The 229,626-nt window shown below is 33.4% G+C and overlaps 18 protein-coding genes and 1 long non-coding RNA gene across 43 annotated transcripts; 7 read left to right on the forward strand and 12 right to left on the reverse strand.

Annotated features, from left to right (window-relative positions):
* Positions 1-3,013: 3,013 nt before the first annotated feature.
* LOC116777565 (TBC1 domain family member 22B) lies at positions 3,014-8,179 on the reverse strand. The gene is made up of 4 exons (XM_032671185.2): positions 7,523-8,179; positions 5,893-6,105; positions 4,996-5,262; positions 3,014-4,291 (listed from the first exon to the last, which is right to left on the reverse strand). The coding sequence occupies exons 1-4, from the start codon at positions 8,078-8,080 to the stop codon at positions 3,884-3,886; spliced, it is 1,446 nt and encodes a 481-aa protein (XP_032527076.1). The 5' UTR covers positions 8,081-8,179; the 3' UTR covers positions 3,014-3,883.
* Positions 8,180-8,351: 172 nt separating this feature from the next.
* Positions 8,352-15,358, forward strand: LOC116778122 (SANT and BTB domain regulator of class switch recombination). Of its 4 annotated transcripts, XM_032672008.2 has the most exons (18): positions 8,354-8,536; positions 8,714-9,030; positions 9,127-9,218; positions 9,290-9,437; positions 9,558-9,648; positions 9,839-9,998; positions 10,066-10,179; positions 10,337-10,443; positions 10,763-10,927; positions 11,539-11,640; positions 11,934-12,075; positions 12,253-12,381; positions 12,867-13,014; positions 13,185-13,313; positions 13,793-13,932; positions 14,288-14,427; positions 14,665-14,828; positions 15,187-15,358. In XM_032672008.2, the coding sequence occupies exons 2-18, from the start codon at positions 8,781-8,783 to the stop codon at positions 15,300-15,302; spliced, it is 2,337 nt and encodes a 778-aa protein (XP_032527899.1). In that variant the 5' UTR covers positions 8,354-8,536; positions 8,714-8,780; the 3' UTR covers positions 15,303-15,358. The 4 variants fall into 4 exon arrangements, 3 of the variants coding, with proteins under 3 accessions (XP_032527897.1, XP_032527898.1, XP_032527899.1); XM_032672006.2 differs by having other exon boundaries at positions 8,353-9,030; XM_032672007.2 differs by having other exon boundaries at positions 8,353-9,030; positions 13,188-13,313.
* A 5,845-nt stretch (positions 15,359-21,203) lies between these two features.
* Positions 21,204-23,473, reverse strand: LOC116777730 (large ribosomal subunit protein eL6). Its single transcript, XM_032671429.2, has 6 exons — positions 23,337-23,473; positions 22,858-23,005; positions 22,428-22,579; positions 21,913-22,084; positions 21,594-21,779; positions 21,204-21,391 (listed from the first exon to the last, which is right to left on the reverse strand). Exons 2-6 carry the CDS (start codon positions 23,002-23,004, stop codon positions 21,230-21,232), a joined length of 819 nt encoding a protein of 272 aa, XP_032527320.1. The 5' UTR covers position 23,005; positions 23,337-23,473; the 3' UTR covers positions 21,204-21,229.
* Positions 23,474-23,914: 441 nt separating this feature from the next.
* On the forward strand, positions 23,915-36,997 carry LOC116777542 (two pore channel protein 1-like). 2 transcript variants are annotated; one of them, XM_032671151.2, is made up of 17 exons: positions 23,915-24,057; positions 28,938-29,071; positions 29,239-29,403; positions 29,590-29,715; positions 30,124-30,304; positions 30,744-30,876; positions 30,947-31,046; positions 31,179-31,359; positions 31,594-31,806; positions 32,068-32,187; positions 32,594-32,762; positions 33,498-33,668; positions 34,256-34,451; positions 34,525-34,630; positions 34,865-34,971; positions 35,068-35,176; positions 35,288-36,997. In XM_032671151.2, exons 1-17 carry the CDS (start codon positions 23,955-23,957, stop codon positions 35,398-35,400), a joined length of 2,427 nt encoding a protein of 808 aa, XP_032527042.1. In that variant the 5' UTR covers positions 23,915-23,954; the 3' UTR covers positions 35,401-36,997. The 2 variants fall into 2 exon arrangements, with proteins under 2 accessions (XP_032527042.1, XP_032527045.1); XM_032671154.2 differs by lacking the exon at positions 23,915-24,057 and adding an exon at positions 25,183-25,316.
* Positions 36,998-37,072: 75 nt separating this feature from the next.
* LOC116777547 (bolA-like protein 2) lies at positions 37,073-44,889 on the reverse strand. 2 transcript variants are annotated; one of them, XM_061526584.1, is made up of 8 exons: positions 41,930-42,047; positions 40,404-40,498; positions 39,339-39,633; positions 38,766-39,264; positions 38,461-38,690; positions 38,242-38,304; positions 37,631-37,758; positions 37,073-37,377 (listed from the first exon to the last, which is right to left on the reverse strand). In XM_061526584.1, the coding sequence occupies exons 3-8, from the start codon at positions 39,462-39,464 to the stop codon at positions 37,245-37,247; spliced, it is 1,179 nt and encodes a 392-aa protein (XP_061382568.1). In that variant the 5' UTR covers positions 39,465-39,633; positions 40,404-40,498; positions 41,930-42,047; the 3' UTR covers positions 37,073-37,244. The 2 variants fall into 2 exon arrangements, with proteins under 2 accessions (XP_061382568.1, XP_061382569.1); XM_061526585.1 differs by lacking the exons at positions 37,073-37,377; positions 37,631-37,758; positions 38,242-38,304; ... (1 more) ...; positions 38,766-39,264; positions 41,930-42,047 and adding an exon at positions 44,711-44,889 and having other exon boundaries at positions 39,338-39,633.
* LOC116777546 (dolichyl pyrophosphate Man9GlcNAc2 alpha-1,3-glucosyltransferase) lies at positions 42,951-44,700 on the reverse strand. The gene has a single exon (XM_032671160.2). The coding sequence runs from the start codon at positions 44,601-44,603 to the stop codon at positions 43,005-43,007; it is 1,599 nt and encodes a 532-aa protein (XP_032527051.2). The 5' UTR covers positions 44,604-44,700; the 3' UTR covers positions 42,951-43,004.
* A 362-nt stretch (positions 44,890-45,251) lies between the features above and the next one.
* On the forward strand, positions 45,252-49,928 carry LOC116777544 (protein adenylyltransferase SelO-like). Its single transcript, XM_032671159.2, has 12 exons — positions 45,252-45,560; positions 45,747-45,910; positions 46,041-46,121; positions 46,281-46,444; positions 47,683-47,855; positions 47,951-48,050; positions 48,192-48,352; positions 48,418-48,539; positions 48,763-48,892; positions 49,042-49,168; positions 49,412-49,545; positions 49,763-49,928. Exons 1-12 carry the CDS (start codon positions 45,417-45,419, stop codon positions 49,883-49,885), a joined length of 1,623 nt encoding a protein of 540 aa, XP_032527050.1. The 5' UTR covers positions 45,252-45,416; the 3' UTR covers positions 49,886-49,928.
* A 550-nt stretch (positions 49,929-50,478) lies between these two features.
* LOC116777543 (prestin) lies at positions 50,479-82,081 on the reverse strand. 5 transcript variants are annotated; one of them, XM_061526176.1, is made up of 18 exons: positions 82,026-82,081; positions 72,702-72,848; positions 59,636-59,736; positions 58,382-58,543; positions 57,887-58,032; positions 57,552-57,615; positions 57,356-57,429; positions 56,815-56,979; positions 56,444-56,548; positions 56,042-56,175; positions 55,177-55,339; positions 54,909-54,989; positions 54,353-54,516; positions 54,118-54,198; positions 53,784-53,907; positions 51,776-51,958; positions 51,431-51,557; positions 50,479-51,272 (listed from the first exon to the last, which is right to left on the reverse strand). In XM_061526176.1, the coding sequence occupies exons 1-18, from the start codon at positions 82,064-82,066 to the stop codon at positions 51,127-51,129; spliced, it is 2,208 nt and encodes a 735-aa protein (XP_061382160.1). In that variant the 5' UTR covers positions 82,067-82,081; the 3' UTR covers positions 50,479-51,126. The 5 variants fall into 5 exon arrangements, with proteins under 5 accessions (XP_061382160.1, XP_032527047.1, XP_032527046.2 ...); XM_032671156.2 differs by lacking the exon at positions 82,026-82,081 and adding an exon at positions 79,842-79,938; XM_032671155.2 differs by lacking the exons at positions 72,702-72,848; positions 82,026-82,081 and adding exons at positions 63,747-63,904; positions 71,055-71,243.
* On the forward strand, positions 72,759-74,815 carry LOC116777548 (mitochondrial fission process protein 1). The gene is made up of 3 exons (XM_032671162.2): positions 72,759-72,877; positions 73,090-73,187; positions 73,324-74,815. Exons 1-3 carry the CDS (start codon positions 72,869-72,871, stop codon positions 73,493-73,495), a joined length of 279 nt encoding a protein of 92 aa, XP_032527053.2. The 5' UTR covers positions 72,759-72,868; the 3' UTR covers positions 73,496-74,815.
* A 2,471-nt stretch (positions 82,082-84,552) lies between the features above and the next one.
* Positions 84,553-114,412, reverse strand: LOC116777770 (cholesterol transporter ABCA5-like). 5 transcript variants are annotated; one of them, XM_061526081.1, is made up of 36 exons: positions 114,189-114,412; positions 103,472-103,625; positions 102,879-103,058; positions 102,265-102,437; positions 101,921-102,164; positions 101,427-101,653; positions 100,455-100,533; positions 100,273-100,380; positions 99,529-99,672; positions 98,712-98,862; positions 98,475-98,604; positions 96,144-96,374; positions 95,709-95,823; positions 95,240-95,389; positions 94,653-94,820; positions 94,493-94,568; positions 94,222-94,398; positions 93,218-93,390; positions 92,888-92,986; positions 91,829-91,985; positions 91,217-91,568; positions 90,592-90,778; positions 90,366-90,482; positions 89,849-90,068; positions 89,681-89,768; positions 89,390-89,558; positions 89,039-89,194; positions 88,748-88,951; positions 88,220-88,380; positions 87,785-87,992; positions 87,611-87,702; positions 87,447-87,537; positions 87,228-87,309; positions 86,969-87,116; positions 86,481-86,644; positions 84,553-86,350 (listed from the first exon to the last, which is right to left on the reverse strand). In XM_061526081.1, exons 1-36 carry the CDS (start codon positions 114,257-114,259, stop codon positions 86,238-86,240), a joined length of 5,559 nt encoding a protein of 1,852 aa, XP_061382065.1. In that variant the 5' UTR covers positions 114,260-114,412; the 3' UTR covers positions 84,553-86,237. The 5 variants fall into 5 exon arrangements, with proteins under 5 accessions (XP_061382065.1, XP_061382062.1, XP_061382063.1 ...); XM_061526078.1 differs by having other exon boundaries at positions 91,829-92,000; XM_061526079.1 differs by having other exon boundaries at positions 92,879-92,986.
* Positions 114,413-115,485: 1,073 nt separating this feature from the next.
* On the reverse strand, positions 115,486-120,833 carry LOC116778038 (collagenase-like). Its single transcript, XM_032671883.2, has 8 exons — positions 120,724-120,833; positions 119,537-119,588; positions 118,730-118,889; positions 118,403-118,572; positions 118,124-118,225; positions 117,379-117,518; positions 116,897-117,005; positions 115,486-116,196 (listed from the first exon to the last, which is right to left on the reverse strand). The coding sequence occupies exons 1-8, from the start codon at positions 120,766-120,768 to the stop codon at positions 115,679-115,681; spliced, it is 1,296 nt and encodes a 431-aa protein (XP_032527774.2). The 5' UTR covers positions 120,769-120,833; the 3' UTR covers positions 115,486-115,678.
* Positions 120,834-127,692: 6,859 nt separating this feature from the next.
* Positions 127,693-131,527, forward strand: LOC116777666 (leucine-rich repeat-containing protein 47-like). The gene is made up of 6 exons (XM_032671341.2): positions 127,693-128,440; positions 128,950-129,378; positions 129,582-129,741; positions 130,006-130,108; positions 130,323-130,475; positions 130,628-131,527. Exons 1-6 carry the CDS (start codon positions 127,819-127,821, stop codon positions 130,730-130,732), a joined length of 1,572 nt encoding a protein of 523 aa, XP_032527232.1. The 5' UTR covers positions 127,693-127,818; the 3' UTR covers positions 130,733-131,527.
* An 851-nt stretch (positions 131,528-132,378) lies between these two features.
* Positions 132,379-135,520, forward strand: LOC116777851 (DNA repair and recombination protein RAD54-like). The gene has a single exon (XM_032671603.2). It carries the CDS (start codon positions 132,528-132,530, stop codon positions 134,820-134,822), a length of 2,295 nt encoding a protein of 764 aa, XP_032527494.1. The 5' UTR covers positions 132,379-132,527; the 3' UTR covers positions 134,823-135,520.
* Positions 135,001-140,289, reverse strand: LOC116777725 (protein adenylyltransferase SelO-like). The gene is made up of 12 exons (XM_032671422.2): positions 139,900-140,289; positions 139,604-139,767; positions 139,389-139,469; positions 139,152-139,315; positions 138,809-138,984; positions 137,874-137,973; positions 137,608-137,768; positions 137,385-137,506; positions 137,129-137,258; positions 135,991-136,117; positions 135,716-135,828; positions 135,001-135,553 (listed from the first exon to the last, which is right to left on the reverse strand). The coding sequence occupies exons 1-12, from the start codon at positions 140,089-140,091 to the stop codon at positions 135,431-135,433; spliced, it is 1,653 nt and encodes a 550-aa protein (XP_032527313.2). The 5' UTR covers positions 140,092-140,289; the 3' UTR covers positions 135,001-135,430.
* Positions 140,290-140,648: 359 nt separating this feature from the next.
* On the reverse strand, positions 140,649-144,080 carry LOC116777670 (hsp70-binding protein 1). Its single transcript, XM_032671344.2, has 6 exons — positions 143,857-144,080; positions 143,554-143,634; positions 143,282-143,474; positions 141,648-141,866; positions 141,225-141,380; positions 140,649-141,074 (listed from the first exon to the last, which is right to left on the reverse strand). The coding sequence occupies exons 1-6, from the start codon at positions 143,953-143,955 to the stop codon at positions 140,776-140,778; spliced, it is 1,047 nt and encodes a 348-aa protein (XP_032527235.1). The 5' UTR covers positions 143,956-144,080; the 3' UTR covers positions 140,649-140,775.
* Positions 144,081-158,782: 14,702 nt separating this feature from the next.
* LOC116777108 (uncharacterized) lies at positions 158,783-223,484 on the forward strand. 11 transcript variants are annotated; one of them, XM_061526105.1, is made up of 29 exons: positions 161,233-161,364; positions 176,016-176,266; positions 198,634-198,703; positions 200,941-201,099; positions 203,011-203,200; positions 203,287-203,412; positions 203,691-203,858; positions 204,665-204,832; positions 205,191-205,316; positions 205,664-205,877; positions 206,669-206,831; positions 207,074-207,213; positions 207,457-207,550; positions 211,988-212,375; positions 212,533-212,689; positions 216,927-217,253; positions 217,329-217,786; positions 217,888-218,148; positions 218,441-218,641; positions 218,833-219,189; positions 219,402-219,642; positions 219,722-219,878; positions 220,070-220,144; positions 220,238-220,406; positions 220,482-220,576; positions 220,661-220,898; positions 220,974-221,200; positions 221,302-221,466; positions 221,546-223,484. In XM_061526105.1, exons 3-29 carry the CDS (start codon positions 198,690-198,692, stop codon positions 221,892-221,894), a joined length of 5,427 nt encoding a protein of 1,808 aa, XP_061382089.1. In that variant the 5' UTR covers positions 161,233-161,364; positions 176,016-176,266; positions 198,634-198,689; the 3' UTR covers positions 221,895-223,484. The 11 variants fall into 11 exon arrangements, with proteins under 11 accessions (XP_061382086.1, XP_061382089.1, XP_061382091.1 ...); XM_061526102.1 differs by lacking the exons at positions 176,016-176,266; positions 198,634-198,703 and adding an exon at positions 158,783-159,101 and having other exon boundaries at positions 161,235-161,364; XM_061526107.1 differs by lacking the exon at positions 198,634-198,703.
* LOC133319909 (uncharacterized) lies at positions 168,768-170,683 on the reverse strand. 2 transcript variants are annotated; one of them, XR_009753367.1, is made up of 2 exons: positions 170,593-170,683; positions 168,768-168,936 (listed from the first exon to the last, which is right to left on the reverse strand). It is a non-coding gene; the product is annotated as an uncharacterized LOC133319909 (long non-coding RNA). The 2 variants fall into 2 exon arrangements; XR_009753368.1 differs by having other exon boundaries at positions 170,589-170,678.
* LOC116777109 (uncharacterized) lies at positions 173,710-175,806 on the reverse strand. Its single transcript, XM_032670470.2, has 4 exons — positions 175,653-175,806; positions 175,141-175,345; positions 174,714-174,867; positions 173,710-174,209 (listed from the first exon to the last, which is right to left on the reverse strand). The coding sequence occupies exons 2-4, from the start codon at positions 175,325-175,327 to the stop codon at positions 173,846-173,848; spliced, it is 705 nt and encodes a 234-aa protein (XP_032526361.1). The 5' UTR covers positions 175,328-175,345; positions 175,653-175,806; the 3' UTR covers positions 173,710-173,845.
* Positions 223,485-224,559: 1,075 nt separating the features above from the next.
* LOC116777540 (malate dehydrogenase, mitochondrial) lies at positions 224,560-227,942 on the reverse strand. The gene is made up of 6 exons (XM_032671148.2): positions 227,762-227,942; positions 227,468-227,678; positions 226,286-226,482; positions 225,637-225,876; positions 225,112-225,204; positions 224,560-224,954 (listed from the first exon to the last, which is right to left on the reverse strand). Exons 1-6 carry the CDS (start codon positions 227,837-227,839, stop codon positions 224,745-224,747), a joined length of 1,029 nt encoding a protein of 342 aa, XP_032527039.1. The 5' UTR covers positions 227,840-227,942; the 3' UTR covers positions 224,560-224,744.
* Between the last annotated feature and the right edge of the window lie 1,684 nt (positions 227,943-229,626).

Here is a 229,626-nt window from a genome sequence, read left to right on the forward strand (position 1 = left end):
TATTATTATTATATGTTTTTTTTTCCTTATTACATTGGTTAGTTTTTGGTGTTTTGTTCGATTTTAGAATATTATCGTTTTTAAATTTGAAAACGTTCTCAGCCAAATATTCATTATAAATTTAACATATTCTAGCTAATAAATGTATATTACTTTATATTTTTTAAAATAAGAATTTTTTACTTTGACGTGCTCACGGCATTTAGGTTTAGGTTTCTCTCCTAACTTCAGCCATGTAAGTTCCACTGCTGGACATAGGCCTCCCTCATCGATTTCCAAGCGGTTCGGTCGGAAGCGGCCTGCATCCACCGTGAACCAAACGGTTCAAATTCTAATAATCACAATCTTATACTTCAGCGATAAAACAAAAGTAGAAAAAAGTAATATAGTTTCCCTTTTTTTCAAAACACCATAATTAAAAGAACCAAGTAAAGATGTATATAATTAAATCCAGTTATTTTTTTTTAACATTGAGGACGATTACTACTAAGAATATATTACACGTTAGGATATCAGATATAAGGATTTTTACGTAATTTGATCTGTAAGGAATATAACATCAAGGCAAGACGAACCAGTACGGATGTTGTGGTTACATGAATATATCATAGTATTGTGAACAAGAAAACGGCCAGCGCAATAGCACTTTATTATTAAACGTTATATTTAAATTTATATAACAGTTGTGGTGTATTAATTGTGGTTAATATTAAAACTCCTTAATGCAACATCACATGAACTCGGTGGATTAGTCGCAACAAAGGGTACTTGTTTCTAACAATCTAAATTTGGTAAAAATCTTTGTCCCGTCTCCAAATTAGCACAAAAATTTTACATTAATGTCGAGGGTAGCTCGTGCACTTTAATTCCATACTTTTTTGGCGTTGTTGCAATATGGCGATAAAATATATACATATAGAACTATATATATATATATATATATATATATATATATATATATATATATATACAAGTATGAGTTCAGAGATTTAAAATACTTTAACAACTGCAGCGTAATATTTTATAAAAAAAACCGTATTAGAATTAACGAATGAATATAGATATATATTTCTTTATATAAATATATATCTAAAAAATCAGTAAATAATAGGTAAAAAAATACAAATAAAACTAAATTCGATCGCTACTGCTTGTATGTAAAGATAAAAAACACATTTGTTTTGACTTCGGGGAATTTTAAAAATTATATAAAAAATCGTCATTACATAGTTGACAAAATAAAATATATAAATCATAGTTTCTAGATGCATCGTATAAATTATAGAAACCAACAGTTGAATATCTATATCAAAACCGTCTATGAATAGAGAATGCAAGAGATAATCAATATCATGCGATATGGATGAATGATGTAAGCTCGTTTCATTAATGTCATTTTTTTTTTCATTATAGTCTTGTGCTTTAGCGCCATACAAAGGTTACTTAAAATATAACTAAATTTGAAATTAAATAAAGTCTGTCTATTTATTTAATAAAAAAAAAAAATTATATTCATGAAGTAAACAATTAATTATCTAAGTATCAAAAAAATTTTTTTAGACCAATGATCAATATGTGACTAATCGTTGGTGTATATACAGTTTATATATGAAACATATAAATTATAGAAAAACTAAGATGCATAAAAATTAACAAAATCTTATCAAAATGTAAATTCATTTAACTTACCAATTGCAGGTAATCTCGGTCACTGTATGGAAGTAGATTCTAATAAAATTTTGAGCTACTATTTCATTATAGATGTAGGTTTAGAGCTTACAAAATTGTCTGTTTTTTTCTTACATCAGGGACTAGATATTGTTTACGAAGATCAGTTTGCTGTCAATGTCTGGGCCAAGGTTACAGACACGGCGCATGTGCATTTTTGAGGTCAATGTTAAATTCGTTTGCCCGGGAAACAAGTACAAAACATAGGAATAGGTTTTAACATTGCCGCCACCGACTGATGTCAACTTTATTATTTTATGTAGATATTTAAATTTTGTTTACATTTTTTTTACGAAACGTTAAAAAAAGTCACAAACCTGTTCCTAGAATATAAAATTAATCTATACTTAAAATCTTATCTATTGGTGTAATACATACTAATTATGGTGCTACCTGGCCGCGGTAACGCCGAATCGTAGGGAATTTATTTTTATTTAAACCGATTATTATTATCTACGTCACTAAGCTCTATTGGAAATGGAATACCTTGGTAAAGTCATAAAGTTTTTGATTTACATAGTCATCGAATGGACTAGTAAAATTTAATAACAAAAAAAGATAACTTGCAATGTTTTACATTGATTAAATGTTAATTACATTACTGACCAAAATATTTAACAATTTAACACCTTTCAAAAATATTTTAATCATCTGTGGGATTTGGACTAGCTCTAGCAGACATTTGTACATAAGACGATTAGGTAAAAAATTTAATTAAATTTATTAAATAAACTATCATTATTAAAATGCTGGAAACTCATTTTTGCCCCTTTCGCTGGTAATGTCAGAATATTGTGTGCAACAAAAAGTTATCATGCATTCTGTTTAAAATGCTAATGAAAATTGGGTAGCACTAATACATTTATTAGTATCATTATACTACAGTCAGAAATGATAATGAATTCCCAATAATTTAAACGTTATCTTTTCGATTGATATCGACATGAAATATCAATAATAGACTTACTTCTTTAAAAAAATATATAATATGTAAGCTGCATCTAAAAACTCCGCTCATTTGAGTTCGCTTTAATTACAAATGTTCACGTAACCAATACTTATAACAGTCGAATACTTTATACAACTTTAAACTTTTTTTATCATAGCATAATACAGTCTGATACTTGCCCAAAATTCTATTATGACTTAAAATATAACTGGTATTGGGACTTCTTTGTCCTTGGTGCATGCTTAAACTTTTAAATATCGAACACATTAACAACCGGAACATTTAGAAATGAAAACAAGATAGAAAAAAATAGGTAATAAAATGACAGACATTAGGTACACATTATATTCGTATATTTAACGCGAAACTTTACAAATAGTGCCACAATAAAGCAACGTACACTTAAAAAGGAATATGCCGGATTTTGACCCGGACTTATTATTGTAGGCCTTCAGTACAGTTCAATATCAGACTTAATACCAATGTTCCCAACACACTGCCCCTTCCACGCGACTGATGTGTCACGTTCATAGAGCCCACAAGTGAGATCGCAATAACGCGACGGCCAAATTATTTTATAGCAATTTGGTTATAAAATTTTTCGGTACCCTATAAATCCTACTATATATCTAGTATATATCATGTCCATTTCCTTTCCGTCGCTCGCCATTTTAAAGTTATTAAATAAAATGTAGCTTTTTAGGTTAATCTTATAAATAATATAGATTATATATCCCCGAAATCTTTTAAAGTCAAAAATATAACCTGTACCATAACAAAAATTATTGTATTTACAATCAGAACTATACTATGTTAGTGATGAATACATTATTTATTGTTAGTTCAAAATAAACCTTATGCTATACTAATTAAACTTAGAACAAATACGCATTGGTGCAAATGTCAAGTTTGACAAAAGTTATTTTAAAATGGCGGCATTTCTTGTTTATACCACTGAACTTTCCGTTTATATGAACTTTTTTATATACCGAAAGTCTAGGAACAGGCACAATTCGGACAAATATAAATTTTATATATATATATATTTTTTATGGAGCAGAAATGACACACAAAACATTTAATATTTTTTTGGCATTTGATAAACACATAGGTACATGGAATTGGTGATATTTTAAAAAAAATTAGTCGTTGTGCATGACATGTCCTGAGCCTTGCACTTCATAAGTAAAAATTTTTCAATCCACGTCATCTATCGGATTTCCCGGCATTGTGCAAATGATTGGGTGCGTCAGCGAACGCGAACTTGAGCCTGTAGGCTTCAGCTACCAATAGACTTATATTGGAATCCGACCAGTTCTGGGTCGGGACGTTTTGTAATAGGATCATGAGACCTTGGAAGTCTTTTTCCAACATGAGTCGTTCCCTCCAGTGTAGCAGAAAGGCGGCGCAGACATAAAGCTGAAATGTCGCGAATCCATCTGATTCAGCCAAATATGTGTCCCATAGTCGAATGGTGCAAGGAAGAGGTATTTCACGTGTTAGTAGATTGTTCATCCAGCGGAAGGAAAATTGTAGGTAATCGACGCCATGTCTTTGTAGATGTTCGTGGAGTTGTAGGTCGATGCGGCGGATCAGCTCCTTGAGCTGATTCACCTGGAAACAGATAAATAATACGTTCTTTAGAATAACACTTGTTTTGATTGATTGAGTTGGTTAATTACATTAATCTGGCAGGAAGGTATGTAACAGCTATATGTGTTTAGACATGTCATAATGTCATTTATAACGGTTTTGTTTTCATTAAAATTATAGAAAATTATTATTTTGTCATATAAACTCAGATGTTATACAAATACTTAGCTGTTATTATCAAAAAGATATTATTAGAAGCATTGTAACTCTTGATAATAGCTTATCAGCTACAATCAGTACCACAATGTTAAACAATTAAGATATTGTGCAATATTATATTAAACTGAATGTAAAGACAACAATGAATGAATTTTCTTCTTAAACTCTTAAGTATATAATCATTATACTATTTATAAATGCAAAATCATTTAAATATAAATTATTGTACTCTTTCACAACAACATTAATCAAAGATTTGTGTTTAAATTATATAGTACTATAGCTCAGCTATAATTTAAACATTGATTGTTATATTATAAATAACAAATATTATTTCATTATCCAGTAAGAACGGAAGATTAAATAGGTTTATATTATATTGTCTAGTCTAAAATTTTACATTTATGTTGATATGCTAACCGAAAAAAAAATATTGCAGTAAAAAAAATTCGATCAGGTTTAAAAGAATCATAATATTTAGACTTCTTTGCAAACCAACTACCTACCTTGTATTGGATCCCGAGTTGAGCAAAGATGTAATTATCCTGTATACTGTCGAGAAACTTGGACAGGCACCAGAAGGAGTCAGCTTCGATGATGTTGCGTTGTTCCTCAGTCAAGGAGTCCAGGGGGAAGTTATCTAACTCCTTCCCAGGAGCAGCTTCTTGCAAGAATACCATGAAGAATGGAGTCACCAGGTCATTGATACCTTGCACATACCCTGATGCTGGATGTCTGATTGCCCAGATGTACAGGATGCGCTCGAACATCACCTAAAAAGATTTTAATATTTGTTTCATTACACTGACTACAACTTCTTTATTTTATGAATTCCATTTTTAAATCATTGGTACTTTTATATCTTCAAAATGACTGGAATCTATAATTTCTTCTAAAAACCGATTATAAAAAGTAGAAGGATGATAAAGGTGATTTTGTATAGTCCAAGTACATTTAAAGGTATGCTTAAGTACAAGCCGTTATTTTTTATCGAGACAAGACAATTGGATGTATTTGATTTTACTTCGAAAGGCCATACTGCTTGTTCTGGTGTCAGATGAGATTATCTACGTTATTCTACATATTAATAATTTTCAAAATGAGTAATACTATAATCGAATAATAATTCGTGTTTGTTACTCAATAAGTTTGTATTCATTTGCAGATCGGGAAGATGTCCATATGTAGTCTGTAAAGATTTTATATGAAATGACTAGACTAAACCGTGGCATTAATATGTCAAAATGGCGCTTTGTTTAAGTCTGTACAATCTAAGGTCAATGATACATGTCATAGGTACTCCCACATAACTTTCATCAAGGAATGAATTGGATAGCAGATTATTAAAAATACAATAGTCATTGTGCGGATAAGACACAAATACTTTCAAGAAATTAACTCACTTGTACTGTTATCTGTTGGAACAGAGCCACTAGGGGGCTCATCCTTGGTATGTCTATATGAATCTGTCTGTAGGTGTCTTCCTCCCTGTCAGCGTCATAGTACTGCCGCACGAGGTGCTTGTAGTCCGCCCTCTTACGTTCCAAAGTCTCTGCGCGGCGCTCAGCGTTGGCTGGTAGATAACCAGCCAGCAGGCGCCATGTTACCGCTCTGGCCTTTAATAGAATAGAAAACAGAGTTATAGTACCAGGCTTTGTTAAGATGAATTGATTTTTGTTTCTCGACTGTTACAAGTGTTTTAGAAATTACGAAACTTGATAGAGAGCTTGTGAGTTTTAAAAATATTTAAAAAAAAAAGGGAAACTTTTTAATTAAGCGTTAAAACTACTAGTAAGGAACCACCTGCCTACAGCTTTTATATATAAAGACAAATGGGTTACAAATGGGTAGCAACAAAAAAAGCTGACATTTAATTAAAATTTATCAGCTTTTTACATATAATTTTTAATAATCTATAATAAATGGATAGATCAGATTGAAATAAACTATTATAGCTACCTGCAGATGAATATCTGCAGTACTAATTATATGCACATTATATGCAGGGCTTAAGACAATAATTTTAAATTATTTATTTTATGAATTTTAGATAAAAACAAAACAAAAATGAGACAATATACAATAAGAAATGTTGAAGCTGTTTCATTGTTTTATCTCGAAATTATATTTATATATTCTTTATAAATTTACAATCAAATGCATATAATACTGTGACAAACTTTTTGTCTAAATTATATGTTATAATAATCCCGATACATACATGTATTTTGTATGACAGAGTAATCCTATGATATTCATCTAAAGATGAATGTTTTAGACTAAGATCAATAAAATATAAAATACATACTGTTGTTATTTATGTACACTGATTTTATTATTGCCACCCAATAACCTGGTATGGGCACAAAATTATATCACATGATAAAAAAGTTAATTATTGTATAGTTTGAAGAGGCAGATAAAACAATTTTTTTTTTCTTAAATATGCCCTAGCAAGCACAACTTTGATACAAAACAGCTTTTATTTTTGTTTATCTTATTATTATTTTTAATTTTATATAATTATTGGCCTCTCAATCCTAGAACTATAAAAGACAAATTTAAAAGTTTCAAGCCAGCAACTATATATACTATTTTTTCTAAATGAAAACCTGATTCTGACCTGTTTGAATTATAAGAATCAAGATGGATTTTTAAACTCTAGGAACTTTCATCCAGTTATTTATAAGAATTCCAAAATATTATTTAAAAAAAGTTATCCTTAATGGTTAACCTTTTTTAGAAAAACTTGTATGAAACAAAATGTCTGTAATAAATTAAGTTAAAATTGTAAAATGATTTATTGTAATTGTACCTAAAATCATTACTTTTGAATTAATTTCATGGTTCTATTTAGAATGAATAATACAATACCCATATATAATAATTAGGATATCTGAAAATTATTTGTAACATTGTTATAAATTCCTTAATAAGTTATGACCACAGATTGTCAGCATAGTACTTTTTCTTTAATAATCACAATTTCATTCATACTAAGTTAATTTTGCAATTATATAGTGTATTTCTTACCTTCGTTGGAATTCCAGACCAACTGAGCTGTTTAAGCTCATTCAAATCCAACACAGCACTCTCTAGAACTTGCTGAAATCTTTCCAGTTTAGATTCACTGCTTTCTTCTCTTGAAGTCAGCGCCGACAACTTCACTGGTCTTGGACGTCCAGGATAATGACGTAACCCTGAACTACCACCTGGGACGCCACCGATTTTACGAATTTCATTTTTCCTAACAGCTACAACTTCCTCCATTGGCTTTACCCCCTCATTAACTTTGACGTCATTGTTTACGTTCTTAGTACTTTTCCGATGGGAATTTATAACATTTATAGCGGCTGTTTGGGATATGGCTTTAGATATCTTAGTCTCTGCTATGCCAGAGATGATGTCGTCATCGCCGAGGTCCCAGGCATCGTTCACCGATGCCTGGAACTGCTGATATGATGAACCAGACATAACCTTGTTTTGTTGAATCCTCTGACAAGGTCTGCCTGGGACAGCTCTCTGTGGAGTCCTCCAGAACGTTTCAGCCACCAATCCGTTCTTGTCATGTTCGGCTTGGTGACTTTCCATAATAATTATTAGCTAGAGACATTCTAAATAACTTTAAAGAACAACAAAGTGAAATAGGAATTTTGATATGACATATCACTAGTCATAGACAAGAGAATTTTTGAACACGGCTACAACAAGAGTACAGATAACAAAATAAAATTCTAGCTACGTAAATGTATTACGAGTATTTAAATATCTACTATGTTATGTAAATAATACTCAATTAGGTACCTACTTATTTCTTTACAAACTTTTTCAATAGCGTATAAATTAAAAATATTTGACGTTCTCTAACACGTCACTTATAAACCCGTAGTTTTATAAATATTGATAAATATTTATCTTTTGCTATTTTTCCTAAATTTAAATTTGTGTTCTCATCGTTTATACTTATTCCACAAAAATTTAGAAAATATTGCTGGAAATCGAAACAGGATTAAAATATCAATAACGTTTTTTGATAATTGTTTCTAGGTGGTTTGTTTAATCAATACCAATATAATATGATTTTTGATTCAGACTGATAAAGTAGTCAATTTGGTTTAATAAAATGTCTAGCCCAAACCCAGAAACAGACTCATCGTCAATGTTTATGCAAAAAGGCGATGGTAGAAATACTAGAAGTCCCACTAAATGTGAATCATCTTCCAGAAAAAATTCCCTTGTAAAGGCAAGTATACCGGCTGAGGTGATTACTGTGAAAGATTTTTTTGACTTCATGAAAACAGCTTATCAAGTTTATGAGCATCTAGAAGGTGATGAGGACGAAGGGTCAAAAATTAACTGGGAAGAATTGACTAAGCTGACGGTAATAAATCATGTAATAGGACAACAGGAAAGAGATCTTTTGCAACAAACTGCGTTCACTGGTCAGAAAACTATAACAAGCCAAAGTGATACAGTGATTGAAAGGAAGAATAGCGATACAGAACGAACCGATAAGAGATATAGTTGTAGTGAAATTGAAGGTAGGAAATAATAAACAATGCAATACATTTTCTCAAAATATTTTAACTATTGAATGACTTTACATTTTATTAGTTATTCTTTTTTTTTTATTTCAGGGCTAGGGCGTAGGCGGTCCTTGCCTCCAGAAGCTCGTGTAGAGATGCTTGGCGTTTGGACAGAAGCTAATTTAAACTGCAAATTGAATGACGTAAGTTGTTCACTCTTCCGTTTTAAACTTTTGAAATTAAGAATTTCTAACAATGTTGAGTAATTTTACAGGTTATAAATGAAGGAATTTTGGACTCTATACTTCCCTACCTTGTCGGATATAAAAAACCTTCAAAAACAACGAGTGTTTACGCACCGATTATAAAAAAGTCACCATCAAGTTCTTCTACTGAAATCAAAAAGCCGGCTAGTTTTGGTGGTAAAATATTATATATTTGTATTAAATATATAATACAAATAATTATTTCATATTTATAACTACCATCCGTATTTAGATTAAATATATATATATATATATTAAGTACCAATATTTTTAAAGGTTTCGTCAATGAAAAAGAATCCTGGGACCGTTTGGGTAGACGTAAATCTTCTGTAACAGCAGCACAAGATCGCGTAAATCAGAAACAAGAGTAAGTATAATATATATATTAAATTATAAAATGTTGTTTGTTTTGTATTTAAATTACTTTTTAGAATTCGTATTAAATACTAGTCATATAATTATATCCAATACCTTTTATTGGATATGATACCTGTCTCTAACTGAGGTGATCGAACTGTTGGAATACATTTGTGATATTTTTTATGTTTGTGTTTAAGAGGTGACGTTGAAATTCATGTTTGCGATGAAGTAAAGGGTTTGAAGAAGGATTTTAGATGTCCCCAAAAACTACTTATATCTAAAATGGGCTACTTTGCTGACGTGACGGCGGGTCAGCGTTTGGAAGACATGGATATATCTGTACACTGCGACATCCAGGTATTTTATAATTATTGTGTAATTAATTAGATTTTGTAAGTTTAATTAAATATTTCAATTTGTCTAGATATTTGATTGGTTGATGAGATGGGTGAAACGAGACACGATTCTCGTAGCAGACTGGCCGCTACTGGATCCACAGAATGTTGTGCCCATCCTTGTATCAGCTTCATTTTTGCAGGTGAACCAAGAAAATATTTGATAAAACATAAGAGATAATATGTTTTGACCATTTAAACATTAATTAATTACTTAAAATTAATTAATTATACTTTTAACAGTATATTTTAAATAAAATCTTAAAGTAGACTGAAAAACATGAGTGTTTATCTTCCTAGATGGAGCCCCTACTCCACGATTGTTTGATTTACTGTCATGCACACATGAATGATATAGTCAAGACTTCAACCAACCTGGCCTGCTTGAGCGATGCTCTTTTAACTAGGTATTCACTTAGCACTGTGGAAAAATAATATTTATTTTTATTCACACTTCAGATTAATTATCTTTATTTGGCCATGGCTTCTGTTATATTTTAAGAAATAGACTATCGTCGTTACAACCCAGATAATTTTTGTTTAATTTCACAACTAATTAAATTTGAAACCCTGAAAAACATTGTTATATGTTATGTTCATTAGCAAATAATATTTTAACTTATGTATTTGCTTACTCGCCTCTTCAAAAGTTGGGCGTAATTTTTTGGAATATGTTCTAGTAAAATTTGCTGAATGTAACTTTCAGTATTCAAAAAATCTCAACAGGTTAGCAGCTATGTACACAAATGCAGAGCTCGAAGCCATCAGAGATCGTAAAGATAAGATACAATCTCGTCTGTACTGCAAGATGATCATGTCACTGGCAGAACCGGTACCGGAAACATTGAGGGGACATTACGCAACACTTGCCACGCTATTTAAGTGCAGCAAGTAATATTTTGTTATAACCCATAATTCTTTTTAATACTTGATTTAAAAAAAATATTTAACGCCTTATAAACAAGTTTATAAAGTTATTGCGTAAAAAATAACATAACATAGGTGAGAATTATGTCTTTTTAAAAAGATAAAACAAATATATAATTGGAATGAATTATTTTCAATTTCAAATTATATTTAATTTTCTTTTACCTTTAAGCATTAAGCTTAATGTATTTCCTAATAGTTCACTAAGTCCTTTATTTTATCTGCACCTTTGATTCTTGTAGATTTTACCGTAAACTTCGTTATCCGATTAATTATATTTAAAAACACCCGTATGATTTTTTCCACCGGCATAATTTCAAAGAACTTAATTTCCTTGAAACCGATTATGCCATTTTCCAATTGGTATTTAATATTCTATATTAAAATTTAACACCCATAAACACACAGTTAAAAACATAACACGTCTTCAACTCTTCGCAGGTATCAGGTAACAAATACATATATGTAAAACATTATGAATTTTTGTAAATTTATTTGTGTTCTTTTTTGTGTTAAGAGTATCTGTCCTAAGGGTTAAAAAAATAAAGTGCATATCAGATGCTTTACTGACACAGATGCAACAAGCTGCTCGGTCGACACATCGCTGGACAGGTCCCCTGCCAGCCTTCTTCCATGCGCATCGACAGACGAGGGAACGTCATCTCGGAACACACCAAGTTTGTTATTATAGATAACAGTTGTTTGTCCATTTAGATTAAGATTGCAGCAACTAAGATGCCATGGGATTGATAAAATATAGTGTGGTAAAAAAATTTTGTTGCTATGCTTACTCGAAATAAATAAAACTTCTACATGCTTATACTCGTGTATATTAAATATTATAGGTAGAAATAGGACAAACATCGTGTGTAGTAGGTCGAATTCAAAGATACTAAAGCTTAATTCTCATTTAATACGTCTATAAGTTACTAGAGTCAAATAAAAAACCTACTTGTTTCTATTTCATCAGGGATCCGTCTTGGAGTCTCAATGAATATATTCGCTGGTTGTATGGTGAGCTACGATCATGGCGTCGCGTCTACTGGCGGCTGTGGGCCGACTGTCACTTCCTACATTGTCAGCTCTGCGACTCCTATTTCCCTGCTTATCAGGTATGACTAATAAGTTTTGATACATTCTATTCATTTTATATGGATGAACAACAATTCATTTCTTAATTTTTTATTTAGTTTAATTAAATTTTTATCTTTATTAGGTCAATGTTAATAAGTAAGTTAGCAAGGCAGCTGTGGAATAAAGAAATAAGCGAACACTTACTTTTCCATCAGATGGAGTGGTGTTCTCACCATGAGCAGAGCCCCCAAATGTTTGCTGTACAGGGTGCTCCGCTGGCGGCTGGGCGCTACGCTTGCTGTGGGGAGAGAGCCTACCGATTCGAGACACTTACGAGGAACACCGTGAGTCGCTTTTATGTATCAGTTCTCGCAAAATGAGTGTATACTCTTATACATTGAAATTATTTCTCGTTTGTCCTTATGCCCAAGGTACACACACATTTCCGAACCAGATAATAATGTCCTACCATCATAAGATACTTTCAGAGGAACTCAAAGTTCTACTTATACATCTTTGTTTGGTGTGTACAAAAATGATATTTTTTTTCTATTTCGATATTCACCTACCCGCGACCAGAATGCAAACTAAAACAACCTAGTTTACTTCAGTAGTCGAAAGCAACTCCGAGACTCTGACATCTAGAGTACTTTTCTGAAGGGCATCAGATGCGCTCTGTCGTACAGTGACAATAACAGACAGACAGACTCACATTGTTTCAAAAGCTTCGTGAAGTCCGATCTTTGAAGGAAAAACTCAGAAACTTTCTTAATCTTGGATTTGTAACAACATTCCCGTTGTTTTTCTTATGGGTTGAAATTTTTTTCAGGGTTGTCAGTTTAGAGAACATGTCCCAGAAGAGCGGCTGCCCGCAGATGCAGCAGTTATGGAGATCTACACTCAGTTCCGGGACATCATCGCCATGAGGCCTCCACAGCTCATGTTCCCTGAACGGCTTACAAGACTGGTACCTAGAGGTAGAATAGCGTTCTTAATAAAAAGAAATTACCACATAGAAACAAAAATCCAAACGAAGTGCTTATTATGAAAACAAAATTCAGATTCATACAAAATTAAAATCTAATAGTAGGAATGGATGAAATCGCAATGAATATAATTCCTTGCTGACATGCGACCATATTTCTAGAAGGCTCGGTGTCAGGGGCTCGACTGCAGTGCTCGGAGGTGTACTGGTGGCAGGGCGTGCAGTTGGTTCCACCTCGAGCTCCGCTGGGGCTGCTCGGACGACTATACACCAGCGAACAGCAGTTCAACCGTGAGATCTGGGGCGGTGACTTGCTATTTGGGAATTGGCTGTGTGTAATGGTTACTTTTAAGACGCTGTCACGAAATAGTCCGATGCAATATATCGAGACTCCTGCGGCTTGCTTACTGCATACGTGAGAATTTATCTCTAATCTTGATTACGTTAAAGACATTTAATATGGTGAAATTTGAATAGCAAGTCATCTCTCCATTCATGAATTGATTTTTATGAACAAAGCTGCTGTAAATACGCTCTCCACATTGGCAATCATCTAGATTTCGTAAATTATTACTTCATTTCAATATTTAACATAAAGAAATAGAACAATTAGCGTTTAGTCCACAAATAGACTCAATATACACAAAATTGTGCAGTCGATAAATTGGCAAAATTACATTGAAGGAAATTGGAGATCGTAAGTATAGTATGAAAGCGGTCAATCATAGCTTCCTAGCGTCACACATGATAGATTTAGACACCACAAACAGCTCTGGTCCGCCCCGGCTCGCCCCCCGTCGGTGCGGTTCGTAGTTCCGCGCAGTCACTCGCTGGGAACGCAACAGGTGCTTGCCCTTCACCTGACCAGCGAGAAGTTAAAAAACCCAAGGAAGATAGTCCGAGAAGTAAGGTAAGAATACGATGTATATAGTATAGGACATACTTATTATAGTTTAGAAGCTTAGTTTTTATACAAAATGAGAAGGCAAGCTGGTAAATGCTGTCACTATAGACTATATCAGTTTTTATAAACATTGAAAAAGCCGTATTTTTATTCTTTGTGTACATGTAATTAAATAGGTAGATAATTTATTTGAAACGTATCACTCATTATTCTGTACCGTGTTTTAATTGCTTAATAACTCTTGTTTTTCTTAACTTAAATTTATAGTCTTGGCCCAAAATCTTGCATATATTTTTCATAACTTCATAACATGTAATTTGAGTCATTAATTATAAAATAAAATGTAACTATGAATGCAAAGCAAGGCGTTGGCAGCGGTTCACTAGAGGCGTGCGAGTCTAGCGACTCAAGCGAACAGAGCGATGACAGCGATCGTAGCGACGAAGACGCGCCGCGACGGTCCAGGACAAGGAACAGGACCGCGCCTCCCGCCAGAAACACGTCTGTCGTTATATACCCATTATTGCTTGATTCACGTTATCGTGACCCTGCCTTTTACAATCATAAAAGCTAGGAAGCAGAGGTTTTATGTCGCAAATCAGAAGTGCATGGGTAGATTTTATATTTAATTTGAAAGATGCAATCAACAATTGTTTTCCCAAACGCATCAAAATTCTATGTATATTTACCATCCAAAAATATTTGTCTCAGGAGCAATGTTATAAAATGTATATACAGTGTTCCTCGCCGTGGACGTGCACCGGGTCGCGTGTGGGTATCCACCCAGAGCGCTCGTAGTAACCAAGATGGACAGAGGAGGTTCGAGGAGCGCGCCGCTTCACATATGAGGGCCGCTTTAGTAAGGAGACACCATCACACGTCTCGAACAAGACCCCACCCAGGTGAGTAATATATTGGAGTGAACGTTCGTGGGACCCAACAATCCTGCCATCTCTCCTTATGTATTTACAGATTCAATGATCTCATAACATTCCGCCTGCTGGATGGCTACAAAACAACTTTACTTATATGAAATAATTTTTATGGGATGGGAAATTAAAGATCCTGCTATTGTTCTATTATTATTTTTACATACTAACAAAATTTTTAAGCCATCACAAAGGAAAGTAAAAATATAAAACGTTGCAATGCCTATTGGTGAATAAATCAGAACATTTTATTTATTTCACCTGTTCAGAATGCAAGTCCGTAAACTTGTCTGAATATTTGTATATGGAACATTTTAATTGTTTTCAATAGGCGGTGTATACGCACGCTTGGAGGCGGAATGGCGTGAACGTCAAGGCTGCGTCACTACAACACGGACGCGACAGGCTGCCGCCTCACGCGCACGACCCGCTAATAAATACAAATAGAGTTGCCTGTTTCTGTATTCTATTTGCTTCTGTATCTAATATAAACCATTAATAAATGTGTTATTTATTCTATCCTAAGCTGATAATAAAATGGAAGCAACTGCGTAAGTGAATCGTAAGAAGAAAAAGGTTGAAAAAGACATCCTATATTTCCAACATCGTCAACTTTTGTGTTTAGTAGAGCCTAGTGGAATTTGTTTCAGACAGCCTTAGTACCACAAAATGAAGTTAATTAATTATTTCTGTTATAGTTAAATAAAGAATATTTATTTTATTTAGGATGGTGAATAGGTAATAACCTTTCACTGACTTCTCATCTTTCTGAATAAAGTTTTAAGTGTTTCCAACCATCAAAAAAATTAGAGATGTTATTAAAATGTTTGAGAATTCGTGTCGGAACAGGAGATCTGTAAATTTATACAGAAATGGTATAACATTAGGTATATTACAATTAACACTCCTCATCACCGACCACCGATATCATTCACTGATTAAATAAAACAAAAAGAGGATAATAAAAGACATATTAAAACTACTTAGGCAGTAACTTTCGAGCAAAGTTACTATCTGTCAGGCATTAAAAAATATCTACATAGTACGTACATGAACGTATGTACTGAGAATGTACTTGCATTTCTATTGTCCTGCTTTCGCTCCCTTCTCGATCATTAACAAATTAAAGTAAATCCTGTCAGTACTTAAGAGGTTTGTAATGAATATCGTTTGAAACATAATTGCGAATTTGTGATACCATAAAATATACGAATAGATTCAACTAATGCGAGTATATCAGGATAATGAATCAAGAAACATCATGTATTAACTAATACTTTATATTTTGTTAGAGAATCTCAGCAACAAGAATAGAAGTACAGCAACAGTATGAAAGCATTTAATGACCTTTACAAAAGAATCCTGAATGACTACCCATATAATTAGCAAATAAAAAAAATATATAATCACGTAAACTAAACAAACTGTAAATAAAATAGCTTTATATAAATTATCTAATAATATGTAATAAACATATAAATATTACAAAATAGATACAGATTTCCGAACGAAATTATTTTAAGATTAACAACAAGCTCACTCTCGATTGACATTGAAATTTGAAGTTTTGACAATAGAAATAAATAAATGGTATAGCATGCTTTTAACCCCTTTATAAATTATAACTGAATATTAAAGAAGAAATAACGTATTTTAACAAACTATTTATTCATTAATTAAGTATGAAGTACAAAGAGGAAATATACAGCACTATCTTTGAAAACATAATTTTCTCACTATTTTTACCCTATTACCCTGTTGTTAGCAAGGTATTGACCGGAATAACCGGGTTTTTAAGCAGACTAATTTATTTATTTGCGAAGTCTTCTATTACTGTGCTAATGATTACTTCTGTCCGTATACTGTTTGAATAAGTTTCAAATTGAAATATACTCTAAACTTCAGTTTTCAAAAATATTGTATTTTATGCACGAAAATTGCGAATTCATGTGTACTTTCATAGACTGCGGTACTTTTTGTATAATGTTAGCATTTCCAATCATTGATTTTTACTCCCCAATTACACTTATGATACCTACTTTGGATGGCCCTCTTATACATCACAAATATAAAATGTATACTAAAAGGATTACCATGAAAGAAAATAACATATGATTTAGTGGTGTCAAAAAACTAGTATATAACATTATTACTGTTTTCTAATGGCTTTCTAATGTTGTATTTGTATTATACCGCTGCGATTTTTAGTTTTTCAAAAGCAAATGCGAAAGTACTTAGCCCTTATTAAATTGTTTATTGAATGGCTCTGATAGTTTGTATGAGGTCACACAGAGAATGATCTCACTAAACAACTACAATTACTTCATATAAAGTTGTAGCTTTTTGTTTAGGTAACTGGTACACTAAATAGATACTATCCACATAATCAAAAGTAATGTTTAGGCCTTTCATTTTAAATATGAGTTGCATAATGACATCAGAACAGAACAAGATTAACAATTACATTGCAAAGTTAAGAGAGGTCATGACGGAAGATGAAAAGGTCCAATTTCAAAATTAAGAACTACAAAGCCGTTTTCACGAACACAGCTTAATTCCATTGATATCTATTTTTGGAAATCTTATGTTTTATGATACTCCTTTTGTTTAAATTTTGGTTATGTGTTTATATGACTTTTGTTAAATGTTTAAAGCAATGCTGGTTTCAAATATATTATGAAGTACTGTGATGATTATACCAGCTGCTGAGCGACTTTTTTATATTTAAAATCACAGTATAACTGATGAAGAATTTACTTACTTAAAAAAAAAAGCAAATGATTTAGTATCAATCATTATTTTTAAGGTACCCAGTACATGTAGTGGTCTAAGGTAACTCCGGAAGCCACATAAAACAAAACAAACAAAGCCTCATAACACATAAAATAATCATTAAATATTGAAATACAACTTGAATAAAAGTTTTAATAGCCTAAATAACTGCTAGGTATTTTGTTTAGATATCATTGTGGTGAATAGACTCATAACATTTCCATTGCAGCCAGAGCTTAATAGAAAAATGTTACAATATCTATTAATATTATAGCAAAAAATACTTTAAATTTTCGAATGTATCACACATTTATTTAATACAAAGGTCTATTTGAAAACGATTTCTAGAAATTTCTATGTTGTCTCTCTGAAGCTAAAAGAATTTTCTAAATCTATATATTAATATTTTATTTCTGATATTCTGTACAATCTTTTTAAAGATAAATTATTGTCAAAATTGTTGTTTTAGCAAAGCAAAATTGCAGTTCTCTTTATATTATAGATAATTATTATTTACAATATGTTCCCTGAAACTGAGGAGGTTATAATTTGATAGATTTTAGTCAGTGACCCGATAGTATTGAATTGTTTATTAATTCAATTTGCATGACTTGTATGTAACCAATTACTAAAAGAAAAAGTTAAAACAACAGCTATTAACAGTTTCTTTGAAATTAGCTGACATTATAAAATTAAAGGTTACTTTTCTAGTATTAGAGTAATTATTATGCAGGTTTAAATGAATTGTATATTGACAAAAATGTGCTCTGAATTTATTAACAATTGGATAAAATCCTTTCCTAAGACAGAAATTTTCACACTGCAAATTTATTGCTGATACCAAAAACATTGTTTTATTTATAATCAAAGTTTAAGCCAATGATTGTGGTTTTAAACATACCTAGTGATTTGTAAAACTAGGATAATGTTAATCAAGTTTAATTCAATATTTTCTCAAAAAGAAAGAACAATTGTCTCTAGGGCCATTATAATAATGGACTTCTCTGGATCTACAAAGCTTTACTTTGTTTTCTATTCCGTAAATAAGCTTCAATTACGATTTCTATTTGGAAAATTAATAATTAAATTTAAAATTCATTATATGAATTAAGAGCCCCGGTGAAAAATGTACTTACCTAGTGACTTCCGAAATTAAATATTGTAAACAGTGTTTTGGTTATATTGATATCATATATATTAGAAAATAATAGAAATTTACAATACATTACCATCAAGAATGTTAATATTATGGAGAACAGAGTTTATATAGTGCAGTAATTTCCCTTACAATTATTTTTATGATCTTATAGATTTTGCTTAAATCTAAAGATTTTCCTATGTTCCTTAAATCTGAATAACTACCGCAGTAGCATGATGGCTATCTAATTTTCATAAGAAGTACCTACTTATTTAATAGAATAAGAAGAAAATCAATCATCCCCTACATTAATTAAAGTTGATTTATTCCTTCTAAGCGCTAGCAAACTTGATTTAATTATTAATTACAAGTAATTCCAATGTTCTTATAATTACATACCTATATTTAATAATAAAATATTTCAATTGCATCTCAAACAGTTATCTACATGTGAAATTTATATGAACAACCGTTCATGACCATGTTGTTTGCTTTAAATTACTAGCGTTACAAAATCATGATTTAGATCTTGCTTTGGAATAGGCTCTTGTTTTTTTTTTAATTAATTATTTTTTCTGTTCATCATATTTATTTGTACACTAAATTGAGACCATGGCGTTTATATTTACAATAATGTTACAGGTTATTCAATGATGTTTTCCTTTAAATAAGAATTCTTAAAGGTCTTTATACATTTAATTTGTCACTATACATGTGTTGTTGGATTTTATTAAACATTATTTGATGATTAAAACCAAAGCACACACATAGAATTAATTATTGACCACACTTTATTCTAGTGCTTGTGACTACTCACTACTACTACACTAGTCATCAGACTATTTTGGAGAAATTTATGAGCATTAATTTTCTTGAGAAAGTAGGTATGTACCTTATCTTATTTGATCTTTTAAAGCCTAGGTTAAAACTCATATTATTGTTCTTTACTACAAGGTTCCCACTTATGTTTTTATTAAACTAATTTAGTTAATACATTTTTGGTTAAATAATTGTTTTATATAAAATAACTTTTCTAAATATTTTATAAGTTTATTAATGATGCCTTTTAAATCTTCTTGGGATTTGGAATTATAGTTTCAAGTTTTGTTATGTCATTCACAACACCAGTGTCTATCAAACGTGATAAAAATTTGAGTTTTTGAAGTCACAGCGACCAATGATTGAGCTCCTCGAGAGGATTTTAAATGTACTGAGTAGTTATTTAGGTTTCTTATTATTTCTAAGACCAGCCATTTGTCAGTAGTTATGAGGCTTAGGCTTACAAGTTCTATTTCCAGACAAATTTGAGTCACAGTAATTATCTCTCTATCTCCTTAGTAAGGTTTCCAATACATCATTGTGAATTGATAATTCTATTTCTAATAATACTAGCTTGGATATATACTTTATTACTAATTTCTCTTGCTAATGAATAGATCTATATTTAGGATGTAGTCTTAGATATTACAATTTTTCTTATATGTGGTACCATTACTGATGTGATATAATTTGTTTAAAAGTATTATTGTTATAGATATATATTAGATATTAAAAGCAAATAAAAAAGCAATAAATTATTCTGGAACTGGTTAATTGAATTTGAAATATATAACACTAATTGTTAAACATGAATCATACATCTTTTATATATACATATAAATTTATATGTTTAACTAAGAAGAATATTAAAAGTAATTTTAGTTTAAGAAGTTTATTTAATTCCTTAATTTTATAAATTACCACTACTGTCAGTTATTTTAACTTAAAATAATAATATTGAAACAATCAATCAATAACATACCACTATTGTCTTCTAGTTAAAGCACATTACTACTTTACTATATTTACTTTGCAATAAATATACGTATTTTCAAAATAGGTTTACCAAAAAAATATCTGGAGTTTTTTAATTAATTTTAATATTCGGATAAATCAGACATTTATCATGGGGCCAGGTATTGAGCCTATGAATCCAACAAACGAAAACTTTTTTACGAAGTATAATATATACTAACTTAAAGTATTTTAAATACACTAAGTATATATTAAAAACTTTTCAAAAGTATTGTTTCTTTTATACTCAAAGTATATGTAAAAATAAAAATGATTCATATCACTATATATTTAAATTTCAAATACTAATAACAGGTTTAGGTGACTATAGGTTTGTGTTGCCTTATTTCTTAGGGAAATGTTTTCATTTCCTTCAGTAAGAACAAAAAAGGCCTTGAAAATTAGCAGAATACTGCCATTGTTCATATTAATTATGATTGTAGTAAAATATAGCACTGATGAGGGCCATTGTGTTGGCATGTACCAGCAATTACACAACTTTTAAATGTGTTTTAACAATGTTCTATTTGCTGGTACAGAATTTTATAACAAAAATAGGCAGTGGCCAGCACAATGAATACTTTGTGGTTCATAAAAATAAAACATTTTCTTAGTCAAGATCGTTTATTATCTAGAACCGTAGCCGGTGAGGATACTGGCTGGAACGCAGTCCAAATGAGGACTTGAGGTATCCTCGAAGCAACTTCTTGTCTGCACGTGCACCAATAGCCTTGATTACAGCCTCGTCAACCGCCTTCTGGTCAACCTTGCGCTGTTCTGATGGAGCATATTTCTGAAAAAGATTTATTCCATTATTGTAATATCCAAGTTAATATTGTAGAGGAATTAGCTTGGACTCTTAATATAATAGTTCAAAAAGAATGTTCATTCTTTGTAGAATTTCTATCAGATACAACTAATAATGTTTAAAAAGCACTCCAATCTTTGTTTCATAAACAGTATATAACTTATAGTTAGCAGAGTTAGCAACAAACCTCTTTCTTGGTGGCGAAGATATCCTCGCCCTGCTTGCGCTTAACACTGCGCTTGACGCTCTTCTTGTTCTTCTTGAAGTAAGCGTCGTCGAGGTGTTCAGGGAGCTTGAAATCACCTAAGTCCACCTTGGTGCTAGTTCCGATGACATAGCGCTGCGGAATGCGGCGAAGCGGGCAGGAGTTGAACTAAAAATATTAAAAACATTCAGTAAATGTTGCATATACATTCTATAACACAGGAGAAATACAAAATTAAGCAAAATGTTCTTAATTGGTCTAGTCGGACCAGGAACTTAAAATAAATCCTTGATATACTCACAGCAAAAGGTCCAGTGACAAGCAAGAGTCCACTGGGCATCACCGACAGCAGTACAACGCGTTTGCCGGCGTGTCTACCAGCCAACAGAATGCACACTGTGCCAGGCGTAAGATTTGGCCGTGTGCGACGCACGTGCTTGCTAAATGTCTTGTGGTGGGAACGGGTGGTGATTCTATTTAGGAAGTGACAAAAAATGTACATTTAATGTTGATTCCGAATACCTTAACTAACAAACAACTATTAAAAATACAAAAACTGAATCAAACCCATTATAACTTTAATTTATAATTTCCTAACAATAATTGGCTAGAAAGCCCTAATAATTAGTAGCGAGTCGTTTCATATGTCAATACATTTCATCAGAATTGGTCGAATCAAATATTTATCACATCTCAAAGGAGAGAAATTACATACTTTGTATCAAAGCATATAAAATTAATCTGTTTATAATAATGAAATATAGTTAAGAGCATCTTTAAAATATTGTGGATCATGTGTAGCATGTCTTAACTTACTTATCCTGGGTAGGGTAGAATGACCTCCTCTTCTTGATCAGAACCCTACGGGTGCCTCCATTCTTGTCTCCGCCAATAGGCTTAACAACCACTGCTAGTTTCTTGGGCTTCTCAGCTTTAGGGTGCTTCTTGCCGATGAACTTGTACTTGGCCTGGAATAACAATAAGAATGATATTGTCCTTCTGGTGACTTATGATTATAAATAAATTTTATTAGAGTGAAATGAGAACATGTCGTCTTGTATTAGTAAACTACTATAAGACAAAAGATGTTTTAAAATACATAATATTTAATGTAAAACTGTATTGTAACTTATACTTGCTATATACTAAAAGCTAATATTTAATGTGTTAGGGAATTATCAGGAAATATAAAAAATACGAACTAAATCTAATCATAAAATTACGACCACTGGGAAACACTTATTACCTTCTTGTGAAACATTTTGGTCTTGGAGAATCTCATGATTCCATTTCCCAAATCATAGTTCCTTGGTTTGCCAACCTTGGCCTTCTGAACACCGCCTGCTGGGGCAGCGGGAGCCTTAGCCACCGCCTTGGGCTGAGCTGGAGCCATTCTAAGAACAAAACAACCTCAAAATATTACCATCTAATTTAGGGGTTACAGCAAATAAGAACTATATTAAAAATAACAAAGGCGACGCTGCAAAGCAAGTTTTATAGAATCACTACAATGCTTTAATGTTTCTTAAGTGCACTTGAAAACGATCACAACTCTATTTGAACGTAGAACTTTTCATGTGTTAAAAATATAGTAAGCATAAAATATGCTCAAAATCTACTTCTCGGTTAATTATTACTGAAGATTCATACTTTTAAAAGAGAAATTCTGGTAATATCAAGCCTATTCTTATGGATTTATTTTTAACAAACACAATATCGACTCACATTAGAACCGGGGAACACAGAAAAAGAAGTTGACACAAGTAATCACAGATTACATTGATTGTTTTGGTATTGCTATACTACAAAATTCATATTTAATATTAACTATATTTACATTAATAACAATTTTTATTATAACTAACTTATTGTGGTATATTTATTAATATAAGTTATAAAGGTGTTTTCAATAATAAAATAATTACAATACTTTGAAACAAATGATACAAATTGAAAATAAAAAGTCCTATTGTTCCTATAGTTACAAAATTGGAAGTTTGTAACAATAAATCACTGAATTTATATTTGTTACTGTTTTTTATAAAAATAACTAAAAGGTTTTTGTATTACTTAGACTTTGTTCATCAGGTTTTAATAAAAAAACTAAACAACTTTTATTTATTCATCTACCATATACATATTTATTCATAATAAAAATTCATTAAACTATTTAATAAATGCAACATATAATTTTCAAATTCATTAATTCAACTAAGCATTTAAATAAAAATTGGTTGTTTGTTTAGAATTTCTTACTTTAGAACGCATGCAAAATATCTGTCAACTATAATAAATAATGACAATGTCATAGCAGTCAGCTAACTTTAAAAATCAGTATTAGAAATGGCTTCTTTGAGGAGCCCGTCTTCGCCGACCGACGGTTATAAAAGATTCAGTGATGATTTTGCAAACACCAGTATCAACAATTACGGCTCCAACGTTACAAGTAAAACAGAAGCTCAGATTTTTCCATGCACAGTAGCCGCCGCAGTTAGTGTACGCTTTTTGTCGTTAACAATACATATGTAATGCATTTAACATTTTGTTTAATTTTATACCTTTATATTAGGTTCTAATGAGATCGATACTGATTAAGTGTTATACGGGACTCAGATGTATGACTCACTGGTCCACTAACCCACAAGTAACCATTACGTTTTAAACGGTCGACCTACATACGCATTCGCTTTTATAAACAAATTTTTGCACATATAGCTTTACCCGCATGACGCTATAGATGTACACTGCCTTGCACATAATATATGACTTTGTATGCTTTCTATGTGGTTGAATATCCCCCTTGAAAGGAAGTATTATATTATTCTTACCTGCCCTGACTAAAACCAATCAGAACTGACATGCACTTCAAGAAGATCTTTAGTGTTAACTTACATAAATGCATATACATTTTGAGGTCGAATATAAGTTCTTTAATTTTTACTGGTCTATTAATTATTTTATAAAGGTGCTATTATGTAAACCTTCAAGATCATTGAAGAAATAAATATGATGTCATATATATATAATCTGTTATGACAATATAATGTGTATTAATTTGTTAGCTTTCTAAGTAAATGCAGACCAAATAATTAATATGAATTAAATTGTCCCACATTTGTATCTTTAATTGTTTAAGCATTGGTGTTATTTATCAAGAGACAAATTGTTGAATCAACTCTTACAAACTATTTCAATTGTTGTCTTATTTTTTATTTAAATCAATGCTTATTAGTTTTAAAAAAGTTGAATAGTAATTTGAACTAGGCTTAGCTTGTATTTTTATTTGAAATAAAAAAGCTTGAAGCTCTAGGTCTCTAGCACAGCTTTTTTAATTTTATATTGGAGATTATGTCATGGAGAAAATAAAGGTAAGCATTAATTAATGTTGTTAAAAAAGTTATTTTGTTTTATTGTATAAATGTGTCATAAGCATGCATTTGTAAAAGAAAGGAAATATGTAGTGAAATGATCTGAGATGAGTGTAATCTCTATCTTAATATCTTATCATTTAAAATTGATAAGGCCAGAACAGTTTCACTATTTATAAGAAATTGTAGTATTCAGTTTGGATCACATGATTTACGAAAATGTTGTAAAATCTAGTAAACTGTGCAATATCAATTAAAAATTAAATGGCGAAGTCGGTATTTATCCCCCACAGAGTATATGATTTGTTAATGAGTTCATGGTACAAGTTAAAATCATGTAAGTGTTATAATATTTTTAATAATATTAAAGTTAAACTATTTACGGTAAAATAAAGACTTAGCTTGACATACTTGCGAGTAGCTAGCTCAATGTTATTGGTTAGCATGACGCATCGCTATTCACAGAAATGAACTCTCGCCATAAATTCATTCAGTGAAGTACATTCTTAATTCTATCGTATTGTGCATGCATTTGAATTGAATTCTCTTAACGTGACAAGATAAAAGTTTCAGATGTGAAGATAATTTAAAGAAGATAGAACCTAGTCACCATGTTTTACATTGTTTTCGTCATCGTATTGTGCAATCTTCTATTATTTCGCATTGCACGAACCTAATTTTGTATGAACTAATAAAATCCCACTGAAAACAAGGTCGTATTTAACAACAGGGCGACGGTTGCTTAACGACTTTAAATTCGCTTTTTGTGTCTTTCTAAAATTTACTTGTGAGTTTTAATATACTTTTAAATAATAATTGTTGGTGATACAGCAGGTAATTTTGAAAATGGTTCAAGTTATTATTTATGGTAATGGATTCTTATTTATGCTGGTTTAATTCTGTTATTATTATTTTTTGAGAGTTATGTATTGTTTTAAACCATTTTACATATTACTTTCCAATGAAGATGAGTATCTATTTCACTAAAATCAAAAAATGCATTGACGAATTAAGATATTTTTTTAAAATGTTTATAAAACGTCTTACCTATTTTATAATACTCGACTAGGTTTGCGCTAATGTTCTTTTTGTTTTGTTTTGAACAAGTATTCGCTGCGACGTTGTTCATGAAGAAATTGATAGTATTTGATAAAATGTTTCAAGAGCTTGTTGTAGTTAGCTAGCTTATTAGAACTTCTTAAAGTTAGAAGTATGTACTCAGTTTATAATTTAATATTGTAGATAACTTCGTAGAAAGCTTTCAAAAAAAAAAAAAAAATATATTGCAACTTTATCAGTTATTATTTCTCTTCTATTTGTCCTATAGTATATAGTCTACACCATTAGGCACACTATGATTGACTTATCTAACACAAAGCGGATTTCCCCAAACGAAGCAGCAGTTCTCGAAACTAGCGAATTCAACAAAACAAACTTCAACTGTACATATAATATAGACCTGTAATATGTATCCTTTTTTATCATGAAGTACGGAAATCTCGCGTTTTCTATTCGACTCCCACTTGTACGGTTTATTATTAGATATTATTTACGGACACCAAATGCAAATTAAATAGAAGATATCATATAGTGACGTAAGTTAATATTTAATATGTAGCAAGTTGTCTTTGAATTGTTTGGAATTCCTGATACCTGAATAAGTAAGTCACGTCAGCAGGTTGGAAATGTTGAACATCAGTGAATGGACATTGATTAGAAATCTATAACTTCAACTTAGAAATTACATATCGAATTTTAAGTAAACGATTTATATAGGTTTCTATGGAATACTTATTTTTGAGTATATTTAAAAGACAATTTCAACGCAAATCGTTTTGATTAATATAATCAACCAAATGAGTAGCTATAAAATCGAATTGCCCCGGAAGTTTAAGATCAAATCCAAAAAATTTGTTTATGAAGGTCACTAAGTCCTATTGTTTAAAATCTAAAACCTTTATTACATTTAAATGTACAAAGTTAATGATAGAACCGAAAAAGAGGTAGGTAGGTATGTCTCGTTTGTAATTAAGCGACGTGTTTGTTTACGGAGTACATATGTACATAGCTCCTTGACTTAATTAAGTTGTGACTAAAATAACGGTGTAATATATTAAAGTTTACTTAATGATAATTAAATGTAGCGTTAACATATTGTAATTAATATTTTTGAGCACTTTGTCATTTTGTTTGGTTTGTCAAAATTAATTATATACCAATGATTTGATGGTTATTTTTATTTAAAATTAAATTAAAAATTTAAATCAATTAAGTTTGAATTTAAAATCTAATTGAAATGTTTCGTTGCAAAGTGGTAACAAATTGTTGAAATATATTTTGTGGCCATCATATAGGTACGCTATATATTTAAAATATAAAATAATAATTATATTTTTGTCAACCATACCTCTAGTGTCTTAATATTTTGTCAGTGAAATGACAACGGCTAAACTGTACTGTGTGGTGTCCTATTTAGATTAAAATGCATACTTCTAGAAAATATAAAATAGGGTTGGAGGATTTCATGGCCGTAGTCAAAGATGTTTTACATAATAGAGTCTATACTGCTTTTTTCGATGGCTTAGGTACGTAATATAATTTATGCAAAAGTGGCCGGAAAATTTATATAAGTATTAGATTTTCTAAAGGTTATATAAAATTTGTTTTTCTATGTGTTATGAGTGTATTTGATGCTTTTCATCGTTACCGACAGAGTATTTACGTACTTCGGCTTGACTTTGAAATGTCTAGTGGTAAGTTTAATACCTGCTTTTGAATCTGAATCTTACGTTATTAGGTTTGAGACCCGACATTTTGTTTGACGTAATTTAAATGCAGGCGCCCCCACAAAGATGAATATAACGAGCGACGTTTTATTCAAAATTAGTAACCCGTTTTTTCATACACATATATATATATATATATATATATATATATATACTTTAATATTACATAAACCTCCCCTCCTGAGTTCCAAGAAGTCGGCTGGAAACTTATGTAACGTATTTGTAAAATAATAATTTATCCAAAGGGACAAAAAAACTATAAAGTAGGAAACTATTAGAACGATATTGTTACTTCAATAACATTTCTATAAAATTTAATACATCTGAATTTTTTTTGTCAAATAATCTATACTTCAATAGAATTTGACTTAGAATCTCTTTGAATATTTATACCTAGAGGCTTTGAAATTGATTGGAACAAAGCCAAAAATTGAGGACGAAGAACATGTTTTATTGAAGCCTATTTTGGCACTAAAGCTTCATATCTGCCTGTAAATTTATGAAAAGATTCTTTTAGATGTTGTGATGAAAAGGTATAACATTTTAATTTACCGCTGTACCTAAATATGTAAATACGAATTTATTTTACGTGGCCGAGAAACCAATACCCACATATTCACATACCAACTATGGTATTAATTATACTAGTGTTAATTAACATAATTTGTGGGACTGTCTTTTACATTGTCATTTATCTGACACGTTAAACAGATTTCTAAATAATTTAGGCGAAATTAAAATGGATAGTTCTAGTTAAAAACTCAACATTTGTGTATCGAAAGAATTAATATGTTTCAATGTAATTTTATTTGTTTAATTGTTATTTTCAATCTTTTTTTTTGCGTTTCGTTGTGCGGGTGATTATAAGGACGTTTTTGTTGCTGTCTTGTCACATCCAGTCCTGTTGTGGCTTGTGACTCACAAACATTTGTAGAGTAATTAAAGGCGTAGTATTATTAACGATATTTTTTGATTGATTAACGTTATTGTATTACATTAATCCGTCAATCATTCGACTTAACCTTCGGCTCGAAATACAAAGTTCTTTGCTAATTGGTAGCATGTCTTTTTTTATGTCTTTATACTTGTTCTCTAATAAAAATTACAAAATCAGGGTGTATAATATGATGAAATGCATAGTATTCCGTTACTTGTTACACGTAACGTTACAGACAATCGTACTGGAGATGGCGCTGGAGACGGGACCCTGGACATGGGAAGCCGTTCATCACTCCACACCGGAATACAGATGTCGGAGGATGAGCATTGGGAAATGAACTATCATGAAGCCGCCATATATTTAGAGGTCACTGGAAAGAAATCTTTACAATAATAAAGCTAATTGAAATTCTTCAAATCTGAACGCCCCTCAATTAATATTTGTAATGAATGAATATTATTTTAGTTAGGTTCAGAGCTAATCTTATTAAAGTAAGTGTAGTTTCTATAAACAACACGAATATTCAATTTTAGGAAGGCCAAAACAATGAGAAGTTCGATTCGCACCCATCTAGTCCGGAGGAGTTACCCGCATACCTCCGGGTACACAACCCCTGGTATCATGGTCTGGACCTCTTGGCTTCACTGGTACTTATACTGCTGGCCTTCACCGAAGATCCAGCTGTACCGGCTTTTGAAGTAAGTTCTTATTAGAGTTAAGCACGTCGGTTAATTCTACTTTATTTATTTAAAAAAATATATTTATTAAATTTAAGGAAGAAAAACTCTGAAACAAGTTATTTCAGAATATTACAAAATTACTATAGCTTCCAATGTGGAATAAATTTTGTTTTTGTAATTGCAATGTATGTGTATATATTTTAGCTACCAGTATGGGCTCACGGGACTATAGAGCTATTAGCGCTAACTATCATCGGTATAGAGTTACATCTCAAGTTAAAATGGATTGGATGGGGTACAATCTTTAAACATAAGAGGACTATGATCAAGGTGGGTTATCTAGGAATTATAAATTTTATTCCCATATTAAGTCTGATACTTTTAAAATCAATGAATTGGAAGCAGCACATTTAATACATAACGACATTTTTAACATACAGAAATCTTTTCCTACACTTAGTTTGTTAAATACAAATCAAATTGTAATCAAAAATTTTCAAATTTCTTACGTACTGTAGCTATGTATTTTGAAACTGTCCAAAATTTACATATCATTAGAATTAGATATTCGAGTGGTGAACTTTTTAAAATTATAGTGCAAAGTAAATAATATATGTCGTTTTTCTATTATTATTAAGTTATGAGCGAGTCAAATTAAAAACAAACATTTTTAATTCTCGCAGAACATTAATTTAGTCAAAATGAATATATCTAAGATGTATTGTGTTGTTTATCCAGGGTGTTACACTCCTCATCATGGTGTTGGAGGCGGTTGTTGTGCTGTGTCGACAGTCTTCTCATTTCCGTGTTACTAGAGCCCTGCGTCCCATCTTTCTGGTTGACACCCGCCATTGCGGCGGCGTCCGACGTTTTATAAGACAAATACTTCAGTCTTTACCACCCATCATTGATATGTTAGGTTAGTCATTTTAGATTATTTATTTATATGATAATAGAGTCACAAATAATATTAAGTCTTGGTTTCGCTGATTCCTTATAAAATTTCTGATATTCGAAATAATTATATTAAGAAAATAAAGCTTTCAGATATGTCGTTTTATATAGTCTATTAAAGAAATAAATTTTTCTAACTTGTCATTATTAGGAGATCAAAACAGCAAAAACTGTTATGCTACTAATAATTTATTAGGACCTTATTACTTTGTAATTGGCTTTTAAGAAAATATTAATTGCGTATAAGTTATTGGTACTTAATTGATGGTACATTAAATTTGATAACATGTTTAAAATAAGGCTGTTATCTTTAATATGATTTTATTGCAGTGTTGAAAAATTTTGATAGCGTTTTCGAACGATTCTTCTGTATCTTAACATATTTGTTATAACTTAATTTCCAGGTCTTCTAATGTTTTTCGTAGCTACATATTCGTTGCTCGGTTTTTACTTGTTCTCGGAGCACGTGGACAACGGTCACTTTCAGACGATCAGCGATTCTTTCGTCAGTATGTTCGTACTGCTTACCACAGCGAAGTAAGTAGCAAATGAAATTTAATATACCTACCTGTGTGAACATATCCCCAAAATAATATTATATTTTTAGTTTCCCTGATGTCATGATGCCGTCGTATGCAAAGTCCAAGTGGTACGCGTTGTTCTTCATTCTGTATATAATCACTGTACTCTACGTACTAATGAATTTGGTGAGTTAAAATTTTATCGATATGAAATCATTTTTGTTATATAGAATTGTAATGAAACAACAAAATTTAATAATGTACTTGGTTATTTTAAATGTTTCATGGATCAAATCGATTTTGATTTGCTTCCACCAGATGCTGGCGGTGGTGTACGAGGCTTTCACCCGCATCGAGCGAGAAAAGTGTCGTGCGTTGTTGCTACACCGGCGAGGTGCTGCTCACAGAGCTTTCCGTCTGCTGGTGTCGAGGAGAGCGCCGCGTGCTGTCCGCCTACGGCACTTTGCCGGTCTAATAAGACACTACGCACCGCATTACAGTTCGTACTGATGCAACTTTTGTTGATCATGTAGTATTTAATATATGAATATTTTAACCGTTTTTAAATCTACGTGCGAATCGTGTGAGTAACACGTAATCTCTCGATAGTTTCTAATATTTGATCGCCTTCATTGGCGCTATTTAGTAATTTTCATATGCTAGTATTATTGCCTTGTATACTATGCATGATATTCAAAGGACGTTTCTTGAGAAAATCTTTTACTTTTCGCAGGTGGTCTGGACGTGTATCTAATGTTCAAACAGCTGAACAAATCCGGTTCAGGAGGTCTGTCCCGGTCTGAGTTTAGTCATGTGTACGACGTGTTCGCGCTTCGCTGGGCACCGCAGACGACGCGAGCTCCTTGGTACAGTGAATCGCCCCTGGAGCCACTCGCACGAGCAGCCGCCGCCGCCGTTAGATGGGACTACTTTGAATATCTGATATGTACGTGATAGATTTTTTATTTCGATTTTTTGGCTATAGAAGATGAATTTTTAATGCCAGGAAAAATATAAATTCTATTTCAAACTCAATTTTATGTGAAAGGGAAATGTAATTTAGAGATTTCTTATAAAATTAAAAATGGATGGATGATAGTTATCTTTGTTTTCAATTGTAGTTAGTTAATAAATCTATAACTAAAAGGTGCAAGATATAAATAAAAATTAGTAACGTTTTATAGAGTATAAAATTATGTTATTCCAGATGCTATAATAATCGGTAACGGCGTCTCTATGATTCTCCGCGTGTTTGAGGCTGCCGGTGACTTACAGGACAGCGCACGTCTTTTGTGTGCCTCCTGGGATACATGGCTGTTCCTTGTCTGTAAGTATTCTAATAGAAAAGAAATATTTATAACAGGTGATTTATAACAGGGGTTTGGGATACTTTGAAGTGTTGTTGCATGAATATGAAAATATACACAACTTGACGAAAGATTCTGCAGTAAAAAACGATTCAGTTCGACTACAGAGTCTTCAGGAGCTAGATTTATTAAGACACGTATGAATAATATGAAGGAAAAATATTTAAAATTGTATCATAAATTAAAAAAAATGAGTTCTCCTTGAAGCTAATATATAGATGAATATAATATTGCAAATCATCTATTGGGGTAGCCAGTAACGTAAACTGATAACCCTATCTTGTTATCCGTGGCTAAACTCTCCACATATATCAATAATCAATGACTCACATGATATACTTTGTCAATGAAAAATTTATGTCGTAGTGTTCCTTGTGGAAGCATCTCTCCGTATGCTGGCTTCGGGCCTGTCCTCATACCTGGAATCCGGGTGGAACGTATTTGACTTGAGCGTAACGCTACTGGCTCTGCTTGGAGCTGTGATGCTGTCTATAGCACCCAAGCTATTCATCGTGGTGATGTTTAGACCATTGAGGTTGGTGAAGTTTTATTATTATTTATTAAAATAATCTAGCCTTCCAAAACATTTTGTGGATGAGGTAAATGAAGGGATGAATCACATGGCACATATAGGCTATCTTTTTTGATATCTTTGGAAATTTAGTCAATTCTATAGATAATATAATAATAAATACTCATAATTACTTTCAACATCTAGACCCTCAAGGCCCAAGGTATAACAGTTCTCTTTTTTTATAAATAAAATATTATTACAGCATAATAAAACAAACAACCAACAGTGGCATGTGTAAGCAATATAAATATTCCGTGCCACAACATATTATAAAGACTAGAATATTGAGGAATCGCTGAAACCACATCCTATACCATCAAAACAAGTCGTGGTGGCCTAGACGTTGAAGGCCCGCCTCTCGTGCATGAGGGTGCGGGTTCGAAACCTCGCAAGTACAAATTTTGTTTTTCCGAGCCATATGTACTCTTTAATTAGACACCACTGATAGAACCTATCCTTTACAAAGCTGGACATATATAAGTTTGAAATAATCCGTCCGCCTTCAGCAAGCGTGGTGATTAATGCTTTAAACTCCTCCACGTGAGAAAAGGCTCAGCACTTTGCTCAGCAGTGGGCTCCGATAGGCTGTTATGATGATGCCATCAATTGACAATTACTATACACTTTCTCCAGAAAAATCCACTCTATTTAGTGTGTGAATAAAACAACATCCTATACTAATTTACACTTCTTCAGACTGATGCGGCTGTATAAGTTGAAGAAGCGTTACCGCGACGTGTTTGGTACTCTGGTGCTGCTCTCGCCACTGATGTCGTCGGCCGGCTGCGTCATGCTCGTCATGTACTACTTCTTCGCCATAGTCGGTATGGAGCTGTTTGCGGGATATGACCTCAGGAACTGCTGCGTGTTAGTATACTTTATATGCTGGACCATCTCAATACTATCCAACAAGTTTAAAGACAGCTATTAATCATAATTACCCTGTCTTGAAAACCATTTAGCTAATATATAATTTTTTCTGGACGTTTTGGATTGTCTAAGGTCTTATACAAATTTCTCTAATACATGGGTGTGACTTTTAATAACTTCATTGTATAATTATTAATATTTTCACGAAGAAAAATATATTCTTTGCAATTCTTCATTGTGTGTACGTAGATGTATATATATATATGTATATATATATATATATATATATATATATATATATGTATATAATTTACCCTGACCCTGAGTAATTTTGTAATATACATATATATTACAAAATTAATCAGGGTCCCTTCGCCATATTGTCTTTAAAATGTCGAATTGCCATCCAAAATAAAAATATCTGGCAGTAAATTTAATTTGAATACTTAGGAAAAATTGCTGAATAATTCTGTATAGATATGCTGTAAGGATATGATCAGTTAGTAAAAGGTTGTAAGCATATTTACATTTTAAGTATTCTTATTTGAATCAAAAAACTAAAAAGTCTTTATCTCTTACCTCAGTAACACAACCGTGGAAGACTTTTATAAATACTCCGAGAACAGCTCCACTCCTCTTGGCTACTACTACCTAAACAACTTCGAGAACATTCTTACAAGTGGCGTTTCACTGTTCGAGCTGACCGTCGTCAACAACTGGTTCATACTCATGAACGCTTACGCGATAGTTGTGGGGCAGTTCAGTAGAGTGTACTTTATGGTAAGATCATAAATTATTCAGGGAAAAAAATATATATCACACATCTGTTTTATATATTTTAAACTTGTTGTAGGTATTCTATCTATTCACTATGGTGGTGTTAACGATCGTGGTGGCCAGTGTGTTGGAGGCCTTCCGATTCAGGATACAGTACAAGAGAAGCACCACGAAAAGAGATGGTAATTTTACAACCGACTATTACACTTTTATACCTGTAATACGGTTATCGCGTTGAGGATATAAAGATTTTTAGATTTGATTTAGAATACCCATAAGGATCGTCAAAATCTTGTGCAACAGCTCAGTAAAAAATATCAACTATTTTGAGTTTGTTAAAGGAATAATTAACATTTAAAAATTGGCATCATAGATGTAACGTAATGTAAAGCTTGAGATTTTTATTAATTTCGCAGAGGAAAAACTGCTACATGAGGAGGTGCATACGTCATGGGAAGAGGCACAGCGGTTCGGGGCAACCGGAGACTTGGCGGACGAATTGAGGGGATTCCTTCCACCAGGGGTTGGTTCCATATAACTTATCTTATGATTAAATCTTATCTTCCTTTGACCTTTTTTTACAGAAAAATTAACTATTTGATAATGTTATTTTATTTAGATGGAAATGACATTTATCGGTACCAGGCCAAGGACGAAGGAAGTTTTACAGAGAAGGATGTACCAATCAGACATACAGAAGTGGTTGGCAGATGAGGATGATAATGATGGTAATTTAGCTCTTCACAATCTATTTTTTAATATTACCATCCATCAAACCTATGTATATACGTACTTGAAATTTTCTGAAGGAATATATATAATTTATATTCTATTCACAGATTTGCAACCCTCTACAACGACCACATCTAGTGATCCGCTGTCACCACCACTGATCCAGCAACCCGATTCAACCAACAATAACCATCAGATACGACCCGGTTACCAGTTGTAGAATTTAATACTCCTGCTCCTTCGTGACAGACTAACTTTTGTGTGGGACTTTTTAGGAAACTTATAAAAACTCTTTGGTTGAAGTGACTTGTTAGTTGTTCTGACAAAAATATACTGAACAGGCGAGAAAGTAAATATTACAATGTTTTAAAATAATGCAATTAATTATAACAATTATTTATTGATATTTGTTAAGTGGAGCAGCTATATTTAAGTGGAATTTAAATCTTCCTTAAAAATTATTTTTAACATTTATGCTTATTACTAAGAAATTTCCAAATATATATCGGACGGTATTATATAATATCTGTGATAGTTGACAGTGGCAGATTTGAAGACAAGATTTTAGCGAATTCATTTGGTTCTTTATTAAAATCTTTTAAGAATACTCAGTCACTATATATGTATCTAGTTTCATAAATCCTAAAGGCATGTACATGTTTTATAATCAAGTTATGTACATTTTGCCTTTTTTATGTCAATCATATAAGTGAGTATGAATTTTGTCAATTTGACGGCAATGGATTCAGTTGAAGACTATTTTTACAACATATGACATTATTTATTTAGAAAATTATAAAATTTTATGATTTAACTTGTCGTCATTACAATATCCGTGACCTATTTTTGTCTTACTGATAAATAATTTAATCTAAACATTGAATTTTGAACAAAACTTATCGTACGATTAAATGCAGTGGTTTGGTGTATTGAATGCTTTTAAAAATTACTTGTAACATTAGAAGCCTTAAGGCAAGAGGCCTTATAGTTATATAAATAGTTGTACCGGAAATGGCTTTTAGTAAGTGAAAAACCAATTACTAGAAATTTATGGTCACGTCGAGATTTTATGCTACTATTTGCGGATATATTTACTATTAATAGTATTATTGTGTTTTAAATTAACTTTAGAGATTATTTATAGGCTTTTGCTTATGAGATTTAAAGCTCAGTATTTAATTTTTGTAGGTACTGTTCAGTGCAATTCTATTGTTAAGGAAAACTTACAATTTCATTGATGTTAGATAAAAAATGGATGTACATGGAGACTAGCATGAGAACGCGTCATCAAACTAACTGCAGTTTTCTGTTATTTATTCTATCCTATTCTAATATTTATGAAGGAAATTAATATTTATATATAGTAATGTTGCGAACTTGAGTTAAGGCTACAGGACTATCTCTCCGGCTAACTCGGTGTGGCAATTTTCTTAACTATAGATTATGAACTGATCAGGCAGATCATTAAGTGGCGTATAGAAAGTAGTTTAAGTAGAAAATCGATTTTAGGTGTAATGGAATGTTACAGGTCCTTTGTAGGTGTCTTAGATGTTTTGGTTACATAATATTTTGTCAGTGATTCATATAGAAAGAAATATATATGTATAAATATATTTTTGTATTATATTTTAGTTCAATAATATTTTGTTTTTAGTATGTTATTGTGATAGTTTAAAATATAAAAGGACCATTTAGTGAAATTTTCTTTTTGTTTAACATCAGATGTATGTATTATTTGGAAATAATTTTAACACTGTTCTATATTAACTATGATTACTTATTTTATTGTTACCGTAATAAATAAAAATATAACAATACTCATTGTTTTAATACAAGCAACGAACAACTTCAACCTTGTTGGTGACATGAATACATAAAAAAAAAAACTGCAATCATTCTATATCGCTTTAATAATTAAAATGAATGTCATCAAGCACTAAAATACAAATAAAATACCCATAACATCTTGTAAATACTGAATACCATATATAAATAAAGCCAACCTTCTCTTATATATATATGTCTTATTCACTGCAGAAGTTATTCTTATACAAAATAAAGTATCTACATTTCAAGCGAGACGCCATCGCTTCCTAGATGAGTGTCCTTCACTGCATATCCTTTATTCTTAAGATCAGCAATTAGAGAGTCTATTGTGGTTTGATCGCTTGATGGCGGCAATAAAACAATGGCGTGCCTGAAATAAATCGTTAATAACGTCTATATAAATTGGAATTATAATATTGGTTTATTATACTGTTTTTCTAGTGTTCTATTTAGTTAATTTATATTATCTGTGGAATACAAAAAGTATTATATAACCTTGGTGTGGCAGCACTAATTTTGCTATGCTACCCGATGACTGATGTAGTAGGTCGTGTTCATATATTATTTAATTTTTTCGACTATAATGTTAGTAACGTATCCGCTTTTGGGTATCTTTAACTCACCCCCCACCACCTGCTCCAGTGAGTTTGCATCCAAAACCATACACCGCAGCCGATGCCCTGATATCTTCCAATGCTGGGTGTGATACACCCAGGGATGCTAGAAGACAATGGTTCATGTTCCATAGATCCTGAAAGATGTCGGTTTTAAATAGCTGTCCCATCATACACATAGTGTCCAAACTAATAGTGAAAAATGTTTTCAATGATAAATTTTTCATAAAATACAACAAGCTGTGCTCATGACTTATTACTGAGTAAAATTATTATGTTTCTATGGAAGGCTGATAAAATTTCTTAAGTAAGTAACCTTATATTTTATCTCAGTATTTATTTAATACGTAACCTTCATTAACTCATTTATTTTAAACATTGATATCCGCTAATAATCCCTTCATAGCGTTTTTATCATTCCATAGCCAGAATAAACAGACAGACATAATTAAAAAAATATGTATATATATATTTTTTTTTACTGAGCCTATATTCCATATGCATTTAATAAAAAAATGTTGCCATGCCATAACAAAGAGACATTCCAATTTTATTATTTTTATATATATAATTGTTTTATTGGACAAAATATACTTTAATTACAATTCCTTTTTACTCACCGCCAAGTGTCGGTATTTCTCTTCAGTATCCTTGACTCCATCTTGAGCCAGCTCTTCCAATATCTTGAAAAAAAGTTTCCATTAGAATTAAAATATAGAAAAACAACCAATAAATTGTATTACAATAAAAAAAAAATTACAACACGTGTAAGTAGAAATAGGCAGAATAAAGATGTTAATGATATTTAAGAAAAATCATATTAAATGTTGAATACATACTTTTATAGCGGTAGTGGTTACATGACCGCAGGCCATCATCACACAGTCTACAGCATTGCTGTTCCTATCCTTTAGAGCTGACACGTGGCTCACTAATCTCTTTGTATTCCTACTGACTTTTGTATCGACGAGCAGAATACGTATATTGGTTTTGAAGTCAAGCAAACGCGGGGTACCACCTTTTTTGTATGCCACTAGAGAGCCGAAAGTACACGTTGTGTTGTCTATGCCTGAGAAGTAAGTTATACGTTAATATGAGATGACAAAAATAATAGCGCCCTACAAAATTTTTATTCATGCCCAACCTGAAGGTGTTCCATGCATTATCTTCTCCGATTCGAAAGCTTCAGCTGATATACGTTCCAAATCTTCCAAGTGAAATATCTTGTCATTACAACCACATTTCACTTTGAGAAACTGCAGGAACGCTGCTGCTAAACATACGGCGAAGGAAGCAGAACTGCCTGTGCCGGCGCCGATAGTTAACTCAGTAGTCATTTTGACACTCATACTATTTTTTAGTAGATCTGTGTGAGCAAATATCTTAGAAAACAAATAAAGAAACGATCGTAAAGACTGCTTTTGGACTTCTGAAAATTTTTCGAAATTAGGTTTGATTGTGTTCCAGAATCGGTCGACTTTTGCTAAGTGGCTTGCATGGTCTACTTCTATGTGGTTCTTCCATGACTTTGAAAATGGTGGTTCAAAGAAATAGTCCACAACTTTCTTTAATGGAATACTTTCATTCAGTCCCAGTGACAGGAAAATAATGTTGATTGACGGTTCATTAATCACCTTTACTTCCTGGAAAGGTTGGAAAGTATGACATAGTTTTCATCATAATGTGAATTCCAAAAAATTATTAAAATATGTTTCACCTGAATAACGGTAGTAGTCTTAAGTCCTATGCTGCATGCTACCGCGATCTCCCCATAGAGAACCGAATGCTCACCATGCAAAATAACCTTCCCGGGAGCAGTGACCTTCACTTTACATAAATCCATGATTACAGATGATATGGGTTAATGAGTTTATGGGTTGGTAATATGGTTCAGCTTAAAGCAGTCATTAAAATACTATTGGTTTTGTGATTTCCATTGGTCTACCGTAAGGGTCTTCTGAGTGAAGGCGTGGATAACTTTCAGTTCTTCTTGGAGCACTGAATTAACTAATCTGTAAATATATCTTTGAAATATGTAAACTAGTAAAATATTAGATTTAGTTTTAATTTTGATTAGAACTTTGTCCTTAAAGATTTATTAGGTATAAAAGATCTCTGTATTCATCACTAACATGAAATCACAATTTATTAGAAGATAACTCTTACGTTTTAGATAATGAGATCTAAGACTTTCGCGAGTTTTATTCATTTAAATGAAACTAATATATTTCGGATAAACTACGCGGATTTTATTATTTTGTGATCAACGTGATCACGGTTACTGAAAAGTAACCGAAACGTCGGGATTATGTAGTTTTAAAATAATAAAATCCGCGTAGTATATCCGAAATATATTAGTTTCATTTACGTTTTAGAGTCAGTAAGTACACAAGGTAATTAAAAAGGTAAAAAGACGTTGTCTGCGTTTAATCTTCTTTATCCCAATACAATATTATTACGTTTCAAGATAAATAACTAATTTAGAAATAGATTCTAGGTTTAGTTAGCAAAAAATTTTTGTATATTGCGAACATGGCCAAATGAATTTATAAAGGCTTCCGTTAAATATTTTAAAGGAAACTATTACACAAAAATATACATTTTTTACGTTTTTTTTTTACTTGTACTCTTTTAATTTTCTTACAATTCTCAGGTTTGTGTGGTTTTATGAGGAAGATTCTAAGTTTCATGACTAAGATTAAGATTGAAAACGCGTCTTGCTTTAAGCTTATAGGCGGTTCCTTATCGTGATATTTTAGTGTGGTGTGTGTAGGTACCGCACCTGTGTCTAGCGAGCAAGGGTTTCCCGATGAACTTATCAGAGACGATCACAGCGGAGAATTTGCCACCGCAACCGTCGCTCTCGTCCACTACTTCCTAGAAACAACCAAAAACACTAACTGTAATGCAGTCACAATGGTCGTTAACCAGGATTACATAAAATACTCTAGTTCCACACATCTGAATAACATACGTCAGGGCCGTATATAAAACATATATTTTGCTTACTTATTCATCTTACAAGGAAAAGATACAATAGATACAGCAGATATCATTTGCATCGATAACAGACTTTGAGACAACTCATTTGAATTCAAAGTTAAGATGCTTTTCATATGTTAATTTAAAAACTCAAAATAACGCGTTGTTATTATCCCGCATAAATAAATAAATGAATTTATCTTAGATAAAAGAAAAACACCGGAATTACTTCCTTTTTCGTGGAAATGGATGAAAACAAATGTTTTTTAAATTACATGAATTTTCTTTTACAAGTACATGAACACACATATGTATTCATACACACGCAAACACGAAGGAAATTAATAAGTAAAGATATACTTTTGAAATTTTTGCACTCTATTAAAATTGAAAAAAGTTGTAGTTTAATTTCAGTATTAAAAAAAAAAAATTGAAAAATCTTTTATTAATAATTCGGTTAAAAATTATTTTTTTTATTTACTAAAACTATACAGAAGTATTATCTGTAGCTATATAAGTAGGTACTATACGGCATAGAATGATATTACCGATGAAAAACTTCCATGGCAATAAATTTTATATAACTACTGGCTACTTATGTTTCGTATAAGATAATCCATAAGAAATACTTAACACTTCGATAGCATGTTTTATTTAAATTAAAGACTGAGTATTTATCGTGTAAACAGAGGTATCAAGATCTGTGATCTGTGAAATGCATCTGTATAATAACTTTGATAGTCGAAACGAAACTGTATCTAATATGTTATTAATTTAGACATGTTTATTGGAGGACTTGATTTTTTAATAAGAACTCGGGACTTTTTTGGAACATTTCTGTCAATGATTTATGTTAACTGTGTAAAAGTAGAAGACTAATAAATTTGTAATTTAGTGATTAGGAGCCCTTGGAATATTTTGTGACGCGTTCCAAATTTGTCAAATTAACTAAACATCCAGAGTAATTGAACTTATTAGATTAAATAAACACAGCGGACATGTGTTAGTCGGGAAATGGAAATCAATGTACTTATAGATAATTAATTATATGTAATAATTAGCAATCACTATTTTTCCTAGAAGATCTATTACGGTTATTGTTTTTTTTTTTAATCAACACCATGAACATAATTTTATTTCAATGAAATTAATTTTATTATGCAGTTAAAAAATACCCACTACAATTAAATAACATTTTCATTGAGAATATCTCTATTTTTGAACGCATTATGTACATATGCATAATAGATGAAAAATAATGGCATAATAAATGAAAGTAGAAATATTATTGATAGTATTTAAATTTTCTAAATAATCAAGACTCACCAGTCTAACGAGACGTGCGTATTCTGCCGCGCCTCGCAAACAACTGGTAACCTGCGTTTAACTGTTTATTGGACGTAACGGTATGTTGGAAGTAAAATAAAGTTATGCGGTATATTCGTTTCATTGGTGAGTGGAATAATATTCAAATGTGTATTAAAATATAAACTTTAAACAAAAAAATTTTTTTTCGATAAGAACAGTTAAATTCAGAATTATTTATACATTAAAATGAAATATACTAACATTAATTACATATTATTCATACAATCCGATAGTATTTTATGATCCCGTCCTCGGCTTATCTGTGCTAGAATTATCTATGATAATAAATAGATTAAGTATTGAGTAAAATTGATGAATAAAAGAGTCCTCATTTTTTATGATGACCACTAGTTTTAGTTATTCCAAAACTAACAACATAAACAATGTTGTTTATAGCACTGCAGGCTGTAGCACGATAAACGGCATTTACGTTTTTTTTTAATAAAAAATATTAAGGTTTAAGAATGATCTGCTAATCATTCTGGTGATGAAAAAAACATTAAAACCTTGTGTCTGAGGAGTAATTCAAAAAAATTAACTTTTGGAATTATAAGACTGCTACACCAACTATATGATAGCTGAAGGTCAGATAGTTGCAATAGGATTATATCTACTGTTAATCCTAAGTTGAAAGAAAAAATACAGACATCTTGAGAATGTCATCCTTTTTTTAAAGTCGGTTAAAAAGATCTTGTGAAAATCTTGGAATTTTAGAATAAAACCCAGTCCCACTGTGATAACATATCAACTTAATAATATATCTAATATTGACATACAAAATTTACTCAACATATTGTTAATACAATTTTTATAACTCCTGTACTATAGGAAATACAGCTTCAAAAAAATAACTATTCCAAAGTAATGAATTGTTGAACTCCATCAACAAAACAGTTGATATTAGTTTTTAGACATCATAAAAAAATTTAATACCTTAAAATTGTTTTACATAAACCATAATCAAAATAAATAAAACTAGTTTAAAATGTATAAATAAAATGTTTATTGGGAATGTTAGAATGTAACGTAATAATTAATTTAACTTAACTTTGGCTTTAGTTGGCAGCGAAGTTGGTAGCATTAGCTGTTTGTGTGTGAAATAAAAGAAAAAGTATACAAAATGTGCGCATGAATACATAGATATCAGAACAGGAAATAAATCTGGATATTTGGATGGAGGTTCAACAAATAATGTAACTAGAATCAACAACAACATACCTAGAAGTGACAAGAAAAAACTTATTGTAAGCATCTTCAGCAGAAAGGCATTCCGATTTGGTGCTGGATTTATACATTTGTTCACAGTATTAGCATTTAGAAAAGAAAAGGGCCCCGTTTTACATAAACAGGATAATTGTAATGAAATACTATGAAAACCTATATAGATCAAATTTGTGCTAATGAACGGTATCAACAAACCGTCTTTCAATAACAACGGCAACATGCTGAAGTTCGATACCAGCAAAAACCAAAAGCAAATAAAAGGATCCTCTGGGAAATGTATAGCGACGGGTATCGCTACAAGAAGTATTGATTTCTCATGCACTTGATAGGAAAATAAGAAAAATGCTAAAGAAACATTAATGAGACTTAAAACAAACTTTTTTACGTTAATTCTGAAAAATAAATCTAAGCATGAAGGAGCAGCTGCTAAAACAGTTGATAATAAGCACATTCTGACCATTTCCTCGTTCTTATATAAATGTTTCAGTTTTATAAAATTGTTAACTGTGCACCATACATTGGATACTTTGTCTTCAAAAACTCCTCGTTTCAACGGAAATAGTCTATGTAAAATTTGTAAAATATTGTCCCAGGAACTTAACATGGGATACCATACTAATACAAATGTAAATATGACCGCAATACCAATTTTGGAAAGTTTTTTTACAAACTGAAAGAGATTCCCTTTATTAGATACTATAAAACATTTTCTGAGTAGATAAAAGAAAAATGGCAAAGCATGATATAATTCCATCTGCTTATAATTTATTGCTAGCACAAAAAATATTGTAGATAGTATGTCATTCTGTATGGAGACAGTGAAGAACGTGGCCCAGAGAAACAAGCCTAGGGAAACACAGTTATATTGGAAATGTCCATGATCAATAACAATAATTCCGGGATATAACAAAAACATCACCAGTCTAATATCTGTATGTTTAAATATGTTGTAGTTGAGTTTTGGCTTCATTCGTTCACGGTCAATAGAAATACATGCAGCAGCAGTGAAAAAGAAGTACACATCACACAAAAAAACTGTCCATCTCATGAAACTCTTGTGGAATTCGTTTTCATAACCTCGAGAAGCGAAGAGCCGCACGGATTCCGGATCCAACCAATCGGCTATAAGGCCCATTAGAAGACTGTGGTATGCTGTCAGAGGTGGATAATCAAGACCCCAGTACTCGAGGTCATTCTGTGTAGTGTTGTGATACCAGGATGATATTTGGGTATGCACTGTTATTTCTTGCCAGTGTCGTTGAGCTTCAAAGTCACCATACATAGGTGGTTTTTTATAACCTGAGTAAGGATATGCGGCAACACACCATCGCACCAGACAAGCAAAAAAAACTCCAGGATACAATGTATATTTGGTTATTGCTTTATCAGAATCGGCACGTTTACCCATATTTATAGTAATTGAAGTGATTTATAAAGTTACGTTTGCAATAATTCTCGGTTTGAAAGATAAAATAGGAGCGCGTACGTTTGAAATATTTGACAGGTCATACTTACCACATGAGCGGCGTCTAGCTCCTTAGTTAGTTTTTCTTTTAAATATTCCTCTGAATACACCATATTCCTCAAATTTTTAAATAAAATAAAATAAAAATGAATTGACAAATAAAAAAAATTGCTTTTACTAAAATAGGTCACTTTATTTTTTTATGAAAATATAGGCATGAATTCCCATTTTATATGTAGAGTCTGCCATAGAGTATATATATATATAGAGAAATTAAAACTCCAAAATATAAAATATTCATGATTCTTTAATACGATTACGTTTAATTTTACATTAATAAACTTTAATAAAGTATAAATAAATAATTTAGTGATACATTTTTTAGATAATTTTTTATTAAGATGATTTTTGCTTAAATAATTTTAATTCGTTTGTGTTTAATATAATGCTTTAAGCTCAATATACACATAAAATGTCTCATCACTGTCAATTTCACTTAGTGATTCACTTAAAAAGAAAACTATTAGTAGTTACCGTCGTGTAAATACACATTAAATCTGAATACGATCTCTTTTTAACTTTTCGGTGCGTTATTTCGATGTCGAAACCTATTTGTAGTAAAATTCTGAAATAAATAAAACTAAAAAGATCTGTTATATTATTATTGAAATAAACATGTCAAACATGTAAATTTTCACTGTGAGCACAAAATCTGTGTCATAAGTAGGTACATCTAATTACATTTTAATTTTCAACATGAAAATGGAAGGGGAATCTACATCACTAAAAGAAAATTTAAATGAGTGGAGATTTAGTCTGCATCCGAAATATATATTGCTTCCTATTGATGAGAACCACGACCAAGTTAAAAATAATGTTAAAAACGTCATATACTCCGAGGTTAACGCAGTTCCGTGAATTATTATACGCTATCAAAATTAATTGATCTATTCTTCAAGGGAATAAAATGGCATAATTCTTTTATTTCTGTGACCACTTTTTTGTTAGCTTACAGTTTTTTTCTTTCAACAAGCAAATATTTATTTTTCATAAATATTATTCTATAAATTTTCTAACGTAACTCAGGTAACTCCGCATCCGTTAGAAAAAAATTTACGTCTCGTATGTTTTTCTGAAGATGCACTTACAAATATTCTTGATATGTCTCCTGAGATAGTAAATACGGGTGAATTTCTCGAATTTGTTGGAGGAAGAAGGTTGCCTTGTGGATCTTTGCCTGTTGCACATAGGTAATATTTACCATGTTATCTGAATTATCTTACGCCATTCATCATATTTAATATTAATATTTCCTTTAGAACAAAGTTATTTTTGAATAGTTTCTAAGGTTATTTGTGCATACCATAATTATATTTCTAGGTATGGCGGTCATCAATATGGACTTTGGGTGGGTCAACTTGGTGACGGTAGAGCTCATTTAATTGGTGAATACGTGAATAGGTATTTACAATGAATACACTCGTATTTTACCATTAAAGTGAATTGGTACAGATTATCAATTTAACCATCGATAACCAAAACAACTTCCCTAAACATATTGTTATAAATTGAACTTTATATAGACTTTTTTTTCACAAACTTAACTTATAATTGGGATAGATTATGCGAACGTTGGCAAGTACAGCTGAAGGGCTCAGGTTTAACGCCTTATTCGAGATTGTATGATGGTCGTTGTGTGCTGCGTGCCGCCATCAGGGAAATGGTTGCCAGTGAGGCAATGTTCCATTTGGGCGTGCCAACTACACGCACTGCTGCAGTAGTTGGTAAGGGACAGAAGGTTATTCTGTATACTGTATACATGTTAGTGTAAAAGTTCAAATTGCGGTAAATCCTGAGATTATGTATATGATTAGATTATGTAAATGTCCGAAAGAGGTATCCGTTTAGGTTTTTTTTTTTAATTATTTATTTATTAATTCTCCATGAACCTTAGGGTCCTTGCCCTTGTTAGACTTAATACATTACATTTTTTTACAAATTTTCCTTCAATAGCTCTCAGTTATTATTACATAAATAATTTTAATAATTGCTGCTTAGAGCTGCATTACACATGTATATGGCTAGCTATGTTTGGTGTTTTTTCTGTATTCCGTTGATGGTGTCGACGTCCCTGGAGTGAATCGCCATCTTGAGATTGTAGTCTTTTATTTGATGACTGGTTGCTCTTGTCGCTGTTTCAACTAATCTTCCCAATGCGTCTTGGTGGTTGTCTGAATAGTAGACAAATGTCTTTGTGTGTCTGGACATAGCTACCACCGCGTGTGGAACGCTGTCGTGAAGTGAGCAGTTGGTAGGTCTGCGTTTTATGACGACGACATTCTCGCTGGTTTGACCATGTGCCTCGTGAATAGTCATGGTGCGCGATTCGTCTCCTGTTCCGTATCCTTATTGCTGCAGTTCGGATTTCGCCTTCTGCGTGTAAGTTAGGTAGAGGGTCCTCGGTGTATGTTTTGGGATTTTCACATCAGTGTATTCCTTCAGCACCGCGGATTTTACTATCCCGTCGAGGAATAGATGGTGTTGTAGATGTCTTTAAGCGCATAGACTACGTCCGTTGGGCAGCGTCTGGTACATAGAAGTTCTTGGTTTATGTTTGCCAGATATTCGGGGCCTTTGTAGTACAGTCTGAAGAGGTTTTCGCGTTCTATAAAGTAATATCCGTTTAGGTTTGTTCAGGTTAGGTTTATGGAAGTAAATAATTAAGAATTCTTTATTGTTTTATTCCTAAAAACAACATCTACCAGCTGACAGCAGTAAAACCAAGCACATACTGAATTCTAAAGATCAAAAACTCGAAGAAATCGTCCTATTATCAACATTTACCAACTCATATCGGTCAATACTAAAATTTACTGGAAAATCTTAAGATTTGCCGCTGTTCGAACTTTTACAGTAACATATATAACATATTTTTAAAGACTTATTATGTAACTCTTATGATCAGATTTCTCAAGTTGATAATAGCTTATCATAACTTTCAATAAGTGTAACCATTTTATAGCCAGTGATGATACAGTAGTACGTGATTTGTATTATTCGGGAAATCCCCACCGTGAAAAAACAGCGATTTTGTTAAGATTATCACAGAGTTGGTTTCGATTTGGTTCCTTGGAAATATTGGCAAAAGGTGGAGAACTGGCTATTTTGAAGCAATTAACCGACTTTATAATTAAGGTATTTCAGATTAATCAATGAAACAATGAACAATATGTCAAATGCATAGATGTGGAAAAGAAAAGATTGAAATTAAGAATTTTTTTATGTTTTAGGAACACTTTCCTGATATCCATCTCTCAGACGAAAATAGATTTATTCGTTTATTCTCCGAGATGGCACACAGATCTCTGGACTTAGTAGCTAAATGGCAAGGTATACACCAGTCATTATTTTCAAACTCACTGGCCTTAGAGCTATTATGTCTATGGCGAATACCTGAATGAATAATATTTTTATCCATGAAAAAATTAACTAGTGTGTAGATATTCACTACTTCAAAATATTACATTTCAGGTTTAGGATTTACCCACGGTCTTTTAAATACGGACAATATGAGTATTTTGGGAGTTACCATGGACTATGGTCCGTTTGGTTTCGTGGATTCTTACGATGGCGGCTTCGTCTCAAATTCATCAGACGGGGAAGGACGTTACTCACTGTCAAAACAACCAGATGTTAGTGTATAAAATGCGTTATTAGTAATTCGGTATAAATAAACACTAATGTTTTTTAAATTCAGATCGTGGTGTGGAATATAGGCCAGCTGGCGAATGCTCTGAAACCGCTATTGTCTTCGTCGCAGCAAGTGCACATGACACATATATTGAAGACATTGGACACATATTGCAAGAATAAAATATTGTGAGCAACTGTTTAAAAACTCCTGTAGTGCCGAAGTCAATTGTAGATAAAATATCATTTTTGGTAGAACATTTAGAATGAAAGTAGTTAATTAATGTTATTGTCCTATATTATAAATATCCTTTGAAACCAACGCAAGCAAAGAATCTTCAACTTACCGTCTAATCGAATATTTTCTTTAACTTCCTCGTAACAAAATTACAGCATAGACAAAATATTTTAGGGAGACATTCTTGATGAAAATTGGTCTGAAGAAGGAGCGCTGGGGTGACGAAGAATTGGTAGAGAAGTTGCTAGATATGATGCAGCATACTGGAGCGGATTTCACCACCACCTTCAGGCAGCTATCTGAAGTAAATTAGGCTTCAATCATACCATCAATAAATGATCAACAGTCTTATCATCTTAGATTACGTCAAACGATATTGAAGTCGCAGTGGTTGACTGGTATAAAGAAAAATTCTTTGACATAATATTTTGTTTCATTGATTTCTTTATACAGTTAGAACCTCACGAAATGGTTACTGGATCGAAGTTGGAAGAGAAATGGTCGTTAAAACGACTATCTTCTCATTCGTCGTGGGGGTGCTGGTTGGATCAATATCGCGAGAGATTGGACAAAGAGTCTGGTTAGACTTTACATTTACCTTACCAACAATAGAAAATCATGTCCAAAGTTACCAAACTTTTTCTTATTAAAATGCCGTAAAAACAATGGAAAATACTTATACCGTTTATTCAGTAAGTAAAGATAAGAAGTACATGTTCCGTCTCGTCTTATTAAGATTGGTTACAATTAAATTTACCGGGGGTGGCAACACTTCAGCAGTATATTGAATTAATTCGATTAAACCTATCTGTTCACTCGTCAGTTGACAGCAGCAGCTCTTGCGTGTTTTCTGTGGAACGCGTTCGTCGGATGCGCCTGGTCAACCCCGCGTACGTTCCGCGTACTTGGCTTATACAAGAAGCCATACAGGATGCGGAAAGAGACGATTTCACGAAGGTTCGTAAAATTTTTAAGACGTCACTTTGTTGTAAGTAGACGAAAACTTTTTGGTTCTTGATTGAAACTTTGAGTTAATTACTTTGTCTAAATTATTTTGTACGTTGCAATAGATACGGGAAAACAATCATCTGGCGTTTAAGGTTAACCAAATCTAAACCATTAAATAATTTCAAATAGTTTTGTCATCATTAACTTAATTGAGATTGTTTCACAGTTACGGTTTCTGCTGCAAGTCATTCAAAACCCGTACGAAGTGCAGCCAGAGGCGGAGGCCCGAGGTTTTTCGAACCAGCCACCACAGTGGGCTTACGCCCTGAAAATAAGCTGTTCTAGTTGATGAGTAAATTGTTAACCTGGAATAAAGTGCTATTCATATTATAGACTTAATTTTTAATATCAAATATTTAAATAAGCGACAAAATAAAAACTGGCCCATAGTAAGACGTGAAAGACGTAATAACTCAACCAGACCTTTATGTGGCAGAAAAATCAGACATGAAAATTAATAACATTATTAATATTTAATGGGACAAAAAATGTGTAAATGACCTAAATGTCCAAAGGGAATAATGAAGTTTTTGTTATATACTTAATGATTGAAGCTGTTGAGGTGTAGGTAAAAGGGAGATTACTGGAAATTATTTATGTGATATATATATATATATATATATCAAATGATTTGTTGTTGACATTTTTGGACGAAGGACTTGGGAAATCGGTCTAGGTACACCGTATATATATATATATATATATATATATATATACTTGATTGTTTCGTCCTTTCCATTGTTATATAGTCACCAATGTAATTCGGCATTATCCATCATTAATTAAAATGAATATTTTTTCTTGGTACAGGTTATTAAAATAGGTTTGATAAGCCTGTACCAAGAAAATGTTACATTTAATAAAAAACAAAAGAAAACAAAATATTTTGACATGATATATTACTAACATACAATAAGTACGATTATTAAGTAATTTTAGGTAAAAATATCACAATGGATTCTATATTTTCTAGTCTTACAATATTTGTTATACAAATTTTATAAATTTTTTCCTTATTATATAATACGTATTTTTGTAAATAAAACTATAGTACACTATATTCTATAGTCACTAGTACATTCCTTACGCACCACGTAACTTCATACGTTAAGAAAATTTATCAACCACGGTTCAAGGTCAACAAAGTTCATATCTTGAGAAAAATCATAATTTACGCCACCAAGTATGTAGATTATTGGAAGCACATTATTTGACTGTACAGAAAAGAACCGACTTGAAAATGTAAAGTATTTCATTAAGTACTCAAAAAATTTTAAGTTTCAACAAAAAAAAATCAAAATAATTCAATTATATACTCTTTAAGAACATGGTCATCAATCGGTATAATTAGCACCAAAATTAAGTACCTTCGGAGTACGCAATGTACATTCTTATTGCTATTGTAATAAAATCAATAAAAATAAATAGTTTTCATAGCACTGAAATATAAAAGCTCGATGTGACCCACGGCGCTTGAATGGTTCACGTCGAAGCCGCGTAATGAGCTGTTATGGGTTCCTGGCTGGCCCATCAAGTGGTGATGGTGATAGCTGCATCCTTCTTCGCTTCTATCATCTTGTAGTACACCACCGCGTCGTGGACAGTTGGGAACGTGTCCAATTGCAGGCGATCAGACTCAAGAGAATTGTACGTTTCAATCATCTCTAGTACAGGTCCTGGTGACAGTATTTTTAATTTTTTGTCAATAAAACAAATTTAACGAATGAAAACTATCTTCCAAGGAACAATAATGACATTAAGGCCTTGTAAGTTACTGTTAGGAAAACTGTTGCCTGTATAAGATACAAAATTTTGGTCAAATAACAAATATTACCGTTAGCGCCCGCTAGTAGGACGGTGATGTTGCTGGAGACCAGCTCGCGTTGGGCGGCCACCAAGCTGCGGATGCCAGGAGCATCCACGTACGACAGAGCTGTGGCGTCTATGATCACACAGCGGACCTAAACAGAAGTTATATAGGAATTTGGTTTGATTAGGGAAATAATAACTCTTCATTTGTATAACAGTTTTGTAACGGACGTCCAGAACCAGCGACTGCCTAAGATAATATATTTTCCTTTGGTACGTATCGTGCAAATACATAATATTTGACCTTTATTAAATTGTTTAATGGTAAGTTTAAAATTGTTTTCATGTTTTTTCATATTCAGGCACCAACCTTTTCTCCTACATTTGACTCCCACTCGAAGTCACTTTTGGTGATGTTGCTGTCTTCATCAGACTGATCGTGATCTTTGAAGTAACCGATTTTTCGGAATAGCGTGGATCGGAACAGGTTCTTGCTGGCGAAGTTAAGGCCGCCGCAGTAGTGGAAAATCTTGATACCGGCGATTTCTTCGGCCTGGAACAAGAAGCAATTCAATTTATTGAAAACTTTGTTATTTACTACAAAACAATTTAAATCTGTCAACTGTTTTCTATGTATTTTAATAATGCTTTGTGGAATTTAGAACCGTTCATTCTTTGATGTAGAAAATGTTGCCTTTTACTTTGTATATGTGTGTGGCGAGTTAAGCAAGTTATTGAACCAACAGATTTCTCGGCATCTATCCAGACTTAGCTCAGTTCCTTTTAATCTATCGTCTTGTAGTTCTCTAAAACTTGGTTTGATTAACAGTTTAATATACAAGTTAAAATAAACATATTCGGATTTTCAGTTAGAGTATATTGGATAATGTTAGTGAATTAAAAACTACGTTTGGATGCTTTTAAATGAACATTTTGCAATTCACTATTTAGAAACCCATCGCTGTATATCCTGGATTGCTTCTGCTGCTGTCTAAGGAGTAGTTTAAAAGATATTTATCTACCCACGTCCATAGATTTTTATGGTCCTTTTATAATATTCAATGACATTTCTCAAACTCTGTCGTTAAGTATCCAAAAAAAATTATCGTGACACTATTACATTTGTTGGAACTATTATCACTTCATGTAGTTTTGTCAATTGGAAGTCTTCAAGAATTTCACTGTCAACTACCATTAAAGGTACAGATAATGGTGGTACAAGTATATATTTCATAGCTGTAATATAAGTTACGTGTTTACAGATTATGATCAGTGTCTTTTTTGGTATTCCATTTTTTTTATGCTACGGCTTCATTCGCACTGGAATCGTGGAATGTTTTGCCAACGTAAACGTTTTTGTTTGTTGGACGAATTATAATTACGAGTACTGTGTGGATAAAACGCGATGGAGTTTCTCGAATGGAATAAATAAGTTAATTTAATTATTTTTATTATTATTTTAAAGAAGACTCTAGTTATATTTTTTGTTTGTAGTTTGTTTAAAATATAGCCTTCATCCGTGCCAAGACTATTTATATTTTTACCAGCACTTTGGTGTACGTTGTGTGACGTAAAAATATTGACAGTTGGATCTCTTCGTTTGACATTGTCATATTTAGCGTCAACTCACAGCTGTCAACCTAAGAAACCTTTGGAAGCCTTAGATGGAAAAAAACGCAATTGCGACAATAATGTGAGCTAAAACTGTATATATATCAAAATGCTGATATTCCCGGATAAGAGATACCCGTACTCTTCAAACTATCAAGTAGCGATATTCGATATAGCCAGGTGGTGGATATTTATGTTCATAAACATTATCATAATGTACTGCTGTCAGTATATCCTGTTAAGTCTACACGAACATCACGACATGGAGTGGGCGAGCCGAGGAGTTCTGATGACGTCGTAGAGTTCCAACAATTATATTTTGAATAAAACTGACGTTTTTGGGATTGTTTTTTGTTACTTGATCTAACATCATTAATAGTTATTAGAGTTTAGTGAAAGTACTTTTTTATGGTACTTATATGATATAATTGCACGCTTCACGCACAAGAAACCGTGAATTGTTACCAGCGAGAAAAATCCCGAAACATGCTTTAGAGGTCACGATTAGATCAAGGTCTGTTTTATATTTATAAAAGTGTGCAATTTTTCATAAATATTTTCTTATATAATATCACGTAACATTATTAAGTCCGACTACACAGATAACTGCAGATCCGAAGATTTCAGGTTCAATGAATATATTAGTTTTTTTTTTTTGTCTAATGATGCTTTTAGGCTGTTTTTTTGCAAATTTATTAATAAAATTATATAAAACCGACTGGGTGGGTATAAAAAGGCATCTATCGAATTTAGTGTAGAGTACTTACAGCTCTGTATCTTTTGATGTCCAGATAGAGGTCAGTATCGAGAACTCTTCCGAGTAGACAAGTGTAAGGTTTCTGTGAGCGACAGAACAGTGCGCCCACACTAGCAACCAGACCCGCTCCCAAACTGGAAGATTGTAGATAACATGTATTAAAGGCATTTCGCTGAAGTGAAGATGTAGAGAAAATGCAGAGATTAAGCTGTCAGAAAAATATATCGTAGCAATTCTTGTTAATTGTGCAATGTCATTAGGAAATTATTGTGAAAGCTGTAACGGACTCGTAACAGATTTTTAATTTTATAAGAAAAATATGTAACAAATTATTTTTTAATTACCCGATGTCGATGTTAATCAACAATGTTATGAGGAACGTCACAATCCAAACGATGGCATCTAATTTGCTGAGCTTCCAAAATCTGTAATAAAGTTATTAATAAGCATAAGAAAATAAGGTAATTTTTTTTTTGTCTTTACGCATATCCTACTTGCAATTTGGATGTTTTCATCTCAGATCACTATAAGGTAAAGTCAAGCATTAATCTAGTTAGTGATTGAAAAAATCAAACTTACTTAGCCAGTTCTTGTGTCTGCATGAACATCCCTTTGAGTGAGACGACAATGATGGAGGCGAGCACACAACGAGGCAGCATCTCGAAGAACGGACCAACCCACAGCAAAACGCACACTATCAGCAACGAACTGACCACTGACGTCAAACCCGTCTTACTACCAGCCTGTTAAAGTTATATATGAATATACAAATTATTGATACTTTAAACAGAAAATCTATTAAGGTTAACTATATTTGCTTCCCCAGCTTGTTCTACTCGAATCATTATAACACAAACATTAAAACGTTAAGTAAACGTTAAGTAACCTTAAACGGCACCTAATAATATTTAACTTAATAATTTTTTTAACATTTTTCTATACTCTCAAATCTTATTTTTTAATAAAGTCTATTATAAAAACTACATAATCTCGACGTTTCGGTTACTTTTGAGCAACCGTGATCACGGGCAGACGAGATGTGAATCTTATATCTCATAATGTTTATCCTCCTAAGCGGATAAAAATATAATAAACAGATTGGTTCTGAACGAGTTTGGACTGGCAGACTGCTTACCTGGTACTGAATGTAGGATCTCGATAAACTGGCGCAAAATGGAGCGCAGTTGAAGAACGAACCAAAAACGTTACTGGCCCCCTGAAACACAAGGATACTTATAAACGTGACAGCTACACAAGCTTTGAAGTCTTTACAATCTAGATTGTAATGTATTAGTTTTAAGCTCGTCTTGTTGTAAAAGACATCAAAAAATGTTTTAAAAATATGATAGCCCAAAAACCTGTTGAAAATTATCATCAATCTCAGCAGACCATTTCCAACTTACCATAGCTAGTAATTCCTGATTGGCATCGACCTCGTACTTCTCCTTGGCAGCAAAGATTAGTGCCATAGACATTGTGATGGTGTACGTCACCATAGTGATGGTAAAGGCATCAATCGCGATCTTTGGGAACAGCTCCAGTGGGGGTTGTTGGGGATTTGGAAGACTAAAAATGAAACACGCTTATTTAGTTAGACCAAAATCAAAACATCAAAAGACTGCGAGGATAGCTGTTTTTTTGTTATTTTAGAGGGTCAATGTGTTTTTAGATGTACTCGTATTTCTATTAACAAAACGTACAAATTACGAAAACCAAAATACTGTAATAATATGAAAAGAATATTGTCTTTATGTTTTATAAACTTCATGATACAAAAGGTTTTTGAAGTCAATAAATACGTCAAAATTACAAAAAATTGGGAATAAGCGCTAACTTCAATAATGAATTACAGCAACCAGTTGTCGTTAGCATACCAGGGAAAGATCCACTTCCATATTTATACAAGGTAATTAAATTGAATTTATACATAAATGCTTTTTATTATATGCACATACACAGTACAAATACTAATTTAAGGTATTTTAAATTTTTGTCGTCTGCCTGTTTGTTCCGACTAATCTTTGAAAACGCAGCACCGATTTTGACGAAACTTTTACCAGCAGAGAGCTGATGTAATTAGGATCATCTTAGGCTATTTGCGATTCAGAAATTTTATTAATTTTTATTACTTTCTGATTATGTTGTAAACTGACACAAACATCCCCAATGTTTACTCAGAGTGGGAATGTACTATTTTTCGGTCGTATTGAGCATTCCAATCAGTATGTCATATCACATACGATCTCCCACATATCACTTCAAACTCACCCGGTTGGAATTTTCCCAACAAGTGAAATTCCGTAAACGCCTTTTAGATTTCCGAAGGTCGACGCTAAAGTTCCGATGACAATCGCCAACAGCTCTATAGGAACTGGCACACGGCTTCTCTTACTCACTATGGGCTAAGGAGTAAAAAGTTTTCATATATATTTGACCATATAAATATGACGACTGAAGGGAGGAATATTATTTATATGGCATATGGTTAAAAGAACGTTAAAATTATTAAGTGAATATTCGATAAGTGATCTATATTTAAGCTAAAACAGATCTCTCTTTGTACGAGCTACTTCACAACTTATTTGATGTAACAATATGACGTCATATAACAGGAACATGTTACTATAATTCTTACGTAGTTGATATAATCTATGTAATGTGTAATCTCACCTTTAACACTTCGTTGTTCAGGGAAATTATTGTGCAAGTGATCACAGATATAATGAATGCGGCCCAGTTGGTGTTGGGAATATTTTTGAATATTTCGATAACAGTCTGTGAACAAAACAGAAGAATTATATGAAATTTATAGAACGAGAATAGAAGAATCGTCATAAAATAGATGCGGTACTGCCATAGCTTAAAAAAATTGTAGTTATGAGTTATGAGCTCAGACCCAAACATTGTCTAAAATGTAAATATTTATAAAGTCAGCCATTTGTAGAAGACATGTTGAATAGGCTGAAAAATAATATAAAATTTATTATACCGACTCTTCCACACAGCTTTTTGATTAATATATAAAAATAGGTAATACTTACAAATATAACTTTATAGTTGCTGCCAAGATGTGGCAATCGTATTCCGAAGAGGTCTTTTAATTGCGAGGCCATCACGTGGAATGAAGCGGCCGTAGTGAAACCCGACACCAGCGGCTCTGATAGAAGTGTGGATACGGCGCCCAGGCGAAGCACCCACATGACTATCTGAGGGAAATATTATTCAAATCGAAAAATTTCCCCAGAGCTTAGCTTACTGAAGAGTTTAAATAAAATTTATATTTTCAGATTACTACGCGTTTTTTTATTATTTTGATGACGTTCAGACGAGATCAACATGTCTGCCCGTGATCGCGGTTGTTGCAAAGTAGCCGAAACTTCGGGAGTATGTAGATGAAAATAATAAAAAAAAGGCGTAGTAATTAAAAAATATTAGTTTTATTTAAATGTATACTCGCGAAAGTCTTAGATGTCATTATGCGAAAGTCTTACATACGTCATTGATACGGTAATTCTCTACAAAATCTTTTTTGGCAAAGTTTCCTATGAAATTTTACATATAGTATAGACGAGTTATACTCACTTGCATCAAACCCACGGCCAGACTGACAACACTTGCGACTTGTATGGGAGAATAGGCTGGCAATAACGATGGTCCTAGAAATATACAAGATTATGACTGATTACGTATTTTACCCCATTGTTTGTGTTTATGTTCACTAGAGGATATTATATGAATGTCCCAAAAGTTGGCAACCCGTGATCCAGCGACATCTTACCTTCAGATATAGTCGAGTTAACAACATGTACAACGTCAACAGGCGTGGAATGCTGTACCACCACCTGTAAAAAAAATTATAACGAGCTCTTAGAGTCAAAAATAAATGTCTTTTTACATTAAATTTCAGTTGGATCGTTAGAAAGAAGATTTCTTCGAAATGCTTGCCTTGGGTCATAATTTTTAGAATCATTAAGTTCGTTGTCATTATTTTAGGAATCAATTTAATATATTATTTAATATTGTAATGTGATTTAAAGATCTTAATATCCAAAAATGCAGAGACATATTCAAAAAAGATTGTCCAAAGAACCATAATTTAAATGATGTACCAACCTTTCCCGTCATCAAACAGGCCACTGCGAAGGTCCCCATGGAGACGTGGGGCGAGGTACCAAAAATTACATATATGAGAACTGGGAAAAAGGCCATGTAAAGTCCAACTATAGGGGGAATTTCCGCTAACATCGCGTACGCCATACCTGAAGTGAACGAAATTTTTTTTTTCTATCTTATTTTGATAATTTGATTGTATACAAATGTAATTAAAGAACAAACCAATTATACATACATTTAATATTTCTAACCATAATTTACTAAAACAAAAGGAAAATATAATTAAAAAAACACAAAATTAATTACTTTGATTCTTATGTTTATTTAAACACGAAAAGATTATTGTAGGTGTATTCGCACCAGATAAATCGAGTACAGTACTGCGTCGTAGCTGCTAAATTTACTTTGAAATAACATGAAATTCGCAAATTCGGATCTCGTTTATAAGATTACATAATAGAAGTTATAGTGTAACGTGTATATTATGTTTCGTACCTTGCGGTATATGCATAACGGCGGTGGTGGCGCCCGCGACCAAGTCCCCTACTAGATCCCTCTTGGTGTTGTACTTTGGTAGCCATCTTGCTATTGGCAACGAGTTAATTAGACACTCGCCGAAGCCGCAGTTGCTGATAACTTTTTTGCATCTGTATGCCCCTGAAATAAATATGTAAGAAACCGTCTTTATATTTCATATTAAACTTCGTAGGGACTTTTTTTTGTTTTGACTTGACTCTAGCTGTTAGGACTATTGGCTTTGAAAGCGTCACCGTGAGGGTATCGTAAGAGCACATTTAGTATTAAGCATCTTCCTCCTAGCTTGACAAAAAATATCGTCGTTTGTGGTATTTATTTCTTATGTAGATAAACAGCATTATAATGCTCGTTCATTAGAAATCGGCATATTTTAAGCTCAAGAACTTCTAATGGATTTATTTTTCTTTTAAAAAAGTGAAATAAAAAAGGCAATACATTATTAGGCCGTTTGATTGTATGTGTGTTAAAAATTAATGGAGTACGTGGATATTCAATTAATTTGTTTTATTGAGAAGGCCTTTGTAATTCAGAAGCACCTCGTAATTGTTGAAAGGTGGGTTTTATTTCATGTATAGGTTTAATATTTTTTATGATATGCATTACATAAAAAAGACGGTTGCCAAAAAGGTACGATTCATTTGTTTTCAATTCCTTCCCAATCTAATTACTTATCCGATCTTTGTGACTGCATATACTCAATCTGAAGTGCCTATCTGACATTTTATAATAGTAAAGTTATCTTAAGGGTTTAGAGTTATTTAAATGAGAGCATGATACGAATTATCTCTAAATATTTTATCACTTTGTCTCGCAGCGTGTCTGGAATTGTACTTAAATGTATGTATTTCAATAGCGCTCTATCAAGATTATGGGGGAATTCGTTAAGTGACATACGGGATATACAACAATGTGCTACAACCCTTTCAGATCGCTTATAAAAAATAAAACACGGACAAGGACGTGAATCCCAGCCTATGGAATTATTATAATTAACCAAATTATGTGAAATTTAAACATTCTTGTCTGTAGATTCAGGAAGAAACCTATACGTTTAAAAAAAAATTCTAATACAATTATAATAGAATTCCCAACAACATTCATGTTACATATATATGTATATACAAAAATCTTTATATGATTAGGATTTTTAAGAAGGTACAATGTACATGATACAAAGTTACAATATCAGTACAGTTAATATCGGGAACTTACAAGGTTTCTCCGGTACTTGGTAATTAGCATCCTTGTTTAGGGCATCCTGCTGGTAAACCCGGCGGATAACGTTGAACTGTTGGCTGGAGCGAGTGGGTAGCCTGCAACAAGAGAATATGAGATCTTACCAGTACTTCAAACATTTAATTTTAATTTTTAGTATTAATTAATTATAAAATATAACTGACAGTAGCTTCAATACGTTCGTAATTTGATGACCTAATTTCTCAGTAGCGTTTTGTTACATCACTTTCTACTCAACAGTTTAGGCTGGATGAGAAATTTTTAAGTGACGTAATAAAATGTGCCTCGACGCTTGTTTTGTATATGCATTTACTTGTCAGTTATCCAGTGGCGGCGCAAGGCCACATATGGACTTTTGCCCTAGTCGAGATAAGGGTAAGTTACATATACCGTAAAATTCGGCTTATATAATTTACCATTTTATGCTATTTACTGTTATACTAATGTTCTAGTAAATGAGTTTTATTGATAATCAATATTTAGTTTTATTGATATACATGTTAGAACATTTGCGTAAGATGTTGCACTGTTTACTCACAAATTTCTAACTGATTGCTTTGCAAGTCTTAAATGTTTGTATACTTTTTTCTTGTATTGATATTATAACGTTAAATATCACTAGTTACATGAAAAGTTAGCCTAAAATCCAATAATAAGGGTTTGTTAACTCGGTTTAATCAGTTTAATAGCGTACATCTGGCTCTTAAACTTAAAACTTTCTTAATTTATTATTCAGTTTTCCCTTCACAAAGAACCCAGAGTTGTTTAACACACCTACATACATATATACAATCGTATAAGCAAGAGTAGCGGGAAAATGAGACAGTTGAGGAGACATAATCTCGAGAAATTAAAATTCATATCACACATGGAAAGTGGAGAGGAGTAAGTAAGTATATATAAAATTTTATATAGCAATCCAATTTTCTCAGGGAAGCTTTTGAGAGTGACGCACAATATAGATACCTAAATAGATATCAAATATTGATATGTCCAGATTATATATTTAAATTATATGACATTAGTTTTCTATCTCCATACAGTTTATCTCTGGTTATCTCGTATCTCCTGCGTCAAATTCGCATCTAAGTAAAGTAAAAGATAAAATAAATCTTTAAATTGAGTAATTTCTTATAAGTGAGAAGCAGAATTTTTCCAATTATTACATCTTTCATGAGGTTTTAACTTCGTTTGGTCCGTAAATTCTTTTTTTAAGACGGAAAAGCTAGCATAGATATTTCAACGGCTGAGTAAATTAGAGCTTCTTCAAGTACATATGTAGCTTACATATGGCCCCTTGTATTGTTTAAAAACATTAAACTCCACAATGAAGCATTTTGGACAAGATAATATCTCTTAGTCGCCCATACGAAACAAACAAAATTTCGATTCTAAATGTCATATAACTTAGATGGGTTTACCCATCCAGATTTTGACTGAGGGTAGAGTACTCGTTACAACTACATCTGTAAGTTGCTTACTTTATATTCTTCTTTGTATATTTTTCATTGGTTTTCCGAGTGCTGTTATATTACGCTGGAAAGTACCAGACCATAGAATAAGGCTTATGGCCGTTACGATGCTTAATTGAAAAATTCCCACCTTTGATGGGTGTTTTGATTTATGGATAAGTGTTGATAGAATAAAAACAGTCGCTTCACACCTTTTTTAAATTGTTATAATATAATAAACGTATTTTAACATAATGATAATGTATGTGTATACGACCTTAAACAAAAATAATTAAAATTTTTGTCTTCTGTTTGCTTCAAGTAATATATGAAAAGGCTGTTAGCGAGACATTAATTGGCAGATGTAATCAAGAGTCACTTAGACTATTTTTTTTTTACGAATTCAAATATAAAACATAAAAATACTTTCGCATCACTAACGTAACAGCTAATATTACAGTAAATTTATTATTAGGAAAACAATGAAAAGTAGCCTTGCTTTGAAGGCAATTCTTTATTTATTTATAATATTCAATGAAACGGCCGAGAAATATGATTTATGAATATTACCCTGTTATTTTAATTTTTTTTTTACACAACCATCAAAAGATGGCATGTCCTAATTCGGTCATTATCAAAAAGTCAAAAAAACATTGAAATAAACAAAAGAACATTTGGATACAGTTTCTTCCATTCTAACAAAAAAATTAGTCAACGTAGAATCAAAAATAATGTCATTAGTCGATAATTTAACAGTTAATTACTCTTATATTGAGGTTTTTACCGCCCACAGCATCAAAATACTCGCCCCGTATCTGCATATACACTCTCATCATCAGAATTTAATAAGGGCTTTTTCTCATCACCATCAATGGGACGACGCAGAAAATCTCCTTCAAATAAAAGTAAGGTCTTTTTCAGGCGCATTTTATACAACACCAATTTTTAAAACAACACTGCACTAAAATTAAATAAGACAATCAATATAAACTATTGTTTAATGGATTTTTAATTGATATATATATTGACGTCGATTCGACAGATTTGTGATTTTATTACTAAAGTATCTACAAGACGTTATGCCTGGGTGGTCAACTGTTGGGACATTGTTAAAAAAAAAAAGATGCTGAAATACTGATTGCCGAAATAGATTTAACCTTTAGAGATATAATGTGTCCCTATTTAAATAAAATACTTTTGTTTTTGAAATCTAACTTACGTTTATGGGTATACTTCGATTTTTCTTGCAATTATTTGAATAATCAATAACGTGCTATAAATGCAAGAAAAATCGAATTATACAACATCTCATTTTTTATTTATTCTTAAGTTCTAGTGGTATACTTAAGTTGTATTGTTTATTTCACCAATACAATTTAAAAAAAATATTAAATATATGATAATATTTTTCATATTTAAGGTCCAAAAAGATTTAGTAAAACTTGCGCCCTTAGCTAAGAACCTCTGTTTTGTTATCATTCCACATAACGGTTATAATAATGTTATCGACAAGTCAATTAAAAGTTTACTGTAACAATGACCTCGCCTTACTGATTTATATGTATATAAGATTTGTTCATTTTCGAACGTACTTCAAACTGTTACCAAGTTTTTGCGATATTGTTACTGAACAGGTACGAATATTTCCTTTTATTGATTTTTATAATATTAATATAATACACATCGTCGAGGCTCGAGAGCCTGGTACTAAGCAAACATGTATATGCCGAAAAGAACTGTAACCTAAAGATAAAGATAAAGATGTCTTCATGTTTTATCATCATCTTTTTTATTGATTATAATATATTGATATCGTTACATAATTTCTTGCTAAAATATGTTAATATAAGAATGCAACAAAAACAATAGCGTAAATATCTGCATGATAAGATAAAACTTGAATGTACCTTCAATAGAATCGTCAGCAGCTTTGAAGATTATGTTCTTAAGAACATAATGTTTGAATAAATATGAAACGTTTCCTAATTCTGTATGTTAAGGTTAACGTCATTTTATGGCGGGAATTAGAACGAAACAGTAGCAGTTCATACAAGAATAGAGAAATATATGATGTATCATTTGATGATGTTTGGGGGTTTTATATGGAAAGTTTTTTTTTTCATTGGATATAGGAAGACAAAAATATGTTTATTATAAAACAAGAAAAAATATTCTATCCATTAATTACAAGTATTCAAAAACAGGATATCAGAAACAAGAAAATAAGAGACGATTCTTTTGAATCATAAATTTATATTTTTTTTTATTTACTCCGCTCGTTTTTTATTCAGGTGAAGATTTAAAAAAGTGAGGAAATACATACATGTGTATATTTTGACATGTAAAAAAATGTATTCGCGCAAAACTGTCGAATGTAGAAACCAATTTTTTTAAGCTGTTAAAAAAGTACTAAGATAAGTTAAAAACGGAATTTTGGCAATGCTTCTAAGTTTCCTATCTAAACAAATCAATGCAAAAGTTTTTTTTTTTCATTTAGGTTATTTTTTTCATTTTTCTAATTGAGATAAAATACCCAATTCCGTAGGGCCAGGGTCTGTTCTGCAAATAATCAAACGATTGATAAATTTCCCAGCCGTAAAGATCCGTCTAACATTTTTCACTTCAATCATACTCACCAATCATTTTTTGGATTTAATTTTTCCTTTTCCGAATCCTGAACGTTCCTCATTATTAGCACACTTTGCACTAAGCACTAAAACGTCAGTAATTATCTACACTTTATTCACTTTGGCTTTATTGTGATAGTGTGTATAATTTTCTTATTTAAAAATATCTGTATATAATACAATTTTATTATTAACAAGAAAAAAATTCCTTAGAATCCAATCTTAATATAAACTACTTTAATATCTGTCATTTAACTATTACAATATAAATTGCAGTGCCAGAAATCACGTTCACACTACGATTAAATGTACGAATGAATGCGGATTTTCTTTTATAATCCTTGAGATGGAGATACCGTTTTTTATGTAAACATGGCTGATGTTATCAAGTCTAATACGAGATGAATATACTATCTCTACGAACCGAATTTCCGCGTCTCATTGGCCATGTAATGAATTGAATTTGCGAAAAGCTAAACGAAATCTTAACCAGAATATAAAATGTTTTCCGATTTCTTAGCCTTTCTAAGCTTAGAGAAAATTCAATTAGCATTGATAGACTGTTGCGGGTAAGAATAGTGAAGAACAAAGAACAATAATTTTATATTCATAATAAAAAAATCTCATATTGAACAGAAACTGCGGAACAGTCGGAAAATTACATTCTATTTATTTGTAAAACGTTGTCATTACACGGAAAACATTATCCATAGCCTCAGATATATTGATACAAACAATAAACTTAAACAACCCATAATTACAGCAAACACACTCATCTCACTTGATGTTTGTAATCCTTATTATATGTATTTTTTGTAGGCATGTAGCTGGCACATTTATATATCGCTACATTCTGAAGTGTTCTTTAAGCACTCACTGATAGGTTATTTTCGTTATATAACCACTACAATGTATTAGCATACATTGAATACATAAATCGCTTTATTATATAGACAACGGCATAAGATACAAGAGAATATTTATTTTACACATACGTAATATATGTAGGCAATGGCTTATTTGTGAAGAAATATATATTATTATCTGAATTAGTTCAGGAGACGTGATTTATTTATGTACATGTATAGATTTTTTGCGTCCTCTTGATTTTTAGGTGTTATACAATGGTTATCAATAAAAAATCGAGGGCTGTTACAGTTATTGGGGTGTGAATCTTTTGTTACTATGAATTGTATTGTTATCGATAACTACGCATTTATTGCACAAGATAGTTGTAAGCTTATGTGGGGGCAAAACTTCGAAATCAAACATTCGTCTATTAAATTCTATACGACTTATTTTGTTTAACGTTCTTTTACCTTAACTTTTACATTATTAATAAATAATATAAAAATAATCATCTTGATACGAACGCTTTTTAACAACTTCTTATTTAAATCTTCAAAAATAGACCTCTGTTTTCACGGATTAGTAAATATGTTATATTCAATTCTAATTACGTAAATTAAATAGTTTTTTATGGGTTTATTTGTTATAGAAATTTAAAATTCTACAAGTATTAGACGAAAAGCTAAAGTATGTGAGGGCGAGCGGACGTTTGTTACTCTTTAGACTAGAACTACATTAGGGATTCAACGAGACTTTCCTGGAATGAATCTTGAATGAAACACGTAGACATCATCACAGGATAACAGTTGTATTAGTAGTTGTACGAATACACGAGACACGAATTATAGAGGTAGCTGTATTGTGGTTATTGTATGTTTTGTTTTACACACACAACATTTCTCTTTGAGTATGTTTCGAAAGACCAAGATGAATAATTACAGAATGGTGCCCTTATGGATTAAATGGTAAACTTGTCACTGTAAACCTGTGATACTCGCGTGATTTATATCATTAGGTCACTATCAAGTGATATTTTATTACGTTAATAAACATGGGTCGCAACCCGAAATTTTATATTATTAAGATAATATTATCGAAATAGTTCGTAATGCAGACATTTATATTTTTGTTCCGGATTCCTTTAATTTTGAACAATAACTGAAAAAATAATGAATTCAAGTCAGACTCAAGTGTTCACCTTATATAATGCATAACATATAAGTTTGAAAATAGAAAGAAGGTTTAATGAGAAAATATGTTCGTTCGCAGATGTTTTCTTAAAGAAAAAGACACGCAAATTTATACAGTAAATAAACAATAATATTAGTAGCTGACGCATATTAATATTACGATATATATTTTATATTTTGTAATCACAATGTATGAAATTGTTAAACAAAATATTAATTAAACAAGTTAATTCATAATCACACTCAACTATGGGTAATTTTTAATTAAGTGAGGAATAAAAAAACTCACATTTCAACCGCCGTGACAAAACTAGATTCCCTTCTCACTGTAGCTCGTTTTTATTAAAAAAAATATAATCTCGAGCCAATATTTGTATATATGACTTAATTGTTGCTGGCTCTGGTTATCTAACCTTAGGTTTATCTATGTTTATATTAAATAATATTGTTTGTTGAGATATATGTGGTTATTTCAAGGTTTGTGTTTGCGAAATTTCGTAATAGCTAGGCTAGCTACTGACGAAAATTAGGAAATAATAAGTGCACCCTGGCAGAAAGGATAGCAAGCCTGCATACGAACGAAAACTATGTTAAAATAAAGTAACTTAATCCAATAAAATACTGATTAGTTTATGTAAGCATTTCAAATAATTACTGTGAAAGATGTCAATAGAAAATTTGCCGTCGCAAGCGGCTGAAGCCTTAGCCTTAACAAAGTTGTAATATTTGCAAAAAAAAAAAAACATTTAACAATTTTCAAGTATGCATGTGTATGCAGCACAAACCTAAAAGTATTAAGTATTTATTATTTCTAACAAAGTATTATCCGACTATGACGTCATTAAAAATTTTCGGAACCAAAATTTATTTGAAAAATATCATTTTAATACCATCAGATTTTAGATAACAACGTAATGTTTAGGAAGTATAAGAAAGTAATATCGCCAGCTTTACATTCGCCTGTAGGTGAATATTTCTATATTAAATTGAACAGCAATCAATAACATAGCAGAGTCTGTCACGAGCAAAGAGATCTACCAAATATGTTGCTTTATAAATAACTGACAGTAATTTAATATGCAACATTAAAATCTTTTTATTTAAAAGTAGGATTCGAACATGAAATAAGTATATTATATAACTTTAAAGGAAACACGCCAGCTGAGTCTAAAAATTCGCATCAGGTTATGGGCTTCAAAATATTTTCAACGTTGATCTTTAATACACTTATGTTTTGACTCACTACTGCACATAAATTCCAATACATACGCATTAAATCCCAACCTGCGACACAGCTTCAATGTGGATCTATAAGTGGCATGTCTTAGAATGTATCAAATAGTTCCGCTCTGTATCTGTTCTCTATTAAATCTCAGACTAAGCTAAGCGTTTTTTTATACACATATTTGCTCAACCAGGAATCGAACCCGAGAACTTTTAAAAACACTCTATTTTCCTCCACCTGCATGCTTCATTACACACCCTTAGTTCAACCCATATTACTATAGATGGCAGAAACAGGTCACATGGGGAACAATAACTTCAGCTGTCAGTGAACAACTGTAATCTTTTACTATTAGGTACACCGATTTTTCGGTAATTTTCGGCAAAAAAAAATTGTTTTCATCCATTTTCAGAAATGAATTTCAACTTTTCACATGATATATGATAAAGACAAAATTATAATGCACAGGTTTGAAAAATTTACATTAACCAGTGTTCTATAATATAGTACAGGGCATAAAAACAGCAGCATAGAATTACATTTTCCTTAACAAGACTTGCTTTATAAACTGATAAATACTATTCAAATCCAATGCTAAGTTCACAAAAATAACCGCAATCTTAATCCATATAAGGAATAATATTTAGCCTCCGCAAACTGATAAGGTTTGCTTAATTGTAAGACAAACATACTTCAATTGCCAATACGTAATTCGGGAACGACAACATTGTAATAACATCTGTGAGCTCTAAATGAGACAGTATATAAAGAAATTTCCAATAATATAGTACAATGAATAATTAATTTTTTATAAGACTTATGCCAAGTGAAGTTTAGCTGAGCCATAAGAAGAAATCAATGGGGATCATTTTAAGACAAAAACATTCACACGACGTTAAGTGATAACAAAAATAATATATTAAGATGGAAAGCTTTCAGGGAGGTGTTAGATTAAAAAATATTAAAATAGCCTCGACGAAAGGGTAAACATAGCGTAGAACAATCTATATGGTATTTCATTTAATTCGCTTAAAAACTATTTCTATATATAAGTATATAATATCAACGTTTATATTATTATAGCGATAGCAACTCTGCCTTTCAGTTTGCTACTTTATTACCTCTGAACTTGTGAACCAATTTAAATGAAATATTGTACGATAATAAATAGCATCTTACAGATGAATGACATCGCGAATAAAGCAAGTTATAAATTATAATTCCATCCAATAACAGAATAATAAATAACACAGCTGCGAAAATCTTGTTACATAAGTATTATTAGACGGCAAACTCTCAAAAGAGGTTTTAACATTATTATAGGATTTAATGTTACCTATATTGGAATTAACAGTACTATAGAGCATAATAGAGAAAAAAAATCGAATTCAAATTAAAGTTTCATTAAATTTGATTATTAATCTAACATTTATATTATAATTCGCATTTAATTATAAAGAAATAGAAATATTTTCGTATTATTTCCTTTTAAACAATACTTTTTAACGTCGCTCTTAAAACTAAGAAACTTAATTAAATCACAGTACATATCAATTGCAAAATTTTTTTTAATACAAAGATTTAAAGAAGACATTATTTTAAATAGCAATCATCGCCGCAATGCAGTAAATTAAAAGCTTAGCATTAGAACAATCATTTTAATATTTTTTATAAAATAAATTGCTTAACTAATGAAAAAATCTGCTTTATAAGCCGCTCAGCCTCTTTATATTGTATTTTAGATCAGCCAACATGCGTTTCAAAGAAATATTTAGGAAAGAGAATACAGCATGACGCGGAGCCTAGACAGATTCATTACATTTAATGAAAAGGTATATATATGTATATATAAAAGCATAGAGCAGCGAATCAGAACTACAGCATTAGAACATTCATTTAAACAGTTGTTTAATTTATATTGTTTTATAAAACGCCATTTATCATCGGCAAAAACCGATAGATGAGATGTGATTTATTGAAATATTTGTCTCCATTGCCAATACATAATTCAAAAAGGAGAGTATTGTGTAACATACAACGAATGAAACGAAATAAAGGAGACAATACATTAAATAGAATTCAATAGCACAGTGCAGTAAATAATTAGCATAGCATTGGCATTCATTTAAAAGACATTACATTTCAACCGCTTTACAAACATTTCAACTTCTATGTATATTATAATTCGCATTGCATTTTCAGTAAAAACAAAACGGATTCGATATTTAAGAAAAGTTGAAAATATCCAAGAAAAAAATTTGCAAACGAATCAAGGTAAACATTACAGAAACTGTCGTTCATAATCATAGTGTCAAATCATTTAGAGATGTTTCATTTGTTTCGCTTAATAATTGGTGAACATATTTGTTTTATAATTCCCTTAGATATATGACACTATAAAAATAATGTCAACCTGTTTATGAAATACTTAAATTTCTCATCACTTTCTCATGTAACGATTCTAAAGACTAATCGCTCTGAAATCTGAGCTTAAAATTGATATCAGAAACTAAATTTTTTTATAATTTATTTGCTGACTTCATCCTCATCGTTTCTTAGTAATGACTAACGAGAAGCAAATACAATTAAAGCGCAATGAAAAAGTTTTAAAGCCGCATTATCCTCAATAGTTCGAATGGAAAATTCCTGAATTTGTTACATAAAAAATTCTCATATTTATTTTATCTTTCTATTGTCCTGGGTCTTAACATATATATATTATTTTCACTCCTATAATAATATATATGTTACAGGTGTTGCTGTATATTCAGCTTAGCGATGTATAAAATTAATATTCTCTAAGTTCTCGTCATAATATTACGATACCGCTAAAATTTACGTAACCGACGTCATAAATCTTCGGAGTTGAATAAAGCATTCTAATACATATGACAAATAAAACAATATTGACATAAACACGATAACGCGAAATAAAAACTTCCACTTTTTATATTTATTATTTTTCCTTCAAAAGAGAAAAAAAAAATCCAAGCAGTTTCGATTGAAACAGTGAATACTTTTTAATAAGATAATTTGTATACCGATTTCTTTGTAGTTTAAGTTTTATTGTGAAAAATAAACGACTGAAAATATAACCATTTCGACGAAGTTGATAAGAAGCTTATATGACGTGCTCTCATGCTTAAGTTGGTTAGGTATAAAAATCAATAAAAAAAGAAACGATAGACAATTAGGTTTCAAGAACGTTTATTTTTAATAAGAATTTTTTTTTTCAACAGATGAAAGTTATAATATCTTTTATACATAGATGTTACGGAGTATAATTGATACGGAATTTTTAATACAACTTATTGTAATTTTTCGCTTCCGATTTACGAATAAAAATCATCGATATTGTAAGATGAAGATGCAAACTCACACTAAGAACAAGCTGTCAATTAGTACAAAATATAAGGACGGTCATTGTTTGTTTTGTTACGTAATACAGACGTCATAAATACGTTTAGCTCCTGTTTGAGACTTGGAATTTGATATTTGTATTTCCCAGAATAATTTAAATTATTTTTAAAGGAAAAAATAATTAAAATTATGTACATCCTACTAATCGTCAAGTAACTAGCCCGCGTATCCGGATGTAAGTGAAATAGTCAAATTTTATTCTCAAGACTTAAGCCTTTAGAAATTTTACAATGCGAAACATAACTTTCAGGAAATTTTATAACATTAACAAAATATACACTAATAGGACAATGACTTGAAGGCAACTATTAATATTTATTTCACCGGGAAAAATATGACGTTAATAAAATTTATTAGAACTAACTATGTTTTCAGTATTAATATGTTATTACAAACAAGAGAAATAAGTCATATGAATATGTGCTCACATTAGAATTAACCTTCATATTAGAGGCCGACTGTAAGTATTACTTGAGCAGACCTACGTATTTATACTCTTGGCAATCGTAATTATATACATGCCTATATTTAAGTCAATCTAGGAGAAACTTTGAGACAAAGGAAACACATTTTAAAATAGCATAAAAATTGATTAACAAATAGTTGTATTATATTCTTTTAATTATTTATTACCTTGAACAATTCCTAGGTTTTAATTATTGAATAGACATTGCATTCGTGAGTATGGCAATAAGACTGTTATCACATATCACTTGTATCATTTGTTATTACAATGATTATCTATAATCGAATGTATTTAGTTTTGCCTAATACAAACATAACCTAGAACACATCACTATCACAATATGTCAAAGGTACACTAAGTGAAAATTGAAATATGGCATTTGAAGGTTGATTGTTAGCATGAAGTGATGTAAATATTTTTACGGCTCTGGATACGAGCATGAAGTGATTGATTTAGCAATGTTGCAAGTTTTGTGTGTACTTTGTATCATACATTCATAAAATTGTATTATAACTTATATTCACACAGGTTGGGATTGTTGATTAATCTTCCAATTTTTTCTTTGGAACACAACTTATGTAAAACTAACCAAAGGATTAGGTTAAACTGTTAGAGAATTTACAAAGTCCTACGAAAGTCCTTGAAACGAAACGAAAACGAAACCTCTTGAATTTTTATTTATAATACATATTCTGCAGGTTCTAAAAGTTCCTCACTCCCTACATTTTTTATAGAAGTGTAATTATTTTCTAAAATTATAACATAAACACTGACAAATTACCTTTCAAATTATTGAACTTTTCGTAAAAAATATTTATATCAGACTTTGTTATTTCCAGCACATCAAATAATATTAGAAATAAATCACTTTGAAGGTGTTCAGTCAAATTTTTAGTCCGCAGATCATTTGTTATAATATTTATGTATAATAAAAGTAGATTTGTTATCAAAAACAGACACAAAAAACGAACAGTTCAAATAATAATCTCTATCTAAATATTTATTTACCTCATAATATGTAGATATTAAGCAAATTTTAAATTTGGAAACAAGTTACTGTTATTTACTTTCTATTTTCTCAAAAATAATATTGTTTGCTGTCTGTTTAATCGGCCGCACTTTGAAATTATATATTATGAATACCTCTAGCGTACATTTAAAACTCATTTAGAAAAAAATAAATTTAAACCATTTTAATTACTCAAAACAAAATATAATCTTTTGATTTTGCATAAATATCTTACAAGTAATAGCAACACATACAAAAATGTCAATCAATTCTGATTGATAAATTCAAAAAAGAAATTCAATTGTAGCTTGTTAAACTATTTATCTTTACATGAAAATAAAACTAATTTGGAAAATTAAAAAAAATTCACTTGAAACTTAAAATGTATGACCCATACGGTCATATTGTTACTAAAATTATTCCCTTATTCAAATTGTCGCTATAAAATTGTTACCTAACTTTTGAATAGATTTTTGAGCAAAAGTTTGCCTAAGTAAATTGTTTAAATCAGTCATATAGATGTTGACATATGAGAATCTTTATTAACAATGAGATAAAAACAAGGTCGTATGTTTTTGTGAGCTGTGATACTTTTGATTTACTTTTATCAGTAAGAAGATGCTGGAAGAGAAGGATATCTATCGTGACACTTGGGTTAGATATTTGGGTGAGGAAATACGAATAACTAGTCATTATAGTAATAAAAATTCCTACACATATAATTTTAATCCATATGTTCTTTAGCTATGTTAAGTTAAATCTTGGAAGTAAAACAAGCTACATATTTATAAATTTATTAACTTACCCTTCATCTTTTGTTATATAATGGTCGCTAAATAAATCCATGTTACAGGTTATGCAAATGAGGTGGGTGAGTCTTTTCGTGCAGTGGTCCCCGTGCAAGTAGTAAGAGCCAGCTATGCAGTAGCATTCGGATATGTGCTCGCTGACACTGCAGATAAAAGTTGGAAAATGTTTAAAGTGTGTAACAGTTTATATTGACATTGATGAAATCTTTTTAAACAGAATAAAAAAGTTTTTTTGGTAAATTTGTAATAAAATAGAACATAAATGTGGTGAAATAAATATGTACTTGATTATAGACTTAAAATACTTATGTAAAAAAATTTTGGTAACCTTTAGAGGTCATATAAATATCTTTCCATACACTAAATTATATTGTATTGCTATAGAAAGGTGGAGGTCCAAAGAAAATATTAGTGGAAACTGGTGATGCTCTGCTCTGGCAGACCTTGGCATCAGTTGCTATACCGGGATTAGTTATAAACAGGTATTTTGATTACATTTAGAGTTGCTACATTTTCAAGTGTAGATAAACGTTTTAAACATATAATTTTATTAGCATTGAATATTAAGCTTATACCCTGGTTTTTATTTAAATTGATTTTTAATATTGTCATTTTCAGGATATGTGCATTCACACAGAGGCAACTTCAAAGAAATGCAAGTAAGATACCCCTTACACCTCGCAAGATAATAACGGTGAGTGTGGGTCTCATATCTATACCCTTCATCATACATCCCATTGATGCTGGTGTTACTATTTTCATGAATAACACCTATAGAAAATGGATTTAGATGTATCACTATCAGACATTATTGGCTTAAAAATGAATAATAATTTTGTTTTTTTCTAATAATAGAGACATAGTTATGAGAACTTTTTGGGTAGAAATTTAGCTGGCTTCGGAAGGATTGGAAATGCCTGATGCTTTAAATTTTTATTTGGGTAGAGATGTACGTGTATACTTGATATAACACTGCCATATTATGTCAAATCTAAATAAATATGTTTATTTTATAAACATATAAAATTAATAAATTATCCATAGAAAAGAACATATACATGGTGTTATGTAAAATATCTAAAATTTTAAATACAGCCAAATACAATGAATATGTTATATGTATAATGAACAGTTGAGATAGTATTTGGTATGTTTAATTATAAAATTAATCATCTCCATAAGGACGAAGTTATTCATGCAGACCAAAATGGCGACAGTTTAGATTTAAACACATATTATTTAATGTCATCATAGATAAAAGAAAATTTAATCTATGATGACATTAACTTTGAGGGGCCATATAGGAAAGTAACTTAATATGCACTATTTACAAAATGGATTAAAAATTGTCAATATTTTTATATGTATTTGTTTTAGGTCAATTAAAACTAACTTAAGACAGTCACTATAGTTGCTATGTTTTAATATTTCAATTATGACAAATCACTTTCCTTATGTGGCCCATACATTACTACCAAGAATTTTATTGATACCAATATAACCGAAACACCTTTTGGTAAATATTCTGTAGTTGCTCGATAATTATTAATGTTAATTTTATTAGAATTAGAATGTGGTTCAACACTTATAGGAGTTTCAGACAAAAAGTAGTATAGTTGCTTGAATTATCTTGAAACACCTAGAATACGAGTAATTTTTATTCTTTTTGTACTATTGTTTATAAAGTACATTACGGTAAGCAATATACAATCAAGAATATTTGTATATATATAACGACATACATATTTAAAGTAAAAAACGTTATTGCAACCTCCATTTTGAAGAATAAAACTCTTATGTTCCTATTGAATTTTTAAACGTATTCAAATGTCAATTACGGGTGTAAAAATTTATGCCAAAGACATCATGATAATTTTTTTTTAATCTATATTAAGAAATAGACAATATTATTTTGTTTATTGTTAATATATTAATATATACATATATTCGGGATTCTTCTATAAGACGGCGAACTTTAAAATGTTTATACAATATGGCTGCCACTTTAGTATATCTTAGCTATACAATTTTTGTTAAATATGTTAGAGTTTATTATTTAAATTATTCTTGTTGATCTGTTATTGTTGATAATAAATTATGTTATTTAAAAGTTTTTTTATTTCTATTAAACCCCTTTCCTTTTTAAATTTACTTTTAAATATAGTTTAGATGTAAGGGATCTCAAAATATAGAAATGTCACTGAATATTTTGTGCACAGATAATATAAAGATAAAAATGTTGTTCGATTTATTGTTAATTATTTTTGTTAATTGACTTGTTAAAGTTAATTTACTCTTATATGATCAGGGTAGCCTAACAGATAAAAGTAATAAGTATGTTATTCTTAAATCTATCCAATAACCAAGCGATTTTTTCATACTTCTGTACAGTATTCAATAAAAAGTGTAAAAAATTAAACCTAGTTGGTTTTGATACTACTACATAGGCCCCTAAAACCTACACCTGGGTCCCAGTCCCAGGCACTGTTGGAGCTCCTCTCCCTGCAACGCGATGGACCCGGCACCCGCACGGTGAATCCATTGAATGCTAAGAGGTTTCGTGTCATATTTTTTTAATTGAATACTCAGTAACCATAGAATCATTTATACCATTTAATTAATTAATTACTAATAAGTGGAGCAACTGAGCCACAAAACAAAACTACCTGTGTTTCTAGTTGCCTGACAAAAAATAATAGCAATAAAAGAATAGATTTTTTTTAATATAAGGCGCTTTAGTATAATAGTATATTTTTATTGCTTAAAGTTATCTACACAACTTTTGTACAATAAATATTATGTTAAAAATAGGGTATTATTGTAAAGTGTTAATTTAATAGCAATCTGCGATATTTTATGGGAACGTTGACTGAAAAACGTGTCTGTGATTAAACGGCCCTATAAAATTTTATATTTGTTACCATTATATATATGAAGCAGAATATGTTTTATATTAAATGTGTTTTTACGAACAATTTTAAGTACATACCTAAACAATTTTAAGCGGGATGACATTTAGTTTCATCTTTGTCAAAAACAGCAGTCGTGTCTTACAATGAATATTAACGAAATTTATTTAACGGTTACTAAAAATAAATTATTATTGTTAAATGGTAAATAATAAAAACTATTTTAATATGTAAAATGAGGATTTCGTTGCGCTTTGCTTTTGGTTCTATTTGTTACTACAATAAAAACCTGTTAACTAAATGGAAAACTTAAAATATGTCGATATTTAGAGACGACCGTACAATTTGGGTTTCAATGTTTGGTCTAACCTTTCAGACAAATCAAGTAGCTAAAAAGAACGATTAATAATAAAGATTTTAACGATGTTAGCGGATCTTAGGCATGTCAGAGTTATCGGAATCAATGTGACCGATAAAATAATAATTGCACTGCACGTAAAACAAGTAATTGCAAGTGCAAACCCTTAAAAGCCTTGTCATATACCATAATAAAAAGGGTTTGTTTAAACAACCGCTATTCGGTAGTTAATTACTGTAAGATAATATCCTTGCTTTTAATGAAAATGGAAATTTTACTACGTTTAAAATTAAATTAATATTAATTTAATTTAATGCCGGGATAAATTATAAACAATAAGAAAATGTGGGGGAAAGTCTACTGGTTACCAAGAAAAAGAAAAATCTGGTCAGTGATTCCAAAAAATTGAAAAGGTTCATCGATTCAGGCTCCAAAATATTTAAATTTTATGAACTACCTATAAAAAGACGACATGGTTTCAATAATAAGGGCATATTCTTCTGTGGCTTATATAATTTTTTAAAAGATGTTTTGCTTTTATTCCTTAGAATACTTGATAGTAAGGAATTACCTTGTAAATTTAATAAAACCGCATTTTTCTTATTTATGAACCCAGCAAGCCCGTTTATGTTCCGTTTGTAAAAGATTTTTTTATTTTTTTACAAATCTATGTTGCTTCTTACAATGGGCTCATGTATTTCGTGTTTGCGCTGCCATAAAAGTTACAAAAATAATTAACACTTTTTTAACATTTTTAAACATCACTAACTAGCCAAAAAATTATTAATAAGTTAAAAAACTCAAAGTAAAAAAATAAATTTAAAAAATTAAAAATAAAATTTTAAAAACTAAAAACTTTTCAATTATTTATTCTGTATGTCATAAAATTTACTTTGTAGAGTTTACAGAAACTAATAGCATTTTTTTCTTATCTTACATTCCTTTAGCAAGACTAACCAACTATGTAATACAAGTAAAATTTCCTTTCAATTCCGATTTAATTTAATCATTCACCTATATACCAATATTTAAAACTTCATATTAGACTAATATTTTTTTATATAATGTTAATTATAGCATAAAATATTATTTTAATTTAGATTTATATAACATTAAAATTTACAGTCATATAATCTGTGACATTTAAATGATTTACAAATGATTATATTGGACAAGATCTGTGTGCTTGAGGTGATCAGATATTTAAAAAAAATACGGATCAGGATACTAGGTCACTAATAAGTAACTGCCACCTTACCACAAGTAAGCATCGTTAAACTGATTGGGGAGCGTTTAAATTTTAATTAAAATGTGTTGAAGTTTAATAATTAATATAAGGTCTTAGGAGATTTGTTCTTAGAGGTACTGTAAACAAAAAGTTGTGTGATTCGTAACAAAACCGGCCATTTTGATTTTTCCACAGACAACATGTATATAGACTCCATTAAACACTAGAAATTAATAAGGTGATTATTAGGTTCAGAAATAGTTCCATCTTATTTTGTTTCTACCTTTTTAGTTCTATAATTTTATGTAAATTTTTCTAAAATTAAATGATAACGAACACTTTTGACATTTTCTTTGACTTTTCCTATTTGAATAACTTCCGTTATCACATTACGTAAGTTCCAAATATTTACACTACATGAATGATTTACACCAAAAGATAATACCGTGAATGGACATGTAGGAAAACAAACGCGGAACCCAAAATAGAGGCACAAGAACATTATGTTTTCTAAATTATTTGAAAAGAATTTTCTTAAAAAAAAAATAGTGCATTTTGTTTGATGCCAGTATTTAAATGCTGGAAAAAAATTAATAAGTTCGTCTGTTTGTAAGGCATTTTTATTGTATTATTATTATTTTACACGGATGTGTTTGTCTGTACAAACCCACACGACATAAACAAACAATAATATGGCTTTTTATCTCTAAATGTAACGAGAATATTATAATGGAAGGATAAACAACAAATCTCGCCTGATTGCATACAAATATTTACTATAAAATTAAAATATAGCCTATTTTTTCAAATGAGGTATAATAGGTCTAATATTTTTTACCTAAATTACTGTTATATAACACAAAATGCGTTCAACCTAAACATATATGGCGTAGTATTTTGCTTGTATATTTTTTTATGATATCAATTAAATTGAATTTAATAAGTTCTTATACATATTATTATTTATTGATGAATCTTTTGAACTCGTAAGAATAAATGGTATTTTGTTAGTTAATTAATAGCGATTTCAATGATTATTCGTTTTCATTAATTTCCATAATGAAAATATATAACTACAATAGAGTTTTAGAATTAAGAGTCTAGAAAGCAATCACAAATTCCCGAAAAAAATACTGTAATATTGAACTCATAGTTTTTGAGTTTATCCACTCAATGTGAAAATAACGAGTGTACGTCGCTCCTCTCATTTCAAATCTCGAGGTTTTTCATATTTCCCATAATAACGTTAGAATTCTTGCAAAGAGTTTTTAACAATTTAAACCCCGTGACTGATTGTAAATGAAAATCTAATCTTTGACAGTTAAATATAAAAATTAAATAATTAAAATACTCCATACATTTAATTATAGTTAGGTACCTGTTTCCAAAAAATATATATTATAGTTTTTTTTTTATTCATACCTTATTTTATGTGACTAAATTTCAGTTGTGTTGTTCGTGACGATGATGCATTATTGCCATATCATGTTGTATTCTAATAACGCAATAAAAGGCATTAGAATGGTTATAAATGATTGCTGTAATTGAAGATATTTTATAACAGTCCATAGTTAAACATGTTAACCCGTCCGTTTATGTTCTGTTTAAAGGCGTATTTTTTCAATATTTAAACGTATCCCACGAGTATTATGTGTTTACTTATTACGACCAAAAAAAAGAACCTTTCATATCATAGAGCCACTTATCAGCGTTTTATGTCTAAATATCAGGAATATCTTTTTTAAACTTATCAAAAAAAAAAAAAACAGTTGTTCTTTTTCATAAATACGTATGTTTATTGATAATTTTGAAATTCTAAGACCGTTATTGATTATTTCTATGCTTTATTGTTCGTCATATTGTATATTAATTTGCGTAATAACGGCGCTGCGAAATATAACAGTCCTTGGGGCGACTAAATTTTAACGACAAAATAAGAAGTGCTCGAGTTAATACAATAAATTTTAATTTGAATTTTATCGTCTGCAATATATTTAGTAACCATAATTTTAGGAATATAATACATTCGTCGGTTCTGCTCTCTTTAAGTTCTCTCTCCATACAAAATATGTAGAGAGACATTTTATAATACTTAAACACAAAACAAGAAAGTTCATTAAAATCAATACATACAGCTTTTTTGTTATCTTCAACATTTTTTATTTCATTGTTTGACAAAAATACGAACTGAATAGTTTAATTTAGTTAAATGTAATAAAAATTAATTTTTTAAGTAAAATAAATAAGGTAGTATAAATATTTAATTTTCTAACATTTTATATTCTTGTGATTATATTAATCTGGCTAATATAAAAATTCGTTTGTCACCATTACAGGCTATAGACCTCAAAATCTATACCTGTTTTAGCCAATCTATTTTTTATTATTTTTATAATATACGGCTATACTGACCGCAAGTTTCTTTCGGTAATCTATTAATAAAAGCCAATATAGTTTTTTTTTTGTTATAATTTTTAGGATGAATGTGGCCAATAATTCTGTGCCATTTCCATTATTATATATTTTCTCAATTTTTATCCAGATATAATTAAAATTATTAAATAGTAATCAGTAAATTTCAAAACACTATATTCTATTTTTCTCTATAATAATTATTCATAAATGTAAACTATAAACTTACCGTTTCCCGTTATCTTGAAAATAAACAACACTATATATTAAATTCAGTTTGCCCCGCGTTTCGTGAGCGTGCGACTTGTTTCCACGGAACAGGTTAACTAAGCGGCTCTTGATAATGATAAGGCCTCGTGTTGACGTCTTAATTTATGAGAAAATGCGGAAATTGTTAAAATAGATTAGCTAATATAAAAAAAAAATTTATTTAGAGAGGCATCATTTTTTTATTTTATATATTTAAAAAAGTATTACATTTAAAGGGATTTTATTTAGTTGTATACAACCGAAGCCACAAGTAAAGAGAGGCAAGCTGTTTTCAAAGTGACAAAAGTTATTAAGTATTATTTTTATACAATTTAATAGAAATATAGCAAAAATATTTTATACATAATAAAATTTTCGTTAAATTAAATTCGCTAAAGCGTTTATTACTTTATATTTTTCTAAATAATCAAATATAATTTCTAACACGCTTCAGTGATAATCTTACACCATTATTCGAGCTCATACAAGATGTGCAGTTAATAATTTGGAACTAGTTTGACCGTTTAAAAATATTGGCTTTATGGAGCACAAAAAATTATTAGATTGTGATAGACAAGTGAAATTTATGTTGTTATACATATAATATAGATTTGATTTGTATATACTTTACAATGAAGATGAATGCATATACTTGTAGCTATAAATAGAATAGTTGTTAAGCGTTTGCTGTATAAAATCGTAAATTCAATATCATCTACGAACATTATAATACATACGTAAATAATTCAGCAGTGTAGTGTTTAATTTAGTTTAAGCAAAATAATCATCATCTCAACGGCACGTAATAATAAAATTGTTATACAAATAGGTTCAATTATTATGGATTTGTTTTGTATTAGTAATATGAATGCTACATTATTTTATGTCCAAGTTAGCAACGTCACGATACACACGTTAACAGTACATATTACATTCATAAAACTTCGCACATTATAGTATAAATGTAGGTTACAGATTGAGGAACGTGAAACGCTTCGTGTGTAGTGTGACAATGAAAACTTGGACTAAGCATACTGTTTGAATGTCTGTATACTTATATTACACAATCAGACAGACCATAACAAATATTTTGCATAATTTTGTTGTTATAGTACTGGAACGACCGCTGGGCAACGTTAAAACAAAAGTTCTTATAAAATTATGACAATGAAAAACTTTTCAAATATCTTATTTTACTTATTTTATTTTGTATCTTAATTAAGTCATGAAAACAGCTAATCTTTGTTCTTTTTTCCATCTCTAGGAATCTTTCATGGGACTTTATGAAACAAATTACGTTATTTTATTCGAATGTACTACTTTCAACACATTTTCCTACTGATTGAGAATCATATTTTTTAATTCTAAACTCAGCAAGGGCCCTCATAAGTGTATTATAATTTATTATTACTGTCAAAGTTTTTCATAATTCATTATATAAGTATTCATAAAGATTCGTCTGATGTAATTTTGTACAAGTATTCAGATGATGAGTTAATAAAAAAAAATCGTAAGGTGTAATACTAATGATTGACTATGTACGTAACTTAATCAACAAATATAATGCATAATTTTTAATATGATATATCTAGAATTTTTTTTTTCAATAACAACCATCAAGTTCCGTATATTTTAATTATTAAATATTTATATATTTTTTTCATAATTAATTTATAAAATATAAATCTCTGATTAAGTGTCTTACATACAATGACGTGACGCTGCTCGGGAAATTTGTTTAATGGTATTGCTATTCACGTATCTAGGAAAAAAGTATAACTTTCTGTCATAACAAATGTTGACGTTTGAAATATTATAAAGAAGTAATAAAATAAGGAACTTTGATTAATAAAATGTAAATGTCTTATAGAATTAAATTAAGTAGTTGTTTTCTTTGATAGTCTACGATTAATATTAATATAAGATCCACTGAGACATTAGGATTTAAAAAGGTGCTTACAACAATCCAAGCAGCAATTAAAATGACGAGATACATAAATATTTTTCTATTTAATCTATAATACAAAATCTACAATAATTCTACTACCTAAAATTTATACAAAATATATATATATTAAATTTACTATAGAATAACATCTGCCTCATAACATAAACTGACGATCGTGCGCCGTGTTGAGAAACAATCCTTTCATTCTCAACTCACCTCAGTTCAATTGCAATCCTTGAACCGCACAATATTGTCATTATCTTTATTGCAAAATAACTGCTCCCACAAACTAATGTTATCGACTTTATTTAACATAACAGATTGGTTTAACGGCAAAATTTTATAAACCTGAGGTCAAAAAGACAGTCCACACGGTGTGACAAGTTCGCCATTTCGGATTCCCCACCACGTTTGATTTTTTAATCCTTTAACAGTCTCATTACAGTGTATAAAAATAGCTAGGACGGAATAGACGTAGATTTTAAAAGACGTCACTGGTTAGTTGATAACTGAAGGTGTATTTGATACTTTTAATTTAATATTTACAGCAATTTTTGGAGAATGAATAAGTTACATGAATATCTTGGCAAAAAATATTAGGAAACGATTTTTTGATATGAGGTTTAAAAGATTTTGAGAAATTTTGCATAATTATATAATACTTTATTTAAAGAAAACTAAGATTTACGGATAAACTACGCGTTTCTTTATAATTTTATAAACAACTGTTTGCCCATCATCACGGTTGCTGCAAAAGAAACCGAAATGAAACTACTAAGATTTTCGAGTGTATTCATTTAAATGAAATTAAGATTTGCGGATATCATTAATGACTCTATTATAATGTAGCACTAGTTGATATTTTAATATAAGTTATAGTATTGTCATGGAAGATATGTAGGCTACAGGTATTTATACCATTATCCGCAGACTTAAACAAAGTTCCATAGACGACATCTGGTACTTGCAAGACAAACTCTTGGAAGACTGTGCCCTCCTTATCGTATTATTTTAAGTGTTAAAGTTGCATGAAAGTTATTGTACTTATATTGTTAGAGACCGCTACTAATTAATTCACTACGGGTCTTAACTCTATCGTCATTCTACAGAAACATTTTTTACGGTATTAAAAATTCGTAAATGACATTGAAATAAATGATAGTAAAATACCTAAGTTAAAGGTTATTTTTTTCTTTTATGATGAATGATACAGGTCCAGCGACAGAGATGAAAGCGACACATTTGTTTATAGAATGTTATTTTGTTGTTCTTCTCGGATTTTCAATTATCACATATATGGAAGTAAGTATTTTTAGTTCGTAATACTTCCTCGGAATCAAGAGTTGGGCAAATCTTTTATTAATTTTTCTTATACATCATCAACTTCGTATTTATAAAAAAATACAACGTTAAATACTGTTTAACACTGTCTTCAAAATGTTAAACAATCCAATAAAAATGAAGTTAATAAAAATAAAACCAGTTAATTATTGACATAGATTACGGAACTCTAATTTGAAAGCAAGATGCTGTAGGCACATGTTTATTCTTAGTGTAATAGTAATCAATCTGGGAAAAATTTAATATATTTACCTCGTATAACTGTATATATTTTTAAATGAAACAGTAATCTAAATTACAAATAAATTTGCGTGACATAAATAGTTAATTTTGACATAAACAATTCAACATATGACAAAAAAATTATAGATTATTTAAGATCTACAGCAAAAAAAAAAATAGGATTTATAGATCTAAACGTAAATTTAAAAAAATTATTTAGATGAAGTCTTTATATTGTAGCTTTATTAACTACATACTTATAAATTGTATTTAAAAAACACATGAAATAAATAGCAAGGCAATCTTTATAATAGTTTCCACATCATGAATGCTATCACTGTTTGAGAAACTGATAATGACGAATAATAATCTAAGGCTTAAGGTATTTGGAACTATTTATATAATTATTATATGTACTTTTGTTATTAATTTCTTAAGATTTTAATTAATTTCTTTCTTCATTTTATTACTCCAAAAACAATTTTATTTTCATTAGTTATATTCAATGCATTATTTTATTTTTCCATGTATGTATACGCAACTTTATTACAACCCTGAGAATAAAAAACAATCACATATTGCTCAATGAGGTTTAAATTAATTTTAATCTGTACTCGTTTGTGACAAAACCGATTATTACCAAGTTACTTTCAATATAGCATGAAAATGGAATACAAGACTCGTTCTTTGAATATTTATTTGCTGTGTGAACTAATTTATCGTTTAATCGTAAAATAAACTGAATGTATTCAATTATAAACAAAAAGACAATTTAAATCGTACATCCGTCGTATGTAAGATAATTTGGCTTTTTTTTTAAATCTAACAACAAAATTGTACTTCGCAGGTAATCTTTTTAGAAAATACAAGAAGCTAGAAAAATTATTTTCAAGCGAGAAAAGAATCTCACTTTGGTATCCCTTGAGGTTTTGACACAAAGACACAAGTATATATTTTTTTATTATAATGTAATGAATTTTGCTTAGTCTGTTGTAAATTTAATAGGCACAATATTTGAAGTCTTTCTTTAATACAAACAACTAATTAATTAATAATTCTCTCAACAAAATTTATTAACCGATTGCAAACTTCTGTTGACTGGCAACATTTTTCGGTTTGGTTGGATTTGACGAACTTTTAATTCAAAAATAGAATAAAGTAAGGTATAAATGAAACAAACTTTAATTTTATGTCTTTTATTTCTTATAACAATTCTACTATTTCAGACGCGTTCAACAATTGCAATTACAAATGTTGTCAAAAAATTTTTTTTTTTCGATTCCATTAAATAGCAAAACATACAAATATAAACTATCTAAAATTAAATTATCTTATACACATATGACATCCGTTTCTTTATTTCAATGGAATTGTATTACTAAATTTGACTACAGATATCAAAGAGAAGGTATGTCATACAAGTTGAAATAAATAAATAAATAAAACTAGGACAAAGACTCGCATCAGAGGACTCAGATTTCAACTACATCATAACACGTTATAACTGATACTGCCGACCTGAACTACGCAGTTTAATATAAAATTTTAAACTAATTGTATTTAAAAGCAGTTTTTTAAAGTATATATATACTAGCATTCCCTTATTGACGGTATGTATATTGGTTCTCGTTATTTACACATGCACTATGTTTTTATATGATGGGTATCGAGTATAACAGTTTTATGTATATCGAAATATAAAACTGATAATATTTATATGATAAAATAAAATATACGGTTACTAGAGGAATATACCGTCTAAGATATATTATATTTCAGTATTTGTAAACCCATCGGATATATAAGTGATTTGGATATTTTTTTTCATTTTCAATCAATTTATTACGTTTTTAAAATGGATGTAGTTTATTGTTTATTAATGTGACAGGCGTGTTATATGAGAATTCGTTCATATATTAAATACACCGTCAACTCACAAGACTGATTATTTTTTTCGGTAATTTTTATCGACCCACTAACATCAAACATAGTGCAATTATATTGGATCTAAACTGTATATAAAATTTTGCTACTTAAATATCAAATTATAAAAAGTCAACACGTCCTACACCGTAACTTGTACAGTGCTACTTCGATTACAATTAAGTCGTACGCGATGCTTAAAAACTTTCATTTTGAACCAAAAAAAAAAATCTATTTATAACGGAAAGTAAAAAGTTTAATATTCCACAATTAGGCCTATTATAAACAGTGTTGTCAATCATAACAAAGTAGCACTATATGAGATACTGATTGATGTTAAAACAGATCTCAACCGCCGCGTAGTCGATGACGAAGTGTCTTAACCTAGAACATCTAACTCTTCCATCCCGAGTTTCCATACAAAAGCCCAGAAAATACTAGATTATATATCAGAAGCGTATTTATTTTACATCGTCTTAAAAGCACAAAACTACTAACTGATTTTATAGACTCGACGCTTTCACACCGACACCTCCACGCCGAAATCCAGCTAACAACGAGTCCAATCGCTACACCACACACGTGACGTTGAGCGTTTCACGTTCTACAAACTACGTTAATTGTATAGTCTTCGGAGAATTATAAACGGGAACCCTTTAACGATACGTATGAAGTGTGAGGATGCGGACTTGTGGTAGCCGCCTGTGGTAGCTCTATTCTACAATGTATTTTCCATTACATGATGCCGATAACTAGGATATTATATGGTGATGAAGATTTTTTTTATTTATTTCCGATTATACTCCATACGATATTTAATACACGTGTGTTATAATAGTGCATAATTCAGTTTATACAGACGTTATATTATTAGTATGTTTATGTTATAACGGTGTGATGTGAGAGCGTCAAGTCCAGCGTACTTATACTATCAACAGCTGTCTAATGTTCTTGGTCTGATGTTTCCACGTTCTCTGTTTGTGCAAATTTCAAGAAAACCTGCTCCAGGGTCGTCTGACTGAAACTGTACTCCACTATGTTCAGCTTTTCTTTCGCTTCAAAATTTTCAATTTCGTTATTAATATTATTTCATAGAATTACTTACATGAGACAAAGACGAGCTATGGGAAAAAATGTGTCCAGATTATGGAATTTATAAATATATGATATATATTTAAAACTCACCCTCCTCTATCTGCTGGAAGCAGCTGGCGAGGCTGGAGACGGAGCTCTGTGGAACAGAGAACACGAGACGCTCAGCGAAGCTCTCCTCGAGCGTGGCGGCCGGGAACAGTGAGCCCACCAGCGCGATCGCTGCCTCAGCACACGCGCCACCGCTAGACTCAGTACTGTGGGGACCAGGGTACACTTCACTATCAGAATCCCTCCAAAAAGATAATTAAAATCTTTTGTAGTGTTTTCTAATAAGCATTATCACGTGGAGCCGTTAAAAATATATCTGATGTCGTAACTTCGGCTAACTGATATATAACCTTAGATATTTTTCTTACAATCCATTTATTATCCATTGGCTAAATTATAATCGTAATCGTAAAATATAAATATGGTTGTCAATTAAAACATCAATTAACATTAATCGAGCAGAAAATGTGAAGGTCGTCTGAGATTGCTTTAAAGTAAAAGCTAGTATTTGTATCCCACACTTCACTCACCGCTGATGATGCAGTCTCATAGACGGTGTGTTCCCGACCAGCGGTGTGTGAATGCTGACATCCACAGCCTCACCCTCACCCTCACCTTCACCCTCAATATCACCTTCGCGCCCACAATCACCCCCACCAGAACCTTGACCGGAGCCAGCTTGTTAAAAGACAAGTGAGCCAAATTGTTACTTTTTGCATCAATTCTATATAAATAAGCAGAAGTATTGTAGTATCTAGAATCTTGTATAGAAGTGTTAACTTAAATTACCTTCATCAGCCTCTTCCAAGGACGGTGAGTTGTCTTGAGACCGCAGAGGTGATGGAGTCATAGACAGATCTGTTTCTAACATCTGTCAATGAAATTTAATAAAGTCCTAGTCCATTGGATGACAAAACCATACATATAATTCACAATAATTATTAAAACACGCAAAACTATTTATCACATTATATAATCCGTAATTATATGTGTGTCAAAAAACTATACCGTGGATTTCTGATTGTTTTGTCCTATCTTCATCTCTAACGTGTAACCCGCGCCGTACAAATTTTTCAAATGTTGCGTGGAACCGATACACCTGGGAGACAAATCACGCATTATAATAACAATCGGACATTCGTATAAGTTTAGAGAGAACTAAATATTTTCACCTCAAACCTCCTTTCACCATAATCCCAACTCTAGAACATAACGCATCAGCCTCTTCCATGGAATGTGTTGTCAGTATAGCACCTTTTTTGCCCTATTGAATAAAAATTAAAAACAAATAAGACTAGTATGCGAGAATCTTTTTAAATGGAATTGAGTTTTTTTTTTTTGTATACCTGGAAGCTCGCCAGTATGGTGTCCCAGAGGAACCGTTTGCTGCGAGGGTCCATGCCGGTTGAAGGTTCGTCCAGGAGGGCTACCCTCGGCGAGCCAACTAACGCCAGAGCGAAGGACAACTTCCTCCTGGTACCACCAGAACACTCCTCCGCGTTCTTACCAGCGTGCTCCGCGATCTGGAGACCGTGTAGGTAGGCCTCCACGATACTGTGGATGGTTACATAAATTTGTTATGATAAATCACTTCTTTTGTCAAATATGATTAGTTGAATTCGTAATAGAAATAGTAATAGTAGCTTATGTATATAATGTTTCGTTAAAAAAAAAACAACTGAAAATTTACATTTATATAGATAAGTGTATAAAGCATGGAACATAACATAAGCAGCTAAAAAAATCCTTCAATATTTCATTTATATTAAGTTTTTTTTTACCGAGGTGTGTCAGCTTTGCTGATTCCTCGTATGGCGGCGTAACACTCGATATGTTCCCTGATGGTGACGTTCTTCCAGAGCGCGTCGTGTTGTGGACAGTAGCCTAACATCTGGAAGGCGCTGGATTGAGCCTCCTCTATGTTCTGACCGCCCAGCATCACCTGCGAGGAAATTATGACATCACATGACATTTATATTTCTTATTATAATTGAGTGAATCCTGTCGAACGCTATACTGGCGACTCGAGCCATTCATCTACGAAGATGATCTCGGCAACCGAAAGTCAGAACGAGTCGATTTTTTTTTGTTCGATAGCTCAGTTATCTCGGTTGATATTTGTGAAAGAAAAATTAATCGAACCACTTGTTCGGTGCTGAGACGCTGAGGTCGTTTCACTCAACATACACCGAAATTTCTTTTAGAGAATACGAGAATAAGATGCGAAAGGTGCATCTCCTAGTAAGAAATGATTCATGTACATAAATGGAAGGTATTTATTGTATGTATGTTATAGACGTGAAACTGACGGTGCCGCAGGAGAGTCTCTCCTCAGCGGTGATGATCTTCATGGTGGTGGTCTTCCCGGCTCCGTTGTGTCCCAGCAGACCGAACACCTCGCCGCCGTGCACCGCCAGCGACAGGCGGGCGAGGGCCGCGCGCCTCGAGCACTCCCCCTCACCACAGCAGGCGCCACTCCGGGAGTTACGCAGCTTGTACTCCTTGCGAAGGTTCTGATGAAAGACTGTCACTATGAATATATGAAGTTCGATGTTTATATATCTCAGTTGTTCGATGAAAGCTATGTGAATGTAGCTGACGTGAACGAGCAGCGCCGGCGGTGTGCTGTCCTGCTGAGTGCGTTGTGCGTGCAGCAGAGCGCCGACACGCCGCCGCTCGCGTCGCACGTCCTCGTCCTCTAGACCGTCGGCCACCTCGGCCTCCACGTCCGCTTTCTCTGATGTACTGCTCTTGCGCTGGTTATATTATTATAACCACAATTAATAACTCGCTCATAATAAATTACCAATAAAGTAAACGAGTAGATGGACAAATGAACATGCAGACAGCTAGTCATTGAGAAACTTAAAAAAAAAATGATTCGTTACAAATCAATAAGCTTAATATATTTTATACATTAACAAAAGAAATATTATCTAAATAGAATTCACCGGCCATAATCGCCCTCCAGACTTGAGTCTATCAGCAGCCAACAAAGCAGCCCCACAGACCGGGACATGTAGTAGCATAGCTGCGATGAGGACCCACACCTCCGCCGTGAAGTAGCTGCTGAGGTCCGGCACCGTACATAGACCGCGGAGGTTACACGTCAGGTATACCCTGGAGTAGGCAGAGGACTTCAATTAGGGTCGTAATGTAAGAAAAACAGAAACTGTCATATAAGAAACAAATAATTTTACGATTTTAAAAAATTTAACATTACTATGGTATATGTGACTCACCTATCAACATAGTATATGATGGCGTAAGGTATGTACATAACGTCTAGAAAACTGAACACTAGGTGGAGATAGAACGCTATGTTGGAACCTGGAATTGATATTAAAATATTAGAAGAAGAAGTTCTGAATCGATTATCAAATTATTGGTTGAGATAATAAAATACTCACCCCATTTGAAAGTATCGAGAACAGCTACCAGAATGAACGGTATGACTCCGACCCAGGTTGTTATATTGGGCATGATGCTCTGAGCGGAGTCCATCTTGTCGAAGATGTATGAGAGGCAGGTGTTGAACAAGATGGCGGAGGGGCTGTACAGTAACAGCAGGAAGCAGAGCATTGTGATGGCGGAACCGTTCGTCAGGCTTGGGATATCGTTCACCATCACCTGGATGATAGACTCGTTGAGATCACATTTAATGAATAAAACACTAATGTTTAGTATATATTTGTTAGAAAATAAAATTCATTTTTTATATTTACAACTATCTTCTCATAAAAACCAAATTACTTCAATTGAAATAAATACTTTGGGTTTAACTTGTGTTATTAATTCCACATCTAATATAAAACTTAAAAATAGCAATTATGTAAACATTAATCATAAAATTTTTCGTCATTACTATTATGTTTTACTTTAAAAACCTAGGTAATGGTAATTTTGTTATAGGACTCGGACTCTCACCAGGGCCAGTACACCAGCGCTAGTAACCACCATGATGAAGATGAGAATAGTGAAGTAAGTAAGGAAATACATGCTCATAGATAGGCCGTTCACTCGCAGCTGGTTCTTGGCTTTGATCTGGATACAAAATACACTCATCAAATAAATTCAAGAAGTAATAATAATTACAACTGCATCTTTAGTTTGTATATTGATATAGCGCCATCTATTGACAAAATTATAGTACCTCTCTATCATAAACAATGTCCACAGCGAGCGTGACGGGGACCAGAGCGAATATCATCCCCATGAAAATTGCACACACTACGTTCCCAAGATTGAACTCCTCCTGCTGCTCGGTCTGCTGGAAGGGATGTGTGAGGACCTCGATAGGGCGGAAGTTGTCCAACTGGTTCGTGGATGACATTAGTACCCTGATCATGAATAAGACGAGGGACCTTATTGAACGCTTTCAATTTTTTCTATACACTAGTAATATTAAAAATGGAGAAGCTTTTTGTGCAGGTATTTGTTAGTTCCACAACGCTAAAAATGATATCTTCATCGGATGATATTTTGTATCCAAGATATTTTTGTACTGCAATGACATTCTCATTACTTGTAGTACCTTTGGCTACTAAACTCTTCAAAAGCTGAATAGGAAACATCAAACGTAGGAGCAAAGCCGTGGAATAAATTTAGTAGGTCCCAGGTTTAAAGTTATTATACTCTGCTATACTTGTACATGTTGAAGACTTTATTCAAAGATATTTAGTTGAAAAAATTAAAAGGTTTTATTAAGGACTTAAAGTAAATGACGTGAAAGTTTTAGGCGTCATAGTAGCTAACTGGTGCCTGAACTGAAAACTAACCTGTATATAGTATTGTCCAACAAGTTTATTATAATTGGCAAACTGTGTGTGTATGTACTATTGTAGTACGCCATTATGTTCCCAAACGACACGAGGCTGTCCTTCAAACTGAATGCTCCAAAATTCTCCATATCTAGCAAACTAGAGAAGTTCCCATCAAACATGTCAATGGGATGAGCTCCGAAAGTTTCCAAGGAATCCCTAAATTGATCAATTTGTTCCATATTGTCAGATTCACTAAACAAAGCGATGGGTGTTTTATTGAAATACGCGTTAGGATCCAATTTTAGTGGCTGCATGCGAAAAAATACAATCTGGCGGGACTTCATGTATAACCCCAAAGCGCAGGAAACTGAAAGAAATATAAAGACTTTAAAACAAACTTTCATAAATAACACCATAAAATTTTGAACAACTAACAAGGATTACTCTGTTTAAACAAGTAAGACAAAAAGCTTTTATGGCCATAGGTTTGTGTACATATAATATACAGATAATAATAAAAAAATATTGTACCTTATTAAAATTATCACCAGGGAATGTTACTTAACTATATATACATATACTTCTATGTTCGTCTATAGGACACATTCAATTATTTCTTTTACTCACTGATAGGCATGAAGATCATGACGTATAGCTTGTAAGGGTCCCGTATCATTCGCACGGTTCGGATGTAAACGAGAGCGCAGAATGTGCGCCAACATGACGGACGTGTCACTAGGGCTTCGCTGAGGGCATCTACGGAAACTGGTGCTTCAGGGGTAACCTGACCGTCAGAAAGCTACATGGAGACTTAGGAATATCTATCTTCATGATATTATTTAGTACCTAACCTTAATCTAAATTCTCTAAATAACCAACAATCATTCACATTGCAGGATATTTTTAAAACACTAATACCAAAACATAATGTTCATAAAATGTAAGTTTGTTTACTTAAAATAACCACCTAAGGTGATCAGAACGTATCCTTGGAAGTGGGTTAAGAAACTTTTTGGGGTGCTATGTTCTGTCCTCGACTTCTTCCGTCTAATTCGGAATTAATAAGTAAAGTAATATTGTATTTGTTTATCTTGTAACTTGTCGGTTACACGGAGTTTGGAGAAAAATTTTATACAAATCTTCTGAAGTGTTTGGATAGTTTTCCTTACAAACGGTAAACATATTTTTAAAGAACTATTTAACAAATATTCATACATAGGATACACATACACATTTTCGCATTTAAAATATAAATAATATTTTACTCTTGTTTTGTAAACGATGGCTATTTAATATGAACAACAACCTACATTTACCTACAGTTACTTCTTTCTCAAAACGTAACAGTGAATTGGACGACCCAATCACTAAATACTTTTTATAGTTATTAGTTACCGCTATTTACTATATCGATCCACATAAACGAGTGTTTTATGTATATAAAAAATATCTTTATTAAGGAAATTATTTTATTTCTGAATCAAAATTTTAAGAAAAACCGATCAAACAAGGTTTGGTTGGTGATGAAACGTGCCATCTGAATAAAAAGTTCTTTCGATTAACGAATGGGAGGGTGGGAAGTACCTACCACTAAATCCAATCCTGACGAGTATTTTCATAGGATTCTCTTAAGACGCGACGAGGAAGCGGATGTTATATTTTATGAAGATTCTTTACCTTATTTACCTTAACGTGTTCGACTCCATGCGTGGTGGAGTGAAGTGCGTGCGAGGCGGCCGGTGTCGGCAGGGAAGTTGTCTTCTGCTGCTCTTTGTCATTCAATTCCTTTAATACGAACATTATTGATAATGTAAATAACATTTTACCCACTACTTCTGTAAAGTTGGAAGGTAATCTTCGCAGTAACATAAAATATATTATATTTTGCAGAGACATATGCTCAATAGGGTTTTTTTCTGGAAAAAGGGACACGATCTGTTAGACTTCCGATCTAACCTAACAGCGGGTTAAGAGAGCGTCCAAACTATATGACAAAATACCAAATACGTTCCTGACCTGATAGCTTAAGGTCTTGCTTTGGAGCGACAAGCTTCTGGAGAGGGCGCGGGCCCTCACCAGCTTCACGGACGACACTCCCTCAACTGCTTCTGTCTCTTCAGCGTTTTCTCCCTCCAGACTGAGGAACACCTCCTCAAGGGTCGTCATTGATACACCGTAACTTGTGATACCTGAGTGAAGTTTATATATTATTGTTTTTTTAATGAAAACCGAAAACCAAAAATGAAAAACTGATTACGATATTGATTTTTGTTATAATAATTACTCATTCTGTTTAGTGACGGTTATCGTAAATCCGCTAATTCTCGGTAAATATTTAAAAAAGTTGCTTGTAACTTATTAGTACAATTTGATTTAGATTTTTAAATAACAATAACATCAGGTGTCAGAACGAAAAGCAGAGATCAATGGCAATTTAACTTTTTGCATCGGAGAAGAATATAATAGGTTTGTCCACCAATTTCAATGTCTCTTAAAATATAGGTGTTTATGCCTTTTTGCATTTCAAGTTGTAAATTTTAAAACAACGAACTAATTATTTTTATGATTAGTTACGTGACTATAATCATTTTCCTTAGAAAGTCAAATGACTGCATGTAACTAAGCTGCAGTGAAATATTACATATTAAACAAAACAAATAATATATTTTTCACATTGTCGTTTGTTCTCCTTTAGAACTTTGGACATATATATTTTTAAATTGATTGGCAATATAAGAAGTAACATGAAGAACAACTTTATTGTTGTTAAAGCGTATTTTAAAAAAAAGACAAAGCTGAGATGATCTTGATTTGAACATTATATGAGTAATATTGAATATTTAAAAAAAAACACCACCTTATTAGGCGAGTCTCTTAAGGTCTTTAAATCAATGATAAAAAAAAATCGATGTTCCAATGGAATTTGTTTGTTATTCATCCACCAGTAAGTGTTTAGTTTGGGGCATTACATTACTAAGATTCTGAATAGTGCCAGTCGTTTGTATTATTCATTTACTTACCTAGTCTATTGGTCTTTTCTCGTATCTCTAACTCGATAGCCTGAAAGAGTGGGGGGAACAAGTGTACAGTATAGTGCGGCAGGATGTAGGACAGCTCGCGACCATGACGACGAGCCTTCTCCGCCCGGGGAACGTGACCGCGGACCAGGCGGGTGATCTGGTGCTCACGACATGCGCCTAGGTTTTATTAACGAAAAATAATCCTTTACATAACACCATATCCATCTATATGAAAAATTTCTTGAGCACAAAACTAATATCCTCGATTTACCGTCTAATACCAGCGTCAGATGATATCCGATACCGAATTTGTTCTTCAGAAATAGTGACGTACCAGCACAGCGAACCTGCAGAAAAATCAAAACAAAAACAGATTGACGTAGGAGCTTGAATGGTGAATTTTGAAGTAAGTAGAGTTCACAAACTCTCACCCGTCCTTTGCTTATAACAGCCTTCCTATCCCCGAGAATGTCCGCCTCGTCCATGAAGTGAGTGGTGAGGAGCAGCACCCGACCGCGACGAGCTCGCTGTAACACGCGCCAGGTCTGTCGACGGGAGACAGGGTCCACGCCAGCAGTCGGCTCATCCAGAATTATGATCTGGATTGAAAAATTCAATTTTATGTAGATTTCTCTATGGGAAATTACAGCATTTTCTTGGCCAGTACATGAGTACTAACAAATTTAGTAACGTAAGAACGTTTCCTATTAAAAATAAGAACAACTTGGCACGTTCATTAGGAGAGTAAGACAGTCCTTAAGGCTCATTTAAGAAGTATTACATGACAATAAGCGGATATAAAAATATTGGCTGTTATCCTGGACACACGAAGAGGAACATCCGTACATGAGTTAGTTAAGATAACGAATATAGTAAGATTATTAATAAGGCTATAGAATTAAACAATAATAATTTCAATAGAGAAGAATATTGACCTTCATTTTAAAAATCATGTAATCCGTCCCTGAAATGCTTGAGAAACAGTTAAAATATATATGTATGTAAAATTACTTCCTACCTTTGGATCCCCTATAAAAGCTATGGCGATGCTAAGTTTTCTCTTCTGACCCCCCGAAAGATGTTTGGAGAACACGTGCATTTGATCCAAGAGACCCACCTCCGATAACGCCCTCTGAACTTCACCCGGAACACGCTTACGGGGGATACCCTAAAAGGTAATACATTTTTTTTTTGTATTTCTTTTATCTAGTTTGTAGAGTTAAGAAAAATGCTTTCTCAAGGTAAAAATTTTACCGTTCTTCTTTCACACCAACATAGAAGTTTAGATGTAAAAGAAGCATTGTACGACTGTCCAAAAGAAAAAATTGCTTAAAATGTAAATGCGTTTGTTTATAGTGTAATCAATGAATATAAATAGTCTTTCACTGACTTCACCAGGGCGAGGCGAACTTGTACTAAACATAGAGGTTTGAGCATGGAAGATTTGTTATTTAATAGGCACTATGACCACATTTGTCAGTTCCAACCTTAACAGCCGCGAAGAACTGAAGGTGTTCCTTGACGGAGAGAAGGTCGAACAACACGTCCTGCTGCGGGCACACTCCTATCATTTGACGGATCTCGTGCATGTCGTTAGGATCTCTAAAACAAGAAAGAAACGAGGTCGTTCAAGAAAAACAAGATATAACAATTTTTATTATCATGAGTGATCTCTGGAATATATTTTTAAAAGTTTGAGAATATTTTTAATACCCAGATGTAAAACATTCATAACGACTTTATCAACCAATGTGAAATGCTACCGACTAATTATTATCAATTGAAACCTAAGCTACATAATTCTATAAAGATTTATCATTTGTTATATGTTACTTCAGTAATTTTTTATCAATAATAATAATATTGTATCAGTGCTGTAAAATAAACTGTTGATAGTTGAGTTAGACACAAGTCTAACTTACCTGACATCCAGACCATAGACATAAGCAGTCCCAGCTGTAGGAGAAGTGAGGCCGGTAAGGATGTTGAAGAGTGTCGACTTCCCAGCTCCGTTGTGACCCAGCACCGCCGTGATCTGACCCTCGTATATACTCAGGTCGATACCGTCAATAGCCTTGACCTCCGGTCTTCGGCAGTGCCGGAAACTTTTTTGGAGACCAACTATCCTTATCGCTTCTTTATCTTGTAGTTCCCTATTGGTGATATTCGAAATAAAATAAAAAAACAATTTTAGTTTTTTAAGTTGACTCCCACACTGAAATTTTATGAAATGCTTCATCTGCCAGGAGTTTAGCCTAATTTGTGGACCTAATATTTCAATATAGATTGTACAAAATTACTTATCAGTGCGGATTTTAATCTAGTGATATTCAGGGTCCACACACATGTCATCGTATATATTATTATTTCTTTTTGTTACCAGAAATAATTTTCTTATTTGTTTTTAGTATTATTAACTTATATCCAGACCATTCACCAGGGCTGCCACCGAAAAAGGTGGAGACCTCACATACAAATTAAATTATATGAAATAAAATTACAGATATATAATTCCTTTCAAAAGATCTCATTCATTTGCTGATACAATAAAGCAAATATCTGTAAGATCTGCAATGTAAATTCTTATTTAAACAGTAAGACATTTTTCCGATATTTTTTTTTATTCGTTTTTTTTATTATTTAAGAGATTTTCATTTTAATAGTGTGAACCAACGTTTACTTGGTAATTCATATATAAATAAAGGTTTGACTGTGTTAGATGATTTACTATTAGACCGACGTAACCAACGTATCCTTTAATATGTGACAGATATTAGTGTGCCTAAAGCATAAGATAAAAATGTCTGATGATTTTCCGCTTATATTAAATGTATATAAATACATATGTTACAGTAAAGCTATGAAAGGCAGTCTTTAAGACTATTTGGCCAAATTTAGTGACACTGTGACGAAACTCTAAATACAATACTTTTAGGTATGAATTTAAAATATTGTTGAACCTGTCTTGTTCTGTGTCCGCCGCGTTAACTTTACGCGAATTATTAATAATTAATGAGATTTGTCGATAATTGCGGATGGTCACATTGAACGTTGTGATGGTAAATTCTCACAGATCGATATCAATAAGGGCTTTGAATATCTCCGTGTTTGAGAGCAATGTAGCTGACAAGCAGCAGATACCTGAAAAAATTATATCAAACCTTTCGATAGCTTGTGTTGGTAGAAGGGGTATAACAAATTTGGTATTAAAATTTAAAATGTTTTTAAATCATGAATCTTAATACGAAATTTAAGAAAAAAATTAAAATATGTACCTGTTTTTCTAACAATTTTAAAGAATAAAATTATTTTAAAAAATATATATTAACCAACAGAGTACTTGGCCTATCAATAACGGATCATCGTAGCAAAGATGCTATGAATTATAGGAGGGACAGATGAGAATTAAAAATGGACTTTCTTTAGAACATACACGTCCTTTCTAGGAAACCTTTCGCCTACACACATAAAACCACGATATAATTCGTTAAAAAAAAATGTTCTCAATATATTGGAAAAATATAAAATTTGCCCATACTACTTTTTAAATTGTGCTTTTTTTTATAAATTAGCATCTGAGAGATTTAGAGGGTAGCCATAAGTTCTTATTATTATATTTGAATTCCTTCAAAGACACAATTTACTTGTTTATATTTTAAACACTTATCGATAATACAGCAGAAAGCGCTTTGTTAAAGAGTGCAAAATTTAATGCATTGCATGCCGAAAAGTTATGCTCTGTGGTTATAATGAATACATTACAAATTGAAAACAAATAACATATTATGTTCCCGGGGAGATTCTCTTTTAGTTTTTAGGATATAAGAATTGTTTGTCGTATATAAAGGTACTTATATTATTATTTTTCTATGATGTATTCATTACTAATTTGATACTAATTTTATAAACAGAATGTATTATAATTGGTATGTTTTCTTGGTATCCTTATTAAATTGAGAATTAAACATTTTTACTTTTTTTAATATTTAGATTTATCTTAGAATTTTTTTTTTTGAGATATTGGATTTATGCGGCAGACGAAGATTTCTTAATATTTAGAAAACTTATACACTAATCACAAGTTTGCAACGTCACACAAGATACGAAGCGTTCTACATTTCTCGTCCATATTGTTACATGCGGAGATTTATTGACGGAAAGCTGGGAACACTTCGTACAGTTGTTTGACGATGCAAACTTCGGGTACCATACAGATGTTTGAAATCTGCATGAACATGATGTTACAACATTACTTGGGCACGGGCTCGATGTCCTTATTATTGGTAACGTTTCCGTCTTGCAACAGTTGCGCGACGCGTGCTCTCGGCGACCAGAACGAGGGCAGCAGACAGAACCACGGCTTCTGTTTGATGCCGTACTCGCCTGTGAGGTTCGACGAGAAGAAGCCATTCAATAAACGATACAAAACTTTTAAATCCAACTACGATTTTCCGATTTAATTGACCACGACAATGTTCTATGCTAGTGACCTGGTATAACGGCATCCAGCCAGTAAGCAGCCAGTCCATATAACACGGTGTCCAATGCCATCATGATCAGACTTCCCCCGAACGGCACCCCGGGGCCGCTCCACAAGTTCTCCCACGTCACTCCCACACCCGCCATATCAAGCACCAAAGCCTGATGGAAACAGCGAACAGCGGTGAGCTACTTACTGCCCTTTTTCGTTTACTACAAACTGGAAACTAGGCTTTCTCTTCTGCTACTGATAGAGGGAAATAAAACCGATGGTGATCAAGGAGCTATCCCAATAATGTCTTATTAACTTTTGTCTTGAAGACATTAAAATATCAGTGGAAAAAAAACACAGACGTAGGTAAAGTGTTCCTTCGTTGGTTAATAGTATGAAGGAGGAAGCTTCGATAAAATACGAGGAATTTTTACAACCACAGGATGGAGACTCAAAGTGATTGGTCGTTCGATGGTAAGGAGTATAATTTTGAATACTGATATCTCACTCTTTATACATAATAAGTTTTTTGCTATGTTACAGCACAAAAAATCTTGTCTTCGTCGAATACAGTTCAACATCTTTTTGGTATCACAGTACTTTACTGCGCCATTTAAAGACTTACCATTTAATAATCTTAAAGCATATTAACACTTAGATTACATTTTAATAATATATCACTATTGAATATAATCTGTAAAATATAGAATACTTAGAATAGAGACATATATAGAGAATTCTAAACGTATCATTATTATTATTTTTTTTTTTTATTGATAAGAAGTTTAATAGTTCTTGTGCTTTTATAGCCGTTTCTTGAAGCTAGTTAAACTTACCTTGTCCATAGCCAAAGCATAGCAGCTGGAGCTGATGAGGGAGACGAACCAGAAGGCTAACGAGTCAGCGTTAGAGACGAACACCTGAATGAAGTAGAGACCGCTCATCAGGTTCACCGCGAAACTGCCCAGTATACCAGCAGTCTGGGAATTAACAGGATATGGGAATTAATTATTAGGACACGGGTACTGTTAGAGAATCGAATAAAAATAGTGTAGCTAATAAATGACTAAAATTGATCACAGGAACTCAGGCCGAACTACGTGTTGATTTAAGTTCAACGTTTCGTCCTTTTATTGGGACTTCCCCAGCAAATTAATAATACTAGTGCACAGTTTAAAATATAATATTGTATGAACATATAAATTATTAGTACACGTATTATGAATATAACAAAAAAATTTAGAATTTGAATGCAGCTGATGTCATTGTGGTACATCCACTACTACTACTATTCTGTGACATTTGGTATAAAGTTAAATTGTTAAAAGGAATTTTTGTCTATGAAAACAAAAGCTTAAATATATTATCAAAAAAATCATCATGTACAAGAGTAAAGGTTTTGTCAAACAAAAATTTGTTTGGGTGGACTAAGGGGTAGTAAAAGACTTATTCCCAAACCTAAAAACATGATAAATATACATCAAGCCTTCTCATATGAGTATGACAACTTATAAATATGGACAAAAATAGTTTATTTCTAAAAACTCTTCAAATGTATATAATAAATAACCAAAGCTCACCCTGGCTTTATCGAAGAAGGGAGTTAGCATGAACGCAAAAGTTATGATCGTGAAACCAAATAACAGCATCAGAAGGAAGATCAAGATGTATGAGGAGTGCTGGAACACCTGCAAATATATGTTGAACAGTTTTCAAAAAACCTTCACATGGTGGCGGTGAATCAAAATGGCATGACACATACCTTCAGAGTGAACAGCAAAACGGTGCTGACGATGGAGAGTATTGTGACGAACACGGCGTAGATCAAGAACCAAGAACCCCTGGAAATCAATTTTTACGTACATTTTGATGTACACGCAAATACTCATAGGATTTCATGGATATTTCGCTGTTACTACTGTTAGCTACACAAATATAATATTGATAAAGCAAAGACGAATGTCGATCAGAGCTTTATGAACAGCAAAAATTTCTCTCAGCTAGAGATGACTAAAAATTACTCCCTTAAATCATATATAACGATCATGAGTAAAGTAATGCAGTCGCAAATATGATGTGCAAAATAAATAAAAATTAAAAATATTAGCCATGAAAGTTTATAATTCAACTATTGCCAAGCAATCAAAGCCTTTTCGCGATAAATATTAGCCTCGCTTTCAATTCGCGTTTATAAGATTAATTGTAATGCATTCGCCATTAATAATGAATAAAACATATAATATGTATGAAAATATACACGCACAATTATAACTCCTTAAAAACTTAATATGCATATCTTTATTCTACATAAAACGAGGGAAATTTAAAATATAACAAAATATATTAATACTAATAACACCTTATATAGATGAAGTTGCATATATTTTAGTAAATAACATTTAAAATAAAAACCTTTTTTATTTTTCCTCTTTTAGCTAATACGTCTTAAAGCATTTTCGCAAAGAGTAATCGGGAAACACTTATTATGTTACCACTGACAGCTTATGATCATGTCAAAGTTTGTTTACATTTTTTATCACATTTCGTTGGCTTTGCTTTAATATGCGGACGCGTGAAAGATCTGGTATAATATTGGTTTAAAATTTAAATAGCAATGAATTCGCAAAAAAATTTTCGCACGCTCAAAGTACTCGCAAGGTAGGATGATAGAAATACAAGAAAATGTGAAAGAGATTTATTGTATTTTAAGAGAATAACACGTAACTTAACTTACCAATAAACACTGTCCTTTAATCCCATAATCCTCATTCCTTCCCTGATCTTCTTCTCCTTCTCCCCCACAACGAACATCAGTAAGTATGTGATGAACTGTGATAACGTCATCACCATGTACATGGGCATGATCACGCGGAAGATGACGAGCCAGTCGCCAGTATGCTGCCGCTTAGGGAACTGACGGAAATCCACCCGAGGTGGCAGGAAATTTGCACCAGTCTCCATCTGAAAGAATTGTTGATCAGAAATGTATTATAATGATTAAAATCTCAATTTTATTACGTGGAAAATCAAGGGTTATAATTTTTTTTTTTGCGGAAATCTTCAAATTTATCATTTTTAATATATTTGTTGTTTGAATAAGCTTAGCTAAAAATTAAAGACAGGAAAAATGTACCAAAATGTATCTTGGACCAAAAATCGTTAAACTATTTGAAAACAAGTTGGAATAATAAGATAGTCTTAGAGAAATTATTGTGAAAGAAAACTAACCTTAATCTTGACGTAATCGATCAATGTTTGAAGCGCCAGGAAACCAGTGTAGTAATACTGAAGCACAGGGCAGGTGTCCTCGCGATGCATCTCCGATAGTGGGATGAGCTGACCGCCACGGGACCAGTCCGAGGACCAGTCCTTATCTGACTTCGTACGCTCGCGACATTTCGCTGGAGACGTGCTCAGGGTCCGAGTGGACGGAGTGCCCCCGTCACGAGAGGGATTCGTCCGTATTGTGTATCTAAATATCAAAGTGGGTTTCGTCAGTATGAGAGCTCATGTGCAATGATATCTCTTAACATACACATATTTATTTGAATAAGTTTCGTTCCAACATGTACCTGAGTGGTTCACCGTAAGCTCCAGGGTCTGTGTGGAAGATGATGGCGAGTGGGAAATGTTTAGCGTTGTTGTGGTACGCATCGTTGAGTTCCGTGGTATTGTTGTAGCGGATCCAGTGAATTTGGTGTTGTCCGGACTCGCGGAGCAGAGAGTTGATGTCGTCCAGGAAACTCTGGTATTCATTTTATGTACAAAAAAATAAAGCATAAAATTATATGATGTTTTGCTCTTCGCATGTATGTTAGTTTGTGCGTACTTATTTGCTGCTTACTAATTAGAAAGAAGACTCCCTGGTTTCATCATAAATATGAAATATTTATAAGAACTATGTGTTAATAACAAAAGCCGCAGAATGTTATTTAACTGCAAGTGCTGCACTTTAAATTTTTACCAACAAACTTTTAACTTTTTCAATTTTGCCCACGTCTTCGCCTGCGAGAAATATAGGTTTGCAATGCATACTTTTTCACTAGTGTTGCCATGTACATAAAGTTACTTTGAGCATAAAGTATAAACTTACTTTTGTATTCAGATATGAAAATGTTATAAAAGATACAAACGCATCTCTTTCTATTTTAGAAAGAGTTCTATTTTGTCAATATACATTACTCACCAAAGTGCCATTAGCAGTTTCCCAATCCGCAACAACGGCAACCGAGTGGTTATCTGAGATGACATCGTGATGAATCCTTAACAGACGGCCAGGTTTCCGTACCTCGGGGAAATTCGGGTTCGGCACCAACATTTTCAAGAAGATCAACACACCCAGGGAATATAGAGGAACCAAGACTTCCTGATAAACAAAAAACAAATTAATAAATATTAAAAAGTTCGCAAGCTTACAAACACTTTAAACGTGTGAATTGATTCATTGGATTGAGACTGAATGTAAATAGAGAAAGTAGGAAGATTTTTAATATCAAAGATTATAACATCAAAGTATAAGAGTGTATCACCAGATGGAGCAAAACTTATCATGTCTATTTCGGTCTTCAAACTTTCGAAGGAAACATGTTGTTAAAAACTTTGTACTCTTTAGGTACTCTGGAACTGTCATCATTTAATAAAATACAAAAAAAATATTGAAACGATAATAATCCCTAATCAAAAACTAAAGCCCGAAAAATTAAACTGCCCTACACAGAACCCCAGATGTAGGACTATCAGTTTACTCTATGTACTTTATGTAGTCTCTCTTTCACTTACGGCAAGAGTTTTTCTGGTGTCCCGTTTCTTGAGCAGCAGATTCCTGACGACGGTCGCCCATAGTTGGGGCCAGAAGGCGGCGGGAGGGCGGGTACCCATCGTGCCTCTCAGCCTGCTACCTATCGCCACACAATCTGGCTCCTTGTCGCATTTTCTAAAAAGGAAAACAAAATATATAGACAAGCTTTTTGACTTTTAAAGCTTATAACAAATTCTGTACGACGAAGAACCCTTTAAGCACGTAATTGAATACAGCTGTTACTTCTTTTTACTACTTTATTATTCAAATGGTAGAATTTTAAATCATAAAATTATGTCACTATGTCATCCAATCCGGTTTGAAATTTCTTTGTGACATAAATCGGGGGCAAAGACGAAGCCATCTTAGTAGCTCTAAATTTAATAAATTCAAAAGCTCTAATTCTTATTCAAAGTATTCTTTACTTTTGTCCATAAAACTGGTCTGTTGATTAATATATACAAATTAATATCTCAAAATCTGTACCGAAGTCTGAAGGATGTCCTAATAATTAGTTAAAAGGTTTTTGTTTGCCATTGTGTAACGCTCCCTCGTTGTATTTGTGTACAGCATTACATAACAAAGGCTTCATAAATCGTCATAACTCCCATGCACGTGGCTAATCCCAGTAAATGCACTTGCGTCATCAAAGCACATTGAATCGATTCGTTAAAACGTCGCTTTTAATTAAATTAGAGTTTTCAGCTACGTTCACTTTCGTTCAACTTTCAAATAATACGTATTTTTATGCTCGCGTTACTATTTTAAGAGGATTGTAAATACGACAACGGTTTTAGAGGCTGATAGTTTTTTTGAAGTTTTATTTAATTTTCAGCTCGAAAATAAAGTACGATTTCATAGTAATTAAAATACTTTTTGTCTGAATCGATTAAGAACTTCAAGCGTTCCTTAAAACCTAAAGATGACAATATGGATTTATGACCTTAACAATATTTATAACTTAACTTCTCTTTCTTAATAGTCGTCGATGAAAACGATAGAGATACTAAATATGTGAATGAAGGATAAACGTTCATTGCGAAGAGTAACAAAGCTACTATCATGTTATTGGAAAAGTTATATTAAAGGGAAGGGTGTGCCCGGAAGCACGGCCATGACAGGTGTACGGCGCCAAGGGGACTACCCTCTTAAACCAGGGTGTTTAACTCATATGCTAGAGTGTGGTAACCCTGTATCAATAAAAAAATATGCCATATTGACTTGAAGCAATGTTTATTATCAATACTTTAATTTAAATTTATCTTCATTATAAATTAACTCTCTCATAATAATTTATCATTTTATTAATAATCAAGCTCTTGCCATTCCTGAAATACTTAATGTCTGCTATTCTAAAGATATAAGTCAAAACATCACGTTGACTCTAAATAATACTAGATTTTTTTTATGTCTCATTACAATTCAATGTTACTTTTATATTATAAAAATCTAATAATGCAATAGACAATAATATAGCCAAGTAATTCTTCGTGCTTATTAAGCCGAATCCTATATCTTTGAACAACAACATCGTCAATATTAAATAAATCTAATAAAAATATGAGAAGTAATATCTAACACAAGATAATTCCTTAATAAATTGAAAACTTGACAGAATTAATTCCACGCACGAATGGTTCTGTATAATTAACATTATATAAGTTATGATAATATAGCCTTGATTGATTATACGTGTTTAGCATATTATCTCCATAGTTATGTAAACTTCCTCGCGCCCATGACTTGCCCTGACTTTGAACAAAATAGTTTTACTCAGACGCTCCGTAGAATACAAACTATATCGAATACCAAGAGAATTATAAAAATGTCGTAGACATCTACCTACAGGTCGCTGTAGAAGTAGTTATTAAAGAAATTTCCGTTCCAATTTACAGAGGGATTTTCCATCCCTTCCTTCAAGGAAACTTAAGAAATTTGATAAATAGCTAACAGTATCGTCTCTTTGGATAAAGGTAGAAATATATTTATAATAAAAAAAAAAACATTTTTTATTATTGTTTTCGACCGATAAAACAGACTTACTTTATCAAAAACAGTTACATAACTGTATCCCTGCATAATATATTGATAAAATATGCACCGTAATGTAAATTAATACGTTTTGGTGCGACAATTCTAGGAAATCGAAACCACACCCACAGTTGAAAGGTTTTAAACGAAGGTGGGGTTTACTTTCTTGATTAAATTCTGGTATATTTCCAAATTTATTCACACATCCAACACCCGGTTCTGATAAATTTAATTTTAATTCGTTGTCTATTTGAATAATGACACTGCGATCTCTGGTTTTTTAAGTTCGCGATTGTAATATCTAATTCATTATCTTTTATGTTGATGGATGAACTTTAATGATTTGATTGAATTCCATAGAGTTTGTGATCGATCACATTTTTGTTGGACAAATTTTTAGTTCGTACTGATGAAACACTACTTCGATGACAACCCATCCATTTTTCACACAATATTTCTTCCATATCAAAATGTCAGCACACCCATTATTCTTTGTGTATACTGCAATGAAAGCTTCTATGAAAATAGGAAGTACAGTATTTAGATTTTAATTAACAGTAATTAAAATGAGATATTCATAGGATAATTGATAACACCAAAACTGTCACTAAATGCGTCATCAATGGCCCTGAGGGTATCGGATGTCATCCGAGCACCACGCAACGAATTACTGAGTAAATGTACAGGCTCGAATTAATATGCCTTGCTTATTCAAATGAATTGAATGCCAATATTAATGAATGTTTAAACATTAAATTCTTGCGTAACCTATTAAATATACCATTATGTTCTATAATTTAACAGAGCTTTATTTGAGATTTCAATTCATTTTATTTGTTGTTATAATTAGCTTCTGTCCACATAATAATGTATTCTTTCGATATTTTCCATATTAAAATCAACTTTAGAAGGTAATTTTCAAGTAAAAAATACTGTTGCAACATGTCTAATGTCTATTCTTGACAGTCGGTGTCTGTAATCGCAGAAGACGCGGTTAACTCCGCAACTTCCACAAATGAATTAAATTCAAAATTACACCCATCTCTGAAGGAATGTTTTTATTGTACTTGGGGTATGTGAACGCGAAGATTGCATTTCCACTAAAATCTGATATGTGGAGCCCCATATATAAATACCGGAGAAACTTAATATGAGCTCTCCAAACTGAACTCTACCAGTTAAACAGTTTTTTTGTTTAGATTTTCTTACTGTTTAAATTTTTCTAAACAGCCCATTTAACCAGAAACTTCCGTTGTTAAGGTTAAAGGTTACGTCGTACTAAGAATTATGATCTCTTATGCGAAAATGGTATCATCTTAACCCAATTTTACGAACGAGGTAGTCCCGTAACAGCAATTAGTAGTCTGCATTGAAAGAGTTTTATAAAGAGAAATAAAATATACATTTTAAATTATACAACAAATGAACATGGAAATTTTAATTAATGCTTGATGTGATCCAAAAAGCATTAATTAATTTTTAACAATTTAATGAACATTAAGTCGTGCTAAAACAATCGTATCTATGTTATCTTTTGATTACGCGATAAAATTATAAGAATATCCTTCCAGAAAAATATTAGTTCACGAAAAATTTTTATAAAGCACAACTTATAAGTTATCATATTTACAGGCGAGTACTTGTTCATTTACAATTAAATTTAGAGTAGATTACAATAAAAGTTTTATGTTATATTAATGAGCAATAGCATAAGCGAGTACTATCTTCAGTATATAGACAATAACGCCTCCTCTCCTCACTCCCCACCTCTCCCCACTCTTTGATACTAAATAAAAGAATTACGTATATTCATATTCTATTTCAAGTATGCATAATATGCAAAATCACCGAATCACACTCTGAGAGGATTAAGCTCAGCAAAGTGCTTCTCTTACTTTGCGTTCACTGGAGAATATGGTAGAGTGAATATTGTAGTATGAAGATAAATAATAACGGTACTACGAATATTATTTTAAGATTTCTTTATAAAGGTTTTCTGTGTACGATTTAAAAGTATATTTAATATATATATATATATTATATAATATAATTTTCCTTGCTTTCAAGTTGTTGACCCTTAGGAATCAGTCGCTAATAAATTCATGCGTACCAAATAATAATCACCGAAAAATCTACATTACATTTTCGTTCTATCTCCATCTCCTGGGAATGTTCTAGATATTTCTTTTAATAGATTACTTACTATGTGAGCTTGTTTGCATGTTTACACTATTTTACGCATACATTGATTTACCTTAAAGATTTATTATTTAAGAAAATATACAAAAATACAATAAATAATTTATATTTACTTTAATTTATATATATTACAAACTGACGAACAGGAGCCAAAGTCATTATTAGCATAAAATAAAAAATGGTTACATTATAGCAACAAAGCTATTAAACACAAATACGGTACGTATAAATTATTATATATTGATTATTATTATCAAACGTTAAAATCAGTTGCAATACCGAAATATTTGGCAAACGTCGCATTTTATTTCGGAACAATTAACACCGAACAACAGACACATAATAATACAATGTCACGTCAAATTAGAAACGCGTAACCGTATTAGAGTCCGGTATGAAGTACAAATTATATTATACATATTCTATACTAATATACAAATTCTGACGTATGAAACTAATCACAAGAAACATTGTATTTGCACGTGCTGTCACATAAATATATGTGTGTAAATATAATACAACCGAAAGTAAGTCGAGCAGTGCACACTAGCTGCTGAACGTTTAAAGTCTTTCATTCATAAATATTTTCATATTATTAACGTAATTCTTTTAAAGAATTCCTTTCCGTATCAATCGTTTTTTACTTTCAACTCGGTCGCTACAAATGTTACAGATTCATGACACATATTAATTAAATTTTTATTTTCCTCATCTAAATATAAATATGCATACATTGAATGAAAAACATTTAACGTTCAAACTTAAAATTGTTGAGGTACTATTTTTACTGAACCAAACTAAAAATACCGCGGCGTGTCACACTCCGCCAATCAGCTGGTGAAGTCTTTCATTATACAATTTCTGGAAGTGATTCAATTATAATGTTTCTCTATTTTATAGAAAACTATACGACAAAATATTACTTAAAACTATACGATAAAATATTACTTAATATACTATTTTATAGAAAACTATACCAAAAAAAATTAACGATGAGACGAAGTGTTTTAGGAATTACGAACATTTAGGTTCGACCATTATATACACGTTTTCCTCAAAAATTGCGATCACGTTTGAATAGATTTGTCATTACTTCAATTTCTTATAAATCTATGATAAAATTATATTCTAATATAATTTTTAATCGAATTCTTAAAAAAATATATTAATTTGAAAATCGTTAAATTAAATAATACTGTCATTACAGATTTTTCTTTTCATTAACATTGAATGTTTTCAGTATTTCCATTTCAAAAAGGAAAACTACAGCTTTTTGATATAGAGGACTAAAAAGTAAAAAGCTACCATCAATTATAGATAAGAAACCCTGACGTCACCACGAGCTTTAACCAAAAGATCAGCCCTCGATAGCACCGTGTATGGAATACACTTTTATTTTAGAATGTCAACTCTTTTGATTTATATATTTTTCATAGACGAATGATAATATCATCATATCTTTAAAAACACCAAGACGTATCAAGTTCAATGACATAGAGCCTATTTTTAAGTTATTTCAAGATTTTAGAATGACATTTTTAAAATGAATGTGAGTTGGGCTGGTTTTAAAATTTTGTGATTCAGAGACAAAAAAAAACTATGTAGATTTTTTTGGGATCGAACGCTAGGAAACATGGCACATATTTTTTTTTTCATTTTTATACAAAATGCCTATTCGTTTTTGTTATCTTAATATTACAACAATCGACGACCAGGCACGAGAACGCGCACAAAAGCTATATGAGAATTATTAAAAAGAATAATGAAACGGCACCCTAAATATAAATAAAGTAAAATGTAAATCATTCCACCGAACCACTCTTCAAACTATCAGTACAGGGGAGGGCGTTCATAATATACGAACGTTAACCCCCGGGGTAATGCAGTACTACAATGTCCGGTTAACGACCCAACAGTCGGCCGGTACATTCAACATATCAAAGTAACTCAAGGCTTTGCTAGTTTAACACCTCAGTTGCGATGTCATTTTTTATTTATATATAACAAACTATTCGACAAGAAGAACTTTCTTAAAATTTCTGTCCCATATTATAGTAAGGATTTTATGTGTTCATGTGTCATATATTATTTGAGGTGATAAAATCTTTTCACTGTACACAGTCCATTTTGTTTCCATTTGATAGAACCACCTTCCAACGAAAAAGTTACTAAAAATAAGTAATAACAACAACGTCGCGTTCGATATTTGGAGCAATCCAGAAGGAGCAAAACCCACTCCATTTACATTTGTCTGTCCTGCTCTCTTGGATACGAGAGACGGTAAGAAGGAAGGAAGTCAGCCTGGGTGGAGGTAAGGTTGGAAAGGGAAGCAAAACTGCGCCGATCTCACAATCGAGACGATAATAAACCTATATTCAACTTCGCCAAAAAACCGCAGGCATCCACCTAGACACCTGATGAAAACTTATGCTTTATAACTAACAAAGAAGTAAAATCAATACAATTATCACGTGATAAAATACAAGTAAAAAATATCGGTAAAAATAACTACCAGATAATTTATCATTTAATAAATCGAATCTTAACATCCGTTTTAAAAGACGGATTTGACAAGATTTGGAAAACCTAAAAGAGGTTTTTCAACTGTTCTTTCTTAGTTTTCATACAAAATTGTTTAATTAGAACAAATAGCAATAAGAAAATTGTTTCAAATAAAATCTGTTATTCGTTATGAAAAGAAATACATAAATAAAACACAGATGCAGAATAGTTAAACTTTACACGCATCCTCGACAATGTTAGCAATTCATCGTTAAAACAATGCACACTTTACATTTCACCTGAGAAAATGTAAGGATATAAATTAAGTAACGTCACATACATATTTGAGAAAACTGAATATATATATTTTCTTTAACTTTATTATGTTGTCTAGGAATTAATTATAACTTTACTCTGTACATATTAAATGTATGGTATGTACACAGTACAAGTTTCTGTCAAACACGTAATTAAACACAAGACGTCGCGGTCGATATCCGCAGTAGTTTATTGATTTTTTCAGCCTTCACAACAAAATCGTAACACTGACTCATAATTTGTTTTGACACGTGATACTGTGCTTATCTTCAAGCGAAAGTATTAACCAGCCATCAATTTAGTGAGAGTAGACAATAAGAGATTTCCATATTAACATCGAGTCTTAACAATGGCTTCTATTGATCCCTGTTACAATACGGCCCATGTTGGGCGCCAAATTAGAACCATAAATCTGTTTATACATGAATTCAATTATTTAAAATATTAAAGAAACTAAGAAAAACAACAGAGACTCGGAATGAAGATACTATAAAGTAAAGATTTTAATAAGAGGATTGTCGGAGTGACCCTAAAATACAGACATAGCGGCGCCGAACTAGGTTTCAGCAAACAAATATTGGCATGAGGCCCGCAACCCACTAAGGAGTTTTTATGTTATGCAGAATGTAAATAATAATCTCACACACGTAATGTGACAGTCGTGTTCAAGTACGCACAAATAAAAACAAATCTAAATAGAAATTCCATTGAATTGAATCACATTTTGCTCTTAGGAAATATGAATTTGTTCAATTTAACATCCAAGAACACAAATGTTTCCTTCTTGCAAAATATAGTTACATGAATGTGTCGATCCAAAGCGCTCATTAATATTTTTCTTTAGTAAGCGTTCTAAAACAAGTGATCCGAAGTATCTTGTTTTCTGAATACATCACATAATATGTATGTTCGTAGAAAAGGCTAGAACAGAGTAATGGTGACGCGGCAGCTACGTCATTTGGCTTCGGGCCAGACAGTGACAAAATTCAATATGAACAACGTACGAACACGAGAGACAAAGATTGCGAGGATGCTTCCAACTCAGTTAGGAGCGGACATTTCAAATCAGAAATGTTTAAACATAATTGTAGATTGTATGTGTGAGGTCAAATTAGAGCACATAAGTGTTGCTGGAACCATTTTAGAACGAAAAACGGATTGTTTAATTCAGAAAAAAAAAATTACACTGACATTATTATTTTAAATTATTGACTCATCAGATGAATTATTTTTCCTTTTTCAAAAACCTTTATTTACTAGTGTTCCGGTATTTAAATACATGTATTTATATATTTTCATTAGCTTTAAGATAGTAATGTTATAAAAAAAAGTCCCGAAAAAAAAATGTAAGCAATATATCGCATAAAAAATAGTTTAAATTCAATACTACTTTAACCTACAGATCCAAATACAAAAGCTGTAGCAATTTATTGATAATATATATATGTTATCCACGTTTTAATATAACATAGGTATCTTATACATTATACAAAAATAACACTTAAATCAAATCAAACAATATATGTAGCAAATTATTATCACCTTTTATATATTCACACTTAACTACTATACAACATCAGAAAAGTTTTCAATATTTTGTTGTTAATGTCATGAAATACATTTTAACATGTCCGAGTATGGATGTACTACAGAAAATTATGTTTTAATAAAAAAATAGCATATCGTGCAAAAAACCGAAAATCCGTCCGAAGGTTTGCAAATATTGATTAACAGCGATTGATTCTCTGGGAGCGGCGGTATGAAAAACATCCATAAATATACATACACACACATACATACATACAGCTGTTTATACTAAAGGCATTGGAGTCATATTCCCATACCTTACTCAAGTTTAATAGCTCTATAAAATTTAAACATTTCGCTCTCATTACAATCCCAAATAATGCTCAATACTCTAACTCTTTTAACCACGGTAATTTATTTATTAGATTTGATTATATTAAAAAAGTAAATGAAATTTAGTCTAAGTCGCATTACAGAATAAGCCGCTTTCCATAGAAACCTTACATTTGATCAAATGTATCTATATATAATTATATGTCTACTTTTAAGGCCTCTTGAGTTATAAATGATATATATCAGAATGGAAAATTTTGTCAGTGTGAATTCAAATCGTTTTTATTACTAGTTGTTTAATTCGACTTGACCTGGTTTGTAGAGATACCAAAAAAACTACGTTTAAAATAATATAACTTGGTCTAAATATGTATGTACTGTATTTAATACCTTTATAATAATAATACTTCAGAAACTTCTGATGAAAATGCATACATTTACGGTAGCAGTCTAAATAAAAATACAAAATTCATTTATTCAAAGTCCATTTCCGAGTAAATCAATTGACATGGATATTGAGTAACCGTATTAAAAGATCCTGTCCGCTGATTAAATGGCTACATTATTTTATCTCGATCCATTATTCTAATTAAAACACTTCTATACATTAATCGTCTTCGTTGCAAACTCAACGGAACTGAAATTTCCTTCAGAATAAAATGTTTCAGACTTTTTCTTTGACGTTTTAAAGAAAACAATGGTTTCTGTTTGAAATCCCGTTCCACGTCATTATTGATATTGTTTAGAAATTAATTATACCTGAATGCTAATTTGAACATTAATTAGTCAGATATTTTCTTAAGAAAATTGTTTAGTAAATTCTTATAGATAGCTCCAGTGTTATAGTTGAGATATATGTATATATTTTTGCTATAGAGATTTAACAGTGAACAGCTGACAATATAAATGCAATTTTCATATAGTCTAAATCAAAAAATGTAATACAAAATAAACGTATATTTAACGTACTAAAATTATAAGTTCCTAGACGAATAATTAAAAGATCGATGGACTTAATAAACTCCATTAATACTTCAGCTTCATGAAAGTTAACGTAAGCTTTAAATTTTACTTCTCAAGGTTAATTATATAAAGGATGTATTACTATTACGAACAAAATTTGATATCTACTCGTTAAGTTTTTTCATTCCTTAATATATATATCACTCGAGATATCTTTCATTCTTCATTCATTCATTCTTCATTCGTAGACCCTAGTATATAGATTTAAAATATTTTTTACCACATCACCCAACGTCTTCTATGATTATATTTTTGATGACAGTAACAATGGAGTTGCAGAGACATTTAAAGATCGAAAGATTTATCCAGACAGATAAAGAATATAAATACATACATATTAAAAATATAATAAAACTTTAATTTATCCTTCTTATGAAGATATACGTACACGTAGATGTTAAAAATATTTGTAAATAATTTTTTTGATTAAAATATTTAGAAATAAATGCTATTTAATTTATAATAAGATAGATTAGGAAAATAAAATGTTTGATATTACTATATGTGTATAATTAATTAAGTTTTTGGTATCGGTTACTTACGACAAGTACTCTACAGTTACTGTAGAGACAAGACAACTAGCGGTAAAATATTTAGCCTTGTATTTCGCTTAATATTTATTAAAAGATATATAATATTTTTCTATTATAATATATTTTGCAAATTATGTCATTTATAAACGCTCAAATTTGCGGCGAGTATTGTTTGATTTAATCTATTACTGTAAATTTATTTTACGAGTCATATTATAAAATTGTTACTAACGTTAGCTGAGCGGTGCTGGCCGGTGAATTTCGTCCGTCATCCCTCCCCAGTATCCCATTAGGATCACTCATGCAACACAATATACACTAACTGTTCACAATAAACACTTATAAATATTAATAACTATAACATTATTGATGTATCAGTAAATTAATAATGTGATAGGAAATTGTAGCGTTAGGCGTGATCGCTCACTCTCCCATCGGACGCCATCATGCTTTGATGGAGAGTTTCGCGCGCGCGCGAAACTTTTGCTTGTGTTGCCAGTTATAATACATTACCCTAATTTCAAGATGTCATTATGTTGAACAGAATTTTCTAAATTACAAACGTTATAATATATGAATCATGTGAAGGTTAAATTTAACGTTCAACGTAGACCATAGAACTTGACACAAATATATAAATTTAATCAATATGTATATATTTTTTTTCTCTAACCACATCGTTGTAACTAATGCATACTTGAAAAAATAATGATGTTTTTATTATGACTTTCATTAATTAATGTTATAAGTGTTTCTATAAGAATGCGAGGTAAAGAAAATGTTTTATTAGGTAAAATACCTAAAAAAATATGTGGTAATGCTAAAAGTATGAGGATTATTCTCGTAAAATTGTAATTTTCAGTATATGGGAACTAAGGTTTTCAAATAGCATTAAATACGGACTTACAAAAAAAGATACAATATAAATTAAATTGAAATATAAATTAAATGCCACAGTAGTTAACAACGCTTGTTATGATATAAAGGGACATATTATAGTATAAATATCAATGAATATTTTGTTTAAAGAATTTCGATATCGCTCGTTTTAATTGGAATATAATAAAATTAAACCCTAAAGTACTCTGTAACCATGAAAAATAATCTGTATCGCTTTTTATATTCTCGGAACTCATGATGTATTACAGAAAAAATATATACGTCGATTTGAATACTTCCGCATCACTAAATCGTGTTCCAATATTAATTAACTTGTATCATAAATAATCTTTTATATTTTTTTATTTCATTATAATATGTATATGGGAGATCGTAATAAGTAACTGACAATACTGCCACGCATGCGCCAACTGCAACCACTGCAATACGACGAGTGTGGCGCGCTCCTGCCTCTATTTTTACATTTCTTTGTGAGTTTTTGCTAGCGGCTTGAGATACACACGAAAATAATTCGTTATTATATTTAATACTTCCACTCTATACTGTATGCTCACTGTTTCATTCAATATTACCGCCAAGTTTTTTTTGGTTTGTATTTAGGTAAAAAACTATATAATGAAATATTTCGATTCTTTCAAAATGAACTGTTTGGTTCAATAATAAGTTTAATTATTTGTAAAATTTCAGTAGTCATAATAATGTGCAGTAAAAGCTTATAATATGAGGATTCCCCTGAATGAATTATATGACTTTTCTTTTTAAAATTTAATGTTCTATGAAAATAAAACATTAACAAAATTCTAAGTCATCTTCTTTACGAGACTATTCTTCGTCTTCTTCATCGTCTTCATCGTCTTCGTCGTCTTCTTCGTCTTCTTCATCGTCATCTTCATCGTCTTCATCATCTTCACTGTCTTCTTCACTGCCAGACTCATCTTCTTCGTCCTCATCTTCGTCTTCGTCATCCTCGTCCTCGTCCTTGTCCTCCTCCTGTTCTTCTTCTTCTTCAGGGGCAGCAGTAGAAGCCTCAGTTGTTATTTCTTCAGCACCTTCAGTTGTTAAATCTTCAGGAGCACCAGTTGTTACTTCTTCGGAAGGTTCAGTTGTTAAATCTTCAGGAGCACCAGTTGTTACTTCTTCGGAAGGTTCAGTTGTTAAATCTTCAGGGGCGCCAGTTGTTACATCTTCAGCAGGTTCAGTTGTTAAATCTTCAGTGACACTGGTTGTTACTTCTTCTGTAGTACTGGGTTCAGGTACAGTAGGCTGGACGAAATCCCAATCAAAGTCGATGCCAGTAATTTCACTGAACCAGCTATGATAATGTCCAGGGCGGATGAAACCTAAGAATAATTATGGTAATCATTAAAAATAGTTAAATGTTACTTAAAAATAAAACAAGCTTCCTCCAACCAAATGCAACAACTGAATTTCAATATTCACTAATTTACTTTAAAAATATTATACAAATATTGATAAACTAGTTTACACATAACTTAAAAATTTAACAAAATTCTAGTATTATTTATCGATAAAAAATTTATAAATCGACGTAGAAAAATAAATTATCTTTATAAAGCTTGGCAGCATCCAGCTCCTAGAAGGGTTATATATTCCTGAGGATATTTTTACTCAAATGAAATGAGATGAGGTCTTTGTAGGTTTTCTTGGAACATTTCTCAAACCTTGAATAACTTTTTAAGTTTTTTTATACAACTTTTTCAATAAAGCTTGAGTAATATTTTTCTTACATAAAATTATATTCATAATGATATCTAAGACTTTCGCGAGTTTTATTCATTTAAATGAAACTAACATATTTCGGATATACTACGCGGATTTTATTATTTTAAAACTACATAATCCCGACGTTTCGGTTACTTTTCAGTAACCGTGATCACGGGCAGACGTGATGTGTGTTCACATATAGTATATCCGAAATATATTAGTTTCATTTAAATTAAATTATATTCCTCATTTTTTTTTTCTGTATAAATTTAAACGCATGAAAGGAAAAGAGTTAAATGCTTTAGTTATTCTTACCAGCGGGTAAAGGTGTGTGGCAGCCGGAGCTGGACACGAAGGAAGATACACCGACCTGAGTAAGTTGGCCATCTTCATCAACGACAACCAAGGGGCCACCGCTGTCACCCTATAAATAATTTATTGAAATATGTCCATTAATTAGCAGGCGTAATATTCATGACCTTCTTTTTTGTAATACGTAATCGTCTTGAAAATACAAAGTATTCAACTTGACCCCACTTCTCTGTGTATTTTACTCCATAGCCCGACGAATATAAACAGATTTACACTTTTATTGAAAAGTATTTCATATATAGCTGATGTGCTGTAAACTGCGTAATTAAAATACGAAAAGGAAAATCTCAAAAAAAATCGTAAGGTCGGTTCCTGCAGAAACGATTATAAAATTCAAAAATAAATCATTATTTAACATTTAAATTTACAACGCATCACAAAATAAACGACTATCTAATTTGTAATGAAAAATTTAATTTCAATACCTGGCAAGTGGACTGAGATGACACATTGTATGCGTTTGCACAGATCGTAGAGTCAACGACGATGTTAGTGAATAGAGAGCGGCAGAAATTGTTGCTAACTCCAAGTAAATAGACCCAGTTCAAGATTTGAGGGGAGGCTCCTGAAATAATGTAAATGAACAATGGATTTTATATATTTATATAGAAGAACTAAGAGAAACATGTACTATTACGCGTATGTACACGTTTGATTAGGTATTTTTTTAACCTTATGTTTAAACTGATACTGAATGAAAAACCCGCAATGAAATACAAAGTTAAGTTTTAACTGTTGTTTTTTACCGCGCGCATAATGCATACATACAAGACATCCCGAAGAATTATCGACTCTGATGGATGAATTAAATTTTTTTTTTATAAACAATTTTCACGGATAATATCGGTATTTGCCAGTATAATCACGAACTATATTAACTGAGTTTTTATTTCCAGACAGATATATACATATGCATAAATTAATTCAACTTAAAAGCAGTGTTCAACCATAGAGTTAATGCATTTATTTTTAATTTCTTTTCCCAATATAATCTAATAGAGTTCTATTTTATAAATATTACTTCAAAATTGCATATTTCGATAAGCTCTGCGCCGTTATAATGTTAGTCTTGTATCAGGATTAAAGATGACACTTAACGTAGAAATTGAATGAAAATAGCTCCCGCTTCGAAGGCGTCGTGCAATTTTTCAATAATAGATAAAGAATTACCGTTAGTCCAAGTTCTGCCCCAGCCGCTAGCTTGAAGCCTCACTTCGCTGTAGTCCTTATTTTTGTCTGCGTCACGTTGGATTCTGATGGGCTGAATGAGGTCTGTGAAATATGAAATTGAGGAATTGATTAAAAATAGTAATATAACGTAACAGTAGAGTAAAAATTTCATTTGAAAAAAAAGTTACAATTTTCAATCGTTCCTTCTCTAGATGATGTTTACATTTTTTTAAATAGCTATCACACACAAATTCAAGTTATATATGACTATTAACTCACCGTTATATTGAACGTATTTGTTGAGTTTGATCAGACCGATGTCGTTGGGTTGAACGACACCAGCTAAGGATTCGATGTACAAGGGATGGTTGTAGTATTCCGTAGACTCCAATATCAGAGATGGTCGGGAAAGCTCAACTCCACCCACGCGGATGACGATGGTCACCCGGCTGGAAGACATTACATTGAGTTTTTGAATTATCTTCTATAACGTGAATGTTTTTTTGTAAATCCTTTTTTCATATGTCACAATAATCGATATTGCAAAAAAATAAAATGGACATTTGTTTTTTGCTTACGCCAGGACTAATGAATCTTATATCTTACCGAGCAGTGCAATGTGCAGCAGTCATGGCCCATTCGTTGTGGATAAGGGTAGCGCCACATCCAAACACACTGCCGCTGGCATCCACCATACGGAGAGATAGTTGGTATGGGATTTGGCCATTAACTGCCTCCCAACCAGAAACTATCCTCGTATTCCCTCCTGAAATAAAATAGGTGTCCATTGAAATGAGACTTCATTTATCGTGAAGTGAACACAAGTTAAACATTACTAGAAACATCTAAACCAATGAAATATTATAAAACGGATGGTTTTATTTTTTTACAAAAAGAAATTATCAAATTTTAATGAAACTTAACAATAGTAAAGCCATAATTTAGAAAAACGAGTAGGCGATAGTTAATCCAGAAATCCTTTGGTCTCGGGAACACGGTATAGCACTTGAATTTTGTAAAAGTCCCCTGCCACAAATGATTATATATATATTTATGTTAAATCACACTACTCGTTTTCCTTTAACCCTAGTCTAAACTCCACTCGGGTGATTTGGAAAATTCATTAAACACAGTAAAGTAGGAAAAAAAGGTAAATATTATAGTATGTCGCTCCATATACCATATTAGGTAAAAATATTGCTATTAATTTCCTTATCAAAAGTTGAACAACAGAAAAACTTTTGTTAATCCCCGAAATGTATTTTTTATTTCAATTCAATCATTATAAGTGTGTTGATAACAAATATAAGTCACGAAACAAGCAGCTAGGGCCAAAACTATTGTAAGTAACAATACAAGAATACAGTAAATTTATTTATACTTAAAAAAATAATAATTGATCGGTTTAATCACCTCGTGCATTTTCGGGGAAGTCAGCGTGTTGCGGACTAGGATAAGCGCCAACCTGAAAAAAATATGTCCATATAAAACATACATTATAATGAAATTAGTCCAAAACATACGCTTTTCCTCCTGTCCAATGACGTAAGTGTATTAAGCTCAAAGATTATAAAAAAGTGGTAATCTCTTAATTGAAATCTAAGTATTATCGCCTATCTGCGTTTGAGGATTTAGAATGATAAGCATTTTGTTTTATTTGCCTGTATTTCGTGTAATTATGTAATATTTTTTTGTTCTCGTTTGATAAAATATCCATGTCCCTTCGTGTTAAGAAGGATTCAGAATACATTATTTTAAGTTCCAAATAGTTACCTACAAAATATTTTACAAACTCGACTGATAATAAAATATATTAAAACGACAAATTTTTAACATAACACGAACCAGAACGCAAAACTGTAATACCACAAATAAATTATCTGAAGCATGAGAAAGAAATAGAGTGGGTAAACAGATCGCTATATAAATCTGACCATCTGAATACGTAAAACGATAGAAATTATAGGAAATGAGTATTGTTTCCGTTCACCTCTATATGTGATTCATAAAAAAAAATAACAGATATATACTTATACAGTTTACGCCAGCTTACAATCTAATCATGAAAGTAAAATGATGAGTTTACATTCCCCCAAATGTTCCATAAAATATGTGATGGTTATGATCTCAAAGCGTGTGTTTACACCCTTCGCGCTGACGCTTAGTACGCTCTAAGACTGTTTTGTTTTATAATAGCTTTATAAAAATTATAAACTAAAATATATTTGGATTTCTTACTGGGTGTCAGAGAAATAGTAACCAAATTACGAGAGACGTTTCCTTAATAACACATCTTATTTATACAAAAAATACGAACACAGAAATGTACTTGTAACCTACATCTATTGTTTTATTTTAAATCATTGGATATTGTCTACGTAATAATTTACTTTTAACAAGATGTTATATAATCACAGTCTAATAAAATTTTAATTTATCGACACGTCACTAGTCAATACACATGATAATAATTAAAAATTCAATACATTTCTACATTTATGTTATCGCATGGTGCCTTATTAGATTATTGTATTAAGAAATGTTATCTACTATCGCAAAACACTAATAAAATTTTAAATAGAATAAAATAAAAATATTACCCACGACACAGCGAATAAAACGAGAAGAGCACCTAACGCGGCCATTGTCCAAATAACTATTGATTAACATGAAAATCTATGTATATTTAAATCCATATCAATGATAAAATAAATGATAAAATTATGATTAATTGTTTATCGATTAAATTTATCGAGCTGTCAAATTAAACGTTCTTTAGCAGTTTTTAAAATATTTAGTATGATCGAAGATAAATCTAACAATATGGATTATTTAAAAAAAAAGTACATTTCGATCTCGTCAGCCGGTGATCACAGTTGCTGCAAACGAAACGTCGTTAGTACGTAGTTTAAAATAATAAAAAAAACTCGTAGTAAATCCGAAAGTATTAGCTTTATATAACATAAGACGGTATAAATATTATTATTTTTATACACCAACAAAATTTTGTTGTAACCTAATATTTTAATATTACATATTAACTTTGTATCCTTAATTATTGACAGAACATTTAATAGTTTAAGAGCAACATCTTAAGAAGATAGGCTTTGAATGATTTATTAATATGTAGAATTGTAGATATTTTAATAATCTGATACATTTACATGAATAACCTAAAATTAACATTATTCAATCTTTCAACTACTAAAAGAACGTTAGAATCTTCAATATAAATATTGTTACGCAAAACATGATTACTGATTAGTGATAATCAATCGACTGGTCACATTTATCATCCTTGTAAAGTTGACTGATTCAAGAAATAGTCCACTCCAGAAGGCATCAAATTGTTGATACATTGTAGTATTTAGTTTAAGCCATATCAATAGTTATTACTGCTTCAAAAACAAATTCAATACACTAATAGTAACGTAATCTCCTTACAGTGGACATACAAGCCTACATCGCTGTTATTGCAAGTGTTATTCCTCGATAAAAAAAAGCTATTTTAATAAACTAAAAAGAAATATTAATATTTAAAAGGCAACTTCAAACTGCTTTTTTTTCATTCGCTCATATTTATATAATAGAAAGTAGTGTTTGTATTAAAGTATGTTATGAAACGACATGATAAGGCACATTTTTATAAGTAATATGTTAATAATGATTTGTTTATTTTGTTTGTCTATCTTACAGAAAATTATACAAAACATATAGTATACTAGTTTTTGTCTGTGACTTCTTCCGCCTGGAGAGAAACGTATGGTGTGTTAAAATAATACATAATATATGTTATTATGTCAGCTACAAATTTTGTCAAGTGACTTTAAACTACATACAAATGTTATGACGTGACCGTGCTGGAACTTAAGGAATGAAAGGATAAATTATAAGTTCTGTCTTATTCTGATGTCTAACCTATATGACTATATAGTTTCATCAAATTCCGTTTAGTAGATTCCGTATATAAAAGCAACAAACATGTATACAACGATACATCCATACATCTACGCATCAACACGCCCTCGTGTTCCCCGGCGATGTTAGTTTCGTTTTTTATTAAGTTTTTTTTTTTTACATAACACAATAATCATCACATGACGTTTCTGACTTCTAGTCTGAAACGTCATCTATGAATTCTTGTTAGTTTAAGGTTTTTATACGATTTATTACAAAATCAACAAATTATTTGAAATTGATCAATCTAAAATGTTACACCGAACCTATGGACAGAAACTAGTGTATGTATATAATTGGAAGGATATTGTAAATGACCGTGATAAAAAATTATCACTATTATATTTAATCGTATAATCGTATGTTAAAAAAACTTTATCTTTATCATTGTACCGTATGACGTCTATAAGATATTTAATTAACTCTTGACAAGTTACTCATTATAACATCGGAAGATGTTATAACTAAAATTCGTTTATCGAACAGGACCCTACCTGTCTTCGGTAAAATTTTGCAATTGTCAGTTTGACATTGACAACCCCAAAATAGGTTTAAATTAGATAACGACGATTTCCATGGAGAAGTAGGAAATAGTTTAAAATAATTAGTGTACCTCTTTTTCCTTTATGATTCCTTAAAGTTCCTATATAACTTTAAGTAAATGTAACCATAATAGAGTTTAAATGACTACAGCCAAAGGAAAGATGTCTGAAAATTCTATAAATAAGTAAATACGTTAGAAAACCAACGTATTATTTGGTTTATTTTAGGCATCTTCTCGCAACACGTCAATTCCAATTAGTCTCATAGTAACTCCTACCCACTGTTTCACATCGATTTCAAAGTTAAATCGAGAAATAATTATAAAAGTCTCTACGTATCTGCTTTAACTTTTTGATGCAAAAGATAACATAGTACTGTTCACATTCATAGTCTCGGAATCTTGGTACAAGGTGCTTAATTTCATATGCCGAGTCCTTGTGTCTGGTTTTTAAGCAACAAATATTAAAACAAAATTATTTTTAATAACGCCAACTTAAAAAGAGGGCTGTCATAGATTTGACCTTCACCTCCATTGGTATGGATCTGCCTAAATCTCAATAGGTTTCAAACTCTTCGACCGATTAGGATGGAGTTTCTTCTCCTAACAACCAGTTTTCTTGGGTTGGTTTTTAGCTTTGTTTTGTTAATATCGGTCAAGAAGTGTCAAAGTATCACGTCTTTTACAAAATGATGTAAGGAATTTTTGGCGTCCGATTATCCAATTAAATAGGTACAATGGGTGGTCAGTAGAAACGTTAAAAGACTATAAAGGCGTAAAAACTTTGTTAAATTTTAATAAATTTTAGTAATGTTTTTTTAGTCCGCTGCATGTTAATAAAATTATCTATGAATTAATAATCTTTGCCTTATCATTCCCGCACTAGAATACGGTTCGCCTACCTATTCGTGCGTGTTTCCAAAATATGTATAATCTAGCATTAACTGATATCGCTCTTTTGATACATTAAGCCGGACACCGTTTTATCCAACTGTATTAATTTCATTATTTTTATTCCTTCATATTATATAGTTTTTACAATTCATAGTGAATTACAAAGAAAATGACGATCTAGTAATTTTTATGTATATTATTTGAATTAATTTCGTTATCTCAATCAGAATATTTTGTACTTAATGTAACATTAAAAATAAAATTTCATTTTAAAATTACTGAATTCATTTCATAATATCCCTATTGTTATGAGATAATTAAGTTTATTAATATAGTTTTATCCAGATATCGTACGAACAAAAGAAAAAGTAACTACTCATAGTTTCGGAAGTTAATATGGAGGCAAAGCGACGGGCACAAATATCCAAACAAAATAGAAAACAAGGTAATTGTTTTCTATTCACTTGTTTAGTATCTAGAAATATACAGTATGTTATATAACGTATAATTTAGATTTATCAGTCTAAAACAATATTGTTATATAAACAGTATGCGTTACTGACTTTTAAATGTAACGTCACTATTTATAAAACAACATAAATAGGTTTGTTTCCAGCAATATCTTAACCATTTTCCTTGCGGATTCACGGCAAGGCGGAAATTGTTGTCAATAAATAATTATAGATTGTCGGAATGAGATAAGGTTAAAGAGACTAATAAATAAATTGAAAAAGTTTATTTGTCTGTAGAAAATAATGGAACATCCTCTAAATACACACACACATATATATATATTATAAGGCTTTTCATTCTCAGATCAAGTCAGAAAGTGTCACATTGTTAATGCGGGAGAAAATGTGGTTTTGCTTATCTTAAATTTTAATATTAACAACTTGCCTCTAGATCTTAAGGAGATGCATTATTTCACAAGGTCATAAAAACGATCCACTAAGAAAACTATTTTCATAGCTAGAAAAAGTCACCTATTACAGCTTTACTGGAAATTGAAATCGTCTGAGGGCCTATAGTTTCACGACATTTTAAATCATAGACAGACTTGAACCACGTGTCGATTCAAGGACTAATAATACCAGAAGCTCTAACGAAAATTAATTTTACTTTTCGTTATCTAAAACCACTCTCCGTAGGAGGTAGCGACTACCGCAGCAAAATTATTTTACATACAATACAGCTTTACAATCTATTAGTTAGGCAGAATAATTGCTTTAATATCAGTACTCCGTCCGGTAGGTTTCAGTTGCACCGTGGCGTTGAAATCATGAAATCCTTGTAGACGCTAACGATTAACTTGCAAAAAGACAGGATTAAAATTAATCGTCCGCATTTTATTTTCTTCCATATTCCATACTGCACTGAGCACTGGGGAATTCCAGAAATTATAATAACAGTCACACATGCAATGGAACTTGGATTGTACTGTTAAAGTTCCTTTTGGGGATAAAATACTTTTTATTATAATAGCCGTAGTCCAACAGATAAGCTCTGTCCTTCACCCATGTGTCTGAAGCAAAAAATGAGATAAACTCCAAAGATCAGAGACAATTACATGGCTAAACACGAGACTTCATTACCAGGTAGGTCATACATGACGTGAAGGGTTGAATTACAACAGATATTTTGTGAAAAGTATGGAAAAATGTGTTCAAAAGTTCTACGAATATTAACCCTCGACAAAGCCAGGAATTATTTTGTCAACTTCAAAATTAAGATCTAAGTTGTTCTTTACATTCATCAGATTTAGAGCTTTTTTCCGGTAAAATATCCAACAGAAAAACTGGACCAAACCAGAAAATCAAAAGGAAGTGCAATAAAAAGGTTATTTATATACGTTATTTATAAAAGATTGAAATTTTTAAAATGTCCGTGCAAATTGGAGTTATTACAATTTTATGATGCTTGTGAAAAACGCATAATAAAAATGGATTAACTCTTTTTTACTTCTCTTTATAAGTTATCTCAAAGGATAATGACTGTTATTGATTTACTGATCTTTGGATATGAATACACACTGACGTTTTAGTTAATACATCACAGGAGTGTCGTTACCAAGCCTCACGTTTCTATAGAAACTGATGCCATTTATTAGTGTCTGTCATCCTCTTCCCAATCCCCCATAAACTATACCATTGACAGTATACTCCACATTTGAGTAATTCCACTTCAAACATCTTAAATAAATTACCCTAGTGTTATCAATTTAAAAAAAATTGATCATACACGTCTACACTGATGTAAATATTTTTATCCTTATCAAAAGTAGATTTTTTTTTTATTGATATGTTGTTTTAATTACAGTAAGCCAGATTATATCCACGTCAAACTGATTAATAATCCTTGTTTGTGAGATAGATCGTATCGTTAACATCTACTACAATATTAAGTGCCAGTTTTAAAGACTAAGGATAACTCGTTTATAGCCTGATTACTCTCAAATATATGTATTGAAACTTTGTTCACAATCATACATTATTTTTTTGGTTAACTCTCTTCCATAGCCAAAACATATTGCCCTAAAATAACAAAATTTATAGTAAAATAAGTTTCATTGACATTAATATATTTGTCAGAAATGTGAATATAAACAGCCATGAACATTTAATTTCGTTTAATATGATAAAAATAAATTATTTCCTGTACTTACATAATTCTAAAGAAATTTAGTTTCAAGTCTTCTTTGTGATGTCAAAATTGGCTTGTTAAATATCATGTAGAATTTTTTTAGTGCTGAAAATAAATGCGGTTAAAAGAACAGTTCTTTCTAACAATGTTATTTTTATGAAACTCACTAATAGGTATATGCTGTAACACATCTTGGGGACTATCGCTTTAACTCCTTATTATAAAAAGTATATTTTATTAAGATTATTTTATAGCAAAGATAAACTACAAAATAACCTTTACTATAATCGCTCTTCAGTCTTCTCAATATTAATCGGAATTTGTAAAAGGCCATTTGCAACATAAAAATAAAGACGGGATACACTTCTTTTATTTCTCTTAAATGAAGCACAATTTACTTATATTTATTAGCTGAAATAATAAGAAAAGTTCCCCTTTCAAAAAAAAATTAGCAAAAATTTTTATAAGATAAAAACATTTCGGTTTCATAGCTTCTACAAAAGAAATATAGTGTTAAGGCTTATTAATAAAGTCTCAACTTCATCAAACTTATGTGTTCGATAATTAATTTATTGTTTTAAGGTATGATCATCTTCCTGACCTTTCCCTTTCAAAAAATTTCTTTAAGGCCGTTATTCACGATATTTGGTTTTTATTCTTTATAAATCTTCCATTAAGAGTAGAAATAAGAAGCTATAAGAAGGTCCTTATCAGTCAATATTATATATTTGTAAGTTAGAAATTACAATTTACAACAAAGAACGATCTGTTAAAACCAGAGTAAGCTGTGCGAAGATGTAGTTTAGTAGCTTTAGTGCGAAGATTGTAGTTAATATAACATATTTTTGGCTAAAATTGCACTGCTACGAACGATCAGAGTGACTGTGACGTTATGTTTAAATTTTAGCCTATCGGGCGCAGGGTGTCACCAATTACCAACTTTTCGTTAGTCTCTATTTCATACACAGAAATGATTTTCTGTACTGTATAGAGTATTCTCCATGAAGATGCTAAAAAAATATAAGACAACAATATTGATGATTAAAAAGAACCTACCGACTACCGTGACATGTATTAAAATTTAGACACTTAGGGATAATTTTTAAATAAACGTTTTATTTATTATTTACTTATTCTAAAAGTATTCCAATAAAACCTAATGAACTTCGAAGGATAAAATAGTAAATAAAATGTGTAGAACTGTATATTTTGAGTCGAATATAATTGCAATAAGCTTATAAACTATTGCAATTTTATATAAAAAATATAGTATCATATAAAAACAACTCATAATAAACAGAATGATTTTTGACCTTCTATGAGTAAGTATAGTCTCACTGACTAAATTTAGTTTCTAATGTCTAAAAATAGCTTATATATAATCCAATAAATTCATGTTATTTTTTCACTATCCTACGTAATGCAAATTATAAGTAGCGTGTGTATATATTTTTAATATAATATTTATTTAGGAATTTCTTCAAAATTACATCTGTCAAACTCGCAATTTTAATTTTATCATCTGTGCGTTTTTATTTCATTAAATAATTTCCGTTGTCGGTTTGTACTTGCGTGACGTGACTTTATTTTCCAAATAAATTTGGTACTTATAATTAGAAAACATCTGTATTTGGTTAGAAGAACATTAACATTCAATATCGAGATGAGTGTCTGGCCAGAAGTAGCGACGGCAAAATCCGAAAACAGGCATGAAATCAAATTGGCGGGTGCTGCTATATCTAAACGCATTTCGGAGGAAGGTTTAGACAAGACAGTCTTTAAATTAACAAATATTAATCTACTAAACATTAGCGATACATGTCTTCCATCTATTCCCGATGAAATCAAATCACTTGTTAACCTCCAATCGCTATTGTTATACGGGAATAAGTTAACAGAATTTAATGAAAACATAACCTCTTTGAAAAAACTTAAGGTGCTCGATTTATCTAGAAATCAAATAACAAGCATTCCGGATAGTTTAAACAACATGAAAGAGCTGTCCAGCATAAATTTTAGTTCAAATAAAATCGATCACATGCCAGCCTTTGGTGATTTTCCTAACTTAATCTCGATAGATCTGTCGAACAATAAATTAACGGACTTTTTGAATACCGAACAGGCAAACCTGCCTCATTTAACAGACTTAAAGATTAAGGGAAACGAAATAGAAACACTTCCAGGTTATATAGCAAGTACCATGCCTTCACTAAAAAATTTCGATATTGGGGAAAATAAATTGAAAACACTCCCTGGAGAAATAGCTGGAATGGCAAAGTTGAAAGGTAAGTAATGTCATATGACACATTCTGAAAAGTTGTATAATATTAAAAATGTTAGGTAATGTTCACTTTAAAAACATCTTGCATCTTATGAAATTGTTTTTGCAGTGATCATCATTTTACTTGTATAAGAAGGTACTAACTAATGAATAAAAACAATTCTCTATGTAAAATTAAAGTGTAAAATGTAAAATTTATATATAATTTTATTTTCCAATAAATGTTGTTATTGTAAATATACAATATTAATATTTTAAAAATTAACTTATATGGAATGATTTACATTAGTTGAAATCATACCAACAGATCATTATTGACTTAAAATAAAAAAAATATGTTCAATTTTGTCTACATGTCTGTTATATATGTACATTTCTGAAATTCAACATAACACAACATTTTACCCTTACTTAAAAACCTGTCTTAAATTGAAAGCATTAAACTACAGTACCGTGATCAAGTGCTAATTTTTGACAGAATTTAGTCCTTATGTTAGGAAACATTTCTTTCAGAATTGAATCTAAAAGGTAACAAGCTTTCTGATAAGCGTCTCATGAAGCTAGTAGACCAGTGTCGCACAAAACAAATTGTCGACTACATTAGAGAGCATTGTCCTACATCAGACAGTAACCAAGCTACAAGCAAGGGTAAAGGGAAGAAAGCCAAGAAACAAGATGAAATCCTACCAGACAATGCATCTGAACTCAGTCACACTCTGAAAATTATGCACCTAGACGATGATACCTTGAAAATAAAAATTATAGAACAAGAAGTCTGGAACATTCGCCCCTACATACTCAGCTGTATAGTGTATGGGTTGAACTTTGATGAGGCACTCTTCAAGAAATTCCTGCAAATGCAAAATAAATTACATGACACTGTGTGTGACAAACGGAATGTAGCCACGCTGGCTACGCATGACATGAGTAAAATACCGCCAGGTACGATTTCTATAAACTTGTAGTCTTTATTACAAAACAAATATTATCTCATTCTCTTCATCCTCTCTCCAAAACTTAACAGAGTATAATATGAAAATTTGCTTTACACCTAATGTTATTAAAGTACCTAGTAGTTTTTTTTTACTATATTAAAAAAAAAAACTTCATTGTATCTTATTAAAAATTATATACATTTTTCTCAGGTGACCTTGTATACACAGCCAAAACACCATCGGAATTAAAACTGATTCCTTTAAATCGAACAAAACATTTTACGGGTGAACAATTGTTCCAGCAATTGACAAACGAAGCGGATGCACTGAGAAAGGAAAAGAAAAGAAATGTTTATTCAGGAATACATAAGTAACAATTAATTTACATGACTATTTAACAATGACACTAGCTTATGATGAAAAAATTTCTTTCAATGGTGTTTTATTATAATTTAATGTAATTTATATTCCGATATTTGTAACATCATGGCTAGGATACAAAACTATTGGAGACTACATAGTTTTGTTTTTTAATTATGTAGATTTTCAATTAATTGTGGATAACATTAACTGCATGCATAACCAAAAATACACACAAATTACACTATACATTGACTCATATTGTTTATTTCAGATACCTGTACTTACTTGAAGGCAAACCCAAATATCCATGCTTAGAAGATGCAACAAAGAGAGTGATCAGCTTTGCCCCAATCACCAACTCTGAGGAAACTAAAGTAAAGAAATGGGTTTATATAATACAATTTACATTCAGTAAATTCAATAAACCAATGAAATTGGCAATAGGTTTTGAAAGTCCACTATTATAATTGATGTCCTACATCCACTACAAACTATAAAAATTTAATAATAAATAAATATATATATATATATTTGTTTATTTATTTAATATTTATGTGAGCTCTTTATAATCATGAATGATATTCACAGATGACGGTAGACAGCAAATCAATGTTAGTGGAAGTGACATCGCATTCATCGCTCGGTGCTTGCAAAACTGTCATGGATAAACTCCTACAAGAATGTTTGATGCTTGGCATTGGCGAAGGAGATGGTGATTTCCACACATTGACTGTGCAACAGGTGATAATTGTTTCACAACAACTACTATAATCTATATATATAATAATAATAAAATCAATTTAATCAGTAGCACATAAAATATCGCACTCTTTAAACTTAATACTTGTATTGTGATCCAACTAGGGGAACTGATAACCTACTATATGTTTCAGGTCAAAATTGTGGATCCCGAGGGTAATCTGAAGAGCATCTACCCATCAAGAACAGACTGTGTTTACGATAGCACCATCAAAGTTTACAGGATTCCCAAGAAATAATGCTCTGTTTCTGAATGCTTTGTATCAGAGTTTTGTGTGATACTTTACATAAAAACCTTTATATTTTTTATTTGTTGTACAAGCTTGTGTTTACAAATGATAATAACTCATTTTCTTGTTTAAATACATATTGTTGAAATATTTAAAACACTATGGATGTCCAATGATCTAAAAGACTGCTTACTTCATTTGGTTTTTCCAATAAAAATGATATTTTTGTACTGCCTAACTTTCTGTATGCCATAATGTGATATAGCCGACAAGCGTTTTGATAAGGGCACTTTATTATTGGTTAAGGTTATTAAATCATTTGTATAAAACAGTATTTAATTTAGGCTTTCTGTATTTTTTCTAAGTTCTGTCATCATATAATGAAACTGTCATAATTTTGATGTTTATTATAAGTTAAATGTTACATATATACTTCACATAGCTGTAAAATATTTAAACTTATGTTCATTTATGTAACTAGAAAAACTTACTTAATAATATATATGCACAAAAACAAGTAACTTTCCATACATATAATGTAGAGGAAGTCGGACAAAAGTTATATTGATTATAAACAACAATTATTGTACCATTAGTATAAAAGTTGGAATAAAAAATAACAGTTACATCGTCATAGAGATTAATGTCTCTATGAGTGGTAAGTGATGATCCTAAAATAATAATTATAACAATTTGTGTTTTGTTAATTACCTTTGATATGTTTATCGTGTCTGTTGGATTTAAGCACATCAAACAATATTTTGTTATTTACTATACGTTTTGCCAAATAAACTAAACATCTCATGGCCATAGTTTCATTTGAAAATCTTTAACTTAGAGAGCATTTTGATTGTTAATATTAAAACCAATTTTTCCCTTCATACTAATTTTTTTCTAATATATACGACATATGCACTGTTACAAAAAAAAATTTAAAACGTTTCCATTTTCTAAAATCTTTTGTTCTTACTTTCCTTTCCTATCAAAATCATTTTTTCAGATTAAATACATTGTTCTATATTATAGTTAATTACAAGCATTGTGAATGTTCAGATTGCTAAAATGCGTAAAATATTTTTATGCAAAATTTCATGCCATCATGGGTAAATTCGTAGTTTAAAAAGTTAGTCATAGAAAAAGTAGATTTATCTTTAAAAAAAAAACTAGGTTGATTATTGCTCTGATATATGTATAACCGGTTATCTAATTTCCAATGATTTAAAAGACTGCTTATTTCATTTCATTTTTCCAATTTTATTCTTTGTTTACGTGCAACCACTACAATTTTACTACTTTGATGTAATTAGTATTTGCTTGTTTCAATGTCTTTTTCTAGAAAATATAATATTTTTTCTTTATATGGACAGTATCATTTAATTATCATCAGAAATTTTCTTATTTTATTAAATTTTTAATTAAGTTATTTCGTAATCTTATGATTCACCATAAATTGCTTATGAAATTTATTTAAGAGAAAAATAAATATCTTTATATAAATTGATTGAGTGTAGTAAACAACAACAGTTTTTTTTAATAAATGGACTAAAAGTGAGTAACTAATTTAAATCTCGAAACTTTAAAGACTATGATATAAATATATTAAAAAAAACTAGAACTCCGACCATTACTTGTATAAATTAGAAAAAAAGTTAGAAAATTCAATTGACATTGACATATTGCCAAAATAATGTCAATTGTTGTGAAGTGTAAACAAATTTAATAACCGATTTATATTTTGGAATATTAATGTCCCAATTAGCAAAAACATAACCTCTGAAGTAGAGCTTTCTTTATAAAGTTTAAAATGCGACGAAGTTTGGCTCCTAGCCAAATAGGTTCCGGAGACACTGTCTTCAAGAGCCCATTAATAAATTCGAGTAACAGAAAAAAGAGGGAATGTAATGCAAGAATACCACTTGCGCAGAAATCTCTGTCTCAACTCTCCACATCTGAGCACGAGAATCTCATTAAACAAATTTTAAGTAAACCATTTAAAGTTCCTCTTCCAAACTATGTCTCGTCGTATTGTAGCAAAAGTCTAGGATTAAAAAGAACTCAAGTGCGCCGGCCTTTGCATGATCCCGATGAGCCCAATGCGCTTGTTTTATATCGCCCTCCATACATGCCGGAACATGAAAAAATGAAGATGAATGCAAACGAGATAAAAGTAGCAGTTGTTGTTGATCCAGTGCTTGGTAACATACTGAGACCCCATCAAAGGGAAGGAGTAAAGTTTATGTATGACTGTGTAACTGGAGCTCAGATTGATAATGCATATGGATGTATCATGGCAGATGAAATGGGGTTAGGAAAGACATTGCAATGTATAACATTGTTATGGACTCTGTTACGACAAGGACCAGATTGCAAGCCAACTATATGCAAAGCTATAATTGTTTGCCCCAGTAGCTTAGTGAAGAATTGGTACAATGAAATAGGGAAGTGGCTTGGGCAAAGGATTAATGCATTGCCTATGGATGGTGGTTCAAAAGCTGAAATTACTTTGAAGCTTCAACAATTTATGAACACTTTTGCAGCTATAAGAGTTGCTACACCAGTTCTCATCATATCATATGAAACATTTAGGATATATTCTAATATCTTACATGCATCAGAAGTTGGTTTAGTGTTATGTGATGAGGGTCATAGACTGAAGAACAGTGAGAATCAGACATACCAAGCTTTGATGGGCTTAAAGGCTAAGAGAAGGATCCTCATTTCAGGAACCCCTATCCAGAATGATTTGACAGAGTATTTCAGCTTGGTACACTTTGTGAATAGTGGCATTCTTGGTACTGCTCAAGATTTTAAGAAGAGGTATGAGAATCCAATATTAAAAGGACAAGATGCATTAGCTACACCACAAGAAAGGCAAAAGGCTCAGGAATGTCTTCAAACACTGACATCAATAGTCAATAAATGTATGATACGAAGAACTAGTAGTCTGCTTACAAAATACTTGCCGGTTAAGTTTGAACAAGTCATCTGTGTGAAAATGACACCTCTTCAAACACAGTTATATAGAAACTTCATTAATTCTGATGCCATTAAAAATAAGTTTGCTGGAACAGGGGACAAGAATACTTTGAGTGCCCTTTCAAGTATTACCATGCTGAAGAAATTGTGTAATCACCCAGATTTAGTCTACGATAAAATCATGGAAAGATCTGAAGGTTTTGAAAAAGGGAAAGACTTGTTACCAAGCAATTACGACATAAAGGACGTAAGGCCAGAGTATTCTGGAAAACTAATGATATTGGATTGTATTTTGGCTAATTTAAAAACTAATACCGATGACAAAATTGTTCTTGTATCAAACTACACACAGACTCTTGATCTTTTTGAGAAATTGTGCCGTAAACGCTGTTATCAATATGTGCGTTTGGATGGCTCTATGACTATAAAGAAAAGAGCTAAAGTTGTCGAAAGCTTTAACAGTAAGGAGTCGAAGGAGTGGATATTCATGTTAAGTTCTAAAGCTGGTGGCTGTGGATTGAATCTTATTGGCGCGAATCGACTTATTATGTTTGACCCAGATTGGAATCCCGCTAATGACGACCAGGCCATGGCAAGAGTATGGCGAGATGGTCAAAAGAAACCGTGCTACATCTACCGTTTGTTAGCCACAGGGACAATAGAAGAGAAAATATTTCAACGTCAAGCACATAAAAAAGCTCTTAGCGATACTGTCGTGGACCAAAATGAGGACTCCATGCGACATTTTACATCTGATGATTTGAAAGACTTGTTCCGGTTAGAAGATAACACACTTTCAGATACTCACAGCAAATTTAAGTGTAAGCGATGTGTTAACAATATTCAAGTCACTTTGCCTCCTGAAAATTCGGACTGCACATCAGATCTATCTAACTGGTATCACTGTGCAGATAAAAAGAATTTAGCTGATCTAGTATTAAAACAATGCTGGGATCTCGCTAAAAGTATTTCTTTCGTTTTCCACCATCGATCTGCACAAACAGAAGCAGAAATGGGCAAAGAAGAGAATAAGGAAAATGTCCAACAATGTAAAAGAAGGAAAATTGATATTGATGAGGATTACTCTGAACCTGATGACAGTGCTGATGAAGATTATCATTAAAATAAGAAATGATACAAAATAATCAAGCTTTGTGTAGTATTTTGTAAATAAGTTAAAAGTATAAAATTATGTTCATTTACACTGAAATTATGTGATCTTGGCTTTAAATTCTTTTTATATCAAATTATATGATTATGTATCTACGTATTTTCTTCCTAAGTGAAAATAAAAAGACAAATTGATCTGATACCCATTTAATGTTAATGTCAAAAAATATAACTGTTTAGTATTTATCAATAACAAATACATGAATTTTATTCACAAATATTAATAGTTTTCTAGTGATAAAAATATTCTACGAATAATATTATTCTCAAACATATTCATATTTTTCATGTATTTCATACATAATAATTAACAATCATAAAATATTTTTATTAAATAAAATTATTAAAATCCTACCTCCTAAATAAACAAAATATATAAAAACAACCAAATTATTTATAATTTTTTTTAAATTTAAATCTCTTATCCATAAAATATAGTTTTAATTTAAAGAGGGATAATTGTATATATAAAAAAAAAAAAATCTACCCTGAGTAAAATAACATGAAGATGAATCCAACATTTCGTTTCTTACATACTAATTAAGAACTCATTTTAATTATTTAACTGGAACAACTCAACTTAAGGCCAAAGGACCAGCTCGGTGGTTGTGACGAGTATCCCAATTTTTCAGCTTCTTCATTCACTTCATACGGTTTGGTAAAAATTTCAAGTAACAATCTTACCTGAAACCAATTGAAAGACAAATATGTAACAATTTATAAAACAGATAATATTATTTTGATGATAAAGATTCAAAAAATTATATCAACCAAAAGTTTAAAAAGTAATATTTCAAATGATATTAACTATCTGTGGTATAATTTTTTTTAATAAGTATGTATCACCTTGTTGAAATCATTGTTCTCTGCATCTTTAATGGCCTCTTGTAACATCCAATTACGGGGGACGTATAGTGGATTTACTTTGAGCATATGTTTCACTCTCTCGTCTCCGTTCACTGAAATTTTTTGTGTAAAAAAATTGTATTTATAACGTCTCAGTTTGAAGTTCTTATTATTAATAAGTGTAGTGAATGTTTATACTTTATATAATGATAAATAGATTAATTATTTTAATAATTTAAATTTAAAATCAATCATACATATTCAAGAAATATTACCATTTTCTTGACAACATCTATCCTTGTATCGCTGAATCCACTTATCCCAATTCTTCGATTTACTCAGCCTTGCTAAAGCCCACTTGGACTCCAACGTTTCCTTATCTAGTAGCTGATTCAAACTAATCTGATCGAAAAACATGTATGAAATTTAAAAAATATTTTGTCAAATCATTGCTTGCAAATCTATTGTATAAAATCTCCAAGGTTAAAGTCCTCATTAAGTAAATTTCGTATTGTTGGTAAAATGTTTTATTGTTATTAATTTGGTACTATATAGTTAAACACGAGGATTAAATAATGAGTGGCTAAAATCTGAGTTACAATTAATTCAATTGTCTTTGGTGACTTTACACCAAGTACACAAAGTCCACTGCTGTCTAAGTTCTAACAATGATCAAGATTCAACGCTACTACCAAAACACATTGAATAAAATAGTACCCTAAACTTATTTATAGAGAAAAAATGTTTAGAAAATAATTGATATATTTACAGATACAGTTTTATTGTTTTTATAAGTGTATTATTTTGAACACAAAAAATATTAATAATATATTTTTTTGTGTAACTTGAAACAGAAAGGAAGAATAAAATGAATTAAAAAATTAATCTGTAGTTGCATATAAAATATGCCCAATGTAAATTAGTTTAAAAGAGCTGCCTTTTAAATACTAGATATATCTAAGAAAGTAATAAGTCCTTTTTGTAACTATACTCTATTGTCCAGATGAGAGGATATTTTTTAATGCAATGTATTAATTATAGTAGAAGAGATAGTGTTATGTGTACTGGAACTCATTGAATTTTTAATGATATAAATTATTGAGCTAACTAGTGGCCACTCCAAACTAGTGTGAACTCATCAATTAATAAATGTTAGTTCTAAAAGACTAACATCATCATGTTATAAAATAATAGATATTATATAGTCATGTCATGTGATGTGGAAATAAACAATAAATCTAGAACTTTTATCAGCAACCTACTTTCTTTCTAGAGAAAACATTTTGTAGAGGAAATGTGGTACCAAATACCAATGAAAAACATTCTTTAACCTCAATAATGCACATAAAAGTAAATAGATATTCCGAAATGTGGCTGAGTTAGAGGCAAAATTGTGAGATAAAGTTATCTTACCTCGGAAATTTGTCTAAAACTGCCAGTGAAGTCGGATGACGTTTGTTGCATCATCTCAAGGAAATCTTTCACCAATTTATCGTCACCTTTTCTGACTTCAGTGAGACCAAGTTTTAGAATGTAAGTATGACTGAAAATATAAATAATTTTATTATATGCTTGATAAAGAAAAGTTTATTGTGTAAATTCTGTTTTATCTAATATTTTTTAAGTACATTATAAAATATGAAAACGGACATTCATGTTCATAACTTACAGTATTTTATCTTTCACATACAGTTCCAAAGTATCGATAACATCTTTAATTTTCTTTTTACTCTCATCACAAAGTATTAACTGTAACGCTTCAGCCAATTTTCCCAAGTTCCACAGCAAGATCTAAAAAACCAGTTAATAAAATTGAAAATTGATACACATGTATAAATTTAAATATTAAAAATCATTTTGTCAAATATTAACAAAACAGTAATTATGTTAACCTCTGGCTGTTTGTTAAATGCATATCTTCCCATATCGTCGGACGAGTTTGGAACATAATTCTCATAATAGTGTTCTATGAACCCAAACGGTCCATAGTCAATGGTCAGACCCAATATACTGATGTTGTCTGTGTTAAGAACCCCATGAGTGAAGCCAAGCCCTGAAATAAAACATTGTTAAAATGCTAGTGATTTTCTTTCTTTAGACACACTAAGATTTAGTGTTATATTAATTGAGATTTATAACCAATTAGTATTTTAATAACCTTGCCAGGTGGCAACCATGTCCAGGTTCTTGTGAGCCACCTCTGTGAAAAACTTCACATATTTGTCTTTATCATTAAGATCAATGTGGCTGAAGAAATGCTGAAAATAATCATACAATTGTGTTACAATCAAAAAAAGATTCCTCCTTACACCATGAACATAGCAGAAACCTTTTATATAACATTTATTAAAAATTGTTAGTATACAAGTAAAAAATTTAAGACACTAGACACTCTTATATATAACAGAGGCGGAGGCATCATGTACGTATGTATAAAAAACAACGAAATGAAATCCATAGTAATGTTTTATGTACTAATCACACACAAAAACATGTTAATAAAACAGAATGAGGCACACTCAGGGTAAGCTATAGTTATTTTATATGAACTTTTGTTTGATAACATATATAAGATACCAGGAAACTGATTATTTTTATTATGGATTATGGTTTTAATACTAGTTTAAATCTTTAATTTTTTCCCGAGAATAGTTAAATGTCTAGTCCTACCCAGATAAAGGCTTTTAAAAAGTGTGTGTGTAAGTCACACACGGTGGAAGTGACACTTCTCAAAAGTCCCTGATTAAAAAACTTATTGGAAAGTATTGAAAATGTGAACAGTCGCTTCATGTAAACTGTATATTTGTAAGTACATAAAAAATGATTTAGAATTAAACACGTACTAACATAACACGTAGAACGCTCAGACCTGGAGCAAGATATAGATATAGCTATACTGACCATCCCACTACACACAAACATACAGACGAACAATGTTTAGTAGACGATAGTAGGGATTGATTGATTTCATTCTCTGGTCGGCTGAATCCAATACATTTATATGTTTGTGTCTCTATGGACTGATTTTTTCGTATCATTGTGTTTGAAATCAAAACGATTCTAAAGAAGTTCCACTTCAAAAAGTTACAATACCTTTATAACATGATCAGCAAGCTCGACCAACATGTCTGTCTGTTGCCTGCGGTGCATTAACTCGAAACTTCCAATCCTCATCCAACTAGGTGCTAGTCGGAGTACCACAGCCGCCCGCTCGGGACGGGCCAGACCACTGTAACTCCTATCTCGCAGGACCTTGTGGGAATCACTTGCTGGAATATATATAAACATATATATATTTAGAAGGAAAAGCAGACACATAAAATCTATTTATTCTATGTCAACAAGCAGGCCTTAAAGTATATTTTATTTTACTTAATCTAACATTGATTAATGTCTTTCACAAAAATAAATAAAAAGATTTTCAAATAGTTCTTACCCACCAATGCTGCGGCCCTGGTGGTAGGAATGCCAAGGTGGTGGCATGCCTCGCTAGCTACCATCTCACGCAGCGATGATCTGAGTACTGCACGACCGTCACCGAAACGAGAAAAGGGAGTCTCACCGGAACCCTTTAACTGCAACTGCCATAACTCTCCTTTACTGAAACATTATTTTAATTTTATTTTAATATGTGGGTCATAACTTTTAAACAATATATTCTAGAAGTTATTACCTATTAACATATTCACCAAGAATATGTGCCCTACCATCTCCAAGCTGGTCAGCCCAAAAACCAAACTGATACCCACCATATCTAGAAACAATTATTTTGTTAGTTCAGTTTATATTGTCTTCTATTTCAAAAATGTTTGACTTACTGAAATTTTGCAATACTTTGAGCCCAAACTGAAGGTATAGGAATTAAGAAAGAAATAAATTCAATTTTACCCATGACATACACTCAGAGCACCTTGAGGTAAATATTTGCCATTTATGAATTCGACAAATTCCTCACTCTCCGCTACTACAGGATCAAGATCGAGAATGTCAGTCAATGCATCATTGGACACACAGACAAGATAAATTTTTCCAGTAAGGGGCTCCGTTGGTACCTGTCCATAAATAAGTAATAACATTAAATGTTGCATTATTTCCTGTAGCTTTTAATTGTTTCATATCAAATAAAAAAAAATATGTCGTTTCTTCATACAAAGGATTAACAATCTATGCCGACTCATACTTACTTTAACAAAAACAGCATCTTTGACGGCTCTGGGAATATTGTAATCAGGGTATCCGGTTATAGGCAACTGAACATAGCTCGGTGGGAGTCGAAACTTCCATTCCTTGAAATCACTTATTGGTTTGGCCATATTTGATGTTATTAACTTCCTATTATACACAAGACAACTCGATGCACAAATGATGCGCCTCATTTAATTGAAACGAATAATAGGATTATCTATTTTGTTAAAAAAAATGTCACATTCTACTCATAATACATGTGGCAAGTAATAAACTAAATCATGACTCGACAATTTTTGATCACAGAGGTTGGTTAAATAGTATTCACAATAAAATTTTACTATTTTTAGGGAAACGAAAATATTCAACTTGATAAGAAATAGGAAAATATTGTATGACATTAAACGTCAATGTCAACGGCACAGCTGATCGGACATTAAAATCGATATAAGACATCAGCAATTAAGAACTGAATATAAAAATTTATACAGATATATAATATCAATATAAAAATAATTCACAATTTTATAACTAAAAACTCTCTTGTTAATTATTAAAAATAGAACTTATGCCAATATATATAAGATTTGTAAATACCATTGTTGGGCAATATATTATAATTTTTTTTAATTGACGTGAAACTACACGTTTCACTACAATTGTGTTTGCATAAACTTTTTTCGAATATACAAATAAATATAGGTGAGATAACTACTAACTATAATTGGATGAAAAAATAAAACAAAAATTACAAGTCAAACTCTTTATTTAGCTGACCACCACTAAAGTATTATAATATGCCAGTACAGATATACGAGTGTATGTAAAGCAGTAAGTACATTATACTGAATACGTCAATAGATTAGACATGCAAATTATCTATCCACTTCGCTGTTAAGCTGTTCAAATTGTGGGAAGTTTTCAAGTACTCTTAAGATAGACCGACAATAATCTCTCTCTTCAATGAAACATTCATCAAGCTCTGGATTCTTGAGGTGTTCCTTCAAAATGTTATCCAGATTTAAGCCTGGATCTCTGCATAGTTTGATCACTTTGGGATCCACATCTTGTACCAAAGTGTCCAAAATACTCAGGAGGTGCTCTGAAGTATCATCTCTGCCTTCTTTGAGGAGATCTGCTATTATCTTTACTATGTTCTGATGGATGAATTTATCTAGAAACATATGTATATATCAGTCAATAATTACTTACATATTTGTTTTAAATGAAAGAAATTATTCAAGCTGTAAAAAAACTCAAATAATATCTGAAATGCATTATTTTTTAAATAGAAATTTAAATTTAGATTCAATAGAATGCGAACCTTTAGCATCCACATAACTGTTACACAGGTATCTTATCAGGAATGCAGCTCTAGTCCTTGCTGAGATATCGGAACCCTGAAGGGTGTTGGCCAGCAATTCACAACCTCCCTGTGCCGTCAACTCCTGTAGTGATGGCTTGAAGTCACGAGCCATGGCTATGGTGTTTAAAAAATAAAAACAGTAAAGCAATGATTGTATTAAAGTTCACCTTTACAAATTTTATTTACCCCTTACGAGATTTGGAATAAATACATTGTTATTATAGTGTCTTTGGAAAAAAGTTAAGTAAACACATCACAACAAATCATATATATTAATTAATAACATTCCATAAAATTCCGTAACTTTGCGTACTACATGTGACCCTCCAAATCCTATCTATAATCTGGAAATGAATATTAAAATTTTTCAACATATCTTACATGATATGGCCGATATACACTTAGCAAGTGCCATTCCCTTCTCGCTCGGGGCTAAGTGCAACATCACATTGAATAATCCACACTCCAATGCTCGAGCCTGACAGAATGGATTGTTCTGACACAGCTCAGCTAGTATTGAACTAGCTCGAGACCTGATTTTATCATTCTCACTTCCAAGACAGATAGGTAAGATTGCAAAACCACCAAGTTTGTAAAAATCTGAAACAAGATATGCAAAATATGTGTATGTGTATATAAATATTCTGCCAGTAATTATAATGTAAAGAATAATCATCAATTCAAATATAAAATATCCTTTCATACAATGAATCAATTGGTATAATATATTACAATTAACTAAAGTCACTCCCGCTTGCATAATGTTTGTTGTATAACCTTATTCAGAATGCTTAATACTCAATAACATATTTGTATAAAATCTATTTGATGTAAGACAAAAATACAAGGAGTCCTATTATTGTCAAAATAACTCTTATAAGAACTTTCTATTAAAAGACTCTGTGTAGAAACTCTTGCTACTTAAAGAAAGGATAGACCACTTAGGGCGCATTTTCATTGGTCGATAAGTCGGTAGTTAGCCCGATTGCGGGGATTACCCGCATGCGAGCTAACAACCAATGAAATCCACTGGTCGATTAAACGTGTGCGTGTGATATCCGCATTCCGGAATAACGGAATTCGCATGCGTTAGAGAAATCACCCGCACCCCGTATGCGGGCTCTGACGACCAGTGAGAACGAAAAATTCTTTGCGGGCCCTATGGCATGCGTTACAGAAATCTCCCGCACCCCGAATGCGGGCCTTATCGACCAATGAAAATGCGCCCTTAGGGACTTTAGGTTTAGGAACCGTGAAAGGAGTACAAGCCAGCCTTCATAAACTTCACTGAACAACGATTTGTCAGAAGCCATCTATAAAATCACCTTGTCTCATACACTGCAACTCCCACTGTGCTTACTATAAGAAGTCTGACTGAATCAGTGCTAGAGTCCTACATATTAAGTCCTCATAGGATTTATCACAAGTTGTGAAACTAAAAAAAATATTTGTCTGAATTCATAACGACCACAAACTCTTCCTGAAGCATGATCCTTTGATGCAGCAGAGGTAGGTTTACACCCGATAGTAGACTGTATCTCTGGTATAATACCAAGTAAAGTTGTGTAGGATATAGACAGCTCATCTATGTCCTTAACCTCACTACAGAGTTATCAACTAATATGTTTGATATTTCAGCCTCCCAAAGCCAGTAGAAAACCCAACCTGCTAGATCTATACAAGCCTCCCAATCTACGACTAGTTAAGAATCTGATCTTTTACAAGATAGGCATTAGGATTATAGAAAAAAAAGTGGTGAAGAATCTTTAAAATCAGAGTTTAAAAGACCTTGAATGACTTGAACCACCCACAGTATCATAGCCATATGTGTCATCCTGATGTGATGTCATCATCATTAGTACATAAGATAATATCATTTAAGCTGCTACTTCCCCTGATTTCAATCTGGACACATAGAAACTTGACCACTTAATTTTCAGTCAATATTAAAAGGATAAATAGCCAGTTCCAAAATTTAAAGGAACTTACAAAATGTAATGTCATCGGTTACATACCGTTGGCTGTATCAATATTATCAACAAGTTCGAGGATGTTAGCAAAAGCAACATCCACATCATCCGGTAACTCCTGGCCCAGCTGGATGCTTTGGATCCTCTCAGAATCACTCAGGATCTTAATGCTCTTTTGTAACACCTCTGCCACATCTATTGTAAGACTCTTGAGAGCTTCCTCCAAAAATTTACGTCTCTAAGGATTGAAAATTAAATTACAAAATTATTAAAAAACTAAATGAAGACTTTAAATTAGATAGAAAAAAATTATATACCTCTTCATCCATCGGCCCCAGCTCTGAATTGCCAGGGGCATCTTCAGCCTTAGTAGCTTCCACAGCAAAGCGGAGAAGTCCCTTAATAATAAAAAAAATATTTATATCATTCAAAATTTTAATATGATAAAAGAGGAAGTTTTTATATTATATTGTAAAAAAAAATATATAAAAAACATCTCTCTTAAGGCGGTTTATAATATTATCAATATGACGTGGTGATATAACTAATTTATACAGATTTTTTCCCATTATGGATTTGTTAATTCTTTGAATAACTGAATTTAATATTTCCTTCCGTACCTGTAAATTTGTAGGTTGTCGAGGCTGCACCGGCTCTGCACCGTCGTTTTCAACGTTCATAGCGCCCACAGCTTGATTGTTAGGATTTCCTGAAGCCATTTTCGCTTAAGAAGTATGAATTACTCAAGTTATTTAAATATGAAAGAACGAGAACTGTATCGATCTTATTTCTCAGCGCATGTAAAGATTCAACATAGACCTGATAGACCACAGTAAACACGACTAGCAATAATCGATAAAGCCTTAACACATATTCGTTATCGATATTATATCACATAATTACACATCGATTAAAATCGATTAACATCCTATAAGTTAATTTCGTAAAGTAACAGTTTAATAATTAATATGCTTTAAATGCTTTAAATTTAATGGCTTTTTCTTTTAAATATTAAATACATACTAAGTTGAATAAATAAATTTCAATTCATAGTCGAATTATTTGCTCCATAAGATCTCATATATAAAATAAAGTTAGTGCAAAACATTATTTTATTTCCTTTTCAAAGAAAAGGATGGCAATTTTTTTCAGTGTTTTTGAATAACATCAACTTTACAATTTCTTCAAAAGAAATGTAAACAATGATCTTACAAATCGATTTTTGGCAAGTAAGCAATATTAGTCTATGGTTGATAACTTGACATATTATTCATAAATTATTTACTTATTTTGGACAAAGAAGATTTTTTTCTAAGGAAGGATGGAATAAATAATTCACTTTACACTGAAACTTTTGCTTGTCATTTCATGAAATCCAAATAGAGTATGTTTGGAAACTCTTAGGGTTTAAATAAATGTTGTGAAGGTTATGAATGACAATGAAATTGTAATCCTTAAATAAATTGATCTTTCTGGAACCACACAATTTATATCACTTTTATAAAGACGTTATGCATGAGAAAAAATATATCCTAAGGCATACAAACTATAATGAAATCCTTACAACTTTTATGCTACAAAATAAACTGATCATAGAACAATTTTTAATTTATTAACTAAGATATAATTGGTTTTTTTGGCTGAATGAATTTGAATTATGTGTTTCATACAAAACCTTTTCATGTTGAATTTATTATAATAATGTATTAATTTTCAATGAAAAATTTTAATTACCTACTTCATTGTGAATGTTGACAAGTTGAATGACTGATTCGAATGTGGTTTTTGTTCAGATATAAATTATTGGAAATTCAATTAATATGAAATAACCATGGTATCTAACAATACAATGCATGGTAAAAGTAATGTACTAAATCTCAGTTTTCGGGGCTGGGGGGATAAATGAATCTTTATCAACTAGTTTTTTTTTTATTAAAACTCATAGTAGGTATAAATTATAGAATCAAGTTATTACCTTTATTTGTAATCAATCATAATTCTGAAAAATCTTTAAATTTCAATATGTTAAATAAACATTTATTGCTTTTTATTTACGTAGTTGTCCTCCAGAAATACAATTCCAATATCAAATATTATACGACAGTAAATATTTTCATACAAATTTATATAATATAATTCACATTCGTACCGACACTCATTTGATTCATTCTGATTATAATAAATAATTGAAAGTTTATCAAAATATTTAATTTTAGAAAATTAATATGTTATATAATTAGGACTAATAGGAAACAATATGAATTATCTGCTTCATTTGTTAAAAACGTACTTTCCGTGAATTGATTAGAAATTATTCCGTGCTTGTCATATACAATTTACATTATAAACGTTACCTATGAATGGATTTTTCTCTACGTAATACATCTTCTAAGAGGTAGCTCTATTTTCCGTCAATGTAATATGGAAAGAGTTCTCTGACAATTTAATCTAAATGATAACAGCTGATAAGGTATCGTCTGATAAACTTGCTCCAGTCTTCAAACATGTTTTTGTTTTGAGATCTACAAGAAAGAGTAACTATTCTAAGAATATTTAAAGAAATATTATAAAAAACTAAGAGAGGATTCATATATTTATATAAAATTCTCAACGTCCACGAACACATTGGTAAGTTGTATCGAAAAATTAAGTAATTAAGGATAAGTCAGAATGCTTTAGTATATCTTAAGGAAAAATATAATCAACGTGTTATGAGAGTGGTTTGTTAATGATCGGATATTATTAAACGGAATTCAGATATTTGTGACAGTTACATTTGTCGATATTTTTATTCGTCTTCTTTGCCTTTTTACCAAAAAAAAAAAATAAATTAAGACGACTAAATCTCATAAATTTATATAACAAGAAAGAACTATGTTTACTTTATACGTTTTAGCTGATGTTTCTAAACAGAGTAATTTCATCATTTTAAGAAGAAGATGAAGTAATGGTTATTGCGTTTTTTTCTAACAACTAACGTCTCTTAAACTGATATAATATATTAAATTTATCCAAAACATTCCAAGTGTGTTATACAAAGGAATATCTCTATTATATATAAAACCCAGAATTAGAATATATCATAAAAAAACCTTGTTAAGCATAATATTGAATTGTTGGAAAATTTGTGATGTGTTTTGAGATAATTTTACAGCTTAGATCTAAGTTATATTGATTTTTGATGATGTATTAATTTGGGTAGCTCTTTTATTTCCAATGTAATCCTTATCAGGGCTGTGATCTGTTCTATGAATACTTCAATATAACTCTCATATACAGACACATCTTCTATCTCCTTGGTGCGACCTTATCAAGGTTTTGGTTTTTATCTTTGCAACTCCAATTAAAAAAATCTTTGTTGAAGTATTTACTTAGTGTAGGAACTATCTATTAATGTGATCATATTTGTTACATTATATTAAGCGAATCAATTGAAGTGGACATCAAACTTTAGTCTGGTTCATGAAAAAAAAAATCTTACGTCATTTTCTTTTTATTCTAAGCTACGGCTTACGTTGGAATCTTGAAATATTTTGCCAACGTCATTACATCAAGTTATTGTTTGATAATTGACAACATGTATATCGAAAATAAAAGTAGGTATGATATGGCGTATAGCACAGAATATGTCATGTTAGTCATAACTACGTTTCAACTCTAGATGACGTTTATATGTCCACATTATACATACATTTGATGCTTTTATATAACCTGAAACGAATATCATAAATAAAATGTTGTTGAAAATTAATATTCGTTTTACATCCATCGAAAATAAACAGAATATTTAATAAATGTTTTTCTCTCAGTTACGCTTGTTTTTCATTTATTAATATTTACAGATTTTATATTTTTTAAACACATATATAAATTTTTAATGAATATTAAATTTCAGCGAAATGTTGTTAAAATTGCTTTTACTACCTTTAACGTAATTATTATATGGCGCAGTCAGTACGGCTTCCAAAGAAAATCAATATTCGACATCAAACAGAAAATTATTAATTGCATATCATAGACTATCTCCGCAGATGCGAATAATGACTTGTGTTATATTCCACTATTTACATGTTAAGCCTTTTTTATAAAATACATATGTGTTTTTTTATAAATAAATAACTCTCACTGCTACATTATTGAATCACTGAAAATTACATACATACATAATTGTCGAATACTATATTAATTTAGTGCTTTTGGAAATAGTCTGACATTAAATACGTTAAATGTTCTTAATCATTTCAGAATCGATATTACAATAATTGATTCTATGTTCCAGAGATGCCGCCTCGTCAGGACATCGTGGTGCAGGTGGAGCGCGTGCAGGTGCAGGGCTCCCGGCCTCCGCCACCCCCAGCGCCGGGTCGATTGCAGCGCCCCCCCCACGACCATCCCAACAACTACATAAATCGATCTAACGCTCGTCAAACTAACAACAACACGCGTAGAACGTAGACTAAATTATTACATTTATTATAAATAGGAATTAATTGAATTTGTCTTCAATGACATATTTTATTTTAAAAGTATTTATGATCTATTATTTAATAGATGACATTTGATGATGAATGTTATTTGTGTCAGTTAATAAAATTTATAAAAAAAAAAAATGTTAGCATTATTGAAATGACTCTTTAATAAATACATATTTTATAAGCTCTTTTGGCAATCAACTCATAGTAGATACGAAGTTTTAATATGTGGACATTTTAAAGTTATTATTTTACGTCGTAATTATTTAGTACATATACTTTCTACTGCTATCGGATATTACGTGAAGCTCAAAAAATGTTTTCCGAAGTAATAAGTTTTAAATTGAACTTATCACTTCACCTCCAAAGTTATCTTAAAGTCCTACATGTGCTCAATTCATTTCTATTTAATAATTATATATAAGATCTTTCATTGTTCTCTAGTTTATGTTGTTTAATAATTTAAATACATTTTAATATAACGTGCTGCATAATACTTTAGATTTAAAACTGTGCTTCGTTTTGTATACTCAAAATGGCGCTTGTATGACGAAGTACTTATGTGGTATTCTGCTCAAAACTCAGCTATAATTTCTTTAAGAAATAATTTATAAATTTGACGATAACTAATATAATTAAATCTTTATTTAAATCAAACTGACTTCATTTTTGTAAACAATTGACAATTTATAATAACAATAATTGTAGTTTATACTAGGACACTTTTTGGTTATATTATTATTAAAAACAACTTGATATGGATATTAAGAGTGTTTATAATTACCTACTGAGAAAAAAAAATACTTATTTTTCGAAAACAATGAGCTTTTCCTTTATTTTGTTTTAATATTGGACACAAAGGATTCTTGTATGCTTTGGCTTCATGTAATTCTAAATAATAATGACAGTTAAGACATGAAAGTGACATTACTAATTTATTGTAGGAAAGTCATGTCATCGTATCGTCTGTGGCAATAATCGCGTTTTATGTTTTACTTACTATGACGTGAATAATCCAAATCGATACATCGGTACAAGTAAGCGAACAAATTAAGAAATTAATGTAAAATGATGTTTTTTCTCTTCTCAGTGGAAATTCATTTTTGTTTAATTAGAAAGGTTTTGTTTGCTGTCTACTTACTCAAATAATTTTGGTTTTATAAGAGAATGACAATGTGATTTCAAAGCCAAGCAACCTAATTGACTTGAATAAAGTGATAGAGGACAGTTTATAGGCCAAACATTAAAAAAACAGGCTGCTGTATAATTTTTGGCACGGCCTGCGAACGGGGATTTACATTTGTAAAATTTTTGTGAAGTTGTTCTTGAGAACTTTTGAAATTGGACATTTTATAAAAAAAATCTATGTAAATTATTGTCTGTTAAGAGTTTAGATTTTTCAGGTGTTCCTACCCTAGGAGATACTAGGGGACTATAGAAAGAATAATAAAATTCCTATTGAACGTTACGTCGGGCCTATTGAACTTTCGATCCAGGAAGCCCATGTGCGAATTGCAAATGATCCAATTCTTTGAGTACAGGCAGACTCAGCTCAGTCACAATAGCTTTTGAAATACAAATTTTAGAACATGTATTCCAGAATATTTGAACTGTTCGACAAAGAGAGTTGTAGCGTATTCACTTTTTAGAAGTTAGACGGAGCCGGGCTTCAATAGAGCCATGCCGTATGCGCTGCAGGTGTCATTATTCCCTCTTATAATTGATTAGCAACAAACAGTAAAAATAAACATAGCAAACCGCCGCAAGTGGTTCGACGGCGGCCATGCTGCGGACGGAGCGGCAACGTCGCCCGATCGATCGACCTCCACAAGTCCGTTGCGTGAAAGCAACATTAAAAGTTTCCTTTTACTGTGAACACTAAAACACGCTTATAAGTGGGAACTGAGAACTGGGAACTCAGAACTCGTCGGCTATTATGTCTTTTTAATAAATGTAAAACTTTATTAAGCAATTTTGAAGAATGAAATCATTCTATTCGTGAATCGGGAGAGAGAGAGAAAGCTTTTGATGTTCTTTATTTGGCTTATTCCAGGGAAATTAAAATACCTTTTAATATTTCACAGTGAAATGTATTACAAACTCGTTACTCGACTAATTGGAAAAAACTTTAATGAAATCTTAATACCACCTCAAAAGACTTGAAAATAAATGTTACTTTAAGAGATCTCTTTTTACAGAGCCAAAAGGCTTTTGTATCTTTAATTAGAAATAATAACGCCTACTAATGCTTACGAGAGTAATTTTGTCGGTCCGTTTTCGCAGCCTAGACAATGGACCGATCTTATTGACACTTCGCATGAGATGGATAGGAACGTCGGAGATGGGTATAACGACATCCACACGAGCGGAGTCAGGGGTGAACTATTATATAATACACCCAGTGCACGGAAACGAATATAATAGGCAATCACACGCACGTATAAATCATAATTATCACAGTGTGATTGCAAGATGACTCTCCAAGTGATGTAGAATTGGGTCAATTAAGTGGAACGTTTATATTAAGCGTTGATAACGTTTTCCAGCAGATAACTGTACGTACGCTTGAAGTGCTTTCCTCGTGTAATTGACATGCAGCCCAGGAGCCTGCAGCTCGGAGGACTGCTCAAAGTGAAGTCCGTACACTAGCGGCTATTAATTTACGGAAGCGGGATTAACGGATCTATCATACGTAATCACCAGATCCGCTTCATGGAACATACGTATTGAAACGTTCTCAATAACTTTGTATAATTGATATCGGTTTATATTTTGTTTGACAGATTAACAGACTAAATTATAATCATCGTAATGGAATGTACCTATACGTCCGTGATTATGACGGTAATAACGAAGTAGATAGTAGTTTAGAGTATGAAAATGAGGACAGTGTGCTGGGACTTCCAGTATTACAAACAGACGGAAGGATAGTAAAGTTAGATTATTGTGTATATAGTTGATCTCTAAGAGGATCTTAATTAGCTACGTCACTAGATCCACTAACTTGGTTTATGAATATATCATATTCTGAAGTTGGTAATTTTAATATACGCTAATAAACGTTCGTAGTCTCGGTTTTGTTTATATAAATCCTCAAATCACGCTTTATGTATATCTATATTCAAAATAAATAATAATATTATATAAATCTCAAGCAAACCAAGTAAACTTTCATAGTTTTTTATATGCGTATATATCGATTATGTAGTTATATATTTCACCGCAACGTGTATGTGGATTTATCTAAATTAATCTACGTTACTAGCTTCAAAGGGCTTAATGGAATTTCAATAACTGCCCACTCGATCGTATTATCCCCAAAATGTGTGGTCACGTCAAAAACTTTCCAATAATATGTAATTTCACTTTAATCAAATATGAAATAATCGAATAATGTTACTCTCCATACTAATATATTTCGATGATTTTAAACTAAATATATAATGACTTTTAATACTTAGGCTTTTTCTGTATTACTAATAATATGTTTGAAGAATAATATTACTTTATAGATCGGAAGACAACTTGTCATAGTCTCAAGATTGGCAGTAGTTATTGATATTTATATGGCAACAAAATTTCTCAAATGTCTTTCGAGGATAATATATTGGTTTATCCGATTCTAGAGGATGTGTCACTTTTTAAATTATAGATACATATAAATAATACTATCTATAGCTTTCTTGCTTATTTATCCGCATGGACTTGGATTTTTGGTTCAGGAAAAATATAATCTTTGCTTCTTTAAATAGACATGGTACCCAACCCACAGCGTCTATTACAGTCACATACAACCGATATGCCCCGATCCCGTTGGAAATTAGGGAATTTTTGGGTTAGTTATACACCATAAGTTATTCTGATGTCGAAGCTGCATCTCTAGAATCTTTTTATTAAAATTATTTGACTATTTCTTGCGGGACAAACATTGAAACATATCCTCACAAACATACTCATTTATTATACGAATTAGTATGATTACATTGTAACGAAAGTCTTCAGAGATGATAACCTTTTCAACGCATTACTTTTATTTCATACATCCCCTTATATTCAGGACAGTGTGAGCGGGATACTTAGAGGTCTGCTTTAATAGGTGTAAATAACTATTCCTAATGTTTTATTAATAAAAATAGCTGTGATTCAACTGTTTATTTATTGTAGAGCTATAACCGAGAGATGTTATTCCAAAGGAACAACAACTTATATAAGGTATTTTTTTTTTCTAAATAAATAGTCGTTGGACGCATTTTGAACGGGTTCGTGGCCCGAGAGCGATGTTGCCGCTCTTCTCGTTGGCCAACGCGGCATGGGCGAGAAGTCATTACCGCAGTACGGGCCCGACTTTACAGGGAAGATATAACTCGACAGGCGTCATATTATTGTATATATTTACTATACATATATAGTGTATATATGACATATAAGTAGATTGAACTATTAAGAAACTTGGATGGAGTTTACTGCTTTCCGTACACTTAAAATTACTACCAACTCGTAAACCCAGTTTCGTCATACAATTTATGATTTTTAATTTAGAATGTTTCCGATATATCTTGCTGCTCCCGCTGCAGGCTGATACCTATACTGACAATGGCAAAAAAAGTCCAGAAAAGAATTTGAGTTCATTTATGAAATTTGACGCGTAATGGTTAATATCCCTAACGACATTTTGATGACGCGCTGTTTCTCATAAATGACAATGCTCACTTCGGAAATGTCTAAAAATAGTATTAAAAAATGTCTAGTAGGTACAATAATCTAAATACAATATCAACAGTGTACGGTATGCTTTAAACAAAATAATTAAGAGTAGGTAATTTATAAAATGGTTCTTAAATATTATATAGTGTATATAATTTCAATAATTTCTGTAAAATGTATATTTCCTAAGTTTTGCACGGCTGTTTATTTATTCTGTTAATTATATTTTGTCTGAGAATTCTTACTTACAATTTCTCGACGTACCTACTGTATATTATTATATTTAATCTGTCCCTTATTCTGATAGACTAAGAAGATAAACAAGTTTTTTTTTATGAAATTTCAGGTGTATTAGGTTCTAATAAAAAAACGTTCCCAAGTTTTTATTAACAAGTATAGTAAGCAACACTCCATTACTAGGAATCTTCAAAGATAAATCACACAATAGTAGAATTTATTTAATTTTGGCCGGGCAGATGTATTTTTGATATAAGTATCTCAACATAAAGAAAGGCGAATCATATTTCTTTTTTAGGGTTACTTGTAAGGGCAGAACGGAAATCTATTACTAAAACTCCACTGCCAGTCTGTTTGTTTGTCACCAATGATAGACAGTTAAATTTATCACATTAAGTATTTCTGTTGCCGCTAGAACAACAAATATTTAAACACAGAATAAATTTAATATTTTTTTGCTCCCGTACAACATTTATAACGTGATTTTATACTCGTTTTTACAGATAATGGCGCGAACCGTTCGTGCGCGAGGCCGACTCGCTCTTAGCCGATAATTTCGGTATACCAATATTTACTCATCACACACAACTGACAAAATATAAATATTATGAAGTAAAAATATATATCATTTTCCATATTTTTTAATTTCTTATAAAAGTCACTGTAAAAAATAACTTTTATTTTTTTTGTTTATATCGTATAACGCCTCGTAGATAAAACATTTACCTGTTTCGTAATTATTTTTAAAATGTTCTTCTTAAAACGACGACAAAATATTTTAACATAGGTTACAATAAGTACTCCTTTAAAACAGTTCTGCTGTATTAAATTACACTATGTGTTTCTGTTTACTTGACGTTTTATTAAAAAAAAAAAAATGAGTTAACGTTTAAGAGTTTAATTTATTGTCTTTGTCGTTATTTGTCGTTTTTGCGTTTTAAATATGGAATTCAGTTATAAGTATCAGCGACAAGCTGTCATTCACGTCGAACAACTTCCACCGCATTGCATGTCACTTCTACTGCGTACATGTTACGTTTGAATTTATATTTGGAGGATATAGTAAAACGGGGGAAAAAATTGTTTTGCATGCACGGATTCACGATACACCTACGTGACAATGTTCGCCAGAGCCGATTCCGTAAAGATAATTGTAATTAGTTATAAACAGCGATACTTCAAAGAGAATAAAAAAAAATATAAACGTCATTCGTAATTGAGCCCGACATGGCATCCCATCGTTTGTTGCGTGTAATTATTCGATTTAATGAAATAATAGAATACAAGATGTCCGTAGCAACTTATTCTACTACGTACATTTTATTGAACCATATAAAAACAAGTTAAGATTTATAAAAGCCTTATAAAATAGTAATATTTTTGTATTAGGATTAGGGGCGTATGTCATTCAAGCAGCTATTTTTTTTTTTAATCCGTGTACTCATAACTATATAAATATGATATTTAAAAAGATGAGATATCAGTTTTGACAAGTTCTTAAAAGAACTATGTCAATTCAAAGCAATATGTTTTTATAATGAAATGTACTTATTAATATAACATTATCTCATGTAATTATTTTTTAATAGAAAAAAAAATATCTTTCACCATCATCAAAAATTGTTATTTTATACTTAATGGTATTTTAAAGTGCTCTAAAATATTTAAGCGACGAAGCTCTGAGACATTAAGAACGGAGAACACTTTTCTTGTGTATTTATTGCTTAATATTTCGCGTCACTACTTTCTGTATTTCCTTACTGAAAGTTTGTCCGTGCATTTAAATAAGTGTGTACGCTATTTAATACATCATCTAATACATAGTCTTCTTTGGTTTTCAATAGAGTTGTTCTAAGAAACGACGTGGTGTTAAACGAAGAAACACCAAGTGAGGTAGCACCAGCACCAATAAAAAAACAAATATTTTGTTACTTCAATCATCACTTTAATCCCAAGATGGGTACGGTAAAATTCAGACGCCAAAGTTATCAAAATCTTTAATGTGTAAATTGACAGTTTTAGTTTTACAATAATGACAATCTGTAGGTACCCGCGCATTATTACTTACGTCAAATCGAATCGTACCTACTAACATACAAATAAATATATAATTATAATGTTTGTATGACATTGAAATCCGTCGCAGTAATTCCATATAGCCCTTGTAACTAGGGGAGGCAATCGAATAGAGCCTTCCAATGTTGGCGTCCACACGCCGCTGACTTGGCAAGGACTGGTACGGGATTGAGCCAAGAGCTTGTCTTACACAGTTGAATACAAAACATTTTTTACGGCTTTGTTGATACTCGGCTGTTGATTGACTTTAAAGAAGCCTCTGAAATATAAAATTATTGTGTTAATTTCTTTTCTTTCCGTTCATTAATAATTTGAGTTCAGAAAAGGCGAAGTTAGCGTTCTCAAACTTTGCGTTTAATGTTTATGATGAAAGAAAAACATTACGAGAACAAAACGACACAGACGGCAAAGAAATCTTTATTCCTCACAATTAATAATAATTCCTTTAATAAAATTAAAAGCGTGGGTAGTTTTGAATTTTTTATTTCCATGCGAAACGTATTTCGTTTTCTCTTTGTTATTTGTACAGCTTCGTATATAACTGAAATAAATATGAAAGAACAAATAGCCGGAGGGAATATTTTTGAACGTAAAATATGTAACTACACGTTACTTGAATATTAAAAATATTGAAGCGTAGTGTTCACCGGATTTCACAAAACATATTTCGAAACGGTTCTTTTGATATTTGAAACTGAAATGGACTTTAAATACCTCGGCTAAAATGTTTCGCAGAGATATGAATTTACAAATTAACACACGCCGAGCCGGATTCCCTTGAGCTTTATTCGCTCACCCTTCTTCTTCTCTGATTTACTAAGCCTCACGAGTTCGCTTATTCTAAAAACACAATAAATATTATTTGGGCTAAAGATTTGTATGATAAAATAGTAAGAGGTTCAAGCTCGAACTGAAGCTAAGTTATGGGAACAAGAGAAAAAATCTACACGTGTTCAAATAGTTTATATTATTATCTGTGACAATGGTGACCTGCAGCGGCAGTCGGCGGCTCTGTCGCAGGTAGACGAGGCTGAGGAGAAGCAGATGTATTATAACATAACATTACACAGCTCCTCGCAAGTTTTACACGTTCGTGATCGAGTTTCATTCTTAGCTAGATTTGGAGCAACAATACAGACTAAATATCTTAAATAGAAACAAAAAAATACTTACTTCATTTTTGATGTGTCTAAACTTATATTTTGATTTGCGTGTCTCTGTTTGTGACTCTGCTTCTCTTATTTTCTGTTGCTATCTGTGCTTTCTTTATTTATATATTATAAAATAAATATCTAAAATAAACCTTTCTTATGTTACTCCTTCCCACATCAGCTTAACTTAAACGGACTTAGTCCCGTAATAGAATGTGCTGCCATATCAGAGATCTGCCGAAACAGACAGGCAGACACGATATGCAGAATATGTTGTTTGATATATTTACCGAATACCGAGTATTCACATACGTTTACAAAAATTCTGTTGTTTTGTCATTACAAAGAGAAATCTCAATTTTATTTATTTATATGGCTCCCATTGTACGAGCATGCCTCGATAGTTTATTGAAGGTATTTTCAAACGAGAATGTTGGAAGTAGTTTAAAGCTTCACCCCGTCAGTTATTTAATAAAGTCCGTCGCTTTGACACCCCACACGGTGTCTCTGTAAAAAAAAGTACAATATCATATCGATGCGCACAAAATCTGCCGTTCTATTTTGTTCCCTTTTCAATGTTTGTGCCCGGGGACACTCGTGCCTGTGGACGGGTATTCCCATTTATTGTTCGTATACGACGCGCACGGCTGGAATCCGACTATCAGTAAGGAGCGAATATTAATTGTTCGCGGAAATAAAAGTAAAGGTACACAGGTCATTGAAATATTTAGATTTATGTAAAAAACTACTAAAAAATTTATTATTCGATATGTTCAATACTCGAAAATCTGTACCTTGGAGAAGAATTGAAACTTGAAAGCAACTTCAATATAAAAAAACATCGAATTGTGAACATTATTTCAGTAGTTTAACAACACGCGACATGTGAGTATAGAGAGGACGTTATGTTTTTTGCATCACAAGTCTAAAGTCTCCGACCGTAACGACTGCGACTTGTAACTCGTTACTTCTCCCCACTGACAGCTGACAGTTTCGTTTCATCGTATATGAGGCGGTTTGTAATACAAAATTGTATTTAACTTCATTTTACAGTTTACAATGTTGTCTTACACTAAGAATACCTACAGCATCCGATCGATTGGATTCGTCCCAGATAATAACAGTCTTATTCCGTTTTGAGACTCGGTGTCTCAGTTCATTCCCAATTCTCCGGTTACGACTTTCATTCTGGCGATCTTTAAAAACTTGTGACCTCGATAATTAAAAACTAATTATACCTATTTTATTTATTATATTTCAAAGGTTTTTGGTCAGTAATGTGATTCTATAATTATAATAATAATAATTTTATAATGTCTGTAGTACATTTCACAAAATCGGAAATTAACGTATAAAATTTTTGGTAACGTATTCTTGGAAGTATCTGACACGATATCCACGGAAATTATTTTTTATAAATATTCACTATTTGTATAAAAAAATTGTATAAAAAACACACGTTTTTAAACATAAGTTCCTGACTTTAGAAATTTTAATATACTCTCATGTATTTTTTCATCATTATTAACAAGAAATAAGTTTTAATCCGACCTAAGTACTTGACAATCTATTAAAACTAGAAACCCAAAAATTACTTTGATTTTAACTTTTTCAAACCGGCAGTAAGCTAAATATAATTTAAATGAAGTCTCAACCCCTCTACATTATTGTACTTTTTACTGAAATTAATTAGATCTTACAGAAATCATTGCTTTATTTTATATCCTTTTTTTGTGTAAAAAAAAACAAAATTTTTATATAAATTTTTTTTTTCTCCTCCATATAAAAAATCTTAATCAAGATTTCGTAGTATTTAAAGGTAAGCAATAATAGCTCATTGTTTTGTATTGTCATATTGCGTCATAGGTGCATGCATGAAATTGTCCGTGCAGCATGCACACAAGACAGACTCTGCATGTTTTATGCAAATTTGGCTCGGTGCGTTGCTGGAGACATATCTATCTAAAATCATTTTATTAATGTTTCTATTATTATTACGGAATAAAAAATATAGACAGTAAAACACACGACTGGATATAAATTAACCAAGTTATAAAATTTCATTTTTACATAAAACAGGAGGAAGCCATATTAAATTTGCGTGTACACCTTTAGCATAGAACAAGATGTTCTCAAAGCGAGATTTCAGAAACTATGTTTATTGTTTAAAAAAGAATCAATGATGATTTTAGTAATAACATTTTTATAATACTATATTAATTAAGAGTGACATTAATGTTATCACCAGGAAATTATTAATGGAACCTAAATAAAACTAATTATATCCATAATTTATACAATATCGGAAGACTGCCACGTATTTCTGTAAATTAGAGATAGTCGAGCATCACAACAGACAATGGGTCGCTTGTTAAAATGTAATCTATACGCGTCCAGCGCTGATATAACACAGACAGATAATTGCATCGACGTGCCTTTAATTAATAGAACACGAAATCTATTATCACGGCGCTGAGATTGATGTCATGCGAGTGAGACGCGGCCGTCTGAGCGTGCATGTGCAAGTGCTGTCTGAGATCATGCTGGTGACTTGGCCATAATCAAATAGATCTCTGAAGATCAGATTCAGTCGACACTTTCGTAATGCGTGGAAAACGTAAAGACGAATGTCGTCGCGGGTTGGCAACGTCGCAGCCCGCACTCGACGACAACATCGTGTTACAACTTACAGCCACCCGCGGTGACGCGATATAGCAAAGGTCAGAACGACGCGTACCCCCTGACGCCATTCGCCAAAGTCTCTTGCATGTAAACAATCCGTTCTCATATAGATATCATAAGTAAAGCCGTGATATAACATAAGTGTTGCAACGTGGCCCGTGTCCTGTGGCGTCGCGTTGCCGCTATCTCTCTCTAGGTCTCCCCGGCCCCACCGCGGCCGAGGCTCCGCCTCTCGCGCATGACGCGCCGCCTGGCGGCAGCGCCGTCAAACGCATAGCACGTCTATGTACACCGATGCCACTTCGTACTTATGATTTCGCTGGACGTAAATTTCCATCGAGTCGGTTCAATGGACTTTTCGAAAACATCTAACGTATCAATTAACGTGAAAAACGCCTTGCTTTGTAAGAAAATTGAAGGAAGTGGTGTTGAGCAATTCGTTTACTAAAAATTTGTGTTATCAAAGTGTCTTATTCGTACCCTCGCTTGTGAGTACCGTGTCGAGTCCCGTTTGAAGATTTTGTAACGGATTTAAGCTTAAAGGTGAGTTATATTTTCCTTTTCATAGCATTTAATTGTATTTACTAGCTATTGCTTCGTCTTATTGAGGTACAAAAGAACCTTTTTTTGTTTTATTTTTCATAATGAAGGTAGTGGGTTACCTAACTGCGTAACGATGTCAGACCTCATGGTTTGTATGAAATGAACAGAAATAATCTTACGTAAGACGATAAGCGTATCTTTTAATAAATTTATCTCTTACTTATCATATTTTTAAACAGTTTTTTTTATACTTTATGGAGTATGGTAAATGGTATGCAGTAGCGAGAGCCAAGCCGTTCACCGTTTAGGCCTACAAGCCACAAGGCTACGGCCTAGAGTTGCGCCTCTCACTACCACAATCAAAGATCTAAAATACACAACACTTAATTGGTGTACTAAATATCAAAGCCCATCCAAAGGATTGTATCCCTACAGTGTTAAACAGATTGTGATAGAAAATTCTGTCACATTAAGTGCCTGACCTCGATGTAACATAAAGATAGTATCACATTTCTTAAAATGTACACCTACTTAAATAACATACGCAATGTTATAATCGAATTATTTTAATTATAACCAATTGGATTTTCCACTGTATTGCGTCATTAGAATTAATCATTGATTGAAGCAAAACGCGTGTTTATATGAAATTATTAATTCGATAGCAAATAAATTAATCTCTTGTCTTTTATGTTTTATATCTATTTGTTTTAATACGAAATCTATATTCGATACAGTAATCAGCAACGATATAAATTTGAAAGAATTCTTAAATTAATTTAAACATTTGATAAGTTATTACTCCATATTGAAACATAACACGCTTCATATTGATTGTTACAATTTTCTTTGTTTCTTTTTATACAACTTCTAATTGAGGGTAAATGAATAAAATAACGTATGCTTCAACATTAACTTATAACTAATGCTCTTTTTCTTTTAATGACATTTTTATTTTGTCTGTATAGTTTAGTTCTGTTTCAATAGTACATAATTTAGGTCAATAATAGCAGTACATCGAACAATAAAAATATTACATAAAATTATGCAAATGCCACTTTGTATTCCGAATTCCTGAGACGCAGCAATTACCAGCACATGCAGATATAGACATAAAATGAAAGAATCGTACATCTGGCAGGGCGCCAGCATACAGCCGCTGATTTCAATGTACGGCGTCATATAGGAAATCTGTTCCATAGGAAGGCAATTCCTTTATGCGATGATGAAGAATAAAACTAGTAACGTGTAACATTTCTCTCTTAAACTATTAATTTTGTTTCATTACATCTCCGCGGGAGCGACAAGAATGTATAGATTACACGCTTTGGTGTTTTTGTTGAATTTTATGACTTTTTAGACACAATTTAAAGGACAACGAGATTTTGTAAATTTAAATAGTAGGCTTGTTCATTTTATATTGTCTCGTATATATAATGTTCTCGTTTGAACGACTCCATGCTATCAATTCCATGAAACCTAATATACATAATTATGATATTAAAGCAGAGGGAATAATGTCTTAAAATTTATTATATTTCGTCTTAAATCGCAAAAAATCCCCGCGGCTCTGTTATAATTAGTCGTGGGCGGGCTCGAGTAAATTATATTGTAATAACGTAACTTGGAAAAATTAACGTTAAGTTGTAGTTGTTCTAGAAACTTCTGGCAGTTTCTCGTCAAACATGTAGGTAGGACCTTCATGTAGCTCGCAGCGATCGGGGCTATGAACAGATCCAACTGGTTTATTACTTGTCCGACTTTGTCCGAATACATTAATATAGGACGAGAAAACGTTCCTCATCACTATTATACCACTGACTCACTACACTTGACTGAGTGATAATACACTTGGTTAAATTTTGGTTGTTATTTGAGAAAATATAGATAGTATGCAACTATGCGCACACTTAAAAGACCTCTATACTATACGGTACATTACTAGATAGATTCTTAGGGACATTTTAGTCGAATAAAAAACACATTCTTACTGTAAGTGAAATAAATATTGCCTAGTGCATAGGTGCATACCCTAGTGTAACACTTTATAGATTCAGGCATTATAAATAGGTGTGAATCGGTCCTCGCTTAATAGATCGGTTCAGTGTTTCTAATGTTGTTCTGTTGTCGCAGGTGGTGTAGGGTTGTGTCGTGAATGTAGTGTGTTGTGATGCGAGGCTAGCGCGTCGGCATGCGCGCGCGCCACTAGCCATGCGCGCGGTCACATGGCGCAGTACTCACAGAGGACACAGCCCATGCACAGGTAACACACATACAGACGCGCACACGCACAGACACACACATTACACGTTTAAAATTAGAGACCTTTCTGGAGAATGAGTTGCTGCCACAAAGCTCAGTCGTACAGTCTGTGAACAGGTTTCCTATAAGGTATATCATACGCGATGTTTATAGCTCCTTCGGACATTACGGTGAACTCCACGGACAGTTATATATTATACAACACGATGTACTAACTATGTGTGCATTAACAACATTCTACATGCTTTCAAAATGATTTCTGTTTGCTTTGCGATATGTTTATGTCACTTATGATATATTTTGTATTGATTTGTTCCGCGACGTGTCAGGCGGTCCCATTCGGAGTCCCGACACGCTCGGAATAGAGAGCTGGCCACGTTCACACAGTTTCATGAATGTTACATCAGTTTGCGAATTTAAAATGACACCCAGAAAGATATTTACAAGGGTCATAAAAGTATTTATATATCAATAAATATTTTTATACCTTTCTTTTATGTCCTTTTTGTTAATTATTTATTTTACAACACCCTATACCCGTTCAAAGTGATATCTCGACACTTGTCCGACGAGAAATACAGGTATTTTTATCAAATTTTTCGGTAAAATTCGAATGATAATTGCCTACACAAAGTGTATTCTGCCATTAGTTTTCCTCGAAGACTTCGTAGCAATTTTTTTAACTAGTAATTCAATTTTAAGGCTACACAGAGCTATAGTGTGTGAAGTTTTAACGTTCAAAATATCTGTGAATACTCATGATCATAATCTAATGATTTTTGTGGGACTTAGTATTAAATAAGACATCGTATAAACTTTCCAATATACAAAACCAAATCAGGATTTCAACTTGTTTAACACGTCTTAGGCATTCAATATTACATTTAGGAGAGATTTCTTGTAATGGATCGATAAAATTAGACAAAATTCATTTGACCTTGAGAGTGCACATTTCGGTGATAACCATAAGAGGTTGACGTACTTTAGACACAGATTAGGCGTTGTTGACATACTGTTTGTTGTATTTATACACTGTAGCTTTATTAAGTGATAACATCCTAGTGATCCGCCCTGTATTCTCCTCATACACCTATATATACCTCGAATATACATATACTTATATAATCTGTTATAATATTATCATTACGGTACTTAACGGTATCGGTTAGATTGATTTATATATAAAATATTTTTATAATATACTGAGCCGCAATCAAAAAATACTCTCCCTGTTATAAAAATAATGCCTATATTCAAATAACAAATTAATCGTATTGTAGCGTATATTAGTTTGTTATTTATATCATCGCTTACAATACAAAAGGATGTATTATAAATAGTGGCTCCAGACGAACAGGAGATTCACATTTCGCGTGCATATACGAGTATCCGACTTCATTCGTTTTACGTCCGCGCTCGCGGACGAGTCCAGAGACGCCGTCAATTGTCAGACGTCAATCAACAACGTAGCTATTTTGAAAATAACTCTGTTACCTTAAATGTTTTATAATAATAGAAAAATGATGAATGCAATTTATATAAGCTGATGCTATATATGGAAATGGACCGTTCGTTTAATTGACCCTCGACCCGGTCATAGGAATGTGTGCCGGAGTGTTCAGATTTATACCTATCGATCGAACCGAGATGGCGACACTATCGAACATTGTAAGACAGACGTGTCGCTCAATTAATTACGCCTTGTATGAATTTAACGTGTTCTGACACCCGAGATGTATTGCTAGCTTTAGAAGCGATTTACTACGTTGATCTAGGGGAAGAGGTGATAAACATACTGACACACTGACATTAATGAGTCAATATTGTAAAAAAAAATACACGAATAAAATATATCTAATATTAGATAAATAAATCAATTTTCCTCTATTATTTTAATCGTTTTTTTATTTCCAAAGCCTCAGTTGCAACTATAAAGCGAGGGAGTAAGATAATAAATGAAGTAAGTATCTTATATCGATTTCCAACGACCCAGTTAAAACAGCAAACGTGTCGCCATCGGTTTTAACTATGACAAATGGCGGTTCAAATTACTCTTCGTCTTACTGACGTGCATTATTAACAAGTGTGCTCTCATTGTTTTGGGTCTTATCAAGTTTAAAATGTAATACAATCCTATATATACAAATAAACTAATAAATAATTTAAAAAGCATTCTATTCCTCCGTTAGAAACCGTTCAAATAGATTGAATACTGAAACAGACAGATTAAATATTTTTTTACAATAAAACTGTTGTCCAAAAAGTTTGCGGTTGCACTAATACTTATTACAATAAGATTTAAAGTTTCTATCGAACATAGAAATCAATTGTAAATGTACAGACTGTATTTTATAATGTTATGTGACGAAACAAAACAGTGTTGGGGAGAGAGAATTTCATCAATTTAAGACTTGAAGTCCAATAACTCAGCGAACAGTTTACAACTCAGCTGATCGTGGAACTGTATCTGTGGTGGCGCGACGTTGCCACACCGTGCACACCACACCGCACCAAACAACCCATGAGAATAATGTCTTGCATGAGCTGGAAAACAAAGTCCCCTTTTGTTATACGAGGCGTTAGTAACACGTCTATTATGTACGTATAGGTACTTTCTTTCATCGAAGTTCAATAACATTTGTTGCAAATGACATCCATAAATTAATATTCAGTACCCGATTTCTTTAGGAAAAAACCTTGCAGGTTCGCGGAACTGCGGTAACTTGTTACTTGTAACGGTTTCGAACCAATTAAATATGGCGGAACGGGTTCGTTATTTGAATTTCGAATTTAATTGGTCGTAAGAAACATCGAACGAGTCTTACATGGATAGGAAACTTTCAGGGGCACCCATGATATACATTAAGTATAGTTATATATTTATATCTAGTTCATATATAGTGCTTTCACTATATATTTAATATAACAGGAGATTAGGTATCACGAATAGTTTAATTGTCTTCATACTCAAAATGAAAAACTTAATGGTTACTAAACGCTGAAGGTTTATTAAAATGAATTTTCAATATGTTAATTGAATTACATTTTACGTATAAACTCACATTGGCGGAGTGTGGTGAGGTCAGCCCCAAGCCTTGTTCGTTTTGGCTAAGGGGAAGATACAACAGGGTTTTGGTTAACATTTGATATTCCGTTAATGGAATAATATTTTTTATTTTAATATGGTTGGATATGTTGATATCGTGTTACTTATATTACTCTGTTGCTTTTGTTTTATTAATTTATATTCCATTAGACGTAATCATATTTGTTGTTTTAATTATTATTATGTGATCATTTATTTTTGTTTCTTTTACTGGTACATACATTATTTTTTTTCATATATTAATTTTATTAAATTAATTAATACAAGAAGGAATTTTAATTAAGGTTATTTGCAACTAATCTATATGATTCTTTGTACGATCAATGTGTTATAGTACTGCTACATATTATTTTATTAAAACTAAGTCCTAACTCTCTTTCCTGACTGATAATAAGCAAGTCACAACTTTTAAATTCGGCCTATATATCATAATTTTCATGCTATGCAAGTGTTTAAGTTCAAACCACAGATCTTATGTGAATTTGATCTTTAAGTATTATGATTTACATGGATATAATAATATAGTTTGTTTTTTAACTTTTTATAGGTTATGATTTAACCTGTCTTTGACAGTCTCTGGTTCTTTTGTAGCGAGGAGATTGAAAACGGTTTATAAAATTATATGGAAAGTTGTTTCTATAACAGAGAAAGTTGTTTCTATAACAGAGAAACTTAAAATTAAGTCAAAACAGAGAGTATAAACAACAATTCTGCAGATATTGATAAATATATCATCACATTATGAAGGACATGCACAATCATCTCGATATTGTTTCTTAAAGTCCTCCGTGTTCACCTTTACCACAGATCACACATTTTTCTGCTAAGTAATTGTTTATGACTGTGTCTGCGAACCTCCATGCCCCCAGCAATGTCATTGCTTGTATTTATTGCTAAGCGGCTCGTGCTACTTGTTATTTGTCAATTTATAATTATTTTGACTTTCACAACAATAATTATTACTATGAATTCTTATAGAGTTCAACCAAAGCAGGTATACAAGTTCCGTCCTTAAGGTATAGAGACTTTAGTGTGCTCAATGGATTTTAATTGAACGCTCTTAGGTATATGGAGAAACTGTAAGACAATAATATGAAAGTGATTTCGGAGACATCAATATTAATGTTGGTTGTCGTGAAGATAATGACAGAGAGTAAATTACTATTCCTTGGAACTTCAGCTTGATAGCGTGAAAAAATGACATTTCTAAGTCCTTAAAACCCTGCACTGTGCTGCTCAAGGATTAAGCTTAAGGTGGCTGTATCCAAATCTGAACAAGAAAGCACACACTTTCTAACAGCAAATATTTATTACGTTAATTAAAGAGGTAAATGTTTCGCATTGTGGTCTAGCTGACTTCACAACTTCAATAGAATTGAAACCTAGAAACCGCCAATTAGGAAGTCATTGACCTGGTGCAAAAGTTACCTGGTACTAAATAAACCCCAAGCAACTAAGTGTCTATTGCTCAGCTACAATAATAATTTGAAACCTATTTTATTAAGTATTTCTATCATAGGACACTATTGGGAAAACAAATCAACGATAGCACCTCACTATGGAAATAAATTATGAAAATCATATACTTCACAGTGCGAGCAATTTAATGAATGAATTTTCACATTCTTCAATATCAATCCACTCCAATATCAATTAACTTCAACTCCAATATTAATTTCAAATACAAGATAGGTATTAAAAATTCCCAGTAAAGCTTTATTAAACTATGCTGTTATTGAAAGTTGGAAATGCAGGTAGTAAAAAATATATTTTGTAGAAATATTTTTAGCCGTAACTTAATAACCAGAAATTTAATAAAAAATCTGTAATAGATGGGATATTTCCCTGTAAAAACTTAAAATATCAGATTAATCCAATAATACGAATGATAGAGCCATTTTCCAAGCTGAGCTCAATGTTAATTTGAACCTTTGACCCTAATACACAAATAGTATGAGTCCCATTACAAATAAGAGAGTTCATAATCAAAGTCACCAGCTGTGATATAAGCCAATGTCTTTAGAGTGCTTGTCACATTACCCCTTCCCAGCATCTGGCTGTAATGCAACATGCGAAAGACATATAACTGATATTTATATTGATTTAAAAAAGTTCCATATATATGAATGATTAAGTCACATCAGTCAAGATGATTCCTGATTTCTGTTAGTTCAAAGATGATAATAATTACCATAATTTTATGTATAACTAGACAACATGATGCTCTTAAAAAAATCAGAAGCGTATGCAATAGAAAAAAAAATAAAGGCTATGTTTATTAATAGTTTTTGGAGCAATGACTATCATTAGTTCGGAACAAAGATTTGGTATGTAACATTTAATTTATTTGTGATGATAACTAACCATATTGCTTTGGCTTTTACTTAAACCTATAGAAATCGGACCAAAGTTCAAACTGGTCTTTTATCATCCCCTCAAGTCTTTAAAGGGGTAATTCCAAAGATGCTGAATTACACACTACACCTTTGTCATGACCCAGCTGATGTCGCTTGCCCGGAATTCAAACAAAAGCACTATTTTAGACTTTTTACAGACTGACTGATATTACTGGACAAAGCGAAACACGTGAATGCAAGTAATTAATAATTTATTTCATAATTTTTGTAACACTGTTGGTGTGGTTGAGTTAAATTTGGATTTAATATAAGAACAGAAGTTGTCACTATAGATTAAAAGATATGACTTAGAAATACCAGTTTCTTTTTTAAAGAAAGTATTTTATCAATATGGAATTTATCTATTGTTACTAACGAAGGCTAGGAATTATTTGTTTAGCGGTGTTTTTCCTTAATTCTTCCTATAACAACTTGTGACATGTTAATGACTTAGTAAAATAACATTTATTTTAATATATTTTAAGTTTAAAATACTTTGACACTAGCAGTTTACTGTACCGTAAATATGAACCAAACTAACAGTATAGAGTTGATGAGACTTATAAGTTTTTTCATTACAAAGATTATTTATGGATTGTGTTGATTAAGTTATGAGTTCGTCTCAGTTACTTAATTTAAGATAATCTGTTGCATCAGAATTAGTATATCAAATATATGCGATATCATTTTCTGAAAAGTTAAAAATATAAACGTCTTAACTAAAAAGGTTCGTTATATTGTGCAAAAAAAATATCAAGGCAGAACCCTTCCTGTTGGAATACAATGACATTGACAGGTGTTATACTGTGACCATCATAGACAATTTCTTGGAACACACTAACATAGTCTATGATTCAGTTCAAACACAGGAAATATATCGCATAGTTTCGAATACATGTTATGTTTAACGGGAAACATGTACGTACTGTGTCCTGAACGTGAAAACGATAAGTATACATTGTGTACAAAGAAAATAAGCATGTATTAAATTTGAATACATAAATATATAAGTAGAGGTAAAAAGTGGCAAGTTTCTGCACGTAACACCGAATTGATTTAACCGAGCCATCGATCGCATCGCCGCTCCTCGCGGCATCCCTCTCGGCGACGTTGCCGCTCCGTGCTAGTATTTACAGCACGCCGCTTGCGTCACCTTATGTTGGTTGACTACTGAACTGAAATCTGATCATATTGAACACAACCATCCTTACTCCTCGAAGAATTTTTGTATGTTAATAATGTGACCATGAACTTCACATTCATACGACGGATGTTATGTACTTACAACACATCGCGTCGGTTAACTTTAATAAGTTAGAAGCGAATGAGAAAGCGTCCTCAGATTTATGTCATTGCAATATACTTTTGGGAATCAAGAAGTAATTTATCCTTACGATTTGTTGAAACATCAGTTAATTTTGGTAAACTTGCGATTTTGTTTTGCGGGATTACGTAAATATAAGCGTACTATTTCCTTGGGAAACCAACATCCCCAAAGACCATACCAGCAAGGTCAATAAATAATAAGAGCTCACTAACGAACTCACTAGAAATAGGTTCGTCGTGGTTTTGTGCGCGGTAGAAGTGGGATCGAGAGGTATAACGGCTAAATCTCTACAACCTCGTAAAAGACTTGGGCCTGTCCTCTCCTTGCAACGCGATGGACCCGGCACCCGCACGGTGAATCCATTGAATGCTAAGAGGTTTCGTCTCGGAGCTAATAGTGTGTGGGCCCGGAGTTATTTTCGTTTCATCAGTCTTAACAAACTGAACTTTGTTTTATTTTTTAATAAAATCATATTTTTTTGCGAGGATTAAACTGTTTTATCTAGTATATTTATAAATAGATTTTTTTATGGCAAAGGGTTACGGAATTCCGTTACTTAAATGAAATGTTAAGAGTCAGGCTATAAATAGTATATTTGTAAAGGCTTTAAACATTTTATTCACTATAGTCATACATTAGTTTATATTATCAAGCTGAATTTTGTTACTTGTGATTCTGTTCAAACTCCTGATGAGGGTTAGGTCTCCCGATGCCACGCTCTCGGCAGACAGCGAAGTAATCCAACTATAAAAGTATTCAGATTATTTATAATGGAGTTATATGAATAGATAAATATATTTATGTGTCTGTTTGTAACTATAAAAAGACTGCCTTTCAAGATGCATATTATGAATAACCTTCCATTATCAAAACAATAGATTCAATGAGTCTTAGCTTATTAATTTATGTATATATTGTGTCAAACGGTGGTATAAGGTTTTTAAGTGTAGTTAGTCATCCTTGATGTACTGCGTGTATACCGGAGATCAACGCGGCTGGTCTGCCGACACCACACTCTTGTCTCGCTGGGTACTTGCTAAACATGTTTTCATTATTCTGCGGTTCATAATATTCATTTCAACTTATTCCATACATTTTCCACTCCGTATAAAGAAGTATAAACAAACAATAAAATTGCAGAGCCAGTGAGAACTTTATACACAATTTCGCCACGTCTACATTCTGTTGACCTTTCCAGTGCTCTTCACATGTCTTCAAGTGGCCTGTTCATATTATATATATGTATGCATTCCGACTCCAAGAGATCTCGTCGCGGCTCACAATATGTTTTATAACATTGGATACAGAAACAGCTATCATCTAAATTTGTTTCTCTTAAAATCTCATATTAAATAATCTTTTTTATAAAAAATCACTATTCAAAGAATGATTTTTGACCTTCCAAGACGTTTTAGTTGTTAATTTTAGTCTTTCATATTGTATTATAAATCTATTATATTCTCTTTTTTTTTCTCTCCTACATATATACATATCCATTCACCTATATTCTAGTTTACGGAAGCGTGTCAGCTCCGTCTCCAGGTCACTGAAGGTTATCCAAGTCTAAGCGGACTTGATGAGCACTTTCTATATTACGATCACATCACATATTGTGTTATTATCTCTCTAATACAACCTCCGCCTCCAGGGTTCATGCACATGATAAAATATTGATCAAACCAGATTTTATGTTAAGATGTATCAAACGATAAGTACTTTATCATAGTTTCTGCAATACAATTTTAATATTATTAATTAACCGAGAATTTGATAAATTGTTTAATAACTATCTTTGTTGCCACCTTAATATGGATGGGGCTTTTACAGCGACACCGATTAAACAGAAGAAATGGAATTCAAATTTTGTTTTAATAAATTAATTTTATAAAAGTATTACATTATATACATAATGAATTAATAAAGCACTCGTCCGAAGCAGAATTACACGGCTATTATTTTCAAAGGAACCTTAATAAAACGAAAAATTCAAAGAAACGTAATTACTTTAGCATTTAAATTAACTAGGTCATAATATAACTTAATATTTTTTTGTTCTAATACGCGTTTTTTATAAGTATATATTTTTATACTAATGTTGAGTTATATGCACTTATATTCGCAATTATACCGTATTCAAAATCTTAGATAAATAACAAAATCGGTGAAACCTGCATTGCATCATATTTATAATAATAAATTGCGCATTTTATAATATAAATGTGAAGGGTATCATCACCGTTTAGTTATAAATATGCGACATTACGCTTCACTATCGAATATGACTTTTATATTTGAGATATGTAGGTTGAGTCGCATTACGGCCACAATAAACAAAAGACACGTGTTTTGATATTGTACATGTGTGTGTGCGTGTGTGTGTAGCATTCAATACATACATACATGACTCAACCTAACGTAATCGGAAGGGTCAGCTATACGGTCCCCGCGGACCGCTGGCTTCCTCCACCGCACCCCCTGCACTCTTCGACACCCCCTGCACCCCCACACACCCCGTAGTCCTCCTCACCCCGCACCCCTCGCACGCAGCGGCACCACTATCTCTCTTTAGCTCACCGCGGCCCCCCGCGCTCCGTCCCCCTTCCCGCGTCCCCCGGCCCGCGCGAGGCCGTTATCGACCGTGCGAGGTTGCCACCCCGAGACACTTTCCCCGCGACGTTGCCGCTGTTCCAGACCGAGTGACTGTACAATTATGTTGTTATGACTTGTTGCTGTCTATGAGCATCGAGCTCCCTGCTGGCTAGTGGCTGGATACCTCCGACTACATGTAGATAATGTTCTTATTGTGGCTCACGGCTCGCAGCTCACGGCTCAGGGCACACGGCACACCGATACGAGGCTGGAGTCAAAATGGCGGCGACGTTCTTCTTACGGAGATGCCATTAAATAGTATGATAATTTAAATGGCCACATTACACAAAGGACTTTGTGAGAAAAAAGCTATAATGAAACGCTAGGTGCTGGTGCCGGTACTGCTGCTTGCGAGTGGCGTCGGGCAGGGAGGCTGAGCTCACAGAGCGCTCGTTAATCATTGCAATTATGTTAGGTTGTGCTTTTTTAACACGGACTCTTTTAAAAGCGAGCTTCAATATGCAAATTGTACCACAGAATAAAAAAACTAACCGCTTTATTCATTTCGAATAATTAAATGGCCGTGGTAAAATAATATTTTATACAAAACTGTTACAACGAAAACTTTGCATAGTTTATCATACAGTGTTCATACATCAAACTATACAGTAGTGTTATAATAATGGCAACTTTGTGTGTTTGTTTGTCACACACACACACACAACGATATTATTGATATAAAAGTATATGTACTGGGATGGACATGGCGGCGAGTTAACATTTAAGGCACATTCTATAACAAACCCTCTCTCCCGTTGTCAATAAGCAAGGCCACGAGCAGAATCCAAGTACCAACTGTGATGACACTTGGTACTTTTAATTTAATGATTACTTTACATACTATCGTAGATCTCTCAGGAATTTGTAGACAAGTTTGTGTAAACTATAGGCGTGGTATCACTTTATGAGAGAAAGTTTAAAAAAACTAACTTATGTTGAACTTTAATTAAAAACAGATAGACTAGGCAATGCTTAGTAATACTGTGTTATGCATCCATGTTCTCCTCGTCACCTTACGTCTGATCTCGTTAGTATACTTACTTAATCACTGACTGTTCAGATTATCAGACGTATATCGCAGAGCTAAATATTTATCTGTTTCACAATTATTCCTCATGTTTGGAGAACACTCCCTGTAGCAGTCTCAAAGTAACGTCCTGTATCTCGAGGGATGTGCGAATTGTCAGTGACCTCTCTGCCCTGGCTGTAATATGCTGTGAGGATATCTTCAACATTTATATAAACAAATGAGGTAGTGAAGCTGTTCTTCGAAGCGACGTCTTTGTAATATGACATATGCTTTGTACATAACATATATCGTACAAAGGCAGACAGCTGGCAGCCCTGTGTCTTTTAATATCGCTTAAAACTTTCCTGATGTATGTAGTGTATGCTCTCAACTTCCTTTGTTAACATGCCTTGGAGCTTACCATCGACCGGTACAGCGTTTCCGTTATCTTTTACTACTCACTACAATGTACATTATAAGTAATTAAGTCTTTTAATGAGAACACACCGTCTTCTCAATGACTCCCTACTTTATAGTTCCATGCAAATACCGAGGAATATCATTTCCCTACCGCCTGTAACTGTGAAACGCCATAATATAATTGTATTATGTCAAATATGCGCTAGGATACGGACTGAAAAAGACGGAGTCGGGAGTCGGGCTATGTAGCGTGGTCAATTGTATCTTAGAAAGTTGTTAAACGAAATTAGACCTTATTGCACTACTATAAGGTACATGCGAGTTGTAAAGTGTCTCAGAGCGGCAACGTCGCTTACCGCAGACTAACGACAGTTGCGGTCGCCGCAGCTGCCTTATAAACTGTGTTGAATTGTAAAGTAATCTTCAAATTCATCATCGAAGTTTCCTTAACGCCATATGTTTAGGTTCCACTGTCGTGTGATCGGCTACCAAATTATGTCCTAGTATTATTGAAATGTAAACAAATTTCTATTTAGTCCGCAATGGATCAAGAATCCCAATAATGGTTCTCGTGAAGCGGGATATTGAAGTTGTTTGAAGGGCGTCTGGGAACGTGTTGGGATAGATTTTTATTGTTATATATACCTATACCACGGCTCAGGCGCTCCGCGGCTCGGCGCGGTACTTTGATAACGTTCGACATTGGAACATTGTCTTTCATGGCAAAGCAACATTTATTGAATTTCGTTATACTGACGTCATCTGTGAAATAGCGGGAGAGATAATTATATTCAATTATATATATATATGTGCGTATTTGTTTTCGCTCGCGACTCCGTCCGCCTTAATATCAGAGTTGTGCTCGGAAAGAAATGTATAAAATTTTTTAAAACAATCCATATAGTAAGCCTAGTTGTTTTAAATAACCTAGATTTGAAATTCTAAACCATTTGGGGTGCCCTTCAAATGCGTTAAAAATATTCATACAAATCAGTTGTCATTGTGCAGATCAGTGACATACAAACGTACAGTAAAATTATATATAAAGATTTTCCAACTTTAAGTTCTTTGTCAAAAGAATCTTCTCTAAAGATCAATACGTATCTAGTTCATATCTATATTTAATGAGAAATAGTTTATAGTTACTCCTATAAATTTGCATGTATCTACACAAAGTATTTCAACCGTGCAGCAACAGAGCACCAACACTTTTTATTTTTGTAAAGACATAAATTTTCTTCATGTTTCCCATATGCTAAAGTAGTTCGAGTAAGGAAAGTTGTAGAACTGGAATATGACTCGGAAGACGACATTACAGGCCAAGTTTAGCAGTTCCAGAAAAGAAAACCTATTTATTTATAAAGTACTTCAAAGCAGTGCTGGAACACAGCAGAGTCTGTATAGGTCCTGTATAATAGGTGTAGTTGAAATTAAATTCATTTATAACAGATTCATATTTATTGAAATAAATTATAAAACTATAATGTTGGAACTTACAATTACTAAACTTTATAAAGTAACAAATCGTCTAAATATAAAGCGGAATGCTGAAACATAGTGTAGTCCTTAGTACAGTCAGTCGGAGCTCTCTCTCCTGGGTTTGATGGCATGCACCCTGTCCCCGGGTGTGGTGTTCCCGTACTGACTGCTGACGGCCTCCTGCATCACGTTGGCGATCTGTGCCCTCGCCCACATCTTGATGTTCGCCGGCAGCTGCTTCATCTCCGTCAGGAAAGACAGTAGGAACAACTTGTCACTGTCCCCCTCGTCAGCCATCTCGACCGGGAACACCTGCATCTCCAGCTCCTTGGGTTCGTGCTCGCTGTCTGAGCTACACTTTCTTCTCTTCCGCCTCTTCCTCTTCTTGCTGACTTCCCCAAACAAAGGGTCCTCCGTCGGCTGGTTGCTGAATATCACTTGGTTGCCATCGCGATCCTCGCTGTAATATAAACATGATTATTTACAAATCGCTGTGTTTATTGTTTGGACTGGGCATGAATCACTCATTTATGTGTAAACTACATTTTTCCTCTAATCATTTATTAACATTTTTAAACACGTCTGTTTCTCTCGCTATATAATCTCTGCCTGTGTAACCTTTAGTCAATCTCATCTATGCGCCTGTTTTCGCCTACTCACTTTAACTTTGATTGTGAGTCTTTTTCTACCAGCTGTCTTGTCGTTTTAACTTTTTCCTCCCTACTCTGTTACAAATATCGTGATGTAATCGTAAGTTTCAATAGATACCAAGATCCTCGGAGCGCACAACACCAGACGTGATCGAATACGTCTGGTAATTGTCTCATTAATTTGTGTTACATCATAACCCTATCCGCTTAATGATACGCTGCAGCAATTAAGCTATTATGTTTAGCAACAGAACATAAAGCCAGTGTACAGCTATTGAAGCGTGTTCTGTTATTATCCTCATCACGATACTGACTCGTTGCTAACGTCTCCGTCGAAGCCTCCCAGGAAGCTCATTCGTTTGAAGTATATGTAGACGCGCCTGTTCCCGCGCGGGGCTGCTCTCCGGGCTCGAAGCTCCCGGTTGTAAGCGTCGCGGAGGGAGCGCCACTTGCGCTGCAACTGGAGAACTGTTCACAGAACACTTCACATACATACATACAAACAGTACATACGACATCAGAAACTTTTTTTTAAGACTGTTAAGTATGAAATTAGGTCAAACTTGTAGAAAAAATAAATTCTGTCTCAAGTCAAATTAAAACAATGCACACAAAATTTATCATCGGAACCATTATAAATCATAGTATATAGATGGTTCTAGGCACGAAATAAGACGGGTCAAGCTTGGTTAGGGAGGAGGGGGGGGGGTTGGTGTCAACGCAGAGAGAACGTCAGCGTACCTCTGTCGTAGGCCGTCGCCTTGTTGAAGGTGTCCCAGTCATCGTAGATGGAAGCTCCGACCTCCTTCCACAGCTGCAGCTTCTCCTCCCTGTCCGCCGGCTGGTCCGTCCGGTACAGGCCTGGCCGCTTCTTGATCTCCTCTATCAGGCGGACAGGATTCAGCTGGTACAGGGTCGTTTTGATCATAGTGGAACTGCTCTCCCCCTGAATACCGATACGCATATAACATAAGCCATATTATTTGGTCTTTGCGTTTTTATCGGATATGGCCCCTTTTTTGTTCAATAAAACAATTGGAGACAATAAGTCGCTGAGTAAACATTAAATACAATGTGTCGCATCAGTTTTTGTTTTAACAGACAATTTTCAGGCCATGAGTACAGGGTACATATACATCGGACGTAAAAATAATAATTAGCTTGTCGATAAGTAAGTACTTAATAATAAGATAATATATTCCCTAATTACATTTATGTCCGTTATGAATAGAAGTAACATATCGCACACATACCTCAATGATATAAAAGTCGGTAACACTGTGTAGTGTAGTATATCTAGTATGTTATAGTGTAGTATTGTTGTGCGACAAGACAGCCTGAGGCAGATGTCGCGGCGCGGCGCGGGTCTGCGTGCGACTGCCGCGGCGGTGAGCGACCGTCTGTCGCCCCGCCCCGCGCCGCGCCGCATACCGGCGACTGTCGCAAACATGACTCCATTGTCTTGAAACAAGTTAGACCCGTGGCTGAGATAAGTCGTAGTGTCGGGACCACTATACATACACATCACTAGACGATAATATGTCAATGCTCGATATCGATAAGTCTTAATTGGAACTAGATGTTCGAGTTTAACTCGCTTATTTTCGCCTTTGCAGCAATCGCGTTCACGGGAAGACGAGATGAGAATTTATCAGTTAGTCATGTTATTTGTCGCCCACCACCGACGACTTAACTGTCTCGCGTACCATACAACGTACATCGCACACCGTACACCGTACAGGATGCGAACACTAAAAGTGTCTCGATGTCTCCATGTCTCAGACAGGGACACAGACATGGGATTTAGATCTTCATAACAGAATCGAAGGTGTTGGATAATAGCCAGCCATCTTCTCTATACAGATTGGTATGTTTTTTTGATTTCATAGCCTCGCGAATTTATTTTGGTTTTATGTTGAATATGTTATAATTTTAAAACCATTATGAATAAACCTCCAACAGTCCGCGGGGCATTGGAGTGTGTGTTACTGGCGAGCTATGTTTGATGTTCTGTATTTACATGGGACCCTTTGAAACTTTTAACCCGTCAAGGCTAAGGCTTATAGTATTATTAAACATTAACATTAAAAAGGGAGATATAAACTACATCTGCAAAACACATCTCCGCTACCTTTAAACATTTTTATTTCTTATATAAAATGAAAAGGCTTTTTACAGTAACCGATGTCTTTTGGGGAAGACAAATCCGTCGTAAACATTTTATATTTAAGCGAACGTCCTAGTATTAAAAATATTAAACCAAAACAACTATTATTTCGAGGAATAATTTAAATATATATATACGTATAGTTGCGGGAGATAGTTTTTATATAATTTTTATCAAAATGCAAGCGAGGAAATACATATCTGCTACGGCCGGATAATAGTAGACACATAAGAAAAATATATAAACTCATTATACATTCAAAAATGGCAGCTCATTCCGAAGTCCAAAATGAGTGTAGCCTCGGCTGTAACGGCTGCCTAGTGGCGGGTGCACACAAAGAGCTCGTTTTATAAAAACAAAAACATTCAACTAGTTTCTAATACGGATTTCTGTTGCCACCAAACATACTTTCATACTTAGTAGAAATACGTGAAAAACAAGTTACCTATAATTAAATAGCCTGTGAAAGTAATTATGAACACTTATAAAAAATATTGCTAAAACAGTTTTATAAAAAAAAACCTGCCTCCGCCCCAACTTCTGAAATAAATATTTAAAATTAATTCTCCGTTCAATGTTTCAATTTGTTTTTGAAATATATATTTTTTGTATTCAATTATAAGTCTTTGTAAGGTACCGAAGCATTTCATCCTTGGATCTCATTATAATATAACAAAAAAATGTAAAAAATGAAATAAAATTGTGATAAAATATATATATTATTATATAAAATTATGATAAAACGTATATATATAGATCGTTCATGTTTCAATGACTTGGTGATTTCACAACAATATCGTGTTAGGAAAATACCTGGCCAAATTAAATATGATTGTGGCATCTAATATAAAAAATACAAGCGAGATCCGAGCTCACAAAATAATCTGACCCGATAAAATAACAACAGCTGTCTGTTGGCGGGGGTCGACTAACTATGTATTATAATGTTTCTGTAAAACGTAGGTGTTAGATAATAAGTCGAATGTTTAACGAAGCATGTTATAAAGCCTAATGCTAAGATACCTGCATCACTGTCAACATAAATACACCATACTTGACCGTTCGCGCCGTACGCACTACCGACGCCATTTTAAAACGCAAACCCTAACCGTTTTTAATCGCTTATTGTTATTTGACATTGATTTAAGAATGACATTGGAAGAATCGTTCAGAAATGAATCAACAGCTTACAATAATAATAATAATAATAATGTTGTTGTGGGTTGAGTACTGTGAACAATACACACTTATCTTTACTAGCAGTTATCGAATTGCAGGTTGAATGTGCTTGATGGTTGTGTCATAATCGCGCCATACAAATACTACGACGAAATAAGAAAGAAAAATTATGTTTAAAATGATGGACGAGGGTCGCGAGGAGGTTCCGTCGTATCGGGACATTATACTGGACTGGTTTTAATAAAACATTGCTTCGTAAAATAATACCAGACATTAATTATCTGTACTATACGGCGGACGGAGCTGATCGAGATGTTTAGTGAATATTACAATTAGCAATATATAAATATATAAGTTCTAAAATACGTTCATCACGACAATCATCAAACAATACACAGGATAGAACTGACAAATCCATTGAACGTCCATTACAGAGCAAACATAATTCAGTTCCGTTTAAAAATAGTTATTTTCTATATATTTATTATATTTGACTGAGGCCGGTGGTCCTACTAAAATAATTGTCTATCTTTAGCGAGGAAGACATATTTTGTGGAACACGATGCAACATGGCGACTACAAAACGTTAAGTGTGTTATTCAGTCGATCAGTCCATAATTAAAGTGAAATGATGAGTTCAGTGTACGATCTGGGTCTATACCGAAAGAGCTGAGTTTTAGCTTTCTTTGTGAGCGTCAAGTATCAGCTGTAACTACGTGTTGGGTCGAAATCGGAGCGGCCGGGTACATAACTTACTCTTCCAACTATGTATGTATGTGGGTGAGACCGAGCGAGGTTGCCGCTCCTCACCCAGCCGGTACCGCTACGCGACGTTGCCGTCTCGACCCACTTACAATCGGCAACAGAGAACGGGGGCCGGTTCGCGCATTTTTTTTTACTTTTTAAATTAAGTGTCTTTTGCTAAATTTAAGTTCCATTTTATACAGTTTTTATATAATTACCACCACACTTCCGTTCTCTGTTAATTATTTTATATAAAAAGGTTAAAGATTAAAAAAATAACCGTTATTATTTATGTTTTCACGTTTGCACGTACATTAACAAAAAAACTTGGAGATACAGATACATCAGCACTATATAAGGTATAATACGTAGTGATGTTTTAGACTAACAAATCCTTTTGTTCGCTATCAGAAAACGGTGATTACGTCTGTTTGTATACGTAAGAATCATTATTATATTAAAATGTACGGGATTAAGATGGCCTCTAAAAATTCGTTGGATTGAATTTCGTTTCTCGTGTGTGATTCTGGTCTTTGATATTCATAAATATTAATTACTTTAGCGTCATACACAACACTATAAATTTTTCGACTATTGTACATTGAACATAAATATAAAATGTTTGATTTGCAAACAATAGTAGTTTATTAGTTGTGTATAAGTAGTATGTAGGTTAATGATTTACTGTGCCATTACTTTAATACAATCGTGTTTGTTCGTGTAATGTTTATTTATATATAATGTAATAATAGCTTCCTGGACCTCGTTTAATTAAATACAAGATGAGATGAATCTGCTCATTCCTTGTAATTTCGAACTGCATTCTATTGAGACCTGTTTCATTATATTAAAGAGATATTTCATTAATTTTATTAATTAAACTACGAATTACTTATTGATAATGGATTCCAGGCGAATGCTTTGAAGATATGGACAGTATGAATATGTACAATTTATTTGTTGCGTTATTTGGATTAAAATTATTATAACGATCATCAAAGTGAACTCGAAGGTTTAATTTAAATTTTATAATTTAATGTTTAAAAATGTAAGTTTTACGAACGACCGAAGCTCGATTGAAACGTGTCTGAATAGTACCTAACCCCATTATGACAAATACGATGACGGACTTGGTCAGGGATAAGGGAATGAAGGTTTTCATACAAAAGTACAATAAAACAAACATTTCACACTTTACTTGGAGAACACACACCTACGGAAATATATTTGTATATGATTTAGTATTGTGTTTGTAAGTTAATTAAAGTGCTACCATCCACTTGGCCGGCCCTGTGTTGTGTCTTGTACAACAATACCTCAAGAACATCAAGCTTACATTTCGAGCACATCGTGGCCAAACCCCGAACAGTCGACCGCCGCGCGCCGGTGAGATTGGCAGATATAATCGACGATGGGTACATTTATACATACATACATCCTCGTTAGTGTATTGTGCCTATGACAAACACCTGCGGGTCGCGTACAATGGACCGTCACAGTACCACCACCACCACCACCAGCCACCACTTTCTCCCATATAAACAATGTACAACGTACACAATACGTTTTGTTACAGGATTACAGCAGTATCAAGTTATTGTAAAGCATTACATTCAACTAAAATTCACGTTACAACAAGATGGCCGCCGACATATTGCACCTATTAATTTTATCAAACAATATGTATATATCTGTTCAATACTTATAATTATATTGGTGTGTTATAGTCGGTGTGTCTGTTTGTTTGTTACACTCTCGCTCGTTATCTCTATTCTGCCGTCACCAGGTTTTTTTAAACGGCAGTTGTGACGCACATCCGGTGCATTGTACCGTCAGATCTGCATCTTCACACTCCCCTGAATACATGCAGTGCTAGCCAATATCGACCTTATTATTTAGCGTGTAGAGTGTAATTCGCTACGCAGTCGTAAGTTATACGTTAATCACATAGCGGACTGAATACAAAATAGACTCTAGTAACAGAGGTCGTGGTTATAATTTCCATTGTGCTCATAATGTGTATAGTATAATATGCAAATTTAAACAATGCACCCGTACAATGACCGACATCCTCATATCAGAAGGTACGCCGTGCAGCCGTGCAGCCGGTCTACACAACATTGATGTTTAGCTATCGTTACCTTATCCTGGGGGCTGTGGGGGCTGGGTGGGTGATGACTGATGGCTGATAGCTGGCGGGTCAGCCGGCAGTGTGAACTCTCATTACCTACTTCACAAAAAACAACATTTTTATAATAATGTTATGTATCATTAGAAAGACATTTTATTCGTAAATTGGACCTCATTATTTCGGCCCGCTAAACCACTATCTATTTTGTGAACGTAACTTTTAGTCGCCAGGTCATATTTCTGCGGTCATCACATATAATTTTCATCGCAAATGGTATTGCGGTTTTTGTGAAAATTATTAATTACAAAAAAATATTTATTATTTGCATCGATTACACATTTGGTTTGTGGATCGTGTCGTATTTAACGAGGATTTTAGGTTTCAACGTACATACTATTACTGCTGAGATTTTGAGACGATATAATGATAAACTGCTTCAAAGTTATACTTAGATGTGCGGTCGCGGAACGTAATCAGGGTGGAGGAGGTTGGGGTTTCAGTTTTCGAGTGTGAATGAGAATTTCGCTATACAATTTTTATGGACTCCCAAAAATTACATTTTATAAAAATCTTAAATGTATGTTTAATTTGATTGGTTTCATTCGGAGGTTTTGGTAGTAAAATATATTTCTTTGCTTTACGTTTTTTTTTTGTTAATGCACATTGATTTTTAATTCCGTTGGTCTTCATCATCATCGGTGCTGGGATTTTCGCCAGTATTAAAACAGAGTGTACGCCTGTTATTTGACATCGTGTTAATCAGAATTCACATTAGTGCTACATCCCCGAGGTGTGGAGCGAGTTTGGTGGTTTACTTCAAATATATATAAATTTAATGTTACATTCCATACGAGTACGTACAAAGAGAAGTTTTTAATTATGAACAGAGCGAGCTTAGAGTAATTAAAAAATATTAATATTCTTCGTCGCCTCGGTCCTTCCTTTATGATCAAGAGGGAGACAATTAAAACGGAATAAGGATTAAAGATGAGCTTCAATATTATTACAATAAAATGGAGGAGAATACGACCTCGGCTTATAATAAGGGATTATAGAGTCCGAAGAGAGATCTAGTAGGCGACCCAGCCAGTAGCTCCACGTGCCACGGTCACCGCTGTGGAATATAAATGTTCCTCAAGTATACTGATCACTTGTACTGACATCGCTCAGGTTAGAGGCGGTGATTTAGCGTGATGACGTCACTCACATTACATAACACCGGCTGATATATATAATGTACATTACATTGTTTTTATTGCAATTAAATTAACATAAATTTTCCTCGTGCCATGAGCTAACTACCTTCCGGTGAGAGTTCCAATGCGATCACATCATCAGTTTCGTAATAAATTAGATCACAGACAGACATACGAACAAATGTATATAAATATAGTATTACGCCGTACGCGAGGCCCGAACTTAATGGAATAACATTTTATTATATATATTTAATATGAAATTAGTGTTAGGTAAGTATCTGATGACTTATAAAGTTGTTTTTGTTATAAAAATAATACATCAAAGTGAATCACAGCAAATGTAACTTTGTTGAAGAAACAAAAAAACGTGGAATATTTATAAAAGAGCTTTTTTTAACATAAACAAAATTGGGGAAACATAATAAAATATATATAAATATATATCATAAAATAAAATTGCGTGACTTTGTTCATGTAATACGAACGTTGTTATATGTATACTACAGTCCCAAAAGTTTGGAAGCTTACCAGCCTTTAAACGAAATATATTAAAAAATGGTACAAATTTGTATTAGTTTTGATAAATTTATCATACAATATATATATAAATGTTAGGATGAAATCGCTTCTGACCTCTGACCTCTGGCCTGTGTCCACTGCCCACTTTCCAGCGTCCATCGTCCACAGTAACTTCTTCCTATCGGGATGTGCGGTCCCCGACGCTCTGCGGGTTACACATTAAGCTAGCATGTCATGCCGCATGTCGCGGGTTCGAATCCGCTGATACAAAACTACTTAAGTGTGTCAAAAAACCTAATATAAACTCACTGTTTATTATCATATACATTGATACGTCAAGAAATCTCTCCGAGCCGTTGGAAACGGAATAACTGTATTAAAGGAGGGAATTTTATATTATAGCTTCACTCAATAACAATGTTAACAACACTTATAATATATATTATTTTATTTCGTTATAACGAGACAGTCTTTAATCTGTACAGTTATTATTCTCTCAGCTCTCTGACATACGGACATTCTAGTTGAACAAATAGAGATAATTTTCTAGAGCATAACACAACATAGCATGGCTAGCCAGATAGGTATACATGTATGTATGTATGTATGTATGTGAGCGTGTGTGTTCGTGTGTGTGAGAGGTAAATCCTGTATCGAGGAGAGGCTAGTGAATGCGTTGTGCTGAATCAGTGTGCGACGTTGCCGCTCGGTGCGGACTGCGGACGGATACTGAGGCGCCACGTTGCCGCTCCGTGCGGGCGCCGCGTTGCCGCTTCGACCTCAAACAATACCATTCATACAATTAATAACCCAAGAAAACTCGTGGATGGTTATCATTTGAGTAATAACAGATATTTTTAATGTTACATCATTCACTCACATACCTACATCGAACGGAACAGTCCCGTAGTAGGTACGTTACGAGTCGCTTCACACCCAGCTCGTCGGACAAGGCCCGAATTCACATTCCATTCAGTTAGGAATACTAATAGATCTCCTAACACAGATCAGTCCAGCGCTGAATATGAGCATATAATATAATAATGTAAGCCATTTTGAGTGTCTCTTTGTAGGTACACGAGACCAGTAGTATCGATAGTTCTTGTGATTTTTCATGTGACTATTGTTATGTTTCAGCTAAGGCGAATGTATTGACATGTAACAACAATACACGCGAATGACAAAAGAAAATGTATTTACATATGAAATCTGAATCTTCCCCGTCGTTATACTGATTGCATGAATTTTATAATAAATATAAATGCCATCGGTGCTTTGTTTGTCACGTCGACATACAATTTTCTTTTGTTTCTAACGAAGTATCCTCGTCTGTTGCGACTTGCGAGAGCAATGCGAACACGAGAGCTCTGCGAAATGACAATTTAACGCTGCGAACATTTTTAATACTGTGCCATATAGATTATAGACATATATCTTATATATATATATATATATATATATATATAGATACTTGTGTTATACATGTATTCTCTGAACATATGTACTCTGTGATCGAGTCATTTGAATTGTTATTACGTTGCTGGGCGTCCGTTGATTTCCTCGAGGAGTTCCCTTCCCTTCCTCCGGGACGTCTGTTCACTCGGACTTTGACCTGGACGGTCTTCATAAAAGTTCATGCTGGAATATAAATTACCTTAATTGTTGGAAATATCCTATGCACCAATGATTACAACTCAATAAGTCTTATATTCGTATACTTTGTAGTCGCTGAATGCGTGTGTCTGTCATATTTTTGCGCTTTCAAGGAATGTTTGTTATTTATGTATTTATAGTTATTTTCGTAAGCGCCTGTTTTAACATCGTGTTCATATAACATCAAGTTATAATGCATTAATAACTACTATATACTATATCTATAATACATAAAACATGTGGACATCGCTTATATATAACTCTCGTGTTTAATAAAAACTCGCAACAAACTTGTTCTTCTTTCTATATAGTGTATACATGTACCTATATAATGAATGATATACATGAACAAAGTTATTTAACTGTATTTTACTATCGCATTCTTAAAATGACTGAATTAATCATAAAACCATTTTTAATTTCCAAGTTAATTAAGAAATATTCACCAAGTGACCTGTTACTGTTACAAATATAAGAAGAAAATAAGAAAACGGAAATGTATAAATTTTTATTTTGTCTCAGCGATACCAGATTCCATGAATCAGTGGGTAATGATGAAAGAATGTGATGATGAAGAGATCATGTAGAATAGACTAGGCTAGATTAGAATACAAGTCCCTGTAGGGCAGGCTGTCCGCGTCTTGGATATTGAAACGATATAGAGCAGTGCTTGTTTCACTAACACTGGTATCGGTTAATGTGAATACAGTGACTTATATAAACACATGTGGAGACACTAGCCAACACCAGCAGTGTCAATACGGTGTCGCTAAATAACTACAAATATCTGAGTGGGAAAGTCGATTGGCTTCTCGAAAGCCGATACATCCGGCGCGTCGGTTGCAGCGAGACGTAATCCGAGATGGTTAAACACCGGCCACGGGATGCTGGACGCGCTCCGCGCTCACTCACTCACCGATCTCACACACTCATCTCACCAGTGACTCCGCAGATTCGTCCTTCGATATTCAGACATACCTAACACTTCTAATACTAGCAAGGGAGACATCAAGCCGGCCATTACAAAACTTGTAGGAATCGGATGCCAAAACCGAAGACATTCAATTTGTAGTACTAACTCGCATGTAAAACATACCGGGAGGTATCCGTTCCACCGATCAGTTGAGCTATTAATATTTATTACATGATTCGGTGTAACTGCCGGCCAGACAGACAGACAGTCTCGCGATCAAAGGCGACATATTAGATATTAAACCATATCTCTGAACTCCAAGCCGTACCATTTGAATGTCGGGCTACGTTGTAATAGAGATCTCGACTTGTGTAATATCAATAGTATCAACATCGCTAGTCCGTCTCCACTGCGGCGCATTCCGCCCTGACGTATCCAGCGCCGTGTTTATTATAATTGATGTTTATTTTTGTTTCGTATTTTATAAGCGATACAAAACCGAAGCATTGTTTTTATTTTGAGACAGTGTGGCGTAACGCGCGACCCATCCGACTTGCAAATGGCGTACGACCGAGCGGCAACCTCGCTCCGATCTTAGCGGCTTAGGCTATCCTTCCTTCGGGCTGCGGTCGACCTTATCGCTCACGACATACGAGTCACATTGGAGCGTAGCGTTTGTATAGTAAATTAGAGTGGCAACGCGGGGAACGTAATTTTATCAACGGCTCGAGCTGTTATCAAAAGAAAAGAAAGTCGTTTTGAGAAGATATCTTAGTGTATTTGTAGAATAGCTATTGTTAATGGAATAAAACAACGGAATCGCGGCCAAAAGATTTACAAGAAACGTTCTGAAGTCGCCTCTGGTGTACTAGAAGTGTGCATGTTTTCAATGGCGCCATTTTAATATTCTATAACTCTGTTCTGCAGCGGTTAATATTAGGTTACTCGCATTGTATGGGTTTTGAAGCATATTCTCTTTATTACGTTTTTATTCGGTTAAATGGAATCGTTGCTTTACAATTTTGAATATTATATTCTGACGTTGAAATGAGACCGTGCAAAAGCATTTGTTCAGAAACTTAACAAGTACTACGAATGCATATCGATCTTCGCTCACGTCGCGTCGCCAACGTCGCTCATGTCGCCCACGTCGCTCACGCCGCCCACGGCTCCTCGTGTTCTGTTATAATTCAAATCCTACGTAGAGTCCGGGAGTCCGCCGTTCACCAGCGTCGACCTTGTCCCAGAACGCGCTAGTGATCGGTCTGTTCTAGAACAATTCAATTATATAAAGTAACGTAATCGTTATACACGTAGCGTTTATAATGTACGTTATGTTAGTATCATTATAATATTTTAATTACTGGGGCCATGTAAATAGCTGGCTCCGTTCCCTGGCACTTATTGCTCTGAAGCAACTCTTTTTTATTCGGCCCAATGCGCCAATGCGGATAGCGGCTGTCTGCTGCCTGCCGTCTGCTGCCGCCCGGAGTTGTGCTGCTCGTGTTTTATTACTCGCTTCAAAACCCGAGCATCTATTCACTGCTATCCAAAGTAAATAATGCGACGAAACCCATTCAAACGGAAGGTTTATGTTGGCTTCGGCGAAATGTACGGGCCGTATGAAATTTATTTTTTCATTTTGAATTTTTAAAAGTAAATACAGAAAGAGGTATTTCCATTAGATAACTGGGTGTATGCGGTTTGTACAAATGAAGCCTGCCTCTATACGTGTGTGTGTAACATAAAATGTACGCATTTCATATAACTTAATCCGATATCGAATTTTCGCTCGCCCGGCCGGGCCGGAGCCCTCCCGGTCGAGGTGGAGCTGTGCGGGTCTGAGGGGTGAGGGGTGAGGGGCGAGGGGTGAGGGGTGAGGGAGAGTGCAGGGAGGCAGGAAGAGAACCGCCCCCGGCCTAGGGGACCTTGAGCCCGGATAAAGCGAATCAGCTGGTTCATTGTCAGTCTAGATGTTTCTTTATGTCGGCTGTTACCTAAAAGGGTAAAAGGGAACTGGATTAACGGTTTACCTTAATACGTAGGAGACTCGACGTGTGTCCGTAAAACACTAGCGTTTACGATTATCATATTAATATTGAGTGACTGCTATTTCCTAATATTATTAAATATAATCATACGCAGAAGCAACAAATGCGTTATTAAAATGCTCAATCCATCTCATACTCTGTACGCTCATTTGAGGTTCTCACCAAAATATACAATGAGAGCAGGTAGAGCCTTTGGAGCTATACTGCAGATGACAGTCTGTTGGAATATTTTCATGAGTCGGCTTCTGTTAACTATTTTCAGATTCAAATTCATTTATAATGCAAGTTAGGGGCCATTTTTAGCTGTCGGCGCGTCACCCCTGTGAGCGGATATCAATTAAATTACTCTTTCAACAGTATTCCAGTCAGTCGTTTCCATTTTAATATGCTTCCTAAAGAGTTATAGCAGATCAAAACGAGAAAATTATTGATTTTTTTCCTAGCCGTTTTAGATTTCGTGAATCTAAAAGTAATATTTGTATATCACTTCTAGATAAGCGTGTGTTTTTATTTAACGAGTATTCTATTGCTTTTCGTGTCTGTATCGTTTTACTTTTTAATAACAAGTTTCGCTACAATTTTCCACTCTACTACTCCGTGTGCTGTTTCCATGGCATATTTTTGTTCCATTAATATATGTAATAATGATATTACAGAGTAAAAACGACGTGTTTTTATATGCTTAGTGCGTTTTATTCAGCTTTTTGTATTAATCTATCGAATATATTACTTTGGAAGTGAGTTTAAAAATATTTATATTTCATGAAAATTATAACGTTAGAGTACTATAAAATGTTGTCGTGCCTGTATTATAAGTGTGTATACTGTACAGAGCTCATCAGAGTTTGAGTTTTACCAGGTATATTGGATCATTGTACCTAATTGTTACAATGAATGCTTAGTTTCATCAAGTAATATTAATTATAATTTGTCTTATGTTTAAACCCTGGCCTTGTGTTGATTCTCGACTTTTTTAATAAATCCAATTTGTATTTATTGTTGTTCATATATCTCAGATCGTTTATAAGTGTCTAAACGTCGTATTGTCTCCTCATATTGACGTGGCGATAGTTTGCTAGTCATATTCATAGTTGTAGGTCAGGTGGTTGTTTCGTCGCCTCTGTGAGTGTATGTGTTGTGTACGGTACTAGTGTGCGTGCGTAAGTGAGTGAGCGTCCGCTTCGTAGTTGATCCGTGTGTATACTGGCACGTTCTCCCGCCGAATCGCTAACAGGAAGTGGGCGGGGCGAGCGGGACGCACCTTCATTGGGCGAGCGCGAGTCTCGCAGCGATGGCCGCCGCTTCACTCGGCCAATGAGCGGCGCGCGGACCGAACGCGCGTCCATCCGGCCACGAACGACGCGACGTTGCCAGCTCTACTTAAAAAAATACCACATTCGACCTTCTTAGGACCCTCGCTTTTTTTTTTCGTTGTTTGGACTCGTTATCATCGGTGAGCGTGTGTGTACCCTTAGCCTAGTGATGGTGCTGCATAAGACACCCTGTGCTGTGTAGTGTATTATGGTGTGGTCGGCGCCTTCGGGGGAAGTCCTAATAGACATCGTTTCAAGGTATATTTCGTCCGGGTACAGCGTGTCTCAGTTCATATGACGTGGCCGGTCGGTATCTTCTACCACCGACCACCTATCACCTCGTGTTCGTTTCTCGTTCGTCGAGTGACGTGTCGGGCCACCGCTACCACCACACATCCTCCTTCACATACCTTATTCTAACTATGTATATAACACCTCCGACTAGGCGATGAATAAGTTCGTACAGTAACATAATCGTCATATTGTTTGGTAAGTCGATTATTGAATATCAGTTTGACCTTTGTGCCTCTCGCAGGTCTCGCCGTCTTTGTGTTGAGTCGTCACAGTTACGATAGGTGTCTTGACACTAGGAACACTACAGCACACACACGCACACACACACACACACACACGCACACAATAACAAAACATAACATGCACAGGCGATCATTAAAACAATATGAAAACCGAATCAGGTTATGTAACACCAATGATTATGAATCACGAAAGAAATAGGAAGGAATATTTGTTAGCTCTCGCATTAACGAATTCTCAAGTATTTTGATACGCTTGTTATTAGTTATTATATAATGCAGAACGTTCCAAACGGGGTTCACGTTACAGATAGGTATCATTGAAACTTTTGACTCGTCATATAGATATTGGGACACATGTTTAAACATCTCGTACGCAGATATATTAAAGGCGCAAAATTCAAGCTGTGAAAAGGCTTTGAGTCTGTTCGAGACACGAACTTATGAAACTACCTACCTAATGATAAAAGTTAGATACCAGTCGCTGATGAAGAAACTTCTTGAGTTATAACTTACTTCTGTTAGAAATTTAGAAATATGTTTCTGATTATTCAAGCATAAGAAACAGAAAATAGCATTTCTTTCAGTTATTGGAAATGAAGCAATTAATTAACGGCTATTCATATACTGTAAATAATTTCGCTGATGTCTTTTTAAACACGACTTTAAAGCGAAATTTTATTACTGCTTTAAGAAATCTCAGAAATGCTCAGCTCCAATTTATGAATTAAAGGCTTATCTTTACTTATAATATGTAATTGATGACTTTCGACGTTAATATCGTTCTATTAAACGATTTTAGAGACGTAATGACACTAAAGGACAAAACTCGGACTAAAGACCTAAAGTAAATAAAACAATAATAATAACATGAAATACATTTGTATGTCTATATAGAAAAAAAAAGTAATATTAATAATTTGTACAGTAATAATGACATATAAAGATTCCATTGAATAAGTCATAAGTTTTTATTAAAACGCTCCTTCAACAGGAGTTTTTTTCAATAACTGCTAATCATTTTATCGTATATGTATATGTGTGCAATGTAATGTCTATATTTTAATAATGCTCGGGATATCTTTAACGTCAGAGACATAATATATAACATATGATACTATTTAAAATCTTTATAATTTTTCCAAACGTATGCGTGTCGAGATCGGAATCTTTGTCAGTAACACCAGACGGATGTTTGGAATCAGTTAATAAACAAACGATTTATACTCTTGCATCTCTTAAATAAACATTCGCGATTAAGGCGCGTGATTACTTGAAGTCGGTTAGATGTGAGGTGTCCGCGATGTCGTTATGAGGAGACGAGTCCTTTATATCCACTGGGAGATACTGAACATTTGGTAGTATTAAGACAAGTATCGGTAGTATTAATCAAGCTACATGCCTGCAACCAACATCCATTTGGACATTAGAGTTTTTGTGTTCACGCAGTTAATATTAGAAACAACAGAACCATTGACCTGCGCGACCTTTGATTGTTATTAATGGAAGCGATCAATGTAAAAGTAATTTCAACATTATCTTATCTCACAACTTGGTATGTCATTTTGTCATGAAATATTATTATTAAAAATCACAATAACACGTTAATATTGGATTCTTTAATATTTTTGGTAAGGTCACACAGATTTATTTCGTTTAATACATAAACATAAGAATTCTTACTTTATATACAAAAAAATAAAAAAACTTAATACCCGACTTAGTAATTTGTATAAATTATACATACGTATAATTTTTGAGGATTAGATTTTAACCACCACCCTAAAAACTATTCTTTATACTAAAACATGTATGTAGGTATATGCCATTTCTTTTTGATGTGTAATTGGTCCTGTTTAAGTTTTCATTCACATCATCCTTCTTCATTGAGAACAAGCGAACAGCATGTACTGTGGTGTGGTAAAGCCAATGGTGTAAATAAACATGGTCTCAACTGGCGACTGTCCAGAACGTTATACCCTCCTAACCCCTTGGCACAGAATCCCTTTGACCCACTTCAAAACTTTCACAACTTCTTTGCCAAAGTTCTTTATGGTGGAGACTGCTGATAACTCTCATTGTATTGAAATGTCTTTGTCTTGCCGTACTGGTGAGGAAATAATAATTATTATTTCAATTTAGAACAGACATACCTATAGATAACACAGTTTCGTCCCACATAAATATTTTAATAATAATGTTGTTCTAACGTCGAGGGATTCATATATCAAGAGACGCGCTAAAATACTTGATGGATATCAATAAACTAACGGAACGCAGCTGATCGGAACGAGCTAAACATAATAACGTAACAAAATTTACGATTTTTGTGCATTATTATGACTATAAGAAACAAATATACAAATTCGTACAATCAAGTGACTTGCTATAAATAAGCTTACAACATTTCTTTTACTGCTCCATCTCATTATTTTTGTCAGAATTAATGTTATGTAAACATACAGACCAAAGATAATACTTTTTGACAGGACGGCTATTAGATCATAAGCATCCTTCGGTTATTCCCTTCATTAATATTATTAAAAAAAAAAAAAAACCTTTCACAGCGGAACGTCTTTCCTTGTTTACAGTTGACTTTTGCAATAAATTGCGTATATACTCTTAATGTCCATCATGTCCACCATCTGGAGACGGCTATGTCGGCTTTGTTTTTTCTGACTGAGACACAAATATCCTTTCCTGGCGATACATCGTATCTGCACTACCCTGGTTTCACACTTGGGCACTTATTTTTACCGAGGGTCAGGTTGACTTATACGTCAATGGGGATATTTATTATCCTACCTCCTGGAGGCAGCTGTAATATTCTTAGAAGATGCTTCGATTAACGCGAATGTTGTATAGGATACTATTCTGCAGGGGAAAATTAATGTTTCATTTCCAGTTCTGTTAGTCGCAGCGGCGGCAAGTCGCAACCCTGTTTCGGTAATTAATGTGCAAGAGCCTCAAGCCCGAAACATCTGTAATTCTATTATTGGGGGTGCGGCATTAGCTGCAAAGAATCCATATACCTCCAAATTGAAAAACGGGTTACAATTTTGCTTCCACTTCTTGTAAGAAGGATATTGCCAGAGCAAAAAGCAAAAAATTTGTGTGAAACTACTAGATATTCCCTCGGGATTTCGTTCCTTTTGGTGTGTCGCTATACCAAGTGCAAGACAATTTCTGTATTCTCGCTTTCTTAAGCTACTGGTAAAGCTCCGTCTTTGTGAAAGTGGCTGTCCATCCTATGCCCAAGAAGGGTGACATTAGAGATATGGATCTCCAATTACAGGTCTACTACAATTACGTCCTTACTCTCAAAGCTGTTGAAGCGATTCATCTGTATGCAACTTTTGGTTCATGCAGAAGGTAACGGGCTTATTAGTGATAGTGTATGGTTTTCGACCTGGGCGGAGCGCTAGGGATCTTCTAGTATATCACATGCTTCGATGGACTACAGCCATTGAGAGCAATGGAATGGTCATGGCGATCAGCCTTAATATAGCAAAGGCCTCTGATCGGGTCTTCAATCGAAACCATAAATATACGGAGTACCTGAAGAATTATTGTAATTCCTTCCTTCCTTGATGGAACATACAGGTCGTTGTTGACGGTTCACGCTCGGAACACATTCCTTTGGCGGTGGCTTGCTTCAAGGCTCAGGGTTATCATCAAAACTGCTCATTCTGCATATTAACGACATGCTGCAAACCAGCAACATTATGCAGATGACAGATCTGATGACACTTTCTACTCGGGAAAAGCAAATATTCCTCGTGAACAAGTAGAAGAGAGACTTATGTCTGCAATTGAGACCCCCTGGAGCAGGTCTCCGACGAGCTAAAATGTTCCTGGTTCAGTTGAATCCCTAAAAGACACAAGGTTGCGTGTTTACTAAAAGAACGCCATTTTGTGGCTCCAACATTCCTGGACATTCCTTAAGATCAAACAATCAGAGTCAACCAGAGTAATGAGATCTTTGGGGTTAACATAGCGAACAACGTTCAATTCAGGTGGCATTAGGAGGATAAGGCTAAACTAGCCTCTAAAAATTAGGGCATGAGTAGAGCGGGGCAGTACTTCAAACCGGGACACTTGCTTTTATTATATGAAGCTCAGGTTCGTTCCCACATGGAGTGCTGTTACTGGCCCTGTGTCCCATAGTGCCAACCTTTTCCTCCTGGCTCCATACAACGTTGGGCATTTCGTACTGTTGACAAACCTATGCTCGGAGACGATCTAGAGCTTTTAAGCCTCCTTAGGGATGTAAGCTCCCTCGTGTTCTATCATCTGACACAACGGGAAATGTTCCGAAGAATTGTTTAACACAGTGCCATCGTCATTTTTAGTATCATCGCACCACTTGGGGTTGGTCGGATTTTACCCACATCACCTGTATGCACATAGTTGAAAAACTGTACGTGCGTCGCGGTCATTTTTTTTCTTGCAAGTGCAGGATCCTCCGCTCGAGGTTTTCCTAGAAAGCTTCAACATAGGGTCTTTCAAACTTTTCTTGTTCAGATGACTCGTAAACAATCAAGACCAGCAACGCATTCATTCGCAACACCCCTTATGTTGCAAATGTCGATGGGCGACGGCGACTTCTTACATCAGTTAAGCCGTCTGCTCGTTTGCCCCTTTGGCCATTAAGAGAAGATCTGTCTTTGTTATCTTGTTTTGACGTTTTATTCAAATACATTTTTATTAAAAACCAACTGGTGATAATGATAAGTCTTACATATTGGAATAAATAAGACATTCTGGATGATGTGGTATTTTTGGCAGCAGTATCCTATCTGTACAGATCAAAGACATAAAAATATGAAGTAATTTTCCTTAACGTCATATAAAAAATTTATACAATGATTGTGCCTTTGTAAACTTCAATTGTACATTGTACGTCGATTGTACATTTGATTTACACAACGACTGTCTGGGTATGCTCACAGGCACACAAATGATTCTCGTAATCACACGACCCGAGCCATGTACTCCTCGGGGTCAAACAAACACATCACGATTGTAAATGTCGCGGTCTTTGCGACACAAACAGACATTTACTTTGTTGAAGATTATAATAAATTGCACAAATACATAGCATACTCGGTTGCTCTGACCATCAACTGTCTGGTAGGCAAAGTTGGTAACAGCTATATTTAGATTTCCTTGTCTCAAACGCCGAAAAATAGTTTTTATAACGACTTCATTGTCTGTCTATCTGGCAAGAACCCCTGGAGTTTCCTCAGGAACCTCTAGTGTAATCAAACTGAAAGCGCTCTTACACAAAAACTATGTTGTGTAAATTTTAAATTATCAAGGGAATTAACACCTTTAGTTCGACTTTCCGTTGCTGAAATGGAAAAAACATGTCCTCGTTAAAGGAATATTCGTTTGCGATGATTGTCACCTAACTATCACAAAGCGTTTTATTGTTACTAAGCCGACCATATTCTGTGTTTTAATATCGAACCATCGGATTATTTTCTATAATAAACAGTGAGATACAGATCTTACTACGACATGATTTGGTTGTTTTCATTATATATAATTATAGCACGTTGCGCACACAGACATCTGTTATTGACGAATACACGAGTCGCATTGAGTTCGCGGTAAAAATAAAAATATATTTGAGATTCTTTCGAAATTCTCTAATATCCGGTTAATCTTACACGCTTCTCCACTGACAAGGCCCTCTTGACTAGTGCAGATGAGCTCATCAGATAGGATAGCGGGCTGAGAACTTCCTATTGTGGACTGGAGCTCCGGACGATAATAGACCTATCTGTGGTTTGACATTTAAAGCATTCATTCGCAGTCTATCTCTGTCAACGGTTATTTGACCCCTGATTCGTGTAAAAGATAATATATATATATTAAATGTTATTAAAATAATTTCATTCCATTTTGGTACAAAGTTGTGTTCAAAACGAACTATTATAAGCTATTTATAAAAATAGCTGAAGTAGCAGAATAGGTGCAGGAGACGTCTGAATTAGCTGGAGCGACGACAAATGCGCGCGCGCAGTCAAGGACGGCGCCTCCCGATGTGCTGCCACGTGCTTAAAGAATATTATTATAAAGATATTAATGAATGTTACTGAAACAGAAGTAACGCTTAGATATTCTGTTAGACTCCTAGGTCAATATAACGTTTTTTGTTTTTTAATAACACGTTTTTTTTTTCAAATCTAAGAATACGTAAAAATACTATGGCCGGCATCTTTTGTGGACGTTGTGTGATGCTGCGAATGTCATATTTTCCTACAGTGTTAATTGACATCTTAATATGAAATGTTTAGTAAACAGAGTTCGTTTCCGGTGCAGGGTTACTGCTACTAAATAATCTGATCTAGAGACGGAACGTTTTTTATGTTTTAATTTTGACATTGCATACATGCGAACAACCATTATATGAAACCGTATCATTATAAGTTTTTTTTAATTAGCCTCATTACTATACATTTGAAGTCCACTTTAAAATGTCATAAGTATGTAATCATATAACAATTTATATATATATAATCAAATATGGAGTCCGAAACCTACTTCATGTGATACTACGTGATATAAATGGGATCGAACTATGGTTTAAAAATAACATATCTCGGACAAACCTGAACCCTTTCATTATGGCGGACGGCCGGAGCTCAAATTATATAATTTACTGTACCTACTAACTACCTGTCATTGTCAACTTATAATTTATAGTCGTTCCGTTCATACGTAATACGTATACATGCTTATAAATCGGCGGAAACACGAAGAATTATATAAATTGACTTGATCGTTAACAAACGGAGTCGAGTTTATATTAAGAGAACTACACTTAAACAAATTTTAATGTGAACATTATTTGGATACATCAAGATTAAAAGTCACTCGGTCTGAAAATATTGTTAAGGTCCGCGTTCGTCACGAACGGATATGGAAAATTAGCACTTCGGACATACGGCTTCGTGTGTTAGATTATTATATGTTAGTCATTACTGTAATTCGATTTAGTTCTAAATGCGTAGTACAGCGCGATAAAGCTGTTCACTCAACCTCAACGCATTAGATACTGACGTAAACACATTGACTGAATAAAACGTACGTTACGTTATAATAATAAAAAAAAAACAAATTCTGGAGACTGTACTGTCCATACTCCTTACGTTTGTGGAATCGAAATCCTTAGCACACATACACAGGTACGCACACACATAAATGTATTTTATACGCGTGTGTGAAAGCCCCCAGTGAATATGGGTAAAATAATAAATCCTTTGGAGCGCTGCCATTGAAGGTTTTATAGTAGGTTATTTTAACATTATCATATAATAATATTTTTTTGTCCTTGCATTAATGACGTGAAGTGCTCGCATTTCACGGAACAATTCAGAAAAAAAATGCCTCGCTCTAAATTTCACCATACAAATGAATGAATCATTACAAATTATTATCTTGTACAAACATACTACTTGTTCTTGGAATCGAAGTTAATTATAATAATTAAGTCAGATTCTTTAAAGCTAATTGTGGTAAATCGAATGTTTACATTATACTATAGTAGTATGTAGTAGATAAACATACTTAAACAATATTAGCTATTAACAAAAATAGACACATGGCGTTAGAACTTATGACAATGGAGTAAGGTTTTTTGCTATATGAAAATAATTAAATATTACTATATTTTGAGTAAAAATTTTTAATTGTCTTTCTCTTAAAAGTAAAATAATAAAAGTCGTCAAGGTCACCTTGTCTCACAGACCATTCTAGATACTTACAAGCCCCTTACGACGATACAAGAATCGAGTTACAAAATATATTGTTTATGTCTTAGTGTTTCAAATGAGATATAAAAGCCTGAAGCAAAGGCACATTTGTATTTTAAATTGCATTGACGTCACTCGCTACTCGGCAATTGGGCAAATACACTCTAATAAACAAATATTTATAAGCAACTAATGTAAAAATACGCAACATTATAAACTGTTCAAGAGAAACGCGGTAAATCCTACGGATCCAATGTGTGTGCACGTGTGTCTGTGTGTGTGTGAGGTCGTACACATGCATACGTGCGTCGTGTAGAGTGAGTGACCTTCGCGACTGGCTGGCAACAGCGCACGGCTGTAGTCATACATACATACATACACCGGATCAACAAAGTTGTTATACTAGCGACTAGCAGCTTAGCACGATGACCCGCTCGCCATGCTGTGACGCATCGCGCAGCAATAACGAAACGACGTAATGTACACGCCCGTCAAATAATTAATGAACTTTATTCACCCTTGTCTTAGAATACAGTTTAGAACGACCGACATATGAGATGAGTGTCGTTTGAAAGGTGACCGAGATGAGAAAGTGTTGTATTTATTTTTGTGAGCACTCAGACACTGACGCACTCCACGCCGCCCGAGTTCTTCACTCGTCCATACAATAGAATCCTCCTCCTACCTCACCAGATCACACCATAGCATAGCATAGCACGGCATGGCTAACGTGTAACAATGCTGTAAACATCTGCTATCATGTTCCCAGCTGTTTATTTCCTGTTATTTCGGAATGCTATAATGGAACGGAAAAAACACATAACAGTTAGTCGGAACGAGCCCGTGATGTTGTAGTTTTATTTTGGCCGTTTCTTTGATGTCACGGGATGCTTGGAAGTCGCAATCCCTTGACGGAGTTACCGTCAATATTTACATACATCTAAATATATATTAATCCACCCAGCCAGTTCCGTGCTCGTTAGAAAACTTTTACATTTCAATATTAGAACATCGACCTTCCTAAAGGTTTTCCCGGAGTTATCGGTGATAACCTCGGAACGATTCTTTTCTATAATGTTTATTTAGCACACGACCAGTACGAATTCAGCTCGTATTGTTGGTTCCGTAGTCTTTTATATAACCATATTCTCTCAGTTTGTTAACGGTCCGCGAATCATAAATAAAAACATTGAAATGTCCGAGCCGAGTATCGACTGTTCTTTAAATTAAAATAAACCGAACTAAATGGAACTGTCGTATTTTGAGTTACGATGATTCTCGAGCGCTCACATACAGCGGTCAGCGGTGTCTTTTTCATGATCAAAGGACAATCGTAATTAGAATATATTTGTTCTCTCCAATAGCGTCAACGTCCGGTTAGCTTTAATTTCATCGGTAGCTTATCTCAATCCGTGCATGCATAATGCATGCGGGTCTTTGACCGCTGTATGCTAAACACGATCTGACACTGTTCCCTTCCTCGGACACATGTCGAATTATCTGTTAGTTCACGTTTTAATGAACTAACGGCAAATATATTTAGATGACATCGTCTCTGTATCTGATATTTTTGTTATCGCAGTTAAAATTCGTATATAACAAATGATGTTTTCCATCTCGAGCGTTATGTACTGTACATATTGTTCTGTAGTGAGTCACGCACGACCTTGTCGCAGTCTGCGGCCCTGCGGTCGCTGGTTCGCTTCCCCGGTCGCCTCCGTCAGGTTATCGACGGTGACTTTGTTCGCCCGTACGTTACCGTCGTGACTCGTGTGTGACGAACTAAATTTATATGATTATATGCAATCTGCCGCAAGTTAAAACGATGTTCAGATAACAAAATAGAAGGGTCTAAAAAATATTCAACAAAATAAGTCCCTTATTAAGTAACGCAACAGTAATTTGATGTTATATAATACCAATTTCAATTAAATGTACATAATAAAATAACTATAATATATAAAGTGCGACAATATATTAGATAATTAGTTTATTTTTAAAAGCAAAGCCTTATGAATTCTTATTTGGTAATAAAAAAAAATTCATCAACATCCTTTGAAACATTTCAGAAAATGCGGATAAAGACAAACAAATATCCGAAACTGTCACAAGCTAGCGTCAACTGATGGTACCACTTAGGTAATTCTTTCATATATAGTAGACATTACATAATTTTCAACAAAACATCAATCAAATCTATACGTAGTTATTATCTATGTAATGCTAAGACAGAGATGTCTTATACTTAAAAGGCAGAAATTTATTCTACCTAATTCTAATCTAAGAATAAGTCTCGGTTACTAAACCTTATTAGTCATTAAACTATCTAAATATCAGATACACCTAATTAGTTTATAACACATTATAAACTTATATAATACATTCCTTGAATTCACGCTTCGGAACATTCAGAAACTAATATTAATAATTTTGAAGCATAGTTTTAATATTTTATAAGATGAATGGATCCTTAAAAAACTAGATGGACTTAAGAGACTTCAGAGTCAAGTACAAGTAAATCAAAGTAGAAACTAATTACATAAGAAAGTCCATAGAAATTATGTTTGCTTCAGTTATTTATGTCTGACGGAGAAAATTAGCATAGGAAGTTAGTTAATATATTACACGAGACTTTCAAACACAAAAACTAAACTACTTTTGAGCTAGGACTTGATTCCTTTAGACGAATCTTGCATTCATTCAGTAGGTACGAGGTACTTTAATTTTGTAAGATAATTAAATTGTTAACATAATGTATTAAATCTGAATGATAAATAGATCAGAGGCTACACATTTATGAATGTCTCAATAGGAACATTCAATAACTCTTTGCCTTCAAAGTACAATTAACTTATTCTTATATTTAATTTTATCAATATTTTTTATATATTACGAAACTTAAAACAAATAGGTACACACATATTGCACCGTCTGCATAAATAGAATCGACTGTTATTGCTCTCTCGGCACCTTTGATATGCAAACTGAGAAAAAAATCAGCTGTATACGAAACAGCTGATCGTGGGTGGTCCTATATATGGCTGAGGACGTTGACGAACAATAAGACTGATCCTGAAATGTTTTAAAAGACAGCCCTGCTGATCGCTCTAACATCCATTTAAGGAGGACCTTGGTTATAATTAACATTTTATAAAAATACCTCTTTATCTGTTTTACTTTGAGAATTTAATAATATTATAAACAGAATATATATACTTAGAAACTTAAGCTCCTTAAAACGTACGTAGGTTTAAAGTGGGCTTAAAATAGGTTCGTTAAAACTAAGCTGCTTATAATGTACGTAGCCCGTAGATTTGAAGAAGGAATTGAATAAATCTTAGAGCGAAATCTTCTTAACAGTTTGCTTCCTACGTATTCTGCTTAGAACGTTATGCATCGATCGACTGCTGTATTATTAATTTTATATTCAGTAAGTTCGGTTCGCAGATTGACATGTTAAATATTCGTCGCTGTGACATAATGTGGAGCATATTACGTACGAGATGAGTCTTTGTATTATTAAATGTTTGCTACAGATTATTTCTGTAACAAATGAAGACGTCTAACGATCTATTAATTAACATTTTTCTAACAAAGATGTTTCTTTAACGGATGTAGTTATTAACTTAGCGCTAATTGTTTACTCGAAGTTTTGTTGCTCGTGACTCAGTCCTGAGCAATTAATACTGATACTTTGTACATTTTTGGTCCGTAGTGTTCATTAGTAAGAAGGAATTACGTATTAGAATTTTATTAATTAACAAGTAAATTATATTGCAACTGAACGTAATCAGTAAATACGGTGCTATTATCCTTGAGCACTCGTATGACCTTCAAGCAACAGCTATTTGTTATGGACCATGGCAAATAGTGTTACAACGTGACTCAGAAGGTATTCAGTCAGTACCTAACAACGGTCCCAAAAAACTACATTTCAATAACATTGCTATTGCCTTAACAAATTAAGAAACTAAAACTTGCACTGATAACTATTATATATAAATATGTTGACATTTCTAATTAGGTTAATTCTTGGTCGATATAATGATGATTATGGTTGTGTGTGTGTGTTTGTTTGCTTGTTTTGATTTATATAATACATATGTAAGATAGGGGCCACATTCCTGCCTTTTACTACTTAGCACTGATTTATTTAGTGCATCAACCTCAAAGTCCAGTCATTCGACACGTTCCGAGCCAGTGACTCATCGGACGTATGATACATGTTACCTTTAAGAACAGATTTTAAAATAGTATAATCTTTATGACGTCACTTCCGTTATCCAAGATGTGACCGTCGATATTAATCGCATCGTGATGATTGTGTTGTGTGTACGCTCGTACTGAAGGATACCTCTTCTTGTGTTATCACGCAGGCCCGGACAGACAGAGCACGGGCACGGGGCACTGGCGTACGGCGGGAAGCAGGCGGGCGTGGCGCCGGCGCGTCCCGCCGCGCCCTACGCGCCGCCCTACCCGCCCGCTCAGCTCCGGGTGCACCAGCCCGGATATGGATCCGCCGCTTTATCATACAGGTGCCTATATATACCTACATCCGGGGATACTATTACCATCGGCTCGCTCCGTCCTACATATATACATATGTATGTTTATATAAATTAGTGTGTGTAATATCAATGCATGTCATGTCAAACAGCACAATGTTCATTTATCACAGATTGGAACTAAGAAGCTGTCAATTGAGCAATATGATAATATTACATTCATAAAGGAGAATACGAAACTAGTGATTTGATTTTATATATAAGATTTCTCTGCCTCTCACCAATTTTATAGTATTTTCTTTCCGTTACGTGATCACGATAATCTAATTCAAGGGAACTCTTAGTCTAGGTATATTTAATCCATTACAATCCACATTATAAATGATACTTTACTCTCTGTGTTACTATTTTTTTACACAACTATATCTGAAACGAACAATGTAAATATATTTCCCATTCCCACAATCAGAATATCTCCGGCTACCCAGTTAAATTACTGACGCAACACATGAGAAATATAGCTATTCAGACTACCATGTGTCACACAAACACACACACATACGAATTGAAACATTATTGATTAATAACATGAGTAAAAGCACATATTGTACGGCCATTTCATAAACGCAAAGCATGTAATAACATTTAACTATATAATATATCACAGCGACTACTTTATTTACAATCACAAGGAGAAATCTAACCAATATATTCTTAGATTTATTGTTGTATATAAAACGAAGTCAACAAGAATCGACGGAGAGTCGTTCGTTACATTTTGATGTGTGGATAAGTCAGCTTTAGAAATAATATATAATCAATTGTGTATACTGAAGGGATCATCTGATTTCAAGTAATCATATTAAGACATATGTGCGCATCTGTATTGTTTTGGCACACATATGATCTTGTATATATAGACTAAGCAGGAATTCCTTTGAGAATATACGATGTAAATGAAGAAATTTAAATTCTTATGGGGGCGTGCTGGTCAGCGCGGACGAGTTCCGATTCAAACATCTCACTACGTCGTAACCTTGGCCTTCTGTCTTAATGTTATAATACATCCGTACCGCTAAAAACATTTTTAAGAGTATTTTTAATACATATATAAATAAACAATGACACAAATGACAAGAAAATATGTCATCGTAACAGATTATCAAAACGTGAAAATATATCGTGGTGTTATATATGTTATGAGAATTTTTTCCGTTTGAAACTGCAATATGTTGCATCTTCGCTCGAACACCGTTAATTTATAGTGTGATTACAACATGGCAATAAAAATAAATTACCATAGCTTGCACAACCTCTGGGAACTATACGAAACAGCGGCGGGTTTTCACAGATCTTAATTTGAGTTTTTGCGTCAAACCTTAAATAAAACGAAGTGTTTTTTATCTATGCTAGGGCTTCATTACAGTATTCGTTTAATTATAACGCTAGTTATGTGTCCACTTTGAAGCATGCCAATCCAGTTCAGAGCGACGTCAAATGAGCTTAGAACAGATAAATCTTAGAGAAAGTTCTGGAACATTACACCTCCGCAAGCTACAAGTCGATAATAATTCATCAAGGCTCTATACGAAGACGAATGCAAGTGCGCATAGTACAATATTTCATCTTCCTAGAAATTAATATCTCGATTTAATTATAATTCAGGTTTAGTATAGAGCTTAAAGGGGAATATTTCTAGAGTTGTATGAATCGCATTGTTCGTTTTCTTAATCCTCATTCCTCAGTGACCTGGACTCTATAAAGAGCAATACCTCGATAAAGTAGGACGACATTTCATTTGCGTTTTATTAGAGGGGTGAAACCTTGTGCAATTACGAAAATCGATAATATGAATATGTGTTTATATAGAATAGAATGTACATGTGTGTGTGTATGAGTAACGGACGTCAATAAAATGCATGTTGTTGTTGTGTTGGTTAGAGACAGTTACAGCCGCGGCGGCGGCGGCGCGGTGGGAGAGTACCGCGCGGGCGCGCGCATGTCGCTCCTGGGGTCTGCGTACCTGCCGCCGCCCGCGCCCGCCCACCATCCGGACCCGCCGCCCTTCAAGAAGATCAGGCTGTCGGCTGAGCGACCCGCCACGCACCAGCCGCTCCGGGTCGACACCAGGGTCAGTCTTATTTACCATGTTTATTTATTAAATCACGTATCACTATTATGTCGGTATCGTCTGTAACGTATTCTCTATATTTCCAGGAGCCAGTAATGAACACGTACAACAACAGCGTGGAGGTTCTGTCTCCCAACCCTCCCTCCGAGCCCACCGTCGAAGACCAGAGCTTCCGCACCACCAAGGATGATCTGCTGCAGCAAATATCGAAGGTGACACTCGCGATCTTATTGTTTACATAACTTTAAAAGTGATCACTCGTCTTTTTATTTTATAAATAAGCTTTGAATCAATTTATAATTAATTATATTGAATATAAGATACGATCCTCTCCATACCTTCCGTTTTTGTTTCCACTGAATAGATATTTCAATACTTTTTTGATAGCAGCAACAAGTTGCTCTTACCAGCATTCAACACTTTTATTTATTTCAACGAAAGTGAACATTTTATAGATTTTCAATCTAATCGAGCGTATGTTGTATATCAGGTGGACAGGGAAATGGCGCTATCGGAGCAGACGCTGTTGAAACTAAAGAAGAAGCAGGAGGAACTGGAACAGAGCGCCAGCAAACCGGCCCGCGCCGAGGAGCCCGAGGAGGCGCCGCCCAGGCACAGGAGCCTGGCACAGTGCATCTACGCTGATAATAGGAAGAGGGTGAATATAACATTCAACATACAAAAACAATCACATGATACTACAGGACACATACTGAACCGAACACTTATATGGCCGGACATACATGCTGTGGGTACTTTTATTAAAAATATTAATAGATAATATGTACAATTAAATATTGCATTACAAACATGCTTTCCTGTTTCATTTCACAGTCTTATTAGTATATTTAAAACATCGTTTCCAAACTGTAAATCAATGAACAATAATTGTTATTGTTTTATAAAGCCGCTGACAAAAATGACATCACTTGTTGCTCCACACACACACACACACACACAACATATATACTTTTAACAGAGATATGTTCACACACTACATATATGTATATTCTGTCAATAAATATATAAGTGAATATTGTTTTAATGTTCATAAGAGAACCGTTAATTCAATTTATGTTTAGTTCAACAACAAGTTTAATAAAACTCTTTAGTTTTTCTTAATCAAACAGTATTTATTGCTAATTATCTCTAGAGTGATGATGCAGACCAAACACAGTCTAAACAGAGATTATGAAATAGGGATAGTGTTTGTTTAGGTTTTATCCATTAAATGTTTTTTACTACATAAATAATGTAACCGTATTGTCTCTGTTATATAAATATCTGATATCAATGAAATCTACATCTAATATGTCAAAATATAACTATTTAAAATAAATTGGAATCAAATGACCAACAACAGGGTTATATCCGGGGACTTTTACTTATGTTTTTGCTGTGTTTTCATTGAAAGATTTATTTGAATAATAAAGAATTTTGCTGATGATGTTGTTATATGTCCAGGCCGCATCAGCGCACGCTGTGCTCTCTCACCTGGGTCCGTCCGTGAGTTACCCGCTGTATAACCAGCCTCAGGACACACAGGTCTATCACGACAATATAAGAAGACACCGCTCCTTCAGGAAACGACTCGCAGACCATCTCAGGAAGATCAGGCTCGAGACAGAGAAGGTTGGGACAGTTCACATACAGCATGATCATGATTATTGTATATTATATAAATTGTAAAGTGTTGTACATATGCTAATTATTATACCTATGGAAGTGTGAAGCAAAGAAAAATAAAGTGTATTATATTATATATGAGTATTTTATTACAAAAACTCTCAATACTTACTCGATTTATGAAAAATAATATTTCTCACTTTACATCCATAGATATCATAATATCATAGTAACAAAAGAAAAGAATACTGGGAACCGTCTTATAATAATCTAATGTATATATGAGTACTATCAAGGTTATTGTTAGACAAAGGCCAAGCTAACTATTAATATATATAATATTAATTGCTTATTGTTGTCACAGCGTGAAGATGCTCTGACAGAAGAATACAGTCGACGAGCTGCAGACTGGCTGAGGAGAGTGGAGCGGCTGGAGATGGGACAGAAGAGAAAGGCCAAGGACGCCAGGAACAGAGAATTCTTTGAAAAGGTCAGTCATATATCATATGTAAGAAAAGTACTAGTAAAGTGTTTGAAAGCTGTTTGATCAAATTATTATATAAAGTTACAGTTACAAAACGCTTTCTTTCAACCAAGGATTATGAGTGTAGAATATGAGGATGATTTTAATATACGACAAATAAAAGCGCGGAATACATGTATCCGCAACTACTAGTGATGGCTTTTAAACAAAAATTGAAACAACTGTTCATACATAATAAATTTGTGCAACATGTGAATTTAGATTTTGGGGACAACTTTTAACAATGTTAATTTGGTGTAATTCTTATGGCAAAAAAGGAGAACATTTTATAAAACAATCCTGACTTCTCTTAGGTGTTTCCGGAGCTCCGTAAACAGCGCGAAGAACGTGAGAGATTCAACCGGCTCGGGGCCCGAGTGAAGTCTGAAGCAGAGTTGGAGGAGATCGCTGATGGGCTCCATGAACAGGAACACGAAGACAAGAAGATGCGATCCTTGACGGTCGTACCACCGCTGTTGAGAACACGCGACCATCATCACCACCACCACCACCATCTCGACACCAACAGTCAGTATCTACCACCACATGCAGCTATCACCACATAAAAACTAGCTTTTCCCCGTCAACTTGTCTGTGTGGATTTTCAATTTTGACAGAGAGAATGAGTGAAGTATAAAACAATAGATATGGCAATCAATTACAATGACACAATATGAATTGTGATCATAAAATACTGATATATTATAAAACTGGTACCATGATACCTAGGGAATTAATGACACTTAAGCTTGGAGTGAATTATACTATGTCTTATTCTGTTGTCTCAGTTACAATGCCTTATTACAATCCATTTACAAGTTATTGTATGAAAGATTAACGAACATCCATAAATCTATGTTCTGTACATTCCTGTACACTTTCATTAAAAATTTACCAATATTTACCAGTTTATCATTAAACCTATACTTGAACTCTTTAATGTTATAAAAGTTATTTATTAATTAGGATCAATTGTATAAAAGAGAGTTTGGAATGACTCTACTGTTCGTGGGATAGTTTATAATTTAATTAATTTTACCACATTATTAATGAAATCTCATTAAATTTATAGTATGTTTGTAAATTTTTTCATTAATACAACATTGTTAATGCATTGAAAGAAACATCAGCCTTGACAAGGTGATATTGACTTAAGGCAATTGTTTATTTGTGATATATTTGTTCATAACTTAATAATAATAATGTATAAAAGACAATATATACATTATTAACATTAGTATGCATACAGACACATATTAAACTTAACATTCCACTAGAAGTTGGTATTGTTATTTGTAATGTGTATTGTTCCTCTGTAGAGCGCTGTATGGACATGGAAGCTGAACATAAAGGTCTCCAGCTACGGAATGTATGGACTCAGGCTGAGAGAGAACTGTTCCGGGAGAAGTACCTGCAGCACCCCAAGAACTTCGGACAGATAGCATCCTTTCTGCCAAGGAAGAGCGTTCGTGATTGTGTCAGGTGTGGCTTTTGTTTATCATTAAAATTATGATATCATCAAAGTTATTGATCTATTTATAATAGGCAATTGATTTTTATTATGCATATTTCATGCATTATTCTTACAATTTGTTCACCACAGGGTATATCTTCTATGTATCACATCACAATTAAAGTTTTAAAGTTTAAAGAAATCAAAAAAGGAAGTTGTTGTTTATTATCAGGTTTATACCGCCTCAGATTCATAAGCTTTCGTTCTGCAGGTTCTACTACTTGTCAAAGAAGGCCGAGAACTACAAACAGTTACTCCGCAAGCCTCGTCCTCGTCGTCACGCCCGCCCGAGACCTGCACCAGAGCCCGAGCTGCCGGCTGGTGTCACCACACGCTTGCAACGAAGTCAAGGTAGCACATCGCATGCAATAATAATAATTATTGAATATTCTATCTGTCTCATTTGTAATGTAACACGGTGTAAGTCAACAAACTTTTTAGTAATGTCTCGATACATACTAGCGTAGGGTCTGATCGTCTCTTGGAACGTCAATCTCATTATCACACTATTAGAACAAACAACTCGAAGAGTTCTATGCCACTACGGTTTTCTATGTTTCTTCTTCATTTATTATATTGTGTGTTATATCTCAGGATCTCGTGGCGCTGAGAAGGAGTCGTGCCTGGAGGAGATGGCCGAGCCCGTCAATTGCATCCCCGTGCCGCCCGCCGCCCCCGCGACCGCCAGGTCATTCACCTACCTAAACACGTACAAACAATCATACACACACACATAAACTCAACATACATTCAAACATCTGATCATTGAAAGGTGTTAATAATGAAGAGATATATGGAGAATGAGATGATGGTTGTCATGATAATTAAGGAAAGAAAATTATAAAATAGCAGTTTATTGACTGCAAACGTAGTCGTAAAGTTCACATACTTGTGGTAAAGTAGAAAAACTACAAAAAAAAAAATTGATTAAGCGTCTTCGGTCACGGCTGCGTTTGGACTGAATAAGAAAGGCGGACTATTTCTAATTATAACTTTATAACATCGTCAAAGACGATATCTAATCTAGGTGTTTGTTTCCACGTCGTTGGCTGTTGCTCGTATGCCGTCCTAAAACATTAAAAATATTTTGCTTGAACTGTAATAGTCTGATCAAGTCACTCTTAACTGCATGTTATTAACTAACTTAACATCTAATCCAACAACTATTGCCTAAGTTTATGAGTATTCCAACACAATGGCACTTTCAGTTTTTGTTACTACGAAATTTTATTATTACTTTTTGACATCTTGACCTATTTATCGGTTATTATTGTAAGCGCCCTCTGCTGGTTTATTCGTTCCCACCTCGATCCTAGTTGTGTGTTTCAAAGCGCCATCTATCATCAAATTGACTGACTGCGTAGTTTATGAGGGTTTGAATAGCAGTAGGTATACCATAATTCGACAACGTTACTCCATCATCAGTCACGTCAACGCCCCAGACACTTTGGAACGTTAAGCAAGGATCATTCCCTGTTCACTACAGCCATTTTGTTTAGGGTTATTTAATGAAGCTATTGCGAATGTTTGTATTGTTATGTGAATGACATGTATGATATCTTAGCAAAATTTAAATGCAATCGAAAACAAATGATTGGAATTATTACTATAGAGGCATTTAAATTTTGTTTGTTATTGTTATATGCTAAAAATTTGTCACATTTTATAGTCATCTATATTTTGAGTACAGCACACAGCGCCGTTTGTGTAACTGATTGTATTGTATTATCTAGCTGGTACTTCATCTAAAATCAGATTCAAAGTTATGAATCGAAAACCGGTACCGATTTTATAATTATTACTGTCAAAAATGAATTAATTAAAAAATATATATATATTTCATGTGCAAATTTTAAGTGAATCAGTTGATATGATTAAATCCAAAATGCTTTTGGGATTGTACAAGTTCCTATTCGGTGAAAAATTCTGAAAGATGATGAGAGCAGAAGGGTAACGGGAACTGAGAATAAATATATATACATTTTACTATTTGTAAAATATAGATGTAATATTGTGTCGTTATAATTTCAATTAATATATATAATTAATAAAAATGTTATATTTATTATAGTACGATTATTCAGTTTCCAAATCTTTTGATATGAATTAGTTCTCACTGCAAAATCTACTTTAATGAATTTCAAATTAAAGATAGGCCAGTTCTAAGTCTATGTATAGTGCATAGTGTGGAGGAATGCCATACAGGGTGTTCCTGATGCTGAGTGGGATGTTTTGTTCCGTTGTCTGTAATATTTTTTTCTATATTTATCGGTGTATGCGAACGTCCATTTAAAACAATCACTTTTACTGTATAGCTGATCACAGAGTTAATATATTGTAGAGCTGACGAGCTTTCGCAGTCTGTGAATGCCCTCCGTTCACAGAAAATGTTTTTATCAGTGTCCTAGTAACTGTTGTCAAATTTTATGTTTTTAATATTCGTTTATAACGCTCGTTCAACCTCACGACTCGCTTCGCTTTGTCGACTCTACCATGTACTCTCTCTATGATCACGACTCTGCTGACTCAATCGAGCCATTGCGAATGTCGTAGATTTATTAAAAAATATACAATACAACTATAAAAGACGTTTACGAGTGTCTTAATTGATTCATTATAGTTTTCAACGCAAACATTTTTATTAATATTTTTTCTAATTTTTTACCCCCCTTATTTATCTTTTCTGTTATTATCAACGAACACTCTTATGCGATTTTTTTATTACGTTCTTTTATTTTTAGACCGAACTTTTGAAGTGCTGTTATCAAATTTTTCAGGCTGTGGTGAATAGGATGTGTCCATTACCGTTCAATAAATTGAAACATCCCTCATAGCTAGGGTATATCGAACCTGAGACTTAATAAAGCTATGAACACAAACGTAATTAGCAAATCATTGGGTGATGACTGCGGTAACAGTTATATCCATGAATTAATTACCCGCGGCTATGACATATATGGTATTAAAACCGTAGGTATATAGTATGATCTCGCTGCCGTTAATGTTTTGTTATCCCGGTTTAATTTAATATTCTGAATTATGTGAAATTTATATTTATTCAAAGAGGTTTTATATTTTCACTATGGCGTCATATTATGTTAACTTCATATTCAATTATTTCGTTTTTGCCGTTTTCAACTATTGACACAAACAAATTATATTTAATTTACTAATAATAATTAACAATATATATATATCAATAATAATTGATTACGTTATTACTGTAATTACCGAGATAACAATATGCGTTGATAGAAACCTTACAGACGAACGGCTGAGAGGATTCGTTAAACAGTCGGACGGACGGACATCGTGATATAGTTATTGCGGGGACAATACAGTTTGCTGGTTGGGAACCAATGTTACGTTGATGCCAAAAATAATATAATTTGATTAAAACGCTACTCCTACTATGAAATGTAATCTTGATAAAATGTTAAAATGGCCCGCACCGTATATTTTTTGTTCGGACGTCTGTTTGACTTCACTCGAAGTTATGAACTTGAGATCGCGAACATTTTTACTTACATTAATCGTTTGTAATTCATATTCTGCGTTCAATCCACTCAAGTTGTTTGAACAGCTCTTGTCTGTCTGTTGTATAAATGTTTCTATAATTTTTCTGTTATCTCGATCCGTCTTGGCCTTTTTTAAATCAAAACTCGATTCTATCGATCTATCGAGATTCTTGATGATTCATTGCTCGTATCGGAATCAGTGATCGAAAACCTCATAAGTACACACACACACACACACATACATATGTACCTACTGTGTGTGTACAATGTTAGTGTGTGGAATAAAAAAGCATAATTAATTCATGTCTCTGGAGATGGGGAGGGCGGGAGTTGTTTTGAGTAAGAAAATATAGAATAATAATGGCGCGATATTCGTGCGTGTGTTGACAATCACTCACGTTATTATTTGAAGAGGAGTCCCGCGGGATGGAGCCTAGCTATCGACTATATTGTGTTATTAATGAATAAAGATTTGCTTGCTAGTTTCGTTTGGTTTGAGGGTTTGTTTTTATTATTATATCTCAACAAAAATGTATTAAAATATGAAGACCAATGTAAATGTACATCACATAAAATAATGAACTCATCGACATTTAATTTCATCGACTCCCCGGTCATCCCTCTCCACTATGCCGTTTCCTCATAACGGCTTGTTTAGATTTTTCCGCAAACAGCACCGGCCCATCTTTTTAATTGCCTTAATTAAAAACGCTCACCAATCGAAAAATTCATGCCATAAGAGAAATACGTATAATCATATAATTTATCGATAAAGATATTAGTTGTTACTATCAAGTATCACTCCGGAACATTATATTTTGGAAAGTTAACTTACACAATTAGGCCTCTTAAAATGTTCATAATAACTCTCTAATCAATTATCATTTAACGAAACAAAAGGATTCGGTTACAGGGAACGTGTAAAAAAGGAATGGATGAAATATAAATATAACATTTTCAATAACGATATCGTTCTGAACACAAAGCACAAAACGTCAGTCTGAAAGCCTGTTAATCCATTCGTAGGGTTGTACGTTGTTAGCACAACGTCCCCACTGTTAATTACGGCTCGCAAATGGAAGCATTTTAATTGCCAAATACCGAACGAGAGACAAACGTTCAATTATGTTTAGTTATTGGACATTACAAATTGAAATGCGATCGACCGTGTCAAATCACACCGCACTGTCACCGCACTGTCACACCAGTGTGTGCTTTACTATTTAGCTTTTTATTTTTACTCATAATATTATAATTATGTCGTAAATCTTAATTAAAACTGTATCTACATTCCGCGGTAAACAGCTGCGATGACGAGGGGCGGGGAGGGGGTCGGTTGAAACTGGGGACGTGGGTGGCAGGGGGAGGTAGGGTAAACATAATTAGCGCAATTCGCCACTCTTTATGTTAACCATTTACCCCGCGGCAACCCCGAATGAATAAAGAGATGCGGAATATTAATGTTAACTATTATAATATCCAGTAGTTGTTTTGCCCAGGTACCTCGGTGGCTTCATGTACACGATGACATAACATCGCACACATCGTGACTTAACATTTCGTTTGTATTTATTACGTTCCATACCTAACGGTGCCTTATCTTCCAGGGCTGAGATGGCGAGGACACCTCCTCTGCCCCCGTCCCCTCCCCCGGCCTCGTCCGCTCCTCCAGCTCCCGTCACCAACAACACCAGCAGCTCGAACCCCGCGGGCGTCACCTGTTCGAGTTCGGTCAGCTCTAGCTCGAGCTCATGCATCACAAGCTCGAGCACTATCACTGTGACCAGCCCGCAAAGCACCAGCGGTGTGAGTGTGGCCACCGTGAGCGTGTCGAGTACTGTGACCGTTGCGAGCAACGTGTCCGTCAGCGGGACGCCCAGCCCGGCCAGTCAGCCCAGCTCTAGTCAGCCGTCCACGGAGACGCCACCAGCTCAGCCCGCGCAGCCTGAACTACCGACGGCCACTGTCACCACCAGCACCACTACAGTCATTACTGTGAGCGAATCATCGAACAACCTCCGCATAATTAAATACATACTAATATAGCTAAACTTCATATGAGTCGCGTTAATTTCAGTTAGTAATGATTAAATCATATCATATCAACTTTTAATACTGGACATCCGGTCGTAACGATTCATTTCTGGTATAGACGACGGCGGTGTCGAGCGGCGCTTCCGTCAGCTGTGCCACCGGTGTGATGGTGAGCGGAGTGACCCTCACCGTGGTGAGTGGACCGCCAGGAGGGAGCAGCGCCCCCACCATCACACAGACGACATCCTCGGCTACATCCACCGCCACCGACACAGGCATGTACACTAGAATACTCATTTAAATGTATATCAGGGATGCCAAGGATGCCAAGGATGCCAAGGATGCCAGACACTATCACCAGATATGATCGGCCCAACGCTTCGATACACTTATGTAACAAATACTCAATGTTTTCTTGTCCGCCTGTGGTACTGTGTCAGTGTATTATGTAAATAGGTCAGGAGGTATGAAGCGTGACGTCAGACATCACACTGATATTCTACATACAAATATTTTAAAGTGATTTCAAATTCGGTTGCATGTCTTTTGATATTTTTGCACATCATAGATACTTAACTGTCTCTTTATTTAAGGCTTATACGTTTTGTAAGAACAATTTTAAAAGTTAAAATTATGAACACTTCGTCACATATTTCTTTAAAGACTTAACTGATTTCTGCGGTTCGTTTTGTATATGTAAATAATAAAGTATTCATTTTATAAATCGAGTCACTTTAAAGCAATGATACGATAAGACATAGATGATAATTATAAAATATTATAATGTGAACTATTGTTACGAGACCGAAATAAATACGATGATTGTGAGGGCATTCTCAAACATTAGATTCTTTCACCTTTTATCTTATTATTATGCATTTCACTATTGTAAACATATCTTTCTTAATATTTATTTATTTCTTAATAAAATTAAAGCAATTTTATCAGGGTGTTCAGTGCCGGAACTTCGAAGGGTAAATACGTATAAATAAATAAAACACCGCTTAGTACTTAAACATATATTTTAACAAATGCCTAGATATTAAGAGTCCGTCTCGTGTGGCACCTTCCGTCCTGGCGGCCCCACTAGGCGCTGGAGGTGGACGGCTCCGGGGATTGTCGTGACTCCGGCATAGTGTTGGGTTCGTCCGCGTGACAACGCTTGCGGTGTTTGTGCACGAAGTAGTAGGACGGGAACTTGCAGCCGCAGCTCTTGCACGGGTAGTAGTGTAGGGGAGGCCTGGGGGCTCGGCGGGCCCGCCAGCGCTCCGCCGGCGGCTCGCGGTAAGCGGCGTTGAGGACCCGGCTGAACTGCACCGGTCCGTCGCAGGACGCTATGTCCAATACGGCGCCGCTGCGCTTTGGAGGTTCGGGGGCCTCGACGCGCTCCACGTCCAGCTCGCTGGAAGTGCTGGAGGAGGGCGACGGAGGCGGCGGAGAGGCGGGAGGTGACGGTACCTTGGCCCGCCTCGGAACCGGCCGGTGGGCGCCCGGCGGAGGCGCCGGCCGAGCCACGCACGGACTCGGACCGAGCCAAGCGCGATATAGAGACAACATGCTGACTCTCCGACCGTCGGCGGACTGAGCGCCGCGGACCCAACGCAGCTTTATATAGCCCGCGGAATACGACCGATGCAAATTTACTCAAATGCAAATATTAATATTAATTTTTTAAATTAATGTATTGTAAATGACGGAATAATAGATGTACGTTTTCACGGCGGCCGGCTCCGTGTAGACAGACCTCTCAGTATGAAACTCGTCCTCAATACTTTAATTCGTTCTTCATAGAAAGCCTTTATACTATATATTTTTTGTGAATAGCTCACAATGGCGATGCAATATTCTTGTGTTATTACAAGTGGAGTGTCTATGCTGTACTGTTCAAACAGTCGTTTCAGCCGGGACTCCCCGGGGTGGAGCTCGTTCAACGCCGCTCCATTGAGACTTAAACACCGAATCTAACCGCTATTCATAACCGTCCTTTGTTACAGCTGCTTGAGATTTTAAGATAATTAACGATCATGTCTAAGATACATCCGCTGGAAATGCGGATCGCGCAAACTTTATAGACTCCGACTATCAATGGATTAGCCGACTCGTTTATTGAACAGCTCTCTTTAATATATTATATATTAATTAACGAAACCTAGCGGACGTCCTCAAAGTTCCATCACAATGTGACCATCGATTATCGTGTGGAAAACATATCACATTCTTTTGTTTTTAATACGTTTATTATATCCTCCGTGTAACTAAACAAAGCCTTTTAAAGTCTATCATAACTCTGACACAACAATGAAATAGAATGCACATATATATTTTAATATTCACTCAATCGTCAAAAGAAAATCAACAATTTCCTTTCTCTCGTATTTTATTATTCAACGCTATTATCCCCCCCGAGGTGCTTCTTACATTTTTATATTCAATTAATGTACAGAAGATGTCAATTTGTACAAGACGGACTGAATATATAAATGTATTACGAACAATAACTCGACCTTTATAACGATAAACAATCGTAGCTTATCGATTAATAGGGAAGCGAAAGGAAGCGTTGTTAAAACATTATTAAATATATCGTTTAGTATGGAATATTGTGGAAATATATTTATACGGGTTTCAAACATCACAATAACAGTAAGCTGGCAGCTTACCTCGTCACGGTAATCCTTCACACGGAATACGAAATCAGTCGGACTACCCTCGCCTTTGTAGCCGGCGTGACAATTGAATCAAATGAGACTAAGACCTGAAAATAGTTACGACCTGTGTATATATACATTCATTATGCCCCTGATGATGATACAGATCATTCCCACAATACATTACGTGACTAGAACTCCGCCCATACTCGTCCATACTCGTCCCGGCGAACCCAAGGAATTGTAATTATTTTATATATCTATATAACATATTAATATCATAAACGTCTCGTCTGTCGGCTCGTAGCGTTTAATCTACAAGATGTCGTCTCCCGTGTTTGCCGTGAGCAAACAATCCTGTCAGCGGCTCGTTAAAATGACACGCTCCGCATAACAAGCAAATACATGATGTTATGAACCAACGAATATTTGACGAGTTGAATTGTCACGTCACCTGCGGCTGTATCGGTTATATATATGATCGCGTTTTATGATACGGCTCTCAATATCATTTGTTGACATTTTATTAAAACGGAATTATTAAAATATATATATACAATACAATACAATACGTAAATCAAGACTGTGACAGCTAGCAGTACATACAAAAATGCTTCCATGGTTTGCTCTTCATGTTTGAATTGAAAACAATTTTATAAACATTAGCTTAACATTTGGACTAAAAAAAAATTGAATCAAAACCGTCTTTAGTGCTAACTATTATTTTTTATATGAATATTATGATATATTTTTTAAATATGTAATTTTGTTTATAAAGTGTGTAATATATCATTTAACATTTTCCTAAATAGGCGTTACTTCTGTTTTCAATATGTTACAATTCAACAGTCGCAGTCCCGCGTCGGGCGCCATTTTCAGAATACTCTAATTAGCACAAAATCAAGCCGAGTATAATTACATGGAATAAAACGTAGAGTCGGATCCAATTAGGTCTTGTGCAAATATCAGTAATTGGTGGATCAATCGACACTGAGGCCGCGTTTATATCTGTTGGATATACAATTTTCAAATGAGAACTTTATCTTCAATATTAATTAATGTTTTTCTATGGCGTTTGTAAACGCTACTAATTATGAAATGATGTTTGACTTTTAAATTTATTATTACATCTTAGGCTCCAGCGTCGGACGTTTTTATCTGAACGTTAAAACGGTTTATATATATTCGCTTAATACTTGTTGGACAAATTGCGTTAATAATATAATTGGATCTCTCTGTTCTCGGAGTTCTCTTCCGTTACAGAGAGTAAGTTAGTTGGAAGAAAAACTCCAAACTAACTATTATCAAAGCAAACGAATCCCTCAAAGTGCAACTCTGTTTAATTGACGGGATGCATTTAATTGTTACTTGCTCTAAAACTTTGCGAGACCGACTCGCAGAACTCGAATCATCCACTGAGAGCGACCGTTTCATATATTTGGGATTAATGATATGTTGGTTACGCAGGTGACTCATTAAACGGGTCAATCGCGTATTAAAACACACAAGCGACAACAGCAGTAAGGTTGTATCGTAAATAATATATGTGGGGATTAAGGGGAGCCTGCCAGTCGCTCCGATAATCCGTCGCTCTGTAAATGTAGCCACGTCCTGAATATTGGACCTGATCCAGATGCTTGCATTATCTCCGATAGAGCTAAATGTTTAATTGTTTAGCGCTGTTTGGATTTCGATGCGGATTAATTGTACTGCGATCCGCCGGACGGAGTTTACTCGCCTTCCGAATGGATTTCATGGACCGGAGCTATCGATTCATTATGTTTTATATAATACATTTACGTCCTGTCGTTAGCTGTCGTTTATAGACGTCGATTTCAATTTTAATGAATACCTTCTTCTACAGCGGCATCGGAGGCCAACAGCACGCCTTCTTCTACCATCGCGAGCACCACTGCCACCCTGACGCCTGTAAGCAGTACATGCACGGTATGCTCGGTGGCGGCGGCAACCAGGGCGGTGGCCCCGTCACAGGCATCTCAATACGGCTTGGACCCGTCCGTTGTGGGGGCCCGGGTGTGCGAGGGTTGTCACTGCCGATGTGTGAGAGCCCGCCGGAGTAGGTGCACGGTGCCATCCTGTGCTGGACCGAGAGTCAAACGGCTACGTCACCTGCCGCCACGCTGGCACGATCTCCCGCAAGATCTAAAGAGACCGATCATGGATGAATTCCGTAATTATTTAACCTCTTTAACATCATATAAATTATAATTCCATAGGAAATAACTTTGTTCATACGACTTTGTAGAGATACCGAGCGACCTCAGCAAGTGCTGCCTGACCTGTTTCAAAAGGATAACACGTCGTTTGGACACGATTGGAGAAGGTGGATCTGCCCCGGAACCGACCGAGGATGAAGCGGCAAGGTTCAGAGCTCTTCTCAGGGAGCACGGCACGGCCTGGGAGAGGATGGCCACCGCCAGCGGTAGGACGCCGGCCAGCCTGAAGGCCTTCTACTTCACTTACAGGAAGAAACTGCAACTCGATACTTTGATAAGTGAGAGGAATCCGACCAGAGGCAGCGACACGGACGACAGTATCCTTAGTTCGGGAGACACGGACACCGCGAGTGCGGAGTCTCCGCGACCCCCGCCGCTCCCGGGTCCGCGGACTGATGCCGTGGCGCCCCGGAGACACAGGAGGGACGAATATGATTCATCCGCCACCGAGACGGCCGACGAGGAAAACGATGCACCCAGTACTAAGGTTCGTCTTTTACTAGGAAGTGATGTCTGTTATATTAAATTGATAAACATTCTCGTCGGTCGGTATAAAAAACACAGTACTGATATTTGTTGTTTTTATAGACTGTGAACGCAGTATCAGTAACCACGGGGGTGACGACGGTGCCGCCGGGGGTGACGGTGACAGGAGTATCGGGCACTACGAGCGGGGCGGGGGTCACCGGGGTCAGCGGGGTCTCCGCGGCAGGAGCGGGTAGTAACGGCTCCGGGCCTCTGACGGTTCGCGACGTGGTTCTCAACATGATCGAGGTCAGCCTCATGAAGAACTCCCGCCCGCCTCCGCTGCCGCACACACATTCTATGCACCAGGCGCCCAAGGTTAATGTAAGAACCGGGTTTTGTTACTTTACTCAAGCACATCATACATTAGTGCTTACGGGAATAACATACAAATGTAACAAATAAATTTGATACACATCCGTAACCATAGCAACCTCTACCACACTTGTACTATTCACTACGTCTTATTACCTTTGAATATATATTATCTAAAGCTTAGTATTAAATCTAAGAAAATAATCACTAATGAAATACATATGTACTTCTAACATTAACACAACATACGTTCTGATTTTCCCATGATTTACTAACACGGTCCGACCTCGTCCTATCCCAGGTGTCTTCGGGCCACGAGTCCCTGGCCACTCTGACAGTAGTGAGCGGTGCTGGACACGAGCACTCCCCGCGGTCTCCACAGCGTGCCACTATCACGCCGCTAGCGGACAAGGACCTCATGGTTCTTCACATAGAACCACGCGCGCCTGAGTCGCTGCTCGACCTCAGCGTCAAGAGACCACGCCACGATCCGCCGAAGCCGGTAACTAACACTAACTGATAAGAAACTATTTTCTGTTGATAAGACAGCACCAGTAAAAAGATAACGTGACGTTAATCTTACCTCTAATTAATTATTTTTCGAAATCACTACACCGAAATAGAGAAACTTTTCCTTACTATAAACCGTTTATTATGAATGTGTGTGTATACTAAAGCTATCATTTGTAACAGCAACAAGCTCACCGGAACACTGAATACTCGCCGTACCGAGCCCAGGAGCGTGAATCTCCGACGCAGTACAATTCCAAACCGAAGCCGGTCGCATCCCCCAGACAGACTCTCAAGTTGCCAACCAATCCGAAAGGTTCTATCACACTGGGAACCCCAGTCGAGTCACGTTTCGAGACGCAGCGTATGCAGTCTGACCCCAAGACTGGTTCCATAACTGCCGGGACCCCGGTCCATGCGCCACACCATCTTCCGGAGAAGAGGAACTTCGATTACTACAAGAGGAGGAGCCCAGGGGGAGCATACGCATACTCGGCCGCCCCCAATCAGCCTCGGCCGCAGTCACCGTCGTTCTCAAACGTAATAAATCTTGTTATATCGATTCGTTTATAAGTAGTCTTGACTTTAATACTTTCTAAACAAGTAGCAGGATACAATCGTTTTCGTGGCTATACCTTGGATTCAATTACAAAATCAATATCAGACGACACATCGACATCTACAGTATAATAAGATTCAATAGGATCGAAGGACTCCTTGGGGACATGATGATATCGTAAATTGTTCTGCAGCAGCCGAGTACGGGCGCAGTGTCTCGAGGTCCATACGGTCACGAGCGGCGGCAGATCATGCTGACGGACTTTATCACGTCGCAGCAGATGCACGGTGGAGCCAGACGCAGCGAGCAGCCCCATGCTCAGCACGGACAGCACGCGCAGCACGCGCAGCATGGACAACTCGTCCATCGCCGGGACAGGGATAGCGTGTCCGTCATACAGAGACATACACACACGTACTCGCATCCGCCGCCCGGTTAGTACACTAACATCTCCCTTATTAATTTACTCAAACTGATATTTAATAAATGCTTCATGAATATACTTAACCTTAGGTCACGAGGCGTTCACGTCTCTAGTGAACGCGGCGTCAGCGGCTCCCGCCCTCCCCGTCCCCCGGAGGGAGGAACCTGCGTCGCCGCCCGTACACCACCAACCGCACCTCCAGCACCACCAGCACCAGCAGCATCATCAACAACACGAACAGATCCGGTAAGAATTACATAAACGATACATTACATTAAGAGTCCGGTAAGAAACTGATGAATGAACTAATTTGTAAATTGTTGTAAAGCATTAGTACTCTAGATATAAGAAAAATTTATACCGCATATTTTTAATGATTCAAAGTTACCATAAACTAGGGTCTTCAGAAGCAATCCCTTAAATTATATTTATTTCAGGGGACCCCGGGAATTTGCTATGGCGCAAAAATACGCACAGTACTCAACGGATAGACGAGCTCCGCCTAGAGACAGGTTATATATTTATATAAATGGATATGAAATAAAAATATAACATGGAAATTCAAATAAAAACAAAACTAACCTGATTATAAAAATCGATTACAGTCGGGAGCGCATGGTGCCTATCCAAGAACGCCATTACGTGATCGAACAGCATAATCCACACAACCCTCACGGGCAGCACAACCAGCAGCAGCAGCAACAGCAGCATCACCAACATCAACAGCAACAGCAACAGATGATGATTGACAGACACCACTTAAACCATGGCCAGGTTATACGACGACCTTGATTATATTGAAAATTTCGTATATAGTCATTTAGTAATTAACTTATTGTACCCTCGCAGCAGAACGTATCCTCGAGCGAGGAGCGTCGGTCGAGTAGTGGCAATTATAATACGACTAACAAGAGGCAGATACATCCCATGGAACGGAAAGAATGGTATGTTTACATTCAGACGGTACTTCAGATGTGGTATATTATATATTATGATTATTTATTTGTTATTCAAATCTTCATTACCAGTCGGCCAACTGTGAGTGTTACAAGCGTCCCCATAATGAGCACGGTCGTCAGCACACCCACCAGCGTATGCGTGAGTTCTGGCGTTGGCGCCGGTGTCGGCGTGAGTGCGGGTGTGGGCACAGGCGGGGCCTCAGCGGACCGCGCACGGCCCGGAGACGGCACGCTCACGGCCGCCTCGCTCATCAACGCCATTATCACGCATCAGATAAACCAATCCAGTGATCAACGGTTTCCACCCGTGAGTATGATCCTGTTATAAGAATATAGCAAACAGTGTTGCGGAGTAGCTCATATCTGAACTGGTTGCTTCCAGAAGATAATACGTGAAAATGAAACTTCTCAGCAGCCAGAGCTCCCGAGAGACCTGCCAAGAGACATGCCCCGTGAGCTGCCTCGCGAACTGTCCCGGGACATGCCTCGGGACGGAGAGAGGGAGGAGCCGCCGGGACACACCACTAGCATCAAACTCGGCGATCTCGCGTCCAACATCATAGTCAGAGACTTCAGCAGCCCGAACACCACTTCACTCATGCACCATAAGTAAACGATCTTTCTATGTTTATAATAAATTGTTTCTTAATATTGAATAAATGATAGGCTTATATTTTTTCGCTTATTAAAAAATTACTATATTGTTTTAGTACCAATAATCGTTTTGCCGTGTCGAGTGCCGACTCGTACACCAGCGGCGGAGCTGGTGGAGGAGCGGCCGCCGGTGGAGGACAAGCAGAGGAGTGGAGGAGGGAGGCTCCCAAACACGCTCCATATCTGGAGCCAGTGTCGCCTCCAGACAATCATCACTCAGGGTTAGTAATACACAATGTTTATAAAAAAATTATTGGATACTTCGTTTAGACTTTAGGGTTATAATATTGGGTGTTTCAGTCGTAGCTCGGCCGGTGGCGGAACTGGCGCCGGCGCAGGCGGTCGTCGGTACAGCGCAGTCGGCGTGGGCGTGGGTGGTGGAGTTCTCACGGCCTACGACTACGTGAAGACTCGCATCGTGGAGGTGATGCGGAGTGACTCGGACGAGCGCGCCAAGCCGCTCACCTTCCCCACGGCCTACGCGTACCCGTACTCGGCTCTGAACGTCGCGACGCCCACGGCTCCTCCGCCGGCCCAGGCCTCGGCTCAGTTGGACCCGCCGGCCGTGGCAGTGTCCGTGGGCGGCGGGCAGCCCGAGCCGGCTCCGCTCATGTCTGCTCAGTACGAGCCGTTGTCGGACGAGGACTGACGTCCCCGAGGCGGAGCGCGCATGGCGCCCCCGTAGCGCCGTGTACGGCGGTCCGTCATCCGACGAGCCCGCCCGCCTCCGACCGGTTAAGGATTTGACGACGACGACGGCGTCTCCGAGGGTCGACGACGAGGAGTGTGTCGTGTGATCGAGTGTTGTTGTCGTGTGTCGCCGTGGACGTGGACTAAGGACCTGTTAATATTGTATCGTTATTTATTTGTTGTTTCGTCTAATAACGCGGAGGCTCCGTGCGACGTTCCTCTATATTCACTATCGATGTAGAACCCGATGCGAGGACTATTCGGTGTATTATATAATTGTAATGTAACATTTTAATGTCTGTTCGTTGTGTCGACTACTATCGTCCACCTCCCCTATATTTCTGAGCGTGGTGTCCGGTATCGGCTTGTCATGTAATCCTTGTGTAGGAACACTGCTGCAGCTCGTACCTCTGTCATTTTCCGTAGCAGCCTGATGCCAGCGACATGTATCTACCCAGTCTTCCATCACAACACCGGTAGTGTAGGATCGCCGTGCGACTTCGTCCATATCTACCTAAGTACTTGTAAATTATGTATAGTTTGTACAGACGACCGTGCCCGTACATGTCACTGTTCCCTCGCTCCACGGGCGGCGTCGCCTCTAGCTTTATGTAAGTTTATTATTTCCCGTAGCTTTGCTTCGGATTTCGCTGTCACACCTTTCACTTGATTTAGTCTACGCGTAGTTTAATTTTCATCGATCGTTTCGTGTAAATATCGCATCCGTTTGTCTGTGTATAAATTTGCCCGCAGCGAAGTCCGGATCGCGCTCCCGGATGCCGTAAGAACTGTTAAGACCCTTATATATAGTGTAAACACGATTTTCGGATTATGAAACGATAATATACATATTGATGTAAAAGTGTATGGTTATTATGTATACATACTGTGCATTTGTAATTATACTGTTTAGAGTAATGATTATGATAGAGATTTTCTTTTTCTAGTTAGGTTGGTCTATTGGACCGAGTATAAATATTGAACGGAAGCGGGCTATGAATGCGTGTGAGTATGTGCGTGCTAGCGCCTGTTCGTATGGGTTTGTGTGTATGTGTGTGTTGTGTGCGTGTATGTGTATGCACGTGCATGCATGTATGTATCAGTCCGTGAAGAGCGCTGCCGTTCGCCTTTGAGCATTTTGTTTTGTATTATTTTGACTGCGTGCGTCTCAAACATTACCTTAAAAATATATATAGTAATATTGTTATAAGTATCGTTTTACACATTCTTATTTGTTGCTGGACATTTTTAATATGTTTGATGTACTAAAAATGTTTTAATTTAGTTTAAAAGCAATTGTTTGATGGTAGTGGTTAGATACGCAAGCAGGTGTGATGTACATGTTTTCAAATATTGTGTAAAAACGACTGATTAAATTAATTTGTCTGAACGTTCGCGCTCGGGGGCGTGCGGCGGCGACTCACTTGTGATTTCTTTTTAAAGTGTAACGTATTGTAAGTAGTCGAAACAAAAGATAATCCATGTAAGCCCAATCGTAAGCGAAAACAAAGTTTTGGGAGGACAGATCAATAAATAAGATGCAAATCTATTGTGTTGTGTTTTATTTACAAATTCATCCATTTATTTTATTACTTTTGATTTCTGTACACTAGTAGTGAAAAACTATTTAAATTCCTAAAGTATAAATTTGTTCGTTTTTTAATCAATAACTAATGATTTCGTAAGACGAAAAAATTATATATCCTACAATTTTTCCAAAGCTACCTCCTGAGTAGTAACAATTTAACAAAAGATTGCCGTTTATAAAAAAAATGGAAATCTTACTTTCCTTTGAGATTAATTTAACTTTGTTTTTTAAAAAATCCGGTTTCTCTCACAACATATTAACAATTTTTTAAAAAATAGGAATAATACTATAATAATAATATATTATATTTATTATCTCATTATTATTCATACTATTAATGTTAAATTTAAATTGTTTCCGTATATTCCCAAACTTAAAAGAAATCTCATATTATGATTTAATAAGAAGAAAATTTAGGGATCGGCTGCATGCGATATCCCACTTTGTAAGTAATTTAATCAACTAATATGTATTTATCTTCCAAACCTCTTAGCTGCTGACATTTAGTGGAACACTTACTCATATTTCTTTACCTCGATTCATCCAGAGATTCCTTCAATCTACTCAATTTCTATTATATCTAGCTTAAGTTTGTGAAAATGTTATACAAAATGGCCGAACTATGACGTTGATTTGTAAATGTCAGTTGTAAGATGGAATGTATCCCCAAATAGTAATTGGTTATTTGCCAAATCGCCATACAGTATGGATAATCGCCGAGTGAGCTGCTTAAATCCAAGAGAACGAACATGGACTGGAGTGACCGTCTTCTCGGTGTATTTAGTTCTCCTAATGGTGGAAATATACATTGAGTTTTATGAGAATCAATCGCACTTGCGCATCTATCGGAGAGTATGTTCCTTCGTGAAGTCTTGGGATCCTGATGCGGAGTTGTGCTCCAGAGTATTGTGACCTTTATTACCTGTATTGTGGAAAAACCTTTCTTAAACCCTTAATTCTTCCAAATGTAAGTTTTTTTAATTTGATGAAAGTAGTAGGGTTTAATCTAAAATGTAATTATAAATAAATAAAACAGTTATTTTAATACAAGTTCATTTTATTGATATAATTGGCGAATTTGGAGTCATTAAGTGACTCAGAAATTCATAATCTTAAAATGCACTCAAACAGAAATTTCTAACGTCTGCCTTTCTTTGTCGAGTTGACCTTCACTTTAGATACTTAAATACTGCACGATATTAAATTTAAGTCAGATGCTAGTTACTTCTTGGCGAAATCTTCTCCGGTCTTGATGTTCTTCAGTAGTTCTGGGATGGCAGCCTTGAGGAGCCCCTGCTCGTAACCGTTAAGGTTACCGAAGCCAAGATTCTTCTCCAAGCCGTTCTTCCCAAGTAAAAGCGGGTTCGCGAAATATGTGGCCTCAGTCAGATCAGATTTGACATAGGCGCACTCAATCACGTTTGATTCTCCCTGAGAATAAGAAAACGACACCTTTATAAAGTACTTTTTAAAAAGTACACTATCACTTGGAATTTATCCTGTGAAAGTTTAAAGTTAGTTCAAAGAAACTCCTTGACAAGAATGACGAGTTGTTCACCAATAGTTGGTTATAAATCTAAAGTCTTACATTGAGACCCCTGAGCAGGGAGCATACGAGTCTTGCACCAGCGTATGCCATCGACAGCGTCGCTGATCCACCACCAGCCTTGGCCTTCACCACCTGGTAGCAATATATTAATATATAAGTATTCATTAATACATACATTATTAACCTAGTACTATTTACAATTCAGCCTTTCACAAAGTGAGCGATAACGCGGCCTTGTGGGCTCTGCAGGCCTAAGGGGAGAGGTACGAGACCAAGATAAAATGGGGGCGTTGTATACAGGCCTGGGGGTGATTTGTAATATTATTTAGCTAGGATATGTTATATCGGTTTTTGCAGTAGGTGCAGAAGGGGGGCGGCGTAAAACATAATTTATTCTCAAAGTTGCCAGTTTAGAAAAACTTGTTTGGTTTTCTGCCAACTTTGAGAATAAATTAATTTTTAGGGGTTCCTACCCCTGATTTACTTAGACCACATTTTTCTGCTTTTATTTTAAAAACCAAAACCCATATATATATATATAATAGTACTTTAACACAATGCTACCTCAGTGCCGGCTTCCTGGATCCTCTTAGTGAGAGCTTCTATTTTGCTTTGGTCGGACAATTTGACGGCAGGTTCGCACTGACTCAGTACTGGGATGATGGTGACCCCGGAGTGACCTCCAATAACGGGGATCGACACGCACCCAGGGTCCACACCGTTGATTTCGCCGATGAAGGCCGCAGCACGGACTACATCCAGAGTGGTCACACCAAACACACGATTAGGGTCGTATACACCCGCCTGAAACAATATGGAACCATTCATATTTTTAAACATATTAAAATATCTGAAACACAGATATCAATACGTGTTCTAATTAAAAGACATTAATATTATACCTTTGTAATGAATTTTTCAAGTCACTATTATTATTAAGCGATATTGTATGAAAATCTTGTGCTAATCACATTTTATGATTAAATTATTATTAAGGCAATCTGTAATTTGCATTGACTCAATATTTTATTTTAATATCTTTTTGACAACATTACCAAAGCTTATATTTTTCTTTCATGTTTATGATACAGATATTATTTGTGAGCCTTTCATCCCCTAGGTTATAGAAATGACAACTTTTTCGACAACAGGACGAATATAAAGCAACAAACAAACTAGGTGTTTCTCAAACAACTTGAAATATATTCCCTACCTTCTTCAAAACTTCGGAGGCGATGGGGACCATGGAATTGACAGGGTTGGTGATGATGGCTATGAGAGCCTTTGGAGCTTTCGCTGCAATACAAGCGGCCAGGTCTCGGACGATGGATGCATTAGTGTTGAACAGGTCGTCACGAGTCATACCAGGCTTGCGGGGAACACCAGCTGGGATTACCACTACATCTGCACCTGGATACGAAAACATATTTGTCAGTTTCTGATAGTTCCACATCACAGTGTTTAAAATATGCAAATTTTACTATAAGATCATCTCTATTCATAATTTACATTTTTACAGTTTAGGTAAAAATATGCTAAAGAATTTGTCAATCATAAGTATCGTCATTATTAATGAGGAAATAGAATTTTTAAAGGTTTTTAAGGATATAGAGATGCTTTACCCTGAAGTGAATGTAAAGGAAAATTAATGATACCGAATCCTTTTTGATCACTTGAAGTAAAGACAAGAGAAGTTACCACTATTATCAATACAAACACGTATTTACTAAAAATCTATTGAAAATAACTCGATAATTATGACATCAATTTATTTTAATATTATCAAAATTGTCATAACATTTGATAATTTTATCGCTAATATGCAATTTAATGGAATATAAATAATTTTTCATTCATAAAAGTAAATATATAAAAATATTTTAGACTTTGTTAATTCCAAAACAGTGACATAGGATGTATGAAGTAGCAATGTTAATTGGATAAAATGAATTTGTTTTACGCAAAACGTATAATAAAATTAAGGAAAATTTTATTTTATAATATATAAAATAGCTAGAGCTTCATAGAAAAGTATTAAAGATAAGATGGAAATATTACCAAAAAAATTGATACAAACTGCTCTCTGTAAGATTAGATAACAGACATGTATTTTATAGTTTCAATAAAACCTTGAAGTTAATTATTGGAAACACACTTTAAATTATTAAATTTATTCATTTACTATGCATTTTTTACACTACAACTCAAGCACTTAAGCTATATTATATGTACTAAGACCATTCTAATAAAGATTCTTCTTAAATAAGTCTTAATTATATAAATTTATGATAGAACATGTATTTTATCAACTAAGGATAGGTTAGAAAAAACATGTTATGTAACACTTTAACACTTGTGTTATAGAAGACAAAGTCAAATTAACTAATATGCTTACATTTGATAGCATCAGCTAGCTGTTCTGGTCCTTTATGTCCGCTGACCCTGGCCGGGGTATCCATGTGGGACAAGTCGGCAGCCACTCCCGGGGTCACCGGGGCAATGTCATATAGTGCTAAATTCGTGACTAGCTTATTCTGCTTCAGCAGTAGACCTAAGGGCTGACCGATTCCTCCAGCCGCCCCAGCAACCACGACTTTGAAGTTGTTCTGTTCATTGCAAAGTAAAAATTATTGAAAATCTTCGTAAACAATAAAATTTATTGGGTGAAATAATTTGTGTGTATAATTACCTGCGATGAAGTGGAGAAATTTTTGAAACCATTCTGAAAAGTCACAGAAGCGGCAGGCTTTAGCGTGCGGGAGAACATATTGCAAGGCAAATTATAAGAGAACTATTGAAAAAATTATCCAAAAATTACACGTCCCAGTCGACCCGTCCGACCTTTGATAGATAACTAGTGATGTGACTCTACAATAATCATCAATGAGATTACATCATTACGTAGTGGTTGCCAGTAGTGGTTTTATTTACAAATAGCCCTTTTAGTACAAACTTTACAATTTTAAGTAAAACATACCTTTTGTGTAATTTCATCACAAATTAAATCATTAATTTTTATTTCGGTACAATACCTAAATAAAAATATTAAATAAGAGTTACTGTCATGATCAGTATGCTTGCAAACACTTATACAAAAGTTCTTACGATCTAAAACGGCAACACCCATTATTCGATTGCATATCAACTAAATCTTACTAGAAAAGTTAGACTGTAAAAGTACTCGTATTAATAAAAATACCACAGATTGAAGTTTTATATGAAGGTTACTTAGTGTCGCAATCATTTGCTGTAAAAAATATAATATATATAACAATTTTATGTGGCCACGTCGAATAGGGCTTATGCGGAATATACCTAGTATATATATATATATATATATATATATATATATATATAATTAAACAAAATCCAATCTAGATATTTGAGAATCGTATTGTATCTTGATCTACTTATGCCATACAAATAATAAATGTAGAACCGATAGAGCTCTTATTACAAAATTCAGCCAATCGATGTCTCTACCACATTCCTTAATAAATATGTTAAGGAAACTTATTGAAAATCTTTAGCCAAAATATCGAAATCATCGCTAAAAGTTTTTAAAAATTTAATAGTCATATCGAATACTTACTTCTTCAAGATACCTAACTTCCAATTCTATTAAATCCTTATAATATAAAATCTTTATATGATTTTAGGTATAAAATTAAATCTTTAGAATTGAATTCCAAATATAATGTAATTATTCCAATTCCATTTATTAGAATTTTTCTTCTACGGATTTACTTATACGGAATATTCTAAACTATTTAAAAACTATCTTATTAGAGTAGTCTCTTGCAGTCCCAGATATATAAACATTTTCCAACATAAAATTCCTACCTTACATTTTATTTACATTAATTACACTACAATGTTTATTGAAGAATGTATGAATTTTTTAGAAGCTATGCTATTTACAGCATGCCATAACATTAACGAACATTAATTTTGATAGACGTGCTAAGTTATCCATAAGCTATAATGAACAATCCCTTCCAGTTCCAAATGGCCAAAATTATTCAATAATACTTAAATTCGCGACAAATTATACTCTTATCAAGGAAAAGTCTTGACTATAGGAGTATAAAACATAAGTATTAAGGGCAACAGATCCGTGGATTCTTGCACCTTTCAGGCAAAACCACACTAGCCCAATTTCAAAGTCTACTATTAATAAATTATTATTATAAAATTACCTATCAATCAGTTTGTATGACCTTGAAGGTTTCGCTAGAAACAAGCTTCCATAATTGTCGACAGGCAGTGAAAAATAATTCAAGTTTTATAACTTCTACAATAAGTCGTTCAAGACTTATTCATGCTATTACTCTAGTTTAGAGGGTTCAAACTAAGACAGAAGTTCAGTGATCTTGTGAATGTCAACCAGAAGAAGGACCTCCATATCTTGTGATTTACTCCATCCGTGTACACCACGAGTAACAGATGTTTAGTATTTTCTATAGGGCCTTTGTAGCTCCTATTAAATAGTACTGTTACTATTTTCTGATTTGGAAACAAATCAAAAAGTTTTATAATTCCAGACTTGTGATT

This window comes from Danaus plexippus, chromosome Z, assembly GCF_018135715.1.
Source record: "Danaus plexippus chromosome Z, MEX_DaPlex, whole genome shotgun sequence".
Lineage (NCBI taxonomy): Eukaryota > Metazoa > Arthropoda > Insecta > Lepidoptera > Nymphalidae > Danaus > Danaus plexippus.

Bases quoted from the DNA above. Each gene is read 5' to 3' on its own strand.
- LOC116778038 (XM_032671883.2), bottom strand. From the start codon at position 120,768: ATGGCCGCGTTAGGTGCTCTTCTCGTTTTATTCGCTGTGTCGTGG. The intron at 118,573-118,729 runs GTAAGATATAAG...AATGTCTTCCAG, and splicing joins GCTGCACATTGCACTGCTCG to CCGGGTGACCATCGTCATCC. The intron at 117,519-118,123 runs GTAATTCTTTAT...ACATTATTTCAG, and splicing joins GGGCAGAACTTGGACTAACG to GAGCCTCCCCTCAAATCTTG.
- LOC116777730 (XM_032671429.2), bottom strand. From the start codon at position 23,004: ATGGCTCCAGCTCAGCCCAAGGCGGTGGCTAAGGCTCCCGCTGCCCCA. The intron at 22,085-22,427 runs GTAAGTTAAGAC...CTTCCTAAATAG, and splicing joins TTCTACCCTACCCAGGATAA to AATCACCACCCGTTCCCACC. The intron at 21,780-21,912 runs GTGAGTATATCA...TAATATTTTTAG, and splicing joins TTGTCACTGGACCTTTTGCT to TTCAACTCCTGCCCGCTTCG.
- LOC116777543 (XM_061526176.1), bottom strand. From the start codon at position 82,066: ATGACAATATTGTGCGGTTCAAGGATTGCAATTGAACTGAG. The intron at 72,849-82,025 runs GTGAGTTGAGAA...TTTTATCTGCAG, and splicing joins AGGATTGCAATTGAACTGAG to TGTCAGCGAGCACATATCCG. The intron at 58,033-58,381 runs GTACGAAACATA...CGTTCACTTCAG, and splicing joins CGTTATGCATATACCGCAAG to GTATGGCGTACGCGATGTTA.
- LOC116777547 (XM_061526584.1), bottom strand. From the start codon at position 39,464: ATGGATTTATGTAAAGTGAAGGTCACTGCTCCCGGGAAGGTTATTTTG. The intron at 38,305-38,460 runs GTATGTATTCAA...CTTTTTTTCAAG, and splicing joins TAACCACTACCGCTATAAAA to ATATTGGAAGAGCTGGCTCA. The intron at 37,378-37,630 runs GTGAGTTAAAGA...GATTTATTTCAG, and splicing joins ACTGGAGCAGGTGGTGGGGG to GCACGCCATTGTTTTATTGC.
- LOC116777542 (XM_032671151.2), top strand. From the start codon at position 23,955: ATGGCTTCTTTGAGGAGCCCGTCTTCGCCGACCGACGGTTATAAAAGA. The intron at 32,188-32,593 runs GTAAGTATTCTA...TTTATGTCGTAG, and splicing joins TACATGGCTGTTCCTTGTCT to TGTTCCTTGTGGAAGCATCT. The intron at 35,177-35,287 runs GTAATTTAGCTC...TTCTATTCACAG, and splicing joins AGATGAGGATGATAATGATG to ATTTGCAACCCTCTACAACG.
- LOC116777725 (XM_032671422.2), bottom strand. From the start codon at position 140,091: ATGAGGCGCATCATTTGTGCATCGAGTTGTCTTGTGTATAATAGGAAG. The intron at 139,768-139,899 runs GTAAGTATGAGT...ATTTATGGACAG, and splicing joins AAGATGCTGTTTTTGTTAAA to GTACCAACGGAGCCCCTTAC. The intron at 139,316-139,388 runs GTAATAACTTCT...ATAATGTTTCAG, and splicing joins CTTGGTGAATATGTTAATAG to TAAAGGAGAGTTATGGCAGT.
- LOC116777666 (XM_032671341.2), top strand. From the start codon at position 127,819: ATGAGTGTCTGGCCAGAAGTAGCGACGGCAAAATCCGAAAACAGGCAT. The intron at 129,742-130,005 runs GTAACAATTAAT...TGTTTATTTCAG, and splicing joins GTTTATTCAGGAATACATAA to ATACCTGTACTTACTTGAAG. The intron at 130,476-130,627 runs GTGATAATTGTT...TATATGTTTCAG, and splicing joins ACACATTGACTGTGCAACAG to GTCAAAATTGTGGATCCCGA.
- LOC116777108 (XM_061526098.1), top strand. From the start codon at position 188,477: ATGGTGTGGTCGGCGCCTTCGGGGGAAGTCCTAATAGACATCGTTTCA. The intron at 201,100-203,010 runs GTGCCTATATAT...TGTGTTGGTTAG, and splicing joins TCCGCCGCTTTATCATACAG to AGACAGTTACAGCCGCGGCG. The intron at 221,201-221,301 runs GTAAACGATCTT...ATATTGTTTTAG, and splicing joins ACTTCACTCATGCACCATAA to TACCAATAATCGTTTTGCCG.
- LOC116777109 (XM_032670470.2), bottom strand. From the start codon at position 175,327: ATGATCAAAACGACCCTGTACCAGCTGAATCCTGTCCGCCTGATAGAG. The intron at 174,868-175,140 runs GTACGCTGACGT...TTCTGTGAACAG, and splicing joins GGCGACGGCCTACGACAGAG to TTCTCCAGTTGCAGCGCAAG. The intron at 174,210-174,713 runs GTCAGTATCGTG...TTTATATTACAG, and splicing joins GACGGAGACGTTAGCAACGA to CGAGGATCGCGATGGCAACC.
- LOC116777770 (XM_061526077.1), bottom strand. From the start codon at position 114,259: ATGAGTGATCCTAATGGGATACTGGGGAGGGATGACGGACGAAATTCA. The intron at 95,390-95,708 runs GTTGGAACTGAC...ATTACCTTTTAG, and splicing joins AGTTCTTCGCGGCTGTTAAG to GGTATCCCCCGTAAGCGTGT. The intron at 88,952-89,038 runs GTCAGCTACATT...GTCTTTCATCAG, and splicing joins CGCCGGCGCTGCTCGTTCAC to AACCTTCGCAAGGAGTACAA.
- LOC116777565 (XM_032671185.2), bottom strand. From the start codon at position 8,080: ATGGAAAGTCACCAAGCCGAACATGACAAGAACGGATTGGTGGCTGAA. The intron at 5,263-5,892 runs GTGAGTTAATTT...AAATCTTTTTAG, and splicing joins TCCAACAGATAACAGTACAA to GTGATGTTCGAGCGCATCCT. The intron at 4,292-4,995 runs GTAGGTAGTTGG...ATCTGTTTCCAG, and splicing joins AACTCGGGATCCAATACAAG to GTGAATCAGCTCAAGGAGCT.
- LOC116777544 (XM_032671159.2), top strand. From the start codon at position 45,417: ATGAAAATGGAAGGGGAATCTACATCACTAAAAGAAAATTTAAATGAG. The intron at 45,561-45,746 runs GTTAACGCAGTT...AACGTAACTCAG, and splicing joins AAAACGTCATATACTCCGAG to GTAACTCCGCATCCGTTAGA. The intron at 48,051-48,191 runs GTATACACCAGT...ATTACATTTCAG, and splicing joins CTTAGTAGCTAAATGGCAAG to GTTTAGGATTTACCCACGGT.
- LOC116778122 (XM_032672006.2), top strand. From the start codon at position 8,613: ATGTCTAGCCCAAACCCAGAAACAGACTCATCGTCAATGTTTATGCAA. The intron at 11,641-11,933 runs GTTTGTTATTAT...CTATTTCATCAG, and splicing joins GTCATCTCGGAACACACCAA to GGATCCGTCTTGGAGTCTCA. The intron at 14,829-15,186 runs GTGAGTAATATA...TGTTTTCAATAG, and splicing joins TCGAACAAGACCCCACCCAG to GCGGTGTATACGCACGCTTG.
- LOC116777546 (XM_032671160.2), bottom strand. From the start codon at position 44,603: ATGGGTAAACGTGCCGATTCTGATAAAGCAATAACCAAATATACATTG.
- LOC116777540 (XM_032671148.2), bottom strand. From the start codon at position 227,839: ATGTTCTCCCGCACGCTAAAGCCTGCCGCTTCTGTGACTTTTCAGAAT. The intron at 226,483-227,467 runs GTAAGCATATTA...TTTCGTATCCAG, and splicing joins GCTAGCTGATGCTATCAAAT to GTGCAGATGTAGTGGTAATC. The intron at 224,955-225,111 runs GTAAGACTTTAG...TCTTATTCTCAG, and splicing joins CCCTGCTCAGGGGTCTCAAT to GGAGAATCAAACGTGATTGA.
- LOC116777670 (XM_032671344.2), bottom strand. From the start codon at position 143,955: ATGGCTTCAGGAAATCCTAACAATCAAGCTGTGGGCGCTATGAACGTT. The intron at 143,475-143,553 runs GTATATAATTTT...TTCAATCCTTAG, and splicing joins TGGGGCCGATGGATGAAGAG to AGACGTAAATTTTTGGAGGA. The intron at 141,381-141,647 runs GTAAGATATGTT...TAAACACCATAG, and splicing joins GTGTATATCGGCCATATCAT to CCATGGCTCGTGACTTCAAG.
- LOC116777548 (XM_032671162.2), top strand. The intron at 73,188-73,323 runs GTATTTTGATTA...TGTCATTTTCAG, and splicing joins CCGGGATTAGTTATAAACAG to GATATGTGCATTCACACAGA.
- LOC116777851 (XM_032671603.2), top strand. From the start codon at position 132,528: ATGCGACGAAGTTTGGCTCCTAGCCAAATAGGTTCCGGAGACACTGTC.